General features: G+C 33.1%; 1 protein-coding gene across 1 annotated transcript; it reads left to right on the forward strand.

The window, feature by feature from the left end:
* Positions 1 to 19,982: 19,982 nt before the first annotated feature.
* Positions 19,983 to 211,984, forward strand: LOC114338335 (protein trachealess). Its single transcript, XM_050641585.1, has 10 exons — positions 19,983 to 20,251; positions 84,019 to 84,257; positions 113,875 to 113,948; positions 114,050 to 114,139; positions 133,898 to 134,060; positions 167,911 to 168,032; positions 180,980 to 181,280; positions 185,915 to 186,062; positions 210,281 to 210,405; positions 210,462 to 211,984. Exons 1-10 carry the CDS (start codon positions 20,082 to 20,084, stop codon positions 211,529 to 211,531), a joined length of 2,502 nt encoding a protein of 833 aa, XP_050497542.1. The 5' UTR covers positions 19,983 to 20,081; the 3' UTR covers positions 211,532 to 211,984.
* The last annotated feature ends 76,374 nt before the right edge of the window (positions 211,985 to 288,358 follow it).

Raw genomic sequence — 288,358 nt, forward strand, 5'->3', positions numbered from 1 at the left:
TAATCGTATCACAAAAATTCAATAATTGCGTAATATTTAACTGCGAAAATAAGAAGGAAGCGTGTATACTCATTAGCTGACCTGAACTGACTGACCGTCGTTTGTAAATGGAAGAGGTTCACCTGCATCTGTGTGAGTGTGGGTGGATACGGTTGCTTCCATCTTGCCCTCCTGTTCCCTAAATATAAGCTGAAATTTGAAATTTTGATTATGTATGTTCCACATGGAACAAGCATTACAAAGGAAAGTGTAGGCAAGGAACCAACAAAATGAGGAGAGAGGACAGCAAGAAAGAGAAGAGCATAGGGACAATCGAGTAGACCAAAATAATATCAAATCTATTGAAGAAGGATTGTCAAGAATAAAGATTGGAAAAGCGGGAGGTGCCGATGGCATAGATCCGTAGATGATGAAGTACGTGGGAGAAAAAGGCAAACTTTGACTACTGGAAATAATTAGGGAAGCATGGAGAACAGAAACGATATCGAAAGACTGGGGAAAAAATTTATTGATACCAATACACAAGAAAGGAGATGAAGCGGAATGTGATAACTATAGGGCCATATGCTTATCATCAGTGGTATATAAAATCTACACCGGGATAATAGAAAGGAAGCTCAGGAAAGAACTGGAAGGAAAACTAGAAGAAGGACAAGCGGTTTTTGGGAAGGAAAGAGGAACAACAGAAGATAATATATACATACTGAGAAATATAATTCAAAGGAAAAACGAAATAGGAGAAATATATTACGTTTATAGATATTAAAGCTGCTTTTGATTCTATAAATAGAGAAATAATGGAAGAAGTAATGGAAGACCTGCAATTCTCGCAAAAGATAATAAACGTGGCAAAAAGTACATATATAGAAACGTACTAGCGAAAGTACAAATAAACAGATCGCCAATAGTTAACCTAAGGAGAGGAACAAAACAAGGAGACAGTCTCAGCCCAGTTTTATTCATACTAGTAATGGATAGAGTAATGCAGAGCGATAAAAGAAAGTCAAGGCAATTACAGTCAACAATAGGGTATATGAATTTAGTGCCAGTGAGAATAAAGGGATTACTATATGCAGATGACATAGTATATTAATAATAGCAGACGATAAAGAGAAACTGATAAAATTAATCGATATCTGGGTGGAAGAAATAGAAAATCTGAAAACAGAGGTAAATGTAAAGAAAACGAAGACCCTGATAGTAACAGAAAAGAAAAGGCAAGAAATAAACCAAACGATATTTAGGTGCAAAAACGAAAAAGTACAAACAGTCTCGACGTTTGAATACCTGGGAGTAATAATATCAGAGGATATAAAGCTAGACCAAGAAATCTCATAGAGGGCGAAAATAGCAAATAAGATCTACTATGCACTAAATAAGACAATATTTGGAAAGGAAGAAATAGATAAAGAAATAAAACTGAAGGTATACAATGCAATATCTGTTTACTGTTTTACCAACTTTAATATATGCAAGTGGGACATGGGTGAACAATGTAAAAATAGACAATAAACGCAGCGGAGATGAAGCAGTTGAAAAGAATAGCAGGAAAAACGAAATTGGACCGAATAAGAAATGAGGATATTAGACAAATACGGAACCAGGAATCGATATCAAAGATCCAAAAAAGAAAGTTAAAATGGTATGGACACATTACCAGAATGGACCAGGGATAACTACCAAAGCTGATTCCTTTTGTGATTCCTAAGCTAATTGATTCCTTTTGATGGAATCAAAAAGATATGGAAAAGAAGGAAATTGACGCCAAGAAAAAGATGGATCGATCAGATTATAGAAATTGGACAGGAAAAAGGAAAAACACATCAACAAATGAAAAAGGTAGACCGCAAGAAAAGGAAGAGATGGATAGAGAACGAATAAAACCTTCGACGCCCCTGAGGGCATAAGGAGTTTCGAGAATGAAGTAGAAGAAGAAGAAGGAGATTATGTAGGTATCTATAACTTTCTACTCACTTTATAATGCTCGCAAAATGTTGGATTCTGTATTTTAACGCATATTTTTTCTACAACTCTCATCTGATATAAAAATTTCCTGTTTTGACAACAATTTTCAAATAGGTATATGGCCAATCTTAATTATTGTGAAGTCTTTTTTGTAAAAATAAATATTTTGTTTATATTTAGTCTTTCAACATTTATCTAATAACTTGTTTATATGGCAGTTAGATTTGGTCAGATTATGTTTTGTCACTAAGGAATGTTGAGAATAAAAAGATATGAAAAAAAAATTTAAGAAACGCTTATATTTAGTTATACGAGTGACTAATATTAAAAATATTATAAAAAAATCAACTAAAAAGCATAAAATAAAAAGAAATTCAAACTCTAAGGATTATTCGAAAAAAAAAAACAGTTAGACAGATCAAATATACAAAAATCTCACACATTCGTTAAGAAATTGAAAAAAATCTAACACATTCGTTAAAGAAAAGCGTGGGGGCGCGAAAAGTAAAAAAGTATCTATCCTCAAACCGTTTATTCGATGAAGCCGCGCCCCACGCTTTTTTTTAACGAATGTGTTAGATTTTTTTAATTTTTAAACGAATGTATGAGATTTTTGTATATTTAATCTGTTCCAACAGTTTTTTTCGAATTATCTTTCGATTTTAATTTTTTTTTATTTTTTGCTTTTTAGTTGATTTTTTTATAATAGGTTTGTTCTAGCATCAGTTTCAAACGGTTTGAAACCATCAGCGAATAGTGGACCAGCGCGAGTAGAGGGGATAGCACTGGTGACTGTATTATGTTTTCTCAATGACCAACTGTTTGCTGACGGTTTCTAACTAGTTTGACTGTTTGCTAGAGCAAACTTAATATTTTTAATTTTAGTCACTCGTAACTAAAGAAAAGCGTTTCTTAAAAATTTTTTTTCTTCATATTTTTTATTTTTTACTTTTTAGTCTTACACTTTTCAAACATTAAAAGATATCGTCATGTTTAAAAAAGGATGTATATGATAGACACATGTTTTGCATTTGATACATACATTGTACATTTACTGTAATTTCTTCATACATTTCTTAAATTAAAATCATTATTTACACCTATTACAGTTTTCGCAGTCTTCCCATCTCTTCTTATGCTTTACTATTGCACGGTGTAGACCCAGTTAATTTCTCGCGAATTACGAATTCTAATGTTAATTGTAGCACGAAACGTCTCTACCGGTGGTTTTTCTAAGACTACGTTAAAAACAAGAATTTTTTGAATTCGAGTTTTGGTTGAAGTTTTGTTTCGAAATCGTATTGAAATTTGACACGAATAAGCGTCGATGTTTATAGAAACAAAGATATGAGCGTTCAAAATCGTCGCCGCTTAGGATGTTTATAAACATAATGTACAAACATGAAAAGTAGTCGGAATGGGCAAAAAATTTGAAACTGTATTGTTTATTTATGAAGCATAACGTAAAATATTAACGTACAACGTGAAGTTATATATAGTTCATATATTTAGCTATAATTCTGTAAAAGTTTTAAGTTTCTACATTGTAAAAAACAAGAGAATTTAAGCATTTTCCATTAAAATCGTTTTTTTTTATTTAAACAAATTAATAAACATAAAAAATTGTTTTATTGACTATTCGTGTGCCTATTGTTCCCGCTAATGCATATGTCCGGCGGACCGTCGGGGTAGACAAAGTAGGCGCTGCCTAACCTCTTCAAATGTACACTGCAATAATAAATTATTTATTAATATAAATTACTTATTTCTAAATTGTAATTTATAAATTTTGACACAATGCGTAAGTATCTAAAATAAAAAAGCTACTTTTTAATTTCTCTTCGAAGTTGTAATTACTGTACGCTCCTCGTAGTAGTACTACTGACTTCTATTATGGCCCTACCCTATGGTCAGACACTTTAAAATCCGCCTAACCTAAAGAACAGAACATAATGATATGCGTCTCTATTCTTTACGCTAAGCACAGCGCTAACTGTGGGTTGTCTAGCCCTAGTGGACGAGAATTTCCGGAAACTTTTTGGGGCTAGGTTAGGCTACATTTGTTTGCGCCTTCGGCAATGGTTGTCCCGAGCTGCATCTCGGGATAGCCAATTGTATGTTTTAGGATCCTGACTACAAATACTGAAAAAACTAAAAGTGCGAATTTTGTCATGAAATTTGGTACGTGGAGTTAGAATAATATTTGGAACAACATTTCCAAATAACTTTTTCCGATATATCTAACGCGAAGCAAAATATCGAAAATTTACCCTGTTTGTAGATTCGCATTAGATAGCGTTTAAAATTTAAATTTGAGTTGACTATGACTATCTTAAAAAATATGAACCATCACACTTGCTTGACTGCAAAATATGAACCATCACACTTGCTTGACTGCAAAATTTTAAATCTGTATTTATTTTGATAGCCGCAATATAGGGGTGTCTTCATCTTAAATGAGACAAACTGTGTAAATAGGTATACGAGTATATAATATGTAGAGTATAGTAGAGTATAGAATATATATAAAGGTATATGTGTCGCCTACCCGCATACTGAGGTCACGAGCCGCCACTGGCATATGTCTGCAAATTTTCATTCATTTGTATTGAAAAAAAGGCAGTCAAATCAATGTCTAAAGATTTGACCCAAACGATTGAACTAAAGAAAAGCGTTTAAAAACTAGGTACGTCTTTTCAATTGCATTGGATTATGCTTTGGTCAGGTTATGTGTTTTCACTAAGGAATGTTGATGTTTTATTTATTTGGAAATAATGCATCAAATTTTGCAAGTGGTTGTCAAAGTTAACAAATTACCTACTTTAATCATCAGACATATATATTTGAAGCAATAGAAGAAGTTTCAAACTTAGTGATTGCTTTGAAAACATTAAGAATCGAACCATTTATTTGATTATACCTATTTATTCCAAAGTTAAAGACACTTGTGATAAATTTCAAATTGACATGCCTACTCCGAGAAAACGTTAAAGTTACTACTAGTGTTGCCCAAATGCAAGAACAAACCGAGACTTAGACAGTCTTGGTCTTGGTCTTGCGCCAATGCACCTGGTATTTTGGGTCTTGTTCTTGGTATCGCGCTCCCGGCTTTGGTATTGGTCTTCGTCTTACAGCAAGAGTCTTGCAAGTCTCGCAGTTACGTAAGGGAGCGTTCAAGTATTACGTAACGCGATTTTTGAAGATTTTTGACTCCCCCTCCCCCAGTAGCGTACTGATAGATCAGCGGGCCCTGGTTCCAATTGGGATGCGGGCCCCCACCCAAAACATTAAATATAAATCATCATATATCATAAAATATATCATAAAAACTCAAGCTAATTTATAGTCCATTTACTCACGGTTTTTGCTGTACATTTTAAAGAACTGCTCGGATTGAGATGAAATTTGGCATTCACATAGCTAACATGTCAAACAAAAAAAGTGATACCTATTGTGCCGATGTGCGCTTCTACCCTAGGTATGTTTTACCCCTCCTCGAGTGAAAAACATACGTTCAAGATAAGTCCGGAATTAGATAAACTGACTAATTCTAAGCAACCTTAAGTTCTGTAGAGTTTTTTCACAAAGTCAATACTTTTCGAATTATTTATATAACACGTTTTGAGACGGTTTTTCGCAAATACCCTCAAAAAGTAAGTATGTTATCGAAAAAAATATTCTTAGTAAAAATATAGCTTATAAAAAAAGGGAAATATATGGTGTATATACAAAGTCTTTAAACCCAGTAGGTCATAAAATGTAGGTTCTTATTCGTCAAATTCCAACTCGAATATTCCAACGTGAAATAACTAGAAATGAATCAATTTTCGAGAAAAAGTCATCACAACTTTTTTAATACAATTTTGTCATTTTTTAGTTTCTAGCATCAATATTAACTATGTAACGCTCAAAATAAAGTTGGACACTTTTTTTGGTAAAAAAATCATAAAAATCACCACTAATTAGCATCCCAAATGAAATTAATCGTTGCCACTTCACAAGTTACTTGACAGATGCATTGCTTATATGATCTGTAAGTTTTACCGCTTCAAAGTGCTCATTTTTGAAAACAATTTAGTTTTAAATAAAAAAAAAATATAATTGTGAAAAAATTTTGTTTTTTCAAAATAACTTTATTAATTATTGGTGATACGAAAAATCTTAACTAGTATAAAAAAATATAGGTTTTGCTATTGTGAATATTTTGGACTTTTTGTTTTCCTGAAGACAAAAATTGGTTATAAGATGTCTGTTCAAATTTTGCATACACGTGATTAGTGACTCGTTTAAGCCCATTTGACTACAGCCTTTTCAAAAATAGGCACTTTGAACCAACGAATCTTACATATTATCTTATAAACAATAAGTAAAGTAATTTGTGAAGCGGTAATATCATTTCGAATGCTAATTAGAAAGTGATTTACACGACTTTTCTACCAACCAAAAAAAGATACCAATATTATTTTGATCGAAATGTACTTACTTTTGATGTTAGAATTAAAAAAAAAACAATAGACTATTAAAACAGTAAATTAATATTTATCCTATCGTTTTTCATACTCACATGATTGATCACTTTACGCCAGCCGTTTTTATAAATAATGAAACTCAAAAATTTTCTACATCCAAAATTCCAGTCATAATTAAAACCCTTATGATTTAAAACCTCATTAATATCGGAAAACTAACACAGCTTTTAAAAAATGAACATTGGAATAAAATTTATATCAACAAAATAGATTCTGAAATTGCATAATATGATACATTTATAAATAAGTTAAATAATTACATACAAACCTCTAGGGAGATAAAACGCCTAAAAAATATATCAAAAAACCCCTAGATAACGGTGGGGTTGATATCTTTTATCAAACGACGAGATTTTCTTAAAAAGAAATTAGTGTCTATATACAGTGTCTTGCTATCCTTACCTCTATTGTCTATATTTAGAATTTAATTTCAATTTTAAGAATTACCTACCTCTATAAAAGTACAGACTGAATGATGACTCTTCAATAAACACGAGTATCGAGCCTATTGTATTAGGATTATTTTTACGGCCCTATAAAAGTTGCAATGAATATTTACAACTTTGTAGTTTACCTAAATCTTATTCATGAATCTTGCTAATATACAAGTGTTTGAGTTATCACGTGTAGGCAAGCCCTGTTGGTTAGTCTTTACAGCTTTGGAAAGCAGGTAAAACGTGTAAGGAACCTTACAACAGGGTTCCCTGTATTTCAATAAATTTTGTTTTCCAATTTTTTGAGGAATAGATATTCTTTGTTTTTTATTTATAAGTACCTACAAAAAAATTAAAATCTATTAAGCAGTTACATTTCCCATGTATGTATATTACGTAACGCAATTTTTGAAGATTTTTAACCCCCTCCCCCCTCCCCCCCTCCCACCAACCTGCGTTACGTAATACTTGAACGGTCCATAACCGAGTAGATATATTTTAAGCTTGAATTGGCATAGCCATAGCACACATAGTAAAGACCAACCAAATTAATAAATGTCTAAACAACTGACACCGGGTGGGGTTTTAAACTTTTCTATGTTCGCAAAATTTACACAAAGCAATTTTGGATGCATGAAATATTTCGAAAAACTCATCAAATTATTATAAGAAATATATATAAAAAAAATATTTAAAAAAATTGTTTTTGGGGGTGAACTTGGCTAAAACGGTCTAGTGACGCCAGTGTATTTTATTGGAAATGAGTAATTTATAATCCTTATAAATTAAGAATTAAAAATGATCACAATAAGCATATTTAAAAAAAATATATGTAATCGTATATACTGTGAACTCATACTTAAGCATCTCCACATATAATTATAAAATCGTTTGCAGATAACAGATTCGCCGAAAATCTCTCGAAAATTGCGCGCCTAGCAAAAACTATATTAATTCGCCGAAAATATAAATATGTTCACACGCCGATAGCTGACCACGGAAAAAGAACACACTTATTAATTATTAGTAATTAGTGTATTTTGGGTATCGATGCAAGTAATATCTCTAATACTGATTCGTACAGATCTTACTTTGTAAATTGTTAGCGTGATTAATAGTATTTTGAGTTTATTCTTCTTTTTTTTTATATTAATATAGTTTGTGATTTACGAAGAGTTTAAGATGTCAAATAAACGAAAGGAATCAGAAGCTTCTACCGAGAACTTAAAAAGTAAAATATTCAAATGTCTCAATATAACTGATTATTTTTTTTTTAAATCAGCGTAATTTGGGTGATAATATTAATAGTATTATAACTATTTAGAATGGGAAATAAGCCACAATATTATTAAAAAATGATTTTTATTAACGTTTCGACGCCCAAATCGGGTGCCGTTGTCAAAATACAAAATACTATTAATATAAACAAAAATGTTGTTGCTTAGTAAAAAAATTCTTCTAATAATTTATTTAATTTGACTAATTTATATCGGCAATTCAGATACATATGATACATTTTAAAGTAGAAGACTTTAAAATGATATTGCCAATATTTATGAGTTGCGTTCCTGGGACGACTTTACTGAAAGATAGTTCATTCGATTACATGAAATCAACCCCAACTCAAGAATATCCGTCACAAAAAAAATCATAGCATGTGATCTGTCTTTAAAAAGACAACCACATGCAACGGTGACATTAAAATTCTCGCGTTAGAGATCTCATAGTAAATCACGAGGGAAAACCAGGAAAAACCTCGTGATACTATCCCGACATCGTAAGTATTTGGTCTTACATTTAATTTACTCTCAAAATTAATACCAAATTCTGACTTTACTATAATTTTGTTTAAATTATAAATAATATCAATAATACATTGGTATATAAGTAATACTAAAATATAAAATATGTACTAACTCGACTATTGACTTACTAATTGTGGTATTTTCTTTCTATTGACTTCCTCTTTCAGTATGGGTATCCACATCCTACTGCATTCCACCGAGGAATTTGCGACACAATTGGTTTCGTTTAGCATAATTAGAGCCGCTTCTTTGATTTTTCTCTTTTTACTATCTGTTTCTTTCAGGACTATACTTGAATCTCTCCACTGAACTCTATGTTCATTATCCCATGCGTGTTGACATATTTGAGATCTATCAAATTCTCTATTTTTAATATAAGATTGATGTTCACTTATTCTAACGTTTAATGGTCTTGATGTTTCACCTATATAAAACTGTTCGCATTCACAAGGTATTTTATAAATACAATTCTTTGTCCTTTCTTGTTCATTGTTAGGTTTAGTTTTAGATAGAATAGATCTCAATGTGTTGGTTGTTTTGAATGTTGTTGTAATGTTAAATTTATTTCCTATTGTTTTAAGTTTCTCGGATAGTCCTTTTATGTATGGTATTGATATTTTCCTCGTATTATTTCTTGTGAATGTTGTAGGATCCCGTTCTATGTTGTTCTGTTCCATTCGATCCAATCTTGACAATTCCTTATTTATAAACGATAAAGGATAATCATTTTTTAATAAAACAGATGTTAAGAATTGTTTTTCTTCTAAAAAGGAATTTTCGTTAGAACAAGTAATTTTGGCTCTATCATATAAGGATTTTATGATTCCCTTTTTAACGTTGATGTTGTGATTTGATTTGTAATTGAGATATCTGTTGGTATGTGTTGGTTTTCTATACACTTGAGTCTCATATCCAGTATCCTTCTTTAAGACTAAAACATCGAGGAAAGGCAGGGTGTTATTATATTCCTTTTCCATTGTAAATTTTATTGTCTCTTCTTGATCGTTTATAATATTCAGGAATGTATCCAACAATTCTGATCTATGAGGCCATATTGAAAACACATCATCTACATATCTCCACCATACAGTGGGTTTTAAATTTTGTTTAGAAATGATATTAGTTTCGAAATCCTCCATAAATATATTAGCCAATAATGGAGATAAAGAGGAGCCCATTGCTAGACCAAAATTTTGTTTATAAAATTCATTATTTAGTTGAAAATAGGTATTATTAGTACATAATGTCAATAACTCCATTATAGCTGATACATTTAGTTTTGTCCTAGTTGTCAATGTATCATCATTCTCTAATTTCGTTTTGATTATGTTTAAAGTTTTATCTAATGGCACATTTGTAAATAAACTGTTTATGTCAAAACTTACTAAAATATTATTTGGATTAAACTCAATAGTTGATAATTTGTTTACAAAATGTTTTGTATTTTTTATAAATGTGTCATCATTATTAGCAAATGGTTTTATAATGTTTAATAAAAATTTTGATAGTTCACTACAAGGAGAACTGATGGTACTACAAATGGGTCTAAGTGGTATGTTCGCTTTATGAATTTTCGGTACTCCATAAAAATGTGGTGACTTACTGTAATGAGGTGTAATTAATTTTCTTTGATAGTATGTTAGATCATTTTTAAATTTGAATACAGTTCTATAGATTTTGTTTTCCAGTGTTTTCGTTGGATCCTTCGTTAATTTGGTATAAGGTCCATTTGTAATTAGATCTGTAATTTTGTCCTCGTATTGTATTTTATCCATTATTACAGTTGCATTTCCTTTATCCGCTGGTAGGATCGTTATGGAGTCATCATTTTTTAAAGTTTTTAAAGCTTTAATTTCCTCTTTACTGATGTTCTGTTCAATTTGATTTGTCTTTTCCAATTCAAGTTTACATAGTACCCTATACTGTTCTTTTTCATGAGTTGGTAAACACTGTGATATTTTTTCCACTGAACTAATTATGTCTAATTTTGGAATAGATGGATGAGTAACAGCATAGTTTAAACCCTTTGACAATACCAAATTCTCCGTTGCATTTAACTGTCTATTTGATAGATTGACAACTGTCGCTAATATGTCATTATTTCTATTTAGGTTATCAAAAGTATGTATACTATTTTGTTCTAAAAGAATATTAAATTTATTTAAATGTATATTTCTTTGTTTCTGATATGAATTTTGATAAATTATGTGTAAACTAAAAATAATTCGATCAAAATCAGAATTTGATATCATTCCGAAAAGCAAATCTTTAATACTTACGATGTCTTGTTCAATAAAAAATAAATTTGACCTGTGAAATTGTAACCTTTCAATGATGTGTTTTCAATATGGCCTCATAGATCAGAATTGTTGGATACATTCCTGAATATTATAAACGATCAAGAAGAGACAATAAAATTTACAATGGAAAAGGAATATAATAACACCCTGCCTTTCCTCGATGTTTTAGTCTTAAAGAAGGATACTGGATATGAGACTCAAGTGTATAGAAAACCAACACATACCAACAGATATCTCAATTACAAATCAAATCACAACATCAACGTTAAAAAGGGAATCATAAAATCCTTATATGATAGAGCCAAAATTACTTGTTCTAACGAAAATTCCTTTTTAGAAGAAAAACAATTCTTAACATCTGTTTTATTAAAAAATGATTATCCTTTATCGTTTATAAATAAGGAATTGTCAAGATTGGATCGAATGGAACAGAACAACATAGAACGGGATCCTACAACATTCACAAGAAATAATACGAGGAAAATATCAATACCATACATAAAAGGACTATCCGAGAAACTTAAAACAATAGGAAATAAATTTAACATTACAACAACATTCAAAACAACCAACACATTGAGATCTATTCTATCTAAAACTAAACCTAACAATGAACAAGAAAGGACAAAGAATTGTATTTATAAAATACCTTGTGAATGCGAACAGTTTTATATAGGTGAAACATCAAGACCATTAAACGTTAGAATAAGTGAACATCAATCTTATATTAAAAATAGAGAATTTGATAGATCTCAAATATGTCAACACGCATGGGATAATGAACATAGAGTTCAGTGGAGAGATTCAAGTATAGTCCTGAAAGAAACAGATAGTAAAAAGAGAAAAATCAAAGAAGCGGCTCTAATTATGCTAAACGAAACCAATTGTGTCGCAAATTCCTCGGTGGAATGCAGTAGGATGTGGATACCCATACTGAAAGAGGAAGTCAATAGAAAGAAAATACCACAATTAGTAAGTCAATAGTCGAGTTAGTACATATTTTATATTTTAGTATTACTTATATACCCATGTATTATTGATATTATTTATAATTTAAACAAAATTATAGTAAAGTCAGAATTTGGTATTAATTTTGAGAGTAAATTAAATGTAAGACCAAATACTTACGATGTCGGGATAGTATCACGAGGTTTTTCCTGGTTTTCCCTCGTGATTTACTATGAGATCTCTAACGCGAGAATTTTAATGTCACCGTTGCATGTGGTTGTCTTTTTAAAGACAGATCACATGCTATGATTTTTTTTGTGACGGATATTCTTGAGTTGGGGTTGATTTCATGTAATCGAATGAACTATCTTTCAGTAAAGTCGTCCCAGGAACGCAACTCATAAATATTGGCAATATCATTTTAAAGTCTTCTACTTTAAAATGTATCATATGTATCTGAATTGCCGATATAAATGAGTCAAATTAAATAAATTATTAGAAGAATTTTTTTACTAAGCAACAACATTTTTGTTTATATTAATAGTATTTTGTATTTTGACAACGGCACCCGATTTGGGCGTCGAAACGTTAATAAAAATCATTTTTTAATAATATTGTGGCTTATTTCCCATTCTAAATAGTTAAAATTGTAAAAATGCCACAAGAAAATAGCTTCAGAACAACATATTAATAGTAATTATGATAATAAATATGTACAAGGTACATCTTATCAGATAGATCATACTATGAGACCTACTGTTCTTGGATCAAATTTAAGTTCTGAGAGCATTCAAAACAAGTCATGCGATTTTCCAGTGTGTCGAAACGATGATGCAGTAAATACCAATTCTACTTTCGAGAGTTTTAGGGAAAAAGGTATGTCTGATATACATGAAATGTATGTCTTATATATTATATAAGTTTATTTTATATCACGTTTGACAGAAGTGAGTATTTCTCCACGACTACGATGATAGATAGTCATTTATGTCGCGGGATGCAATCATCCACCTATAAAATTATGGTAATAAATTAAATTTTAAACTTCATATGGGAAAGTACATCATGTGACACCTCATAGGTGTCACTACACCTCATAGTACATCATGTGACACAGTGGCGTGCTGGCCATATAAATGAATCGGTGCAATCACCGAGAGGCCGCAGCCTCTTGAGGCCGGTCAGATAGGATTTTTTCACAAAAAATTTTAGATGTAACAAAAAAAAAATAATTTTTAATTTCTAATCGAATTTTAATTTTGCTAATAATATTAATAAAACATTTCAAAAAAATTTAAATTTTTCCAATTTCCTTAAAACATGTATGTACTCTGCAGAATAAAAAATGTCTTCCACATTTTTTCCGAATTATTGGAACTATTGAAAAACGATTTGATCAAGACAAATGATGTGATGTGAATCCAAAAATTTATGATGTTATATGCATCCTACATCCTAGACATTTTGACAATAAAAAATGGTATACCTTTAGCGGCATTTAAATCATTTACTGAAAAATTAAGAAATTTTTATCCAACCATAATTGCGACTGCAATTAGAGAAGAACTCGTGGATTGTGCTGATAAATGGATTGTATTAAAAAATAGGATTTTGCAAAATACTGAAATTATAGAAGATCGAGTTAATGAGGAATATGTTCAGTCTATAGAAATTATGAAGGATGATATTATTAATCTAAGTGATAATGAACATGAAGTAACAAATGACAATGTTGTTGATATCGTGATAACTTCACCTCCGTGTGGTACTAATAAGTATAAAGATTGTATAGCTTGCTGTTACGCTGTTTTGCATAAGTACAACTTATATCAGTGTACTTATCCAAATTTAAATAGTATATAAGCATTTATTAATTCTTTCAGTGACACAGAAATCTTGCGAAAAAAGCTTTTCAACGTTGAAATACATAAAAAATCAGTTAAGAAGTACTTTAACACAAGATCACTTGGAAATATTTATACTAAAGGCTATAGAAAAAGAAACATTGTATGAGCTTAAAAATGATGAAATAATCGACGAATTTGCTGAAAAATCTACTTTAATGCGGAAATTATTGGTCGAGAGTTAAGTTATTATTTTATAAAATAATTGTAAAAGAATGTTTAGATTATTGCATTGTATTAACATTTTAAATATTGTTGAATTAAAGTATTTGCACTGTACTTGTATTTGTACTCTCTTGTATAATCGATTTACTATAATTCAACTTAATACATGATTGAAAAATTCTCAAAATTTTATTTTACTTTTATCTTAATTACTACATCAAATTCATATTATATTTATTCAGGAAATCATGGTTTCTGCCTTACTGCATACAATATTGGCATACATGTCATTTATTATTTGTAAAATTATTGCTTATTCTTAAATAAAAAATATATCAAATTAAAATAAATCATTGAGTTTAAAGTTGATTTAAAAATAATTTATATTTTTGTTTTTTTTTTTTTGATTTTATAAATAATAATAAAACATCCTGATAATAATAGAAGGTAAAATGATGGGAGGCCGCTTTTCTATAAAATCACCGGGCCGCTTGAAAAGTTCCAGCACGCCACTGATGTGACACCTTGAGATACTGATTACAAAAATGTATAGGCAATACTTGTGCAAAATTTCGGTCCAATGCTTTTTAAATTAATTCATTTTTTTATAATCCTGAGAAAACTAAGTATTTTTGAAAAATTTAAACGCAAAATGCAAGATTACATTATTACCGAGGGTCGAAAGTCCCTGAAAACTTCTACAATGGTTATTTTAATAAGTTACAGGGGTGAAAAAAAGAGACAATTGAGTATGATTTTTAAGACGTTGACGGACAGTGCGTCAAATGTATAAGCAAGTGTTGTGACACTATATGCATTTATGCATTTTTCAAAGTAGAATAGGGGAAAATGCAACGTCTATAGACGTTGTGTCACATTACATCAATGGAAATTAGACGTCTATAGACGTTCTGTCCGTCAGCGTGTTAATTTCAAATATATCATTCAAAAGAAACTTTTTGTTTATTCTAATGGACTTTCGACCCTCGGTAATAATGTAATACGTTATTCTGCGTTTAAATTTTTCAAAGATTCTCGTATTAGTTTTCTCAGGATTGGAAAAAAATGAAAGCGTTTAAAAAGCATTTGACCAAAATATTGCGTATGTACGTATTATATATTTTTGTGATCAGTATTTCAAACGATTTTAAATGAGGTATTACATGATGTACTTTCCCATTAAGAAATAAAATTAAAACTATTTCGACATGAATTTTTTTGCCTTGAAAAAAGTAAAGTATTTTGATTTTTTGAAAATTACATTCGGTTAATTCATTATTACATTTCCGAAACTACTGTAAGTTGTTAACTTATAAAGTCTCATTTTGTAGGTTTTTTAAATTTGAATGATAATTCTCTACATATATTTATTTTTATTTCACCAACTTTATATATAGGGTGTCCCAACCCAAAAGTAGCAGAACCGTTGAATATTTCGCGAAATGAACATCGGATCGAAAATATGAAAAATGTGTGTTCAATAATTTTTAAAAATCTGTCAAATGATACCAAACACGACCCCCTACTCAACCCCCTGGAAGTGGGATGGGGGTAACTTTAAAATTTTAATGGAGACCCCCAGTTTTAATTGCAGATTTGGATTCCTTACGTAAAATCAAGCAACTTTTATTCGAGACATTTTTTCGAATTCTGGATAGATGGCGCTATAATCGGAAAAAACGATTTATCGTGATACCATAGATAATTTATAGAAATTTTAATATCTATAGAAACACACTCTCAAATGAAAAATCAAAAAACACAAGTTAAATATTTTTCAAAATCCTATCAAATCGAATGCCACCAAACACGACACGTCTCGAATAAAAGTTGCTTACTTTCACGTAAGGAATCCAAATCTTCAATAAGAACTGGGGGTTTCCATTTACGATTTTAAATTGAGCCCCACCCCACCTCCAGGGGTTGGAGTAGGGGGTCGTATTTGGTGTCATACGATAGATTTTAAAAAATTACTGAACAGGTATTTTTCAGTTCTTCGATCCAATTTTCATTTTAGCCAATTGGCCCCCCTCTTAACGATGCTGGATCCGCCGCTGTTTCCAAGCCATCAATAATTACTGCCTATTTGAATAAAAAGTGTCAAATAATTACCAACATTTGAAATGAAGACATTTGTAAAAGAATAAGTTTTAATTAAAGAATATTTTGGTAAATCTGTGCATGAAATGGGACAGTATCTAAATAAAGCTGAAATTTTAAATATTTATTATGTGTTACTTTCTACGCACTTCATCAATGCTCTAAACATGTCGGATGTCGGTAGTTCACCGCATATTTTTTCTTTAAGTACTTACTTCTCATTTAAAAATGTCCTGTTTTGACATCAATTTTCAAAAATAACTTCCATCTGATTGTGCTGTCCGTAATCTAATGTCACTTTTCAACCAATGTTGATATTTTCCAAAATTATTGTTTCTTTCAAAATTGTTTTAAGCATAAAAAGGTAGGTAGGTATAACAAAATTTAATTTTGTAAGAAAAAATAAATATTTTTTTTATTTTGTCTTTCATTGGTTATTGACTTTTTGTATGGCAGTTAGGTTTGGTAGGATTATTTATGTTTTGTCACTAAGCAATATTAAGAAAAATCACGGTCTTTTTTAATTGCGTTGGGTTAAGTTTGGTCAGGGAGAGACAGGAACAAGGTGGCTAGCAGGCCAATTTAATAGAATTATGGAAGTTGGACAAATGCCAGACGAATGGAGAAGCAGTATACTGGTACCTGTTTACAAAAACAAAGGAGATATACAACAATGTACAAACTACAGGGCTATAAAACTGCTTAGCCACACCATGAAAATATGGGAAAGAGTAATTGATAGACGGATGCGTGAAGAGACCGAAATATCCGAGAATCAATTTGGCTTCATGCAGGGCAGATCAACAACAGATGCAATTTTCATTGTAAGGCAACTGATGGAAAAATACAGGAGTAAAGAAACAAACGCTCATATGGTATTCATTGATCTTGAGAAAGCATATGATAGAGTTCCTCGAGAGATTCTGTGGTGCGGGCACTCAATAAGAAAGGAGTCGCTGGTGAATATGTAAAGATTGTGAGGGATATTATGTATGAGGAAGTAACGACTACTGTTACGACAGGTGTGGGAGAGACTGATAAATTTCATGTGAAAGTATATAGGATTGCACCAAGACTCTGTGCTTAGTCCGTATTTATTCTCATTAGTTTTTGACCAGATAACAGCGAAACTACAGGGTAACATTCCATGGTGCTTAATGTATGCTGATGCTGTCGTGTTAGTAGGAAATAGTGAAAGAGACTTAGAACAAAAACTGGAACAGTGAACAGTGGAGGCAAGCTCTGGAGGAAAAATGTTTAAAACTTAGTAGTACAAAAACAGAGTATTTGGAATGTTCATTTAAAGATGGAGTTTCTACAAATAAAATGGTATCTTTGGATGGTGAACTGATTGTAAAAAGCAATAGTTTTAAGTACCTGGGATCGGTATTACAAAGTAATGGAGAAATAGATGGAGTTGCATGCAGTAGAATTAGGGCTGGATGGATGGAGTGGAAAGAAGCGAGTGGTGTGTTGTGTGACAGAAAAATTCCAATGAAGCTGAAGGGAAAATTCTATAAAACAGCCATAAGACCAGCTATGATGTACGGAACTGAATGTTGGGCAGCGACAGAGAAAGAGGAACAACGAATGCATGTGGCGGAAATGAGAATGTTTAGATGGATGAGTGGAGTGAAAAAGAAGGATAAAATTAGAAATGAGTATATAAGGGGAAGTCTAGGTGTGAAAAGAATAGCTGAAGTGCAGATTCCTGGAAGGAGTAGGAGAGGAAGACCAAAGAAGACCTGGGGGGAGACGATAAGGCAGGACATGTTGGTAAAGGGGATTAACATTGATATGACCCAAGATAGAAATGTGTGAAGAAATGCAATTAGGGAAGCCGACCCCGCATAGGGATAAGGCAAAGAGAATGATGGGGTTAAGTTTGGTCAGGTTACCTATGTATTGTCACTAAGAAATGTTGAAAAAGTACTACGTCTTTTCAATTTCCGGTTTCCAAGAAACTTTCGTGAATATTTTTTGTGAGTTGTGTTGCTGGGATGACTTTATTGGAATATATTTCATTCGATTGTATGAACGTAACTTTAACTTACGAATATCCATCAGAAAAAATTGTAGCATTCGATTTGTCTTTAACCTTCCGATGACCAACCTTTTTTTGTTACACGGATGACCAACGGGGGTAAAAAATGACCCCAAGTCAAAAATGACAATTGACAAAAAAAATGAAGTTGTTTTAAGAAATGTAATAATGTATTCGTAATTTTAATGTTACTATTGTAACATTAGTACCTAAAACATATTTTTAATTACAACAGAACAAAAACAGGAACTAGAACTAAAGATATTTTAAAATATACACTAATTACGTCGCCACAGGTTTAACAAACAATATTTTTTCAATATTGAAATGTTTCTTACATACAATTCCACACAATAGACAGTATTTACTTAATATAAAATTTGAATATGGAAGGCCAAGGGAGTTCGTCTTTGACCCCAAATTCAAAAAAAAATATTTTTTTTTTCGTAAAATATAAGGAATTTTTTTTATTACAAAATATGAGGGTATCTAGAATGATTTTAAAGTCAAATAAAAAAAATAATAAGTTTAAAATTGAAAGTATTTCTGAATTTATTAAATAAAAACATGCATTGGAGTCCAAATTTACCCCCCTTGGTCATCCGAAGGTTAAAAAAGACAACCACATACAAATATGACACTAAAATTCTTCTGTTACATAGTAAATCATAAGAAAAAAACCTGGTATGGTCAGGTTATGTATTGTCACTAAGGAATGTTGAAAAAGTACTACATACCTACGTCTTTTCAATTTCCAAGAAACTTTATGTTTCCTATTTGCAATATCTAATTGCAGTCTAATTGATGAAGTAGGTAATAGGTATGATAGGTACCTACCTATATTGTTTTTATTTCATGCTTAATCGCATATCTCTATTGTTTTTATTTCTGGTGTCATTATAGGCCTATTATTATTTCAAATATAAATTTTACATTTTCACTCAGTAAAAAACAATTATAAATGTGACAACATTGCGAATGTATATCAAATTACAATTATTAGGCAGATGCACAGGATTTCTTTTTACGATTTGAATAAATTATGGGTTTTTGTAAATTTTTTCATGGTTTAATAGCATAATATAGGTATATTGGTAGGTATTTGTATTTCTTTTATATGATTTTGTAAGCAGGTTTATATTTTTTTTATAACACTTTTTGTTGTATTTTTTAATTTTTTTTTTTGAATTTTTATGCTTTTTTTTAAAGGTCTTTTGTAAATTTTTGGCTAAGTCCAAAAAAATTTGCAAACATTAGCCTTCCTCGATTTCATACATCTTTACCAAATATTTTTCTTAAAAAATTAAGCCTGTTACAAGTGTCTGGAACGTGGTGAAGGTAAAGAACGAACATTACACGAAGTGGATATCGATTTCGTAATTAGAGGAGACAGAAATGTCGAAGAATAGATATTTAATAAATATTCAAGAAGCATTGTGAGAGTCACTTCCTTGATCGAACAACACTCCCGTCATCAATCGTCGGATCCTCAACTTCCAAAGTCGACGTCCTGTATACATTAAAATCATAGATCGCTAAGGTTCCTGGACAAGCAACTTTACATAAAAGTTAACATCCTCGGTGTATTGGCTACTTGTTGATGCCCACCGTCACGGCTTCTTGGGGCGGGCTTCCAAGCGAATGGCATGCCTCGACGAAGGTGAGTTGCGTAAAAGCGCGCCAACCACGTCGCAGTTCGCACGCCCGCATACGCCCACACGAATCTCTCGTCTCCTTACTCACTACTCATTAGTCACTAGTGTCTGAAGAGGCAGTAGAACGGTGAGAAGCAGCACGTGAGTGAGTGTCGCGATTTCTGCGATTTCTTTCGTACACGTTTTTGGTGTCAGTGATTATAATAAGTATAGTGATTGCGGACGCAAAGACATGCTGCCGTACCAGGCTGTCGCTATGGACTATGCAGTGTCTTCCAGCTTCCAGAGACATCAGCCTTCCTTAGGATTAGGAGTCAACCTTAATCCAGCCTTCACACACTCCTGGTTCGTACCAGCGGATCTGTGTGTTTCCTACAAACAGACTCCTCTCCTCGAACCAGGGCATGTCAACTTATTATCTCTGCTTTATATATTTTTATTGCTTTTTTTGCTATTACTTTTATTTATCACGCGTTATTCGCGGTATTATATCACCTGATTTAATGTTTTTATATCTATTAATACTTGCTTACATTTACACCTAATTCATTAGATAAACAACCAATCTATGGACTCTTCATATTCAAATAAAAGTCAATTTTTATTTAACAAAAATCGTACTTAGGTATATCTATAAGTACCTACCTATCTACATAGATATTCAACATTTGGTTAAAGTGCCTATTTGTTTCCTAATTAATGAGTAAAATAGTGTTTACAAGCTGCGTACCAGTTGTGTCAGTTTTTTTATACCTACCTATCTTTAGTTTACTCTTTTAGTTGGGAATAAACCACAATTTAATTTGAAGTTTATTTGGCGTTTCGTTTCCACTTCGAAAATCGATATAAAACTACAAAACATTCATAAATTAAATAAATTTTGTTTTTGTCGCTTAAAAAATTCTTCTACCTAATTTAATAGTATCTGACTCATTCATATTGACAATTCGGACATATTAGGTACCTATTATTCATTTTAAAGTTTAAAGTAGATGACTTTAAAATATTGCAAATATTTTTTGTGCGTTCCTGGGACGACTTTATTGGAATAGGTATATTTCATTCGATTGTATGAACTTAACTTTAACTTACGAATATGTATAGGTACATCAGAAAAAATTATAGCATTCGATTTGTCTTTAAAAAGACAACCACATACAATTATTATGACACTAAAATTCTTCTGTTAGTGATCATCTACCTAGTAAATCATGAGGAAAAAACCTCATAATACTATCCCGACATGGTAGGTATTTAGTCTTACTATGTTAGTTTGAAACATAGATGATACCTATATCCTCGATATAGGTATTATTGGCTTACTAATAGTGGTAATTTCTTTCTATTGATTTCCTCTTTTAATATACAGAACTTGCGACTCAATTGGTTTCATTTAACACAATTAGAGCCGCTTCTTTGATTTTCCTCTTTTTACCATCTGTTTCTTTCAGGACTATACGTACTTGAACATTTTCAATGAATTCTATACCTATTCATTTGTATTCATTTGCGTGTTGTTTACATAATATTTGAAATTTATCAAATTCCCTATTTTTAATAGAAGATGATGTTCACTTATTCTCAGGTTTAATGGTCTTAATGTTTCGCCTAAATAAAAGTGTTCGCATTCACAAGGTATTTTATAAATATGTACAATGATTTGTTCTTTCTTGTTTACTATTAGGTTTAGTTTTAGAAAACATATATAGATCTCAATGTGTTTGTTGTTTTGAATGTTGTTGAAATAATATTTAAGATTTTCTGAGAATCGAGATTTTTCCGAGATTTTATGTTACCTACATAACCCTCTACCTACCTCTACCTAGGTATGATATTGTTATTTTCCTCGTATTATTTTTTGTGAATGTTATAGGATCCTGTTCTACGTTGTTCTATTCCAGTCAGTCTATTCTTGAAAATTATTTATAAACGACAAAGGATAATCATTTTTTAATAAAACACATGTTAACCAACCTTTTTCTCCAAACAATCAAGTTTCGTTAGAAAAAGTAATTTTGGCTTTATCATATTAGGATTAAATGTTTCCCTTTTTAACGTTGATATTGTGTTTTGATTTGTAATTATTTAGATATCTGTTGGTGTGTGTTGGTTTGGTTTTCTATACACCTGAGTCTCATATCCAATAGGTACCTACTCTTCTTTGAGATTAAAACATGGAGGAAAGATAGTGTTCTATTATAGGTATTCCTTTTCCATGGTAGGTAGGTAAATGTTATGTTAATGTCTCTTCTTTATCGTTTATACCTATTATTTAGGAATGCCCAACACCTCTGATCAATGAGGCCGTATGGAGAACACATCATCTACATATCTCCACCATACCGTGGGTTTTAAATTTTATTTAGAAATAATATTTGTTTCGAAATCTTCCATAAATATATATTAGCTAATAATAAAGATAAAACGGAGCCCATTGCTGGACCAACATTTTGTTTTGGTACCTATTTGACGGATATTCTTAAGTTAAAGTTGATTTCATGTAATCGAATAAACGTCGTATTATCGTATTATTCCAATAAAGTCGTCCCAAAAATACAACTCATAAAATATTGGTTATATCATTTTAAAGTCGTCTACTTTAAAATGTATAATAATAAATACCTATGTCTGAAATGTCAATACGAATGAACCATATAAATTATTACAAGAATTTTTTACTAAGCAACAAAAACAAAATTTGTTTAATTTATTAGATAATGATTTATATTTTGAGAAATGGATAAATTTATATTTATCCGAAATGGAAATAAAAACGTCAAATAAATTTGATCTTTACGTAAAATGTAAAATTGTCGTTTATTCCCACCAAAAATACAAAAAATAATATCTATCATTTTTGTAAATAAACATTAGGTATATAACGAAATACTATTTTGAATAAAAACATTCTAGACAACGCAACATGTGCAAAAAAGCAGCTATGAATCGTCTACTATTTTTTTTATAAACTCTAAATAACTGGGATGTCTACTATTTCTTTATATCTACCAAAAATAAAGTGTTAAACTTCTTATCATTAAATCAAAATTAGAGAACTGAGAAATAAAACTAAAAATTCAGCCACTTTAAGGTATCTATCTACTACTTCTAAATTTCTACTGATTAATAGATAATTGATTATTACAATAAATACTGATAACATAATTTGACTGATCTCAGATAATCTTTCAATCTATTTAATCGCATTTTAAATTGCATAAAATGCATCCAAAAGTTCATAAACATGGCAAAATAAGCATATTAAGGGCGAGATTTTGTTACTCGGGGCTTTTTGGGATCGCTGAATACGACTACGACATCAGAACCGACCTCCGGAGCACCTGGTGCCCAGGGTCACTGCTAAGGTACGTCGTCTGGAGGTTCGAGGATTTTCGGCGCTAAATTAATTGAAACAGATTACTTGGAGGTTTTTGAAGTCGCTGAACATAAATACGCCATCAGAACCGACTCCCGGAGCACCTGGTGCCCAATGTCACTGCTAATACATGTCATCTTCTGGAATTTCGAGGGTTTATGGCAATAAATTGATGCAAATAGATTATTCGGGCGGTTTTTGGGGTTGATGAAAACAAATACGCCATCAAAAACGACACAAGGAGCACCTGGTGTCTAGGGTCACGTCATCTTCTGCAGTTTCGAGAGATTTCGGCACTAAATTGATACAAAGGGGGACAGTTGATACACGAGGAGTTTTGGGAGTACTAGTACTGACTGATCACGAATACGCCATCAGAACTGACTCCCCTGAGCACCTGGTGCCCCCGGTCATTGCTAGGGCACGTCATCTTCTGGAGTTTCGAAGGTTTTCAGCCTTGAATGCATGTAAACATATTACTAGGCGGTTTTTGGGGTCGCTGTATATTAATAGGCCATAAGAACTGACCCACGGACCATCTGGCGCCCAAGGCCATTGCTAAGACATGTTATCTTCTGGAGTTTACCAGGTGCACCGGGTGTCCTGGTATGGTGCCTATCAGTTTTGATGGCGTATTCGTCTTCAGCTACCCCAAAAACCCCCGAGTAACGAAATCTGGCCCTTAACACACTTATTTTGACATGTTTATGTATCATTTTATATATTTTAAAATGCAACTATGCATTTCCACCCATTTTTCTATAGTAGACTTTTTTCCTGACGTAGATACCTACTTCTGAACACAATGTGCTAAATGTGATAAATGTGCTAAAAAGTGATCAAACTGGTTAACCTGGTTCGTTTTTTATTTCGTATTATTTTGGTATGAGATCGGTTAGTTTTGCTACTCTAGTTGATTTGATACCAGATCCTTTTAAAGCTCTGATCAAACCAATTTTTCAGTTAAATAAATTACATTCATTCTTCTTTTTGCGGCAATTAATTTAATTAATATAATTAATAATTTAATGCCAAATAATGATGTTAATGTTTATATTACTGAATAGAGAATTGAATGACCTTTCAAATGAGCTACCTCACGACCCGTATTCCTATTTAAAAAAAATCATCAATTATGTCATCACGCCCAAATGGATGAGGTCACTATTAGGTATGGCATCTATATCAAAAAATCATAATTTAAAAATAAAAATCGACCTGTCTCGAGATTTTTCTCCAAAGTGCCATATTCTCGAAAAAAATGAATTTATTCCATAATTTAAAACCTCTCTGTATACAGAGTGGGCCAAAGAAAACAGTCCACCTCGATATTTGGCAATATTTAGTAGATTTTAAGGAAATAATGAAACAGGTCGATTTTTGATCTAAGGGGGACACATTTTTACGGTACATACATCTGTCATTGTACCAAGGGGCAGATGGGTGGCAGTTTGAACATTCAAATTAAGCAAAAAAGTAATGTTTATTTATCAAAAACATTTTTTCTGTTTTGTGACAACAGTAGAATGTATTTTGAATTAAAGAAATTACATACATTCTTCTTTTTGTGTAAATTAATTTAATTAAAATAATTTTTTCTTGGACACCCTGTAAAAATAATTATATTAATGTTTATATTACTGAATAGAGAATTGAATAACCTTTCAAATGAGCGAGAACACAAACCCTATTCCCTATTTAAAAATAAGGGGTGGGGGAAGTGGAAGGGAAAGGATTGTCAAATGACAGATGTATGTACTGTAAAAATGTGTCCCCTTTTAGATCAAAAATCGACCTGCTTCGTTATTTCCTTAAAATCTAATAAATACTGCCAAATATCGAGGGGACTGTTTTCTTTGGCCCATTCTGTATATATATTTATGTATTATATATTTATGCCTAAATATGTAAATTTCGATGGATAATTTTTTAATATTAATCCCGACATCTTAATATAATCAGAAAGTGTGAATTTTAAGACAGTGCAAAGCTGTAACGGTTAAATTATATTCCCCTTTTAATAGTCAATTTCGACAAGGAGCTTTTAATGTTTATACACGGTGAGTCATTTGCAATCCAATTTCTATCCCAGTTTCTGTTCGACTTTATGTCTGTCAGGCTAATTGGAATAACGATACTTTTCTCTCGCGTTTAATTCCAGAGGGCTGGCTTGGCTTGCTCTGCATCCCTAAACGTTTGTCCTTGGCATAGAATTCGGTTAGGGGACACACTTTCCACGCATCGTAGGTCCAAGGTCACATTTAATATTCCATTACTGATATGGGGTTTCCTATACTTCTGTCTTGTTTTTATCGATTTGTCTCCATGGACCATAAATATTTTGCGAGAAAGGGGCTTGGTAACATTGTTAATGACAAATAATTATATGAAATCAAAAAATAATAATCATGGTAAACTATAAAAATAGTCTACTCGAATCTGGGCAATAGAACTTACAGAAAATGGAGCCCTGTGAAGTTGGCACCTCTAAATACGATTTTTTCAAAAATTTTTCTTTTTTTTTAATTCTTCATCAAATGTCCACTCTTGTCCAGTAAAAATTTTTTTTCCACCTTTTATTTACGAGATATAAAAAAACGTGAAATAAGGCCCAACACCCCGAAGTCAAAAAAAACTTCGTAAAAACTAATACGTTTGATTATCCAACTGTTATCCACACTTGTCCAGGCATTTTTTTAATTGTCCACCTTTTATTTATTTAAATTAGCAATAATTATCGTTTGTTAGTAAAAATGCCAAAAAATGAAAATTTTTGGAAATTTTTTTTTCACGTTTGATTGTCCATCGAATGTCCACCCTTGTCCAGCAAAAAAATTTTTTTTCCACCTTTTGTTTACGAGATACTAAAAAAACATGAAATAAGGCCCAACACCCCGAAGTCAAAAAAACGTCGTAAAAACTGATACGTTTGATTATCCAACTGTTGTCCACACTTGTCCAGGCATTTTTTAATTGTCCACCTTTTATTTATTTAAATTAACAATAATTATCGTTTGTTAGTAAAAATGCCAAAAAATGAGAATTTTGGAAATTTTTTCACGTTTGATTGTCCATCGAATGTCCACCCTTGTCCAGCAAAATTTTTTTTGTCCACCTTTTGTTTACGTGATACTAAAAAAACGTGAAATAAGGCCCAACACCCCGAAGTCAAAAAAAGTCGTAAAAACTGATACGTTTGATTATCCAACTGTTGTCCACACTTGTCCAGGCATTTTTTTTAATTGTCCACCTTTTGTTTATTTAAATTAGCAATAATTATTGTTTGTTAGTAAAAATGCCAAAAAATGAGAATTTTTGGAAATTTTTTTTCACGTTTGATTGTCCGTCGAATGTCCACCCTTGTCCAACAAAAAGTTTTTTTGTCCACCTTTTTTGAAAAAAATAGTTGAAAAAAATTTTTTGGACAGAGAAGGAGTACAAGTTTCCGAATTCGAGAAAAAGTTGTCAGGACTAACAGCTTTGGATTGTCCAAAAGTTGTCCATTCGTGTTCAGACATTTTCATTACTTGTGAAACATTGGTTTTTTCTCAGCAATATTTTTCCAATAGTTTGGTAGCAACAATGGATTATGAATGCAAATTCCAAAAAATGATATTTTTGTTCAACGCCGTGTAGGAAAGGTTACTTTTCCACACGCTCGAGCGATGCAATATTCGCATTTTCACACATTGTTGAATAAAATATCGTTCTTAACTAGTGTGGAACAGTTTTTTTAACTCATCTGATTCATCAACCCTCAGATTCGTTTAAAAAAAACTTTTCCACACTAGTGAAGAAATATATTATTGTTTGTTTGATGTTTGAACTTTTACTATTGCTTAGCAAGAAAATTTTCGTTGTCCATTTTTAGCCTAAGAGATAATTAGAAAATGATACATAATATATTTTACCCATAATAAGGCCAAGCACCTGGACTTTGAAAAAAGGTCATAAAAACTAATAGATTTTACTGTCCAACTGATTTCTAGACATATTTTGGCATTTTTTTATTTGTACACTTTCCATTTTTCTTTTTTTTTTTGTTGATCGCAATTATTTATAATTTGGTAATAACATATTAGAAAATTCCTCGGAATTATGATTCATTTGATGCGTTAAATGCTGACAATTTTCTGTAAATTTTAAGGCGAGGATGAAAAATTTCTTGATGATCAACATTTTTGAGAATAGTATGTCATCTGTAACTTTTCACATGGGTTACTTACTATTTAAAAAGATAACTCATTTTAATATGCAGTACTTGTCATATATTTTAATAGTTGATTGTGAATGAAAAGTAAAGCACAAGTTAAATTGTAAAATTCGAAGAAAATATGCTCAAGTTATGTTGATTGGATAACCGAAAAATAATATATGTTTACATATTTTGAACAAAAAAATGCATGATAGGTTTGAGAATCACGGAGAAATAGACAATTAGACGACTAACAATTAATAAGTGAGTTTATTGATATACTTCTGTAGGATTTTTGTAAACATTCAACATGTCATTTTTCTATAAGTTTATAGAAAATAGTAAAAGTGTCGGTGATAAATGTTTTAATAAACGAAAAATGTAAACTGCAAGTTTTAATCAAATTCCTGGTGCAAGCAATATTTCCCATCTTAAGGGGACACAGAGGCTGCTGCAGTGCGAGTGAGACGCATAGAACAGAAAGCGAATGAGCGGAAGGAGGAAACGGAGAAAACGGCCTCTGTCCCGCTTTAACTAATGACGAAATAATTTTTTCCCGATCGATATTCTTTGACGCGGCATCTACCAATCACAGAAGACGAAATGAGAAATTCTCATTTTTTGGCATTTTTACTAACAAACAATAATTATTGCTAATTTAAATAAACAAAAGGTGGACAATTAAAAAAAATGCCTGGACAAGTGTGGACAACAGTTGGACAATCAAACGTATCAGTTTTTACGACGTTTTTTTGACTTCGGGGTGTTGGGCCTTATTTCACGTTTTTTAGTATCTCGTAAACAAAAGATGGACAAAAAAAATTTTTGCTGGACAAGGGTGGACATTCGATGGACAATCAAACGTGAAAAAAAATTCCAAAAATTCTCATTTTTTGGCATTTTTACTACTTAACAAACGATATTTATTGCTAATTTAAATAAATAAAAGGTGGACAATTAAAAAAAAATGCCTGGACAAGTGTGGACAACAGTTGGACAATCAAACGTATCAGTTTTTACGACGTTTTTTCGACTTCGGGGTGTTGGGCCTTATTTCACGTTTTTTTAGTATCTCGTAAACAAAAGGTGGACAAAAAAATTTTTTTACTGGACAAGAGTGGACATTTGATGGACAATTAAAAAAAAGAAAAATTTTTGAAAATATCGTATTTAGAGGTGCCAACTTCACAGGGCTAGAAAATGGTATATATCTAGACAACGCAACATGTGCAATTTCCTTTTTGAACAATTTTTAGAACAGGCGGATTTTTTTTTGGGTTGGGTAAATCGTATGTGATCTCAGTTTTTCTTCTTTAATCATTTCGAACGAAATATTATTCTTCCTCTTTTGGTGCCGTCTTCTTAGCGAATAATGGCGATGGCTTCTGCAAAGTCTTCTCTATTTTGGACTTTTCTTATTAAACTTTGCAAGTTTAATCCTGGTCATTCTTTGATGTTCCGCAGCCAGGTCATTTGTCGTCTACCCGGGCCGCGTCTACCTTCTATTTCCCTTCTATAATAAGCTGAAGTAAGTTATACGTGGATTAATTTCTAAAACCCCATAAAACGCAATAAAATTCAAGTTTTTCAAAACCTGCTTAATTTTGTAGATAATTTTATGTAAATCCCTATAAATTTTTGCACTTATGTAGTTCGAAATTGTAACAATAATCTAGTGTTGCTAAGCTGCAATGTAGCCTAGTAACTATCAACTCCGATAAATAATTTGCGAATTGTCATTTTTTTTCGAAGATGTTAAGCGTTCAACAAAGAATTTATCTTGTGAACTGTCATTCTTGATAAAAAATATTTTGCTTGTTCAACCCCATAAAAAGAAAACAGTAAATTTTAATATCAATAACAAAACAATAATAAAGAATAATAGGAAAACTAACAGTAAATAAAAAAACAACTATTCGACGTGGCCCCACCAACTTTTAAATTCTTTATAAGCGTTTATTAGCATGTCTGGGTTGATTCCTCTGACACCCAATAAAGCTAATGGGGCCTAACCCCCTTAAAAAAAGAAATCCAAAATAGTTAAATCTGGTTATCGAGGCGGAAAAAATATCGGCTCATACCGTCCAATCCATCTTTCAGGAAAATACTCATCTAGCCATCATGTTGAAAATACATTTTACGTCTTTGCTCCAAGGGAAGTTTATCTAATTCCGGTATTAAAAAGTTGTCTAACAAATCCAAATATACTTCCTGATTTAACGTCTCCTCCAGAAAATACGGTCCGATGGTCCGATTATTCGATCTGGTAAAACAGCACACCAAATATTTACCTTCTTATAAAATTGACTATTACGTTGAATCCTGTAATAAGGATTTTCACTAGCCCAATACCGACAGTTTTGGGATGAAACGATTCCATTTGTCGTGAACGTGGACTCATCAGAAAATAGAATATTGTATAGTGAAAGAAGCGATCATTCATAAGTTTTTCACTAATGATTGAACAAAAGTCAAGCCTCGTGTCATAATCACAATATTGTATGGTGTGAATAAATTTTGGTTTAAAGGGATGAATGTTGTTTTGCTTGAAGACTTTCTCTAAGTGACTTTTGCTAAAGCCAACTTCCGTTGCTCTTTTTCGTAAACTTAACTTTGGATTTTCCCTTACTGACTATATAGCTAGGGTAGTAGCTGCATCATCGTCCTCATTATACGTCGTTTCCGATCTTTTTCTGTTTTCAACAGATCCAGTCTCATTGAATTTCTTTATCAGTTTCTTCATCCATTCCGCGTAACGAGTACATCTGGATATGTTTCATTGAACATTTCAATCACATGTCGGTACGAAACAGCTCCAATTCCATAACACTTTACAAGATACATAAATTCTTTATTGGATGCTGAACATTGTCTTGTCGAAAAAGAATGACAATTCGCAAATTATTTATCGCAGTTGACACCTATTGCCACGATTTTGAACTAAGTGCAAAAATGTATAGGGATTTCATAAAATTGGCTACAAAATTAAGCAGGTTTTCAAAAACTTAAATTTGATTTCGTTTTTATGAGGTTTTAGAACAAGCAAAACTTTTTATCAAGAATGACATTTTTCGCTAAAATTGAAAATAAAAAAGTTGTTCCTCTTGGGTACACATCGGTGTACAGTGTACACACTGTATGTTATGGACTACTACTATCGTAGACAGTTAAAATCTATAATTATATAAGAGACATTTTTTGTTCAATATTTTAATACAAATTAATACCAAACATCACGATAAAATAACAGAAAAAAATAATTGAGTAATCTTTTTGTTTTCTACGTTAACAATTCTAAAATTATCTATTATAACATTGGAATATGTAATAGTTGAAAGATTTGTTTAGCCAACTATAACATATTTTTATTAACTAAACTTTATTTGGTATTGACAGAGAGAACAAGAAATCACTGTCAAGTTGGCATTCCTTAGACGTACCTTTTTATGTGCTTTTTTTTCTTCTTCCTCAGCTTTTCCATTTTCAGGGGTCGTTGTTCTTTAGCTGTCGTTCCACAGAGTTTTCATTTCCACGTCTAACGTGACCAAACCATTGCAGTCTTTGTTCTTGAATGTTTTTGGTACTGTAGTCACTCCACATTTTCCCCTAATCAAGTCGTTCCTGATATTGTTCCTTCTAGTCTTACCCAGCATCCACTGTAACATTTTCATTTCAGCTACCTCCATCTTCTTTTCCTGAATCCTCATTATAGGCCACACTTCACCGCCGTACACTAACGCAGGTCCTTCCCCGATTTTATACTATCACAGAATACCCCACTCATTTGCTTACCAATCAAGTTAAACCAACCAGCCTGTATCATGTGGAAAATTTCTCGATGTATACCAAATTTACAATCAAGATGCAGTAGAAATAAACAAACCAAGACACGTTAAATGCTAGAGGAACTGGTCCGAATATGGGCCCCCCATTTGTTTTTCTATTGAAACTTGCTTATAATATTTTATAACAATGTCTAAATGTCATTTATACATGCTATAGGACATTAGAAAAGAAACTGCTAACTATGTATTTTTTATAACAAAGTTTATTTATTTTACGGGTAATAATATGCTGTGGGGCATATTTTTCTAACCAGGCCAGGCTGTCTAAAATATGGGCCCCATTCAAAAACTAACAAAATTTTCTTTTGACCACAAAAATACGAAATAACCTAGCCAACAATTTATGCTTAAAGAATAATAAACATATATGTGAAAAAATAAAATGAAATTATCTGCAAAAATCGCAAACGTAAGAGTTTTTCTCAGCTCCGGAACAATGTTCATGTGCCCAGACATTGCACATTGCACATTGCACATTAAACACTGAACCCACGTTTCTCCTTTAGTATCATCAGAAAACTGTTGTTCACAAAATAGACATGTGGCGTCATTGCTTTCAGGAGAATACTGTCCTATCTGTTGGACGTCAAGGTCTTCGTCAGCGAGCAAAAATTCCTCTTCCTCTTCTTCATCCGAACTGAATTTGATTTTGATTTTTCTCTTGGTTTTTTTACATTTTCTTTCGGCTTTAAATATTAGACTCCCTTTTCCTTCCTTGGTCTTTACATTTTCTTTTGATTCAACTGAAAACACAGTTCTCTTCTCCGTTCTTTCTTTTGATTTTCTTATATTCTCCTCAGTTGATAATTCAAGGTCTGATTTATATGGAGGTGAAATTATAACTTGAGAACGAGAATTTTTCCTTCCTCTTGAAGACGCTCGCTTCGTAACTGATGGGACAGTTGAAAGAACGAATGGACTTAGGTATGTTTTGAACGCTGTTCTGGCACAGTTGTTGCGTTCGTTTTGTAAATTAATGGTTGTTCTAGGTCTTTAGAATAACTTGGTGCTTGATCTTCTGAACTAACTGTTATATTTTCTGAAAAAATCGTTTTTGCAAGGTCGCTTGTCAATTCTTCTAAATAAATTTCAGTCAACTTACAAGTTTTCTCAGATTCAAAATTCTCAGCACTGAAATCAGCATAAAAAAATGGTTATATCTATTGGCCGTATTTCTGTAACTTTAAAAGCATTCTTAGCTATCTCTGCCGCCTGGCATTTAAGAAATAATGCATTTTCCAATAGTTCTGCTAGATTTATGCGAGCGGTCTGAATATGGGCCCCCAGCCCATATTTACGTCACAAAAGGGGCCCATATTTCAAAATATGTACATTCAAGAAAAATATTAGCTTATGATTTTGTAATTATTTTTTGTTCCTAACCTACATTAAAACCATTTTCCTTCCTTTTTCTGCCACACAAGCATAATATATCAATTCCGAAATAATGTCAATAAACACAAATATCACGTATCTAATATAAACTTACCTAAAATTTTTTCAAAAGTCAAAATCAAACGGTCTACACTGTGTAACAACAACATATATATTAGTCGAGGAATCTGTAAATATATGACAAGAGAGGAGCCTTCTAGTATATTTGGGCATTTTCTAACAGATAGCACTACTTGTTTCATAGCTAGTGTGTTGGCCCATATTAAATACATAGCCCATATTCGGACCAGTTCCTCTACTAGGAGCACTCCCGAATGATAATTTACAATGTACCTATATACAGTATTTCTCATGATCATCTTTCAGTGCGTCACAGTTTTTCGATTTCTTTCTAACGCATTAAATTGTATGTGACAGAAAAAAAGGCACGTCGGTGATTACATTTCGTCGGTGACATTTTTATAACATTTGTTCTAGTTATTCTAGTGGTCGATAGATGGCGCCATAATAAAAAAATAATTTTTTTTAATTAGATAATAATATTACAAATATAATCTGTATAATTTATAAGACTATACAAATCAAAGAAAATACCATTTTATAAATGCAAGAAACACTTTTGATTTGTTTTTATTCCAAATTGAAAATAAAATGTGACAACTGTCAGATTTAACTAAAATGTCATGTTAGAATAAATGTCATAAATGTGTATTATCACGGACTTACCCTTTTTCCTATCATTTGTTACGCACTGAAAAATGATCATGAGAAATACTGTACATTGTAAATCCCAAACCATGATTTCCAAAGTTTTTCTTCAAGCAATTCTACCCAATAATTCCTGTTACTTTCAACCACATATATAGTCTAGCCTGTATCGTCGCCCCCGTTAGGTAAATTATTCCGATTCGATTTTTTTGCACAAACTTACTCAAAAAGAGGTCGTTATAACAAATCCACAGGATGCCAGGCGGTACCGTGGTCGAAAAATTGTTAAAATAATTTTTTTAAGCAAATTCACAAAAACAATTTTTTCGCTTAGGACAAATTTTTTTAGATCATTTTGGTCAATCGGAGCAAAAAAGGTATCTTGTGATTTTGCTCTAAAATTGATTGGTTGTCGAGTTATACGCGATTTAAAATTTGACAAATGCGAAAGTGGCCATTTTCAAGGCTTAATAACTCGGTTAAAAATTATTATTAGGAAAGTCAGAAATTGACCAAATCAAAGTTTAAAGTCCCCCCTACAAGATCCTGAAGAAATTTTTGCCATTATTTTATTACAAGGCTGTTATTTTTAACTATTAACAATGAGCGCTAAGAGCGTATTGAGGCGGCCGTCAATGTGAGTACGAGTGAGATGCACCATTGGGCGGCCGGAATGGTGCATCTCTTTCGCACTCTCCATTGACGGCCGTCTAATACACGCATAACGCTTGTTAATAATTAAAAATATCCGCTTAGTAGTACAATAACGACACAAATTTCTTCAGGATCTTGTAGGAGGGACTTTAAACTTTGATTTTGTCACTTCCTGACTTTCATAATAATAATTTTTAGCCCAGTTATTAAGCCTTCTCTTGCGAAAAATCACAAGAGACCTTTTTTGTTCAAAATGAGCCATATGATCTAAACAAAATTTGTTCGAAGTAAAAAAATTATTTTTGTGAATTCGTTTAAAAAAAATTGTTTAAATAATTTTTCGACCACTGTACCGCCTGGCACTCTGTGGATTTGTTATTCTTCTTCTTTAAGTTCCATCTTCTATCGAAGGTTGAAAATCATCATGGCAATGCGGACCCTGTTGACTGCCGCTCTAAATAGCTCTGCACTACTGCATTCGAACCATTCCCTAAGTTCTTTAGCCTGGATGTTATTAAGCCTAGATGCTCGGTGATCTACTGTAACATTTTCATTTCAGATACCTCCATCTTATTTTCCTGAATCCTCATTATAGGCTACACTTCACCGCCGTACACCAACGCAGGTTTCACCACACTCTTGTATCTTTTTTTTAGTCCTTCCCCGATTTTATACGATCACAGAATACCCCACTCATTTGATTCAAGTTAAACCAACCAAGTATCACGTGGGAAATTTCTCAATCTAGTGTCCTATTTTCCGTTATGTAGGATCCAAAGTATTTAAATTCTCCTACTCGTACTAGTTTTTCTTCGAGCAATTCTATGTACCCAATCATTCCTGTTACTTTCAACCATATATAGTCCAGGCTGTATCGTCGTCCTCGTTAGTTAAATTATTCCGATTCGATTTTTTTGCACAAAATTACTCAAAAAGAGGTCGTTATAACAAATCCACAGGGTGCCAGGTGGTACCGTGTTCGAAAAATTGTTAAAATAATTCTTTTAAGCAAATTCACAAAAACAATTTTTTCGCTTCGGACAAATTTTTTTAGTTGTGATTTTTCTCTAAAATTGATTGTTGTCGAGTAATAAGCGATTTAAAATTTGAAAAATGCAAAAATTACCATTTTCAAGGCTCATCGGCTTTTCATTTAATAACTCGGTTAAAAATTATTATTATGAAAGTCAGAAAGTGACCAAATAAAAGTTTAAAGTCCCCCTACAAGATCCTGAAAAAATGTTTGCCATTATGTATTTTATTACAAAGCTGTTATTTTTAATCATTAACAATGAGCGCTAAGAGCGTATTGAGGCGGCCGTCAATGTGAGTGCGAGTGAGATTCACCATTGGACGGCCGGAATGGTGCATTTCTTTTGAACTCACCATTGACTGCCGCCTAATACGCGCATAGCGCTTATTGTTAATAATTAAAAATAACCGCTTAGTAGTACAGTGGAACCCCGATAAGTCGGCCCCCGATAACCCGGAACTCCGGCTAACCCGGACCGATTTTTATCAGACAAACATTTCAACAATAAAAATGTATTGCTGTTACAAAATCTCGTGAACCTAATTCATTCATTTGGTGACGTCAATATACGAACGAAACGATTGATGAATCCGACATTACTGAAAATATCAGGGTGCAGATGGGACCCTGTCGCGCAATTCGCAGCAAATAAAATAGTCGTATGTTTTTGGCTTCATTTTATTTCGGTTATACATACGCATTTTCAAGGTTCACGAGGTTTTGTACCAACTCTATGTAATATAATATTTGAGAGATAATGGAACCGGATTGAACTACATATAGCATAGTAAAAATGACTCATGGTACACCACATTCATTGTCGAAAACAACAGGAACCGGTGTTATCCTTTATTTTTTTGAAACTGTCTGTGTTAGCATTGTTTAGAAAAGACTATTAAAATTCTTTTTTTAACAATGGTCTTAGTCATCACTGTTATTAAATAACATAACATCAGAGACGGTATTGTGTGTAGTAAAGTCGTATTATTGTTCGCTTCCGTTTTGTAATCGTTCGTAAATTTATTCAGATTTTGTGTTTGCGTGTCTTTTGTCTATAAGGGCAACAAAACGTAAAAATGTTGTAGTGACAATGGAAAAGAAACTAGAAGCATTAAGTAGAATTGATAAAGGTGAAACTTGCAGCATTATATTATGGTGTCGATACATCTACAGTATCGGATTGGAAGAAAAATTGAACTAAAATCGAAGAATTTTTTTTTTTCAAAATGATAACAAAAGACAGTTTAATCGGTGCAAAGCTAATAAAGCTAAGAATGAGACTTTTGACGACGCTTTGTATGTGTGGTTTTGTGTGGAATGCGAACGTGGTTTACCAGTGTCTGTGTGACAATTATAACGGAGTTTATCTGTAAGCATACCATATTTTATTAATTTTTACCATTTTCTCCGGCTAACCCGGATTTTCGATAACCCGGATCGGCCGCGGTCCCAATTAATCCGAGTTAACGGGGTTCCACTGTACAATAATGACACAAATTTTTTGAAAATGGCTATTTTCGCGTTTTTTAATTTTAAATCGCGTATAACTCGAGAACAATCAATTTTAGAGAAAAATCACAAGAGACCTATTTTGCTCAAAATGACCCATATGATCTAAACAAAATTTGTTGGAAGTAAAAAAATTATTTTTGTGAATTTGTTAAAAAAAATTGTTTAAACAATTTTTCGACCACGGTACCGCGGCACCCTGTGGTTTTGTTGTTCTTCTTCTTCAAGTTCCATCTTCTATCGAAGGTTGGAAATCATCATGGCAATGCACTACTGCATTCGAACCATTCCCTATCACTTTCGGTAATGCCTTTGGGTCCCATACCTGTCGGATTATCAAGGGACAACTGTATGTTATAGCCTTATTCTTTAACAATATCGCTGTAATAATATTGTTGCTAGACAGGTAAATTGTCATTGTATACCGGGTGTACCAATCAAACTGTGATTTTTTCTCAACGTTCGCGTGACCCTGTTGAATATTCTAGCATCTATAAAATACTGAAATTAAAACCCAACTATAGCCTCATGTTCTCTTAACATTCTGTTTTTTGATTCATTCGTTTATGTTGGATAATAAAAAGTTAGGTACTTTAACAACTAGCCTTGTTTTTCGTCAACTACAGAGTGTTTTTAAATAAGTATGGCAAACTTTAAGGGGTAAATCTGCATGATAAAATAATGACAGTTTTCTCTATAAACGTATGTCCGCAAATGCTTCGTTTCCGAGATACGGGGGTTTAAAATTTTTCTTAGAAACTGATGATTTATTTATTGCTCTAAAACCGGTTAAAATATGCAAATAAAATTTGGTGGGTATTAAGAGGAAGTTATTGCGCATTTTTTATATACAATTAGGAATTTAATATTCACCATTGGCTCGCATACAAATAATAGGATCCTTATATGAGCCAATGGTGAACATAAAATTCTTAATTGTATGTCAAAAAATTTCATTTGCATAGCTCAACCGGTTTTAAAGCAATAAATAAATCGTCAGTTTGTAAGAAAGATTTCAACACTCCCTATCTCGGAAACGAAGCATTTGCGCACATACATTTTTATAAAGCAAACTATCATTATTTTTTCATGCAGAATTATCCCTTAAAGTGTGCCATGCTTATTTTAAAAACACCCTGTATTGATGAAAAATAAGGCTAGTTGTTAAAGTACCTAACTCTTTTATTATCCAACATAAGCGAATGAATCAAAAAGCAGAATGAAAGAAGAAGAACAGTTAAGAAAACATGAGGCTATAGTTGGGTTTTAATTCAAGTATTTTATAAATGCTAGAATATTCCACAGAGTGACGCGAACTTTGAGAAAAAATCACAGATATAATATTTTCTGGAATTATCTTGTTTCTATCTATTACTTGTTTAAAATATTAATTAACACTTCTACAACCGCATCTTCATGGGAATCCTTGATTTATGTTGACTGAAGGCCTAGTAAATTACTTTCAACACAACCTGTATCATATCCAATATGCGTTATTCTTAACCGTCGTCGGTCTTTGCCAATAGGAATTTTGAGTCCAGTAAATAACCTTGCTATGTGATAAGATTCCTGAACCAACTGACGAGGAACTCTTGCAGTTGTTGCTATCCGTCGGAAAATAAAAAAGGCGCTAGGACAAAACAAGCTAAGGGGTGAAAGGACAGAATGCTTGTTCTGATCGAGCAGGAACGAAAGTAGGAAACAAACTAAAATATGGATATGTGCTTGCTAAACATGATGACAAAGGTGTTTAAAGTCCTGTTATGCAAAATACTGCTTGGAGAGTTGAAGAGAGCAGAGCATCTGTCTGAAGAAAATTATGAATTTCGTCTAGTCTAGATCGATCAACGGTGCGCCCAATCATTCTTCTTCTTCACGTGTCATATCAGAATTGTTCGACGTCGGCGATCACCATTGCGAAGGCTCCTCGATATTCTGCAACATAGAATAATTGTCCTGTATTTGATATCTGAATTCATTCACGAATTGACTTAGAATGTAATTTAACCAAGAAACTTTTTTGTTCCCACATTTCTAGGGCCCTCTATTTTGCCTTTAAAGATCAGTTGTAGTGTTCTATATCGATTTCTCTTCACTATATGCCCCAGATAAGACATTTTCCGGTGTTTAACAGCCTTTAACAATTCTCTGTCTTTGTTGACCGTCCTTAGTACTTTCTGATTAGTTTTTCTTGCTGTTCAAGGTACATGTACAAGACGCATACTTCAGCATGCGTCTATGAATCTACACTTCCAATGCTTCAATTCTGTTTATGGTCGATACTTTTAGTATCCACACTTCAGCACCATACAAAAGTACAGACCAAACATGACACTTAGTCATTATTTGTCTTAGTTCTAAACTGAGATGATTATTGTAAAGAAATGACTTCATTTTCATAAAAGTAGTTTTAGTCATTGCTATTCTGCTATGATAATATCAGCAGAAAAAACCAAATTTATGACAACATCTAAATACCCACTACGATGTAAAATCGAAATTGATGGGAAAATAATAAAGAAAGAAGCAAGGTTTAGATAACTGGGAATAGATATAACCAGTTACGGAGATGTTGAAGAGCCTGAAGAGGAAGTACGACAACAAAGCTTAGAAGCAAGTAAAGCGGCGGGATCTCTTAATGACACAATCTGGAAGAACAAACACCTAAGACAAGACACAAAAGCAAGAATCTATAAAGCAGTAATTAGACCTATATTGACATACACGGCGGAGACAAGACCTGACACATCTAAAACGAGACGACTACTAGAAACATTAGAGATGAAAATACTCCGACGAATATCAGGGAAAATTCTGTTGGATAGGGAGAGAAGCGAAAACATAAGAAGATCATGCAATGTAGAAGACATAAATGGATGGGGGTGACAAAACGGAAACAGGAGTGGAACGAACACATTAGTAGAATGGCAGAGGATAAGATAGTACGAATTACACGAGATAAGTCACCAAATGGAAGAAGAAGTATTGGCAGACCAAGAAAAATATGGTGCGATAAGTTAAACAATTTAGGAGCTAATACTGAAGAAGAAACAGGCTTTAAAGTGTACATACAAGAGGGAAGAAGAAGAAGAAGAAGCTATTCTGCGTTTTATTGCCTTTTATCTGCGGATGTGGGTTACGACTAAAGACTAAATATTGTTGTTTGAGTTTATTTTAATGCCCATTTTCTCTCCTAAGTCGTGAATACAATCAAGCAGAATTTGAAGACATTCAATATTTTCTGACAGAATTACTGCATGATTCATCATCAACAGCTATTCCGTCCATCGTCGGATGTAAGCCTCCCTTAGGTGTGTCCATTTGCACATCTCATCTCATCATCACATATCCACATCTGTTTGCTGCTTTTGCATCCATTCGTCCATCCAGTCGTAATATTGATTAACAGTGATTATTAAATAGTATTTCGTTGTAACAACAATTTAATTTATTGTTTCAATTAACTTTTAGACATTGATCAATATACCTTTTTGGTTATTGTCACAATGATTGAATAATAATTGTATAAATAACTAGAGTACATTAATCAATAACACTCAATTTATTCAGACAATAAATTAGTTTCGTATATTTAATAAATAATGGTAATTCTGGCAGCAAAGCACTTTCTTGATTTCGTAGATGATAAGTAATTACCTTGGTTTATTGTGACAACGTAGAGATTTTATTAAAACAATGTACACATGTTGTTAATATAGAGAAATATTTGATTATTCCATAGATGTAAACTGATTGTTGTGACAACGAATGCATTAATCAATCTACTGCTGCGTTTAATAACCACAATCAATGCGTTCATGGTAACAATAAACGAAGTTGTTGAAACAATAAATGTTTGCTTGACCATTTGAAATGTAACAGCTTTTCCTTATCGTTATTTGTTAAACAATGCTGTTACCTCTGCCGAATTGAGGAATAATTTCATTTCGTTTCCAAGTGTAGTCCGTACTGGAAGGAAGTTTTCGTGTGTCTATTATCGTATTAATTTTTTTCGAATCCTGAGAAAACTAATCAGTATTTTTGAAAAATTTAAACTTAGAATAAAATATTACAGTATTATCGACGGTCTGAAGTCCCTGAGAACTTCTATAATGATTATTTTAATAAGTCATAGTGGTAAAAAAGAGAAAATTTAGTATGAATTTTAATTTCAAATATACCATTCAAAAGAAACTTTTTGTTTATTCTAAGGGACTTTCGGCCCTCGGTAATAATGTAATCTTTTATTCTGCGTTTAAATTTTTCAAAAATACTTATTAGGTTTCTCAGGAATAAAAAAAATGAATGCGTTTAAAAAGAATTCGATCAAAATTTTGCACCTGCGCTCTCCAAAAGGATTAAAGTGTTATACATTTTTGGAAACACTTTTTCAAACGCTTTTAAATGAGCTGTCACATGATGTATTTTCCTATTTAAAAAAACCAAAGTTGTGGCTGTCACCTGAAGAGGGATCGCGTTCGAGCTGTTCGGGCTGTCACCTGAAGTTCGAAACATTGATGTTATATATAATATAATTTGATTAAGTATTTTAAAAATCGAAATGTCCGAGCGTTTTGCGTATGTGCTAAAAATAAATAAGTTAATAAGGGGACAACACTTTTTCCAGCGCACTGTATAAGTGAAATCATATGAGAAATCACACAGTGTAAAGTCCATTAGGTTTAGGACAAAAAAGGTGGATTTGCAAAATTATTATTAATCAATTAATATCATACATTGAGCTAATGCATTCAGTAATTATCAATATAAAATACGTTCATAGTAGGGATGAATAGAATTGCTTGTAAGAATAACCGTATTTATTGTGGGAATGAACGGAATTAATTGTAAGAATAAAGGGAAATAATAATTGTAGAAATAAACGAAATACGTAAGCAGAAATAACACTGTTATTGACACAACGAATAGTCTTCGTCGGTCAATTAACGACGTTGTTGTTTCAATGAATAGTGTTCGTTGGCTCAGTGAACAGTGTTCGTAATATTAATAAATGGATATTCATCCATTCAATAAACGTAATACATTGGATCAACTAACGAACATAATGAATTGATGAATATCTCTTTGTTGTTCCAATTAAACCAAGAATTGGGCAAATTTTAGGTATTGCTTTTGTTGTCTGAATTAACATTTTTATTAATATTACGTACCTTTTTCGTTGAGTGAGTCCATCTTGTTTGAGGTCTGCCTCTACTTATTTTGCTTGCCCTTGGTCGATACTCGAGAATTCGCTTTCTCCAACGGTTGTCTTCCATTCTTCCTATGTGTCCTGTCCAGTTCCATTTTATCATGGCAATCTTCTGGATCACATCTGTTACTATTTATCATCTTCTTATCTATTCTTTGTGCTTGCGATCACTGAGCTTAATGTTGAGAATTCTCCGTTCCATAGCTCTCTGATTCACTTTAAGTTTGTGGACTACGCTGTTGTTAAAAGCCCGAGTTTCAGTTCCGTATGTCAGAACTGGCAACACGTACTAATCGAACGTTTTTGCCTTTAAATTATTTGGTAAGCTTGATTTAAATACTGTTTGTGTTTGTAATCGACCAAATGCTGCCCATGCTAAGGAACATCTGATTAAATCAGGCTTTAGGTTAAGCTTTGACAGTTCTATTTTTTTTTTGTCCTAACTGTATGATTAGGGTGAATGAAATTGCTAAGGTAGCGAATGCTGGTACACGACGTACCAGAAGTAATTGAACTCTAGTGGAACTTATAGAGCAGATTCCACTTATGCGTCCCTGGACGGAATTGTCCTGATATTGAGGGGTAAGACAGTGGGTGAATGTAAGTGCGAATGTTCCGCAGGGGTCTGTCTCGAGACGCCATCATATATTATGATGTGGTGCTAGCTACATATCCAGCTTTTGAACAATGCTAACGACCTAGCTGTAGTAGGCCGTAGGCCTAGCTACAACGGAAGAGGCATTGAAAGAGAGAACGGATTGTACTATGAATGAGTGTTATTGAACAGTTTTGTTAATCACGCAGCGAAAACTGAGAGTGTTAGAGATCAGTACGTATAGGGTGCGAGTTATGACGAAGATGAGTAGGTAGGTATGGGTTACCTTGGGTGGAATTTACTACAAAATCTCATCATGGCTGATGGCTGCATAGGTTGAGTGAACCCTGTTTCATCGACGATGGTACCCACAATGTAGCACAAAAAAATGGACTGAAATGGGCAGCGGTACACATTTCGTAGCGCATTTACATATTCTCTTATCCTGCCCACTTAACGTAAAATTTGCTGTAGCATTTCTGCCCCTGAGAGAGCAAAATCTTTGGCGGACCAAGGGCAATTGTGAGAAAGTGAGAAGATTGTTGCTCGGTTTTGTATTACATGCACCGTAGGTTTTCGGTATATTATAACGTGCAGGCATAGATGCACGTTTTTTAGATCGAGAAGTATAACTCCAAAATTAGAGCAGTCAAGAGAAAAGCACTTCTCAGGGTTTGTAGTGGCCATCGTACTATGTCAAAATTATTTAAGAGTGTTACATTCACGATTACTTACAACTAATTAATAGCGTAATACGAAAATAACCCGTATAGACGGGGCAGTACCGTCGCCCCCGTTAGCGAAATTATTCCGATTCGATTTTTTTGCACAAACTTACTCAAAAAGATGTCCTTATAACAAATCCACAGGTTGCCAGGCGGTGCCGTGGTCGAAAAATTGTTTAAACAATTTTTTTAAACATATTCACAAAAATATTTTTTTCATTTCTAACTTTTTTTTTTAGATAACTTGGGTCATTCTGAGCAAAAAAGGTCCCTTTTCATTTTCCTCTAACATTGATTGTTGTCGAGTTATACGCGATTTAAAATTTGAAAAATGCGAAAATTGCTATTTTCAAGGCTTAATAACTCGATTAAAAATTATTATTATATAGCGCTGATTGTTAATAATTCAAAATAACAGCTTTCTAATAAAATAATGAAAAAAATTTTTTCAGGCTCTTGAAGGAGGGGCTTTAAGCTTTGATTTGGTCACCTTCTGACTTTCATAATAATAATTTTTAATCGAGTTATTAAGCCTTGAAAATGGCCATTTTCGCATTTTTCAAATTTTAAATCGCGTATAACTCGACAACAATCAATTTTAGAGAAAAATCACAAGAGATCTATTTTGCTCAGAATGACCCATATAATTTAAAAAATAATTGTACAAAGTGAAAAAATCGATTTTTTGAATTTGTTTAAAAAAAATTAACAATTTTCCGACTGTGTCACCTCACGGCCCACTGAGTATTTGTTATAAGGACCTCTTTTTGAGTAAGTTTGTGCAAAAAACGAATCGGAATAATTTACTTAACGGGGGCGACCATACAGCTTGGACTATAGCGATAATTGTTAATAATTAAAAATAACAGCTTTGTAATAAAATAATGACAAACAGTTCTTCAGTATCTTGAAGGAGGGCTTTTAGACTTTGATTTAGTCACTTTTACCATTTTTCCATTTTTCAAATTATAAATCACGTTATAACTCGACAACAATCAATTTTAGAGAAAAATGACAAGAGACCTTTTTTGCTTAGAATGACACATATTATCTAATAAAAAGTTGATTGAAATGAAAAAAAAATTGTGAATTTGTTTAAAAAAATTGTTTAAACAATTTTTCGACCCCGGCACCGCCTGGCACACTATGGATTTGTTATAAGGACTTCTTTTTAAGTAGGTTTGTGCAAAAAAAATAGAATTGAAATAATTTCGCTAACGAGGGCGACGGTACAGTCCCGTCTAGTATAACCCCATGCAAATACGGAATAAAAAAAACTCATTAAAATTAAATTAATTTTAGTCTTAAAAACATGCCTGGATATATTAAGAAAACAACAAAAAGGGCAAGTAATTATAAAGGGCTATTTATATTTTCTTTTTTATTCTCTACGTATCTTGAAAATTAACTCTTCTATATATTTTTCTTGAATTTATCTTATATGTAGTAGTAAACGCTAGCAAGTTTTTTAAAATAAATACTGTCACATTATCTGTATTGAACCACCATACAACAACACCGTAGATATTTCCACGAGTGACTGAAAACTTTCATTTTCGAGACCGTATTCGATCAGAGGGAGCCAGGGAATAAATTCAACAACCAAAAAGGATTCCGTTGTTGATGATGATGTCAGTAAAAGAGGACTATTCGCCAGAGTGCTGACTGGCAGCAACGAGTAACTGGCTTTATGGTCCTCGCTACGTGGGATCGTGTCGTGCTAATGATTGTAAGTCTCTGGGGGCGGAAAAAGCCCATTTGAACCGATATGAAGCAAGGAAAACCGTAAGGAAATTGCACGTGTATACATCAAGGGCAAAAGAGCATTTTTATCATCGGTACAATCGTTCTAAAGAGGAATGGTCATCAAGCTACCTTTCTACCTGCCTCACAGAATCAGACTTTTTGAAAAAAAAAATGTTTAAGTTCACATCATGTATAAACACATAATATATTAAGATTCTGAATTGAAATTGAGATTTTGAATTAAAATGAAACGATAAAAATTTTTCGAAAGAAAATTGAAAACGTTCTGTTGTGATGTAGCCCTTAAAGGGATTTTAATAAAAGTTTTTATACCTTTTACAAAGGATTTTTTCAATAAAATATTTGTGATTGATGGTATACAGCCAGCTACAGGAATAGCTATTTGTATAACAAGGGAGGAAAGTGTTACTTTTCCTCCCGAGAATGAAGTTTACTGCCAGACGCGTAGTGGAGGGCAGTAATCATTCGAGGGAGGAAAAGGCACTTTACTCCCATGTTATACATATAATTTTTCCACCTTTCTCAAATATCAAGTAATTTTTTCATTTTTAAATAATTTATTTATGTAACTATGACAAAATGACTAGTAACTATGACTACCTATGTAACTGACAAAATTTATTAGAGCACTAAAATTAAAAAGTAGGTACAGTATAACTGTCAACTGTCAAATATAAGTCAAATTATTAATGTAAACATTGTTAAATCAAAATAACAATTTACTGTTTTTACCATTCTGCAAAATACTGGGTGCTCTATAAATAAACGTTAAAATTTATAGATACTTACGTAATAGATAATAGAATATTGTATAGGGCGTCAATAAGTTATTTCCACCTTCCTCTACCGAAAGTATACTTTTCCGGACCTGATTGTAGGGAGCAAAGTTGTACTTTTCCTCCCTAAGGAGGAAAATATTTTTCCTCCCTAGGGAGGAAAAGTAAAAGTGACGTCATGGTATTTCATTCATGAAATATAACTTATTGACGCCCTGTACAATATCTATTTTCTATTACGTAAGTATCTATACTTGGATTGGAGAAGCTTATTGAAGGAGGCCAAGGCTCGATTTGGGCTGTAGTGCCATTGGATGGATGGATGGAAGTATCTATATATTTTAACGTTTATTTATAAAACACCCTGTATTTTGCAGGATGGTAAAAAACAGTAAATTGTTATTTTGATTTAACAATGTTTACATTAATAATTTGACTTATATTTGACAGTTGACAGTTATATTATAGCTACTTGTTAGTTTTAGTTTTAATAAATTTTGTTGGTTAGTTACATAATTAAATTAAGTAAAAATGAAAAATAACTTGTTATTAATTTGAGGAAGGTGGAAAAACCATATGTATAACATGGGAGTAAAGTGCCTTTTCCTCCCTTGAATGATTACTGCCCTCCGCTACGCGTCGGGCAGTAAACTTCATTCTCGGGAGGAAAAGTAGCACTTTCCTCCCTCGTTATACAAATAGCTATTTCATCAATTACAGACCATGACGTCACTTTTACTTTTCCTCCCTAGGGAGAAAAAGTACTAAGTACAACTTTGCTCCCTACAATCAGGTCAGGAAAAGTATACTTTCGATAGAGGTAGGTGGAAAAAAAATTTTTTCCTTGTGGATTTTTTAAAATAAAATTAGCTTTGGTTAATAATTGGGTTCTGAATCTGATTTGTTGTGGGATGTCTAATTTAAGTATTGTGTTTATATGGGATTAAGCCACCATTATTGGTGTAATGAAAATTACATTTTTAAATAACGAATGATACTATTTTAATTTTTATTTTAATGGTGCATTTTGTATCTGGGACTTTTCTCTTTTACTTAAGAGATGTTGCTGCAGCGTCCTAATAGTGGATTTTGAAGTATTTTTGATATTTCACTTAAATAGACAGTTTGGTTTCGTTTTGTTTCAGAGGTGTACACGCAGATCCACTGAGGACGCCGTAAGGCAGAAACAGCTGTCTGGAGATTGTGTATCGCCTCTGAATCGAAAGGAAACATTAACTGTCTTTTCACTTTTATCTTTACTCAGATTTAGAGTACTAGAAACTTTCTTTCGGACCTTTTCCTAGACGAATGACAGCGTAATGTGACTGCATATTGTAGAGTCCTTTTCGCTTTCTTTGTTCGTCGTCTCTTCTCTTATAAATTGTAAAGGTCAGAGATTAAGGATGTTACCAGAAAGGAGTTCCAATAAGAAAAGTTTCAGATTTAAACAATTTATTTACCATATCGATTCGCTAATCTGAGACACAACTGTCTACACTACAATCACAATAAAGATGCACTAGAAATACAAAAAGCACCAGGAGCACTCCCAAATCATGATTTGGGAGTGCTCCTTGTAACATTTAACGTGACTTGGTTTGTTTATTTCTATATAGTGCATCTTTATTGTGATTGTAGTGTAGACATTTTTTGTGTCTCAGATTAGCGAATCGACTCATTTTAATTTTTATTTTAATGGTGAATTTTGTATCTGGGGCTTTTCTCTTTTCTCTAATTTTATTAGGTTATGTGTCTTTTCAAAAACTGACATACTGCGACAATGACAGCTCATTTTTTGGAAATACTAAGACCACACTTCTGAAATAGCTTAACAATGTTAAAAAATTTATTTGTGGACTCCTCAGAAAATTTTTAATTTTGGAACTATGTGTTGTTGATTATGTTCCACCTCATTATTTAAATAGACCTTCAGCTTTTCTATCATGCTCCATATTTTTATCATTAATTCATCTTGTATTTTCAAATAGTTTACTAAGCATTCAAATTTTAATTTTTTATATATCCCAAATACTATTTTGGCACTACGGGAAACTATTAAACGCCCTGTAGAGTGTAAAATTATCCACTTCAAAGTAAATTTACACCAATTGCAGAAGCTTCTCTGAAATTTCAGAAGAAGCAAAAGAGTAGATAATATAAAGGGAAGAAGGTGGCCATCCCATGGGAACACGCGTCTTTACGAAAGAGGTGTCGTCAGGTCTGGGGATGATTCAGTGATGGACTTTCGCAGGAAAAGTTTGAATCGGAAATGATATAAAAAAGTTAACTTAAAGAAACAAAGTAAAGTTGTGTAATGTTAGAATAAAATAAATAAAAGCCAATATTTATACTTATATATATTTATACAGGGTGTAACGAAAATACAGGTCATAAATTTAATCGCATATTCTGGGACCAAAAATAGTTTGATTGAACCTAACTTACCTTAGTACAAATATGCATATAAAAAAAGTTACAACCCTTTGAAGTTACAAAATGAAAATCGATTTTTTCCAATATATCGAAAACTATTAAAGATTTTTTATTGAAAATGGACATATGGCATTCTTATGACAGTAGCATCTTAACAAAAAATTATAGTGAAATTTGGACACCCTATAAAAATTTTATGGGGGTTTAGTTCCTTTAAACCCCCCCAAACTTTTGTGTACGTTCCAATTAAATTATTATTGTAGTTCCATTACTTAAACACAATATTTTTAAAACTTTTTTGGCTCTTAGTACTTTTTCTAAAATTCAGTTTTTATCGAGATATTTTGAATATTTGTCAAATCCACCACATATTTGTATATGGTTAAGTACGATTATGGAGACTTGGTAATAATATGAAAATTTATGTATGATTTACATTTTTAGGTATATTTTGAACCGTATTAAAAAAGAAGCCATATCTCGATAAAAGTTGCCTTCTCGAAAAAATACAAAGAGTCAAAAAAGTTTTAAAAACATTTTGTTTAACTAATGGTATCCCAGTAATAGTTTAATTGAAGCGTACACAAACATTTGGGGGGTTTAAAGGAACAAAACCCCCATAAAATTTTTATGTAAACATATTAAAAAAGAAGCCACAACTCGATAAAAAATGCCTTATCGAAAAAATACTAAGAGCCAAAAAAGTTTTAAAAATATTGAATTTAACTAATGGTACCACAATAATAATTTAATTGGAACGTACAGAAAAGTTTGGGGGGGTTTAAGGGAACAAAACCCCCATAAAATTTTTATGGGAAGCAGAAATTTCACTATAATTTTTCTTTAAGATGCTCCTGCCATAAGAATTCCACATATCAATTTTCATTACAAAATCTCTAATAGTTTTCGATATATTCGAAAAAATCGATTTTCATTTTGTACCTTCAAAGGGCTATAACTTTTTTTATGTGCATATTTGTACTAAGGTAAGTTAGGTTCATTCGAACTATTTTTGGTCCCAGAATATGTGATTTAATTTATGACCTGTATTTTTGTTACACCCTGTATATATTATATATATTTATATATATATATTATATATATTTATATATATTATATATATTTATATATATTATATATATTATATATTATATAGTATAGATTCAAAATTATAGGGAACATATTACATGTAATTTATCTCAACTCCGCTTCAAGCAGTTGGCCAACAAAGTATTTTCGAAGAATTATATTATAAAAATCAAATACTCAAGCGGGCTACTGGATTCTGAACTATTTTCACGTAAAGGCCATTACAGACGTTTGGTGCACTGTTGCCAAAATTATCCTTTTTTATTATGTTCGAATGAATTTAATTTCTAAAAATGAAAAGAAATGAATGAAAAAGAAACAACAAATTAATAATGATAAAATAAAAATATTGAACAGGAAAAACTTATATTTATTGTTTTCACCTAATTTTGAAAAAATCTAAAAACGTTGAATTATCCACCTTCGTCTGTCCGTCCGGCTGTCCGTCCATCCGTCTGTAAACACAACTTCTCCGTTATTATAACAGGTAGAATGACAAATGAGCTGTCGAAAGAAATAAATGTGAGAAATTTGAACTAGGACTTCCGGTTTTAGAAATGCAACCGGAAGTAATGTTTTAAGTCGGCGGAATACTACAAGCGATATATTATTCAACGCGTCTTAGCAAGACGAGAACAGATATATACTTCCGGTTTTATGAATATGAAACCGTATGTCCTTCAATCCGCGAATATAACTTCTCCGTTATTAATACAGATATAATGACAAATGAGGTGTCGAATGAAAGCTTAGAACCCAAGGATGTTATTAAAATTGAGAAATTTGACCTCGAACTTCCGGTTTTAGAGTTGCAACCGGAAGTACCGTTTTAAAGTCACCGAAATAGTATAAGCGATATATTATTCGACGTGCCTTAGCAAGATGAGAACAAATTAATACTTTTGGTTTTATCTCATTTCCGGTTAAAAAGCTCTAACCGGAAGTGCCATATTATAGTCGCAGAAATAGAACAGGTGACATATCAATCGAAGCGTATTGAAAAGTCGAGATTTTTTTTATTTTTTTCTTATTTATATCAAATTAAATCTATGAGTTAGTTACTCTTATAATAGGTATCCCGACATTATCATTAGTAACAAATGGAAACAAGGAAATATTTGAAAAAATAATAAATCTATTGAAAATTTCGATGTACCATTATTGTCAACGCGGTTTCACATACTAAGGCTAAGCGAACGGCTCCACGAGCGACAAGTTTACGCCAGCAGTGGCCGTAAATCGAACTTAAGGTTCCGCGGAACGGAATAGGAATAGCCGAACTGAACCGACTACGCACAAGTCCTGTAGTCGGTTGAGTTGGGCTATTCCTATTCCGTTCCGCGGAACCTTAAGTTCGTTTTACGGCTACTGCTGGCGTAAACTTGTCGCTTGTGGAGCCGTTCGCTAAGGCCACACGGGCGATAATTTACGGCGCCGTAAAAGCAGTAAACCTGACGAGGCATTGGTTGACTAACTCCTATTTCATCTACAATTGGTGGAGGAGTTAGTCAACCAATGGGTTTACTGCTCTTACGGCGCCCTAAATTATCGCCCGTGTGGCTTTTCGCTAAGAATTTTGAACGTGAGATGGTTGAAATGCACGACGACTATCCAATAGTGACTGGAGAACAAGAACCTTTCTCCCTTCACCGAAAGTTTCAAGCCATCGCACGTTCAAAATTCTTAGTGTGTGAAACGAGCGTTACATTTATAAAAAGAACTGAATTAAAGCCAAAAAAAAGGGAAGTGTCACTCGTTTCAATAATGTGTTTTACCACTACGCCTACGGTTCTGGATGACACTCGTTTTCGAATGATCACGTTTGATCATCGAAGCGATCGTTTGATCATCGAATGATCACGTTTTCGATGTCCCTTTGGTCAAAAGTGGTCCATTTCTCAATGAGAGCCATTCAAAGCTCGTCACATGTTGTTGTAGCAGGTATACGACGTCTTATACGCCTTTTGAGAAGGCTCCATATATGCTCAATATGATTAAGATCTGGGCTTTAAGAAGGCTAGTTCATTTTTGGAATATCAACATCTTTAAGATACTGTGTTACAATCTGTGCTTTGTGTGATTCTGCATTATCCTTCATTAGCAGAAAACCATTGCCAATAAACCCAGCAACTGGCATCACATGATGCAGGATCTCCGTTATGTATCTGTGTGCAGTTCAAGACGAGATCCTCAAAAGAAATTCCTGTCCAAAACATTACTGAGTCAGCACCAAAGGCAACCCGGTGTGCCCGAATGCAAGAAGCAATCGTTTTTCAGCCCTTCTATATATCTGCTATAAATTGAATGACTCCAGTATTAAATCCGAAGATTTTTCAACGTACACGTGGGTTGATCATTTGAGTGACGGTGGTTTATGTAAACCAACAGACACTTTTTTGTCATATATTGAGCAACTGGAGACAATTTTTCGTTCCACAAATGGTGATTCCATTTTGGTAACTAAAAATTATTTAGAAAACCTTATGTCCAAAAGTGTAACCTTAGACTGTTCTAATAAAGCGAAGAAGTTATTTTTTAGGTCTCGGATGTACTTCCGAATTAAAGAATTAAACAAGTCTCTTAACAACCTGACATTGCGTAAAAGAAAAATTATAAAAACTGCTACATCAGTGGTTCTCAATCTTTTTGAATTATGTACCACAAAATACTTTTTATTTTTTTTTGTACCAACTAACTGAAATACCTATCTAATTAACTATAATAGTGGTGCTGATTGGGCTGTGTTTTTGCGTTTTGCGTACCACCGCAAATAATAATATGCGTATAATAATAATCCACCGTAAATAATAATAATTTTGCGTACATGTACCAGAGATTGAGAACCGCTGTGCAACATAGTTGCTGTATGTACGTCCATTTCACAACCACAAAATTTGAATAAAGTGCATGGCATGAAAACTGTAAAACTTATTTTTGTCTTTTCCGAGCCTGTCACTTAAATCTGATGAAATACATTATTTAAAAAGTAAACATTTTGTGTTTTTAACAATCCATTAAATTTATGGTTTCAGCTTTTGGGATTTCTCTTCCCCTTGGTAAAGATTATTTTTTCTAATGTGTAGGCCAATAATCAATTTTTGCCAACTAACGAAATATGTATAATAATTTTATTAGATATCGATGATATGAATATTTTTATTTTCCGGATCCCAATATAATCGAGACTGGGAACTTTACAAATAACTGAAAATCTATTTAAATGAAAGGAAATAGTTTAATAATTTTCTTCTAAACTATAAAAATCACTTAGTTTCTCCTAATCATAATTTATTCATTTTTACTATTCTCAAATCTCAAATTTCACTCGCGTTCGTATTACGAACGCATAGACGGGATTATGCTTTACTCTGTTGCTGACGTCATGCGCCAATCGGACGAGTTTCCGTAATTAGAATATCAGGGCCTGGTTCGGCAGTTGTAATCAGGCACTGCACATTCGAGCTGAGCTGCGGCATGCAAGCCGCGTGGACTGAGAGCACGTCAGTTTCTGCTACGCCGCCACGTGCACGCGGCTTGAAAACAAGTCAGGCGGTTTGGCAGTTTGTGCTGGGCAATCAGTGAGTACACGTTGACCGCGCGATTTATTTCAACGTAGATACAGAGCTGTTAATTTCTGACGTGTATTGACGCCGAGAAACCGCTCAAATTTATATTGATGACTGGCCTTGAAAACAAGCAGAGTGCACGCAACTTGAGAACACGCAAGTGTGCATCGAGCCTAACTATCTTGGCACATCTCTTTGGTTTGCTGCATTTTTTCGATATTTTTTTCGATATCTTTCCATCGTTATTAAGAAATACACTTCATTGTAAGGATACCAGTGTAATATTAAGATATCTCAGAAACTCTTTAAAACACTAGAATAGTTCACACAGTTCTCAAAACAATGAAGCAATGAAGCATTAAACCTAGGAATTTTGAGCAGTAAGATGAATCGTCATGCAACTTTTTGCATTCAATTCGTGAGAGTGTCAGACAAGTTTACGAACTACATTGATCTCCGGCAAAAAATTTTGTGCATGAGAAAAAGTATCTTTAAAGTGCATCTCGAAGAGATGGAAAATAAAAAATTTAGGACTCAAGAAATATTGACAGAATCAGTTCAATTTTTATACTTGGGGGTTTTGGAGGTCACTGAACACGAATTTCATGACGGCGATGGTCTCCGAGGTACCTGGTGCCCAGGGTGGAACTCGTCACCTGGGACGACCGAATAATTCGCGGGACGATCGAATAATTCGCGAAATGAAGATTGGATCGAAAAATTGAAAAATACGTTTTCAATATTTTTCAAAAATCTATCGAATGACATTAAACACAACCACCACCTCCACCCCCTGGAGGTGGGGTGGGGGTAACTTTAAAATATTAAAAAGAAACCCCATTTGTTATTACAGATTTGGATTGCTTACGTAAAAGTAAGCAACTCTCATTCGAGACATTTTTAGAATTGTGGATAGATAGCGCTATAATCGGAAAAAACGATTTTTTTGTGATACCATAGGTAAATTATAGAAACGGTCTAATATCTCGAGAAATACACTTCCAAATAAAAAAACCAAAAAATACGTCTTTTATATTTTTTAAGAACCTATCAAATAGCCACGACCCTCCACTCCACCCCCTGGAGGTGGGGTGGGGTGTAACTTTAAAATCTTAAATATGAGCCCTCATTTTTTATTGCAGATTTGGATTCCTTACGTAAAAATAAGTAACTTTTATTCGAAACATTTTTTCGAATTATGGATAGATGGCGCTATAATTGGAAAAACACTATTTACTAGCGCCATCTATTAACAATTCTAAAAAATGTTTCTAATAAATATTATTTATTTTTTTATGAGGAATCCAAATCTGAATTAAAACATGGGGATTCCCATTTAAGATTTTAAAGTTAACCCTCACCCCACCTCCAACGGGTGGAGTGGAGAGTCGTGTTTGATGTTATTCGACAGGCTTTTGAAAATTATTAAATACGTATTTTTTGGTCTTTTATTTGGAAGTGTATTTCTCGAGATATTAGACCGTTTCTATAGTTTACCTATGGTATTATGATAAATCGTTTTTTCCGATTATAGCGCCATCTATCCACAATTCGAAAAAATTTCTCGAATAAAAGTTGCTTATTTTTACGTAAGCAATCCAAATCTGTAATAACAATTGGGCGTTTCCGTTTAAGATTTTAAAGTTATCCCTACCCGACATCCAGGGGATGGAGTGGGGGGTCGTCTTTAGTGTCATTCGATAGATTTTTGAAAAATATTAAACGCGTATTTTTCAGTTTTTCGATCCAATCTTCATTTCGCGAATTATTCGATCGTCCAAGGCGACGAGCTCCACCCTGGGCACCAGGTACCTCGGAGACCATCGCCGTCATGAAATTTGTGTTCACTGACCTCCAAAACTCCCATATTTTATTGTATCCGTCAGTCAATATTTCCTGAGTTCTAAATTTTTCATTTTCCATCTCTTCGAGATGCACTTTGAAAATGCATTTTCTCATGCACAAAATTTTTTGCCGGAGATCAATTTAGTTCACAAAATTGCTTGACACTCTATCGAATTGAATGCAAAAAGTTGCATGACGATTCATCTTACTGCACAAAATTCCTAGGTTTTGGACTTTTTAGTGCTTCGTTGCTTCGTCTATTAACAGGATTTGTGAATTTGCTTATTCTCTTTACAGGCACAGTCTAGCTTCTCAGTACACGTAATAATTCATTTATGTAATTTAATTAACATGAAACATGGGTTTCATGTTAACGAAATGTACTTCAATTTTCAATTTACTTGCATATATTTTATTTTTTATTTTCCTTCCTTAATTTTTAATTCCGTTAACTTAGCTTTGCTTTCTTTTGATGCACTTTTCTGGACTGCTACTTAATTCATCGACGTGTCATTTATATTTCTGTTTTATTTTTTATTCTTGTTGTTTATTCCTGTTTTATTTTTTATTGTTGTTGTTTATTCTTGTTTTATTTATCCGTTTGACGTTCATCAACACTTTATATTATACGATGTATTGATAAAACTCTTATTTATTATGTGACCCTGTAGTTTTTATAAAACAACATTTTTAATCGTCTGCCATTGGGCGTTAGGACGGAATGTTAAGACTTCGGGGACGCCTAGACTGTAGAAGGCTCTTTCAGATGGATAACCTAATAATCGTCGTACGGAGGGGCAGCTACTCCCTCAGGACTGAAATGATGGTCGGTTCAAGTAGCATAGACCAACTTGAAGCAATTTTCCGAAAGTTCACGTTAATTTTGTTTTCGCTCCTGCTGAATGCTCGTCCGATCTGCCGTGCCAATTACCGATCGCACAGGACGTGAGGAAAACTATTTTTCCACCTACCTCTACCGAAAGTATACTTTTCCGGACCTGATTGTAGGGAGCAAAGTTGTACTTTTCCTCCCTAGGGAGGAAAATATTTTTCCTCCCTAGGGAGGAAAAGTAAAAGTGACGTCATGGTATTTCATTCATGAAATATAACTTATTGACGCCCTGTATAATATCTATTTTCTATTACGAAGTATCTATACATTTTAACGTTTATTTATAAAACATCCTGTATTTTGCAGAATGGTAAAAAACAGTAAATTGTTAGTTTGATTTAACAATGTTTACATTAATAATTTGACTTATATTTGACAGTTGACAGTTATATTGTACCTACTTGTTGTTTTAGTTCTAATACATTTTGTTGGTTAGTTACATAAATAAATTAAGTAAAAATTAAAAAATGACTTGTTATTTGAGGAAGGTGGAAAACCCATATGTATAACATGGGAGTAAAGTGCCTTTTCCTCCCTTGAATGATTACTGCCCTCCGCTACGCGTCGGGCAGTAAACTTCATTCTCGGGAGGAAAAGTTACACTTTCCTCCCTTGTTATACAAATAGCTATTTATACGAAAAGGTGTATATTTAGAACATTTTATTTATTTTCTGCAAATAATATCTTGTAGGACAAAGAAATCTGAAAGTAAATGAATATAATGATTATTGCGACATGACCGAGTTTATTGTGACATGGGTTAGAACAGTGGTCGGCAAAGTGCGGCTCCAGAGCCGCCTGTGGCTCTTTGGCTCCTCAAGGGCGGCTCTGGCACAAGTCCCCCGAAATGCGTAATAATATTTGCATTAAAAAAACTAAGGAAAAAAATTACATCTTATTTTGATAAATTGGCATTTGCAACTTTAGCATTTGTGAAAAAGTCTCTTAATATTATGATAAACCAGTTGAAATTTTCCTATAATGAAATTGACATTAGTATAGTCGGTTAGCTAAACTCAGACATAACTAGCTAGTGATTTTAGTCTGTAATTTATTTGTTTTTTACCAATTTTGCCAAAATTGGCAAAATTACTAACTATTTAGTAATTATTAACTATTTAGTAATCATTTTTTTTGCCAATTTTACCAAATTGGCAAAATTACTTACTAAAATCACTAGCCAGTTGTGTCCGAGTTTAACGAACCGACTATAGCTTTGAAATACAATTGCTGGATTTAAAAAACAAGGAGATATGGTGCTCTCAATTCGAAAGACTTTGTGTCGAATTGGAAATATTGGAGAAGAATAAATGTGATCTTAATTCACAACATAAGTGGTCTGCTTTAAATGACCTGCAGAAGGAAGACAGAAGACATGATCATTTTCAACACTTGGAATAGTATTCCTGACTCTTACGATCAGGCCCGGCCCCAGGGGTGGGCGAACTGGGCGGCTGCCCAGGGCGGCAAATTCAGGGGCGGCAAATTTTAGAGGACAGCCAATTTTTGAAATTGAAGAAATAATGACTTATGTTTTTAATATTATAAAAAATCAATATTATGAACAAGAGCGGCAAAAATGCAACTGTAAAAACGAGAATTAAGTAAGTGAAACAATAACAATTGCAAGGTTCGGAATTGCAATTCTACGGAAAATCGACAACACCGCCTTCTTCTTCATCGCATAAGAACAGTAGGATCAGAACTAAACTACATTCACTGAAATTCACTTAAAATTAACTTTACTGAAAATGGATATAATAATTAGAAACATATAGCTGAAGCTTTGTCCAGCCACGCTAAGTCTCTAGCTCATCTACAGTCAAAGTGACAGTGGGTAGAACTAGCAATTAGACTAGAATCGGGCAAAATCATAAATGAAGAAACACAAAAAGTTCTAAATTCAGAAACTGGTCATTGGAAAAATGCAATACAACGACATATCAATAATACAGTTCTTAGCACATCAGTGTCATCCAATGAGGGGCGATTCTGATAAACATTTTCATCAAAACAATGGTAATTTTTTTAAGATTTTTGAGCTCTTTAAAAATTTTGATTCTGTGTTACAAGAGCACATTAGGAGAATAACTAATGGAAGTAACAAGCAGCATCCCTACTTGGGAAAACGTATTTAAAACGAAATTATTCAGCTCCTCCATGACCAAATCAAAAACAAAATTTTAAACTTTTTGAAATCAGCAAAGTATTATAGCATAATTTTAGATTGTATATCTGATATTGCTGGGGTGAAACAGATGAACAGATGACTATTGTTGTACAATTTTTCGATTTAGGTTCTTGTTCACAAAGTGTTAAAATTGAAGAACATTTTCTTGGATTTGTGCCTGTAGTGGACACCACTATCTTGGGAGTTACAGAGTCCCAGAATGAACTGGGAATACCTTTGGAAGATATGAGAGGACAAGGGTATGATAATGGGGCAAGCATGGAAGAGAAGAACTTGGGAGTTCGAAACAGAATTTTGAAAATGAATCCTAGAGCATTTTTTGTCCCATGATCTAGCCATTCACTTAACTTAGTCGTGAACGATGCTGCTAAATCCTCACAGTATGCTGCTAAATCCTCACAGTTTGCAGTTTCTTTCTTTTCCTTAGTGACAAAATTTACAAGTTTTTCTCAGCATCTATGCATCGTTGGACTATGCTGAAAAATCATATTTCTAGCCTAACATTGAAACCTTTGTCCGAAACTATATGGGAAAGTAGAAAAAGTGATGCAATTACTCCCATTAGAGACCAAATTAAAGAAATTTACGATGCTTTTGTAGAAATCACTGTGAATAAAAACAGCGATAAAATAATTGCTCATGAGGCAAGCTGTTTGGCAAATCAAATCCGTGATTTTACTTTTCTTTGCTCTGTGGTAATATGGCATGACATTTTACTTCACGTCAACGTAGTCGCATATGCAGAGTATTGATATGGTAGCGTATCAAGCTATCAGTTTATTAGAAAAATCGGAAATTCATTTTAAGTCTCTCGGAAGTGATTTAAAATTCCAGGGCTATTTGACAGACGCAAAAGTGCTCATCAAAGTTAGATATTAAGAATCCAAAAAGGAGGCTGAAGATGAAAGTATGGACCCAGATCCAGAGACACGATATAAAGTTGACTTCTATTTAAAAATTATAGACACAACCGTTAATGAATTAAGTGATAGATTTCAGCAAATTAGCCATAATGAAATTTTTGAGTTTTGGGTATACTAAGGGGGAGGGGCGGCAGTCGCCGATCTTGCCCAGGGCGGCAAAATCCCTAGGGCCGGGCCTGCTTACGATCACCTGAAAAAGCTCGCGTTTGCTGTTCTTTCTCTTTTCGGTTCTACATCCATATGTAATCTTTTTCAAGCACGAACATTATCAAGAGTAAGCTGAGAAGTCATCTTACTGATGAGAATTTGGAATCATGCCTAAAATTAAAACCAACAACATATAATTACTCAAATTTTCCATAGAGATGTAAGCACATTGTTCGCATTAATAAATATTTATTACAAACAAGCTGAAAATGCGAGCATTATCATAACGAAAACTTTGTTTATTTACGTATTTTAATTCATAATATGGAAAATTCCTATTATGAAAAGTTGTTTAGGATTAAAAATTATGATTTAATGTGCAATTATATCATTCTAATTTAAATGTGAACTATAAAGGTACTTTACCCTTGATCGAAATTCATATTTTTTATATACCTCGTATAAAATTAATAAAATTTGATATATACTGGTTGCATCATAAATCTTAGACCATGAAGAGCTTTTTATGAAGAATAACTTTTCTTCGTCAAATTAAAAATAAAAGAGTTATAAATGAAAATGTTGGTATCCATAATTTGAGAAAAATCTTCAAATATTTTTTTCCATTAGAAGGATGTAATTGCACATATCAGACCATAATTTTTTATCCCAAACAACATTATATAGTCGGTTCGCTAAACTCAGACACAACTGGCTAGTGATTTTAGTCAGTAATTTTACCAATTTGGCAAAAAAAAATAATTACTAAATAGTTAATAATTACTGAATAATTAGTAATCTTGCCAATTTTGGCAAAATTGTCATTTTAGTTGGTAATTTTTTTGTTTTTTGCCAATTTTGGCAAAATTGTCAAAAAACAAAAAAAATTACCTACTAAAATCACTAGCCAGTTGTGTCTGAGTTTAGCGAACCGACTATAATAACAATTTTCATTTCATAACAAATGGAACAGTCCATTTATCATTAGGTACTCCCATTAAAGGGGAGGCCGTATGCTCGTATAAACCTTTTTAAAATTGTTAAAAAATTATTGCTTTCAAAATACAGTAGAGCGTCGATTATCCGAACCAATTGGGGGACAGGGGTGTTCGGAAAATCGATTTTTTCGGATAATCGAACTGTATTGATATAGCAATACTATTTACCCATAGGCGAATGAAAACCTTATTTACATACATCTTTACACACTTACATACATATATGTACATACATGTATATCTTTAGTGACAAATAGGATAGAAATTAAACAAAAAGTGCTGTATTTGCAACAAAATGAAGATTTTTGTAGCATGAAGCATTAAGAAATCGTCCATTTTCTTCTGCCGAAGCAATCCTACCCGTATACGAGCGGCTGTGTTACGTGTTTTTTTAACCATGTGTCTGGCAAAGTATTTCAGAATGGATTAAAAAATATGAAATTTGATTTTCGGTGTCAGTTTGGCATCACAAATTATATGCAACACAACTAAACAGTGTAATACATTTATCTTTCAGAAGTAAATCGATTCCATCTATTGCGAATTTTTAGTACTGGTCATAGGCGTCCGTTTTGGGTAGGGAAACGGTTATTTTATCGGATAACTTTTTTGGCTTTGATGTTTAAGCATTTTTTACTCTGGATTATTAAATCATAAAGTATTTTAGTACTAAAAGGTACTCTCGCTTTACAATTCACAATGGATGAAATCGATTTATCTCTGAAAGATAAATACGCGTACAAATTTCCTTTTTTCTAAATGGAAGCGTTCTTTAGGTATTTAAGAAAAACTAATTACAAGACGCCATATTCAAAGTCAAAGTGCTCTAGCTCCCTTAGGAATCATTTTCAGACTAGGTGAACTGGGTTAAAAAATTGTCTTAAAAATATCTGAGGAGAGGAATCTGCTGTCTTCGTTTGTCGGTAGAGTTTCTGGACACCCTGTATATAGCTTAACAGGCCTTAAAGGCCTATGGAAAATACCTTAATTAGTTAATTAAAAATAAAAGACACACAGAAATCTCTAAAAAAAGAAAATCCAGGCGATATAAATGGTGACTCATATTTCCGCACATAACATAAGTATTTACACTGTGTACTTTCTCTTTCAAAAGAAATCAAAGCAAATAAATGACAAAACCGATTCGAAAATACTGTGATTTATTTGAACGTGGTGAAATGAACATCTGATTGAAATATCCACAAGGGGCATCGGAATAGCGAGCAGCTTCATATCTACGAAATCAGCACAATTGTACTTGTTTTCATTTTATTTTAACACCGTTCCCTCGCGAGAAGCTATTCTGTATAATCCCATTACCAACATCATCCCTACATATAGCCAAAAAAACTATAACTATTGATTATAAAGAAAATAGATTCGAATACAGATTCGGACTCATAGAATTTTTTTGTATCAGAACAAAATCATGGAAAATCAGATAGTTCAAGTTGCGTGTCTCTGATATATAAACACACACATGTGTATACAGTATGTACCTGTAAGTTGAAACCATATGGAAAACTTTTTTATTATAAATTTTACGAAAAAAAAGGTATTCTTCATAATAACAATCAAGCTTGGGAGCATGACAGAATGTCAATGTCATCAGAAGTTGACACGACAGAAAAGTAAAAATATATAGTGTAGCCTTAAAAGCACAAAGTAACTAAAAATATAACCAAACTGCAAAAAAAATAGCGCAGTTTCTTGATGCAACAAGTTGCAGCAACTTTTCTGTGCAATTTTCGTATGACACCATGCAATTTATGTTGCTGCAAGAAATTGTGCAATTAATTTCGCAATTATTTGCATCGTGTAAAGTCATCATCATCATCATCATCACGTAGCGCTACAACCCTGGGTGGGTCCTGGCTGACTGTACAACTTTCTTCCAATTTGTTCGGTCTTCCATCAACCTAGGGTCAAATAGGATGTTCATGTTTTCGAGATCTGCTTGAATGTTATCTCTACATCGCATTCTGGGACGTCCGAGTGGTCTTTTGCCTGTAGGAATCTCCTCCCATACCAGTCTCTCGTTATGAAGTCTGTGCACGTGGCCTGCCCATCTTAGTCGCTGTGATTTAATTTCTTGGACAATATCGGTGTCATTGTAGAGTTCTTTTAATTCGAAGTTGGTTCTGATCTTATACTGGTTTGTGTTAATATCGTGGTGAGGTCCGAAAATTTTTTTAATTATTTTTCGTTCAAAACGTCTGAGCTTTTCTTCGTTTGATTTGGTCATGGTCCACGTTTAGCAACCATGTTAGTACAGGTCTGACGATGGATTTATAGATTTTGATCTTGGAACTTCTTCTAAGATTTTTTGATTTTATAAGCTTATATATCGTGTAAAGTGTAAAGTGGCTATTAGAAATGGCATATATTAGATACTAAAATATGCAACTCATCAATATTGGCAATATCATTTTAAAGTCTTCTACTTTAAAATGTACAATACATGTCTGATTTGCCGATATAAATGAGTCAGATTAAATAAATTATTAGAAGAATTTTTTACTAAGCAACAACATTTATGTTTAATTTAGTATTATTTTGTATTTTGACAACGACACCCGACTTGGGCGTCGAAACGTTAATAAAATCATTTTTTTGATAAAATTGTGGCTTATTTCCCATTGAAAATTATAAAAATGCCACAAGGTAATAGCTTCAAAACAACACTAAATATATGACATTAACAAAGAGAACAAATATAAAAATAAATGTATATTTGGGAGATGATCCGATAGAAAGGGTTGATCAATACAACTGGGAACCTGGATTTTAGAAAATAATGATAAAACAACAGAAATGAGGGCCAAAATATAGATAGCAAGAAATGCGTTTTTAAAAATAAAAACAATTCTCTGCAATGAAGACCTTAGAAGTACACAACTCTTTTTTCACTTACATCAATTAGAAAAAAGTACCACTACTTGAGGCATATGCGTGAGCATCTTTATAATATCAATCTGCATTACAATGTATAATCATGTATGCTATGGAATTGTTTTGTCCTCCGTACAACCCTCAAACAGAAAAACACCGAAAAACGGACACATAAACGTTAACACAGTAAAACCTTTTTCCTGGCGTTGGTGTATCACCCAATATTTTGGCCTAGGAGAGATAGCTGACTGACAAAGTTGAATATTCAAATGGTTGGGTGATACACACACGCCAGGAAAAAAGTTTTAATGTGTTTCTAACGTTTATGTGGCCGTTTTCCGGTTTTTTTCTGTTTGGGGTTATACGGAGAATAAAACAATTCAACAGCATACATAATTATACATTGTACTGCAGTTTAATATTATCAAGATGCTCACGCATATGCCTCAAGTAGTGGTACTTTTTTCTAATTCTTCTTCTTCTTCTTTCTAGCGTGATCGACCATGCTAGTAGGCTACTGCCTGTTTTGGTGGCCTACTTTGTGGTCTTTTACCTACTGCGATATTCGTTTTTGCGCTTTTAACGAGTCTGCTTCTGCTGTCCTCCATGCTCTTTACATGTTTGTTCCAATATCTTCGTCTCTGTCTGGCCCACCTTCCTATGTCCTGTATTCCACAATTTTGTATGATGTCTTCACTTTTTATTCTGTCACGTAGAGTTTTGCCTTGTGTACTTCTTAGTGTTCTCATTTCAGCTGTTCTCATCATTTGTAACGTTATATTTGTGTCTGATCTTGTTTCTGCGGCATTGTTATAATAGATCTTATTGGTGTTTTATATATTTTGACTTTGCTTTCAGTATTTAGATATTTGATCTTCCATGCGATTTCTTTTAGGCATCCCGAGATTCTAGCTGCTGTCATTGTTTGTTCTCTGACCTCTTTTGAGAGATTTACATAGCTTGTTATTTCCGCTGCAAGATATTTGAAGTAGTTCACCTGTTCCACAGTTTTGGAGTCTAATTTCTAATTTGCATCTTACCGGTTCTTTGGAAATTACTACGTCTTCTCGCTGTTGATGAGCATATTTAGTCCTTTAGCTTTAGTATTAAATGCATGGCAGTAGCCTTTGGAGATTGTCTTCAGAATCGGCGATAAGGACAGCATCGTCAGCGTAGTAAACGACTCTAAAGAATGTGTTACCCATCTTAAATCCAGCTGTTCTGGGAAGATTTTCTATTATTTTGTCCATTATTAAATTAAATATGAAAGAGCTCAGTGAATCGCCTTGACGGATTCCTGTGTTTATAACTATGTCTTCATTCTGTTGTCAAATGTTCTACCCTTATTTTTATTTTACATTGTTTGTTAATATCGTGTACTAGGTTACTTAGCCTTTTTATCCCATTATTTATAACACGTCCTTTAATCGCACTCTGTCAAAAGCCTTGGTCATATCAACGAAACACGTATATGCAGGTTTATTAAATTCTATGTATTTTTCCGCTATCTGTCTGATAACGAATACTGACCCGTGTTGAGCTGCCCCCCCCCCACTTGCAAAAATTAAAAAACAAATAGCCCTGATTTATGAGCTCAATACTTTTTGAGTTATTAAAGATCAATAATTTTAATTTTTCGTGAGAAGATGTATGCTTTAAAGCGGTTTTTCGCAAATCACTTAAAAATTGTAAGTTTTTATAAAAAAGTTATCATTACCAAAATTAAAGCTTTGAAAAACCGTTTATTATTAATTCATAGTGACTTATAGGTATCTAATTAAATGTATTTTTTGTTTCGGCGAGTACTCAAATCTAATTATTCAAGCCTAATTAACAGGAAAACTATGCATTTTATAAAAATTTTATAAAATATACTGAATATATATTTGTCAAAGTATGTACTCAGAAATACCTATCAAATGAGCACCGAAAGAAGTTTATATCATCAAAATTAAGCAAGTGAACATGAAAATAATAGGACACTTTCAAATTTCTAGTAAAAAGTGAAAAATAAAACGAACGCCATTTCCACCAAAATTAAAATCTTTAGTTATCCCTATAAGACTTTCTTTACTTTAGCATAAGTAATGACCTTAAACATTTTTACCGATTTAGAATGCATATTTAAATATATATATATATGTATGTATGATTTAAAAAAATCAAAATTTTTCAACTTTTCGTAAATTATTTGCTTTTGATAATAACTCCAACAATACTCGCTACACGTAAAAAATTCTAGATAGGTAACGAAAATTGAGTTTTTTTATTAGCAAAGATTTTACTTGTCTTTTGATTTCTGTATGAATCAAAATAACCAAGATAGAAACGTTTAAGCCTAAATTTTACTGCGAAAACAATGTAACTGGAGCCTTTAAACCTGTTATCTTAAAAAAATAAAGTATTTGAAAGATTAAATAATGCAATACAGTCTTATAGCTCTTGAAATTAACTTTCAAATAGTTGGATGTGCCTGATATCATAAAAATTAACAGTTATTAAAAAAAAAACAATATCATTTTTTAGAAAAAATTTTGGAGTATAAATTTTGATGATATCAACTTCTTCCGGAGCTCATTTGATAGGTATTTCTAAGTACTTTGACAAGTATTTAGTAAGTGTTATAAAATGCATCGCTTTCCCGTTATTTAAGCTTGGATCCTTAGATTTGAATACGCGCAGAAAAAAAATATACATACATTAAAATTTAATTACCTATAACTTACTTTAAATTAAGTAACATTAAATGGTCTTTCAAGTGAAGAATTTATTATACATATTTTTTATTAGCTTCAATTTTAGTGATAAAGATTTTTTTGTAAAAACTTACAATTTTTGAGTTATTTATGAAAAATCGCTTTAAAACATGCATTTTTTTTCACATAAATTAAAATATTTGAACTTTAATAACTCAAAAAGTATTGATTTATTTTAATAACAATACATAACAAATTTTGCTTAGAATTTGTCCCTCTATCGATTTGTGGGGTTATTCTTAATAAAGCAATTTTCACCCCCGAGAAGGGGTGATATCTACCCCAGGCTAAAACCGCAAGTTGGTACCATGTTACTTTTGTTTGTTGAGGTATCCTCTATACACTCACCAATTTTCGTGAAAATGAATGGAGGTTCACCGAAATCGAAGGTCATAGTTGATTTTTACCCCCAGTGACTGCACTATAGAAAGAAAATTGCAATTCAATAATTGAAATGCGTGTATTTTGCGAGCTCATAAATTATTAAACGGTATGTCGTCACCAAATAATTAATTTAATTCATTTTAAGTAAAATTCTCTCAAGCCGGGAAGATAGGGTTGTTTTCTTGCGAAGGGGTTGTAGCTCAATAATCAAAATGCGCGTGATTTAAGAGTTTATTCTTAGAATATAAGCTATACGAATTTAACTTCTATTAACTTTTTTGTAAAAACTTACAGTTTTTCAGTGATTTGCGAAAAACCGCTTTAAAGCATGCATTTTTTCACGAAAAATTAAAATTTTTGATCTTTAATAACTCAAAAAGTATTGATTTATTTTAACAACTTTATATAACAAATTCTGCTTATAATTTGTCCTTCTATCGATTTGTGGAGTTATTTTTAATAAAATAATTTTCACCCCCGAGAAGGGGTGGTATCCACCCCCAGGATAAAGGCGCAAGGTGGCACCATATCACCTTTGGTTCTTGGGGTATCCTCTAACCACTCACCAATTTTCGTGAAAATCGATGAAGGTTCAACGAAATTGAAGGTAATAGTTGATTTTTACCTTCAGTGACTGCACTATACAAAAGAAATTTCAATTTAATGACCTAATGGCGCGTATTTTTGGAGCTCATAAATTATTAAACGATATTTAATCGCCAAATAATTAATTTAATGCATTTTAAGTACAACTCTTTCTTAAGCCTGGAAAATGGGGTGGTTTTCTTGCGAAGGGGCTGTAGCTCAATAATCGAAATGCACATGATGTAAGAGTTTATTCTTAGAATATATAAGCTATTGGAATAATATCCGTGATACGATATATTTTAATTTTTTTCAGCATGTTTCTCTTAAGTAAAATCAATTAAAGGGTTGTTTAGGGGTGAAGAGGATGAGCTCAAAAATCGAAACTATATCATTTCAAGAGCTCATAAATAGCTCGTAATTCTGCCGCAAAAATCGATTCAATATCCCTATTTTTCAGTAGTGGGGGCCGAGTCAGCCCCCCCACTAAAATATTAAATTCCTGCTCAGCGGAACAAGCTCAAAATTTTTAATTTGCGGAATATGAAAGCTCATAAATAGCTCATAAATCAGGGCTATTTGTTTTTTAATTTTTGCAAGTGGGGGGGGGGCAGCTCAACACGGGTCAAATATTGCATCAATGGTATAGATCTATTTTTCCGGAAACCTTGTTGTTCTTCCCGTACGATTATTAAAATGGTATATAGTTTTTGTGCGATTTCCAATAAGCCTAAGTAAAAAAGAGTTTTGTACTTCTTTTTCTCACCAAATTTCTTTTTTTATTGTAGCATTAGCTCGGATGATGACAATTTTGTCGAATGCGTTCAGCTAAAAAAATTAAAATGCATGCGTTTGTCTTTTTAAAGACTAATAACATGTTATGATTTTTTCTGACGGATATTTTTAAGTTAAAGTTGATTTTATGTAATCGAATGAACTATATTCCAATAAAGTCGTCCCAGGAATGAAACTAATAAATATTGGCAATACCATTTTAAAGACATCTACTTTAAAATGTACAATGTATATCTAATATATATGTCTGAATTGTCAATGTGAATGAGTCAGATAAAATTAAATTAGAAGAATTTTTTTACCAAGCAACAAAAACAAAATTTGTTTAAATTATGTTTTGTATTTTAATAACGACTTCCAAGGTGGAAATCGAAACGTCAAATAAAATTAATTTCAAACTAAAATTTTGGCTTATTCCCAACTAAAATAGTAAATTACATTAAGATGCCACAGGAAAATAGCTTCAGTACAATATTTGTTTAATTATATTAATAAAATAATCTTCATATTTGACAGCGGGCATTCGGTTTAGCCCTAAACCCAAATCTAAACCACAAATGTCGATCGGCACTGGACTGTGGCCAGTGGCCAGGCCTATTGCGGTCTCCCTCGGGAACCGATTCGATAATTCAACCAAAGAATTGTTTCTGTCGGCATCTGCGTTTGTCCAATTTACGGTCTAAGGATGAAGATCTCTAAGAATAAAAAACGTATAAAATATTGAGTATTTTCGCTTTATTGTCAAAGGGGCTTCAATATAAACTACATAAAGAATGATTGTTTTGTTTTAAAAATGTTTTTAAGCAGAGTGAACAATGTTTATATGGATTTTTTTAGTAGATATTTTTTTATTTGGTAATATTTATTATAATATATTTTTAATAACTTGGTAAAGTACAAAATCATTCTCCACGATATAGAGCCTTCCTAACATAATAAAAAAACGTACAAATATTATTTTTCTGGGTTCCGCACAGGACTTGGAACAAGAGAGGCATTGTTTGCGTTTAATGTCCTCTCACAAAGATGCTTAGATATGAACCTGGATATTTATTCCTGTTTCATCAACTTCGAAAAAGCTTTCGACAGGGCCCGACATGAAAAACTAATATAATTATTGAAAAACAGACGAGAAAAAAAGATTGAAAAAAAGAGATATAGACAGACGAGATTTACGAATTATCATCAATCTGTATTGGAATTAAAAGGCCAATATAAAGATAGAAGATCAAGAATCCGATAATATTAATATAAAGAGAGGAGTAAGAAAGGGTTGTGTTCTGTCGCCGCTACTGTTTAACCTATACAGTGAAGCCATATTTCAGGAAGCGGTAGCGGAGCTAAGTGATGCAATCTCTATAAACGGAAGAATAGTAAATAACATAAGATTCGCTGATGACACCGTTACAATGGCAGACACCCTGGAATCGCTACAAGAATTGCTAAATAGAATTAACGATTATTGCATTCGATACGGACTAAAAATAAACAAGAAAAAAACTAAAATGATTGACTCAAAAACAGAACGTAGAAATGAAAGGTTAATGATAGAGCAAACCCAAGTAGAAAAAGTAAAGACATACAAATATCTGGGAACCTGGGTTGATGACAAAAATGACAAAGCAAAGAAATTAAAGTACGAATTGAAAATGCAAGGCAAGCATTTATAAAAATGAAGACACTGCTTACAAACAAAGACCTTCAGTTGCCTCTCAGATTGAGGGCTCTAAGATGGTACATATTTTCTATATTGCTATACGGAATGGAAGCTTGGACATTGAAGAGACAACACATAAGAAAAATAGAAGCGTTCGGAATGTGGTGTAACAGAAGAATATTAAAAATTCAGTGGATTCAAAGGATTACCAATGTTGAAGTGCTACGACGTTTAAATAAGGAGTTAGAAATTATGAAGAGTATAAATACTAGAAAATTGGAATATTTGGGTCACATTACCAGAGGAGAAAAATATGAGTTGCTGAGAATTATTATACAAGGAAGGATCCAACGAAGAAGAAGCATAGGAAGAAGACGCATCTCCTGGCTGAGGAACCTTAGAGAATGGTTTAACTGTAGTTCATTACAACTGTTCAGAGCAGCAGCCAACAAAGTGACCATAGCCATTATGATATCCAACCTCAGATAGGAGAGGGAACTTTAAGAAGAAGATTATTTTTCTGGTACCAGATGCTTTTTAGCATTAAGGGCCATAATATTTTCCTAGTTATTGATTAACCCTATACAGGGTGTTTGGTAAATAATGAGCTTAACCATAGATTCCTGAGGTTAAAATAGGTCGATTTAAGCTAACTTACCTTAGTACAAATGTTGATAATAACCGACATACGGGGTGTCAAAGTTAAACTTTTATTTATTCTTGAATATTTCCTAACAGGCATTGGATATTAACACGAAATTTGGTAAGCGGGGTTTTTTTGGGACGAAAAATCTAAATTAACCACCAAAAATGATGTATTGCCCAGAGGGGCAATACGCTTACAGGGAAATACGCCTTTCATCGCTCATTAAATAGGTTCAATTTTTTTTATTACCCACTCTACATACTTCTTGAATCAAAACTTGTATTCTCTTAATATTTTTACTTAAAAAAGGTATACTACATTCATCTCGTTAACCTTAACCGTTTTTGGGATAAACGCATTTTAAATCTGAGGGGCAACATCATTTTTTGCATATTATCATTGTAGTTACACCCGAAAAATAACTTAAAACCATAAAAATTTACAAAAATATATCGGATATTTCTTTAAATGGAATTTGCGATGCAATGACATAAATATGAAAACTGGCAAAATTATTATGGTTTAAAGTTTATTTTTCGTAACAGTACACCTAATAGTACCTATACCTAAGTATACCTTTTTTAAGTAAAAATGTTAAGAGAATAAAAATTTTGATTCAAAAAGTTTGTAGAGTGGGGGATAAAAAAAACTGAATTGAATGAGCACTGAAAGACGTATGTGGCGCCCTCTGGGTAATATATAATTTTTGGTGGCGAATTTAGATTTATTATGTCAAAAAACCCCCGCTTACCAAATTTCGTGTTGTTGTCCCATGCTTGTCAGGAAATATTCAAGAATATATAAAATAAAACTTTAATCTTGACACCCTGTATTTCGGTTATTATCAACTTTTATACTAAAATAAGTTTAAATCGACTTATTTTAACCTCAGGAATCTAAGGTTAAGCTATGGCCCATTCTTTACCAAACACCCTGTATAATACCCCCACTCTATTTACACCTTACTTTTTCCTTCTTAATTAATAACTTATTGTACAAATATTATTTCTCGGGTTCCAGGTGCTTTTTAGCATAAAGGGCCGTAATATTTTCTAAGTTATTGATTAACCCTATATCCCACCACCCCCATTCCTTTAGTCATTTATTTTCGGATATTTTGATGTCAGATCTCTGGAGCTCTCAGTCACCTCAAGCTACTGCTAGTCTCATCTAGATCCATATTTAATAATAACAATTTTCTTTAGCCAAACTAAACCTTTCATCGATTTTGTTGGGTTCACTTTTAAATAATAACTTCAATCAAATAAGATCAGTCAATAACAACTTACATTTTAATGAATATCTTAGAAGCGTACAAATTCTACAAATATGTACACATTAAAGTTTTTTCCAGCCCAGGGCTGATGCCGCACTGCAGGAAGTTTGGTAGGATGGTGGATGGTAGATACCTGCCTGGCGACCATCTAGCTACTTATACCACGAATAACAAAACGACGGTGGCTTCCCACTACCATCTAACCATCCGGTAGTTCGCCAGGCGTCTATCCACCCATATCAGTCGTGTTTGATATTCCATTCGGGTAGCCTGGCTACGGAGAAAAGCGTAATAAGTGCTGTGTATAAAAGAAGGGCACTTTGGGACCCATCAGACCCACTATGTGACGAACCATGGCTTAAAATATCTGTTTTATTAATTTATTCTTTGCAGTTGCATTAAAAAATCCAATATTCAAGTCAGGTGAATTTAAAAAACAATTTGTACCTGTAAGTCGATTTTTCTTCACTTTCTGAAATGTGTAGTTAGTGAGTTTTACCTCTTATAGGACGATATGCTAAAAAACAAACCAAATGTAACGTAACAAATGAAACAAAACGATTCCTCAGCAGTCAGTTGGATACTGACTTCTGACTTGATTTCACTCTTTCACTGCGTCCAGGATGCAGCGCCCCTCCACCATCCACCTTTAAAATCCACCATCCAAGCCACCATCTAGCATCCTGCAGTGCGGCATCGGCTGGTGTTTCATAGAGAAGATTTATATACAGTGTGGAAGGCACTTATGGAATAAAATTATTTGTGCCCTTGTTTTAAACATAAAAAACGTTGAGACACGTCGATTTTTATATATAAATTTGCACTTTTTAAATATAAATTTAAATGTACAGGGTGATGCACGCAAGCCCAGCATAGTCCATAAGCTTTATTTTTGATAGAACACCCTGTAGATTTTTATATTTTTAAAAGTTTCTTAACAACCTGATTTCAAGTAACTATATCATGTAGGTTGTATTATGAATAATACAGGGTGAAATTTTGAAATTATTGTGAAATTGAAAAGTATGGAAACCACTTGTGGAATAAAATTGTTGTTATCCTTATTCTAGAAAATGATAAAAAATGCTGGCACCAGTCAACTTTGAAATTCAAATGGGCGCTGTATAAACATAAAATTAAATATACAAGATACAAGGTGAGTCACGAAAGTCTAGCACAGTCCATCATCTTTAGTTTTAATGAATCACCCTGTATGTTTATATGTTATTAGAAACTACTTAACAATCTCATCTTAAAAAAGTGTATTATGTAGGTATTATGACTAATACAAGGTGAAATTTTTAAATTATTAAAAAAAAAAGATATTAAATACAAAATCCAATATATTATGTATTGATACTTAATTTAGAAAATTGATGTCTTTATTTAGCTAATATAAAAAATAATACCCTTATTTAAAGTGTGATAAATTATTAAATTCAAACTTTTATGTATTTAATATCTTGACGAAAATTATACATAATTTCAAAATTTCAGCTTGTTTTATTCATGATAGACGCAGCATAATACACTTTTTTGAAATGAGGTTGTTAAGTAGCTTCTAAAATCATAAAATATACAGAGTGCTTCATAAAATTTAAAGACAATGATAGACTTGCGGGAATCAAGCTGTATATTCAAATTTATGTTTATATAGCACATATTTGAATTTGACATATACTAGCGTTTTTAAGAATTTTCTAAAATAAGGACACAAAGAATTTTATTCTCTAAGTGGTTTCGATACATTATAAATTCAATTTTTCACCCTGTATTATTCATAATACACCTTATATGATATAGTCCATTGAAATCGGGTTATTAAGTAGCTTCTAAAAATTTAAAAATGTACAGGGTGTTCCATTAAAAATAAAACTTCTGGACTGTTAGGCTTACGCAAATCACTCTGTACCTTTAAATTTATGTTTAAAAAACGCAAATTTATATTTAAAAATCTACGGCTCTCGGAGTTTTTTTTAAATTTTAAAACAAGGACAAAAATAATTTTATTCCACAAGTGCCTTCCACCCTTATATAAACAGACAATAACACCTTTTCAATCCTTTATTTACTGGAAAATCTTGCAGAACTACATTACTTTGAGTATAAACAAACCTTTTTTATAACTTGTGATTTTTGTTTGTGTTAAGGATTCTACATATTAACATGCACTCACCGTTTCAGGCAAGTAGCGTTTATTTTCCGAAAAATATTGATTTTAATGGTTTTAAATATGAGCAATTCATACTGTCCGTAGAATCCTTTAGTCTGACAAAGTTTTTTTTCTTTGGGCTTTCTGTTGAGGTTTGTTCCTTGATTTTGATGCAAATATTCTTCCTTTAAAAACTTTGTGGCGCTCCCGCCAAATTTTAAACTAACAACATTTTTATTGTCTTTGTCTTACAATCAGATTGATTGTATATATAATATAATAGCGAAGAAATAACTTTATACATGACGGGAAAAACTACACAAACACCTTACTGGTGGGATGATCAAAAATGAAAAAGTCATTGAAGATAAAGGAAAAAACGTTAAAAATTATTAACTTCAAGATAAACATGAGTTCACCAATGGATCTAAAACTATCCATAGTACAGGATCAGGAGTCTTTGGGCCTTGGGCAAACATGCAATTATTATAAATCTTGCAGCCTAGGTCAATATACAACTATGTTCCAGGCAGTTTTTGCTTTGGTTGCCTGCATTGATGAAAGCATACATGTAGACCCTTAAGCAAAGTGAATCAACGTTTACACAGATAGTCAAGCTAATAGTCTGACAGTAAAAAAACCCACTCACCAACTCAAAACTGGTGGGGAACTGCAAAGATCTACTCAACAATCTCGTAAAAGATAATAAAATGTCATTAATATGGGTGCCGAATCATGAAGGGGTCCATGCGAATGAACGAGCCGATCTATTGATAAACCAAGGCTCGAGAGAAACCTTTGTAGACCCAGAACCTTTCTAAGGCATCATTAAAGATGCTACGAAACACGAGGTTCAGAAGTAGCTGATAAGGAATCATCAAGAAAAATGGGGAGACAGTAAAGAACAAATCAAGAATAATCAAGGATATTGATAAAACACTCTCGAACAATTTGATGAACCTCAATAAACGAGAGACCAAACTAGGCAAGGTGTATTAACGATGGTACAGAAAGTACGACACGAAAGAAGATACTTTCATACATATCCTATGTCATTGCAATGAACTGATTGATGTGAGGCAGGAATTTCCTGCTCAACTAAGGTTTGAACCAGAGGAGATCCTAAACCTACCAGTAACAAAACCGTTACAACATATACATACAACCAAGTAATATGGAAAAGAGATAAAATACTGTCTGTTACGCAAATAAGAAATGCCATATAATCACTTAATTGAGTGATATGCGATAACAAGATGAAGATAATAAATAAGATCAGAATTTAAAGATAATAAAACAGTCAAAAATATTACCACGCATAGTCCAGAAGTATGACAGTCAAAAGACAACAAAATGCTATAAGCTACCTACTGTAATCAATCATTGGAGAAGAGGAGGGAAAAGTCAAACGCAGGAGATAAGAAATGATAAACGTCAAGTACACAATCATAGGTGGTATACTGGATAACCAACTTATAGAATTCGGTCATGAAAAAAGAATGAAAAAATTTTGTTTGTTGTTTTTCCATTTTTTCAGTTAACTTTTCCTTTTCATTTTTCCTTTTTCAGGTTGTTTCAAAAAAAAGGAAACACCGTCTCTAAGATAGGTAAAAAACTGAAAAATAATTGGGGTTTGTTTAGTAAAACATTTTTGTAACGCCCTCCGTTTTCAAGACACAGGGCGTTGAATAAAAAAAATTTTACACATTTTTACGTTTATTTCGAAACTACTACCAACATTAAAATAACATTTGTTGGGTGTTAAGAGGTAGTTATTATCCATTTTTTGACGTATAATTAAGAATTATATATTCATCATTGGCGCGCATACGGGTAATGGTCTTCGTTCAATTTGTGACAAAAAATCTACCTTAACTTTTTTTCATACAACGCGCCGTTTTTATGCAAAAAATAAAACATCTTAACCCTTATGTACAAAGTATTTGAAATAAGTTTCTATCCATTCATTACAGAAGTGGCGCAATATTTTTTTCTTTAAAAAATTCAGACCATTACCCGTATGTGCACCAATGATGAATATAAAATTCTTAATTGTATGTTGAAAAATGGACAATAACTACTTCTTAAAATCCACCACATTTCATTACAATGTTGCCAGTAGTTTTGGCAAAATCGAAAAAAAAAATTTTTGGGGTTACAAATGGGGTTACAAAAATTGTTTACTTCGCAAACCCCAATAATTTTTCAGTTTTTTACCTATCCTAGAGACGTTGTTACTTCTTTTGAAGCACCCTGTACATGTTGTGAAAATTAAAGGAGTATAAAATATGTGCAACACTACTAAAACATAAATAAGTGGACCCTAGAAAACATTTTAAACTTCTGTAGAATCAAACAGTGTTTCCTTTTTGGTGTGTTCCGATCCCACCTCAGTTCATTACTTTTCACTTTATTCATCCTATGGGACCGTTGTCCCATACGTAGAATCTAAATTTCAGCTTCTTTCACTCGAAATTCTCCCTATGGGAACACTGATTTCAACTGCTTTTGCCGTTATCGCTGATAAAAAGTTAAATAGTGCACCCCATTTAATATTAGTAATGTTTGTTTTGTTTAATTGCATAGGGTTCACGTAACGAAAAAATAAAGGTTTATTTTCCAATACAGTGGAACTGTATTGGTAATAAAACTTTTAATTTTCGCCATATTCGCTCCAAGTTTACTCAGTGATATTCCAGTGAACAAGGTTATTCAAAAACAGTAATACTAAGTTACAGTTCTTTTTTCTTACGTTTATTCTTTTTGCTTCGCACACTCACTTTATTTGCGTATTTTTGGGAACCTTCAGAATCATTTAAACGCCAAAATTCTTTAAATATTCTTTAAACGTCAGTATAGTTAAGGGCACGATACACTTTTCGATTGCCTGCGGGCAGCAGGACTTGACCTAAACTGTGATATGTAAGACTGCTAAAATACTTATATTACATACAATCAAGTAGCTTCTATCCAAATTGAAGATAGTCGTACCTAAAAAACTACCCATCAAACGTGGAGTAAGACAGGGTTGTGTTTTGGCATCTAGTCTTTTTAATATGTACTCTAAAAAAGAAATCTTTAGCTTTAGATGGCAGACAAGAGGGAGTAAGACTATAGGCGGAGAAGTAGTCAACAATATCAGATACGCTGACGATACAGCCATTATTGCAGAAAATTTACAAGATCTCCAGACATTACTAAATTTAGTCAGTGAAGGTTATTGGAGAGGTCATAAAATCAACATTTTAAAGACAAAGTGGATGACAGTTGGAAATAGATCAAGGTCTGCTTACTCTTAATGGGGAGGAGAGATAACGGGTAAAACATTTCAAATACCTTGGCAGCTGGTTAAATATAAATTATAGCTCTGGTGAAGAGATAATAACCAGGATCCAAATATCACGTAAGGCATTTATGCCCTGGAAACCAGTTTTACGTAACAGAAACCTGTAGATGAATATTCGCAGGGACGTCTTGAAATGGTATATGTGGTTTATCCTATTGTATGGTTGTGAGACATGGACGTTAACAATCATAATGCTAAACAAAGCATTCGAATTGTGGTGCTATCGACGGATCCTAAATATATCGTGGGTTTCGCACACTTCCAATGACGATGTTCTTCAAATGATGAATTCAGAACGTCTGCTCATAATCATCATAAAGAGGAGAAAAACAGAATAATTTGGCCATATAAGCAAGACCTAAATATTGGTTGTGTAACTCAGAGTTACACAACGAGCTATTGAACGTGCAATGCTGAACGTGAGCCTTAGAGACCACATAAAAAACCAACAAATCAGGCAAAGATCAGGAGTTCAAGACATCATCGAAAGAGCTACGACGCTTAAGTGGAACTGGGCAGGGCACTTAGCTAGAACACAAGATGGACGGTGGACACGACTAATCATGGAATGAACTAGACTCATGACTAGATGGATAGACGACATAAAAAGGCTAGCGGTAAACTGACTACAAGCGACCCAGTGTAGAGAACACGGTAAAGAACTGAGGGAGGCCTATGTCCAGCAGTGCACGCGATTGGCTGATTGATGATGATGATAGATCTTCGCAGATTTTTAAAATAATTATTTTTGAGAACGATTTCCAGAGTGGAAATCGAAAGGTCAAACATTGTTTAATTAACAATGTAATTTTCATTACAACCAATAAATATGGCATAATACCATATAATAGTATATTATTCAATGAGCATATAATAATGGCTATTATTCACGACGATGAAGCTTACGACACGAGCCGTAGGCGAGTGTCGTAATTCATCAGAGTGAGTAAAAGCCATTACATTCGAGTAGAATACTATACTTTTTCTACGACCTTTTTTATTTTAATTGGTAAAAAATATAAATATCAACTACTCGAGTTTAAAATTATTATTTACAAAAATACCTAAATGCTGTTTACCAATAGTCCGTGGCTGAATAATTGGTTGCCTACTCTTACAAAATTCTGTATTATGTATAGGGCTTTTCAACGATTCTCATTTGTTTCGAGCTTCTGTCATATGTTGTATTATTTGTGTACACCGAGAGAAAAAAAATCTTGACATAAAGAAACTTTATTAATATTTAAGAAAGATCGACTTGGCATATTGCCTAAGAAATATATCTTTGTAGGTAAGATATAATTTTCTAAAATATTTCAAATAAATTCTACTATAGCCAAAGAAATATATCTTAAACATGATTGCACTATCACTTTCTGGCAAACTTCAAACCCATTTATCAGAAAGAAATTACACTTGATCTTAATTAATTTTATTAGTCATAAATATATATTTTCTACACATTAGAAAACTATTCTTTCTGAGCAATAATATTTCTTAGTAAGGAATATTATTATTTTACTATTAATAATTAATTTATTTAATGTTAAGAAATATATTTCGCAGAGATAAACGTATATTTATAGTTAAGTTAATATTTCTTGAAAATAAAGTGATACTACATACGGCGAAATAAATCATTGTGTTAAGGTAAAATCATTATTTATTAATAAAACAAGATATAAAACGTTATTATTACATACAACTATTTTCTCCACTCTTAAACCACTGGCTTCTACACAACAATAAAAGGATGGAGATGCAAATCCAACTTCCTCAAATTTTCCTTCTTTTGTTAATAGCACTTTGTATATCAGCAATTCACTAAAACAAAATCGTTATGTAGAAAGAGTAAACTTACTTTAATAAATTTTTTTTTATAAAGATATAGATATTTATTTTGACAAATTTAGGAAATACAAAAAAAAAACAAATACACGGCCCCACATAAGAACTATTAATACTAATAATAATCAATCACATTTATGTAGTTCAAACATGGCATTATTTAACCTACACATCTTTGTCTATTTTTTATTTTTGTTAATGAAATATTAATTATTTATCTGTATAATATTAAGTCACACAATAAACATTGTGTAGCTAAAACAAGAGAAAAAATACAACCAGACATAATAATATGTAATTTTCTTAATTTTTGTAATCTAAAAGAGACAGCATACCTAAACATTAAGAAATTTTATTACGGGAAAGTATTATTAGTTTACATCTAAATCATTTAATACATATTAACTAATTCACGGTTTTCGGCAATAACATTTCTTAACCATAAACATATATTTCTTTTAGACTAAATGATTTCTTTATCGCAAATAAATTAACAGAAAAAATCCTCAGCGTTGCACCCGCCATGTTTGATATAGCGTTGTATTGTATATTTTTATAGAAGACGATACATTCAAGAAACCTATTATAGTTGATACATAAGTATATAATACACATTTTTAAAAAGGTACTTACATGTATGAAGTTCTACCATTTTTGGAAGGCCCCGCAGTTGGTTAATAACTCCTTTATTAATATTGTTCTGAAGCTATACATTATATCATTCTGTCCCAGCTTTAAATTGTGGCATATTTCCCAGTTAGAATAATAAGTTCCTTTATTTCAGAGTCGTCCATCATTATACCTAAAAAGCATATAAAGATACTATTATGTTTCTTTTTTAACCAATCGGATACGCAACAATATTATTATTACATCTTAAATTACTCAATTTACTTTTATTTAATACCTATATATGTACGTACCTTCAAAATATCCGTTAATTTTTAAAGTACACCAATAAATCCAACATCCATCTATATGAACATGAACATATCACGCCATCTTGACAAACACTGACGACTAAATCATAAATAGTTAATCTGCGCAATTCTTTTGTGGAAGAAAATCTCTTTGTAAGTAACATTTCGGCATTAATGACAAAGTTTTTATTTTATAACCACAGTTACTACAGATGGTATTTCTGAAGAATTATTTCTTGTGGTTTAAAATATTTATTTGATTGCAAGAAAATTTCTTGTTCACAAATATAAATATGGATTAACTTAACATTATATTTCTTATACTGCAAAATATTTGTAGTTTTCAATTTAAGAAATAAAAACTTTAGGATAAGAAAATTAAGTGTAACTATTAATGCGTTTCTTAGTATTGAAGAAATTATCTGTAAGAAATTATTGAGTTCTGTTTAAAAAACTCGTTTCTTTATGTGTGAACCGGTATGTTTAAGTTAATAGGATATGTTTACTTTTAAGAAATATTGCTCAAAGAAATCGGTGTTTTAGGAGAAAAGAAATTGTTCTCTCGGTGTATAATATTAATATACACGGATTATACCAAATATGACAGAAGCTCGAAACAAATGAGAATCGTTGAAAAGCCCTATTGTAAAAATACAACAAGAAATAGTCAATTCAAGTTCTATTCGTTTCCGAAAAATTATAAGCACAAATTTGTACCTAATGCCAATGCATCTAATAAATATAAAATGGCTATTATCGGTGGACGTATTTCATAAAGTTATAATGTAGGTACATACCTACATTGATATTTAACTAGATATAATATAATGATATAACTATATACCCAGAGGGCGCCGTGTAAGTCTTTCAACGCTCATTTAATGCGTTCATTTTATTTTATCCCCCACTCTACATAATTACACTAAACTCAACCGTTTTCGAGATTTTAAATCTACGATGCAAAATTCAATTTTTTGCATTTCATTGTAGCTACTAAAAACCATTTGGTATATCCTTGTCATACTTGGCAGCAAGTGTATGGTTGACCCTTCCCACATTCTATGCAACTGGCGGAATTGCTATTTTAATGCAATTTTTATATTCTCTAATACTTTCTATGTAAATAATATACTCTTCATTAGTAACGATAAAGTCATTAGTTTTCGAGATATTTGAAATTAAACACGAAATGGCATAATACATTAATCAAAATAACTGTGTCGTTTCATTTTTAACTTCAGATATCTCGAAAACTAACGACTTTATCATTACGAATGAAGGGTATATTATTTAAATAACAAGTATTGGACAATCGAAAAATTGTCCTAAAATAGCAATTCCGCCAGTGGCGTAGAATTTGGGAAGGCTCAACCATTCACTTTCCCACGTCGTACGCCACTGGTAATAGCCCGAAACGATTATTTAACATATTTTAGTAGGGTCTACAGAACCTACACTCTCTGCCAAGTATGACAGGGATATGTCAAAAAGTTTTAAAGTATTATTATTTTTAAATAATTTATTATTTATTTAGAACTTTAAGAACTATTATTTGCAGCCAGTACTTTAAAATCATTTGACATATTATCCTTATTATACTTGGCAGAAAGTGTAGGTACTGTACACCCTACTAAATTATGTTAAATAATCGTTTCTGGCCACTACCAGAGGCGTACGACAGGCAGTGGCGGCTGGTGGGGTAAAATTTTGGGTAAGCCAAGCCAGCAAATTACATATAAGTATGTGTAATACATAATATGCAAATATAAATTTATTTGTATGTATAAAAATACTTAGAAGGTAACTTTAACAGATTTAGTAAAGCCTCAGAAAAACTCATTTTTATGTATCAATTATAAAACTATCGCACTATTCCAAGAAAAATTTTAAACAATTAACTGAGATCGGCCAAACCACTAGTAATAACAAAGAAAATCGAACAAATTTTTTTTTTCGAATTTTACGAATTTTTTTGAACTCATTTGCGCAAACGTGCACTTGTTTACAATTGTGTTGTTTGTCTACAAATATGTTACAATTATAGATTATGTTACATATTTTTTTATCAAAATTTAAAAGAAAATTTATATTAGAATTCGATACTTATGTTTAAAGTGGCAACGGGGCTGGGCGAAGGCCAGTTCGATTCGGGCCTATACACCAAACATAACACGACAAATTAAAATCATTGTCCGGCAAGCTGCTTAACTTCAAACGCTTTTTGTAAATACAGAGATCTTATGTGAGCTAGGTCGGTCTGGTGCGAGCGGGCCTATATTTAAAATGCCTGAATACGATTCGATGCTTTCTGTGATAATATAATAACAAAGTTGTCTTAACGGACGCTGATGTATTGTGTAATTTAGTACATTTAATAGTATATTAAGTATAGAGAACGGTAAGGGTTTTATACCGATCGAAGACAATTGTTTGGAGGAGGAGGGGAGCGACGACTCCAATTATTGTCTGAGATCGGTTACCCTTAACGTTAGACATGCTTATAACGTTTTTTGCACGATTGATACCATTATAAATTATAAAATTAAACATTTTCGTCATATTGACTAGTTTCATTCATTTTATCAAGGTAGATACTTTGGTTGTTAGGTAGTAACTAGGGTGCATAACAACAATGGAGAATTGAGTTTTTATTTAGTTGTCAATAATTTTAAGTACAATTTTGATTATTATAAATTAAAATATGAGCCAAAGTGAATTTGAAGAAATTGAACGGGCTTGGGAAGAAGGGTGTTCCGCAATTATTCCCGAAAAATCCAAAATCCGTTATCAAAATACCTACCAAAGTTTTAAAAAGTGGTGCGAAGGCAAGAATTTAAGAATCGAAGAAAAGACTCTATTGGCATATTTCGTTCAAAGACATATGCAGTTGAAAGCTCCTGGAAACCTCTGGGCAGAATATTCAATGATTAAATCCACCGTTTTTCTTTATGATGGCATTGATATTTCCAAGTTTTCAACTTTGATCGCGTATTTGAAGAGAAAAAATGTTGAATACTACTAATGTATGCGATTCTGCAGGAGTTTCTGTTAGAAGTGAAACCACAGCCCAAACAAGTGGGATTTCATTAAATAATTTAACAAATTGTACCATAAGTTTCAATATTAATAAATAATTCGTTAGTTTTCTTTATTCTTTCAAAAAATAAATTAAAATTAAGAGATTTTTTAACTCGACGGTAAGTGAATTACTTACCGTCGAGTAGGAGTACTTACCGTCGAGTTGGATTACTTACCGTCGAGTTGCTAGTAAATGTCACCTACTGACGTAAAATCTGTCACGGTAAACAGTCAAAAATAATCAATCGTGCAAAAAAGTTATTTACATGCTTTAACATAATTTTTGAATACGTATATCTTTTTCAATTTTAAAGCTCTTAAAATTATTGGGTAGGCCCGGCCTATCCTGCCTACCCCCAAAAGCCGCCACTGACGACAGGTGAAAAGGAATGGTTACCCTTCCCAAATTCGACGCCACTGACGGAACTGCTATTTCAGCATAATTTATAGACTCGCTAATACTTTGTATGCAAATAATATGCTCTTTATTCATAACGATAAAGTCATCAGTTTTCGAGTTATTTGAAGTTAAAAATGAAACGGCACAGTTATTTTGATTAATGTATTAAGCCATTTTGTGCTTAATTTCAAATATCTCGAAAACTAATGGGTTTATCGTTGCGAATGAAGAGTGTATTATTTAAATATAAAGTATTGTAGAATCCAAAAATTGCACTAAAATAGCAATTCCTCCAGTGGTGTAGAATGTGGGAAGGGTCAGCCATTCACTTTTTCTCAACGTACGCCACTGGTAGTAGCCAGAAACGTTTGTTTGACATAATTTAGTAGGATGTACAGTACCTACACTTCCTGCCAAGTATAACTAGGATATGTAGAATGGTTTTTAGTAACTACAATGAAATGCAAAAAATTGAATTTTGCATCGTAGATTTAAAATGCGTTCATCTCAAAATCGGTTGAGTTTAGTGAGATCGATGGAGTATACATTTTTTAAGTAAAAATGATAGTGGAATCAAAGTTTTGATCTCAAAATTATGTAGAATGGGATATAAAAAAATTTAAACATATTAAATGAGCGGTGAAAGACGTTATGTGGCGCCCTCTGGTTAATATATACTTTATGATGGGGAATTTAGGTTTCTCATACCAAAAAACCCCCACATACCTACCAAATTCCGTGTTGTTATCCCATGCCTGTCAGGAAATATTCAAAAATAAATAAAATAAAAGTATATCTTTGACACCCTGTTTTTCGATTATCAACTTTCGTACTAAGGTAAATTAGTTTAAATCGATCTATTTTAAGCTCAGAAATTTAAGGTTAAGCTATGGCCCGTTCTTTATCAAACACCCTGTAAAATATGTTATAACATATTTAACAAAATATAACTTTATAAAATAAACACAATATTAGTTATAAATTCCAATTATTACTTAACACAAACAAAATGCGCTAATGTCACTGTCACTAAAAATGAATTTTTAGTGTCAAATATTTTAGTAAGATATAATCGTAAAAAATATACTGACCTGTTGTTACAGTTAAAATTCCTTTAAAAATTTTTCGATGTTAATTATTGATATAAGTTACAATAATTATTGTATTAAATAAACAAATTTAAGTAATTTTGTTTGCAGTTTATATACTTACGATTGCTATTAAAAGTGGCATGCGCCACTTGAACCTAACTTCAGCCCGTGAGTAATGAATATTACTTACGGGTAAAGTAATGGGTGCTATTAAAATAATGAATAATGAGCCTGTTATTAAACGGTCTTAGAAAAACATAATATTTAAATTATGTTTCGCTTTGGTATTTTTTTGACATTAAAGTTACTAATATGAAGATGTCCAGCAGACTAAATTAATTTTATATATGTAATTGTCACATTGAACATTGAACTCTAAGTACAATAGTTAATAGTTACCACATTTACTACTTTATAAAAATTTATCAAGAAACTAAAATATAGTAATCGTTGTTTCGTTTTCTATTACAGTATACTGGAATTACGAAAAGAAAAAAGTCGGGACGCAGCAAGATCACGTCGAGGAAAGGAAAATTACGAATTCTACGAATTGGCGAAAATGCTCCCTCTCCCCGCCGCTATCACCTCTCAATTAGATAAGGCTAGCATCATAAGACTGACCATTTCATATCTCAAATTAAGGGACTTCTCAGGGCACGGCGAACCGCCATGGAGTAGGGATGGACCGCCCCCCAACAAATCTTTAAAAGGTAAGTCATTTTGAAATTATACACATGTATAAAGGTGACACAATTCAACAAATGCACAATTCCAGTTATCCAGTTCCACATAGATATGTACTTCCAATTTCCTAAGATGGCGCTAGTGTCATTATTCTTTTGGCGGTAAAATGAATATGTCTTTTCCGGAACAACGACACTTTTGAAGTTATGTCACTCTGACATTCGACGTGAACTCGTGAGCGTGTAGTTATTTATCACGATAACCGTTGTATTTCGAGAATTGTCCTAGGTATTTTTCGTTAATGTTTAAAAAAGTGACCAATGTTTTAAAAGAAAAATGACATAATTCAAAATTTTGATCATGTTTTCTTTGTTAAATCAAATATCATAGTTTCTTTGGTTCTGCTTCTTTCACACAACTATGGTTTGTTTTTTAACCAAGAGGAGTGATTTAAATTTACCGCGCTGTATTGATTGTTTGTAATTGGTCCAACCGCAGTCAAGTTTACTCCATTGTTATAAAATTTTGACACTAATGACATTTATCAAATTTTGACACTAGTGACATTTCATAGGTTAATTAAGTTATATCGGCGATTTTTGTGTTTTCTGTGTTATTCCTTTAATTTTTAGATTGCTTTTATATAAAAAGCAGTTGTTTTTGGAACTCTTTAGCGACGTATTAATTTAATATAATATTTATGGATTACCGCTGAGGGCCGACTAGATCAACCAAAAAAGAAGATGTATTTGGTTATTATTGTAGTGACTTTTTTGGGTGTGAATCTGTCTTTTTAGTTTGCTCCTCCTGGTTAAAAAATAAACTATAGAAACATTCACTTATCCATAATCTTCGTTTTTAATTTATAAGTTTTAGCAGTTACCGTTTAAAACTAATAGTTAAATTAAGATCTAAAACAGATAGTTTCATATAGTTTCAAAAGTTATGCATCACCCCTCGTATTCACGATTTTTATACTTTTATAAGGACACGCGCCAACTCGTAACTTTTAATGATAAAAATTTTCAAATCAAAATGTACACCGGCCAATTCGTAACTTTTCTATTACCTGACCTGCCAACTCGAAACTTTCTTCAGGTGAATTCGAAACCATTGATTAAATCTAATACCTTAAATCTAAACCGAATGTTTCTTGGTTTGCTTAAAAACATTATATTTGTAATATATGTACCTATAAAAAATATCAAAAAATGAAATATCCTAATAAAATAATTGAATCAATATTATAGTGTTTCATTAACAAGTGTTATAAATATTATTTCCATCAAGTATAGAAGTATAGCTCTACACGAGCTTGCGTTTTTATCAAGTAATTGTAAATTCAATATTTAGATGTTTAGCAATGATAAATTATTTAAATCCATCTGATAATTTAAAAGCAAACAGATTTTCCATATGTTTATTCCAAGTCTAAAAGATTATACCTTTATTTAGTTACGAATTCACCGGTAGTTGATTGGTTACCGAAAAATTACCTGAGGGCCAGAGTTACCAATTAGCCTGTAATTAGGATGGGGGATTAAAATAGTTACGAATTCACCAGGACCCTTTTATAAATATGTGTCCTTATCACACATTTAATAGGCCTTTTTCATATAAAATACACCTTTTGGTGTTTTATTTTATTTAAATATATAGTCATTAAAGTGCTCTGGTTTTACCAAGGTGTAAACATTTGAAAAAAATTATTCTGGTAAAATTTGTGAAAACGTGATTTATAATGAATCGTAATTTAATTTTTGAGTTGGACCGTGGAAGAATTATCGCTTTAGCCCTTAAAGACCCAACCTTATGTAGGTACCATGTATGCCCAAGAGTGGGTAAAAATGTCCACCTCGAAAATAGCTAATATATTTATTGAGAGTTGTTACAAATGATAGAAATGGATTAAACTTAAGAATCTTATGCTTATTAAACATAGCATCTCCTAAAATATTAATATAAACAAACCTTGCAACAAAATTACGATGTAAATAAAAATTAAAATACCAGTAAAAGCCAATAATTCAGATTTGTCGATTTTCTCCACATTCTTCCTTTACATCCTCATTAGTGTGGCGGATAATTATGTCGATTATCCTTTATTATTAGAAACCTTTAGTAACAAGTTTTACCAAGGGTGGACATTTTGTGCCCACCCATATTTAACTCAAGATATTACTTTTATAGTTAAAAAAATATCGGTAGAACTAAAGTAATATTCGATAAAGGGTCGTCTTTTTTACAATAAACAATTTTTGAAAATCTCACAATAAAACACTGAAAACTTTTGTTTTCTATACTTCCACAAAATTTATTATTTACAACTATGTGACTACAACTGTTTCGGCATAGTGCCTTTCTCAAGTGATATAATTTACAATGTGTTTGCCTTTTTTAAGTCTCTAACTGAAGAGGTTGAGGAGTGGGGAGCTGTTTATCTCGAGTTGGTCATTCAGAATTATATCTGTATTTTTCAGTTTATTAATTTCCATAGATTCTAAAAAAGATAGCTTAAGGCCTTTATTTTTTAGAATCCTAGGCCTTTTTAGGCTTAAAAAATTAGGCCTAGGTGAAAAAATTTGTGTTGAAAAAGAGCTGCACAACTAGCATGACATACCCGTACCATACTTCCTTTGCTGGTGGCATTGTTATGTTTTGGTATTATGCCAGATGGACGCACGGAATTAATGTTTATTGACGGGACTCTAACAGAACAAAGGTACATCATACAGCTTTTAGAACCCCATGTGAGATTATGGCGAAGAGCTGTGTGTGAAACGAATTTATGGATGATACTGCTTGCCTACATAGGACTCGACCGGTTAATGACTATCTTGAGACAGAAGGTATTCGCCGTTTGGAGTGGACTGCGATGTCTCCAGACATGAACTCCATTGAGCAAGCTTGCTTAAGATATACTCTCCAGAGCTGTTCGCGAATAAAAAAGAATCCTTCTAGAACCAATCATGAACTTGCAATTGCCTGTTTAGAAAAATGGGAGAATCTGCTAGAGGAAATAATTAATCGACTTGTTAGCATATCAGAGCTCAGATCTCGATGACCGTGGTGGAAATACACGATATTAAAATTAAGTACATTTTAATTAGAAATAAAGGCTATAGCGGGATAAGATGGTCAAAAATGCCCCAGCACCGATCAGCCCAGCTACTTATGTTTTCGATAAAGGATATAAAATTATGCCCTCATGCAAATTTTTATCTTCCCAGAGGTTCTAAAACCTCTTAAATCGAGAAAAGAAGAATTTTTAGGTTTTATTTTTTTGTGAGCGCAATTATAATTTAAAAAATCTGAAAAAATTCAAGAGGATGTATATTTTGAATACAAAACAGCCTGATGTTTTTCAGATTTTTGTAATAAAAAATGAGCCCAGGAAAAATTTTTGAAATTTTCAAAATTTTTTTAGGTTTTTTTGTGTATTTTTTGTCGTTCTTTTGAATGGCAGAGGCAGAATCTTTAATATCTGAGCGGTAAGAACGAAAATATTGAAAAAACCGTTTTTTGTTGTCTCGAGATGCATCTCGGGACAGCCAATTTTAGAATTTAGGATCCTGACTACAACAACTGAAAAAAAAAACACTAATAGTGTGAATTTTGTGATAAAATTTGGTATGTGGGCTTATAATAATATTTGGAACAGCTTTTCCAAATAACTTTTTTCGATATCTCTAACGCGAAGCAAATCAAATTGCATATCGAAAATTCACCCTGTTTGTGGATTCGCAGTAGACCGCGTTTAAAATTTAAATTTCAGTTGACTATCTTAAAAATTGTGAACCATCAACCTGTATGACTGTGCCAAATTTCAAATCTGTATATATTTTGATAGCCGAAATATAGGGGTGTCTTCATCTTAAATGCGACACACTGTATATTATCAATTTGATAATTTATTGCAACTAATATAGTCGTATTTTTTATACCTAGATTCAAAATATACATTCGAAATACTGACTAATTCACTAATTTTATCATAAAAAGTTCAAATTGATTGCATTGAAGTATTGAACCAGTTAATGCGTATTAATATAATATTATTATAGTAATTATAATATACAGAGTGAGTTTTATGTATAGAAACCCTCAATTATCTCGAAAAAATCTTGCACGATTTTTATAGGTTTTAGTGGGTAGGGCTTTTCTAGTGCAGCCGATATTATAGTGATAATTACATTGTTGTCAGATCTTCCGTTTTTCTGGAAATCTAATGAACTTTCTTATTTCAAATGGAACACCCAGTATGTATTTCGCGTTTTGAAGTCCTTAAGAAATACTGATTATTTTTCATGTTATATTGCCTATACCTAAATGCCATAGTTTCGGAGTTATTGCTACATATATTTAAAAAAAAATTAAACAAATTATAAAAATCAATTTTTTCGGCCCGTATAGACATTATTTTACATTCTTTGGATCATTGGGAAGAAAAAAGGTCTTGTGTAATTTTTCTCTAAAGTTAATGGTTTTCGAGCTATAAACAATTTAAAACTGAAAAAAATCGAATACTGACGATTTTCAATTTTCAAGGTTCAAAAACACAACAAATAAAAAATATTATTTTTGAAACTGCTGAGTACCTAAATTCAAGCTAAACCCTTCTTCTAGGCGCTCGCTGTAAACTTTTTTGGCCCGTTTTATTCTAAAATATTGCTTTTTAATAATTGTTAGTGAAGCGCATATGAGAGGACGGGCGATCGGCTGCATTAACAACTAAAAACAATGCATATTTTAGAATGAAACAAGCTTAAATTACTTATTGGTAACTGATAAAATAAGGCTTGAACTTAAATTTGTATACTGGGCAGTTTCAAAAATAATATTTTTGATTTGTGTTTTTGAACCTTGAAAATCGTCATTATTCGATTTTTTTCAGTTTTAAATTGTTTATAATTCGAAATCGATTAATTTTAGAGAAAAATTATAAAAGAACTTTCTTGTTCCCAATGGTCCAAAGAACGTACAATAATGTCTATCCGGGTCGAAAAAATTGATTTTTATAATTTGTTAAATTTTTTTTTAATAAATGTAGCAATAACTCCGAAATTATGGCCTTTAGGCATAGGAAATATAACATGATAAATAATTAGTATTTTTTAAGGACTTGAAACGCAAAGAATATACAGGGTATTCCAATTGAAGTAAAAAATTTAATTAGATTTTTAGAAAAACGGAAGATCTGACAACAATGTAATTATCACTATAATATCGGCCGCATTAGAAAACCCCTACCCACCAAAATTTATAAAAATCGTGCAAACTGTTTTCGAGATAATTGAGGGTTTCCGTACATAAACCTCACTCTGTTTATTATTACACATTATGTAATTGGTTCAATACTTCAATGCAATCAATTTGAACTTTTTATGATAAAATTAGTGAATTAGTCAGTATTTTGAATGTATATTTTGAATCTAGGTATAAAAAATACGACTATATCAGTTGCAATAAATTATCAAATTGATAATATACAGTGTGTCGCATTTAAAATGAAGACACCCCTATATTTTGGTTATCAAAATATATACAGATTTGAAATTTGGCACAGTCATACAGGTTGATGGTTTACAATTTTTAAAATAGTCAACTGAAATTTAAATTTTAAACGCGGTCTACTGCGAATCCACAAACAGGGTGAATTTTCGATATGCGATTCGATTTGCTTCGCGTTAGAGATATCGAAAAAATTTATTTGGAAAAGCTGTTCCAAATATTATTATAAGCCCACATACCAAAATCTATGACAAAATTCGCACTTTTAGTGTTTTTTTCAGTTGTTTTAGTCAGGATCCTAAATCCTAAAATTGACTCTCCCGAGATGCATCTCGAGACAGCCAAAAACGGTTTTTTCAATTTTTTCGTTCTTTCCGCTCAGATATTAAAAATTCTGCCTCTGCCATTAAAAAGAACGACAAAAAACACACAAAAAAGTTGGCCAAATCATATTTACATAACCTAAAAACTTTTTGAAAATTTCAAAAATTTTTCCTGGGCTCATTTTTTATTACAAAAATTTTAAAAAAAATCAGGCTGTTTTGTATTTAAAATATACATCCTCTTGAATTTTTTCAGATTTTTTAAATTATAATTGCGCTCACAAAAAAATAAAACCTAAAAATTCTTCTTTTCTCGATTTAAGTGGTTTTAGGACCTCTGGGAAGCTAAAAAATTGCATGAAGGCATAATTTTATATCCTTTATCGAAAACATAAGTAGCGGCGCTGATCGGTGCGGGGGCATTTTTGACCATCTTATCCCGCTATAGCCTTTTGAAACAACAAAGTTGATAGTACCTACATATCTGTGGCAGACTCGTCCTCCTTGTATCAGTATTTCGTCAATCTCATCTTGTTCTTTCCTTACTTCTTCTTCTTCTTCTTGTAGTTCCTTCTCCTATCGGAGGTTGGCTATCATCACAGCTATCCGTACCTTATTGGCGGCTGCTCTGAATAGTTCTACTGAGCTGCAACTATACCACTCTCTTAAGTTTCTTAGCCAGGAAATTCTTCTTCTACCTATGGATCTTTCACCCTTAATTTTACTCTGCATTATGAGCCTCAATATCTCATATTTCGCACCTCTGGTAATGTGGCCCAAATATTCCAGCTTTCTTGTTTTGATGTTCTTTATTATTTCGCAATCCTTTTGTGGCCTTCTTAACACGTATGCATTTGTAACTCGTTGGATCCATGGTATCTTCAAAATCTTTCTAAGTATAGCACCACATCTCAAATGCTTCCAACTCAAATGCTTTCCTTACGAATGTTTCCAATATAAGTTAAAGTTATACGAAATACGAATGATTTAAAATAAGATCGTGTTTATTCCATTTCATTTTCAAGTTTAAGCTCATTCTGTAGGTTTTACAGTTTTGATCATTTTAACATTTATTTATTTTTTTTTTAATTATTAAGATGATGAAAATATGTAGGTATCATAAAGTTGTCCGTTTCCTATATTTTTCAGCTCATTGATTTATAAAAAATAAAAAGTAGTTATTTCTATTTCACTTAATTTAAATGATTTATGAAATAATAGATAATTATTCAAGTTTACCGTATTAGACAAATTTCGTGACAAATTTATCAAATTTGGGTAAGGGTTAAAATTGCTCCTTGCAAATGTTGTACTGGAGAGACAAACGTAGGACAGAATTTACACGACACGCCTCCTCGATCATCAAATGACGCTGTTGTCACATCTGATTGCTTTTATAAAAAATGTATCTTTGATATACATAAAAAAATCTATTATATAACACGAATAATATACACGAATGATAACATCTTACATAGTAAGATATTAAAAAGACAATAAAATTATGACGCCAAGAAATAACTTCTCAATTAGTGGATCTAAATAATTAATCTATAAGCGAGGTTCTTACAGCCACTGCCGCTTCTCGCATTTCGACCGCCATCGTTTTCTGTCCATCCATTCGTCTTCTTTGATGGCTCTATCTCTTATGATGTGCCTTACATTTTCTTTCCAGGCAACTGAAGGCCTTCCCCTTCTTCTTCTTTGTTGTGGTATGTGATTTAAAGCTTTCTTTGGCCATCTATCTTCATTTCTTTATTCATTCGTTTCAAGTGATCATACCACACTAGTTGTCTCGTTTCAATTCTATCTACACTGGAATATACAGTATTTGTCCGCCTTCTATTATCTTCATTCCTGATGTGATCTTTTTTGGATATACCACACGCTCTCCTTAGATAATCCATTTCTACTACTTCTATTATTTTTCAATCTTTTTTCGTGATCTGACAAACTTCTGCCCCATAAGTCATAATAGGCTCTACCAAGCCTACGATAGATTGTCAATTTCGTTTTTTGTCTTATATCTTTAGACCATAGTAGAGAGCTTAGATTGTTTACCGCTTTTTTGCCTTGTTGCGTTCTGTTTTCGATGTCTCTTTTGGTAGTGCGTTCTTTAGATATTACAGATCCGGGTTATTTATATTATTTACATGTTTTTGTGGTTCTAATTTCTAACTCTGGATCTTCTTCATCATCCCATATTTTAATATACTCTGTCTTTGACATATTTTTATTGAGGCCCCATTTTTCATATTCTTTCTTTAGTTTTCTAAACATGTAGTCCATGTCTTTCTCATCATTCGCTACGACTACCTGATCATCTGTGAAAAACAAAATTGTTAGGTATTTACCACCACCTATGTCTATTCTCATTCCGGATTCTTCTTTTCTTCACTGCTCTAACGATGATTAAATATACCTATATTTTAAATAAAGTCGGAGACAGAAAAGATCCTTGTTTAAGCCACTTTGTTATTGGAAATGATTCAGATATAAAGTTTCCTTCTTTAACGACACTTCTTGCATTTTTGTATATATTTGCGATAGCATCCACATACTCTCTACTGAGACCTACTTTCGTCAATGTTTGAAACACTTTTTTTAAAGACACCGCATCGTATGTCTTCTCTAAATCTACAAACAATAGGTGGGGAGATAGATACCTTGCCTTCCGTTTTTCTATTACCTGCTGCAGAACGAATATATTATCAGTGCACGATGTTCCTACACGAAAACCACCAAAAATGTATTTAAATATATTAATATTTTCATTATAATAAACGAACGAATAACTCTGCAAGAGGAACAGCCAGGATTTCGGACAGGAAGATCATGCACGGATGCGGTATGTTGTTTTTGTAGTAAGACATTAAAAGAAAAGTCGGTGAAATGCAACAAACCAGCATATACAGGGTGTTTGGTAAAGAATGGGCCATAGCTTAACCTCAGGTTCCTGAGGTTAAAATAGGCCGATTTAAGCTAACTTACCTTAGTACAAAGTTTATAATCACCGAGATACAGGGTGTCAAAGTTAAACTTTTTTTTTATGTATTATTGAATATTTCCTGACAGGTATGAGATGACAACATGAAATTTGGTATGTGGGGGTTTTTTGGATCGACAAAACTAAATTCCCTACCAAAAATTATGTATTGCCCAGAGGGCGCCACATACGCCTTTCAGCACTCATTTATTACGTTAAATTTTTTTTATCCCTCACTCTGTATAATTTTGACATTAAATTTTTTATTCTCCTATTAGTTTTACTTAAAAAAGATATACTTCTTTCATCTCCCTAAACTCAACCGTTTTCGAGATAAACGCATTTTAAATCTGCGATACACCATCGTTTTTAGCATAATATCATTGTAGTTACGCCCGAAAAATAACTTAAAACCATAAAATTATCCAAAAATGTATCGCAAATTTCTTCAAATGGAATTTGCGATGCAATGACATAAATTTGAGAACTGGCACAATTATTATGGTTTTTAGTTATTTTTCGGGTGGAACTACAATGATATTATGCTAAAAATGATGGTGTATCGCAGATTTAAAATACGTTTATCTCGAAAACGGTTGAGTTTAGGGAGATGAAAGAAGTATACCTTTTTTAAGTAAAACTAATATGAGAATAAAAATTTTAATGTCAAAATTATACAGAGTGAGGGATAAAAAAATTGAACGTAATAAATGAGTGCTGAAAGGCGTATGTGGCGCCCTCTGGGCAATACATAATTTTTGGTAGGGAATTTAGTTTTATCGACCCAAAAAACCCCCACGTACCAAATTTCATGTTGTTACCTCATACCTGTCAGGAAATATTCAATAATATATCAAAAAAAAGTTTAACTTTGATCTCGGTTATTATAAACTTTGTACTAAGGTAAGTTAGCTTAAATCGGCCTATTTTAACCTCAGGAACCTGAGGTTAAGCTATGGCCCATTCTTTACCAAACACCCTGTATGTGCCTGATAGATTTGAAGAAAGCGTTTGATAGAGTGAGAATTCGGGACGAGATACATTTATTATGTGGAAAAGGAATATCACTGGATTTAGTAAAAACCATTGAGAATATAATATATAAAGATAACATAGCTATGGTAAGATGTAAAGGAAAACTATCGCAACCTATCAAGTATGAAACTGGCATTGGACAACGAGATTCGCTGAGCCCATTAATATTTAATCTGATAATGGATGAAATACTAAAGAAAGTTAAGAAAAGAAGAGCATATATATTGGGAGAAAATGAAATAAAGATAATATGCTACGATGACGACGCCATAATAACAGCCGAACATGAAGATGACCTACAAAGATTAATTAAAGAATTCGATGACACGGTGCTCATATACAACATGGTGATCTTAAGGGGGGGTATGGTTTGAAATATTAAAATTTTTTTTATTATTTCAAATAAAAGTGCATACTTTCAAGAAAACTCTCTGAAAATTTCAAAATAATCGGAGTAAAATTACCAGAGATACAGCGTGTTTGAATATTCCTACCTTCGACTCGCTTTGCAGCGACTTCGCGCTAGCACGCGTGAGCGTAGTGAGAAATGTTAAACAACTGTTCACCGTCTCTTGTGTAGATTACTCCTCGATTCAAAAAATATATTTCAATGTGCATCACTTTACGATTTGGCAGACAAATAAGAAGATGAAGATGCAGTTGTCAAAACTTTAAACGCATTTTTCTCAAAACTACTTCTTCAAATGCGGTGGACATTGTAACTGAAAAACTACTCGGCCTATCTACCTGATATTTTGCACATATTTTCTTGAGATATTTCATGAGGTAACAACGTCGAGATATTTTTTCTTTTTTTGCTTATTTTTTGTTCAACAATAATAAATCTGTTGATTTTCACAAAATTTTTACCAAAAATTTCAATTTTTTGATTTCTGAGTGATGCCAAAAATTCAAAAATCATTAAAAATAAAAAAAACTCGACGTTGTGACCTCGTAAAGCTCATAAGCTAATTAAGTCTTTTTGAATTTTTTGTTTCGTATGATCTAGTGACGAGTTCTGATGTCCACCGCAAAATCCATTTTTTTGTGAGCTGCCTGTCAAAATTTGTCACCAATGGCTTACTTTTCAACATGTTGGATTGAATTTTTTTCTAAATATTCTTTGAATTGTACTTAATATGTTTATTTAATTTAAAAATAAAATAACTGTACCATAGCTTCGAAAAAAATTCACAAAAATGTGCTTGATATGTTGATTTCAAACCATACCCCCCCTTAACAGAGAAAACTAAATCGATAGTGATATCAGCGGAACCGAGACGATATAAACTGGTCGTAAATAACAAAATAATAGAACAAGTGATGGAAACGGAATACTTGTAAATAAAACTGTCAAGCTACGGAAAAGTAGAAGAAGAATTACAAAAACAAGTGAACATGGCGAATTAAGCAGCAGGATGTCTCAACAACACAATCTGGAGAAACAAATACCTCACAACGGAAACGAAAACCAGGATATTAAATCAACAATAAGACCGATAATGACGTACACAGCGGAAATAAGAGCAGATACGGCGAAAACATAATGTTTGCTGGAAACAGCAGAAATGAAAGTCTTAAGAAAAATAACAAACCAAACTCTAAAAGACAGAGTAAGAAGTGAGGAAATACGAGCGAGATGTGGTATAGAGGAAATAAACATGTGGACCAAGAGAAGAAAAATAGAATGAAATCAACACATACAAAGAATGACAGAAAATTTAATAGTACGAATAGCAAGAGACAAATCGCCAAATGGAAGAAGATCATTGGCACGACCGAGGAAAAGATGGTCAGACGTCAATTGAGACTAAAAACCGAAGTAAAACAGACATGAAGGCATATTTATAAAGTAGGAAGAAGAAGAAGAATATATTTATAAAATATAAAATCCCTTTTTATGATGGTAAATATTGGTCTTAATTTGTCTATCTTATGCTTTAAATAAAAACTTCTTATAGTTTGGTTTTGTCTTCTAAAATCGGGAAGCGATGATAATAAATATATTATGTGTATGGTAATTTCCTAAAATTAAATTATACCCTAATATCTCTTTTTATCTTGAATATTTAATTATCTGGCAACCCCGCGTAAATGACTAGATAGTGGGGGAACGACTAAAGGTTTCTATACAATATGACATGTATGTTGATTGAAAGTGTGTCATCCCACTAACTCTGTCTCGTTGTTCCAGCCCCTCAACATTGAAATCTAATAATGAACCCCTCTGGCAAATTTGTAAATCCAATTCTGGGCTGTTCCCGACTGAGAGTGATAAAATTAGCTCTTGCTTATTGTAAACCAAACTCGGAAAATTTTCCAGCGTAATTCGGCAATTGTGGCTGGGGCGGTTGCTTCTACTGGTTGAAGACGTACCACAAACGTGGACAAAAGGGATCCACTTTTCTACGATAACGTTTAAACAGTATTTAATTAACTCTATTTCTAGCCCGACTTATGTCCTTTCTCGTTGAAAACAACATTTTATCACAAAATCGGTTCGGCTTTTTAAATAGTAAATGTACCGCTGATACCATGTTTTCTGTAGGTACTACATGAGGTTTACCAAGCACTAAACAATAATCTTTACGCTGCCACTGTTTTCTGTGGCTATGCCAAAGCTTTTGATTGTGTAAATCACGACATTTTGTTAAAAAAAAAATAAATTTCTACGGGAATCTAGGTATTTCTTTAAATTTTGAAGGTTTCAATCTTACTTGAAGAATAGGAAACAACTGGTTAGAGCAAATGATACTGTCTCTTTTCACAAAAACATTATATGTGGGGTGACCTAGATATGACTATTCCACCAGAAATTCTAGCTTTGACATCTATTTACCGATCCCAGTGAGTTAGTAAAGAAATCTATATTATATTCTGCAAAAAAACTATACAACCATCTCCCTCTACAACTTAAATCTGCATCATCTTTCCTTAAGTTCCGTAAAATGACAAAAGCCTATTTATCTGAAAGACCATATTATTCAATAGCAGAGTTTCTTAAGCAATAACTAAGAAATTACAGTATTCTTATGTATAAGTAGAATCTTAATCTATATTTGAGTGTCATATGCAGCAGCATAACTTATTAAATTACTTATTAAATGTCTTAAGGTAGATTACGCAATTTGCAATTTTTTTTTAATTTTGCAATAGATTGTTACTGATTTTTTTATTTCACTTTATTATGTTTTATTTATATTGACGATTTGTATAATTTTAGTAAATTGTATTTGTTATTGTTTTTATTTATGATTCTTGTAAGCTTTGTCTCTAAAATTGTTAAATTTTTCATGACAATAAAGCATATTTCTATTCTATTCCATGGGGTACGACAAGGTTCAGTATTGGGCTCTCTATTTTTCCTTTTCTTTATAAATGACATCAGTAATTTAAAAGTCGATGCAAAAGTTTTCTTCTTACTGATGATATCAGTCACTTGGAGCAACTCTAATATTGCAACTCTTTATGCAACTATAACTTCTGATCTACTTACAATAAATCCTGCTCCGGCTCTAATTTACTCTCTTTTACCGGGGATAAGACAGTAGCATTATCCTGTAACAGAATTCTTAAACCCTTGCTTCCTAATAACAGCCAGATCCGTATACCGTTGATTCCGTAAAATTTCTTGGTATTTTTATAGACATCAATCCTAAATGGCCCCTTCAAATCGATTTATTAATTAAGATGCTAGCAAGATATCACCAAAAATAGCCAAATACATAAAAAAGAAAGGAATAACACCATCTTTCAGAACTAGCAACAACTTAAGCAAGTACATTAAGAACAATAAGAACCGAAAGAGAAAGCAATTACAGAGTGGTGATTAAGTGATTACATACTGACAGGTGGTGTCTGTCCAAAAACTTACATCAGTCAAACTAGCAGAACCTTTGACAAACGAATAGCAGAACCCAATGGGGTTTCAACAATAGAAAAGAGATTCTACATACGCCTACATTCCACCTTCTAGATCATAATCATTCTTGTAATGAAAAGTTTCAAATTCTTCATATTCAAAATAAAGGCCTTAAGCTATCTTTATTAGAATCTATGGGAATTAATAAATTGAAAATAACAGATATAATTCTGAATGACCAACTTGAGGCAAACAGCTCCCCACTCCTCAACCTATTGAGTTAGAGACTTTAAAATGCAGATCTTCTCTTCTTTACGTGTCATTTGGCTTCGGCTATTGCAGAAGGTACCTATCTACTTCAAAATTCCCTAGCCCATCTATCTGCAAGACCATAATTATTCAAGAGAAGAGTTTCTTAATGAATAACAAAGAAATTACAGTACCCTTATGTAAAAGTAACTAAAGTATTTTTATCTGTATTTGGGTAGCAGCAACTTAAACTTATGTTCCGAAGGTTTTATTATGCAATTTGCAATTTATTTAAATTGTACAATAAATTATTTTATGTTTTTTCATTGTCTTTTATTTTGTAATATTGACGATCTATGTCATTTCAGTAAATTGTTACGGTTAGTGTTATTTTCTGACTTTGTAAGCTTTTTCCATAAAATTGTACAATTTGCAATGACAATAAAGCATATTTCTAATTCTAATTCTAAGCAATTTGGTTATTTTATAACATTGTATACCCTGTTTTAATGCTGATCTCCGTCACTGTGATCAGTTGGTTTAAACCGAAATAATTATGAGAATTAGAGTGAGCGCGAAGAATCTTATACTTTGGATTAACTAATGAATTGAAATTGATCTAGAGGGTTACCAGCGCGGTTTTGTTTCAATGCTCAAATCAAATTTGCTTAACGTTTTCGTTAACTTCGTCAAATAGATTATGACATTTAATGCTACAATTTTGCAAGTGGGGTTAGATTTATTTACTTTTACATTTAGTGTACAGAAATGTACCTAATGAATGTAGGTTTGAATGAGGATGACTTCAAAGATTTTCTTGTGGTATTTTGAACAGTCTTTTTACTACCAACTACCGGTGTTTATAGAGGTTTTTTGACAGAATCCGAAGAAAGGACGTATGGAAGACACTAAAAGAAAGGGTAGTCGACAAACATATAATGGAAGTAATAAAGAATATGTACAAACAAAAATAATACAAATGCAGTAAAAACCAACAACGAGAAATACAGAGAATTTACTACAAGTCAAGGCGTCAAACAGGGATGCATGTTAACACCTTCGTTGCGATTACGAAAAATCCAATGCTTATTGTATGCTTACCAGTTGTAATTGTCCTGTACTATAAAATGCTGTATTTAGATACACCAGTCGTAATAGACTGGTAGTTCTTAAGAAATGTAAGTGGCATATATGTGTAAATTTTTAAAGATTTATCTGTAGTAATAGTTGTATTTTTTGTATACATACAAGAATATACAAACTTGTTGAAAACTGTATCAGTACCAGGCTATTCCATCTGGTAAACAAAATATATATTTTTCATAAAATATAAAAACAACAAAAATGCTAATATTGTTAGCAACTATAAGTTTTGGTGCCGATCCAAATTCTGATTGAGGTGTACACAACTATCACTTACAGTTGCATTTTTCAACGCCAAATTTACTAATTCAACAGTTCTATTGCTCACTTTACTTAATTTTTATACAAAACTTTTAAACACTATTCTAAACATTGCTCGACGATAACTAGGAATACTGGGAATTACAAATGAAATTACTCACCAGATGAATTCATCTGGGTAATCCCACAATGAAAAATAAATAACTTGTATGCGTTACCACTCGAATACAACTAGTACTAAATTATCCCTCTATTAGATAGATTTCTTTCAGACAAGAATATAGGTACCTATAATGTTAGTTTTTACCAACCCATTTCGTTTGTATGGTACTCGCCAGATGGAAATACATGTACTTATTTTTAGCCCTAATTTCTGCAAACCTAGTTACCAGTCTTTTTCAACTGATGGCGCAGCGAAGGTGTTAAGTCCACTGCTATTCTCAGTGGTACTGCGGATGAAGCAATAAATAAAGCCAAGAGAAGAATGAGGAAACTAACATTAGGATATTGGCAAATGAAACAGACTCAACTATCGGAGCTACTATTTGCAGACGACATGGTATTGATAGCAATAGCAGAAAACAGAAGACTTACAGAACAATCTTGAAATCCTAGAAGAAGAACTATCAAACACAAATAAGAAAATTAATACAGAGAAAACAAAAACAATGAAAATTTCAAATACGAGGAAGACACACGCAATAGAATTAGACGGGCAACAACTAGAGCAAGTGGATTATTTTAAATATCTAGGACTAATAATTGAATCAAATGGTTAACAAGATATGGAAATAAATGAGATGGAACGAACAAGAAGCTTATTTAACACTATGAAAACAAAATTTTTTGGGAAAAAGAGACACCGGAGAAAGTAAAAAGCAGTCGTTAGATCAGTAGTTAGACCAACAATCATGTATAGGAGCGAGACATGGACATTGACGGGGAGACAAAAATCCAGAGTCAATGCTATGGAAATGAGGTTCATGAGGAAAATAGCAAATAGAAAGAGTACAGACAAAATTCGAAACGAACCAATCAGACAAAACCCAAAATCTTGATTTATAGTCTTGTTTGTAAATTTAGTATGTATAGTACACTTGTCAGGATTGGATGTTGTACTTTCAAAGGTCAGGAACACATCACCAAATCTTCGACTTCCAAATTTAGGTTAAATCAAAAATTTCTACATCTTCTTTCAACCAATTATTTTTCCCTCCTTATAAATCAAAGTATGTACCCACTGCTCAAAAAGTGACTTTCACATTTACCATTTTTGCTCTCTATAAACAAATCTAGCAATGGACCCTGCCTAATTCACTTTCTAAAAATTCCGCAAAGTTTTGAAACCGATATGAGACACAAAAGAGACCGTTAATCCATTACTTTTGTTAATTAAGAAACCTTTGAGAACTAACAAGTGAACGATTTTTTCCATGATATATGCTAGGGAACTAATTTTTTTAATATACATACCTTAAATCTATACTAAAATCACAATAAAGATGCACTAGAAATAAACAAACCAAGATATCATGTTGAATGTTACGGGAGCGCTCCCAAATCATGATTTACAACGTATAAACTTAGTAAATCATGATTTGAGGGTTTTTTTTTGTTTATTGGGTCTCAACAACAAGGTTATTGACACTGGGCCAATTTTGTTACATAAATTGTTACATTAGATTATTGTTTACAATAGAAAGAAAATACCTAAAAAGAAACCCGGTGCACTGAGTGAGAATATGCTGAACGGTTAGCGATTCACTGCACTTTTCACAAACACTTGATGTCTCTGAAGCCATGAGGTGTCCATGTGTCAACCGTGTGTGACCAATTCTCAACCTGCGTATGATTACCTTGTCTCTTCTGCTTAAGTTAGGTAGCTGAAAGGTTTCGACAGTAGGTTGTATTTTGAATAATTTCGAGGTTGATCTCTTCCATTGGTTTTGCCAGGATTTTTGATTTGGGACCTGAAAAGTGGTTTTAGATCTGATGCTAGTTGAACGTGTTTGATGTCTGATTTGGCTGTAATTGCTTCTTTTGCAGCAGTATCGGCGGTCTCACTGCCTGAAATTCCAACGTGTGAAGGAGTCCAGATTAATGTTACATTTGTTCCAGAAGAAATGAGACGGTTTGTTTCTTCGTGTATGGCGTGAACTAATTGATGTTGGGAGTATATATTTTTAATTGAGTCGATGGAAGACATCGAATCAGTACATACTGCAATGTTTTTGGCTTTAGTTTGGCTAGATAACCATTTCAATGCTTGGAGGATGGCATATAGTTCTCCTGTATGGATGGAGTTGAATGCTGGAAGGCAGAACTTCTGAAGAACAGTATTTGCAGTTGTTACAGACTATCCAACCCCTGTCGCAGTTTTAGATGCATCTGTGTAGAGAATCTCGTCTTATGAGTTTGTGTTGACCAGCTTTAGGAATGATTGTCTCAGAATTTGGCTATTGGTTTCATTTTTGGGATAGGCGAAAGGTTAATTTTTGGGATATTGTTAGTCCAGGGAGGAGTTGATGGTATTATATGAGTATCTGTTACTGATAAATCAACAGGTCGTGAAAGAGGAAGTAAAATTTGAGGTAGTGTCTGATATTTATTATTGGGCGTGCAGTTATAGGGTTTACAAATTAGCTCATATACAGGGTTGTTTCGATTAGAAGACACCCTAGCAAAGTATGTCAGAAGCAATTGTTGCCTACGAAGTGAAAGAGGAAGTTCACCTGCCTCGCAACGAAGGCTTTCGGTGGGACTGGACCTGAAAGCTCCAAGACAGATTCGTAATGCGGTATTCTGAATAGTGTCAAGAGTTCTTACATAAGACTTTGATGCTGACATGTATACAAAGCATCCATAATCTAAGCGAGAGCGAATGAAAGATCTGTACACCTTAATTAGGACGTCCTCATCAGCTCCCCAGTGATGGTTTGATATAGATTTTAATAAATTTAAGGTTTTTGATGGTTTTGAGGTTTAAAATGTATACAGCGTGTCTACTTGAGTTGGAAACATATGGGAAACTTTTTTATTATTAATTTGACGAAAAAAAGTTATTCTTTATAAAAAGTTCTGCATGCCCCAAAACCTAAGATTCAATCATCACATAACAAATTTTCTGAATATTATACGAGGTATGTCAAAAAATATGAATTTCGGTCAAGGGTACCTTTATTTCTCTCAATATCGAAAATTCTTATGATAAAAAGTTGTTTGGAATTAAAAACTAAGATCAAATATGCAACTACATGCTTCTTATTGAAAAAAAATTTTTTTTCTCAAATTTAAGGATACCCAACATTGTTTTTAATTATTACAAAATATGATAACTCGTTTATTATTCATTTTACGAAAAAAAGTTATTCTTCGTAAAAAGCTTTGCATGGTCTAAAATCTAAGACACAACCATGATATATCAACTTTTATTAATTTTATACGAGGTGTGTCAAAAAATATGAAATTCGCTCAATATTATAGCACCTTTATATTTCACAGTATTTCAATTAGAAGGATGTAATTGCATATTGACACATAGTTTTTAGTTCTAAACAACTTTTTTAATAACTGTTTTCAATATTGTGAAAAATAAAGGTACTTTACTCTTGAGTGAAATTCATATTTTTTGACATAACTCGTATAAAATTAATAAAATGTGATATCTGTTGGTTGCATCTTCGGCCTTATGACCTACAGAGCTTTTTATAAAGAATACCTTTTTTTCGTAAAAGTAATAATAAAAGAGTTATCGTATGTGTAATGAATCAAAACGAAGTTAGAGAAAATTTGAGAAAAATTTGGAAAATATTTTTTTCCAATTAGAAGCATGTAATTGCATATTTGAGCTTAGTTTTTATTTCCAAACAACTTTTCAGAATAAGCATTTTCGATATTGAGAGAAATAAAGGTACTTTACTCTTGAACGAAGTTCATATTTTTTGACATACCTCGTATAATATTCAGAAAATTTGATATCTGATGATTGAATCTTAGGTTTTGGGGCATGCAGAACTTTTTATAAAGAATAACTTTTTTTCGTAAAATTAATAATAAAAAAGTTTCCCATATGTTTCCAACTCAAGTAGACACGCTGTATACATTGTAAATTAAGATTTGGTAGTGCTCCTCGTAACATTCAACGTGTCTTGGTTTGTTTATTTCTACTGCATCTTTATTGTGATTGTAGTATAATTATATACTAAATTTTATATTTCCCCATTTATTATTAAGTCCATATCATTTTTAACACACACAAAAAACATATCTGCATATACCTGTACAAATAACAAACTGTTATAAGTTTTGGTTGTTTTTTTCTCTGTGTCTATTTTAATTTTGCTACATTTGCGGATCATAAAAGTACCTATGTATGCTTTTCAATTCAATATTTTTTATTCTTTTTCATTTTTCTTTCACATTTATTTGTTTTTTATACCAGTCAACCTTTTGAAAAATTATAGAATTAAATATCGACAGCCTTTCTTAATTATTAGCTTCTACGAAAGAAAGATCGATTCTCTTTTTTTTCGGACACTTGATTGATTCAAGAAACCGCTTCCGCAAATAACATTTTTCAACAGAGTTGTTAAGGAACAAAACCACAAGGTGAAATCACTCTGTATTCGATGGTAACGAAGTAAATTGGGGGACTATAATCGAATTACCTTACAAAGAATACTGACCAGTAAATGAAGAGGCGTCCAGAATGGCTCATACAGGGCCGTATTTTTATTTTCAAGTTAAAAAATAGAGTAGTTTTGTTTAGTAAAAGGGTTAGAGTTCTTCTTTATCAAAATTTAACCGGTTAATTGATGAGATCCATTTTATATAGTGTGTATGGTGAGGTGAGGTTGTAAGCCCAAATTTTGCGAAATTAGGTAGTGATATTTGTTTGGTTTAAAAAAAATGCATCAATAATTTATATATATATATATATATATATATATATATATATATATATATATATATATATATAGTGGTTTGAATATTTGTACAAATATATATATATATATATATATATATATATATATATATATATATATATATATATATAATAAGCGAGTTTTCCAAAGCTGTCGCCGCTTCTCGCATCCTAATTTCCAGCGTTTTTTGTCGAAGTAATCTTCAGTTTTTAGGTCTCTGACGGTCACTACATCTTCGCCATCTTCTCTCCAGGATCGTCTTGGTCTACCTCGTTTTCTTCTAGTGGGTGGAGTCCATTTTTCTATTTTTTCGGCCATCTATTTTCAGGCATTCTCTGAAGGTGTCCATACTAGTTGAGTCTTTTGGCTTCGATTGTATCTATTATATCTACCAGTCTGATCTGCTTGAATTTCAGCGCTTGAGACATCTTTCAAAACTAAAAATGAAATTGGCATACAACGAATACATCGAAAATATACAATTATCCCTTTCTGTAAACCCTAGAAAGTTTTGGTCATACGTAAATGCTAAAAATAACACTTCACGGATTCCTGGTGAAATGAAATATCAAGGCATTGCTACTTCTGAACCACAAAATATCGTTGATATCTTTGCTGAATACTTTAATGATGTTTATAAAGCAGGTAATGTACTAACCAGCAATAATGTCTTAGCGGTCAACACTAAAGGTCTAAATTTTTATCCTGTTCAAGAAACTGAAATAATTCTAGCCAGCAAAAAATTAAAAAATAAGATGACTTCTGGACCTGATAAAATACCCTCTTTTTTATTAAAGATTGCATAGGTGCTTTAACTAAGCCATTATTAAAAATTTTCAATTTGTGTCTATTTATCCAAGTATCTGGAAGGAATCAAAGGTATGTCCTGTTTATAAAAATGGGGAAAAGTGTTGTGTAGAAAATTATAGGCCCATATCTATTATATGCAATTTATCCAAAATTTTTGAAATCATACTTTATAATCGTATATACTATTTCACTCGTAATCAAATTTCACAATATCAGCATGGATTCATTGCTAATCGATCCACAGTTACAAACTTATTGGGAATAACACAGTACATATCTAAGGCGGTGGATAGGAGATCCCAAGTTGACGTTATATATACTGATTTTTCAAAGGCCTTTGACCAAATTCATCATGGAGTTCTTCTTTCCAAATTGTCCCTTTTTGGTTTTTCTAAAGATGCTGTCGCTTTCATAAAATCCTATTTGTCTGGTAGAACTCAATTTGTATCTTATAATGGTTATAACTCTCACAAACACATACCTTCATCTGGAGTCCCACAAGGATCAAATCTAGGTCCACTCTTGTTTTTGTTATTTATTAATGACTTATGTGAGAAAATTTCTGTGCCCTGTTTGTGTTATGCAGATGATTTAAAAGTTTACTTAGAAATTAACGATATCAATGATTGTCACACTATCCAGAATAAACTGAGTGGTGTGCATGAATGGTGTAAAGAAAACTATTTAAATCTGAATGCAAATAAATGCAAAGTTGTAAGTTACTCAAGGAAACATAATGGTATAAACTATGTTTATACTATTGATGGTAGCGAACTGGAACATGTGAATAAAATTAAAGATCTTGGCATAATTTTCGACTGTAAACTTTCATTTACTGAACATATATCTTTAAAAGTTTCTGAAGCACTTAAATCATATGTCTTTATAGTCAGAAATAGCCGAAATATTACTAACATAAAAACTGTCAAATTACTATATTTCTCTTATGTACGTTGTAAAATATGCTTGTTGTACGAATATGCGTCTATAATTTGGTCTCCATTTTATAATTCACATGTTCAGTTGATTGAAAAGGTGCAGCGTAAATTTTTGGAATATTTGTCATTTAAGATTAACGGCATATATCCAGAGAGAGGTATCAGAAATAGTGAGTTGTGTAATAGTTTAGATATGGTTTCATTAGAAATCAGGCGAAATTGTGCTTCACTAATATTTTTATTTAAATTGCTGCATAATTCAATTGACTGCCCCGATATTCTCAAACAAATAAATTTTAATGTACCTTCTTATCCTGTTAGAAATGTTTCCACGTTCAGAACTACACAAGCCAGAACAAACCTGATATTAAACTCCCCCATATTTGTTATGTGTGAAAATTATAATTGTTTGGTAAACTATTGTGATATATTCAACTGTAGTATAAGTCAACTCGTCAGAATGGCTAAGTTTCATTTTAATTCTTAATTCACTTGGTAATTATCTTTTCTTTTTTCTTTTATAGTTTATAGTTTATAATTAATGTAAAATTGTCCTATAAATGGATACCTGTTGAACAATAAAGCTATTATTTATTTATTTATTTATTTATTTATTTATCTAGATCAATTTCCATTTCTCTCCTAATATCTTCGTTTCTCAGCCTATCAAGTCTAGTGAGCCGGCAACATCGTCTCCAATAGTTCATCATTTCCATGGAGTTAATTTTTGATTTGTTTCTTTGGTTTATTTTCCAGAGTTCGGCGTCGCACAACCCAATACTTTCTATTATTGTTTTATACATTCTTCTTTTATTTTCTTTTGTTATTTTATTATTCCACAATAGTCCGTGTAGCTGTCTGGTGGTTGATTTTGCTTGGCCAATCCTGGAATGTATTTCGTCGTTACTCCCTGCTTTTGAAGTTATTTGGACTTTTAAGTATTTGAAGGTTTCAGTTGGGTTTATAGTTCCCATTTCAATTTGAAGGCTTTCTGGTGTTTTTCCTACAACTAAGTACTCGGTTTTTTGTATATTAATTGTAAGGCCCCACTTAGTGTACTCCTCTTCCAGTTTTCTGAGCATATAGTCTATATCACTCTTCTTCAGTTAGAATGGCTTGGTCGTCAGCGAAATGTAATGTGTACAATATATCCTCATCGATTGGGATGCCCATATTGCAGCAATTTCTTTTCCACAGTGAGAGCGCCTCATTTAAATATATTTTAAAGAGTGTATAATGCAGCAGCCTTGCTTCAGACCCTTACTAATACGAATTTCTCTCGTTAATTTGTTTCCAATTTTAATGTTTACCGTCATATTTTTGTAAAGTTGTTGCACTGCTTGTATATTTTTTGCTAATTCGTTGTTTTTCCATTGCTACCCAGAGCATTGAAAGTGGTACACTATCGTATGCCTTTGTCAGATCTATAAAGACTATATGGGTGGAAAGATTGTGGGTTAATCTTTTCTTAATAACCTGAATTTTAGAGAAAATATGCTGTCCATACAGGATCTGCCTGCACGAAAGTTATTTTGTTCTTCTATATCTGTCATCTCTTTTTCAATTTTATTTTTTATTATTTTTCCATAGAGTCTTGAGAGTGAGTTTATGACACAAACGTTTTATGACACTTTCGTTTATTTTTTTACAGTTTCACTCAATATTTTTTAAATACACTGCGCGTCGCAGAAAACGGGCACCCCAAAAAATGGGTCATTTTTGGTGACTCATATCTCCTAAACCTGTTGTCCGATTTAAGTAATTTTTTCAATAGCTTATAGCTTTATTCTTTAAAAATATTGCTGTAATAATATTGGTGCTAAACAGGTAAATTTTCATTGTATATCGGGTGTACGAATCCAACTGTGTTTTTTCTCAAAGTTTGCAACAACCTGTGGAATATTCTAGCATTTTCAAAATACTGAAATTAAAACTTAATTGTAGCCTTAGCCTTTCTTAACATTCTGCCTTTTGACTCATTCACTTAAGTTGGATAATGAAAAAGTTAGGTACTTTGACAACTAGCCATGTTCTTCATTAGTACAGGGTGTTTCTAAATAAGTGCGACAAACCTTAAAAGGTAATTCTGCATTAAAAGATAATGACAGTTTGATCTATAATCGTATGTCCGCAAATGCTTCGTTTCCGAGATACGGTATGTTGATTTTTTTCTTACAAATTGACGATATATTTATTGCTTTAAAACCGGTTGAGATGTGCAAATGAAATTTGGTAGGTTTTAAGACGTAGATAGTTATTGCACATTCTTTGACATACAATTAAGAATTTTATATTCACCATTGGCGTGAATACGGGTAATATGATCGGTCATATTACCCGTATGCGCGCCAATGGTGAATATAAAATTCTTAATTGCATGTCAAGATATGCGCAATAACTAGGTCTTAAAACCTACCAAATTTCATTTGCATATCTCAACCGGTTTTAGGGCGATAAATAAATCGTCAGTTTGTAAGAAAAAATTCAACATCCCGTATTTTGGAAACGAAGCATTTGCGGACATACGATTATAGATCAAACTGCAATTATTTTTTAATGCAAAATTACCCCTTAAGGTTTGTTGCACTTATTCGGAAACACCCTGTACTAATGAAGAACATGGCTAGTTGTTAAAGTACCCAACTCTTGTATTATCCATCGTAAGCGAATGAATCAAAAAACAAAATGTTAAGGAAACCTGAGGCTATAGTTGGGTTTTAATTTCAGTATTTTATAAAAGCTAGAATATTCCACAGGGTGTTGCAAACTTTAAGAAAAAAACACAGTTTGATTCGTACACCCGGTAAACAATGAAAATTTACCTGTTAAGCAACAATATTATTACAACAATATTCTTAAAGAATATAGCTCTAAGATTTATTATAAAAAATTACTTAAATCGGACAACAGGTTTAGGAGATACGAGTCATCAAAAATGACCCATTTTTTGGGGTGCCCGTTTTCTGTGACGCGCAGTGTATATTGAGTATATTTCAACTACATTTTACTAAGACTGTGTTTTGTTTTGTACATAGTAATTTAGCCGTTCATACTTATACTTACTGTATATTATGATTACTATGATCAGTACGCGCCTGCCCTTTATGTCCGAAGGACACAACTGATAGAAGGGCGAGAGTAGACCTAAAATATGATTTCTGGACATCGGCCCCTGAGACAGTTGTAATGAAAAATGCTGTTTTGCTGTTTCTGCAGGCACCTAACGTGCCCCAGAATCAATAAATTAATATTTCCCTCCAGGGACTAACAAGTGTGTGGAAATTGGCCGAAGGAATTAAGTCTTTCGGGGATATCGGTGAAAAATTTCGCAAGTTTTCTTCTTTCTTGCGTAGGGGAAATTCTGGTAGTAAAATTATTATAAATAGAAATAAGCAACCGTAATTTGCGAAAATCCTTAAATTTTGAAAACATACTTTTAATATACAGGGTGTTTCATTAATAATTGGAAATATTTTAATTGTAGATTACTGGGTTCAAAATATTAAGGTTTAACCCAAATCGCCTGTGTATCTGGTGCTGGTGTATCTGTAACCAGATACACAGAAAAAACCTAGGACCGTATCAACATGGATTTAGAAAAGGGAGATCAACAATAGATGCAATCCATGTTTAAACGCAAAAAGTTACGAGCATGGCATAGAATTGCACATATTGTTTATCGATTTCCAACCGGGTTTTGACAGCATCTATAGAAAACAACTACTAAAAGAAATGAAAAATATGGAAATACCTGCAAAGTTAATAAGATTGACTAGAATGACAATGAAGGGCTCAACAGCAAAGGTTAAAACAGTGGATGGTGAAACAAAAAATCTCAACATAGAACATGAGGTAAGACAAGGTGACAGCCTATCATCAACTCTCTTTAATATAGCCTTGGAGGGAGCAATTAGAAACACAGGGCTAACAAAAAAGATAATAATCCAAAGCTCGACACAAAGAATAGGGTATGCAGATGACCTAGGAGTGATAGAACGTGACAAGAGAAGTCTAGAAGATGCACTGCTAACATTGACCAAAGAAGCAAAAATCAGGGGGTTAATAATCAATCAGAGAAACACAAAATAGTCAATAAGCACGAGAAACCAAGACCAAATAAATAGAATAACTGAAATAAGAATAAGTGATAACGTATTCCAAATTCCAAAGAGTTGACTGCTTTAAATACTTAGGAGTGATAGTAGATGGTCAAAACAGAACAAGAATAGAGAGAAATGAAAGAATTAAAGCAGCATAGGGCATTTTGGAAATACCACAAACTACTTAAAGATAAACACCTGAGCAAAAAACAAAAACAAAGATATATAGAGCGGCAATTAGACCAGTCATCACCTATGGAGCAGAAGCAATGTGCCTTTCAAAAAACGATAAAGAAAAACTGAGAATAATAGAAAGCAAAATTATGAGGAGAATACATGGCCCAATTAAGACAGATCAAGGGGAAATACGAATTCTGATGAATCACGAAATAAGAAATCTAATGGAAGAAGAAGACATAGTAAAATTCATTAAAGCACAAAGACTAAAATGGTTTGGCCACATTCAAAGAAGAGAAGCGGATGAACTAATTAGGCAGATAACAAATTGCATGCCAGTAATAAACAGACCTAGAGGAAGACCGAAAATAAGACGGAAAGATCAACTGCGAGAGGATATATCCAATATGAAAATTACAGGCTGGAGAGAAAAAATACAGAATAGGAAAGAATGGAAACAGATCACCGAGAAAGCAAAAAACACGAAAATCTATAAAGGATAATGAAGAGGACTTATGCGGACCAATCTACCGCATGAAATAGATTAAGAGAGCTCATGAACCTGAGCTACCTATACTCTACTAGAGTGACCGGTCTATATATTATAACCAAATCACCTAGTCCGAAAATACTTCCTAAGGGAGCTAGAGCTCTTTCAAGATGGCGTCTTACATTAGTTTTTTCTTAAATATCTCCAGAATCCTTCTATTTAGAAAAACGAAAACTGGTACGCCTTTAAATTGTGAGGTATTCTAGTAATAAAAGCTACTCTTGCTTTAAGTTGGTAGAATACACCGTTTCCTATAAAAATCGATATGAAAATTTTTCGTTTTTTGAATTTAAAATTAAAAAAAACTATTTAAAGAAACGAAAACTCGTACGTTTATTTATCTTCCAGAGATGAATTATTCTAAGACGAATTTTTAGGACCGGTCAGATGCGTCCGTTTTGGGTGGGTCAACGGTATATTTATCGCAATATTTTTTGTGTCTTTAATTTTTAAGCATTTTTGACAGTAGATTATTAAATTATGAGGTATTTTAGTATTAAAAGTTACTCTTTCCTTAACTCGGTAAATTACACTGTTTTTTTAAACTTTTTTTCAACTTCAGAAAACGAAAAATTTTCAAATCGTTTTTTATAGAAAACGGTGTATCCTACCGATTTAAAGCAAAAGTACCTTTTAGTACTAGAATACCTCACAATTTAATAATCCAGTGTCAAAAATGCTTTAAAGGTTAACACAAAAAAGTTATGCAATAAAATAATCATTGCCCTACCCAAAAGGGACACCTACGACCGCTACTAGAAATTCGCAATGGAATCGTTTTATTTCTGGAAGATAAATATGCGTACCAATTTTCGTTTTTCTAAATAGAAGCGTTTTGGAGGTATTTAAAAAAAAAACCTAATTAATAGTCACCATCTTGAAAGAGCTCTAGTTCCCTTAGACGTCTGCGACAGGAGTGTTTTATAAAATTCTTCTGTCACAGTGACAGTTGTTATACTCCTCCGATACGTCTAGAGGTTGGGAACTATGTTAGGTAATGTTAATGTATACGTTTATATCGATCATTTCCACCTATTTTCATCTCTTTTTACTTCACGATGTATAGTGTTTTCCACCTTTTGCGTTATTTTGCCGGTTATTAGTGCGCTCATCACTGTATATGTTTTTCAGCTTATTACTTTACATTACATTAGTACATTACTTTCTCTGTAAATATGTGAGGGCGAATTAACATAATATATGAATCCCATAATATATACATATAAAAACTTTTTTTCTCTGAATTAGGTAATTAATCTTCCAGAGGTAACTTTTCCGGTGTTTTACCGGTTATTAATTTAAAAAGAAGAAACCGGTTATAACCGGAACAAAAACCGGAAAAACCGATTATTGTGAAGTAAAAAACCGGTTTTAGGTTATAACCGGTAGGTTTTTCCCATCCCTAGCTTCGACAACCTCGTCTCTCGCTATCCCCCGGTATTACATTCTGATTTGAGATCTTGCAGCCTCGGTCTCTTTTCTGCTGTTCTTCATTTAGAAAGTTTCTAAAGTAGGGAAGAGTTGGACAAAACCGGGTACCACTCCAAAAACCGGCTGTATCTTTTGTTATACGAGAGTAGCAAATGTTTGCTGCAGATTGAAATATTCCCAAATGACTTAAGTTTGATATGCCAATGTCAATTTTTAAAAATATTCTTAGATTTTTAATTTTTTTATTTTTATGATAATATTGCAAAATACCCGGTTTTGTCCAAACGGTATGATAAAACCGGGTAGTAATTTAATTACCATGTAAAAAGACTAATGGGCAAAAAATAAAATATTTATTAAAAGTATGTGAACAAAAATCGAAAATCTATGAACAGAAGTCACAAATAAATACTTCATCTACATCATCATAGGCACTACAGGCGTCATAAGCCCATTTGGTGCAAGACACACATTTTATCCAGCCTTCCTTTGCATTATAATTTGAAAATAGTTAATTGTAATATAGACACGCATCGTCATTATTATCTTCTTCCTCAAAACTCTCCAAAATTTTGTTTTTGGTGCAGCCCTTTTTACCACGTTTTCCTTTTTTTTTGTCCAGTTAATTTCATTTTAATTTTTTACGACTGGAGATTTTTTTAAATTTTTCCTACTAGCTTGTTCAAGAGAAGAAGCCACATGTTGTAGTTAACTAAAAGCAAAAAAAACACTGCAGAAACTGGAAGTAACAACGGGTCTGATAAAATCGGGTACCTGGTTTTATCGATTTTTGGACTACCCGGTTTTGTCAAACTCGTAAACAAGACATTAAATGTTATTTAAATTTTTAAGTTATGAAATAATATTCAAAATTTTTGGCCAAATTAAGGATAATATACTAGGTTACATGTATTAAATTTTGAAATTACCATTAGTTATTTATTAGAGGAGAAAACAGCTATAAACTTACCTTAAAAATCGAGTTTCCTGCATTAAAAAATAGGTGAGGTCTTACTGCTCCGGCACAGATTACTCAAATGAGGTAGAAATGAATACACACGACTGTTGGTGGTAAAGGGACACTAATTTTAACATTGTCTAATAGATAGCAGCAGACAGTTAGAAGAATTAAGGGGTACCCGGTTTTATCAACCTACCCGGTTTTGTCCAACTCTCCCCTACTCATACCTGTACTCATACTTTGCGAGAGTTGTATACTCATACAACCCTGTAGATACTCATACGTTGAGAATATGTATCAGTTATTTATTGAGGATATTTCACTAAACTATTGAAAATGTCTTAATCTGCAAATGTTATAGCCTTTTTTTGTTTGTTTCAGCGGGAAGAAGCAGAACGCAGGGTGGTTTAGCTATGGAAATATTTGAACAACATCAAGGGACACATATATTACAGGTAATAATAAATACTATATAAGTTGAAAACCATGCAAAACTTGCTCAACAGAACTAACTGATTTTGTCCATTTTAATAATACTTATTCTTCTCTATTTCAGTCCTTAGATGGGTTCGCTTTGGCTGTGGCTTCTGACGGTCGATTTTTGTACATTTCAGAAACAGTATCAATTTACTTAGGACTTTCACAGGTAAATTAATTTTTTTTATTAACATTTAAGATTTTTTACAATCTGCTTTACAATGAAAACAATAAGTAAAATTGTTTGTCTTTACAATGACTGAGTGATGTAAGGTCCAGTGACCAAAGCATCACGATACACATTAGCTTGTTTACTGGTGAGATGCGCACATACACTGATACGCGAGCACGAAAACTACAACCAGCACAGAACACACTGGCTGGACGCTGTTGAAAGCGTAGCTTCCTCTGCTGTTGGCTCTGTCAGGATCGGTTAGGTAGGTCCAAGGGATCATATCGCTTCAATCTCCTCGTTTGTTGGTTGTTGAGAAGATTGTGTGCCAGGGTGTTAGGATGCACCCGCAACCTATTTTGATATTGTTCAGAAGATTTTTTGCACTCTTCAGAGACCTGAAGGTCTGTATGTATTGCGTCATTCTGGATATACCAAGGGGCATTAGCGATTGTTCTTAGAGTTTTGGATTGAAATCTTTGTATTTTCATAATATTAGATTTGCTAGCTGATCCCCAGAGCTGCGAACCATATTTCCAAATAGGTTTTATTAAATAAGTTAAATTTAAATAGGAAAAACATTTTAATACAAATCACATAAAAGAACTAATCTTATTTTTCTTTAGTTGTTGCTAGTTTACTTTGTCTCCTAGTTTACTCTTTCTGTTATACCTTTGTTTGAAATCTCTATGACATTGTCTGTCCCATAGTGTTCCCCGTGATATTCTGATTATTTTGTTTTACTTCTTCTTCTTTCTCAGATTTTCTCTTTTCATGAGTCACTGTTCCTTACTTTTCTTCGTCACTCATTTGAACCTTTTTTGAGACTGTAGTTATCCCGGATATTTCCTCGATCAATTCGTCCTGATCCTGTCTCTTCAAGTCTTACACAACATCCACCGTAACATTTTCATTTCAGCTACCTCCATCTTCTTTTCCTGAACCCTCTGTATATGTCACACTTCACCGCCGTACACCAACGTAGATCTCACCACACTCTTGTATATATTTTTTGTTTTCAGTCCTTTCCCGATTTTTCGATCACAGAGTATCCCGCTCATTGGATTCCAGTTAACCCATGTGTTCCCATGATATTTTTGTTCTAAATAATATTGATTTCAATGTATATTTTTGCTTGTTATATGTAAATATAACCTGTAAATATGTTTTTATGAAGTTGACATAAAAGAAATTCGACTTTAGAATATGTACTCATATGGGTACAACGGGAACATAGTGACGTTGCCTCATCTATTGACAGATCTTTGTGAAATATTCCCCACTGCAAAAAGTTTTTGTTTAGTTTTTCCATTAGTTGTCGTAATTTATAAATATTTTATCGTTTTTGTTCAGCGTTTCATTATTGGACAAATAGAAATATTTTTTATACATATCATGATACCTGTTACGATACATACAGTTCTTGACCAGTAGAATGCTTAGATGTTCATCTGCAGACCAATATTATTTTTCTCCTGGTAACGGGCGATAACCGGTAAATAGTAAAAACCGTAAACATATTTTGATCTCATTGTTTGTAACCCTGTAATTATACAATAATCAACTATTGTAATCATTTGGATTTTTAATTTAATTTCTTAATTCAATATTTTTATACCAATTACAACAGAAGTTTTCACTTCGATGTTAGTTTTTTTTTTCGACGGTTTTTCTCTTATGGAGCAAATGAGTCTACAGTCTAGTTTACACTCTACATGATCAAAAAATATTTTTTAGACCTATAAAGCAACACTAGACCGCGATATTATATTCCATTTATTTGTTCATGTTTTATCGGTTTTGTAGACAAAACTCTCAATAATACAAATCTGAAGCCTTGTTATACATTAGCAATTTTGATGGTAATTTTTTTGGTTATGTGAAGTTATTCAGGTTTTTTCAATTAATATTAGTGAAAGAATAGTGAGTAAAATCTTCAGATGCAACATTGTTTCTAATTTATTGGTAAATGCACAAATGTCTATTATGTTACTGTGGTTTTACCTTACATTTTTAACCAGTTGAATTTCGTTTGTGTATTTCTTCCGATTACATCTTCCACCTTCGTCTTGCTTCGCACGACCTCCTTTCGTATATGTTCTCTTAGAGAGAATATAATCTAATCAAATAAAAATATAATGAATAATGTTAAAGAAAAAGATATTCAAATAACGTAAATGACTAAGACAATTATTAGACAGGAAGATGCCTATGAAAACAGTGTACCTACACATAAAACTCAGACGAAAAATAGTTATATGTAAAAGCCATAACTATAGATGATTATCACATCGTATAATAATCAGAAAAGACAGTTCAAAACACAAAAATGGCGTAACAATAATTCTGACGAAGGAAACAGATAAAACTGTAAAAAACGTCGTCCTCTTCCCCGACAGAATACTAATGTTACAAATGCAAATAAAATGTGAATGTATTACAAGCGTATGCCTCCACACAATAATATGAAGAAGAAGATATTAAAAAATTCTATCATGATTTAGAAAAAGTATTAAAGACAATGAAACACGAGCTTAATATTGTCATGGTAGATTTTACAGAATCTATGTACAGATATGTCAACAGATTACAATATTTTGGTAGGGAAAATATGACTGCGATTGAAAAGGGTTACAAGGGCAAATAAGAAAAGAGTTAGGTACTATCGATAGAGAAAAGATGGCAAATGATACTATAAAACTATAAATAACCAGGGTGCTAGAACACAAAAATAAAAACATCATGCAAGCGGGAAATTACTGAGGATAACTGGACAAGAATCAAGGGTATATTGTATATTAAAGATCGTTCAGGAATTAAAATTAAATGTAAGAAAAATAATAGTAGTGAAAAACAAGGCTGGTTAACAAAGAAATACTAGGATTCATGGAAAAAGAAGAGGAGTCAGGAATAAGGATAAAAACGAATACAATAGGATCCATGCAATAATCATTTCTGTCTGATAAGACATGCGAAAATACAGTTTCATAGAAAAGAATATAATCAAATTGATTACTATGAAAAGAAACACCATACACTCCTCCTGCAAAAGAAATTATATGGGAAAATTCTGCTGAAAAAACCTCTGTGTGGTCTTTTCAACAGAATTTATAAAACTAGGATACTGCTAACTTATCACAGTACCAAATAAACATCGCGCAAAGATATGCAGTGATTATCAGCCAAATAGTCTGCTGGGTCCCGTTTGGATGATAGTCCTGCGAGTAATACGTAGAATATACAGGACATTAGAGACACAAAAATATAATTCAAAATGTATACATATGCGCAACTTCTTCTGAACAGGCTTTTGACAAGGTCCGACATAACAAAATGCTTGAAATATTGAAAATAACTGGTTTGGACGATAAAGATTTACGAATAAAAATTAATGTATCAAAAAATACTTTTATAAGCTAGTTGAATTAAGTCTAAATTATCTTTTACACTTTGTGGTATGTTGTCGTGGTATCCACTATTTTTCCAATATTTATTATCTTCCTCGTCTTTATGGTCTTCCTCGTTTTTTCTTCTTTGGGGGTTGCCACATCATAGTTTTTTTAGGAAATCTTTCGTCATCCATTCGGCTCACATGCCCATACCATATGAGCTGTTTTCTCTCAATATCCTCAAATATAGTGCCGTCTATACCCATTTGTTGTTTTATCACTGCATTCCTTATTCTTTTGGCTCTTGATATTCTCATCGATCTTCTGATGGCATCCATTTCCGTGGCTCGACCTTTTTCTAATATTTCTCGGTTATTCTCCATGTCTCGGCTCCATACAGTAAGCTGGTTTTAACCATTGTCTCATATATGTTCCATAACTCTTCGTGCTTGTATGATTCGATGTTCTATTTCTCATTCGTCTTTTCCACTACGGTCGAAGATGACGCCCAAGTATTTATATTCATCACATGGTTTTATTTTTTGATTGTCGTCGATATCGAGTTGTTCTGCTTCGGCGCCAATTGAGAGGTATTTTCTGTTTTATAAATTGATATTTAATCCCCATTTCTGGTATTTTTCAATTAGTTTTCTAGACATATATTCCATATCGTCTTTGTCTTTGTCATTTGAGATCACCACCTGATCATCTGTAAACTGTAAAGTATATATGCAATCCTGATCGTTCAATTGTATACCCATTCGTTTGACATTCCGTTTCCATTGTTTCAGATCTGCAGAGATATAAATCTTAAACAGGGTCGGAGAGATACAACATCCCTGTCTGAGACCCTTAGTAACTGCAGATTTTTCAGCTAATAGGTTTCCGAATTTAATTTGGGAGTTTGAACCATAATATAGATCTTTGAGAGCACTAACCAAAGTTTGATGTATGTTTTATGTATCCAGGACGTCTCATAGTTTACTTAGGGGACTGTGTCCTATATGCCTTCTCAAGATCTACAATACAAAAGTCATATGTAACTCTCTATTTGTCACAACTTATTTCTTTATAATTTGTTTAAGACAAAAGATGTTATCTGTACATGAGCGACTTGCTCTAAATCCTCCTTGTTCTTCGTCTTCAGACGATTGATTATAATATTCCTCTATCAGATCCCACAAATGTCATACCGACAGATTACATAAATGCCACAAAGAAATAGCTTTAGAACAAGTGAAGACAGCAGACAGAGCCGCAGGTTGCCTGAACGAAACAATATGGAGAAAGAAATAAAAGTCAGAATTTACAAAACAGTTGTTATCAGGCCAATAATGACATACGCGGCAGAAACACGACCTGACACAGAGAGGACAAAAATAATGCTAGAAAGAGTAGAGATGAAAATCCTTAGAAAAATCGATGATAAGGCACTATGGGACAGACCTAAAAGTCAAGATATACGATGGAGATGCAAGGTGGAGAACATTAATGGCTGGGTAAGAAACAAAAGAGTAGAACGGAATGACCACATAAACCGAATACAGCAAATAGAGTAGTAAGGACGACTAAAGACGGTTCTCGAATAGGAAGACGGTCAGTGGTAAGACCGTGAAACGATGGAACAATAAGTTACTGGAAGCGCATTGAAAAAACAGTCAAAAGACTAAAATGGAATGACCACATAAACCGAATACAGCAAATAGAGTAGTAAGGACGACTAAAGATGATTCTAGAATAGGAAGACGATCAGTGGTAAGACCATGAAAGCATGAAACGATGGAACAATAAGTTACAACAGACATTGTTATGTCTACACAAACAGATGAAGAAGAAACAGAAGAACACGTACCGTAAATATTTCAACATGTCTTTATTTTCAAAGCTTGATCTGTTTATTGTTATATCTGTCAATTGTATTTTCTATTTTTGAAAATACTAGTTAATTGGTCAAACCATCACATAATCTATGATTCTGTGATAATTTCAATTTTGGATTGGAATCAAATCTTGTTTTCCTATTGTCAACATTGTTTTTCTCTTACACCATTTTTGTACTGAAAACTGTTACTTTTTTAAAACCAATATTCATTCTGGAATAAGAATGATTGTTATATCTATTTAAACAAATCTGCATACATAATTGATTTTGGAAAGTGTACTATTATAAGTACTATTAACTTTTATTCATTAGAGAAACCCATCGCTGAACATCATATGGAAAGTACACCTAAATTCTTTAATAGTAATCAGTGTGTAATTCTAACTTAGTATGCGTCGCCAAATCATCACGAAAGTTGGATAAAATAATAAGGATTCAATGTGAGTACGGTTAAGAAATCGTTTCGTACAAATCCGATACAGTTACATAACCTCAAAAAATACATCGCGAGTCGCAAGGCTTATTTCTCAGTTACCAAAATATTTTGGGAATATACAACGTGAATTTGGAGCTTATGTAGGTCAATGTACTTTAAAGCAGTTGTTCAAATTGGTAAATAATTTTGAAATATATACGAAATACTGGATATTAGCGACTGTCGATATCAACAAACAAGTGGTTAATTAGGATTGCAGTCAGAAGGTTGGTCAGGATATCAAAGAAACACTCTTTTGACTTTTTGTCTAGCTTTCGAGATTGTTTGATCCCTTTTCAAGAATGTAATATAAAACAAAAATGTAAGTATTAATAATTAATATTACAATATTAATATTAAAATATTACATTCATTGCATTAGTAAACCTACTAGTCGTTGAGATTATTAAAATGAAGCTTGATGGTACTCAACATTTCAAAGTAACACAATTATTAAAAACAGAAGAAAAAGGACACAATACATTTTTAAAATCTTTAATTAATTAGCAGGAGTGAGCACAATAATTATTCTGCCATGTTTATCTATTAGTAATGTATGTCAAAACCCTGACACATAGAGAACAGAGAGAAGAAACAATCAAATTAAAAAATAATTAGGTGTTGTCTGCAAAGTCAACCTACTCCTTCCATCATAAAATTTTGTTAAAGTAGATTAAATTACTCTTGGTATGATAAAACAACCATCCAACGATTTTTTGTTGTAATCTAGTAACACTGCATAAAATTATCAACGATTTGCCAGCAAGCAATTTTACGCGTAAATGAATCAATTTCTTGAATTTCCGACTCTCTTTTGACTTGAATCGCTCCCGTATCAAGTTATTTTTATATGGAATTCATTGTATTTTTATTGTGTTATCTAAATTGTCAACTAACATTTCTATCTGGACAAAAAGTATATCTACTAAATAAAAAATTATTTTTCAAACTCTTTTAAGATACATCACCCAATATCAGACCACAAAATTTTGCTTGGAAAATTTTTGATCAAAATACCACAAAACAAGAAAAATCCACCCAAGTACTTCGAAAAACTAAACATAGAGTCTCTAGAGAATCAACACGCAAAATGGCTGTATAAAAAACGTCTAGACAGCGGTTCTCAACCATTTTGAGTGATGTACCACCTACAGTTATTTTTATTATTTTTGGTACCACCTATATTTTTAAATTGTATTACCAATACTTACTAACTACCACTATTTTAATTTTTTCTGTGTTTTGTGTACCACTGCCAATAATGATATGTACCACCAGTGGTACATGTACCACAGATTGAGAACCTATGGTCTAGAACAAAGATTTGAGATAAACCCAGTAACAACAGGTGAAGGAGTAAATGATGCATACGCAAAAATAGAATATAATATATTACAAGCCGCAAAGGAAAGCATAGGAGTCAGAAAAATTAACTTGAATGCAACAAAAATATCAAACCCTTGCTCGATACTGAAATAAGAGATCTAGCGTATGAGAAGATGAAAGCATACCTACAATACTGCACTTACAAAACACCAAACAATTATTAACAATACAGAGATACAATAAATTACATCAATTCTAAGATAAGACATATAAAAAGAGAATATTGGACACGCTTTACCAAAGAAATGGAACACGATTTGTATGGGGGTGCAAAGAAAAGTTTGGAAAATACTAAAAAGTAGGAAAAAACCCATTAACGAATATAGAAGTTTAAATAAAATAGAAGCAGAACAATAGACCGCCTATATAGAAGAACTGTATAATGACGATACTATAATACCTGAAGAAGAGGAAGAAACAGGAAATGAAGACGAATCCAACATAGACATAGAACTAGAAATCACAAAAGAAGAAATAAGGAATAACATACGTAAATTAAAAAAACAGAAAAGCCCCAGGACCCGATGGCATACCAAATGAACTAAAATACGGAGGAGAAACCTTAATCTAAAACATAGAGATTCTCTTTCAAGAAATAATATGTAGCCAGCGTGTACCAGACCAGTGGAGGACGAGTATAACAATACCTTTACACAAGAGAGGAAAGACCCTAGCAACTACCGTACATCACCTTGCTGAGCACAACTCTTTAACTTTTAACAAAAATACTTGCCAATAAAATAAATGAAGAATACACAATTAGTGAGGAACAACAAGGTTTTCGGAAAAATAGCTCCACAATAGACGCCATATTCATAGCCAGACAAATTGCTGAGAAAGCACTGGAATATAATAAACCTGCATTTATGTGCTTTATAGATCTGACTAAAGCCTTCGATTTTGTAAGATTGGAAGATGTGCTAAGATTGCTAAAGGAGAAAAATCAGCCCAACAAGATGATAAGGATAATTAAAGCCATTAATACGACGAACAAAACCAGAATAAAAGTCGAGAATGAACTAACAACGGAAGTAGAAATCAACTCTGGAATAAGACAAGGGGATAGCTTGAGCAAATTGCTTTTTAATTTAGTAAAGGACAAAATCATAGAACACATTAAAGGTACTGGAAAAGGATATAAGATGGCAGAAAAGCTAATAAAAATCCTCTGTTATGCTGACGACGCAATCTTAATCTCCGATAATAAAGGATAACCTACAGCGAATGGCACAAACTTTTAATACAGTGGCGAAGACCTACAACATGATAATATCAACAGCTAAGACAAAATCCCTGGTAGTGTCAAGGGAACCCATAAGATGCAAATTAGTAATTAACAACGAACTAATTGAACAAGTCTCCGAGATTCGAATATCTGGGAGTCGAAATATGTAGTTATGAAGATGTTAAAGAGACCGTCCGAAAGCAAGCAAATAAAGCTAATTAGGTGTCAGGATGTCTGAGGATGTCATCTGGAGAAACAAAGATATAAGGCTGGAAGGGAAAGTACGCATGTACAAATCATGTTGTAAGACCGATCATGACGTACGCGATAGAAACAAGAAGTGACAAAGCAGAAACCAAGAGGATACTGAGAACATCATAAATGAGAACGTTGAGGTCAATAACTGGGAAAACACTGAGAGACAGAATACCGAACGACAGAATAAGAGATCTCTGTAACATACAAGATATAGTACGGTGGGGAAGACAGAGAAGACGAGAGTGGAATCAGCATGTGACGAGATTGGACAGAGAGAGAATAGCCCGTATAGCCAGGGATTCGAAGCCAACAGGCAAGAGACCAATAGGAAGGCCCTTTTAAAGGTGGCGAGATAGCTGGCAGTCAACATCACAGCTACGAATACAAGCTCAAAATCGGTTAAGAACAGACCAAGAGGCCTAATATAAGAAGAAGAAAAGAAGAAGAAGAAGAAGAAGAAGAAGAAGAAGACGAAGAAGAAGAAGAATAAGAAACTCTTACAAACTAGTTTGACAAACAGTTTGAATTTTCAAACCTGTAACCATTGACCAGTTTAAATTATTTTTCAGAAGGATTGTTTGACTTAAAATTAAGTCAAACTCAAGTCAATTTCAAACATTCAAGTCAAACTTGTGCAACTCTAACAACGACTTTAATTCTAACTTTGCGCAAGAACAGCCGGACTTTTTTGTTTTATGATCTGCAGATAGTAATAAGTGAATTATCGAACATCTTATAAAAGAAATTGAACGCACGGTCTTATGTTGTCCTTTTCATCGTGAAAATCCCTGAAAAAATTCATTTTAGATCTGGTAGTTTCTCGACATGTACGGTATACATTTTATCCGCTCACCGCCTCCCGAAGCAGCAACCGCCTCGTTGGAGAATGCTCCTCACGTACTCCTCTGCAGCAGCGTGCCTGCCATTCATAATAGGACTGGCGGGGCCCATAATCAATAGAGTATTTGCAACTGCAGGGAAAATGGCCGACCTTAGAAGAATACGCACATGTTATCACCTACGAGAAATACCTGACGACTTAGTTCATATTTTCATAAATTTTCCCAAAAGCTCCGAATTATTGACAACTTCTCTCTACTTCCAACCAAATCACAGCTGATATGATCTCTTCCCATCAATATCTTATCTTTATTTTGAACAAGTGCAACCGATACTAAAGTGTATATTTTTTAAAATATTTATTTGCGAAATATTATAGGAAAATTATATTCATTATAAACATAGTTTCAAAAGTTATGCATCACCTAAAGTTATGCTCATTTTCATAGTTGATTTTTTCGTGAACAGATTAACGGATTCCGCTATTTTTTTTGTTATTTTAGATTTTTTTTTAATTTACACAATTGGGCAATGGTTTACTCAAACTTTTTTTGTACTTATACTGGGTGGACGAAAAGAAATATTTTTCTTATGTTAAATTTGAGACACTCTGTTGGGAGGAAAAGGTATAAGTGTGAACATACATCGAAATCGTATTGTCTTATGTTTTGTGAACATTTTTTTTTAATGTCTAATGTCTCTGATATCTTTATAAATAAATACAATAGACAGTTTTATTCTTAAACATGTGTTTTAACTGAAACAAAGTTTCAGACACAGAAACACCCTGTAGGGAGGAAATGGTACAAAGGGACATCGAAATTATGTTGTAGTCTCATATTTTGCGAACATTTTATTTTTCTAGTTTCTCTGATATCTTTAATAACAAAGAAACTAGACGGTTTTACTCTTTAATATGTGTTTTAACTGACGACATGCGATACGTGAGGAGGCCATGTCTTATCATACACTAAGATGAAATTATTTCCTATATTATAGTGCGAAAGGAACAAAGTGATCAAAGAAAGAAAATCTGTGCAATGTCTCTCTCGCTATTTTTTAAGGAGCCTCCAGGTAGACACCAAATCCGTACTTACTATCAAGGAAATTCTACCCAAAAACATCATAGAGCCTCCATTAAACAATCTCGTCTCTTTTATGTTGCGCTGTGCGTACCGCTCACTTCCTTGACAAAGAACTCTTAAGGTGTCGACCAGAATTGTTAACGCTATATACCTTTGTGTTTTTAAAGTTTTGTTAACTGGTTTTTTTATTGTTAATTTAGTTTTGTTTCAGTTTAAACGCGTCATGTTAAAGAATAAAATCGTCTATTTTCTTTATTTCTAAAGATATCAGGGATGTTTAAAAAGCAAAATATTCACAAACATTAGGCTATATTATATGTATACCCTACTTATACCTTTTCCTTCCATCAGGTTGTCCCAAACTTATAATAAGAAAAACATTTCTTTTCTTCAACCCGGTATAAGTTGAAAAAAGAAGTTTGAGTAAACCTTTTCCCAACTGTGTAAATACCAAAGAAAAATCTAAAATAGTAAAAAAAAATTAGCGGAATCCTGTAATCTGTTCACGAAAAAATAAACTATGAAAATGAGCATAATTTCAAGTGATGCATAACTTTTGAAACTAAGTATATGTATTATGCCGCGTCCGCATTGGTAAATTTTTCGTGCGTCGTCGCAAGAATTTGCGTTGCAAGAATTTGCGTCGCAAATTTTTACCAGTGAGGACGCGGTGCTCTACCAGCAAAAATTTATTTATCGTTCGTTGTGCGTACCTGCTGAGTTTCTGTGAAGTAAATCACAAATCATTTGATCCTCTCTCAAACCCCGACAACCGATGGAGCGTGTGCGTTGTGTGCGTCGAAAAATCTTGCGTCCGATTTATGCGACGAACACGTCCACATTAGCACAATTTACTTCGAGCACGCAAATATTTGCGACGAACAGCTCGTTCGACGCAAATTTTTACCAATGTGGACGCGGTATTTACGAAACTTTATAAAATATACATTTTATAGCCAGAAATTTACGACTCATTTAGTGTTCGTTGAGTTAGAGAAGACCTATGACACAGTACCCTTAAAAAGATTGTTTAAAATATTTACGAAGGCAGGCTTAAGTAATACATATACATCAAAGCTATAGGGAAAATGTAAAGAAATGCAAAAAACGCCGCTTAAAAGGAGAATAAAATTTCAGACGCATTTCCTCTGGCAAAAGGTTTAAGAAAATGATGAGCTTTATCCCCAACTCTATGGAAAATCTATATTCATTAAGCATTAAATAACTGGAGGAGAAAATGCACAGGAATAGGAATAGAACTTGGAACTTAGAATACGAACAAAAATGACAATCTACAAGTCGGTTGTAGAACCAATTTTGAAGTACGGATCTGAAAATCTGAATGTTAGCAAATGCCGATTAAAGAGAAGAATAAACTGGAAGTAGTAGAGATGTACTATCTAAGAAGGGCGTGTCGGATATCCAGACTTGATCACATCCCAAATGAAGAAATAAGAAGACAAACATTAATGATTTACAGGCATGTAATGCGAATGAAAGGTGAACGATAGCCATAACTGGCCTTAAACTATGTTCCATGGAATAGAAGAAGGAAAGGAGGATCAGCATTAGAATGGAGAGAAAGAATCAGAGGAATATTGAAGGATTGAGCCATAAATGAGGAGGTATTATATACATATACGAGAAAGTTCTCAAAGTTATCCGACCTTCACAAATTGAAGAGTCTCAGATGCGGAATCCACCAATTTAATAAAATTAAAATGGTAAATAATAATTTAAATCTGAGACTTTTCGTGTTGAAAGTTCTTTCTGGTACATCCTTAATCTGCGACTTTAACAATTTGTAAGACCGCAGACGACGAATGTAGAAAACAAAATGGATTCCTTGCAATCACATTTCGTTTTCATTCGCAGGGCCCCCGCTACCATATGTGCAAAGTGTGTAATGCACACGGGCACCATCCTTTAGGGGCGCCAAAACAAAGGGTCAAAAATTGCAAAAATATTTACAAAAAAATCAAAAAGCAAAAATTAATTTTAAAACAAAAGTGAGAAATTAAATATGTAGTTCAGTTTTACTTTGTTTGGATGGCATTATTAGTCTCTCTATAGATATAAAATAAAAAATCCGGCTATAAAAATAACAAACACCCATTCTGTAGATACAAATAAAATAAAAGTTTTACTAACTATACCCTGATTTCGTGGAAAAATTCCAGACATAGTGCAATAGTGTGTGGGCGGTAATTCTATCTCATCGATAAGCGAACGATTATGTGGCGCTCAAATGATAATTCGACAAGATTTAAAAATCGCATACCTATCAAATAACTAATTAGACCGAGCTGTATCGTCGCCCCCGTTAGCTAAATTATTCCGATTCGATTTTTTGCACAAACTTACTCAAAAAGAGGTCCTTATAATAAATCCACATAACGTTGAAAAGTTGTTAAAACGAATTCACAAAAATAATGTTTTCATTTCGAACAATTTTTTTAGATCACTTGGGTCATTCTGAGTAAAAAAGGTCTCTTGTCATTTTTCACTAAAATTGATTGTTGTCGAGTTATACGCCATTTTAAATTTTAAAAATGCTAAAATGGCCATTTTCAAGGCTTAATAACTCGATTAAAAATTATAATTATGAAAGTCAAAAAGTGAATTATATAGTCAAATCAAAGTTTAAAACCCCTCCATGAAGATCCTGAAGAAATTTTTGTCATTATTTTATTACAAAGCTGTCGTTTTTAATTATTAACAATTAGCGCTATAGTCCAAGCTTTAATTATTTCGGTTAGATTTTTTTGCAAAAACTTACACAAAAAGACGTTCTTATAACAAATTCTGAGGGTTCCAGGCGGTACCTTGGTCGAAAACTTGTTTAAACATTTTTTTTTTAAACAAATTCACAAAAATAATTTTTTTACTTTGAATAATTTTTTTAGATAATTTGGGTCATTCTGAACAAAAAAGTTCTCTTCCAAGATCCCGCGTACCAATAAAGCTAAAAATTTGTTAATGGTTTAACGGTGTCTAGTCGGATAAACTTTGATGTATGGGAACACTGGAGTAGTGAAAGTTTAAAATGTGGAACAGGTTAAAAATTTGAAACGTCAGACTACGAAAACGTCACATGTATTTTGTCGGACAGAACTTCCAATTGATTTGTTACCCATTCATTAAATTCTCATGCAAAAATCAGAGACTGGTATTTATCACCAACTGGGCATTTTAATAAGTCCGACACGTAGAACATGTTAAATGATAGGAATTATGTTGGTGATAAATAGCAGTCTGATTTTTGCATGAGAGTTTAATGAAAGGGCAACAAATCAATCGGAAGTTTTGTCCGACAAAATACATGGGACGTTTTCATAGTCTGGCGTTCGAAATTTTTAACCTGTTCCACAATTAAAACATCCCCTGTTCCAGTGTTCCCTTACATCAAAGTTTGTCTGACCGTTAAGCTTTTAACAAATTTTCAGTTTGCTATTAATCAATTTTTTGTTGTCAAACATCAAGTTGTTCGAAATAATAATTTTTTTTTGTGAATTTGTTTAAAAAATTTGTTTAAACAATTTTTTGACTACAGCACCGCTTGGCATCCTGTGGCTTTGTTATAAGGGACCTCTTTTTGAGTAAGTTTGCAAAAATCGAATCGAAATAATTTCGCTAACGGGGGCGACGATACAGTCCCATCTAAATGGACAAAATTTGAAAATCGCGGTACTCTATGTTCGTCATCTACAAAAAGGTGGGATGTTGTGGGTGGGGTGAGAAAAATGTTTTTGGGTTAAGTTTAAACCCTTTAAGTGTGACAAGATGGTCCACCAGAATTTATTCAATAAAGCCCCTGAAACCTTATTCAATTAAGGTTTGCTATGGTGTTACTTGTACCTATTTTGCTTTATTTAAAGCACGTACCTACCTACCTTCAAAAAATAAATAAAAAATCATTATCAAAATGCCTTAAGGGGCGCCAAAATCCCTTTTTGCACACAGGCGCCAGTAGTTATTACGGGGGCCCTGTTTATTCGTCTAGGAAAAGGACAGAAGAGGAACTTTCTAGTACTCAAATCTGAGTAATGATAGGAAAGAAAATAGATGGTTTTGCTTGTTTTCGATTCAGAGGGTTGCACAATCGCTGGACAGCTGTTTCCACCGTTTCAGGTTTTTCAACAGCGCTAGCGTGCACTCATCTGAATCGAAAAGCAGATCAACCATCAATTTAAAGGGAATTTGAAAGATCATGCAAATTCCCATTGGGACGCGACACGATATAAAGACACAGATGATAAGATAATGCGCATAGTGGGCGGAGTCAATGACGACAGCAACAGAGTTATCTCGAATTCTTAATAGTATCGTTCGCGGTAACGATTCCGTACTTGTCCAGGACAACTTCGCATGCGCACTTTAAAAATCGCATGCGCACTTTAAAAAAAGAGAACGCTCTTTTTTAAAGTGCGCATGCGAAGTTGTCCTGGACAAGTACGGAATCGTTACCGCGAACGATACTTATGTAACTTTATGTATATTCTTTCGTGTCTTCAACGTCTATCGTGGTTTTCTTTAAATATTTTGAATTTATTGTATATTGTATAAGTTTGAGATATTTATTTATAATGTGGTTATTTTCGTTAAACATACGTTGTGCCGTTTTTGGATGTGGATCTGACCAGAGCCGCCGCTCTGTTTGGCCGCCCGCGTTCAATTCCAATTAAGCCGCCCCCTCTTTAACTATAACTATTTAGATTTACGTTTCATAAAGTCCCTTAGTTTTGTTACATACATAAGGGCGTGAAAACAGAAAAAGAATACTTCACAAATAATAACCATTTAATAATGGTAATTTGCAATACAATATTTTAAAACTATACATTAATATTCTTAAGAAACACTTACTACAAAACAAAAATGTAATTATTACATTCTTAAATAATACAAATTGTTACAAAATTATTTAAAGAATTGCTCGTTTTAAAAATACATTACAAAAAAGTACAAATTTTGATAATAATTATTAAAATTTAAAGAATAAAATAACTCATTATGTAATTATTTTATAATTAAAAAATGGTTTTAAGCAAAATGATTTAAAGGATAAAAAGAAACAGCTTTAAAATTTAATAATTTAATTTAAAATTTAAAGCTCCAATAAATGAACGTGAAATACGGCGATACCGTATAATTTTCAGGGTCAACTCCTAACTGCACGAAAATTTGGATTTAGGTGCTACTCATCCTCCACGTCAAAGTTGAACTTGTGCCTTTGGTTACTTTTACTTGGGGGGTGAAAGTCACTCCTTCTCGGGGGTGAAAAAAATATACTTTTTAAAATAAGTCCGGAAACAGATAAACTGACTAACTTTAAGCAACTTTTGTTCTATAGAGTTTTTTAACTTAGGTACTAGGTTATTTCGGAAGTACTAGCATTTGCGACCAAAAATGTTTACTTTTCAACAAAAAAAAAACACGTTTTCAGGCGGTTCTTCACAAATACTCAAAAAGTATTTTATCGAAAAATTATGCTTAGAAAAAATGTAGCATATAAAAAAAAACGAAAAATATATTCTTAGTCTATAGAACCAGTAAAAACAAATTTGTAGCTCATGAAAAAGACGCTCTTATCTTTCAAATTTCAAATCAAATATTTCAACGTGATATTACCAAAAAATGAAGCTCTTTCAGGGGAAAACCCATTAAAAATTTTTTAAAATGTTTACAAAAAGCTTTATTTTTATGTTTTATAAAAGTTATATATGGGTAGGAAAGACAAAGGAGCGAATTTTCTAACGTGGAAACAGACGAAACTCCATATTTACCAATTTCTGGACAATTGATCCAAAGGCAAGATTCTAAGAACGAAGCAGTTGTGGATGTTCAAGTTTTCAATGAGAGTCAGAATGAAAAAAACGTTAGTGACCTCAAGTATGATGGTTTAGATAATTTGGCTGACTATTTCTGCCATAAATTGAAGGACTCCAGTATTCAATCCGAAGATTTTTCAACGGATACGTGGGTTGATCATTTGAGTGAGGGAGGCTTATGTAAACCATCAGACAATTTTTTGTCATGTATTGAGTAACTGGAGACAATTTTTTGTTTCACAAATGGTGATTCCATTTTGATAACTAAAAATTATTTAGAAAACCTTATATCCAAAAGTGTAACTGTAGACTGTTCTAATAAAGCGAAGAAGCTACTTTTTAGGTCTCGGATATACTTCCGAATTAAAGAATTAAACAAGTCTCTTAACAACCTGACATTTCGTAAAAGCAAAATTTTAAAAACTGCTACATAGTTGCTGTATGTATGTCTATTTCACAATCACAAAATTTGAATAAAGTGCATGGCATGAAAACTGTAAAACTTATTTTTGTCTTTTCCGAGCCTGTCACTTAAATCTGATTACCTATTATATTACCTATTTAAAAAGTAAACATTTTGTTATTTTAACAATCCATTAAATTTATGGTTTCAATTTTTGGGGTTTCTGTTCCCCTTGGTAAAGATTATATTTTCTAATGTGTAGGCCAATAATCAATTTTTGCCAACTAACTAAATATAATAATTTTATTAGATATCGATTATATGAATATTTTTATTTTCCGGATCCCAATATAATCGAGACTGGGAACTTTACAAATAACTGAAAATCTATTTAAATGAAAGGAAATAGTTTAATTATTTTCCTCTAAACTATAAAAATCACTTAGTTTCTTCTAATCATAATTCATTCATTTTTACTATTCTCAAATTTCATTCGCGTTCGTATTACGAACGCATGGACGGGATTATACTTAACTCTGTTGCTGACGTCATGCGCCAATCGCACGAGCTTCCGTAACTAGAATATCAGGGCCTGGCGACGCGATCCAGCGACATCTCTTAACAAATTGAAGAATCGCGTCCCAATGGGAATTTAAATGATCTTTCAAATTCCCCTTAAATTGATGGTTGAGCTGTTTTTCGATTCAGAGGAGTGCACGCTAGCGCTGTTGAAAAAGCCTGAAACGGTGGAAACAGTTGTCCAGCGATTGTGCAATCCTCTGAATCGAAAACAAGCAAAACAATCTATTTTCTTATCCGACCTTGTTGGTGTATGTGGTTATTGTCCGACAAAACATCATTATAGGCAATGTCGAAAGTGCCAACCTTATAATACTTAAGTTTGAGGATTAATTGAGGATATGCTAGTCAATTTATTGCCTAAACATACTGCATAATAATTTTATTAGTCAAAGCACGAGGTACACTATTGTTGTGCAATTGTTTTAGTTTACACCTCACTTTAATGCGGTCAATAAAAGGAATAAAAATAAAGCAAGAAAATGAAATGTCAGGTAGATAAACAAATCAATCTTGAGAGAATAACTGAACTTGTTTTCTTTCAACACTTCTACGGCCCTCTATTTTGCCTTGTAAGGATCAGTTGTAATATTTTATATCGATATCCCCTCAATATGTGTCCCCGATCAAACATTTTCCGGTATTTAACAGCCTTTAGCAGTTCTATATCTTTGTTGACCCTCCTTAGTACTTCTTCATTAGTTTTTATTGCTGTCCAAGGTATCTTCAGCATCCGTCTATGAATCCACATTTCCAATGCTTCAATTCTGTTAATGATCGATACTTTTAGCACTCACACTTCTGCACCATACAAAAGTACAGACCAAACATAGCACTATTTGTCTTAGTTCTAAACTGAGATGATTATTGCAAAGAAAATAATTCATTTTCAAAAGTGGTTTTAGTCATTGCTATTCTACATTTTATTTCTATGTCTGGATCTAGCTCCAGAATGCTGCTATAAAAGACAGAAACATACAGGGTAGAAAAGCCATATCCATGATGAACGGCATTTTGTGGGACCAAACAATATCTAAAGCGAACAAACATCTCATATAAAATACCGTACTTAAAAGTGTAATCACATATGGCAGTGAAGTTTGGCCACTGAAACAAAGAACAGAGAAAATGTTACTAGTAACAGAAATGGACTTCTGGAGAAGAGCAGCAAGCAAATCAAGAAGAGATCGGATACCAAATGAGACAATACGAGAAATGATAGGAGTCACACATACAATAATTGATGACATAAAAACAAAACAACTAATATGGTACGGTCATGTACAGAGAATGCCAGATGACAGGACCCTAAGCAGATTTTTGGTGGACACCACAAGGGGGAAGGAAAAGAGTAAGGCCGAGAAGACGCTGGAGGGAGGGAATTGAAAAATAACTAGAGGAAAGAGAAATCCCTCCAGGTCTATGGTTAAAGAGAAGAATGGCGGCTAGGAGTTGGAACAAGTCGGAGAACGATGTAAACCGATGGTAGTAGTATCACTTTCATCGACCGGTCAAGGTAGAATTTGCATTGTTAGAGCCTAATCACTGGCAACAAATTTGAAGCATTTAAAAAATGCCTATATAACGCTGAATTTAAACTTTCATATAACAAACGATCTCACGTCACGGGAAATGCTTACGAGAAGATGGCATTGGGTGGAATTTGTAACTAAAGCTGTGTAGTTTCAAAAAAAACGTAGCCAAAAACACTCCAAAAGAAGCAGTTTTAAACGTTTTAGGTCGTTTGAAATGTGTTTGTAGAGTTTAAATTCGGCTTTTTTGGGCATATTTTAAATGACTCATATTTGTTGCCCAAATTTAAAATCGAAATTTCATGCTATAGGTTTTTAAGCTCTATGTAAATTCCACAGTGACCAATCAATAAACATAGCAAAAGTGCTAATAAACATTATATTCCAAATTATATCAGCTACATTTCTTGTTTGAAAAATTCTTGGTAAATCGATTTTTTCCGTCCCCGTCCCCCTACGATAGGGGTTTTTATGAGGAATTTTGAAGGTAGAAGGGGCAAACTTTATTGAATTTTTTTTGTGGGGCCCAAAATTGATATTGCTATCAAAATTTAGTTTGTTAGCACAGTTTTAGAGGTTCGTTATTGGCATTTTCGTCTCTGACAACTGGACCATTAAAATTCTGACGGTTTTATTCCAAATAATCTAATTTTTATGGAATTTTTATTATGTTGACAATTCATGAAACTATGTTCCTTAATTGTTAGTAATTATATATTTTTAACTCAATATGACACGATATAAATAATAATAAAACAAGAAATATATAAACCAAATTTTTGAAAAATTTGACGTGGTGTTCCACTATTTTTGTTATTCAAATATGGAATGGGTTGGTGTACCTATGTTTACGAATTTTGTTGTTTCTAGGTTGAGATGACGGGGAGTAGTATATTTGACTACATCCATCATCAGGATCATTCGGAAATTGCCGAACAGTTAGGATTAGGTCTTTCACAAAACCAAAATTTGGCTTCACCGGAAAGCGGCTCGGAAGAGAGTACTTCGACAGCAGGAACAAACAATCCCGACGGTAAGTAGCATCGAGTATTTTTGCGCTCTCTCTTTACCTCTAAATGTTAAATTTTTTTTTACTATTTTTGCTGGGAATAAGCCACAACTTTACTTTCTATAAAATTAAGTCTATTTGACGTTTAGGTTTCCACTTCTGAAATCGGTCTCAAACTACAAAACATTAATAAATTAAACAAATTTTGTTTTTGGTTCTTGTTAAAAAAATTCTTCTAATACACTGCTGAGCATAAAATTAGGGTCACTCCGTAATTTGAATTTAGTTTTTTCTTCTTGTAGTGCCTATCTGTTTCGGATGTTTTTTGATCATCATGGCAATTTGTACCTTGCACACTGCTGCTCTGAAAAGATTTTTGGTTCTTATGTTGAACCACGTATGTAGATTTTTCAGTCAGGAAATCCTTCGCCTTCCTGGTCCTCGTTTTTTCTCTACTTTTCCTTGCAAGATTAGTTGCAGCAGTCCATATCTCTTGATGTTCCTCATGATGTGATCGAGGTATTCGATTTTGGCTGTTTTTGTTGTGGTTCAACAGCTCCTTTTCTTTTTGCATTCTTAGCAAAACACCCTGATTGGTAACGTGGTCGGTATAAGGTACCTTCAGGATTCTACGATAAAGCCACGTCTCGAAAGCCTGTGAGGGTCCAGGACTCAACTCTGTACAACAGTATAGAAAAGATATAACATAGTAGATATAACCTGATTTTTATGGGTATTGATAAATCATGGCATTTGAATAGTTTGGCCATTTTTTGAAATGCAGATCTTGCTTTCTCTATCCTACATTTGATTTCTAGGGAATGGTCCCAATTGTCATTGAATACCACCGTGTCGTCCGCGTATCTTATGTTATTGATACATTATCCGTGAATTCGAATTCCGGCTTCAACATTATCATCCACTGCTTGTTGAAAGATTTCCTCAGAGTATAAATTTGTTAAACAGCAGTGGTAATAGTATACGTCCCTGACGGACACCACGTTTGATTTTGATATCGTCGGATTTTCTTGCTTCTGTCCGGATAGACGATGTTTGATTCCAGTACAGATGCTAATAATTCTTAAATCACATGTGTTTATTCCAATATTGGTTAATATCTCTATCGGCTTGTTGGGCTTTGCTGTATCGAACGCTTTATGTTAATCAATGAAGCATGCATAAATATCACACTTTACGTCTCTCTATCGTTAAAATAGCACTTGTATAATAAAGAGAGCCTCTCTCGTACCCACTGCATTCCGAAAACCAAACTGTGTGCGGCTGATTTTTTTTCGCACAGTCTATATATCCTTGGTTGTATAATTTTTAGAAATAATTTTAAAATATGGCTCATTAAGCTGATGATACGAAAATCACTACAGGATACGGATTTTGTTTTCTTTGGTAAAGCAATAAACGTAGACTTTAGCCATGTTTCTGGTATTACTCCGCTTAAATCATCATCATCATCATCCAACCAATTCACGTCTATTGGTGGACATAGGTCTCCCCCAATTGTTTCCACACTTCACGGTTTTGTGCTGACTGTTGCCAGTTTTTACTAATCCGTCTGATATCATCTGTCCATCGTGTAAGCGGCCTTCCTCTACTGCGTTTATCTTCTCTTGGTCTGCATTACATCAGCTTTCGTGTCCATCTTGAATCTTTCAGCCTGGCGACGTGTCCTGCCCAGTTTCATTTGAGCCTGGTGATATCTATAACATCTGCGATACCGGTTCTTTGTCTGAGATCTTCATTTCTTATTTAATCCAGTAGGGTTACACCCAGCATGGATCTTTCCATACGCCTTTGAGCAACCCGCATTTTCGACGCTGTTGCCTTGTTTAGAGTCAGTGTCTCTGTTCCATATATATGTCATTACCGGTAGCACACATTGATCAAACACTTGTCTTTTTAAACTGATCGGTATACTGCTCCTAAATATGTCTCTCAGAGCTCCGTCAGCTGCCCAAGCAAATGTTAATCTTCTTTTTATTTCACATGTTTGGTTATCTCTACCAATTCTAATTTAATGACCTAAGTAAATGTACTTTCCAATAGTTCTACTTCTTGTTCACGTACTATCAGCTGTCCGCTAGGAATCAGATTAGTCATAAATTTAGTTTAAGTAAAGTTAATTTTCAGGCCTATTTTCCAGCAGATAACGTCTAACTCATTTAGCATTTCCTTTACTTCTCCTATAGGTCGTCAGTTATAAGGACTATGTCATCTGCAAAACGAAGATGATTTAACTTTTCTCCATCTATTGTGATCCCTTTATTGTCCCAGTTGAGCATCTTAAAGGCATATTCCAGAACAGTTATGAATAGTTTTGGCGAGAGTGTGTCGCCTTGTCTTACGCCGCGTTCTATGCTTATTTGTTTGGTTTTATCATGTATCTTAATACTCATTGTTGCCTCTTTATAAATTTTATAGATGAGTGTACTGTAACGATAGTCAATGCGGCATTTATTTAGAGCTTCTAAAATGCTATCCAGCTCTATCGTATCAAAGGCTTTCTGAAAATCCACGAATGCTAGCACAAGGGGCTTGTTATATTCTATTGATTTTTCAATTAGTAACTTTACTGCCTGCAGACTGCAGATGGTCGTTTGTTCCAAAGTTTGATCGAAATCCAGCTTGTTCTTTTGGCTGGTAAAAATCTAGCTTCTTTTCTACTCTTGATGTCACTACTTTTGTAAAGAGTTTGTATAAGTGGTTTAGCAGGCTAATGGGTCTATAATGTTCTATACGCTTAAATTTATGTCATTAAATATTTTTCTTTTGCGTTGAGTATCGTCGGTGTTAAATAATTTTATGAGTTCAGCATATGTATTGTCAGGGTCCAGGAGCTTTGACATCTTTTATTTGTGTTATTGCATTCTCCACTTCATCTGATGTGATTGGTAAGTAGTCATTGGGTCTACCCCAAAATCCCGACAGCCACAATCACGACAGCCACAATCCCGACGGCCAAAATCCCGACACGCCAGAATCCCGACAGGCCAGAATCCCGACAGTTTTGATAAGTTTCTTTTTAACATATAATTACATTTATTTCCTGTTTTTTGTTTATGACCATGTGTTTTTTATTTTTTGTTACTAAACAAAAGTATTTACCATTTAATATGATCTAATTTTCTAAATAAAATTTCTAACAAGGGTATATGAATTAAATTTTTTTTTGCCAATACATAGTCTAATAATATATGTATAATCAAATCCTGAATTCAAGTTTCTTGTAAGTAACTTCCATTTCAGTAAGTATAGCTTTTATATTATAAAATGAAGTGTTTAAATAATTTTTTCTTTTAAAATACATAATAATTTACATGTCGGGATTTTGGCCTGACGGGATTCTGGCGTGTCGGGATTCTGGCGTGTCGGTGTTTTGGCCGTCGGGATTTTGGCTGTCGGGATTTTGGCTGTCGGGATTTTGGGCGGCACCGGTAGTCATTACATATGTAGGGTGGAGGTTGTTCGTATATCATCAAAGGATTCTTGTATGTATTTTGTCTGTGATGATATTCCCCTATTCTGAAGATTGGATTTCTGAAGACCAGCTGCTTGTTTCACCTTTTTATGCATGTTAAAGGTATCATGTTTTTGTTCTAACAAATCTATCTCTTCACACTGTAACTTTAAATAATTTTCTTTGGCCTTTCGTATTTCGGTTCTTATTTGTCTCTGAATATACTCTGAATGTACGTTATTTTGTTGTTTTTTTATTTTCTTCTTTCTTCCATAAGTTGTAGTATATTGTCATTCATTCAACTTTTTATCTGCTCTTTCTTTTCTATTAGATGTTCTTCTCTGATCCTGAATTTGCTAAAAGTTAAAGTTTAGAAGGAATTTAGTTTAGAAATTATTATTCTTTTTTAATTATTTTAGGTTGTAACATAGTTTACTAACCGATTGCTTAAGCAAAACAATGTTTTTGCCCTTCACAGTTTATTGAAAGTAATGAACAATTAACAATTTTCCATTCATATACTAAATAATATTAATAGGCTTGCCCAAAGTCTACAAAGAGATTGTAAGATCTATGTCATATTCCCATGCTTTGGCTAGTATTTGTTTAACTGTAAATAGTTGGTCGATCCATTTTGCCTAAACCCTTCTTGATATTCCCAATGATTTTTTCATTGAGAGGTTAAAGTCCTCGATTGTTTCGAATGTTTGTGAGTATTTTATATCCCGAACAAAGTAAAGAGACTTTATAATTCTGTCGTAACAGTTTGTCTCCGTTTTTATGAATAGGGCACATTATACCTATCTTCCATTGTTGGGGGATTGTTTCTTCTCTCCATATTTCTTGTACCTATTAGCTGGTATTTTTTTGTATTATTAAAAACATATTTTTGTTAATGTAAAGGTGATACCATGTTTTAATTTTAAAAACTTATTATAGAAGGACAAACGGTCACTTCATAACGTAATAAAATAAAACATTGTGAATCCCACACTGTAACAAAGTACAGTTTGTCAAATTGGTATGAGTCACTGTTAATGTATTTAGCTTTCGTAAAAGGTAGGCATTCAAAATGAAGGATGATTTAAGTCATGACACGTACTAGAACGTAAATATAAAATTTGTAAGCAAATACTGGCCACATCTACCGGGGTTCAGCGGTAATCATTCTGACGCTTGTCTTAATACACCTTAAATGTTTTGAATGTTATTGGTTGATTTATCACGGCCATTATCCTTTTTATAGTTTATATAAATTGTTTTCTGTTTATTACGCACTTAAAAGGATCTATTTATGGGTTATCTTTCGTTAAAAAACAATTTTGGCGTTACGTTATACTTTATTAACAACAACCTTAGAAAGGATAGGTTTTGATAATAATATTATCTGTTTTTAAACGCGTCCTTGAATTTTTAAATACTATCCCTATATCGACACCCCATCGAACAAGGTTGTAACTCAGTTTTAGCGATTTTACAGGAGAGGCAAAAAACGAAAACATGACTTTTTAAAAATTTGTAGCGAAATGATTAGACTCTTTTACACTAATGTGATATGATATTTATATCATAATAAGGGATTACTGTGAGATGTATGTTTTGTAATTTTACTAACTATTGAAAATCTTGAGTTTGATTGAGATACAACCTTGAGATTAAACATGAGTATTCGTAGAAAAAGGTTGTAAGTCGCCTAACAACCATTTTACACTCTCTGTGTTAATTATTTTTCCCGTTTAACTATTAAAAGGTTATATGTTTTGAGTTATTTGCAGTATAGCTAGGAGAAAATGAGTTTTTAAGGGATATTTAAACAAAATATCAACTAACAGTTTTCACAATTTTAATTGGAAATTATAAATTTTACAATAACAAAAATATTCTATCACTATGAAAAAATCATGGTATAAAATATCTCAAATTTTTCGTATTCTTATTGCGTATCTGTAAATATTTAATTCTAGACCATTTTACTTGATTACTTTAGTCTTTTACTTTTAACATCTACTTCAAAATTAACATGTGTGTCCTTAAATAGGTTAAAATTTAGAATTTGGTTCTGATTTAATTCAGTTACGGATTTAGGCTTGCCTGATGTTTTGGCATATCGTATCATGGTTATCCATTGGTCTGGAGCATATACGACTTAATGTTTTTTCCGTTTTTCTATAAGGGCATGCATTGAATCACCCTCGTTTTGTGAATGTGCTATTTCGAAAAATACATGTGTAATGTTAATATTACACTGTTTCACTATATAGAAGTATGTAGCAAAAACTATTCTATATTTATTTTGTACACCGCAACTATCAAAATGGAAAAAAGTCTTTAAATCCTTTTTTTATTTTCAGTTCGATAAATTGACTTATGAGATACATCATTATATTTAAATAAATACTTAATAAATTAAACATACGTGCAACAAAGTTGTAACTCATTTAATAACCTTGTTAATCGTAAAGTATAAAGAAATTAAATATTTAACATAGGGAGTATCCAGTGTTACTGCCTTTTTCACGCTAAAATGGCACACGTAAGTTAAAATACAACTTTTTTCAATGGAGTATTAGCCAAACTATTGAGAATTAAACTATGTCGTTTATATTGACGTGTGCGCAATTTTTTGCTGAATTCGCCTGTGTTGAAATCTGAAAAAAGATGTAACTTGAGTTACAACCTTCTTCGATGGGGGTGTCGATATGTCCAACGTAAATCTCTGGACACAAGTTGTATAGTTTAATTTCTAATCTTCGTTTTATAGGTAAACATTTCTTGCTTTTTTTATTTTTTTATACTCATATGCGAGTTCATATTATTCCTTTCTGTCATAATGTATATGCGATATCTTGGCTGTAAAGTAAGCTGTATATTGTATATTGTATATTGTATAATGGAATATGTGTTGCTACTTGTTTTATAATATTTAATTTCTTTGTTTAATTCTTTTTTGACATAAAAGACTATTGTAGAATGCTAATGTACGTTATACCCCGTCATTCCTTGATTTTCCCACCAGATACTTAGAATAGTATAGTATATGACTGAACATCCCACGTGGGGTTTGGCCGCTTTCGCTTTCTAGATCCATTATACGGGGTGGATCAGTCCCCACGATCATTGTATTTGTTCACTAATATGTCTATTGACTTCTCTTTCCATTTTGTAATTCCTGCCCCTCTTAGTTCCTTCTCTACTCCAGTTAACCATATCGATCTGGGTCGACCACGTCTCCTTTTTCTCCTGGTTGCTATAATATCATAGCTTTTGATACTGATTCTGGTCCTTGTCTCCATATATGACTCAGCCATTTGGTTCTTTGTACTTTTATTTTCTTTACATATCTTCTTCATTTAATTCTTCTAAAATTTCTTAATTCGTTCTCCTTCTATACCCTTGCTCATCGATTCTCACTGGATCCAGTATTTTCCTTATTATTTTTCGTCCATTTAGCCTTAATTTCACTTCTTCTCTTTTTGTCATAGTCATCGTTTCTGCTGCATACATTGTTATTGGTCTTATTATTGTATTATATATTATACTTTTGTTTGTTTGGTCAATATTTTACTCTTTAGTTTTCTATTTGTTTGGTATACCCGGTTTGTCGCAGTTATTCTTTCTTCAATCTTCGTTTTTCTTTCCCCTTGTTTGTTTATCATAACGCCCAGGTGTTTAAATTTTTGTACTTCCTCGAATTTTTTATTACCTATCCTTATCTCTCTGTTTTGTTCTGCTTTTCCGAGTCTCATTCATTAGTTTTGTTTTCTTTTCATTAATTCTTAGTCCCATCTTCTTTCCCTCTTCTTCAATCTCCATTAATAATTTTTCCTAGCTTTTTACTGTTTTTGTTACTATCGCTATATAATCTGCATAGGCGATTATTTGGTAACCTGAATAGAAGTCTTAGAATACAAATATGCTTTATTGTCGATAAAAATTGTACAATTTTATAGACAAAGCTTACACACAGTCAGAAAAACAAAACAATAACAAATAAAATTTACTAAAAGTTCCTACATAAATCGTTAATATAAATAAAAAAAAATAGTGAAGTAAAACAAAAAGTATTGAAGTAAAATAAAAAGAAAGTATTTTGCAATCTGTTGAGTGTCAACAATAAACAAAAGTAATGACATTGACTAAGGACAAGAAAGATTTTACCCACTGGTAAAATCAAAGTACAATTTTTATAAAGTTGTGTAGAAAATAATTACATTTTATAACTACTAACTAATTAGTTTAAAACTATTTAAAAGTTTACTCTAAATGGTAAGTCCAGTGGTTTGAACCTCTTTAACCTACGCTGTTCTTGGGAATTGTCTAGAAGGTCAAGTGCAAACTGGTTTTCATGGTCTTCCAACTTGGCAATGTATGCAGCGCTACGTTTTGTGATGACTTCTTGTACCATATCCTTTTTTAGGTCTCGATGAATAATTCTGTTGTTGATGTACCAAGGTGCATTAGTGACGGTTTTGAGGGTTTTTGATTGAAAGCGTTGGATGATTTCGATGTTGGAGTGACTGGCTGTTCCCCGTAGTTCCAACACATATGTCCAGATTGGCATAAGTATGGCCTTATAGAGCAGCAATTTATTATCCAGAGATAGTCTTGATGAACGGCCTATTAACCAATACATATTTCTGAATCGGAGACCTAGTTGCTTTCTCTTGGTCCAGATATGTTTCCTCCATGTGAAACTTCTGTCCAAATAAATACCAAGATATTTTACCTCATTGGCTGATGGTAGTGTTGCCCAAATGCAAGACCAAGACGAGACTTAGACAGTCTTGGTCTTGGTCTTGCGCCAGTACACCTGGTCTTGGTCTTGGTCTTGGTATTGCGCTCCCGGTCTTGGTCTTGGTCTTGGTCTTGGTCTTGCAGCAAGAGTCTTGCAAGTCTCGCAGTTGCCCATTAGCCTATTGCATATCTTAGAACAACGTAGCAGAGAGGTACATTTTAAGCTTGAATATCATAGCCATAGTAAAGACTAGCCAAAATATCATAGCCATAGTAAAGACTAGCCAAATTAATAAATATCTAAACAACTGACACCGGGTGGGGTTTGAACCCACGATCGCTGTCTATGTTCTAACTAACTAAAGTTATAACTACCTCTTAAAACCCACAAAATTTCATTTGCATATCTCAACCGATTTTAGAGCAATAAATAAATCGTCAGTTTGTAAGAAAAATTTCAACCCCTCCCTATTTGGTAAACAAAGCATTTATAATGTAAGAAAAAACACAGTTTGATTGGTACACCCGGTATACACTGACAATAATTGACCTGTCTACCAACAATATATATTATTACTGCGATATTTATAAAGAATAGAATAAGACCAAATATTAAAAAAAATCACTTAAATTTAAATAACAACAGGTTTAGGAAATTTGAAACATTAAAAATGCCCCGTTTTTAAGGTGGTATGGTGCCATGGACGTATAAATAAAGATGGGTGGTGCGTTAATTTCTTGGAGAAATATAAGTGCTAAGGTGACATATTTTTAAAAAGTTTGGATACGATATTCGATATTACTGTAGGCGTCGCAACGCAGGACTGTTGTGTTATATGAATATGATTAGAAGACGACTATTCTCAAAACCAGGACAATTAATAATTTCAGAGCAAAGAAGTCGGCTGCTGAGCAAAGGCGTAGCTACCGCCGCGCCGTATCAATTATACGGGGCCCCGGCGCTGCATGTCGAAACAAAACTTCCATTTAAAAAATTGAACAAAATATTCTACAATTTCCCTAATAAAACGCTTTGAAACAGTGTATTGTTTGGATGTCGACCTTTTCGTGTAATGGATTCTTTATCTATAATATTTGCCGCCGTATTCCATAACAACAAAGTAGCTTTGTTTTTGGTTTCAAGTTACTTTTCATTGTTCATTCACTGTTGGCGGTGACACACTGTAAAATGGCCAAATTGCAATGTTTGTTATCGCTTAATCTTTGACGATTTGGAAAAGTGTGTATATTGTTTTGGGTATATTTTCATGTACTTAATCTATTTATAGTTTAGCCCATTTTTTCATTGTCCAGTCACCCTTGGCTTATATAATATAACAAGAACAAGTGTTGTTGAAAAAACTGAATCTGTTTTCAAATCTATTTTTTGAGTTTGGTTTATTAGAGTTTATTAGGTTTATTAGGTTCAATTTGTGCAGTCGATTCAGAAAGTTTAAATTTTAAATTCTGAAAATATTGTGAAGTGAAAAAAATGAGTGAAATAAAAAGAGAGTAGCTGTGTGGAGCGATGAAAAGAAAAATGAAACAAAAAAGGAAGAAGTTCTGAAGAAGATACCCAAAATTTCTTCATTTTTTCATCAACCAGATTCTCAAAGTGATTTAGATTGCAATGGTAAGTAGGTACTAGATCTCTATCTACTAATGAAACAATAATTCTTATCTAATTGTCGTCTGTAACAGGGGTGGCCAAGGTCCTTGATATTCTTTGATAGAAATTTGAATTTTTTTAGAAGCCGTAATTAAATGCATATTAAAAAGTTATGCAAAAAAGAGGAGTTGAAAAATTTTGTACAGAGCTTTTTTACTTCTTTTGATAATTCTTTAAATCGTAATGAATAAATGGTGACAGCACTTCTTAGTAATTCTTTCAGATGCTGGTTAGTTCGTACTGATGAGTATTTGAATTTCAGGAATTTTAAAGTGGAATAAAATTATTCACACATGTCTTCTTCTTCATGTGCCGTGCTCGATTATCGAGTGTTGGCTATCAAAAGGCTATAGTAATTTTGTTGGCGGCAGCTCGGAAAATGGAAGCTGGAGTTTCTCAAACCACTCTCTTAGGTTTCTAAGCCATGACGTTTTTCTTCGACCTGGCCCTTTTCTTCCGTCTCCTTTGCCTTTTATTATTAAATGGAGTATAACTCTCTGGGTGGCGCATTCTTCTCTAGGTGCCGTCTCCGCTTCGAAGGTTGGCAATCATCAAAGCGATTTTTACTTTTGAGAGTGCGGCTCTAAATAATTCGTTGTTACTACATCCAAACCATGCCCTAAGATTCTTCAGTCATGAGTTAAATCAGCTATCAGCTTCCTATAAATCTTTTTCCTGGATTTTCCTTACATAATGAACTGGAGTATTAGATATTTATCTCCTCCCATCACATGTCCCATATATCTCAGTTTTCTTCTCTTAATTGTTAGAATTACTTCTCTTTCCTTATGCATACGCCTGTCTGATTACCTCTACGTAGGTTATTCTATTTACCCATGAGATCTTCAGCACTCTTCGGTACATCCATATCTCGAATCCCCGGTCTTCTCACGTCAATTTTCTTCAGTGTCCACGCTTCCATCCCGTAGTATAATACGGATAGCACATAGCACCTCATAACATGGCCAAAAAAATATTTAAGTTTGCGAGTTTTTACTGCTCTGACGACTTCCCGTAATTTTCCCCTACGATGTATAACAACTTCGTTACGAACTCTATCCACCCAACTTATTCGTAGGATCCTCCGATACACCAAGGTTTTAAAGGCTTCCAGCTTTTTGAGAAGGGTATCCGTTAAGGTCTAACCTTCGACACCATACAAAAGAGTACACATTCACATAAGTACGGTGTTCCATTGAACATTTTCTGCAACTACCTTATATCAGTTCTTGAAAAGGGCCCCACGAAAATCTTTGATACGGGGCCCCTGTGGGGCTAGCTACGCCACTGCTGCTGAGAAATAATGTATAACTAAAAAAATTTATTTTTACATTATAATAATGACCTCTCAGTACATGTCAAATGTGTCGAGTGTTCTTTTAATGGATATTTTGATTCGCTATGTATGTTTATGGTATTGTTCGTAATGCGCATAAGTCCAATTTTCAAAATTTTTGTTACAATTTTTTTTGTTTCTCATAGAGTATCTAAGAATATAGCCGAACTTATATACTCCCTAAAACGACCCTCAGTTCTAACTGCAAGACGCAAGAGTCTCGCAGGCTTAGTCTTGTTCTTGCTCAAGTCTTGCACGGTAAGTCTTGGTCTTGGTCTTGCTAAAATTAGGCGGTCTTGGTCTTGGTCTTGGTCTTGCGAAAACGCAAGAACAAGACCAAGACTGCAAGACCAAGACCGATTTTGGGCAACACTAGCTGATGGTAATTGGTGATTGTTTAAAGTTACAGGAGGACAAGTTCCTCTTCGTGTTGTAAATGTGACATGAATAGATTTTCCTTCATTGACTTTAATTTTCCATTCCAAAAACCAATCTTGTATTCTGTCTAGATACGCTTGAAGGAGATGCGAGGCATAAATAGGGTCAGTGTGTGAGGCTAGGATTGCAGTTTCGTCGGCAAATGTTCCTAGCATCATTTCTTCTGTAGGTGGTCTCTCCTCTAGTGATTCCTGAAGAGTTGCAGGTATATCTGCGGTAAACAAGAGATACAAGGTAGGTCTCAGCACGCTACCCTGTGGTACGCCAGCTTTGATAGAATAGAATTTGGAAATTGCAACTTGGTATTTAATAAAATAACACCTACCTGACAAATTTGACTCAAGAAAAATGTAAAAGCTGTGCTGTAATGTCCTTTTTAGCTTGTATAGGAGGCCTTCATGCCATACCTTGTCAAATGCCTGCCTAACGTCAAGAAATGCCGCTGAACAGTATCTTTTGGCCTCAAAATCAGCATTTATATGTTTTACCACTCTGTGAACTTGTTGGATTGTTGAGTGATGAGGCCGAAATCCAAACTGGTGGTCTGGAATTAGATTTTTGATCCAGGGTTCGAGTTTTTTTACTAATAGTTTTTCGAAAACTTTAGACGTGATTGGCAAGAGGCTGATTGGCCTGTACGATGTAGTGTCTTCTTGAGGTTTCCCCGGTTTTAGAATGGTTATTATCTGAGACACTTTCCATTGATCAGGAAAGTAACCTAAATTTAATATGGCATTGAATATAAATGTTACAAGTTTTATGCATTTGAGAGGTAATTCTTTCAACACTTTTCCACTGATCAAGTCGTACCCTGGTGATTTTCTATCGTTTAAATTATTAATAGCTAAGATGACTTCGGACGATTTAAATTTCGGAATAGGCAAATTCATTTGATATGGACTTTGAAGAAATGAGAATACGTCTACTTCCACAGGTGAATTCATTTGATTGGGAGTAAATACTTCGGGGAAATACTCTGCAAAACAACTTGCTTTCTCTTGTGCACTACGAGCCCATTCTCTGTCCGATTTTCTGATTGGAGGTGACGGTTTGTGGGGTTGTTTCAGTTTTCTCGTGGCTTTCCATAGCGAATAATCGCTATCTTTAGTGGAATCTAAATTTTCCAAGTAGTACTGAAGTGATTGGTTTTTGAGGTCTTCGAACAGCTTTTTTAATTCCCTTGATGCACCATTGAATCTACGCTTATCAGCATAATCTCTGGTCTGTTGACATCTTTTCCTCAATCTTCTCTTTAGCAAAATTTTTTCTTTGACTACTTGTGGGCAGTCATTTATTACGCATTTATCTTTTATTGTTGGTGTTGCTTGCAAGGCAGCTGATTGGATATTTGTAGTTAGTTGTTCCACAGCAAGAAAAAGGTCCTCTTTGGTTTTTAGTGGAATGTCTAGAGACACCTTGTTCTCCAGGATAGATCTGAATTTTGGCCAGTGTGTGCGTCTGTTATGAAGTGAGGGGGATATTTCTTTAATAAGTACCTGGGTTCCAACTGTGAATAGTATAGGCGAGTGATCAGAAGATAATTCGTAGCATGATGTAGCTTTTATATTAGACCTAGGGATGTTCTTAACTACAGCAAAATCGACCAAATCGGGGATTTTATTTCTGTCCGAGGGCCAGTATGTTGGTTCGCCGCTTGATGCATATCCATATTATTTGACTCTATGTTACTTCTATTCGACACTCTGTTATTCTGTTTATCTAATGTTTTTGTCTGTTCTTCTGACATTTCCGTACCAGGTTAATATTTTCTGTTTTATGTAGCCTATTATATCTGAGTTCATTCCCATTCTTTTCTATGTCGTTGAAGGCATTAGTGCGTACTAAAAGCTTTTTTTAAATAAACTTAATAAAAAATTTCTTTATTAAAGGTATATCTATTAAAAAAACCCTAAAGGGCTACATTTATCACAGAACGTTTTCACTCTAAGTAGAGCATCGTTAGTGCTGTTACAGGCATGACGTGCTTAGCCACCAAAAATGCATAGGTAAAAACCCTTTAATTATTCACAAAATATGTTGCATTGACATAATTAATGAAAAATCCAACTGATGGATATAATTATTAAGGATATGACTTTTAAGGCCCTATGATGTCTTCACATTGAGGACGGTGAGAAGCAACTGAATTCCGGAACTAAAGTCCAAGACGGTGTAGACTTCAGTTGCTTCTCACCTTCCGCAATGTGAAGATATTGTCTATTAGGCGCAATCCACGCGCTTTGTGGGAGTCATATAATGCCAAAGGCCATATCTTTAGGGATTCTATCCATCAATTGGATTTTTCATTAATTATGTCAATGCAACACATTTTGTGAATGGTTTCTAATTTAAAATGGTTTTTACCTATCTATTTTTGGTGGATTAGCATGTCATGCCTGCAACAGCACTGATGATATTCTACTTAGAGCGAAAACGTTCTGTATTTTAAGGTGTTTCCTTTAGGTGTTTTTTTTTAAATAAATATACCTTTAATAAATGAATTTTTTATTAAATTTATTTAAAAAAAAACTTTTTTACGGACTAATTCCTTCAACGTTGACAAATATAGAAAATATTTTAAGAAAAGAATGGGAATAAACTCAGATATAATAGACTACATAGAACAGAAGATATTAACCTGGTACGAACATGTCAGAAGAACAGACAAAAATATTGGATAAACGGAAAACAGAGTGGAGCCCGATAGGAAGAAGGAAAAAAGGCAGACCCCGAAGATCTTTCAGAGCTGAAGTGGACGAAGCAATGGAAAGAAGAAATCTGTAAGAAGGGGACTAGTAAAACAGAAGAACTGAAGATAACGGTTGAGTGAAGGAATACAGTGAAAACTGTGGAAATCCTTAGTAACTAGATAATATATTATGTAGAAAAAATTTCAGACATTTTTTATTGTTAATTATCACTAAAGCATTAAAAACAATAATTGTTATACATGTAATACTTTTATCAGACATATACAGCTTGTAACACAAATGCAGATCATAGATTAAACCACATATTCTGAGACCAAAAATAGTTCAATTGAACCTTTGTAACTTACCTTAGTACAAATGTGCACACAAAAAAAGTTACAGCCTTTGTATAGTTACAAAATAACAATCTATTTTTTTTTCAGTATATCAAAAACTATTAGAGATTTTTAATTGAAAATGGACACGAGGCATTATTATGCCAGGAGCATCTTAAAAAAATAACAGTCAAATTTGTACACCCCATAAAAATTTTATGGGCTTTTATTCTTTTAAACCCCACCCCTTAAACTTTTGTGTACGTTCCAATTAAATTATTATTGTGGTACCATTACTTAAACACAATGTTTTTAAAACTTTTTTGCCACTCAGTATTTTTTCGATAAGCCAGTTTTTATAGAGATGCGGCTTATTTTTTAATATGTTGACATAAAAAATTTATGGGGGATTTGTTCCTTTAAACCTTCCAAATCCAAATGATTGTGTACGTTCCAATTAAACTATTATTGTCGTACCATTAGTTAGACACAGTGGTTTTAAAACTTTTTTAGCTCTTAGAATTTTTTCAAGAAACCAAATTTTATCGAGGTGTGGCTTATTTTTTAATATGTTTCAAAATATACCTAAAAATGTAAATTATAAATAAATTTTCAGATTATTAACAGGTCTCTATAATGGTACTTAACCATATACAAATATGTGGTGGATTCGAGAAATATTCAAAATATCTCGATAAACACTGGCTTATCGAAGAGGTACTAAGAGGTAAAAATTTTTTAAAAACATTGTGTTCAACTAATGGTACCACAATAATAATTTAATTGGGACGAACACAAAAGTTTTGGGGGGTTTAAGAAAATAAAAGCCCCGTCAAATTTCTATGGGGTGCACAAATTTCACTATAATTTTTTTAAGATCTTCCTGTCATAAGAATACCACATGTACATTTTCAATAAAAAATCTGTACCTAACAGTTTTCGTTATATTCGAAAAAATCAATTTTCGTTTTGTAACTTCAAAGGGCTGTAACTTCTTTTATGTGCACATTTGTACTAAAGTAAGTTAGGTTTAATCGAACTATTTTTGGTCCCAGAATATGTGATTTAATTTATGATCTGCATTTTTGTTACACCCTGTATAATAACAATAACAAACTCATCTCTGATCAAGATTCTGAGATCTTTATGTTGAGGCTATGAATAACGAATAATATGGCTCTTTAGCAAGATTTTTTTATTTTATTTTAAAGGGTCCAAAATGACTACTAATATGAACTTTTTGATCGTTATTAAAATTAATCCTAAATAAATCCAGAGCTACCTGAACATTTTTCACTTTGTTTTCTCTGGAGATGTTATTCCATCAATGTGTTTTTTCAGACACCGCGTATATTTATTAGGTTGCACTTTGTTACTTTTTCTGTTTTAAACAGTCTCTTTACTAAATTCTGTAACAGTATCATCTCAAACTCATTGAGATGTTGCGGCCGTTTGTGTAAGAAGGTCTTAGTTATAAAAGGAAAAAAAAAATCGTGAGAAAGTCTTGTTGCTCGCATAATTGGAGTATAGTTCAGATGCATTTTGGTTTACATCATGAATGAAACTGACTAGAAGGTCGGTAATCCCATGAAACAATTCATTCTGATGACACTCGAGATAAGCATTGTTATGCTTTCAGAGTGTACATTGTACATCCTTTAGTAAGGGTTAAGACTACCTGAAGTAAATTTGGTACGTGAAGAAGATTTCAACTTAAGTTTGTGACATCTTAATAAAAATATTATAGGAAGTTGTACCAATTTTTACAATTTGTATATAAAACGAATAGTTCGTTTAAGTTTTTTTATTTGTTATTTTATGTGTTTTCTTTTTATTTATGGCAGTTCTAATATATAGGTCTGTAGTATACAGAGTTGGGATAAAGTATGGAACCAAGCAAATATCTTTGAAATGGAAAGAACAATATTTATGAAACTTTGCTTGCAAGTACAGTGACACAAAAGACATCTGTTGCCATATTTTTTGTTACTACTTCACTTCCGGTTTCACCGGCAATGCCCTTAACTTATTTATTTTAAATGGGACACCCTATATATTTTTGCGGATTTTAAAAGAACTTGATATTTTTAATTCATACATACCAAGTTTGGAAGAAAAAACTATTAAAACAAGAAATAAATCTCTTTAGAGTTAAAAAATAGGTTGGTTAATTTATTTACGTTAGACCAATGATATTAAAAATAAAAAAAATAATTTCAAATGTTGAAAATGTTTGCTGTTCACCTCCTGACAACGTGCAAGCCTATAAATAAATTCGAGAGTCACTTTTTGCAAGATTTCTCCACGTATTATTTCACATTTATCAATTATTCTTTGTCTCAAATCCTGCAAGCATGTCGGTCGCCTAACGTAAACACGTGATTTTAGATAACCCAAAAGAAAAAATCTAGCGGTTTGAGGTCCGGAGAACGAGCGGGACACTCTATGAATCCTCTACATCTAATCCATCGATTTGGAAAATTCACTTCCAAAATATGAAAATTCACCATAACCGATTATCATTAATATTAATTATCATTAATACGATCTTTTTCATTTAATGAACTATTTTTAATACAATGTATTTTTGTCAATTAGTTCAGTAACAGTTTTACCTACTATACTAAATTCAAATTCAAATAAGTCATGCAGTGCATGTGAACAACAATTTTAGGCTACAGTATAGATCAGGGGAGGGCAAAAGCCGGCCGGCGGGCCGGATCCGGCCCTTTTGCTTACTTTATCCGGCCCGTTGAGAAATCCCGCAAACAATTTTTTTAAAGCATAGGCGCAATGCTATTTAAATGCAGTCATTTTTTTTAATCGTAAGAAAACTAAGAAGTACCTATTTTTGAAAAACTTAAACGCTGAATGAAATATTACATTATTGCCGAGAGCCGAAAGTCCCTGAAAACTTATATGTTTATTGTAATAAGTCACAGAGCTGAAAAAAAAGAGAAAATTTAATTTGTTTTTTAATTTCAAATATCTCATTCAAAAGAAACTGTTTATTCTAAGGGATTTTCGGCCCTCGTTAATAATGTAATCTTTCATTCTGCGTTTAAATTTTTCAAAAATATTTATTAGTTTTCTCAGGATTAAAAAAAGGAATGTATTTAAAAAGCATTGGTCCGAAATTTTGCGACTACGCTCTTCATCTCTTTTATGCGATTTTGTTGAAATCAACAGTATTAGTGTTCGTAGTGTTCAATGAAATGAATCTCTATCTTCTGCTTTTCTTAAAAGCATCTGTGTTTAACCCGGTCCAGGCGCGAATATTTTTCGGCCAGGGTATTTGTCGTCTACCAGGACCTCGATTTTTGACCCTTCAGATAGCGAATGATCGATAACGATGCGAAGGGTCAAAAATCGAGGTCCAGGACCCTTTTCCTTCGATCTTACCCTTCATAATCAGCTGCTGCAACAACTTACAACAACGTACTTATCATTTATAAGTATGTGCCCTTTCTCCTTGCTGTCTTTCTCCTTTTAATGATGGTCAAAAGTTCTCTGTTCCTTTTCCATTCTGTGCAACACCATTTCGTTCGTAATATAATCGGTCCATGGTATTTTCAAAATTCTCCTAAAAAGCCACATCTCAAAAGCTTCCAGCTTTCTCATTAAGTCAGCATTAACAATCCAATAAACGAGAATAGAGTGGACATACCATTTTTATTATTATCCCGTTTTTTATAGGGTTCTCTGCCTTCCGGTTCCCAGTTTCCAGCTTCGTCCGTCCGTCGATACGTTCGCCAGGGCGAAGGTTCCTTTTTGACATTACCTTCTGAATGCCACACAGCTAGGATTGTTTCGGCCCTCCTCTCTTCTTTCCCTTGGCGTCAATTTTAAAATTTGTTTTGGCAGCCTGTCGTCCATTCTTTCTACATGACCATACCAGATCAGTTGTCTCCTTTGAATTTCGTCGATGATGGTTGACTTGACATAACGTTTTACCATTCGATATCAGATTTACAGATTGAATCTTTGGTTACTCAGAAATTTCCTTATCTTCATAAGCTCTTGAATTTCTGAATTTCATTTTTTATCTCGATCCTTGTTATGGCTTAATATAATGGACCACATTAAAAAATTCGTAATTTTACTGGGAACCAATTGTTCGCACGTACACCCACACCCAACTATGACAATTTATTATTAGTCTTCTTATTCTTCTTCTTCTTTTTGTAATAGGGCTATGTCTTGTTTCTTTTGTTACAGTCTCTGCTGCGATCCGGAGCTCCAGCTCTCGTACCATCGTTTTTTGGGTCTTCCTATGGGTCGCTTCTTGTTGGGCTTCTGTGTCTTCGCCCATTGCGCCATACGTTCAGGGTCCATCCGATCTACGTGGTCTCTCTACATGCGTCGTCGTGCTCTTGTCCATCTCACTACGTCTTGAACGCCTAGCTATTTCAATGTGTCTTCGTTTCGTATTCTATCTCTGAGTGTAACACCTCTTATGGATCTTAGGGTTTTCATCTCTGTTGTTCTCATTATTTGTTTGGTCTTTGTTGTCTCGGCCCTTGTCTCAGCTACTTATGTCAGTACGGGTCTAACACATGTCTATAAATGCGGACTTTGCTTTCGGTGCTCATATATTTATTGCGCCAGATTATATCCCCCAGGAAACCAGATATTCTCGCTGCTCTCGTTGCCTGCTGTTTTGTTTCGTGCCACAGATGCCTGTCGCTAGATATTTCCACACCCGAGTATCTACAATCCATTACCTGTTCGATTGGTCGTCGTTATTATTAGTATTATCTTTTATTAACAGTCAAATGTCTTTGTCCAAATGCTTTAAAATTATACTTATAGTATTTTTGTCAAAAAAATTTCTTGGGCAGAAATTTTTTTGACAAAACGTTTTATCCACCAAATACATTAGCGTGTACGCAGCGTACATACTCTCCGGCCCGGGTGACATTTTGAAATTTCATTTTGGCCCGCGCTTAAAAGTATTTGCCCACCCCTGGTATAGATGTTACTCGTTTATTTCCTACTACGTTGTATTAATAGAAAAAATTATCTACAGACACTTTTTAACAAAATTTTTTTACCAAATTTGGTATGTATGAATTAAAAATAACTAGTTCTTTTAAAATCCGCAAAAATATACAGGTTGTCCCATTTAAATTAAGAAAGTTAAGATTATTTCCGGTAAAACCGGAAGTGAAGTAGTAACAAAAAATATGGCAACAGATGCCTTTTGCGTCACTGTACTTGCATGCAAATTTTCATAAATATTGTTTTTTTCGTTTCAAAGATATTTGCTTGGTTCCATACTTTATCCCAACCCAGTATATGGTATGCGGAAAAATAAACAGTACTGAAATTCGTATGCCTCAAATTTGTATGTGTCAGGCGCCGAAACGTACTGAGTGGTTTCCGAACGTCGCCGTCGTTATAACGTATGTGAATGTCGTGATAATGTTAGGTGCTTCAGACTTTATTGTGCAGTACTACTTTCGGTCATATGGAAAAGGTCACGAAAACGGTCCAAGCTTAAAATCAACAATGGTTTCAGCAGGACGTGACAACCTGTCACACTGCCAGGGAGTCTCTTCGGATACTGCGCGATCCTTTTGGGAGTTGCCACTCACCAGAACTAACGCCATCAGAAGCGTACATGGGGAATGCTGAAGGAGTCAGACAGATCGACCGTCTGACATTTCGGAATTGCGGACTAGAATTAAAGATTTTTTCGTGTCAGAGGCAGTGGCGGATCTAGAAATTTGCCTTGTGAGGGGAAATTTGCTTTAGGGGGGAACTTCCAATGAAAAACCAACCAAAAGACAAAAAAGATAAACTCAGATTAAATAAAAGACTTTCCCTTCAGATTAAATAAAAGAAGTTCCCTTAATTTTCCTAACTAGCGTGTTTATTGGGTTGTATTTGTCTTTCTGTGGTTTCGGTTTCATGTCAGCTAATATATCTTTATGTTTGAACAATTTTTTTTTCTTTAATTTTGGACCTTGTTAGGGGGGAAATTTCCTCATTTTCCCTCCCCGTAGATCCGCCACTGGCCAGAGGGTATCTTTAACATCTGTTTTGTCGGGAACGTGCGTCGTCGTGAACAATGTTTGCAAGGCTATATCATGTATACTAGATATATAAATAATCTTAAACATTTCAATATTCATTTCAGTACTGTTTATTTTGCCGCATACTGTATTTATTTGATGTGTTTGTTACTTCTTGTCTTCTCACGGTTCTTTCATTTGTGATTTAGATTGTTACGTTGCTAATTTTGAATTATTTGGTAACTTGTTAATAATTAACCTCTTTTAATAAGAACAAGAAGTATCTTAGTTTTTTTTAATTAACAACAATAAGTTTGGTACTTTCTGTTGTTCTATTGACCTCTGTATCTGTATTATATCCGTTATTCTATGTACTTGTTCTCGAAACTTAAATTGGTGTGATGAAATTAGAGCCTTAGCATATATAAGAGGTTTTAGCCATTTCAGCAGTAGCTTCTCATATAGCTTCGAAATTATAGGTGGTAAGGAAATAGTACAATAATCCTGTATTTGGTTGCTTTCATGGTTTAAGGATCATTATGACCTCTTTAGCAGAGTCTGCCTCTGTTACTTTCCATAATTTGGGAATATGTCTTAATCTGAATGAGGCATTTATAAGATATGTCAGCTTTACTATGTCTTTTAAGATTTGCCCAGTAATTAAATCAAACCCAGGTGCTTTCCTGGGATTAATGTTTGTTTTACTTTCGTTGGACACTTGTTTTGGCATGGCTAGTTTAGTTTCCTCTTCTTCCACTGTGACGTTTTCCCACTCATATAAAAAATGACTTTTTTAATTCTTCCTATTAAATAAATTAGTTAATTATTAAATAAATAAATATGTGTATATACACTTCTCCAAGAAATGAACGCACCACCATAAAAATGGATCCTTTTAATGGCTCGAATTTCCTAAACCTATTATCCGATTTAAGTGATTTTTTAAATATGTTATAGCCTTATTCTTTAACAATATCAATATACATAATAATATTGTTGCTAGACAGGTAAATTGTCATTGTATACAGGGTGTACCAATCAAACTGTGATTTTTTTCTCAAAGTTCGCGTGACTCTACATATACCGGGTGTACCAATCAAACTGTGTTTTTTTTTAAGTTTGCATCACACTGTGGAATATTCTAGCATTTATAAAATACTGAAATGAAAACCCAACTATAGCCTCGTGTTTTCTTAACATTCTGTTTTTAAATTCATTCACTTATATTGGATAATAAAAAAGTTAGCCTTAAAAGTTAGTTTAACAACTAGCCGTGTTTTTCGTCAATATGTGGTGTTTTTAAATAAGTATTGCAAACTTTAAGGGGTAATTCTGCATGAAAAAATAAGAGGTTAAAAAAAATAAGGGCAGTTTGCTTTATAAACGTATGTCCGCAATTGATTTGTTTCCGAGATAGATATATAGATAGATAGATAGATAGATAATTTTATTAACCCTTGGTTACATACACTTATGCATAGGGCATGTCAAAAAATACAATAAATATTACAACACTGCAATTACAAACAAAAATAATATATAGTACAAGACAAATACATAATAAGTTGTTAACAATTATTCCATAAATCATGTCAATACAAAAATTAAAATTCGCCCCAGACATTGGACATCTTCTAAATAATTAGAGCTAAGCATTCTGTAAATTCACGTACTGAATAAAAGGCATGGCTTATTAAGAATTGCTTTAAGTTTTTTTGGAAAGTTCTTAGTGAATTAAAATTTTTAAAACTAGATGGTAGTGTATTAAAAAGTAGGGAGCCTGCATATTTAGTAGATTTTCTAAATTAGTATGAATATGACGGGGAAGATATATTATCCCGGCGTTTCTTGTGTTATATGCGTGTAAGTAATTTGCTGTTTTAAGATCATTTAACTTAGTGAACGTGCGTGACAACAACCTATAGATATATATTGGAGCAAGCGTAAGAATGTTATTATTTTTAAAACATAGAATAGGGGCGTTGAAATTTGGTGGGTTTTAAGAGGTAGTTATTGAGCATTTTTTGATATACAATGAGGGATTTAATATTCACCGTTGGCGCGCATACGGGTAATATGACCGATCATATTACCCGTATGCACGCCAATGGTGAATATAAAATTCTTAAAAATAAAAATGTATACCATTTTTATTCATTCAGTTGCGGTGCGAAACCAAAACTGTCTTAATTTTTACTCAGATCAGAGAGTGCAGCCAGCACTCTTATCGACGATTTCACCTCTTGTTAGAGGTTCATCAGAGACTGCATAGGCTGCTTTTCTCTGGCCCAGGTAAAAATCTTCGACATATCCATCTCCCACCGCAACTGACGAGATGGTAGTAGGTGCCTAGCGGCATCTGCTAAATAAAAGACTAAGTTTTTCAACCTAATAAAAATATTTGTAAATTAAATATTTTTAAAAGATTTTTAATTGAAAAACTTTATTGGCCCATTTCCTGGTGACAACCTCCAAGGCTTCTACAATATGCAAGCACATGGATGCTGCAGTGAAGACTAAAGGGAAGGAATTCTACACTATGCAATTCACAACCCCCGTCTGCAGCATGGTACTTTGGAACTTTACCATGCTGCAAACGGGGGTTGTGAATTGCATAGTGTAGAATTCCTTCCCCTTAGTCTTCACTGCAGCATCCATGTGCTTGCATATTGTAGAAGCCTTGGAGGTTGTCACCAGGAAATGGGCCAATAAAGTTTTTCAATTAAAAATCTTTTAAAAGTATTTAATTTACAAATATTTTTATTAGGTTGAAAAACTTAGTCTTTTATTTAGCAGATGCCGCTAGGCACCTACTACCATCTCGTCAGTTGCGGTGGGAGATGGATATGTCGAAGATTTTTACCTGGGCCAGAGAAAAGCAGCCTATGCAGTCTCTGATGAACCTCTAACAAGAGGTGAAATCGTCGATAAGAGTGCTGGCTGCACTTTCTGATCTGAGTAAAAATTAAGACAGTTTTGGTTTCGCACCGCAACTGAATGAATAAAAATGGTATACATTTTTATTTTTATATTAGTATTACTCCTATAGAGTAACTAGGTCCATTTTCCGTTGGAACTTTACCATGCTGCAGACGGGGGTTGTGAATTGCATAGTGTAGAATTCCTTCCCTTTAGTCTTCACTGCAGCATCCATGTGCTTGCATATTGTAGAAGCCTTGGAGGTTGTCACCAGGAAATGGGCCAATAAAGTTTTTCAATTAAAAATCTTTTAAAAATATTTAATTTACAAATATTTTTATTAGGTTGAAAAACTTAGTCTTTTATAAAATTCTTAATTTTATGTCAAAAAATTCACAATAACCAACTCTTAAAATCCACAAAATTTCATTTGCATGTCTCAACCAGTTATGGAGCAATAAATAAATCGTCAGTTTGTAAGAAAAATTTCAACACCTTCTATCTTGCAAACGAAGCATTTACGGACATACGTTTATAAAGCAAATTGTTATTATTATTCATGCAGAATTACTCCTTAAAGTTTGCCATACTTATTTAAAAACACCCTGTATTGAGGAAAACAAGGCTACTTGTTAAAGTAATTAACTTTTTTATTATCCAACATAAGCGAATGAATTAAAAAACAGAATGTTAAAAAAACATGAGGCTGTAGTTGTTTTAATTTCAGTATTTTATAAATGCTAGAATATTCCACAGGGTGACGCGAACTTTGAGAAAAAATCACAGTTTGATTGGTACACCCGGTATACAATGACAATTTACCTGTCTAACAACAATACAGCGATATTGTTAAAAAATAACGCTATAACATGTTAAAAAATAACTTAAATCGGACAAGTTTAGGAAATTCGAGACATTAAAAATGACCAATTTTTAAGGAGTGGCGTTAATTACTTGGAGAATTGTACTTTTTCTCCAAACGTATATTATGAGATTTCCCTTTTTTCTAATTAACGATTTTTCTGGATACTAGAATTGTTCTTGTAAACAAAGAGTCGTAATGTTGATTAATAAATTTTATCAATTTGGGTGTTCCGTATAGTCCTTACAGGTTATGAACCATAGAGATGTATGATTCTTACAGGAAACTATGGTTTTAACATGCAGAAAGTGGCTTGTGTACGTGGTCAATTGTTATTCCAAGTTGTCACTACGTGTCACGCCCAGGAATGCCGGGTTGCTTGCTCCTGCTACTGCTTACTGCTCATTGTTGGCTCTTCAGGCCGTTCCGTTGTTTTATTTTTTACGTTTCTTTGTGTTATTTTTGGTTATTGATATTATACAACGAGCTAAGAAAGACATTGTTTGAAAATGTATACAAGGATTTTTAAAAATATATAAATATATCATACTTTTTGCCAAAATAGATAAAGTATTTATTAAAAGAAACATAAAATAAACATTAGAAGTATACAAAATAAACTGCTCGTCAAAAGTTAGGGATATAGAAAATTATGCTCACTTTTAGCTGATTTTTTCGTGAACAGATTAACGGATTCCGCTAATTTTTTTTTTATTATTTTAGATTTTCCTTTAGTATTTACACAGTTGCGCAAAGGTTTACTCAAACTTCTTTTTTGTACTTATACCGGGTGGGGGAAAAGAAATGTTTTTCTTATGTTAAGTTTGTAACACCCTGTAGGGAGGACGAGGTACAAATGTTAGTATACATCGGAATCGTATTGTAGTCTTATGTTTTTTGAACATTTTCTTTTTTGAATGTCCATGATATCTTTAGAAACAAAGACAATAGGTGGTTTTACTCTTTAACATGTGTTTGAACTGAAACAAAACTAAATTACCAATAAAAATAATAGTTAATAAAACTTTCAAAACAGAAAGGCACATAAGGTAAACAGTTCTTATCGACACCTATAAGTGTTATTTGTCGACCAGGTAAGCGGTATGCACAGCGCAAAATAAGAGAGATGAGATTGTTTAAGGAGGGGGTATAGTTTGAAATCAACATATCAAGCACATTTTTGTGAATTTTTTTCGAAACTATGGTAGAATTATTTTATTTTTAAATTAAATAAACACATTAAGTACAATTCAAAGAATATTTAAGAAAAAATTCAATCCAAAATATTGAAAAATAAGCCATTGGCGACAAATTTTGGCAGGCAGCTCAAAAAAAATGGATTTTGCGGTGGACATCAGAACTCATCACTGGATTATACGAAACAAAAAATTCAAAAAGATTTTATTAGCTTATGAGTTTCAGGAGGTAACAACGTCGAGTTTTTTTTTTATTTTTAATGATTTTTGAATTTTTGGTATCACTCAAAAGTCAAAAATACGAAATTTTTGATAAAAATTTTGTGAAAACCAACAGATTTAATATTGTTGAACAAAAAATAAGCACAAAACGAAAAATATCTCGACGTTGTTACCTCACGAAATGTCCAAAGAAAATCTATGCAAAATATCAGGTAGATCGGCCGAGTAGTTTTTCAGTTACAATGTCCACCGCATTTGAAAAAGCAGTTTTGAGAAAAATGCGTTTAAAGTTTTGACAACTGCATCTTCATCTTCTTATTTGTCTGCCAAATCGTAAAGTGATGAATATTGGAATATGTTTTTTAAATTAGGGAGTAATCTACAAAAGAGAAGGCGAACAGTTGTTTAACGTTTCTCACTACGCTCCGGCGTGCTGGCGCGAAGCCGCGGCAAAGCGAGTCGAAGGTAGGGATATTCAACACCCTGTATCTCTGGTAATTTTACTCCGATTATTTTGAAATTTTCAGACAGTATTCTTGAAAGTATGCACTTTTATTTGAAATAATAAAAAAATTTAAATATTTCAAACCATACCCCCTCCTTAATGGACGCTCTGTGATGTTTTGGGTGGAATTTTCTTGAGAATAAGTATGAATTTGGTGTCTACGTGAAAGCTCTTTAAATAACGAGAGGCACATTACACAGATTTTTTCTTTGAACACTATGTTCCTTTCGCACTATACGTAGGAAATAATTTCATCTTAGTGGTATGATAAGACATGGCCTCCTCAGGTATCGCATATCATCAGTTTTAAAGAGTAAAACCGTCTGGTTTCTTTGTTATTAAAAATATCACAGAAATTAAAAAAAATTAAATATTCAAAAAATATGAGACTACAACATAATATCGATGTATGTCTTTGTGTCTTTTCCTCCATACAAGGCGTCTCAAACTTTTGTTTCGGTTAAAACACATGTTGAAGTACAAAAGCGTATATTATTTTCTTTGTTTCTAAAGATATCAGGGACATTCAAAAAACAAAATTTTCACAAAACATAAGACTAAAATACGATTCCGATGTATACTAACATGTGTACCCCGTCCTCCCTACAGGGTGTCACAAACTTAACATCAGAAAAACATTTCTTTTCTTCCACACGGTATAAATAAGTACAAAAAAGAAGTTTGAGTAAAACTTTGCTCAACTGTGTAAATACTAAAGAAAAATCGAAAATAATAAAATAAAATTAACGGAATCCGTTAATCTGTTCACGAAAAAGTCAACTATGAAAATGAGCATAATTTTTTATATCCCTCACTTTTGACGAGCAGTTTATTTGGCCTTACGAGAATAGGATAAAAAAAGGTGGTAGTAGGCGGTACTGTAGACTAGCGCGAAGCTTTTGTATTTATTTGTATTTTTGAAATTTAGATATTATTTTATAAATTAAATAAAGTAATTTTATTATTTCTTTTTTATTAACTCTGGGACACTTTTAAATGACATTTGATCTTTTCAAAACAACATTAAATAAAATACAGTTCTGACAGGTACTCGCAGTCCCGTAAAAAATGTAGTGATGCATATTAGGCCTGGATCCCGCGTACCAAAAAAAAGTTTATTAATAGCAAGCTGAAAATTTGTTAATAGCTTAACGGTGTCTAGTCGGACAAACTTTGATGTACGGGAACACTGGAACAGGGAAAGTTTTAATTGTGGAACACGTTACAGGTTTCGAGCATCAGATTTGTTACCCTTTCATTAAACTCTCATGTCATTTGAAACTGTCTTTCAAACTGTCATTGGAAATGTTCTATGTGTCGGACTTATTAAAATGCCCAACATATTTGCCGACCAAACATTTTTTCATATATTATATAAAGTTTGCTATTGAATAAACTTAAAAACTTATTTCTTCGATTTTACCCTTCATAATCAGCTGGAAAAACTCTTTCTTAACATTCTAAATATGTGTCCCAAAATATGTCTTTCTCCTTTTATTTATGGTCAAAAGTTCTCTATCTCTTCCCATTCTGTGCAACACCATTTCGTTCGTAACATGATTGGTCCATGGTATTTCCAAAATTCTCCAAAAAGTCACATCTCAAAAGCTTCCAGCTTTCTCATTAAGCCAACATTAACAGTCCAAGTTTCGGCACCATAAAGAAGAATAGAGAAGACAGACTCATAAGTGTTTCATTTTGTCCAATTGTTCAATATCTTCTTTTTTATCTAGATCCTTGTTATGACTTTATCCCTCTTATTGACAACCATGGATTTTGTTTTTAAGGTTATTGTCAATTTGGCTTCAGAAATGGACTGGGAACCCGGGACGCACTCTTTGCACTAAATGTGTTATTGCAGAAATGCCGAGATCAAAGGACAGACGTCTTTGCTGTATTTATTGACTGTGAGAAGGCCTTTGATCGAGTACATCACAAATTAATTAAAATATTAAAGGATAAAGGAGTTGATAGTCAAGATGTACGAATCATAAAAAAATTATACTGGCGTCAAACAGCGACAGCTTGCATAAATGGAAAATCAACAGAAATATGCAAAATACAAAGAGGTGTCAGACAGGGTTGTACACTGTCCCTACTGTTATTCAATTTATATTCAGATAGAATATTTAAGGAAGCGCTGCATAATTTGGAATGGGGTGTGAAAGTTAATGGAATTCTGATAAATACAATCAAATATGCAGACGATACAGTTATTTTAAGGGATGATATGAATAGATTACAACAACTTTTAAATGCCATTGACACAGTGGGAAGAGACTTTGGCCTAAATATAAACTGTTCAAAACAAAATACATGGTATTTAGCCGTTTGGCCCATCAAGATTCACGGTTATATGTTGATGGTCATATAATTCAAAGAGTACCCAGTTTTAAATATCTTGGTTGCCATATTACTGAACAACTATATCCAGATAAAGAGATAAAATGTAGAATCGGGATAGCCCGCACGACATTTTTAAAAATGAGGTCATTCTTCTGTAATGATACCTTGCAACTTCAACTTCGAAAGCGCATGATTAAATGCTACATTTGGTCAGTCCTCTTGTATGGTGTCGAAGCATGGACATTAAAAATATCCACCATTAACCGTTAAGAGGCCTTCGAAATGTGGCTGCACAGACGTATTCTGAAAATACCATGGACGGCTATGCTGACAAATGTGGCAGTCTTTAAGAGAGCAAATGCTACGCGCGAGCTGCTTGATAACATCAAATATAGAAAGATGGCCTATTTTGGACACGTAGTAAGGGGAGAGCGATATAATATTCTTCAACTTATTATGATGGATAAAATCGAAGAACGCAGAGGAATTGGTAGAAAGCAGGCCTCTTGGTTGAAGAATATCCGAGAGTGGACAGGAATAAAGAAAGCAGAACATCTATTTAGAATAGCTCGAGACAGAGACAGTTTCGCCATGTTAATCGCCAACGTCAAGGGGACTTGATAGGGCACGTTAAGAAGAAGAAGTTAAAACAAACTGTTCCCCAGTATTACAAATTGTGTTTAGTAGCGTCTGCAGGTCTTTCTCACTTCCAGCGATAATGACTGTAACGTCGGCATAACGAATGTTATTTATCTTTTCACCATTTATCTTTATTCCTTCTGTACAATTTTCAAGTGCTTGTGTAAATAACTCTTCGGAGTATATATTATTAAATATGTAGTATCTAATGGTGAAAGTACACAACCTGGTCTCACTTCTCTACTTATCTGTGGCAGTGTGGCGTATCCATGCTATTTCCATTTAGTGCTGCCTCAGTTTATTGGTTTAAATAAAGATTGCTCTTTATTGGAGTACATTGGACTATTAAAGTACACACACATTCTTTTGTATTTACACACACTATATAATATATTATATTATACAAAGATGTATCGTTTAGAATGCTGATTAAGGTTTTGGTGCAAGTTTAACCCTTAACCACTGACATGGGGTATGGCCATACCCCATGAACATATATTTTGTTGAAACTTGTTTTCTAAAAGATTCCTATAAAACTATCTGTGTGTACCTTCAAGTGGTGTGTAATTGTATATATAATCAGTTACTCGTGTTACCCTAAGGTGTAAGAGAATTACTCCCAGGGTTACCCCTAAGAGTTTACACTTAAATTTCATGTACAAATTTTCCCCACTTCTTTTTGTCTCTTGCTAATATTTTTGCTTCCGTCCACGTTTTTCCTCTCTTCTTAAGTGTGTCTCCAATCACGTCATCCCATGTTTTCCTTGGTCTGCCTCTTCCACGTTTGTGTTGAATTCTTGTTTCCCACACTTGTTTGACTGGTCGGTTGTCATTCATTCTCTGCAAATGTCCCCACCAACTTAATTGTTTATTTTCTACAAACTCCAACACAGACGGTATTTCTAATTCTGCTCTGACATCTACATTTCTTATTCTATATCTCCTAGTTATCCCCTTGACCTTATGTAAATATTTCATATCCATCGCTTGTATTCTGCTTTTTTCTCTGTCAATAAGGACCCATGATTCAGACCCATAGGTTAGAATTGGTCTGAATATAACTTTGTATACATTCATCTTTGTGGCTTTTGATACTTCTCTTTTACTTATAAATCCTTTATTTAATGCATGGTATGTCCGAGCCGCCTTCTCTATTCTGTCATTTATTTCAACATTATGTTTGCCTGTTTCTTGTATAATTACTCCCAAATAGCGATACTGCGACACTTGCTCCAGTTCTTGTAATTTAATTTTTAGATTTTGTTGTTCATGTGATACTGCCATTACTTTGGTTTTACTTTTATTTATCTTCATCCCATTTTCTGCTAGTATGTCGTTCCATATTGTCAGGTTTTCTTGCAAAACTCTTTCACTTTCTGCTGTAATGACAATATCGTCTGCAAATGCACATTCCGTGAATTCTATTCTCTGGGTGTGTAATTGTACCTGGTCCCAACTGCTGCAGTTTTAGTATGGTTTAGTCTTTGAACTACGTTGGCGTAAAGTTTTCTTGCGGTATCACGTACCTCATGTCAGTGTTTACATTTCTATAGTTAAGAGCAGTCTTTCAAGATTATTTTTCTATTTTTTAGTTACCAATACTAGTTTTTTTGTAATTCAGTTTATACAGGGTGTTTCATTGAGAAAGTAACATACGTTAACTGTAGAAAGAGGACACTTAGGCGGTCTCAAAAATACCATACTTAATGGGTCTTACTCCATTAACAACAAAGATACTGGGTGTTTTATCTATTTTGCCATTTTCTTAATTGGTTCATAACTTTTTAACCACACTGTATATTTTTTTATATTTGGAACGCAAATATCATTTAAGGTGTACAATAAATTAATTTATTTACAATTGTTAAAAATCCAGGTCCGGATTAAAAAATATTTGAAAAATATTCCGACCCAAAAACAACACCCTGTACATTAATTTTTTTAAAATCGATTTTTCAGTTGAAAAGAGGATGAAAAACTAAATTTAGTGGTATACTTTGAATTTTCGGCAAAATGATTTTTCTGGTAAAATTTTGAATTTGAATTCTGAAATTATATCAATTGCGAAAGCTCTAAGCAGAAAACATTAAAATGCGACTTAATTTTAATTAATACCATTATTTAATCTAAATTGGTAAAATGTTAACATTTTAGTGTTTTTTAATTATGTGTGACAAACAGCTTATGGCGAATATTCATCTTTAAATAATGAATAAATAATAAAGGGTCAATAAAGAATACATCAATTTAATCAACAAAGTATCTAAAAATTATAACAAACAGCGAATATTTGCAGTATAATAACTATTCAAAACTAAAGCACTTATTCAAAATTGCCACCATAAAAAATTATTGTTATGTGTGCAAATGTTAATATATTAGCAATTTAGATTAAATCATGATATTAATTAAAATTAAGTTATATTTTAATTTATTTTACTTGGAGCTTCGCAATGCACATAATTTCAGAATTCAAATTCAAAATTTTACCAGAAAAATCATTTTGCCGAAAATTCAAAGTGTACCACTAAATTTAGCTTTTCATCCTCTTTCAACTGAAAAATCTATTTTAAAAAAATTTAATGTACAGGGTGTTGTTTTTGGGTCGGAATATTTTTCCAATATTTTTTAATCCAGACCTGGATTTTTTACAATTGTAAGTAAATTAGTTTATTGTACACCTTAAATGATATTTGCGTGCCAAATATAAAATAAATATATAGTGTGGTTAAAAAGTTATGAAACAATTAAGAAAATGGCAAAATAGATAAAACACCCAGTATCTTTGTTATTAATGGAGTAAGACCCATTAAGTATGGTATTTTTGAGACCGCCTAAGTATCCTCTTTCTACAGTTAACGTATGTTACTTTCCCAATGAAACACCCTGTATAGGATTTTGTAAGAACCTCCACCATTTTTTAAATATTATGCATGCGTTCATAATTTTCTTGAAAATAAAGTTTATTTTATTTGGAGCAGTATTTTATTCTATAGCAGTGTGAAGAATCATTCCGTAGTTGATGTAAAAAAACAAATATATAAGACAAACTCATATTAAAAACAAAGGAGAATAGGCAACGGTATGACATACCGCTTGTCAGAGTCTACGTCGTGAAACATCCACGTCAGTAGTTAAGGATTAAAATGAACAGCTAATGTTGTAACGTCCTGATCATAGCAAGACCAGGGCATTAAGCAACACCACACTGCTAGGAGAAACGAGGGGAGGAATTCCTCGAACATCCCTTAGGATATTCAAAAGAAAAACGTCCACCGTTCCATCCATCAGAATGGTGCTCTGCCCGACTGCTCAGCCCTGGGATCGTTCCCTGTTCGTTCTTCCTTCACACCCATCCCAGAAAGGTACAGGAAACAAAAAGTCTACCTAATCATTTTATTTACACTATTTATTCAGATATAAAAAAAATAACAAAAATCATTTTATTATATACAGACAACCAAATTAATTTTCTGAGCCTGTGACCGAGACCCTGCTGGTAATCGGTATAAAAGTTATAAAGATAAAAAATGTACTCAGCTTTAAATCTTCATGTCACACAGTCCTTAAGAGAGGTCCCCAATCCCTGCAGAATTTGTTGCCACCGGAAGTTATGGGAAGTCTAGGGCTGTCTTGTATAATTCATTCTACTGCTGCATCACGATATGGTTGCGAGCCAGTTCCGCTCTCCAAGGTAGTGTGTTTTCTTTTCCAGGTAGTACTTGACTAAAGTCTTCTTCCCGAGGTAGGAGCTAGAAAATTCATACAAGGATCAGTTTTCTCCCAAAAGAAAAGCCTGATCAGAAATAAAGCTGAGCATCGAAAGAAAAACGATCTCAACAAAATCTCTGATCACAGCGTGGTATTATTAAAAATAAAAAGAAACAGAAGGAATTCTATCAATTAAATATTATAACTATGTACAGGAAATAAAGTAATATATTATATACCAGAGAAAAAGAAATAAAATTAGAAAAGTTTGTAAGCTTTATTTCAAGGAGAAAGTAGGTATCTGCTGTGCAAAAGAAATAAGTGAAAAACTTAGGCCTAAAACTAAATAGTCAAACTTACCCGTATATCTAACGGCCTACACAAACACAATAGTTTATCAGAAATGAATAACCATATTTTCAATAATTTATGCCGAGATTGCTGTTAATTTTCGTGGCAATGGAAAAAGAGCGAGTACAAAGTATCGGTTTAAATACCTTCGGAGAGTTGAACAAATTAATTTGACGATAGTAGGGTCGCTTATAGAAATATATAGTCCGAGGGACAAATACCAAGCGGAGCTTGGTGTAGCGATCAGTCGGCTGATTGAAACGTTACAATGTTATTTTAAAATCCCGATCTGAAGATTACAAGACCTTGGATAGAATAAACGTATTCCTGCGTAACTGCGTAACCCCTCATTACGCAACCCTGCTAATATATGATTATTTCCGTCGTTTTTACAATAGCCGTCCCTTAAATGGTCTTTTCTTTTTGTTACAGTGTCCACGCAAATGACGTTAGGTTCCAACCCACCCTATAAGGGACTAGACAGAGCGTTTTGCGTTAGAATGAAGTCGACGTTAACTAAAAGAGGCTGTCACTTCAAGTCCTCAGGTTATAGGGTAAGTCCTACGATCAGATAGAGAGGTTTTAATAAATTTTAAAAATAAAGAACTATTTGAATATCTGTTCGTAAAGGTTTGGTTTAATAAATACAATATGTATACATGTTGTCGCAGACTAATTTATCCAGGCTAAATCTCTTAAACGAATAGAGATTCCCGAATGGGACAAAAACTGATATATTCCATTTGTAATACACTTTAATATGGCGTAGAAAGAATCATCCCCTAAATATTCATCCCTTAGTTACAACCCCTAACTTTATTTTTTTAATAGCATCCTGTACATGTTTTTATAGTTTTGTGTGGTCTTATAGCGTCTATTCAACCGATGTTTTAAAAATAAAATCGGTTCGTAAATGATCAATAAAATATTAGATTATTTTTTATTTTTGTAATGTGTCCCAGACCAGTTTTACCAGGCTATATCTCTTAAACGAATAGAGATTTTCGAATGTGACAAAAACTGATCTATTCTATTTGTAATACACTTTAATATGGCATAGAAAAAATCCTCCCCTAATATTCACTCCATAGTTACAACCCCTAACTTTAATTTTGTTAATAGCACCCTGTACATTTTTTTATAGTTTTGGATGCGGTCTTCTATGGTCTTTTTAACAGATTTTTTAAAAATAAAATGGGTTCGTAAGTAAACAAGGAAATATCAGTTTATTTTTATTTTTGTTAAATTAATCAAGATAGCCTTAAAAAATAGACTAGAAAAGAAATATGCTTTATTGTCACTGAAAATTTTATAATTTTATGGGCAAGGCTTACATGTAGAGTCAGAAATAACAACTTTCTTGATTAATTTAACAAAAATAAACTTATATTTTCTTGATTACTTACGAACCCATTTTATTAAAAAAAAATTAAATAGACGATAGAAAACATCCAAAGTTATAAAAAAATATACAGGGTGCTATTAAAAAATTTAAAGTTAGGGGTTGTAACTAAAGTAACTAAGGGATGAACATTTAGGGGATCCTTTGTTATTGTTATTTTCTGACTCTACATATATAAGCTTTGACCATAAAATTGTAAATTTTTCAGTGACAATAAAGCATATTTCTTTTCTATTCTATTTTTTAAGGCTGTCTTGATTAATTTAACAAAAATAAAAAATAAACTGATATTTTCTTGGTTCCTTACGACCCCATTTTATTTAAAAAAAAAGTCTGTTAAATAGACAATAGCAGCCACAGCCAAAACTATAAAAAATGTACAGGGTGCTATTAAAAAAATTAAAGTTAGGGGTTGTAACTAAACGATGAATATTTAGAGGATATTGTTTCTTCTCCATATTAAAGTGTATTACAAATGGGATAGATCAGTTTTTGTCCCATTAAAAAGTCTCTAATCTGTTAAGAAATATAGCCTGGATAAATTAGTCTGGGACACATAATTAACAAAAATAAAAAATGAACTGATATTTTCTTAATTATTGAGAAACAGATTTTATTTTTAAAAAATCTGTTGAATAGACGATAGAAGACCGCATCCAAAACTATAAAAAAATATGAAAGGTGCTATTAAAAAATTAAAGTTAGGAGTTGTAACTAAGGGATGAATCTTGAGGGGATGATTTTTTCTACTCTATATTAAAGTGTATTACAAATGGAATAGACCAGGTTTATCCCATTCGAAAATATCTATTCGTTTAAGAGATATAGCCTGGATAAATTAGTCTGGGACACTAAATAGGTGAGACAGATAAAGGGCCAATTCGAAATATCTCGAGAACTAAAGGTGACTGAATCCTGGAAATTTGAATTAAAGGGTTTTGAAGAGTGAGCTGTTTAATGAAAATATTTTCTTCTAGTTGATACTGCCAATTATACTGGAAGCTGCTTATAACTTCGTTCTTTTAAATCGGACACCCTGTATATTTTTACATTTTTGGATTCTTCTCGATGTCTTCTTTCTTAAAATATGAGGTTTTGTAATATTATACAGGGTAGTTTAGAAGATAATTACGTTTTTTTATTAATGTCGTAGCAAAATTCACACCCTGTAGAATTGTATTGATTTGACATCAAAAAGTCTATTTATATTCAAATGATTTTTATTACAGTCTTCTATTGTTAAAAATTATTAATATAGCGAAATATTTAATTTTAGTATAGAGGGTTGGTCAACAGTATCGTTTCGACAATCATAGAGTGAAGGTCGCTCCAATATTATTGTCTTCGGTGTTTTCAAAATAATTGCTATTGTGATATTTTGTGAATTTATTTAATTAGTGCTAATAAACTGATATATTAGAGTCATAAAGTTTTTCAACAAAAACTAGGTAAATATGGAAGCAGAGTCAATAGGTTCTGGCGAACCGCCTGACCAAAACAACTCTAAAAAAACTAATATGGATAACAACAGGTCTGTAAATAATTTAATCGATTTTGATAATAGGTATAAATCTGATGACAAGGCACCATTCTTTGTTTACATTGAACATAAAAATTCTAGTATTGGAAGATTATTTCCAATCAGGGTCGGTTCTTTTTTGTTAAATGATCCTTTAATAAAACATGATGTAGTAGACATAAAAACGGTAGGTATTAGTAGGGTAAAAGTCATATTAAAAACTTATTCTGCAGCAAATAAATTAATTAACCATGAATTGATAATTAAAAACGATCTAATAGCATATATCCCTAAATTTTACACGCACAGAAAGGGCGTAGTCAGAATGGTTGACACGTTCTTTTCGGAGGATTACCTGAAAGACGCAATCATTTCTGAAAAGCAGGTGGTGAATGTACAAAGAATGCAAAGAAAAATAACCAACAGCGACGGTACTACTCAATTAGTACCAAGACAAATAATTATTGTAGAATTTTTGGGCAATGAAGTTCCCCAAAACATAATAATTAACTTATGTAACTTCGTAGTTGATCCTTACGTGCATCCAGTGGTCCAATGCTACAAATGTCTTATGTACGGACACAGCTCTAGATTATGTAAATCCAAGGAGAGTAAATGTAAAAAATGTACAGACACTTCTCATACAGAAGAAAATTGTAGTGGAAATAATCTATGCATATATTGTAAAACTAACGAGCACACCTCGTTGTCAAGAAAGTGTCCAATATACGAGAAACAGAGAAAAATTAAGACAATAATGGCAACAGAAAATATAAATTTCAAAGAAGCAGAGCAACTACATAACAACCCGAACTACGCAAAAATAACTACTAATAATAGATTTGCTATTTTAAATAACATTACTAATTTTCCAAGCTTACCTAACCCAACTAACAATACCTCTAATTTCACATTAAATAATCCGGCAAAAAGATTTAGTAACACAACAAATACAGCTAATAAACGTAAAGCAACTTCTCCTCCAATTCTACCCCATTCCTCTGCCTCAACTAGCAAAAGACCCACCCCTAAATCTAATCCGATAATCCCTAATCCTTACAGGGACGAATTTATTGACTATAAAGAGAAACTTATATTACTTGTGACATCTCATATAAACCAACTCATAGATACTACTAATCAATCTCAACCCATATGCAATTTAGAAAATGAATTAAGAAAACTTATTTCTAATAATCTAGAAGATACAGGTACTAACACAGAAACGGATAATATAGGGACTAGTCTTAATGACAGCAGTCACTAACTTCCAAATGGATAAACACAATCAGCCTAGTCAATCATTATTAAATATTTTACAATGGAATTGTAGATCTTTAGTTAGCAATAGGGATAATCTTGTAAATTATATTAATAATTTTCATGTAGATATTATTATTTTATCCGAAACTTGGTTGAAAAGCCAAATGGATTTTAAATTAAAAGGATATAATTTTGTTTCAAAATGTCGTGACAGCGGATATGGTGGCGTAGGTATTTTCATATTAAAGAGCATTGATTATCAAATAATAAACATTAACTATAATTTTAATAGTGGAATAGAAGTGTGTGCAGTCTTACTTAATAAAATTAATATATCTTTTGTGTCTATATATAGACCTCCTGACATCAGAGTAGATAAAACAGATTGGATACATTTATTCAAACAATTTGATTTTAATAAAACAGTTTTTTGTGGTGATTTTAATGCCCACCATTGCATGTGGGGCCCGATCCCGGATGACCGTAATGGTAGAACTTTAGTCGAAAGTATGGATTTTCTCGAACTAGTCTTTCAAAATGACGGAACACCTACTAGAATCGGTCCAAGTGGGAATCAGTCTGCCGTTGATTTGACTATCACATCAGCTACATTAACAAACCGTATAAACTGGTCAGTACACTCTGACACACTGGGATCCGATCATTTTCCTATTAAAATAGAACTTAAAATTAATCCTTCTTCTTTTCTTATTAATCCATCAACCAAATGGAATGAATCCCGCGCTGACTGGAAACTGTTCCATACATATTTAGAGAATCAACTTTCTACCTTTTCAACAACCGATGATCTTTCAAACGATGAGCAGACAGCTCAACTTTTTCAAACTATTTCCATTGTCGCCTCTAAATCTATGCCCATAAAGAAACCCTTTACTCCTTCAACCCCAAGGCCCTATTGGTGGGATGAGGAATGTACACATATAATAAAAAAACGATCAGAAGCTTTAAAAGCATACCGAATGCAAAGTAACTATAATAATTACATAATTTATAAAAACATTGCAGCCCAAACCAGACGGTTATTTAAAATGAAAAAAAAATGTAGCTGGATTCATTTTTTAAATAGCTTGAACAAAAGTACTCCTCTCTCAAAAATTTGGAGAACTGTAAGATCATTTTCCAACAATAATCAATACAATAAGAAACCACAACTTTCTGAAGATCTCATTAATAAATTACTAGATCAACTTGCACCTTCATCTGCCCCAGGTAATATTGCTGATAATAACATAGACATTTTTCGTTTTAATACTAACATAGATCACATGTCAAAACCTTTTACTTTTTCAGAACTAGAGTTTGCTCTTAAAAAAAGCAGAAATACAGCACCTGGTTTAGATGGTTTTACCTATAAAATATTGGACAAATTGCCATTAAATGCTAAACACATTCTCTTACAAATCTTTAATAATTGGTGGTTGAAACAAGAATATTGCGACACTTTAAAAAATATAGTCATATGTCCTATACTTAAATTCAACAAAAATCCAGAACTTCCATCATCTTATAGGCCCATCTCCTTATTATCATGTGTAACAAAATCTCTTGAAAGACTAATAAAATTGAGAGTAGAACATCTTTTAGAAAGTAAAGCAGTTTTTCCCTATTCACAGTATGGATTTCGTAGAGGTCGAGGCACAATTGATGCTCTCATACATTTAGTTTCGGATATTCAACTTTGCTTCTCAAAGAACGAATTTATGCTATGTTTGTTTATAGATTTAAAGGGTGCGTATGACGTGGTTGATTTGGATATATTATATTCAAAAATGGTGGCATGTGGTATCGATAAAAGATTATCTGTAAATATATTAAATTTGTATGTTAACAGAAAAATATATTTACGTGACCATAATAATGTATTACACGGTCCAAGAATATTATATAACGGTCTTCCACAAGGCTCAATTCTAAGCCCTTTGTTATTTAATGTTTACACTGCAGATCTGCATGACCTGATAGATGACAAATGTAAAATAATACAGTATGCCGATGATATATGTTTATATACCAGCCATAAATCCTACGATGATTGTATGTTTAATCTAAAACGTAACTTTAGGAATATAGATAGGTGGGTTAAAAACATGGGATTTAGCATATCAAAAGATAAGTCTTCGATTGTATGTTTTACAAGACGTAGACAAAAAATCAGAGGCAAATGCCATATAGGTGATTATGCTTTTCCCTTAGAAGAAGAGTATAAGTATCTGGGCATGATCCTAGATAAAAAACTCTTGTGGTCTAGCCATATAAAATATGTGAAACAAAAGTCAGAGCGTGGAATTAACCTTCTGCGTTTCGTTTCCAAAAAAAGTTGGGGGGCAGACCAATATATTTCCTTAATGTTTTATAGATCCTACATACGATCCATTCTAGATTATGGCTGTATTCTTTATGGTTCTACTTGCAAAACAAATCTTTTAACACTAGACAGAATACAATATAAATCTATAAAAATCTGTCTAGGAGCTATGATGTCCTCACCAAGTCATGCAGTTCTAGCAGAAGCTCAAGAACCACCTTTATACATACGTAGGCAAATATTAGCAAACAAATGTCTAATAAAATACAGAACGTTTAATACAACTATGGTTCACAAAATAGGTCTGCTTTCGACAGAAAATTTAACAAATTCTTACTGGAGGATAAAAAATTCGCCTCCTCTTACAGAATCTTTTATCGATACGAATCTTTACCAACCTTATATTTCACAGCTACCAAAATTTCCTATTTTCGAACATGACTTTGAAGTTCTGATAGACAAACCAACCATTATAATGCCATCTTATTCAGACTTGCCAACTTTAACAAATCTTATATTTAAATCCATACTAAACAAATTAGGGAAAAATTTAACAGTAATTTATACAGATGGATCAAAAACAGATGAAAGTACTGGTTTCGCATTTTTTGTTTCAAACAACAACTATGCAGAAAAATACCGAATTCCGGATTGCTGTTCTATTTTTACAGCCGAGGCTGCTGCCATACAGAAAGCACTAACTTGGTGTGCTTCTAATTATTGCGAGAACGTTGTAGTAGTCTCAGACTCTCAGGCAGTACTACAAGCTATTTGTAGCCATCCATTAGATAATTTCCAAAACTCCAGTATTCTTGATATCAAAAAAACATTACATAATCTAAAATCCACTAAAAAAACAGTTACTTTACTGTGGGTTAAAGGACATAGCGGAGTGATTGGAAACGAAATAGTGGACGGAATGGCAAAAAATACATCCGACATACCAGAAATCACAAACATTTTCAACTTCAAAGACCTATTTTCTGTTATCAGAAGTGTTGGCAGGGAAAGATGGAGGTCCAAATACGAAGATGTTCAGCAGACATCAAGAAATCATTACTTTTCTATTCACCCATTATTACCCAAATGTATACCTCATTTTAACTACAATTATAACAAAGTACATTCCTCATTAATAACCCGGCTAAAACTTAACCATGGCCTTTTTCCAGAGCATCTACATAGGATTGGAATCTATGAAACTCCCTTCTGTCCGTGTAACTATGAGTCCATCGGGGATCTGAACCATGTATTCTTGGATTGTCTTAATCATAGGGATCAGACTCAAAACTTATATTTAGGTTTAATTAACCTTAACATTAGCCTTCCAGTTAGCATCAGCAATCTTTTATCTTATTCTGACAAATCTATATTTAATATCTTAATCAAGTTTATAAATGATTCTAAGATAAAAATTTAAACATATCTATAACAAAATTCTGTGGCAAAAAGACGCTTTGTCTAATGCCATCTCTTTCCACACACACACACACACACAGGGTTGGTCAAAACTCGGAATGAGTATTTTGTGAGTTTTCTTTAATGGAACACCCTGTATTTTAGTATTGTATTAAATGATATTTCATGGTACTTTTTTATTTTGTAAGCATTCCCTATGCATTCCCTATACTTTAATTTGTGGGTTATTCGTGATTCTTTAAGCCAAACATTAATTGCAACAAAAATTACGTGAATTTTAATAGGTTGGCCGTGAAAATATTCAATCAAAAATAATTTTTCGAAAAAGTTAATAAGCAACTTCCAGGATAACCGGAAGTAAAAAATAAATAGTAAACATAGATAACTACTTATTTGTAAATGGTTATATGATTGTAGAGACCTGGTAATAATATTATGAAAATAATACATATTCTATAATTTTACTTAACCATTTATAAATATGTGGTGGATTTTACAAATATATATTCAATATATCTCGATAAAAGTGTCTTATCGAAAAATTACTAAGAGACAAATTTTTTAAAAACATTGTGTTTAACTAAAGGTACCACAAAAATATTTTAATTGGAACGTACACACATATTTGGGGGGGTCCAAAAAAATTTTATGGGGCGCACAAATTTCAGTGTTATTTTTTTCGTATTCTAAAAATCTCTAATAGGTTTTGATATATTGGAAAAAATCGATTTTCATTTTGTAACTTCCAAGGGCTGTAACTTTTTTATGTGTACATTTGTACTAAGGTAAGTTATGTTCAATCGAACTATTTTTGGTGCTAGAATATGGGATTTAATTTATGACCTACCTTTTTGTTACACTCTGTATTTAACTATATTAACAGTAAATGAATGTAAATTAATGAACTAAATAATAAATAATAATAAATAATCATTTCGTTGTGAATCGAAACAAGAGCCGTCTTATTTTAGTTAGTTCAGAGGGCGCCAAAAGTGCTAGTTTCAACTCTTGTTAGAGTCTCTTCGGAGAGCGCATATTTGATTCTCTCTGAACCACTAAAATTCTGGCCGTCAGCCTCGACCCACAAACGAAAGATTATGATGACATGGATGCCGTGGCGGTATCTGCTAAAGACGAACGAAAGTTTTACTGTTAATATTAACAATATTAAAAATAAAGCTTTATCAGAACTAATATTCTGGTTACTGGTTATACCATTCGTGGCTTCTAAAAATTTGCAAGCCAACGAATCGCCGGAGCAAAGAAGGCCGAGGGAGATCTATAAAGTTGCATCTCACTACCCGCCTCTCCAGCACGGTAAAATTTCAACAATGATTAGTTCACAATATAGTTCTTTGTTGAAATTTTAACGTGTTGGACAGGCGGATAGTGAGATACAACTTTATAGAACTCCTTCGGCCTTCTTTTTTCCGGCGATTCGTTGGCTTGCAAATTTTTGAAGCCACGAATGGTGGAACCAGAAGATTAGTTCTGATAAAGTTTTATTTTTAATATTGTTAATATTAAAAGTAAAACTTTTGTTCGTAAAGAACTAAACTTTTAAAATTATTGTTAAACTTGGGTTTTTCGAGTTACAAGGTTTTCTCATGGCGCATGACGGTAACGAAAAGACCGACCAGTATAAACAACTATTTATTACCAAATGTTGATTAATTATTTTCAAGATATTCCCTATGCTTTTAAGTAACTTGCAAAAAATTGCCTGAGTGGTGACCACGGGCAGACAAGCGAAGCCGGGGAAGACCCGCAATAGTCCAGGACGCATCTGTTTTGAGATGGACGTTGAGAGGTAACTCATATTTTTTTGCAGAAATTGCTTGGAATTAACTCATATAATAATAATTAAGTTATCCTTCCACTCAAAAAGGTCCGGAACATTGTTTAAATAATCAAAATGTCAAAAAATTAAGCAAAAATTCGATTTTTTTTCTTCGTTTTTTGATTATAACTTTAAGAGTATTCACTTCCAAAAAAGTTGCACTAATATAAAAGTTACGCAATTAAACTTCCTAGAATAAAGGATTGGTTGAAAATTTTAAAAATTGTCACCCTTGTTGCAAAATAGCAATAACTCCAAAAAAACCATAAAAAACAAGTATTCATACACATATGACTTTCATATTTTACCCAGAAAAACTTTACAATATAATAAAACAATACTGTAAATGTTATTAAGATCGGTTCAATAGATTTTGCAAAATAAATTTTGCAATCCAGCTTTGGCAAAAAAAATTCATTTTTTCAAAATGTTGTAGGACTAAAAATAAAGCAGATAGCAAGTTGAAATTGAAATACATATAGAATAATACTGTACCTTTCATTTGCAATTTCCAAAATTAAAATCGGTTAACTACCACGGGTCAGGAATTTGTTTAAATAAACATTAATTTTTGGTGCTACGCGCAGGACAGCGGTGTTCGATTCACACAAGTTGATTTCCACCATAATTTCTTCCAATCTTTATCTAATATATTATTTTCTTACTCTATTTTTTGTTGTATTTTAATATTTTAATTCCACACAAAATAAAACTAATTTGATTATTTTTTGTGAAATATTGTTTAAACAATTGCATATGTTTAAAAGTAATAAACTTTTATTCTCTAAGTTAAAATATGTTTATGAACAAAGAAAGTTTTTGCTAAAAAAAAGTGTTATTTCAAAGGACAGAGTTTGTGTTTTTATTTTACAATAAACAAATTTATTTATTTTTATCGGAATGTACTAAAAATTAAAATTTACCAATCATTATCAAAGGTCATTGGAATGCCCAATCAGAGCAAACGTATCCACTGTCCTGCGCGTAGCACCAAAAATTAATGTTTATTTAAAAAAATTCCTGACATCGTGGTAGTTAACTGATTTTAATCTTGCTTCTATATGTTAAAAAAATTCAAGTGTCCGTCAAATTCTATTTTCAGTCCTGCAACATTTTGAAAAAATGAAAATTTTTTGTCAAAGCTGAATTGCAAAATTTATTTTGCAAAATCTATTAAAACCGATCTTAATGAAATTTACAGTATTTTTTATTATATCGTAAGTTTTTTCTGGGTGAAATATGAAGGTCCTAAGTGTAGCAAAAATGGTTACTTGTTTTTTTTGGGGTCTTTCGCAATTATTGCTATTTTGCAACAAGGGTGACAAATTTTAAAATTTTTAACTAATCCTATATTGTAGGAAATTTAATTGCGCAACTCTTATGTTAGTGCAACTTTTCTCAGAAATGGATACTTTTAAACTTATAATCAAAAAACGAAGAAAAAACTCGAATTTTTCCTTCATTTTTTGATATTTTGATTATTTAAACAATGTTCCGGGCCTTTTTGAGTGGGAGGATAACTCAGTTATTATTATATGAGCTTTTACAAGCAATTTCTGCAAAAAATATGAGTCACCTTTCAACATCCAAATGTTCGACGAAGTTAAAATAATTGCGACCAATTGGATAGCAAAAGCGCAAACTAGAAATACATAGATGGAAATATTAGAGGAGGCCTATGTTCAACAATGGACAAATCAGGGCTGATTGATAGCGATAATGTCTTCAGACTCGTCAACCGCTTCTTTAGGAATCAACCTATAAATTCGATGATTCAGGTGTTCAAACAGTCACTTGTTGGAGCTGATCTGAATTTATAACCTAATGGCATCGTGCCAGTTTTTTTTTTGAAGAAATAAGCGAGCATCTGCCTGTTTAGAAAGTCGCCTATGATGGCATACCTAATTTTAACTAAGTTTTTTAAGTATATTTAAAATTTTCTAAGCATTTTTGTGGTGCCAAGTGATTCGAATTAAAGCTACATTTTAAGTTTTTTCCAATATAATCTTGATTTTAAACGTTTTTTCCACGCTTTTAATTTTTTTTTTAATTAGCAAGTATGACATCATAGGTGACACACGTTTCCTATGATGGCACACCATTTATTTTAAAACCAAAGAACTTAATTTTTTTATATTTTATTACGAAAAATAACAATAAAAATTAAAAAATAAATTCGTAATGTTTTACTAAATTAACTAAAAGGTTATTAAGCAAATAATATTATTTATAAACAAAATTCCCATAATATAAACTGTTTTACTTTTTTTTCACATCCGCACATTTTCTATGCATGGCACCATAAAATGGCATGTCTGACACCGAATCCATATTTCTTTTGATTTAGATATGGAGTACAGTTCATTACAATACAAACAATTAACATCAGGGTTGTCATCTTTATGATCATTCCAGAATTCCGCTTGTTCTTCTTCTTCTTCTTAACTGGTATTTTTTCCACGAAAACTTTCTTCGTGACCCTTCTTGGCAGTTTTTTTCTTTATTAAATTGCTTTTTCTTCTTACTTCTGTCTGAGCTCAAATCAGGTCCGAAATAGAATTGAGCATATCGTTCTTCCCACGTTTTCGCTTTTTTTCATTTTCTGGTTTACAAGAGATTTACAATTTTACAATACTGGTCCTTATTTTTTGTACAAATGAAGGTCCACGCACATTAGCTTTTGGCATTTTAATTTCAGATTTCGAAGATATGTCATCATTAGTATTTTTGGAGTGAATAATGGATGCTTATAAACGCTTTTGTTCTGGGCTTTCTATGATGGAATACCTATGCCCTCATTGGATACCCTGAAGTGTGCCATCATAGACAAAAATCGGCATTTTATTAAAAGAAGAGAAAAAATCTTAAATCGAAAGATAACTTCAAAATAACGCACACAACAAACATAATATGTCTAACAAATATATTCAAGGCGTTATTTAATCTTTTCTTCTATTTACTGTACTGAATTCTAAATTTTAATTTTGTGTAATAGTAGGTACTACGGCACTTGCGGAAAATGCATAATTTTCCTACTCTCACAAAAAGCATCAGAGTACCATAAACTTTATATGAAACTACAAACCGACTATCTAGCATACACTAATACATCAGTTTTCAGAATAAGTGGACTGCGTTCCAAAATACACTCACTATGCCATCATAGGCACTATGCCATCATAGGCGACTTTCACCTAGTTTTGTTTTTTTTTTTTCGAGGACAGTTCTGAAAACCCCCACAGCCTACTGCTCTCGTTGAAAGAAACAGAAAAAAAACCTTTAAAAAGGCACAGAAAATACATAATAACATGAATGATAAATTGGACTCAAAGCGAATCTGAGATAAATGTGTAAAATTGTATTAGGTACCTTTATTCAACATTAAAAGAAACTAAGCCTAAAGCCTATTATTATTATATTTTACAATATTCTAGATTACTTATGTTGTTAATGCTTAAATTTAATGAGTTGCCATTTTTTAAATTTAGGTGGATCACCAATGCTGGCAGGTAAGTTTTTTTGGGGAACATTTTAACAAAAGGTTTGCTATGGGGCTACATAATCTTTACATAATTGTTTAACTTAATGCAAGAAGAGAATAATTTTATTGTTGGTTAAGTCGTAAGACTGATTATATTATAATAAATATATATTATATATATTATAATAAATATATTGTATATATGCAATTTCTGTATAAGAATATGATTGTATGAGTGATTTCTTTTACAGGTTGTCTTAATCTTAAGCAGGTTAAGGCCGCAGTACACTTTTTCGCACACAAGGAAATCGCAACCGCCCCTTTTAGGTATGGTTGCCCTTGCCATAGCTCTTCCACCTCCTAGTGTACACGAAATAAGACTAGAATCGGATATGTTTGTGACTAGAATAAACTTTGACTTTAAAATAGCACACTGCGAACCCCGGGTGCTGGATCTCCTTGACTATACACCCGAAGAACTGACTGGCAGAAATCTGTATTCTTTGTGCCATGGAGAAGATGCTAGCAAACTAAGAAAATGCCATGTTGATCGTAAGTTTTCTACATTTTTATAAAATAATATCAATTTTTATCATATACCCTATCTTCCTCTTGATCTTTTGTTTTCCACTTTTGGCTAATATTATTATCATTATTTTCTGTTTATGGTTCCCCTATTAACCCCTTAATGCACATTTTTTTAAAGACCGGCTACAAAAATAAATTTATTTTGAATGTGAAAAACGATCCTAGTGCGCAGGTCAGAACGACTATTACTTGCGTTTAGGGGTCGTTCAAGTATTACGTAACGCAATTTGGGTGGAGGGGGGTCTTGTAAAACGTTACGGTGCGTTACAGGGGGGAGGGGTTCGAACAACGCGTTACGTAACATTGTCTTTTTACTTAAATAAAAAAGCTATCCAATTAAAATCTTACAAGTTGGCAATCCTTTTCATTTATGTTTTATGTGGAATCTCTCGATATTGTTATTTGGCTCCTTTTGCTTATGATTTATGAAAAATCCTTCAACTGTATTGTTCGTTGTCAGTAATACATAGAAATACGTTGCTGTAGTCAGTGTTGTTCTATTGAATTCATACTATAATGTCATCAAATGTTGAAAGAACACATGAAAATTGACAACTACGATGTGTCGGCGGAATAGAGAAACCCTGAAGAAAGCGGCTAAAGAAAAAATGGATGGCGGATGGAAGTTCAGTAATGGAAGAATTAGGAAAGAAGCATAACATGTTCAATTTGCAGCACAAAAAAGTTGGTGAAATTGCTGCCCTGTATAATAAGAAAAACTCTAATATTCTATTTTGAATTTCTGAATTTCTTCCGACTTTCCGGTACTTTTTGCAAAAAAAATACCGGTCAAAGAGGGGGTCAAAAATCTTCAAAAAATGCGTTACGTAGTACTTGAACGCCCCCTTATCCGATTACTGAAATAATCGTCACGAAACTGTCACTGGACGATCACAATTTTGGTTGGAATAATCGGAAGGACGATGCGATGAACGATCATTTTTTTGTTGAAACGTATCTATTGGTAATATACGAATACGCATATTTGCCAGAAATCGGCTCACAAAAAATAAATAAGTTGTAAGTGATGAGTAGAAAAAGGATTATATTTTATACTTGAATAAGTAAGTGTTATAGCTCACAATTCCATGTAAATGATAAATATCAATAAAACGATTGTTTCTTTTGCTTTCACATTATTATTTTCAATTCTTGATTGCATTCGATTGTGAAAAATTATAAAGTTTAATGCCGCTCGAATTATCTCGAGTGTGCACAGTTTGGCCATTTTAGCGCGCTCAAGTTAACTCGAGCGTGTACGTTAAGGGGTTAATACACTTAAATATATTTCTAAATTGTTCCTTCCCTCAATGTCAAACTATTTTGTTCAACTTTCTCCAACAATTGGATTTTATATTTAGTGGGATTCTAGAAGATTAAAAACTTTCTCCATCTGCAACTTTCTGAAGATTTGGGAACAGGGAAAATGAAAAAGCCAAATCTAGCGAATAGACTGTTCCAATTCATATTTTAAACACTCAATTTTTCCATTACTAAAACATTATTTTAGCGGATTGTCCTGGCGAATGAGGATTTTTTTACAAATTAGCCCTAGTCTTTCTAGTTTTTTGACGATTTGGTCAAGAAAATGCGCATAGTAATAATAATAATATATGAGCACTACAGGCCTAGCAGGCCCATGGCTTGGTGTATTATTCTCTTCCATTCTCGCTTATCGTTAGATTTCCTTTTCTAGTTGGTTATGTCTTTTTTGACCTCATTGCTCCATCTTGACTTCGGTCTTCCCCCTTCTCCTTCTTCCTGTCAACGCACTAGATATTATTATTTTTGGGACTCTCGCTGAGCTCATTCTGTGGACATGACCCAGTCATCTAATTCTTTGAGCTCTTGTTACTGCGAGTATATTAGGTTCTTAATAAAGCTCTGATAGCTCCTTGTTTGTTCTTAGCATTCATTGACCGTTTACGTTCTTCCCACCAAAGATTTTGCGCAGCACTTTTCGCTCCCAAAGTAATAGCACATCTTGCTGCTTTTTTTATATAGTCCATGTCTCAGATGCATAAGTTACGATTGGCCTTATTACGGTTTTGTAGGTTCTTAACTTTGCTCCTCGGGCTATATTTTTATTTCTCAACAGCCTGTTAAGAGCATATACGGCACGGTTACCTGACATAATTCTTCTACGCATTTTGTCTTGGATATTAGAGCCCCTTGTGAAAATACTTCCTAAGTATTCAAACCTTTCCACTTCTTAAAATTTATATTGGATTCCTTTTGTTGTTTTCATCGTTATGTATTGACCCTGAGTAAATTGTTTGTTTGACCATTCCATATATTTTGTTTTTACTTCGTTGATATGTAATCCTTTGGTCACCGCTTTCTCCTCGATCTTCTTGGCTGTTTCCATCAGTTCCGCTTTGCTCCTAGCCAATATTACCAGGTCGTAGGCAAATGCTAAGCACTGGTGCTTCTTATGATATATAAGACCTGTTCTAATAATATTTGCTTTTTGTATGACCTTTTCCAATATTATGTTAAACATTAAAGATGATAATGGATCACCTTGCCGTACTCCTTCTTTGACATCAAAGCTTTCTGTTAAACTATCGCCTATCTTAACTTTATTCTCTTTTCTTTCTAGAGTTAATGATATCATCGTAACAAGTTTTGGACAAACACCCATATCTTGCAATCCTGTGAATAGTTCTTTTCTTCTGACTCTATCAAAAGCCTGCTTAAAATCAATGAAAAGAACCATCGTGGGTTTATTGTATTCACGGCTTTCGGCTTGTATTTCTTTCAACGTGAAAATTTGATCTACGGTGCTTCTATCTTTCCTGAACCCACACTGATATTCTCCTATGCTATTCTCAGTCGTTGCTGTTAATCTACTTTTAATATGTATGGTTAGTATTTTATACGCTATGTTAAGCAGCGCTATGCCTCGATAGTTCTAATATTCTGCTTTTCTTCCCTTTTTGTGTATAGGGTATTTCATCTTTCCATTCAGCAGGTATCACTTATTATTTCCATACCATTTCAAGTAGTTTCTGTATTTTCTCTGCTAGCTGTACCCTCCATATTTAATAATTTTCGCTGTTATGTGATCACTTCCTGGGCTCTTGTTCATCTTAAAATTTCCGATAATATCTTGAATCTCGCTTATGGTGGGTGGTTGTTCTTCCTGTTGCTGGTTTTGTGCGTTAGCTGGTGGCTCTATTATTTCATTGTTATCCTCATCTGTCTCGTGTATCTCATTTAAAAGACCGTCAAAATATTCTTTCCAGAGCTCTAATACTTCCATTTCGCCAATAATTACTTCCCCATTTCTATTTTTATAATGCATAGTTTTCGACTGGTAACCTCGCTTCTCATTTTTTATACCTTGGTACAGGTTCCTAATTTCTTTATTTTTATAGTTTTCCCCTATATTTCTCAACTTTAGTTCATAGTGCTTCCTTTTTTTTTCTAAGTATTCTTTTAGTTATATTTCTCTGCTCCATAAAATTTCTTTCGCGTCTTCTGTATTTTGAATTAACATCTTTAACCGCTTTTTGCCTTGCTTTTCCAGTTCTTCTTCACATTCTTTGTCGGACCATGTATTTGATTTTTCTTTGGCTTGACATTAGTCTTTGTATTGACACTGTCGATTGCCACATTATGTACATAGTATTTCTCATTAATCGTTTGTCGTTTTTGAAGGTTAAGTCTTAGTATTTCCAGCTGATGCAATTGTCTTTGATTTCCTCGATGCAAATTCACTGTTGGGATTGTTATTTTGATTCAGTTGTAAAGTAGTGATCCCACGTTTTATCTAATATAACAAATCAACAGAAAAATATTATCATCACCTTTGGCTCTACAACTTATAGAGTGTCTTGGCCTGTTCTAGGATCAGCTTCCATCTTTTCCTATCCTTCGTCTTGGTTTTCCAATTTCGCACTCCTAACTCCTAACACTCGCAAGTCGTGTTCCACCTTGTTCTTAAGTCGTACCCTGGGCCTGCCTTTTCCCCTCACTATATCCAGTCTGGCTATAAATATGTTTCCATGGCTCCATCTCGTTCATTATGGTTCATACATGTACCTACCAATACTAGGTTCACTATAGAGGCGATAAAGCTCAAAATTATAGAGCCTACGCAATATTCAGTTTTTCTGCATGCCTTTATAAACATGTCTGAGGATTTTACGTTCAAAACAGCCTAAACGTTCTTCATTGCTTTTTGTCATCGTCCACGTTTCTGACGCGAAAGTGAGGACGGGTCTGAAAAAAGTTCTGTATATCAATATTTCCTTTTTTTGTGACTATGTTTGATGTTAAAAGTTTCTTTAATCCGTAGTATGGCCTATTTGCTAGATATATACCTACGCCTGTTAATTTCTGAAGTTACTCGATTACTTTTGTTCATTTGTGAGCCTAGATATATGAACTTCCTTACTCCTTCGAAAGTATATGTTCCATCTGTTAAATCTTCTAGTTTTACTAGTACATAATATGTTCTTTTTCTTTCTTTCATTAACTCCTTCCTGATAAACTCTAATTGATCCCAATTCTTACCTCTTAATAAATGCCAAAACTGCCACTTTTTAATTCTAAGAACAGTATGTTTTTGTTAAAATATATTTCTTTTACAGTAATCAATAAAGGGCAAGTACTTACACACTATTATAGGATAATGAACAAAACTGGTGGATACACCTGGATACAAACATGTGCTACTGTAGTATGTAATACGAAAAATGCCGAAGAACAAAACATTATTTGTGTAAATTATGTGATAAGGTGAGGCCATATGTTTATTATTTATTGCTTAACTAGTTAGTGCCACAAAACCTGACAAATTACCTGAATATTTTGTAATAAGAAGTGTGTGTCTATAGCGTTTAAAGCAAACTGTGTGTTATCACGCAATTCAGAGCGATGTAAGGAATATTTATATTCCACCAATACGTCAACAATTTACCCATGTAAATCATCATCATTTTTGTACTCTTTTTGTCAAGTAAGAACGTGATACCAAATAAAAATAGACGGTTTCGTTGTGATTCAATTCGAGTCTCTTACCATTTTCTTACACGTGTTTCTGGGTCTACCCGTCATCAGAATCACTTGTAAAGGTAAGCGTACACTAGAGAGCACGATCTAGCTAGATTAGACCTTTTCTAACGTGTGTATCACGTGAAGATCAGTCTAAAAGTGTGTGCACATTAAAGCAAAATTTAAGTTTCACTAGAGCGCCGTAGAGCATCGCTAGAGTAGTTCTAGCTAGATTTGTTTATTTGGTGTTTACACTATAGTTTGGGTCTGGGCCAGAAATTAGATATACAGAAGAGAAGAAGATGGGGTTCAGGCCAAATTGTTAAAGGAACTTGAGGATGATAGAAATTCGTATAATCATTTTTTACGAATGAGCCATGAAGACTACGAATTTTTACTGGGAAAGATTGCTTCAAAAATAAAGAAATAAGATACTCATCTCAGACTGGGAATTTCACCTTCATAAAGACTCACGCTCACATTCTCAACATTTGCTAAAGTTTTAGCTTTTTTTACCCATCTCGATATTCTTTACACGAACAATTCCACAGTCGGGATACATTTCGTAATTTTGTATTAATTGTAAGATTTTGTTCTTATCCCACTTAATGGAAACCAGTGTGTTCACTTTATTACTATTACTTTCGTTGTCTACCATCTTATTCTTTTTCTTTCCCTTTACAAGCAATTCTCCTTGTTCATTGGCGGATTGATACCTCTATGGCAGGTTATCACTCAATCTTACAGGACTGCAAATATATCAGACAGCAAGTTGAAATTTTTTTTGCGTATAGAAGAATAGTGTACCTTTCATTTTCAATTTGCAAAATTAAAATCTGTTAATTAGCATGGCGTCAGGATTTTTTTTAAATAAACATTAATTTTTGGTGCTACCGCAGGACAGCCGATACGTTTGCTCTGATTAGGCATTCCAATGACCTGTCAAAAATTATCGAATATTGCGGCTGTTAACAAATAAATGTAACAATAAGCAAATATTACGACCAACTGTCAAAAACTTTAAAGCGTTCAGTTCGCATGTCTAATTGGGTACACTTTGACGTGCTTGACTCATAACCTAATATACACGAGTTCGACCTCAATGCAAATTTTTAGTTCTTATTTTTTTATACATTTTACAACTAACAATTTTTTTAAAGAATCGTTTTTTAAAGACCTTTCTAATGAGCTTTTATAAATTTAATTTTATTGCGTAGTTTAAAAGATATTTTATTTGATATAAAAAAAAATTAAATTTTATTTAAAAAAATTTCGAAAGCCGTCCTAATTAACCGATTTAAATTTTGCAAATTGAAAATGAAAGGTACAGTGTTCTTCTATACGTAAAAAAATTCAACTTGCTATCTGCTTTATTTTCAGCCGTGCAAAATTTTGAAAACATGCATTTTTTAGCGAAAGCTGGATTGCAAAATTTTTTTGCAAAATCTATTGAACCAATCTTAATGAAATTTACAGTATTGTTTTATTATGTCACAAAGTTTTTCTAAGTGAAATGTGAAGGTCTTAAGTGTAGCATAAATGGCTGAAAAAAGTAAAATGCGAATACTTGTGTTTTATGTTTTTTTCGCAATTACTACTATCTTGCAACAAGGGTGACAATTTTTAAAATTTGTAACCAATCCTATCTTGTAGAAAATTTAATTGCGCAACTTTTATATTAGGGCAACTTTTCTCGGAAATGAATACTTTTAAACTTATAATCAAAAATCGAAGAAAAAATTGAATTTTTTCCTCATTTTTTGACATTTTGATAATTTAAACAATGTTCCGGAACTTTTCGAGTGAAAGTTAAACTCAATTATTATTGTATGAGATATTTCCAAGCAATTTCTGCAAAAAGTTATAAGTAACCTCTCAACATCCAAATGTAGTCATATTTTTACAGATGCGTCCTGGACTATTAAGACGACTGAACTGAATTAATATATTTATTTTATTTTACGTTCTTACTTGACGAAAAGAGTATAAAAATGATGATGATATACATGGGTAAAGTATTGATGTATTAGTCTTAACATCGCTCTTAATGGCGTGACTATGCTTGGGTTTATAGTTTTCGTTAATCACTATTGACACACACTTCATCTTTCTTCGTTAGAGGTCGCTAAATGCATACTTTGGCATATTATTTTACTACAATTGCCAACCAGTCGGTGCGTTTTCATTCAGTCCAGTCTTCGTACAAGTCTCTCTGATGACGGGTAGACCCAGAAACACGTGTAAGAGAATGGCAAGAGACTTGAATTGTCTCGAAACGCAACCGTCAATATTTATTTTGTAATAACTGTTCCTTCCAGATATATCAGATTGCATAGATAGTACAGAAGAGGTCAAAAGTAAGGTAAAGTGGATAAAATAGTTAATGAAGTACATATACATTAATCTATTTTACTGATCAGGTATATACTTCGGTTTAAAAAATAATATCTCCATCTCTATCATCTAGCCTAATAATCAAAACATTCTTGCTTTTTCTTGTGATCATGGTAAAAGTAAACATTATAAATTTAATAAAATCTACATTCAAACTCGTAAAAAACGGACGGTTTAAGACCCCTATTTCATAGTAAACAGTATAATGAAATTAAACAATATGAAAAGAAACACTATACGTTTCATCTGCATAATAAATTAAAAGCGTTCGCCGGAAACAAATGGAAACAATTATCCCAAAAGTTTAGAAGACAGAAACGGACACTGAATACTAGACATCAATGAGCAGTTAAAATAATGGGAAAACTACATTTCTGAATTATTTAACATGAGAGAGAACACTATATACACAGATTGCTATAACAGGTCCATCTCCATAACCTCCAAAACCTTCTTAACAAATTTGGAGAACATAGCAAGAATATGGAACTTAGCATCAACATAAAAAAGACGAAGTTCCTTATAATCAGCCGTCAACTATGTTAACATCAAAATGCAAGACTAGCATAACAATCAAGATGTAGAGCGCGTAAGAAAATTTGAGTACCTGGGAACCTGGCTATGTGAAGACTTTATGTCGGCTATGGAAATTAAATGTCAGATAGAAAGGGCCAGAAGGACATTCATAAAATTCAGAAACGTCTTTACGAGCTCTGACTGTGACCTCAACCTAAGGCTAAAGGTAGACTTCCGCACCAAGCGACCGAGACAGGAGACCGCGACAGGCGACAGATAGGCGAGGTCTCCCCACGACTGCTCTCAATGCAATTATATCAGGGTAGTTCTGCAGCCCGCGACCGAGACCAGCGACCAACTATCGTCTATTCGCGACATATCTGTCGCCTGTCGCGGTCTCCTGTCTCGGTCGCTTGGTGCGGAAGTCTACCTTAAGATTCACGAAATGCTATATAGTCGGTGCTCCTATGTAGCATGGAAGAATGGACCTTAAAAATAAACCCAATGAATAAACTAGAAACATTTGAGATGTGGATTTATCGGGGAATCTTCAAAGTTCTCTGGACCGCACGAATAACAAATGAAGATATCCTGAGAAGAATTGGTACAGAACGACAAGTGCTATGCACAATTAAACAGATAAACGGCATACCTGTGGTACGTAATTAGAAACGACAGATGCCAATTTCTGCAAACCTTAATTGAAGGAAAGATCGAAGGAAGAAGGGGAGTGGGCAGGAAGAAAATGTCATAGCTCCGTAATGTCAAACAATGAACAGGACTGAGAAACATAGTAGACCTAATACACACAGCAAGGGATAGATCAGGAATTTTGACATATTTATCTTTTTATGGCGATTCTATGTATATTTCTACTTATATCATTGTATGTATAGTCTCTAGTCTGTCATTGTGACTTATATTAAAATTTTAAACAACAGTCCAAACCAGCTAAAAAATCATACTTAAATTCTTCATTTTCTATAACAGAAACATTCATTTCTTTTTCAACATCTAAAATTTTTAATTTTAATGTAACCATATCTTTTGTTTTTGAACTACCATTAATTGTGTTTAGATTATGTTTATTATGTTTAAATGTTTATTATTCCATTCCTTTTGTTTTATTTTCAATATTTTTGAATTTATCAGTGACACATTGGATCCTGGATCATACAGTGCATTAACATTCAGTGTGTTGCTTATTTTTACGTTAAACACAATTAATGGTATTATTGTAAGTTTTTTGGGTTCTCGTTGCTAAATTCCACTTCTAACACTGCATTGGTATTTATTGTCCTCACTTGACCAGCTTTATCTCTTTTTTCTTTAAACCAGCAATTCTCTTCAGAATGGAACCGTTTTTCTTTATTTGCATTTTCGCATATTTTACAAGGAGTTTTTTCCTCTGTTTGTTTGAATTTTTTTTCTGCATAGTTTTTTTTTCTCATTACACTTCTAGTTGCAAGGTGTTGAAGTTTACCTATCTCATTGTACAAATCTTGAGTACCTTCTAATGTTCCTCTATCAATTTTATCTTCAACATTATTTGGTAGGTCAATAGCTATTAAATCTATTAATGTGCTTGTGTCAATGGATTTACTCACCTGCAGTAGTAGCTTTTCCTTTTTTATTGCATAGTCTAATAAGGAGCCAGTTTGGTATTTAAATGTGTGAGCATATCGGATTTGAGACCATTTTACTTCCAAAAGTTTTACAAAAATTCTTTTTCCAGTCTTCCCAATCTGATTCCTCTGTAAATTTTAATATTATACAGCTGTACCAGTCCATACTTGATGAAAAGATTTTAAAATTTCAATATTTTTCTTTTCTTCTAGTATTACACAACGTTCTCATTCGTTTTCAAATTCAGATAGCCATTGGTTTGCGTTTATATTCTGTCTATCAAATTTTTCAATCATAAAATCTTTTGCTATCTTGCCTCAATTCTGAATTTCAGATTTTTGTTTTCTATTTTCCATCAGTTTTTCAAATAGTTTTTGTATTGTGTCGACTTGAACATTTGATGTGGGTTCACTATCACTCTCTGTCAGTTCTTCTAAATATTGATTCTTAAAATATAAATTTCATCTTGATCTAGGTATGTTTGTGATAATTCTTTTGTTAAGGTTATCCACACTTTTCTAGATTGATTTGTTTTCTTTATAGAGCTTTTTATTCTTGTACATGCACACTTCTTTGTGCAAATTTGCTGGCTGAAATTCATCTAGTAATAAAAAGGTTTCTTCCATCTGGTGTGCCAATAGAAGTTATGCACATTATATTTTTTGTTTTTCCATCTTTTGCTATAACCATTTGAAAGTCAAACGTTAATTTTTCCATTTTTGAGTTTAAGCAAAATTGTTGTTTTGTAATAAGTTACTTTTTACACCACTATAGACTGGGAATTGGGGTTTTTGACTTTTTTAAACTAAATTGATGTTGTTCTGAAAATACAAAGTTTGTTAATTTTACAATATTTACAAACTTAAAATTTATACTACCTGAAAATACAAAGCAACAACAATACTATTAATTATTTTACGTGTCCTTAAATATTTTAAATAAAATTCTTAATTATATAAATTCTTAATTATTTATGACATTAATTTTAAGAAAGTTTATTTATGACTTTTGTCACTGTTACTTCACCGGTATCTCAGCTACTTGCTTCAAATTTAAATTAAAGAAAATCTCGACAGCATATTATTGTATGTCGGCATTTCTCTTTACATGTATACTTATTTAACATTGTACAAGCCACTTCTGATCTATATTTTTCTACATAGCTCATGCTATAAATCCATCACTCAATAATCTCAGCATATGGTAAGAGACTAGCTAAGTTCACGGTTCAGCGTGCCATATCATTTTCAATTTCTGAAAAGAAATTAAAAAGAATTAAAACTTGTATGGAAGTGGCTTGAAAAGGGAGCAAAGCAACAATAAACGAGGGTGTGTTAGCAGGAGGGTAAACTTGTTGGGGTAGGCAGAAAGAGCCCATAGGGACCTCTTCGTCGCGGCTGTGACCCCGTGCCTCCAGTTTTAACTTATATTTAGAGCATAAATATAAGGTTTTATATTTACATGTTACATTTTTTTCCAATACTGTGATCTTCATTTTGTAACTTTACGGAAGCAAAACCAGATTACTTAATTATTACAATTAATATTTTAGGAGATAAGAAAGACCCCAATAATTATCGAGCAATAAATCTTTTAAATACAACACTCAAATTGACAAAAGCATAATAGCGACTAGAATAAACGAAAGAACAACTCTGCAAGAGGAACAGCAAGGATTTCGGATAGGAAGATCATGCACGGATGCAGTTTTTTTAATAAGACAAATAAAGGAAAAGTCGCTGGAATAAAACAAACCAGCTTATTATATGTGTCTGATAGATTTGGAGAAAGCGTTTCATAGAGTGAGGATTCGGAACGCGATACATTTATTATGTGAAAAGGGAATATCACTGGATTTAGTAAAAAACATTGAGAATATATTATATAAAAATAACATACCTATGGTAAGCTGTAAAGGAAAACTATCGCAACCTATCAGTATGAGACTGGCATAAGACAAGGAGATTCGCTGAGCCCATTAATATTTAATCTCATAATGGATGAAATCATAAAGAAAGTTAAAAAAAGAAGAGGGTATAGAATGGGAGAAAAGGAAATAAAGATAATATGCTACGCCGACGACTCCATAATAACAGCCGAAAATGAAGATGACCTACAAAGATTAATTAAAGAATTCGAAGACACGGCGCTCATATACAACATGGTGATCTCAACAGAGAAAACTAAATCGATAGTGATATCAGCGGAACCGAGTCGATGTAAACTGGTAGTAACTAACAAAATAATAGAACAAGTGATGGAAACGGAATACATGGGATAAAACTGTCAAGCTACGGAAAAGTGGAAAAAAAAGTACAAAAACAAGTGAACATGGCGAACAGAGTAGCAGGATGTCTCCACAACACAAGCTGGAGAAACAAATGCCTCACAACAGAAACGAAATCCAGGATATTTAAATCAACAATAAGACCGACAGTGATGTACACAGGAGAAACAAGAGCAGATACGGCGAAAGCACAAAGACTGCTGGAAACAGCCGAAATGAAAGTCTTACGAAAAATAACAACAAACTCTAAAATACAGAGTAAGAAGTAACGAAATACGAGCGAGATGTGGTACCTATAGAGACTCAACACATAGAAAGAATAACAGAAAATATAACAGTACGAATAGCAAGAAACAAATCACCAAATGGAAGATCATTGGGATGAGCGAGGCTAAAAACCGAAGTAAAACAGGCATGAGCGTATTATAAAGTGGGAAGAAGAAGAAGAATATTTTTCGTCGTCTTATTTGACTTCATCCTTGTGCCATTTGGCAACAGACTTAGGGTTAAGATTTTATATTTACACTTTTTGATATGTTATCTGCATGAAATTATAATATTGTCTTATTATAATTTCATGCAGATATTTTGCATATCACGCATATCATGCATAAAACAAGAATTTTTCAATCTTTATGATTGTTTAAAAAAAACAAAGCAAAGTTAGTTGTACGTTAGATGAAGTAGTTTTTAATCCTAATAGCAATATTATTAATATTGAAAAATATTAAAATATTACTAAAAGATTTTTAAATTGAAAACTTATTGATCCATTTCCTTGGTAACACCTCCATGGCTTCTAAAATTTGCAAGCCAAAGCCAGATGGATGCTGAAGCGATGAAGACAAGAGGGAATTCAAAAAACTTACAATTCACGACCCCGTCTGTTCAGCTGGTAAATTCCAACAGAAAATGGACCTAGTTACTCAAAGAAGTAACGACAAATATAAAAATAAAATAAAAAGTTCCATTTTTATTCAGTTGCAATGCGAAGGCAAAATAATCTTATTTTTCACTTAAAATACGGAGCGCAGTCCAGCCCTCTGAATCGACGATTTTCGACTCTTGTTGGAGTCTCATCGGAGAGAACGTAGGCCTGCTTCTCCATATTTTAAGTGGTCAACACCGAGAGTTTATCCCCCACACCACAACTGACGTGAATGGACTGGGTGACTAGCGTCATCTGGCAATTGAAAGATAAAGTAGTTTTCAATCCTAATAGCAATATTATTAATATTTAAAATTTTTAAAATATTACTAAAAGATTTTTAAATTGAAAACTTATTGATCCATTTCCTTGGTAACACCTTCATGGCTTCTAAAATTTGCAAGCCAGATGGATGCTGAAGCGAAGAAGACAAGAGGGAATTCAAAAAACTTACAATTCACGACCCCGTCTGTTCAGCTGCTAAATTCCAACAGAAAATGGACCTAGTTACTCAAAGAAATATTGACCAATATAAAAATAAAACAAAAAATTCAATTTTTATTCAGTTGCAATGCGAAGGCAAAACAATCTTATTTTTCACTTAAAATACGGAGCGCAGTCCAGCCCTCTGAATCGACGATTTTCGACTCTTGTTGAAGTCTCATCGGAGAGAACGTAGGCCTGTTTCTCCATACTTTAAGTGATTAACACCGAGAGTTTATCCCCCACACCGCAACTGACGTGAATGGACTGGGTGACTAGGGTCACCTGGCAATTAAAAGATGAAGCAATGTTCAATCCTAATAGCAATATTATTAATATTTAAAAAATATTAAAGACAGACGGGGTCGTGAATTGTAAGTTTTTTGAATTCTCTCTTGTCTTCTTCGCTTCAGCATCCATCTGGCTTGCAAATTTTAGAAGCCATGGAGGTGTTACTAAGGAAATGGATCAATAAGTTTTCAATTTAACAATCTTTTAGTAATATTTTAATATTTTTAAATATTAATAATATTGCTATTAGGATTGAACATTACTTCATCTTTTAATTGCCAGATGACGCTAGTCACCCAGTCCATTCACGTCAGTTGCGGTGTGAGGGATAAACTCTCGGTGTTGATCACTTGAAGTATGGAGAAACAGGCCTACGTTCTCTCCGATGAGACTCCAACAAGAGTCGAAAATCGTCGATTCAGAGGGCTGGACTGCGCTCCGTATTTTTAAGTGAAAAATAAGATTGTTTTTTCTTCGCGTTGCAACTGAATAAAAATGGAATTCTTTATTTTATTTTTCTATTGGTCGTTACTTCTTTGAGTAACTAGGTCCATTTTCTGTTGGAATTTACCAGCTGAACAGACGGGGTCGTGAATTGTAAGTTTTTTGAATTCCCTCTTGTCTTCTTCGCTTCAGCATCCATCTGGCTTGCAAATTTTAGAAGCGATGGAGGTGTTACAAGGAAATGGATCAATAAGTTTTCAATTTAAAAATCTTTTAGTAATATTTTAATATTTTTAAATAATAATAATATTGCTATTAGGATTGAAAATTACTTCATCTTTCAATTGCCAGATGACGCTAGTCACCTAGTTCATTCACGTCAGTTGCGGTGTGGGGGATAAACTCTCGGTGTTGATCACTTAACACTAGAAGCACCAGCATTTTTGCATACCTAGAAGTACCGGAGCGGTCAAGATGACGGGTATTAGAATTTTATATCGCCAGTCGTTTTTGTATGCTTTTTTACTTGAAAAAAACCTATATTGTGTTAATACCTACTAATAAAAGACATATTTAGTTAATTTAAATAAATTATTAAATTATTTAACCACAATTTATGCAGTAGCAAATTTTTTTAAATTTTGCTTGTACAAGATATACACACAAAAATTTTACATATGTATATGCCAAATTTCACATGTTTTATTTTTGTTGCAGTTCCCTGTTTGCCACTGCCTACGTTTATTATTTAATTCAGGTGTTGTATCTCCGATTTGTACTATCTAGAACATTTTTGATAATTTTTCTCTGGTACAACTGATTTCCACGGTTAGCTCACGTCTTCGTGTTTGAACATTTTTGATTTGTATAATTCCATATTTTCGTTTTTTTTTATTGACGGATAAATATCCTTAATTGCTCGGGTTATTGTTATCAGCTGCAACACTGCTGGTAGCCTTCTTTCGTAATACTTTTTATGCATCATGACAGTACATACTTCCTTTATTCATAAATGGTCCCATTAGATGGCTCTACTGAACTACATGTTCCCCTAGAAGTTGATTGTCTGGTCGTTGTTCATCTATCCCTAGGTAAGGAAATCCGTTCAATTAATATAATTTGGACTAGACATTAGCTGTAAGCCAGAATTTAATTCCAAACTTATCAGGTTTATACGCCATGTACTGAGTGAAGTGATATTTTGCCTTCGTGGGAAAAAGCTGTTCGTCAATAGATATATTTTAGCCAAATATAGGTATAGCAAAATATACAATTCTCAATAGATGGGTTCCATATTGCTGACGCAAGTGCAAATTTATCTATTGATAATCGCTCAGATCTGGTACTTTTTCTCCATAATAAGGACGGCATTTTTTTAAAGGTAGACATCAATATATTCAAAAAGTAATTACACTAAGTACCTACCTGTAAAAGAGAAATTGTAATCCTTAAATAGATGTACTAAAGTCCTAAATTATCAAGTTTCCAAAATCACTATGAATAGGTAATCTTCTTCTTCAAATGCAAATCCAGTAATGGATGTTGGCGATCACATTTTCCATTAACTCTCTGTTTCTTGCAATGTGTATCAGAGATTGTATGTCGTTAATCCCTGTCCATTGCCTTATGTTTCGGAGCCAGGACATTTTCTTGCGTCCTATTCCTCTCTTGCCTTCAATTTTACCCTGGATTATAAGTTGAAGGAACTGGTATTTTTCGTTTAGGTATAGTCGTTATAGGTAATACAGAAGGTCAAAAATAGAAAGCAGTCAAAATAACTGCTGGTGCTTCTAGGTATAGAGTAACACATCTCAAAAAGTAATTACACTAAGTACCTATAAAGGAGGAATTATAATCCTCAAATATATCTAGGAAAAGTCCTAAACTATCAACTTTCTAAAGCAACTATGAATAAGTAATACAGAGGGTCAAAAATAGAAAGCAGTCAAAATGACCGCTCTGGTGCTTCTAGTGTTAAAGTATGGAGAAGCAGGCCTACGTTCGCTCCGATGAGACTCCAACAAGAGTCGAAAATCGTCGATTGAGAGGGCTGGACTGTGCTCCGTATTTTAAGTGAAAAATAAGATGGTTTTGCCTTCGCATTGCAACTGAATAAAAAGGGAATTTTTTATTTTATTTTTTGTTGTACGTCTTTACGGAATTGTCATCAGCTAACCTCAAAATACCTTTAAAATATTCAATTACATGTATTAGAATTTTCACGTTTTTCCCTATTGACCGGCGTACTAAATATGGCGTTTTTATAAAGTAAAATATAACACGCCTGTGTTATACCTCAACACTATAAAACTTCGACTGCACCCGGTATTGGCACGTTTCGCAACGTGGTCTCAGGACCGGCGTTTACCTTTTCTAACCTTTCGACACGCGGAAAAGCAGTAAAATCGATTCATAAAATCAATTTGCCAGAAATCCCCAAGCAGCATACTTAAATATGGTCTACGTGTCTTACTTTTGAAATGGACCTATGGCATCTCACATCGAGCGAAGAAGAACCTACCTACGTGAGCTTTTCGAATACTCCAGTCATGGACGGAGTTCTCTTCGTCAGAGTCAGACGCTAGTCTATAGGTCATCCGATATTCCTGTACAGCTGTGTCACGTCTACATACGTGTTCGGGGTGCTACTGGTCTTATAATATCCTACCCCTTCGATCCAACACAGATACACTTGTATCACGTGTCCTTCACTTATGGGTCAAATTACTTCTTTATTAAAATCGCCTAGACGAGTAAATAAGGATTTCCTTATTTGCTTATACAGGGTGTTTCAAAAATTATTAAAAAGAACATCATTTAAAATTAAATAACTGAAAAAGACTGATATATTTTGTACACACGTATGACAAATTAATGAATGGTAAAAGAAAAGTAAACATAGTTTCAAAAGTTATGCATCACCTACAAAATATGGCCATTTTCAGAGTTGATTTTTTCGTGAACAGCTTACCGCATCCCGTAATTTTTTTTTATTTTAGATTTTTCTTTGGTATTTATACAGTTGGGCAAAGGTTTACTCAAACTTCTTTTTGAACTTATACCGGGTGGAAGAAAAAAAATGTTTTTGTTATGTAAAGTTTGAGACCTCCTCTAGGGAGGATGAGCTATAAGTATGGGTATACAGTAAGGTCTCGTTTTATACGGTGGATACGTTCTACAGAAAAGTGCATATAAAAAAATCGCATTAAAAAAGACTTTACTTGCATTGAAAAAGTAGGGATACGTTCCGTAATTGTCTAAAATCACATAAAATGGTGGACATTTGTCCACCAAAAACTGTATGTCTTTGATGTTTTTTTTTCTCATTGGGCCAAATAAAATCTTAAAGAAGAAATTACAACTTACGATATTGAGATTGCAAAACCTCTTCGAATGGAACATAACAGTTTACGACACTTAATTAAATGTTTCAATCCAGAAATCAAAATGTGCTTTTTATTATACTGCAACATGAAATCAGCAACATTTATGCCGGGTTGCATCAACAGATCTTAAGCTTAAGACGTGCTTTAAGCTCAGCTTACGAAACATACGTGTTACACCATTGAGTCTTAGATCAATTTTCAGCTTGTTACAATGGATTGCCATGTGGATTAGATCGATAAGAATAGAAAATTGTGGTGCAAAGTAAGTTAGACCTAAAGCGGCCCTATCTATAAGCTGAGCTGGGCTAAGCTGGAGCTTAAGATTTGAACTCTTATGCCTGGTTTCACCAACAGATCTTAAGATTAAGACATGCCTTAAGCTCAGCTTACGAAACATACGCTTTGCATCATTGAGTCTTAGATCATTTTTTAGCTTATCGCAATGGAATTGCCACGTGGACTTCATAGAAAAGAATCGAAAATTATGGTGCAAAGTAAGTGAGACTTCAAGTGTATGTAGTAGCTACTTGCTACATCATGTAACAAGGGAATACCCGAATTGTAAACCCTCAGATTACTTACATCTAGATGGGAATAGTTGTTAATATTAATTATACTAGTTCTTAATAATAGAAATGTTTGGATGAAATACAAACCGCACAACTTCAAAATCACATTAAAATAATCCGCCTAAAAAGAGACCTTACTGTACTTCGAAATGGTATTTTAGTCTCATGTGTTTCATTGCTGAAAAGATTTTATTGAAAAAAATTATAAAATTATTTTAAAGTTAAAAAAAGTTGGATGATGATTGAAAAAAATCTATCAAATAACGGTACATTAGGACTTTACATTTTGCAACTAAGTTCAACTTTGAATTAGAAAACAACAACTTTATCAACTTTTTAAACTTAAACCGTTAAAAAATAATTCTTCTTCTTTCAATTTCAATATCTTCTAGGAATGTTCACATGACCCTGGCAGTGTGCGGACGCGCATTGTCGTGTATTAATTGAAATTGGGGACCAGCTTGTTATGCAAACGGCATAACATAGGTTCGAGAATAATATCGCGGTAGTGTGTTGCATTCAGAAACCGTTTCAGATAAACGAGATTGCTTCTTCCACCAAGAATGATGCCACCCCATACCATTACACTGCCGCCTTGCTATCTATGAACCTACTGCATGGTGGCCAATAGTTCAACATTGCCAGATCGTCTCCAAATTCTTGTGGGTTTTGTAATCGGGTGCAAATCCAAATCGTGATTCATCTGTGAACATATTAGAGGCTCACTCACGTCTAACCTAATGTGCGTGTTCTTGTGCCGACTGAAGCCGATGAGCGCGATTCCCTCTGGATAACACAGGTACCCTCACAGGTCTTCGAGCATTTAACCCTACTTCATGCAATGTATTTCGAATGGTTTGGCCACGTACAAATACCTGATGAGTCTCTTACAGCCTCATTTGTAATTGTGATGCAGTTGCAGTGTGATCTCGCAAATACTGTAACAAATGGACCTTCAATCTGGTTGGTTATCCCTGTACGGCCTGTATGATGTTCAGCAACATCATCAGTTTCTTGAAACCTTAACCACAAACGGTTAATGACACTTCTGTTCATGTAGAGGAACTCACCATGATACAATAAATTTAGGAGATATGACACCAAAGTGTTTCAAATTCGTTCGGTTCTGCGCATGAAGTCAATACGTGACTAGTTAGCGGCGCCAATTTAAAATAACCTATGGATAACATGAAGAGTGGAAGCATTGTGGTAACAAAATTACGGATTATTTATGTTAAATTTCTTTTTACGAAACGTAGTGATAAAGTAATGGATTTATTGAAGACAAAATAGGCAAATGTGCACTTAAAATAGTGATGTTTTCATTAAAATTATTATCACACTAACGTAATTGTGACATTCACTGAATCCAATGAGAAAAACCTTTACCTACTAAATTTCAATACTTTCCGTTATTAAAAAGGTTTTTCGCATCTTCATCAGTCCCGTCTTTGAGAGGATGTGGAATCTTATTTTCGTTAGAGGTTTGGTCATCACATCTGTAACTTGTTCTGCAGTGGAAATTTGTGTAAAGGCTTTTTAGTTTGATCACAATTTCTTAGGCTATATCTTCCTGTTTCCATATCTACCGATTCTTTTATGGTCATCACCATTCTATGAGATTATTTCAGTATCGATCTCATTTTGTTCTAATTGAGAAATAGCTATATAATGATGGTCATATTTAGAATTATTTTCTATAAGGAGGTATTGTAGAGGCAATTGAACTCATTTCTGACAACCAGTTTTTCCAAATGTTTAACCTGTTACAGAAATATCAGAAACAAACAACAACAAATGACAAAAATGTCGGGATCGTCACGTATTGACGTCACTTGACATTTGACAGGAGCTGCGTGGTGTCATATCTTCGGTTTCATTATATCATGGGAACTCACCATTGTCTCTTTGACTTCTGCCAGCTTGAAGCATCCCGATAGCACGCCACTGCATTTCGCGATTTAAATGATGTCACTTCATTATTGGCAATTGCAAAACTAAATAAAAATCCACACTGATATTGAAAATCAAGTACCAATAAAGAAATATTGCTTTTTATCTTATAAACAAAAAACTCATATTGAAGTTTTGTTAAATTTTTTATAGACATTCTATCAGCATTACCGTCCAAGTTAGTACAATAATTGGCAAAATAACAAAAAAGATTAAAAACATAAATTTATTTTTGTATTTGCAGCTATTATTGATGTAAAGCTATTAATATTAGGTGTCCCCTAGATTATCTTGATTATCATGCTAGTGACGATATCCATCTGGACATGATGACCTAATCGATAATTTCTTAAATGAGAATTGGGATCGTGTACTAGCTCATTTGAAAAGTTGTTCAATTCTCTATTCAGTAATGCAAACATTAACATAATTGTTTATACAGGGTGGCCAAAAATAATAATGTTTGAATTAAATTAATTGACACAATCAGAAGTAGGTATGTATGTAATTTATTTAATTCAAAATACATTTTACTGCTGTCAAAAAGCAGAGAAATATTTTAATTTGACAAATAATTGCTAGACAAAGACATTGCTTTTCGCTTAAGTTAAATGTTCAAACTGCCACTCATCTACCTCTTGGCTGTCATTAAAACGATGAAGAAAATCTTCTTGGCCATTGAGGGTTTATTTCTGAAGTTATATTACGAATTTCCAATTAAATTCTAATTTCTAATTTTTTAAATCTTACCAATTTTAATGTTGTTCTGAAGCTATTTCCGTGTGGCATTTTTGTAATCAACTATTTTAAATGGGAAATAAGCCACAATTTTACTAAAAAAAATGATTTTATAAACGTTTTGACGTTCACATCGGATGTCGTTGTCAAAATACAAAATATTTATAAATTAAACAAAAATGTTGGTGCTTAGTAAAAAATTCTTCTTATAATTTATTTAATCTGACTCATTTATATCGGCAATTCAGACATATATTATACATTTTAAAATAGAAGACTTTAAAATGATATTGCCAATTTTTATGAGTTGCGTTCCTGGGACGACTATACTGAATATGTATATAAGGTCACAATTTGATATTAGTTTTGAGAGTAAACTTAATGTAAGACCTAATACTTACGATGTCGGGATAGTATCACGAGGTTTTTTCCTGGTTTTCATCGTGATTTACTATGGAATCTCTAACACGAGAATTTTACTGTCACCGTTGCATGTGGTTGTCTTTTTAAAGACAGATCACATGTTATGATTTTTTTGTGACGGATATTCTTGAGTTGGGGTTGATTTCATGTAATCGAATGAAGTATCTTTCAGTAAAGTCGTCCCAGAAACGCATCTCCTAAATATTGGCAATATCATTTTAAAGTCTTCTACTTTAAAATGTATAATATATGTCTGAATTCCCGATATAAATGAGTCAGATTAAATAAATTATTAGAAGAATTTTTTACTAAGCAACAACATTTTTGTTTAATTTATCAATATTTTGTATTTTGACAGCGGCATCCGATTTGGACGTCGAAATGTTAATAAAATAATTTTTTTTAGTAAAATTGTGGCGTATTTCCCATTTAAAACAGTTGCTTATCAATTTTGTGGTCGATGGATCCAGATCATTCTTATTAGACCAGGGCGCATCTGTAAAAATATTACTACATTTGGATGTTGAGAGGTGACTCATATTTTTTTGCAGAAATTGCTTGAAAATAACTTATATAATAAAATTTGAGTTATCCTCTCACTCAAAAAGGTCCGGAACATTGTTTAAATAATCATAATGTCAAAAAATGAAGGAGAAATTCGATTTTTTCTTGGTTTCTTGATTATAACTTTAAAAATAGTCATTTCCGAGAAATGTTGCACCAACCTAAAAGTTGCGTAATTAAATTTACTACAATATAGGATTAGTTAAAAATTTCAAAAATTGTCACCCTTGTTGCAAAATAGCAATAATTGCGAAAAAACCATAAAAAACAAGTATTTGCATTTTACGTTTCTCAACCATTTATGCTACACTTAGGACCTCCATATTTCACCCAGAAAAACTTTATAATATAGAAAAACAATACTGTAAATTTTATTAAGATCGGTTTAATACACTTTACAAAATAAATTTTGCAATCTAGCTTTCGCAAAAAAATATTATTTTTTCAAAATGTCGCAGGACTAAAAATAAAGCATACAGCAAGTTGACTTTTTTTGCATATAGAAGAATACCGTACCTTTCATTTGCAATATGCAAAATTTAAATTTTTTAACTACCACGGCGTCAGGAATTTTTTTTAATAAAAATTAATTTTTGGTGCTTCGCGCAGGACAGCGGATACGTTTGCTCTGATTGGGCATTCCAATGACCTTTGATAATGATTGATAAATTTTAATTTTTAGTACATTTCGATATAAATAAATAAATTTGTTTATTGCAAAATAAAAACACATTCTCTGTCCTTTGAAATTACACTTTTTTAGCAAAAACTTTCTTTGTTCATATATATTTTAACTTAAAGAATAAAAGTTTATTATTTTTAAACATGCAATTGTTTAAACTACATTTCACAAACAATAATCAAATTAGTTTGATTTTTGTGGAATTAAAATATTAAAATACAACAAAATATAGACTAAGAAAATAAGATATTAGATAAAGATTGGAAGAAATTTTGGTGGAAATCAACTTGTGTGAATCGAACACCGCTGTCCTGCACGTAGCACCAAAAACTAATGTTTATTTAAAAAAATTCCTGACACCGTGGTAGTTAACCGATTTTAATTTTGCAAATTGCAAATGAAAGGTATAGTATTCTTCTATATGTAGAAAAAATTTGAATTTTCTATTTGCTTTATTTTAGTCCTGCAACATTTTGAAAAAATGAATTTTTTGCGAAAGCTGGAATTCAAAATGTATTTTGCAAAATCTGTTAAACCGATCTTGCAACTTTTCTCAGAAGTGAATACATCTAAAGTTATAATCAAAAAACGAAGAAAAAAATCGAATTTTTCCTTAATTTTTTGACATTTAGATTATTTAAACAATGTTCCGGACCTTTTTGAGTGGGAGGATAACTCAATTATTATTATATGAGTTAACTCCAAGCAATTTCTGCAAAAAAATATAAGTCACCTCTCAACGTCCATCTCAAAACAGATGCGGACTATATTGCAAAGGCGGATCCAGGACCGATTTTTGGGGGGCATGAACTTGGGGGATACCGGGGGGTCTGTGGAAAAATTTTCCACATACATTTGAGTGCCATAAAAACATTAAAAACTTATCCTTATTTGTGTAGCAAAGAAAAATAAGCAATTTTTTTTAAATTCTCGGGAAAGGGGCATGGCCCCTTCTCTGGATCCGACCTTGTCTTCTTGATTACTTTTAAAATGTATTGAATTGAATTAAAAGTAAATTTTTCCTAATTTTGTCTGTTATTAAATCACTTGAAGAAGTTTATAAATAAATAACTAGTACTACTGTTCATTCAACTAATTTGCAAGAACAAAAATAAGTTCCCATATAAATAATGAAAACTTAAAAGAACTGAAGCTATTTCCTTGTGTCATTTTTGTTATCAACTATTCTAATGGGAAATAAGCCACAATTTAACTAAAAAAGTGATTTTATTAACGGTTCGACGTCCACATCGGATGTCGTTGTCAAAATATAAAATATTAATAAATTTAAAAAAATGTTGTTGCTTATCTTCTAATAATTTAATTTAATCTGACTCATTTATATCGGCAATTCAGACATATATTATAAAGTAGAAGACTTTAAAATGGTATTGCCAATATTTAGGAGTTGCGTTCCTGGGACGACTTTACTGAAATATAGTTTATTCGATTACATGATTTACCATATAATCTCTAACACGAGAATTTTTCTGTCACCGTTGCATGTAATTTTTCTGTCACCGTTGCATGTGGTTGTCTTTTTAAAGACAGATCACATGCTCTGACTTTTTCGTGACGGATATTCTTGAGTTGGGGTTGATTTCATGTAATCGACTGAACTATCTTTCAGTAAAGACGTCCCAGGAACGCAACTCATAAATATTGGCAATACCATTTTAAAGTCTTCTACTTTCAAATGTATAATATATTATATCTGAATTGCCGATATAAATGAGTCAGATTAAATTAAATTATTAGAAGAATTTCTTACTAAGCAACAACATTTTTGTTTAATTTATTAATATTTTGTATTTTGACAATGACATCCGATGTGGACGTCGAAACGTTAATAAAATCATTTTTTTAGTTAAATTGTGGCTTATTTTCCATTAGGATAGTTGATTACTAAAAAGAACTATAGCAAAAACTTTAGTTTTTAAAAATAGAGTTAGCTTCCATCAAATTTAAGTCAGTTCTTTGCATTTTTTTATAAGAACTTGTTTCTAGCATAAAATAAATAAATAAATAATGATCCTATTAGCGGAAACACGAAATATCGAAATATTAATAACGATTTGATATGGATATAAAACTGCCAGGTGAATAATGTCACTAGTACGATATATGTCAAAAAATCATCATTTAAAAATAAAAATTCACCTGTTTCGGTATTTGCCTTCAAAATCGTCCAATCTCGAAAAAATTAATTTATTTCATAATTTTGCTCCCCCCTATGTACTAAAGGCAGTACGATAAGTACTAAGCTTTTCCGCCCGATGCCGCCACTGTCGCAAATGAAGTATACTGTCATTTAATGCGTTCTCGTAGACGACTAATGTCAAAATTTCAGCAAAATCGAAATTATAGTCATCATCATTCTCTTTGCCTTATCCCTATGCGGGGTCGGCTTCCCTAATTGCATTTCTCCACACAATTCTATCTTGGGTCATATTAATGTTAATCCCCTTTACCAACATGCCCTGCCTTATCGTCTCCCCCCAGGTCTTCTTTGGTCTTCCCCTCCTACTCCTTCCAGGAATCTGCACTTCAGCTATTCTTCGTATTGGGTGATTAACGTCTCGACGTTGAACATGACCAAACCATCTCAACCTATGCTCTCTCATTTGGCATTAATTGGTGCCACACCTAGACTTCCCCTAATATACTCATTTCTAATTTTATCCTTCTTTGTCACTCCACTCATCCATCTAAGCATTCTCATTTCCGCCACATGCATTCATTGTTCCTCTTTCTTTTTCACTGCCCAACATTCAGTTCCGTGCATCATAGCCGGTCTTATGGCTATTTTATAGAATTTTCCCTTCAGCTTCATTGGAATTTTTCTGTCACACAACACATCACTCGCTTCTTTCCACTTCATCCATCCAGCCCTAATTCTACTGCACGCATCTCCATCTATTTCTCCATTACTCTGTAATACCGATCCTAGGTACTTAAAACTATTGCTTTTCATAATCATTTTACCATCCAAAAATACCATTTTATTTGTAGTAACTCCATCTTTAAATGAACATTTAAAATACTCTGTTTTTGTCCTACTAAGTTTTAAACCTTTTTCCTCCAGAGCTTGTCTCCACTGTTCCAGTTTTGTTCTAAGTCTCTTTCGCTATTTCCTATTAACACTACATCATCAGCATACATTAGGCACCATGGAATACTACCCTTTAGTTTCGCTGTTATCTGATCCAAAACTAATGAAAATAAATAAGGACTAAGCACCGAGCCTTGTTGCAATCCTACTTTCACCTGAAATTTATCAGTCTCTCCCACACCTGTTCTAACACTAGTCGTTACTCCCTCATACATATCTCTCACAATCTTTACATATTTGCCAGGGACTCCTTTCTTAATGAGTGCCCACCACAGAATCTCTCGAGGAACTCTATCATATGCTTTCTCAAGATCAATGAATACCATGTGAGCGTTGGTCTCTTTATTCCTGTATTTTTCCATCAGTTGCCTTACAATGAAAATTGCATCTGTTGTTGATCTGCCCTGCATGAAGCCAAATTGATTATCGGATATTTCGGTTTCTTCACGTATCCGTCTATCAATTACTCTCTCCCATATTTTCATGGTGTGGCTAAGTAGTTTTATAGCCCTGTTAGTTTGTGCATTGTTGTATGTCTCCCTTGTTTTTGTAGACAGGTACTAATATACTGTTTCTCCATTCGTCTGGCACTTGTCCAACTTCCATAATTCTATTAAATAGACCTGCTAGCCAAGTTATTCCTGTCTCTCCCAATGCTCTCCATACTTCCCCAGGAATATCATCTGGTCCGACTGCTTTTCCTTTCTTTATTTTTTGAAGCGCTTGAGCCAGTTCCTCGTTTGTTATTCTGGTAACCATTGCTGTTACTGTCTCCGTTAACTCCACAGGCTGTCTGTCAAATTCTTCATTTAATAAACTGTCAAAATACTTTCTCCATATCTTTTTGACATCCTTTTCGTGAATTAGTATTTTATTATTTTCATCTCGGATACATCTAATCTGATTAAAATCTCTTGCTTTCTTTGCTCGCTGTTTGGCTATTTTATATATCTTTGCTTCGCCTTCCCTGGTATCAAGTTGATCGTATAGGTTTGAATACGCTTCTGCTTTAGCTTTTGCTACTGCTACTTTCGCTTCCTTTTTGGCGACCATATAGTTTTGAAGATCTATGTCCGATCTGGTTTCTTGCCACTTTTTGTATAATTTTCCCTTCTCTTTAATTTTTCCTTGTACTTCACTTGACCACCACCAAGTCTCTTTATCCTCCAAATCGAAATTATAGTATGTATTGTTGTAATTTCGTGTGAAAGTCAGCGTGTCCGCGGATTTTAATAAAATGGAAAAAGAGCAATATCGGTCGGTGATTCGATGCTTGTTTTTGGAGAAATCAAAGAGCGCTTGGATGCTGTCTACGGTGACTCTTCTCCTTCAATGGCAACTGTCAAAAATTGGTTTAATGAGTTTCAACGTGGACGAAAGTCGGTTTTTGATGAGCCATGCGTAAGTGCCCCGAAAATGGCTACCACGGAGAATAACGTGACAAAATGCCACGATCTTGTATTGGCATACCGCCGACTGAAGGTGCGCGAGATAGCTGACACAGTAGGAATCTCAAAAAGCCACGTAGGTCATACCCTGCATGAAATTTTGGGCCTGAGAAAGCTGTCGGCGCGATGGGTGCCGCGTTTGCTCACTTCAGACAATAAGCGCAACCGTGAGACCACTTCATAGCAGTATTTGACGCTATTTAAGTGTGATCCAAAGGAGTTTTTACGTCGTTTCATAACCGTCGACGAAACATGGATTCACTGGTATACACCAGAAACCAAGGAATAGTCGAAAGAGTGAACAGCACCCGGCGAACGTGATTCGAAGAAGGCGAAGACTATCCAATCGGCCGGAAAGGGGTTGGCCAGCATTTTCTGGGATTCACAAGGTGAAATCTACATCGACTACTTGGAGAAGGGCAAAAATATCACAGGGCCCTATTATGCCGAATTATTGGACCGATCCAACGCCGAATTGAAGAAAAAACGACCCCATTTGGCAAAGAAAAAAGTGCTCTTCCACCATGACAACGCACCGGCTCACACCTCCGCCGTCACCATGGTCAAATTGGTCGAATTGGGCTACAAACTGTTGCCCAATCCACCGTATTCTCCAGAGTTGGCCACGTGCGACTACTATTTGTTTCCAAACTTGAAAAAGACACTCGCTGGGCAGAAATTTAAGTCGAATGAGGAGATCATCGCCACCACGGAAGCCTATTTTGCAGACCTAGAGAAAAGGTATTTTTCAGACAGGTTAAAGAAGTTGGAGCATTGCTGGGTCAAGTGTATTGAGCTGAAAGGAGACTATGTAGAGAAATATATTGCCACTTTTCCAATTTTTTTTTCTTTTGTAGGCTATGTACTTATCGGACTGCCCACTATACCTACAGCGTGTCTACTTAAGTTGGTAGCATATGGGAAACTTTTTTATTATTAATTTTACGAAAAAAAGCTATTTTTCATAAAAAGCTCTCGTGAAACTAAGGTATCGTTAAACGGTCAATCTCTTTACAGAAAGCCGACATAAAATACTTTGGAATGTATTTGGATCGCAGCCTCTTATGGAGAAAACACATCTTTACCAAGTGAAAACATCTGGGCCTCAAACTTAGCAAACTATATTGGCTAATAGGCCGTAAGTCAAAACTGTCAATTGACAACAAAGTTTTGACATATAATGTTATTCTGAAACCTATTTGGAGTTCTATAATTCAGCTATGGGAACACCAGCTAGATTAAGTATCGAAATTCTTGCAAGATTCTAATCAAAAGTCCTCTGAATGATAACTGATGCCCCATAGTACGTTCCAAACAAGTCGATAACACGAGACTTAAAAATAACTGTCAACTAAGAAGTCACTAAACTCCATTACAACGATATGAATAGCGCCTAACAGACAACTCCAATAATGTAACTCAACGAAACGAAAGACACCATATGACCTGTTAACTATAAACTAGTCGCAGATGCTCAATAGAATTTACAAGCAGAAGCCCAATCAAACCCCAATAGAGGGTCTCTTTTCACCAAAAGCAACCGGCGAAAGCAACGCAAGAGCATTTCGACTCGGCGCTTTATGTTTAAATACACGTGTGTCCACATAATAAAAGGCAATTCAACTGCAACTCAACCAGTTGCTCATTAGTTGCGAGCAGCGCTGCATATCGCGTCACAGTCGCCAGTTGACCTCTACAGTTTCCAAGAATACTCTTGAGCGAAATTAAAATTGTTTGACATAGCTCGTATAAGATTGACAAAATCTTATATCTGGTGGTTGCATCTTAGGTTTTAGACAATGTAAAACTTTTTTGAATAATAACTTTTTTTCGTAAAATTAATAATAAAAACTTTTCCATATGCCAACTTAAAGTAGAGTATTTGTAGTATAGGAAGAGAGAAGTGCATATATGTTTTATTGTGCTCTGGCTTTATGATCCAATAATCATTAATTTTTTGAAAAGATGGTTGGACTCGACCACTGAACATTATTTTGTGTTGAAATTTTATTTTCGTAATAAAAGCACTGTATATCCTAGCTGTTAACTTAGAGCTCGGGTTTATAAATAGTTAAATTTATTTCGTTGTGAAATAAAATATAATAAGTTTCTGTTGCAGCCGACGGGAGTACGAGTCTGTCGTCATGGACTGCTGCCAGCTGGACGACCAGAGCCACGTGGTAAAGAGAGAGGAAGCGAGCAACAATGAACCAGAGAATGGATCACCAGACGCCGAACGTGGAGGTACGTTGACGTACCACCAATGCTAGTATATATATTCTAACTGATTCTGTGGTCAGATGACCTGAATGGCGGAGGCCTCACCAACCCACCCCAGGACTCCAGTCAGGACTTGGAGGACGCTACCTGTGAAGGTAATCCTACCGAGAACGACACGTCCACGACGCAAGAGCCGGGAGATCTTCGGTCCCATCGCCTAGACCTTGTGACGCAACTTCAAGCTACTCCGATCGTCAACGCCAACAAAGATCATCGTAAGTCATTTCCTGCTCGCCGGACATCCAAGAGAAAAAACACGTCGTCCGATGAAAATGAAGAAGAAGAAGCTACCACGGCCCATCGCACTTCAGCGATAAGTCCAGCTTCATCTTGCCATTCCACCAATGGCACCCATCCCTTAACATCTGATGTCACCGGCGAGACGAGTCCTAAGAAGTTGGATGATACCGTCAGCAGCGTTACGTCAGTGAAAGACCTCGAGAACGCCATGTCAAAACATCTTCCTGCCTGCAAGTCGCCAATTAACCAACCAACAGATTTCAGTACAGACGCTCTACTGAAACAACAACAGAAGACCACTATCCAGTGGATCGGAGCTCATCACCAGCAGCTGCAGCAACAAGGCCCATTACCTGCTTCAGCCCTCTTGAGGCAGCTCTACGCCAATAGGGAGAGTGTGATTCGTGCTAACGTACAGGGCAGCAGCAGATCTGGTAGCTCCCCTGGCTACTATCCTAATGACAATCAAGTTGGTGTGGGTACGTTACCTACATCTCCTACCAGCGAAGGATCCTCATCATATAGTGACCATCAATTCTTACTATCACAACATCAAAATTATCCCACTAGTTATTATATGGACTATCATTCCATGACTCCCCCTTCTAGTGTGTCCCCCCGTGACAAACAGCAATTACACGGTGGTGTAGCATTTGACTCGACAGTACCCTATCAAGATGTTTTAAGGCATCAATATCCAGATAGTCCTCTACCTTTAAAACCACAAGTGTATTCGTATGTAGATCAACCACAATTTTATCACCACGGATCAACGGGGACGGGGTTCCATTTGTATCATTCTAGTAAAAATACCCCCAGTACTCCTTCAAACTGGTATCCACCATCATAGTAAAAATAGTTTATACTATGGACATTTAATTATCAATTTTTCAATACGATATGATGCCAACCTTTTAGTCCAGGGAAATAAGATGTTTCTCAGGACTCTGGATAATCCAGATATCTGACAACTTTTTTAGTTATTGTAGACCTACATAAAGAAAACCTACCTGTTCTCTGTCTATAGTTTGGAGCCGTTTTTTAATTATTAACAATTTAGTACAAAAAATGGGACTTTTTGATTTTTTGCATCCCATTAAAAAGCTTCAAACTGGCGATATTTGAAAGATAAAAAGTCAATTTGTTGCTCCTTAAACTGCAAAATAAGACAAAATCGGTATTTATTTAACTATTATTAAAATGAACGTAGAAATTTGGTAATTTACCCAAAGTTGGATATTGGGGTACTTAACATACCCTCAAAATTTCAGACCGATCTATCAATTAGTTTAAAAGATATTCTATTTGTTTATCCCATAGACGTTTTTTTTTAATAACAAAAGACAGAAAATAATAAAGATATGGCAAATCGGCGTGTGTCAAATAAAAGTGGAAGACGTATACTGTGAATATAATTAACAAAGTTAAAAAATATTTATTATAGTCGAAAAAATTATTGACATTTTTAGTTTATAAACATTTAGAATAACTTTAAAAATATTGTCCGTAGAAAAAATCTTTCTACATGATCGAAAAGCTGGTATTTTAATACGAATTTTAAAATAAAAATTTCTTCCTAGATAAATTTGGGCAAAAGTTAGCCATGTTTTTTTTTAAATTAACAGCTAATTTGTTTATAATAATTAAGGAACGCAATTGGTGCCATTTTAAACAATGGGATTTGTATTTTTGTCAAAAAATTTATACAAACATTATACCTTCACAGGACTCTCTACGAATTTTCAAAAATGTCGTTCAAATTGTGATTAGGCGGAATCTACAAATCCACGAGTTCAAAAACTGAACACTCAACTTCGTTATCGCTCGTTCACGCAACACGTTCAAACTCAAACCTCAAACAAGTCTATGCAAAGATGAAAGTGGGCAAATAATCAATGACCAACAGAAAGTCGTAGAAACCTGGAAGCATTATTTTCAGACCCTACTTGGAACATAAGTAGATATGGAAGATGAAATGGGTACGAACCACGTAGAAGAGAATGAAGTAGAAGCTCCAACCATAGAGGAAGTTCTCGAAGCTAATAAGGCCATAAAAACAATAAAGCCCCTGGAGTTGACGAAATATCAGCAGAACTGTATAAGGTAGGTGGCGACCACCTAGCAAGTCATATCCACGTGCTGATCAAAGACATATGGCAAGAAGAGAAAATACCCGACGACTGGAAGAAAAGTATCGTATGCCCGATCTATAAAAAATCCAGTGCAAAACTACCGCGGAATTTCTTTACTATGTACAGCATATAAAGTCCTCACGTATATTATACCCCAGCGGCTCCAACCACTACCAGAAAATATTATTGAAGAGTATCAGACGGGCTTCAGACGGGGAAGATGGACAATGGATCAAATATTTACAGTCAACCAGGTCTTGAGCAAATCATGGAAACACGACATTGATGTTCACAACGTGTTTGTAGACTTCAAACAGGCATACGACTCAGTCAAAAGGAACAGACTATACTATAATATATTGGCTGAAGTGGCAATACCACACAAGCTAATTAGACTGATTAAAGCTACAATGGATGAAACTCAGGCATGTGTAGGAATACAAAACCGCGGAAGAGACTTTTTCAAAATCTCGCAGGGACTGGACTGGCCCCAACATTGTTTAACCTGGTACTGGAGTATGTGGTTAGGCAAATGCAAACTAGATGAGGAAACCTACTGACCAGCATAACGGTTCAACTGACCGCTAATGCCGATGATATTAATATTATGAGTAGAACATCAACAAGAGCACAGGAAACATACGCAGAGTTAAAAACGCAACGAAAAGGCTGGGTCTGGAAATTAACACAGAAACGACAAAATAATGATACAGACAAGAATAAATATAGTGCCACAAAACAAACATGAAGATGACATTAAAACGGTTGGAAAGTTTACATACCTGGGAGTAGAAATATATGCCGACGAATCAGAAGATGGAGAAATGCGGAAGAGAATAACGCAGACAAATAGAGCTCATTTTGCTCTCTCCCATATTATTTCGGTCTAAAAGTGTCCACCGAAATACAAAGATGAGAATTTATAAAACCTTAATTCGACCAATAGCATGCTATGGCAGCGAAGTATGGGTCTTGAAAAAAAAATCCAAAAACAAACTCGACACATTCAAAACGAAAGTGATGAGGAGAATACTAGGACCTGTGAGGGAAAACGGAATCTTAAGAAGTCGATACAACAACGAGCTTTATCAACTTTATAAGGAAACACCCCTGTCAGACTTCATTAGAATACAAAGATTGCAATGGGCCGGACATGTGATAAAAATGGGAGAGGGTAGGCTACCAAAAAGAGCAATGAACGCTAGAATGCAGGGAAAGAGACTGGTTGGAAAGGCAAGAAAGGGCTGGGAACACACAGTAAGCAGCGTGTTAAATAACTTAACATGAAGTAAAAACTCCCTGGTGTATTTGGTATAAATTTTTTTTAATGAAGAAAAATGAAATAAAATTTTCTATATCTCTGGATCTATTCAATGGATTTTGATCTTTATTTTATTAATTTGTATGTACTATCTACGTACCTTACAAATATGCAGTTTGTTTATAAATTTATCAATTAATAATCACTCTAATTTGATTAAACAATTTTTAAAAAAATAATTTTCTCACAAAAATCTATTATTAATTAATGAATGTATAAACAAATTGTATATTTGTAATGCATGCAACAAGTACATACAAATTAAAAAGAGAAAGATCAAAATCCATTAAGTAGATCCGGACATATAAAAAATCATAGTAGTTTGAAGTTGCTTGTTTGATTTTTGAACTCGTGGATTTGTAGGTTCCCCTCCACGGGTCTAGGACGTTTCATCGCCGCCAGTTCATCGCCGCCGTTTCGATGCCGCCAGTTCATCGCCGGCCGATTCATCGCCGGCCGATTCATCACCGGCCGATTCATCGCCAGTCAGTTAATCGCTATCTGATATATTTCCGAATTGTCGACAGTTACATTTATTATTTATTTTTAGTATTAATTAGGAATTCTAGGAAATGCGAGATATGGCCATTCCCGTTGCCATACTTAATCTTTTAATAAAATAATATTTTAATAAAACTTTTATAATATAAAATATATTATAATGATAATCTTTTAAATTTCACGGTCAACATTTCCAAACAAGAGAAACTGTTTCTTAAATTCGAAAAGAACCCAAAATTTCTGTACAAAAATTTAGGGGAAGTAGAACAGTAAATATAATAATATTTTTTATCTTTTTAATTGTCATAAGTTTTGAACTGAATTTAACGTCGTGTCGTGTCATCTCCCATAATACAAAATCAACTGACTAACTGGCGATGAAACGGACGGCGATGAAACGGACGGCGATGAAACGGACGGCGATGAAACGGACGGCGATGAAATGGACTGGCGATGAACCGGCGGCATCGAAACGGCGGCGATGAACCGGCGGCGCGGCGATGAAACGTCCCATTCCGCCCTCCACTTACCACGGCTAGTCACCATTTGAACTAGATATTTGAAAATTCGTATAAAAATACCAGCTTTTTGAATATGTAAAAAGAATATTTGATGGATTCGACCGTTACTTGTTTTCAGTGTTTTATTGTGAGATAAAAAGAATATATTTAAAGTTGTTCAAAATGTTTATAAACTAAAAATGTCAATAATTTTACATTAGAATTTTTGACTAAAATAAATAAATATTTTTTTCCTATTTATTTTAATATATTTTGATAGTATGACAACTGTTCTACTTTCATTTGGCAGACGCAGAATTGTCCTATCTTCATTATTTTCTGTCTTATGTTATTGCAAAAAAGGGCTCTGGGATAAACAAATAGAATAACTTTTCAACTAATTGATAGATCGTGAAATTTTGAGGGTTTGTTAAGGGTTGTCAATACCCAACTTTGGGTAAAACACCAAAGTTCTAGGTTAATTTTAATAATAGATATTGACAAATAACGATTTTGCCTTATTTTTCAGTTTGAGAAGCAATAAATTGACTTTTTAAATTTCAAAAATCGCCTTTCTGAAGCTTTTACAATGTTCTGAAAAATCAAATTTTGGAAATTTGTGTCAACTATTTAGCTTTTTAATGGGGTGCACAAAATCGAAAATAATCGCATGTTTTGCACTAGGGATGCCGGTTTTTGACAAAACACCGATTTTCGGTTATACCGGTTTTTTGGGTATACAGGTGTTATACCGGTGTTCGGTTGTTTTAATATATATGTAGTTAATACCTATTAGGTTACAATCTTACATTTACATTCTATTTTTGTTTGCGATACTCCATTCCAATCGATCGGTATCAATATTATCGATTTCGGTACTATTGAAAGAATATATCGATACCAAGATAATCAATCGATATAAATATAAACGGTTTAGGATGGCCTGTAGTAGGCCATATCTGAATTCACTTCTCATAATGTGTCCGAAATATTATAGCTTTCGAGATTTGATGCTGGCCTCGGTTATTTTTCATTCTCCTGAGGACCTCCTCATTTACGACTCGTTAGTCTACTCTACAAGATCTTAAGTATTTCCCGATATAGCAACATCTTTAATGCTTCCAATGTTCTGCATAAATCTTTATTCAAAATCCACGATTAAATACCAAAAAAGAACAGAAAAGACGTAGCATCGTCGCATTCTTACTTTTATACCAAGACCGAGGTTGTGGCTCTTGACGGAGGCCCTCATCCGGTTGAAGGTAGGTCTAGCTTTTCCAATGAGTTCTCTTGAAATATCCTGGTTGTTGGCCCATTGTTTATTCGTTATGGTTATCATAAGATTTGTGCTCTATATTTACAGTAATCCACAATTTTGTCACACTGATGAAAAGACAGTCGATCTATTCTACTCAGATCCGTGTTCATTGTCTAGCTAAACATAGGTTTGAACAATAACATATCTACTAGCAGTCTAACTAATAGATGTTTTTATATCAGCTTCAGCTTATAGACGTTTCTGTGTAAATATATGCGGGTGGATTAATATGTACATATGTATATGGAGCCCATAATACAGAGTTGGGATAAAGTATGGAACCAAGCAAATATCTTTGAAACGAAAAGAACAATATTTATGAAACTTTGCATGCAAGTAAAACGACGCAAAAGGCATCTGATGCCATATTTTTTTTTACCACTCCACTTCCGGTTTCACCGAAAATACCCTTAACTTATTTACTTTAAATGGGACACCCTGTATATTTTTGCAGATTTTAAAAGAACTTGTTATTCTTAATTCATACATACCAAGTTTGGAAGAAAAAACTATTAAAACAAGAAATAAATCACTTTACAGTTAAAAAATAGATTAATTTATTTAGGTGAGACCAATGATATTAAAAATAAAAAAAAAATCATTTCAAATGTTGAAAATGTTTGCTGTTCACCTCCTGACAACGTGCAAGCCTATAAATAAATTCGTGAGACACTTTTTGCAAGATTTCTCCACGTATTAGTTCACATTCATCAATTATTATTCTTTGTCTCAAATCCTGCAACCATGTTGGTCGCCTAACGTAAACACGTAATTTTAGATAACCCAAAGAAAAAAATCTAACGGGTTGAGATCCGGAGAACGAGCGGGCCACTCTATGAATCCTCTACGTCCAATCCATGGATTTGGAAAATTCACTTCCAAAAAATGAAAATTCACCATAACCTATTATCATTAATATTTCAATACGATCTTTTCCACTTAAATGAACCATTTTTAATACAACCTATTTCTGTAAATTAGTTCAGTAACAGTTTTACCTACTATACTAAATTCAAATAAGTCATGCAGTGCATGTAAACAACAATTTTAGTCTACAGTAGAGATGGTATCGTTTATTTCCTATTACGTTGTATTAATACAAAAAATTATCTACAGACACTTTTAAACAAATTTTCTCTACCAAATTTGGTATGTCTGAATTAAAAATAACAAGTTCTTTTAAAGTCCGCAAAAATATATAGGGTGTCCCATTTAAATTAAATAAGTTAGGGGTATTTCCGGTGAAACCGGAAGTGGAATAGTAACAAAAAATATGGCAACAGATGCCTTTTGCGTCACTGTACTTGCATGCAAAGTTTTATAAATATTGTTCTTTTCGTTTCAAAGATATTTGCTTGGCTCCATACTTTATCCCAACCCAGTATATAAAAAACTTTTTTTTTAAACTTAAAACCCCAGTTTTTCTTTAAATTCATTATTTTGGTTGGAGGTAACTTATCCGGTTTTCCACCGGATATTACTTTAAAAAGAAAACACCGCTTATAACCGGGACAAAAAAACAACCGAAAAAAACGATTATTGCGGAGTAAAAAAACCCGTGTTGGGTTATAACCTGTAGATTTTTCCCATCCCTATTTTGCACTAATTGCTAATAATTAAAAACGGGCTCCAAACTCTAGGCGGAAAAAGCTGGATTTTCTTCCTGCAGGTCTACAATAACTAAAAAACGTTATCAGATACCTAAGTTATTCAGAGTCTGAACGTGGTCTATTTTTTGCTTATTTCCCTGGAGTATTTGAAATAATGCTTGAGTTGTCTGGTACTTTTCAGATGCAGGTAGTGAGAAACTTCACGCAATAGTGTGTCTGTTCAACTATTTTTAAACCAAAGAAAAACGAAATAATACAAAATAACATGAACCAATCTGTAGTTGGACTTATTTAATAACGACTTAATGCAAATATTGTAGTATACCGAGTATATCTAGTACCTATTATGTTAATATAATGTACATATTACAATACATGTTATTTAGTATTATTCGACCTGAACAGTGTCATTGTCCGCATGTTTTATATTCTTTTAAAACAGTCCATTACAATTTAAGCCAACACCGTCATTCATAACATAATTTTATTGTTAACTGTTGAAACTAAATATTCTTTATTTAAATATTCTTTATTTATTATAACAAGCTTTGTCATTATTTTATAAAAATATCGTTTAAAAATTTTCAAAAAATTTAATGTATTTAGAATTTATCATTTATACCAAAAGCACAACAGGGTTTTCTAGCTCAAAGTTTGTGTAACAATGGTCACATTCAGGAGACGAAAAAGTGAGGGAGCAGTTCCCGATAGAGCGGTAACTGTTGTGTTTGGTCTTGTGAACGCTCCTCTCCCTAAATTCGTGACAGCCTATCACTTTCTGTTATATGAGGTTATATACTTGCCTCTGCACACTAAATTGTTTTTTAGTTCATAATCATGGTCAAAGACCATGGATTGTTTACCATCTGCGCTATCTTCCAATTGATAAATAACATTTATATAATAATATATAATAATAAAATAAAATAAATAACCAGTCTATTGACAAATTCACAAAAGTAGCATACGTTGGACGGAGGTAGCGGAATTAAAATGAGCTCACTGTCATGACGACCGTTCCGTAACACGTTCCGCAAGTAGCGCCACATTCAGAGAACGAATTCCCAACAGTTGCGGAACTGCTTCGTAACTTTTTAGTCTCCTGAATGCGACAATTACTTCACTACTCTTTTCTCTTTCTGCCTTTCTATTCCAGTTCCACTCCCCACTCTCTTGCAGTTTTTGATACCTATGCTACGTCCTCATGCCCTCAGTTATTTATATAAGGTTTGTTCCAACTCGATACAAAACCGTTCTTGAATCGTTACGCGCTTGCGCAATAACGAATAATTATGCGCAGTAACACATTTTCGTTACTGCGCATATCTACTCGTAACCGTTCAAGAACGGTTTTTGTGACGGGTTAGAACAAACCTATTGTATAAGTAACATTTTTTTATTATTTGTTATTTCATTATTTCGAATAATTTCTCTCTCATACACCGACTATAATACTGCGCATAGACGCCATCCCCCATATGCACCTTTAGAATATGTGCACTATACTTACATCTTTATCGTATTCCCAGCTCTTTTCTAAGATTTGGTCTATTTTTGACCTTTCCGGTTAGAAGCCACACTGGTAATCCCCTATTATTTTTTCTGCGTACGGAATTGCACTTCGCAGTAAAAAAATTGATATAAGTTTGTAGATTATATGAATTAATGATATTTTTCTATATGTCATCATCATCAACAGCTATTCCATCCATCGTCGGATTTAAGCCTCCCTTAGGTGTGCCCATTCATATCTGTTTGCTGTTTTTTGCATCTATTCGTGGCCAGCCGTTCGCTTGATGTCATCAGTCCATTTTGTTTGAGGTCTGCCTCTACTTCTTTTGCTTGCCCTTGGTCACCACTCGAGAATTCGCTTTGTCCAGCGGTTGTCTTCTATTCTTCCTATGTGTCCTGCCCAGTTCCATTTTAACATGGCAACCTTCTGGATCACATCTGTTACTTTTGATCGCCTTCTTATCTCTTCATTGGACTTGCGATCAATGAGTTTAATGTTGGGCATTCTCCGTTCCATAGCTCTCTGAGTCACTTGAAGTTTGTGGACTACTCTGTTGTTAAAAGCCCAAGTTTCAGTTCCGTACGTCAGAAATGGCAACACGTACTGATTGAACGTTTTTGTTTTAAGGTGTTTGGCAAGTTTGATTTAAATACTGTTTGTAATCGACCAAATGCTGCCCATGCTAAGGAACACCTTTTATTTAAATCAGCCTTTTCGTTAAGCTTTGACAGTTCTATTTTTTGTCTTAAGTATGTAATATTCGACTCTTATATAAATATGTAGTTCATAGATATTATCAAAGACTTATATAGACTTTATAGAAGGGTCCTGTAACGTTTCAGCATAGGATTTTCTGCATCAACTGAGTTGGTGCATGTGGCCTAACAATGACTACGGTATATTCAAGAGACAAATAAACGTGACCATCTGTTCCATTCAAAATCTTCTTCTATGAGAGTATAATATTATATTCTTTGATATTATGTTTATCTCTCTTTTGGTGGACGGGTATTATTAGGCTTTCCCGCCATTCTATCGACAAATATTCCCTTTACCATATTATTTTACATATTTATAAAGTGATGTATTTTTGTAGAATTTGTTTTCTACGTCTGTATCTCTTCCTAATAAATTTTTGTACGGTTAAGTGCATATTCGGTCTTTAAATTTTTAAATATTATTGAAAATCTCTGTATATTTTTTCCAACTTGTTTAAGTCTGTAACCCACAAATCAACTGTTTCAAGAAGTAGAAAAAACGTTCCATTTAATTAACTTGATGAGGAATTAACATAATAATTTTTATCATTAATTGATAGATCAATAATTATTCATCTATAAATTAATGAAAAAAAAATTTACGGCCGATATAAAATCATGAATTGAAAAAGACTGTATGACTTGTACACACTTCTAAGTAGGTCAGACCGGCAAACAGGTGTATGTTCTCAAAAAATTTTGATAGTGTGTAAAAAATGTTTTTATTAATCAGCTAAGTACTTTCAACACAACATTATTATTATATTAACAAGCTCTTTTCAGAGCTTCGTCCTATTATAAATCCTTCATAGAAGAGCAACAATTGTTTGGCAATTGCTCTTCTATGAAGGATTTATAATAGGACGAAGCTCTGATGATCGCACGTAATGTGTTGAAGGTACTTAGCTGATTAATAAAAAAAAATTACACACAATTTTTTTAAGAACATTATTTACATAAGAACGTATTTAGCATAACATTTACATTTGGTATATAATTTACATATATTTTATGATATTTTGTTTCAGCAGGATGGGGCATCACCACACTTTATCTATATAGACAAGGCGAAAAGGGCAGCTTCATTGGAAAAAATATTCCAATGAGATTTTTTGCATAATCATATTCATGAGACACCCCAGAAAAAAGTACAAGAAGTCGCCCACGCGAAAAGTGGTCCCAATTTGTTTAAACAATTTTTTTAAACAAATTGCAAAAATCAATATTTTTGGCCCGGATAAATTTTTTGGACCATTCTGAACAAAAAAAGGTCTCTTGTAATTTTTCTCTAGAGTTGATCGTTTTCGAGTTATAAGCAATTTAAAATTGAAAAAAAAAACGAGAAATGGCGATTTTCAAGGCTCAAAAGCACCAGTAAAAATATTATTTTTGAGGTTACCAAGTGCCTAAATTAAAGTTCAAACCTTCTTGTATCCGTTCCCGATGAGTATTTTGGGCTCATTTTTTTAAACTATTGTTTTTTAATTGCCAATGCAGCGCTTATGACAGGGCTGTCGCGCGTCTGGATTATATTATATTATGTAGTTAGGGCGTTTTCGACGCTTTTTTATACTTGTTAAATATACAATATGATTTGTTGATGTTAATTATAATTTTTTAAGGTATAAATAACAATTAAAAAATTAATAAAGCGTTCGAAAGTTTACAAATGTGTAGCAAAATTTATTTGAAATTCATATTTTCGTACCCGTAAACTATAACTAAATAATTAAGTACTCTATTTTTGATATCGGCGATTTTGCATTCAAATTATACTTTAAAATTTTAATCTTAAATATTTCTAAATTTAATTTTAATCTTAAAAATTTTTCGATCTCAATGATAAAAACTAAAAAAAAATAATTTTGCTACACATTTGTAAAATTTTGAACGCTTTATAAATTTTTTAATTGGTATTTATACCTTCAAAAATTATAATAAACATCAAAAAATTATATTGATTTATTAAAACTAAAAACATGGTTACCAAAAACGTATGTACCTATTTAACAAGTAAAAAAAGCGCCGAGAACGTCCGAGCTACATAATAAATAATAATCAAGACGCGCGACAGCCCGAGCGCCGGCCATGTCATAAGCGCTGCATTAACAATTAAAAAACAATAGTTTAAAATAAAATAAGCCCAAAATACTTATCGGGAACGGATACAAGAAGGCTTGAACTTTAATTTATGTACTTGGTAACCTCAAAAATAATATTTTTTACAGGCGCTTTTGGGCCTTGAAAATCGCCATTTTTTCGTTTTTTTTTTTAAATTTTACATTGTTTATAACTCAAGAACAATCAACTTTAGAGAAAAATTGTAAGAAACCTTTTTGTTCAGAAAGGTCCAAAAAATCTAAAAAAATTTGTCCAGGCTAAAAATATTAATTTTTGCAATTTGTTTAAAAAAATTGTTTAAACAAATTGGGACCACTTTTCACGTGGGCGACTTCTTGAACCTTATTCTGGGGTGTCTGACAAATGTGATTATGCAAAAAAAATCTCATGAGAATATTTTTTCCAACGAAGTCGCCGTTTTCGTCTTGTCTAATAGTACTTGAAATTATTTAAATGAACTGGTTGGTGATTTTTAAATAAACCTTTTTCTTCCCTTTTTTTATCTTTCAAATTGCAGTTTAGGTTAGCAAGGTTTCCTCATTTATATCCATTAGATAATATGAAAATGACTAAAGGATTTACTGCCAACTTTTCAGCGTAAAAAGAGTATTATGTATGATGATGGTGTCAGTTTCAATGCAAATTAAACTTGTTTAAATCTTTTGATTTCGTTTTGATTATTTATGTATACTGACTCGATATGATACAACATTATGATACAAGATCGTAGGTAAACAGTTTGTAAATATAAATTTGTTAAATTGATGTTATTATCGGCAGCTAGGGTATGACTGATCACGAACAAGTTTTGAATCCTTAGTATGAAGTGGTTTGCAATTGTTTGTATACAGCATTTTCTTAATACTTTGTTGTAATGGTAAAAATACTTTCAATATATTAGTGAAAGAAATGTGTTAAATATTGTTTAAAATGTGGTTACTTACCAAATTGATTTGAATGTTTTTATTATGATAATCTCGTTCTAGACATGTAGTAAAACAGTAAATCACAAGGCCCAATGATATCTACCCTTTTTAGAATTAGAAAAATTCATTGTAATTTGTAACAACTGCCATATCGAAAATTCGATTGATTCATAGACAGAGCAAACCGGAATACATTTTGCCCACTTTTGGTGTTTAGGAAAATTTAATTAAAAAACGTAAAAATCATCTTTTTCTAAAGCATCTTTAAACTTTTGACGATGAACGTAACAATTTTTTTTTGCTCTTCAGTTTTAAAATGACTAAATTGAGACCTAGAAAACTGAGAAGGGATTATAATTATTTGTAAAAACTTCAAAAAATCTGTCCTTCCTTTAAAAGAAAATATAAAGGCTTGAAACTTTTTAAAAATCAGATTATCTGTATTACTTTGACATTTATTTCGTTTTTGATTCTTGCTATATTTCGTTTCGATACACCAGTTCAAAAGTGTAACAACTCAAACATCATTAATTGGAAGAAAACAGGGTAACAACTCGAATTGTTACACTTTGGAATTAAAATAATTACCGTTTTATGACAAAATATATGAATGACATCTTCACAGAATATATGATTATAGAGTTGTTGTTACCCTTGGGAACTTTGATTTTATTTCGTTTTTGATTCTTGCTATATTTCGTTTCGATACACTAGTTCCAAAGTGTAACAACTCAAAAATCATTAGTTACAAGAAAACAGGGTAACAACTCCAATTGTTACACTTTGGAATTAAAATAATTACCGTTTTATGACAAAATATATGAATGACATCTTCACAGAACATGATAGAGTTATTGTTACCCTTTAGAACTTTGATTTTTATTTCGTTTTTGATTCTTGCTACATTTCATTAAATGCTACGTTTGCTACGGTAAACGAAATACAGCAAGAATCAAAAACGAAATAAAAATCAAAGTTCCAAAGGGTAACGACAACTCTATAATCATGTTTTGTAAAGATGTCATTCATATCGATACACCAGTTCCAAAGTGTAACAACTCAAACATCATTAATTGCAAGAAAACAGGGTAACAACTCGAATTGTTACACTTTGGAATTAAAATACTTACCGTTTTATGACAAAATATATGAATGACATCTTCATAGAACATGATTATAGTGTTGTTGTTACCCTTTGGAACTTTGATTTTTTTTTCGTTTTTGATTCTTGCTATATTTCGTTTCGATACACCAGTTTCAAAGTGTAACAACTCAAAAATCATTAGTTGCAAGAAAACAGGGTAACAACTCGAATTGTTACACTTTGGAATTAAAATAATTACCGTTTTATGACACAATATATGAATGACATCTTCACAGAACATGATTATAGTGTTGTTGTTACCCTTTAGAACTTTGATTTTTATTTCGTTTTTGATTCTTGCTACATTTCGTTTCGATACACCAGTTTCAAAGTGTAACAACTCAAAAATCATTAGTTGCCAGAAAACAGGGTAACAACTCGAATTGTTACACTTTGAAATTAAAATAATTACCGTTTTATGACAAAATATATGAATGACATCTTCATAGGACATGATTATAGTGTTGTTGTTACTCTTTGAAACTTTGATTTTTATTTCGTTTTTGATTTTTGGTATGTTTCGTTTCGATACACAAGTTCCAAAGTGTAACAACTCAAAGATCATTAGTTACAAGAAAACAGGGTAACAACTCGAATTGTTACATTTTGGAATTAAAATAATTACCGTTTTATGACAAAATATATGAATGACTTCTTCATAGAACATGATTATAGAGTTGTTGTTACCCTTTGGAACTTTGATTTTTATTTCGTTTTTGATTCTTGCTATATTTCGTTTCGATACACCAGTTTCAAAATGTAACAACTCAAAATTAATTAGTTGCCAGAAAACAGGGTAACAACCTAACAACTCGAAATGTTACAGTTTGGAACTAAAATAATTGCCGTTTTATGACAAAATAAATTTTATATTTTATAGAATTCCAACATATTATCATCTTTAGCCGTCATGACGGAAGAAATCAAGCGAAGCATAATGCTAGCGAACAAATGCTATTTTGGACTGAGTAGAGATATGACAAGCAGAAACTTAAGCCAAAAAACAAAAATAACCAGATACAAAACCCTTATTCAACCAGCGTTGACATATGGATCGGAGACATGGACCATCTCCAAGGCAGATGAAAACCTTCTGCTTATATTTGAACGAAGGCCCCTGAGAGGAATATTCGGTGGCATCTGTGAAAATGGTATTTGGAGGAGGAGGTACAACTACGAGGTATACCACAGATATACACATATATTTGGTGGTAAAGACGTAGTATCTCTTATAAGAATAGGAAGACTAAGATGGGCAGGACATCTAGCAAGATCACAGCATAACAACCCTCCTAGAAGAATCCTTATGTCACAACCTGTGGGAAGTAGAAATAGGGGTATGCCAAAACTTAGATGGAAGGATGGTGTAGATGAGGATGGGAGAAAAATAGGCGCAGCAAACTGGCAACGGTTGGCAATGGATAGGACTGACTGGTGATATCATCTTTAGCATCATTTCTAGTTATAAAACGTAGTTCTCCATATATTGTTTCATATCGTATTTTGGAGTGACCCATAGATGCATGATTCTTCTTGTGATGCTGTCTCCTTTAGTGGAGGTTAGCGACTACATTGTTCCAATCTGTCCAGTGCGGCTCTAAACAAAGATATTGACTCACGGCCGGTCCAGTCTCTGATATTTGTAAGCCATGAAATCTGGCGCCTACCGGAACCCATTTTTTCTTCAATCTTCAACTGAATGATTAGTTGCGCAAGACAAAACTTTTCGTTTCTCATTGTGTCCCAAGTAGCTAATTTTTCTGACTTTGATAATCTTTAGCAGCTCTCTATCTGTATCTATTCTCCTCAGAACATTTTCGTTGGTGGTGTGGGTTGTTCAAGCTATTTTCAAAATCCTTCTATAAAGCCTGAGTTTAAAGGCTTCTAACTGATTCATCAGCATTATGTTGAGCGTCCAGGCCTCCGTTACATTCAGAAGTATTGAACATACATAGCAATGCATAAAACGACATTTTAGAATGATATTAATGCTACTGTTACAAAATAAGCTTTTCATAAGCCAAGATATTTGTATTGGTCTGCGTATTCAAGCTGTTGGTGATTCATATATATTGGAAGGGGTAACTTTTTGTTCTTTGATATTTGTCATAACTTTGGTTTTCGCAGTATTGTTCTTCATCCCCATTTTTTCACAACTCTCAGTGACCCTATTTAACAGTATCTGGAGTCTACGGTCCGAATCAGTTATTAAAACAGTGTCATCTTCATATCGGATGTTATTCACTCTTAATATTGTTCTGACGCTATTTTTTTTGTAGAATCTTATGCAACTTACTATTTTACTTGAGAAATAAATCACAATTTAAGTCGGCAATGAGATTTAATTATTTACTAATTGATGGATTCGACCGTTACTTGAACTAGTTAATAAAATACAACATTTTCAACAAAAAATACACTAGAACTACTAAATATAATACATTTTCAACTGCCCAACAACTCCAGACTAATTTTATTTGATGTAAAAAATTGTTTCCTAGTGTTCCTCCTACAGAAACTTTTGTTCTAGTTTAAAATCTTTTAGACCATATTAGTACAAATCCGATCATTGTATCTGAAATTTTCTTCTTGAAATTTGCATAAACCAAGACTATTTTGAATTCAATAATCAAATATACACAAACAACAGTGCAGGACTTATTATAGGTAATCCTCTAAGCCTATTGATATCAGATATATTTATGAACCAGCTTGAAACAACTATTTCTAAACATCCCGTATTTAAACAGTTCTTATATTGGTGGAGATACGTATAGATGATATTTATACTAGTATGCTTTACAAGAACTAACATGCCACTTGACCAACGTCTATCATATATTAATTCACGTCATAGTAATATTGAGTTTATAATAGAAACAGAACAGAATAAGTCCATAAACTTTCTAGATATAACAATTACCAGACTACACAACAAACATGAGTTCTCCTTATATCATAAACCTACCCATACTGACACAACGATGCACAATTCATCATCCCATCCTACACAACACAAATTAGCAGCCTATCATAGCATGATACATGGACTGACAGAAATTTCCATGTCAAAAACTAACTTCGAGATAGAACTGAACATCATTAAACAAATAGCAGTAAACAATGGCTATAACGAACAAACAATTAACAAAATTTTAAACCAAAAACTCCATAAGAAAGTCCTGAAATTAGTCTATTCACCACCACAAAAAGAACCTAGTACTTTCTGCTCTATCACATATACTAGCAAGATAACAACAAAAATAGCCAGATACATAAAAAAGAAAGGAATAACACCAGCTTTCAGAACTAACAACAACTTAAGCAAATATATTAAGAACGATAAGAGCCGAAAGAGAAAGCAACTACAGAGTGGTGTTTACAAACTAACTTGTGGTGACTGTCCGAAAACTTACATCGGTCAAACTGGCAAAACCTTTGACAAACGGATAGCAGAACACAAAGGGGCTTTCAACAATAGAAAAACAGACACTTCTGCATACGCACTTCACCTTCTAGATTCTAGATCATAAGCATTCTTTTAATGAAGAGTTTTAAATTTTGCATATTCAAAATAAAGGCCTTAAGCTATCTTTATTAGTCTATGGAAATTAATAAATTAAAAAATACAGATATAATTCTGAATGACCAACTCGAGAAAAACAGCTCCCCACTCCACAACCTCTTCAGTTAAAGACTTTAAAAAGGCAAACACATAGTAAACTAAATACAGGGATAAGTTGTTTTTTGCGGTTTCCCAACTTCATTGCACAATTATACCTGTTCGCCCTAAGAATATAGCCGCAACTATTTTCTACTTGAAAGCTCACTGTCCACGCAATGTCTAAAACCACCTCCTGACCGCCGACGAAGAATGCACATTTGTTGTACAATCGTTTCTAGGGAGATTGGTCGAGGGCAAAGCACGGACAGTACACACACATGCCAATGGAACCAACACCAATCCATCAAACTTTCTTCTCTGATCTCTGATAGTCGGCTGAACCACCACCGTCCGGCAACACACAGGCCTCACCACACCTTGCCCCAGTGTTTTTTCGGACTGTTTGCTTTTTCTGCCGCCATACTAAAAAAATTCAACGCACACCCTGAAGAGGACAAAATCCTAAACAGGGACAACTCAATGAAATCCTTCCAAATAAAGTAATCCTTTATCCTCCTACGAAACCTACGTTGAGTTCAGTAAACTAAATCACTTGAGAAAGGCACTCTGCCGAAACAGCTGTAGTCACATAGTTATAATAAATTTTGTGGAAGTATAGAAAACAAACGTTTTCAGTGTTTTATTGTTAGATAATTATTTACTTATTTACTCTTTGTCCGTTTATCCTAATACCTTCTGCGATAAGAGTGCGATAAAACGTTCGGAAAGAGGAACAAAGAATGCATGTGGCGGAAATGAGAATGCTTAGATGTATGAGTGGAGTGACAAAAAGGATAAAATTAAAAATGATTATATTAGGGGAAGTCTAGGTGTGGCACCAATTGATGCCAAAATGATAGAGCATAGGTTAAGACGGTTTGGTCATGCTCAACGTCGAGACGTTAATCACCCAATACGAAGAATTGCTGAAGTGCAGATTCCTGGAAGGAGTAAGAGAGGAAACCCAAAGAAGACCTGGTGGAGACGATTAGGCAGGACATGTTAGTAAAAGGGATTAATATTGATATGACCCAAGATAGAATTGTGTGGAGAAATGCAATTAGAGAAGCCGACCCCGCATAGGGATAAGGCAAAGAGAATGATGATGATCTCTAAGTATATATTATAACATTCATACTTCTTTATCAAGGACAAATTTCACTGGCATTATTCTATTATACATTCTAACAACTTTGCTAGTACTACTTTTTTTTGCAGACTACAAGTTTTACCCCTAACCTAGTTCTTTCGCTCTTCGTCATTTTCACTTCATCTCTTATTCACTTATCTCAAGTTTACCTATAATGGTATTACAAAAAAACAAAATAATCGTTTCGTTTTGATTCAATTCGAGTCTCTTGCCATCCCCTGACATCTGGTGTTTCGGAATCTATCCCTTGACAAAGAGGCTTTACAAGTAGACTGAATTGCACCATAACGAAACGAAAAATAACTGCAGATATTAAAATATTTGCAGTTTAGTGTGGTTAGGCTGTACTCTAAGACTCGTGGTCGAAATTATTTTCACTCATTTTATAATGGTATTCCCCATGAAATAATATTCAGCAAAATAGAGGCTCTATTTGCTTCTGGAGCATTTTTTGTCGGGAGACGCCATCATTTCAGTATAACTTTTTTATGTTTTAAAAGGTCTTTTTATTATTATGGCTTGAAAAGATTTTCGTACAAAAAAGTTTCAAGTCAATGATTATGATTACGAATACGAGTCATTCACGTGGCACCCTCTATAACAAAATGTAAAATAAGAAACCAAATATATCTATTGTCATTCTGTGTGTTTATTTTTTTACCAATAATTTATAAAGATACAGTGACAATTGTTAGCAAAAAACGAAAAAAAAATCTCCTCAATATTTTATTGAGGTATATTTGATTCAATATTCATACTGTTATTCATTACCTGACGATCACATTTTTGATAGCAAGTTAAAATATATTGTGTAAATTAAGTACATTAAAAATTAATATTATCACTTTATTTAATAATAATAAATTAAGTAACAGATCAATATTAAAAACATAAAAGTACTTATATGTAGTAGAACTAGCTATCTAAGAGACTCATTAATATTCAACTCAGCGGGGTGCTTTTGTTCGAGATGTGGAATTCCATAAACAAGGGATCTACCTGTTTTATGAAATGATCGCTTGTTTATGTAATTCCACACCTCGAACAAAAGCACCCCGCTGAGATGAATATTAATGAGTCAATACAGAAAGCGCCAAAATTAACGAAACATCTTAAAAATGCGACATGTTAGATGTCTCGAATTTCCTAAACCTGTTGTCCGATTTGAGTAATTTTTTAGTCTGTTATAGTGTTTAGTATATTATTTAAGAAAATCTATGTAATAATATTGTTGCTAGACAGATATATGTCATTTTTTACCGGGCGTAACAATCATACTGTGTTTTTTCCTTAAAGTTCGGCACATCCTGTGGAATATTCTAGCACATAAAATATTGAAATTAAAACTCAATTGTAGCCCTAGGCTTTCTTACCATTTTTTTTTTCATTTGCTTATGTTGGATAATAAAAAAGTTAGGTAAGTTAACAACTAGCCATGTTTTCCATCAATAAATCTTCATTTTCTGATTAGTATATTAGACAAGCCTAAAGTAGGCTATGAGAACTTACCAATTTAATAGATGTCAAATTGTTAACAGTCAAAAAGCGTCTGGTTTGTTGTGAAAATTAGTAGATTTATTAATAAAACTTTCAATTAAGTCCGTATTTTTTTTGTTATTTGTTGGAAATGGAACGCGCTACAAGGAATTTGACCCGTGTGTTCAAGCAGTGATCTTACATAGCAAAGGACTTAGCCACCATGCTATTAATGCACTTAATATTGATCAAGATCAAATAGCATACGTGATTTGTAACTTAAAAGTACCTACATATCTCTTTTATTATTGAACATAAGCGAATGAAATAAAAAACAAAATGTTAAGAAAGCCTAAGGCTACAATTAAGTTTTGATTTCAATATTTTATATATGCTAGAATATTCCACAGGGTGTTCCGAACTTTAAGGAAAAAACACAGTATGATTGTCACACTTGGTATAACATGACACCTGTCTAGCAACACTATCATTATATCGATATTTTTAAATAATAAGGCTATAACATACTAAAAAATCACTCACATCGGACAACAGGTTTAGGAAATTCGAGACATCTAACATGTCGCATTTTTAAGGTGTTCCGTTAATTTTGCCACTGTGTGTAGGTATTCTGCCTACTAATAATAAGTATTAGATACTGCCTTGTTGAATAATTTACTATTTTACTATAATTCTGTAATCCTGATTAAAAGATATACCTACTTATTTAGGACTTTGTAAAATATTTTCGTTAATTAATATGTTTTAGTTATGTTTATTAACGCTATTGGCAAATTTCTTTTACAGGAAAGGGCAAAACGTAAGTACCTATAATATTTTTCAACTGTAGACTTTACATAGTTCCATCATCTTATTCTGTTATTTTGTTTAATTTTAATATTACCCATGTTTTTGGGTATTTCTAAACAGGAAGATCAAAACAACTACCAAACAATGTAGTCACTAGAACAGATTTTGTATATCTCCCACTTAATTTGGTCAGCAAATAGATCTAAAATAATAATGTACTTGAATAACATAATCATTCACACATTATTCAAGCCATTTTCACATTGTATTGATTTAGTATTCTATATTCTGACAATTATTTGTTCATTTGTTCATTTATTGTTCATTCCAATCTTCTCTTTGTCTGCTGCATCTTCTTCTTCCTTAGCTTTTGCCTTTTCAGGGGTCACTGTTCCTTATTCTTCTTAGGCAGTCATATCTGTCCATCATATCCTTCACCTAAACCTTTCTCTACAAAGTCCTTCCATCTTCTTGTCGGTTTTCCGATGCCTCTCCTTCCGTTATCTTCCAACAGCTCTATCCTTTGTTCCACATAGTTTTCATTTCTAAGTTTAACGTGGCCAAACCATTGCAGTTTTTTATTTTAATTTGTTAAAAATTAAATTTAATTTAATTTTAAATTTTAGATTTAAAATTATAACTTTCTCACTGCGGAAAGAAATCAAATCTAGTCAACCCATCGAAACTTGCTTTCTTATCAGTGTTTTTGTTTTATCTATATTGTTTGCAATAATTATTGATATCTACCTATACAGTAGATAATGGAGATATCTGACTTTTTCGATGTTTTGGATGATTTGTTTTTACTCACTACTGCACTTGTAGTTTTATTCACACACTATGTTAGTTTGGCGATTTATCTGCTCGTAATTCCCTTGGAAATGGGGGTTTATTACGGAGCAGACGTTAATCAACCTCACAATTTGACTACAACATATTTGAACAAAATATTATTTCATTATTAAATATTATTGAGAAAATATCCCAATAAAGCTGTAAAACTATAAAGCTAAATAGTCGAGGCATTGAAGGATTGAAGTGTCGATTTTTTTGCAGTAAGACGGATTTTAATGCGAATTGGTGCGTTGGATTCGTGAGAATGTCAGGAAATTTTGTGAACTAATGTAATGAATAAGAAATCTCAAATTGCATTTGTGCATAAGAAAAATGCATTTCAAAAATGCATTTCGCTAAATAGTGGGAAAAATTGACTCAATTTTCTTACTCGGGGGTTTTTGGGTCGCTGAAAACGAATATGAGGTCGGCGAGAATGTGCAAACTACCTGGTGCCTGCAGCGGGTGTAATAAACGTCTTCCTTTTGGAGTATTATGGTAATTTATCATATAATTAGTTTAAATTCGTTACTCGGGGGTTTTTGAGGTAATCTATTTTCTTCGATGTAACTATAGTGATCGAAAAGGGTGGTATTTTTATTATAAATAAACATAAATTTTTATTATTATAATATATTTATGGTTGAAAAAGTTCATTATACAAAATTTATCGTAATTTATCTTTAAAATTCATTTTCTTCATCATTATCATCTTCTTCTTCATTATTGCCTTCCTCTCTCGAGTAGAATGCAATATTTGTGCAATCAGAGCCTGCACAATTTTTGCAGGCTAAATTACAAACTAACCCATGCTTCCTGCACCCGCATGAGTTGCCGCAGTCTGACTTACAACTACAGAATATTAAATTTAAAATGTTTGGAGGACCAGGTGGCTGAGTCATTCTAACTGGAATTAATACATTATTTTGTAATTCCCATCCCCAATCGGTTGGGTTCATGTTACTGTCCTCTCCATGCAGCCCAATTTGTGTTTGTAAATATACCCTTTTTAAATGCTGGGTAAATGCATCAACAGACGAAAGAATTTTTCCAATGACAATCTTTTTATTTTTGGCAATAGCCATTAAGTACATTCTGTATCTAGTAATTTTCTCTCAAGGCAAGACCACATCATCCACTTGCGCCTTAATTCAAACTCCTTTAAATGATATGAAATTAGAATTTAGTAGTTGCGATATTTATTTTCAGTGACCCCAAAGACCTCCGAGTAACAAGTTTGGGTCAATTATTTAATAAATTACCATAATAGTCCAGAGGAAGACGTTTATTACACCCCCTGCAGGCACCAGGTAGTTTGCACACTCTCGCCGACCTCATATTCATTTTCAGCTACCCCAAAAACCCCCGAGTAAGAAAATTGAGTCAATTTTCCCCACTATTTAGCGAAATGCATTTTTGAAATGCATTTTTCTTATGCTCAAATGCAATTTGAGATTTTAAACTTTTTTTTGTGCTTCAATTCCTCGACTAAAAAAGAAAAGCATTTAACCAGTGCGTACTTCCGGTGCTCACTTATTGAGCTGAAACACTGATATTGACTAAAGCATCAATAAGAAAATTACAAGTAGCACAACGAAAAATGGAAAGATCCATGGTTGGATTAACTTTGAGAGACAAAATACGGAATGATGAGATACCTACGGCGAAGAGCTGGAGTGGAAGACATCATAAAACGCATTACGAAATTAAAGTGAAAATAGTCAGGGCACATCGCAAGACAGAGAGACAACAGATGGACAAAGAAGATTTTAGAGTGGCGGCCAAGGGCAGATAAGCGAAGTCGTGGAAGACCACCTACCAGATGAACGGACGACATTAAAAGAATAACGACAAACTGGATTGCAGCTGCGCAGGGCAGAGAAGGGTGGAGATATCTCGAGGAGGCTTATGTCCGACAGTGGACAAATTGGGCTGTGTGATGATGATGATGATGAACCTTTGTCGCTCTATAGTTCTTACATGTTCCCTTTATCCATTATCCTTTTTATCTGCTGCATCTGGTATTCACTTAATTGTTACTAAACTCTAGTCTGATATTTTCACTTACACTATCATGAACTGTTCTACGGTAGATTAGATGAGTATTTTCATTTCTATGGTTTCAAAAATTCCTTTCTTGGAAAAATGGGTGTTTCCAACAGCTAAAAGGACAAAAAAGAATGATACATAAAACCTAAGAAGATCAATCAGTATGATAATGAACGGTTTTAAAGATGATTTCATAGTAATATCCACTAAATTTCTTCACTATGACCTAATTTTGATTATGATCTTCCTGGTTTGAAAAATGTTGAATTTGACAAGACATACTTCATATCGATAAATGGTGCCCAAAATGTAGAAATGTGATTTTTACTTCGATTTGTTAGTTTTAATTATTATAATTAGTATTATATTCGTTAGGACTACCTACTTGTATCATATTGTTACATACTGTTCAGTACAAAGCACATTGCGATAGCTTTTTTAAATATGTTCGTAGTGTCTTCCTATGTGCAATATATACTTAATCAATTTCTGTACTAAATAAATGTTTATTAAAGTTTTTGTTAAGTATTGTAGTTTATTTATTAAACTCAAATAACTCCTTTAGTATTTTATTTATGCCATGACCATTGAAAAACTTCGCCGTTGCCAGGTCCCAAGTCCAGGATGAGAAAGGAGGAGACTTAAGCAAAGGACTAACTATTCCTTCTGGTAAAAAACAACCAGTTATGAAAACGAAACAGCCTTTGATAAGGACGGGAGCCATAACTCAGGTAGTCAAACGACTTGAATCCAGAAACATGGATAGAACTCAGTAGCGTACTGATAGATCAGCGGGCCCTGGTTCCAGTTGGGATGCGGGCCCCCACCCAAAACATTAAATATAAATCATCATATATCATAAAATATATCATAAAAATTCAAGCTAATTTATAGTCCATGTACTCACGGTTTTTGCTGTACATTTTAAAGAACTGCTCGGATTGAGATGAAATTTGGCATTCACATAGCTAACATGTCAAAAAAAGTGATACCTATTGTGCCGATGTGCGCTTCTGCTCTAGGTATGTTTCACCCCTTCTCGGGTGAAAAACATACGTTCAAGATAAGTCCGGAATTGGATAAACTGACTAATTCTAAGCAATCTTTAAGTTCTGTAGAGTTTTTTCACAAAGTCAATACTTTTCGAATTATTTATATAACACGTTTTGAGACGGTTTTTCGCAAATACCCTCAAAAAGTAAGTATGTTATCGAAAAAAATATTCTTAGTAAAAATATAGCTTATAAAAAAAGTGAAATATATGGTGTATATACAAAATCTTTAAACCCAGTAGGTCATGAAATGTAGGTTCTTATTCGTCAAATTCCAACTCGAATATTCCAACGTGAAATAACTAAAAAGAATCAATTTTCGAGAAAAAGTCATCACAACTTTTTTAATACAATTTTGTCATTTTTTAGTTCCTAGCATCAATATTAACTATGTAACGCTCAAAATAAAGTTGGACACTTTTTTTGGTAAAAAAATCATAAAAATCACCACTAATTAGCATTTCAAATGAAATTAATCGTTGCCGCTTCACAAGTTACTTGACATATGCATTGCTTATATCGACATCCCCATCTAACAAGGTTGTAACTCAAGTTACATCTTTTTTCAGATTTCAACACAAACGAATTCAGCAAAAAATTACGCACACGTCAATATAAACGACATAGTTTAATTCTCAATAATTTGGCTAATAAGAAGTTGTATTTTAAGTTACGTATGCAATTTTACTCCATTTTATCTTGAAGAAGGCAGTAACACTGGATACTCCCTATGTAAAATATTTACTTTCTTTATACTTGACGATTAACAAGGTTTTTAAATGAGTTACAACTTTGTTGCTCGTATGTTTAATGTATAACATATTCAAACATATGGTGCATCTCATAAGTCAAATTATCGAAATAAAAGTAAAAACGGATTTACGGAGTTTTTTCCTTTTTGGTAGTTGCGGTGGACAAAATAAGTATCGAATAGTGTTTGCTACGTACTTCTATGTAGTGAAAAAGTTTAATATTAACATTACACATATATTTTTAGAAATAGCACATTCACAAAACGAGGGTGATTCAATGCATGCCCTTATAGAAAAACAGAAAAAACATTGAGTCGTATATGCTCCACACCAGTGGTTAACCAAGATACGATATGCCAAAGCATCAGGCAAGCCTAAATCCGTAAATGAAATAAATCAGAAGCAAATTCTAAATTTTGACCCATTTAAGGGCACACATGTTAATTTTGAAGTAGATATTAATAGTAAAAGAGTAAAGTAATAAAGTAAAATGGTTTAAAATTAAATATTTACAGATACGCAATAAAAATGCGAAAAATTTGAGATATTTTATACCATGATTTTTTCATAGTGATAGAAGTTGTGTTGAATATTATTGTTATTGTAAAATTTATAATTTCCAATTAAAATTATGGAAACTCTGAGTTGATATTTTGTTTAAATATACCATAAAAACTAATTTTCCCCCAGCTATATTGCAAATAACTCAAAACATACAACCTTTTACTAGTTAAACGGGAAAAATAATTAACACAAAGAGTGTAAAATGGTTGTTAGGCGAGTTACAACCTTTTTCTACGAATACTCATGTTTAATCTCAAGGTTGTATCTCAATCAAACTCAAGATTCTCAATAGCTAATAAAATTACAAAGCATACATCTCACAGTAATCCCTTATTATGTTATAAATATCATATCACATTAGTGTAAAAGGGTCTAATAATTTCGCTAAAAATTTTTTAAAATTCTTGTTTTCGTTTTTTGCCTCTCCTGTAAAATCGCTAAAAATGAGTTATAACCTTGTTCGATGGGGGTGTCGATATGATCTGTAAGTTTTACCGCTTCAAAGTGCTCATTTTTGAAAACAATTTAGTTTAAAATAAAAAAAAAATTATAATTGTGAAAAAATTTTGTTGTTTCAAAATAACTTCATTAATTATTGGTGATACGAAAAATCTTAACTAGTATAAAAAATATAGGTTTTGCTATTGTGAATATTTTGGACTTTTTGTTTTCCTGAAGACAAAAATTGGTTATAAGTTATGTCTGTTCAAATTTTGCATACACTCGTGATAAGTGACTCGTTTCAGCCCATTTGACTACATTCTTTTCAAAAATAGGCACTTTGAACCAACGAATCTTACATATCTTATAAACAACAAAGAAGCAAAAAGCGCATTAAAGTGGGCCCCTGGGGGGCCCGGGAACTGGTTCCGCGGTACCCGCGGAACCATGCTCAGTACGCCACTGATAGAACTGGCTTACAAGAGATTAGATGAACTGGAGAAGGCATACTAAAAACTAGTAAATCTCTAGTATTTTTCAGTGTAAGTCAACAGGAGCACTAATTTGGCACTGGCTTCATAGTTAAGGAAAGCCTTGTAGGGTCAGTCATAACCTTTAAGTCCGTTAACGAATGGCTCTGTTATATCAGAATAAAAGAACAACTGCATAATTATTTCCTAATAGCTGCCCATGTACCGACGCGACGAAGTAAAATAAATAGCAAGTAAAAGACAGATTTTTTGAGAAGTTAGATGACCTCAAGTAATCTCTCCAAGCAGAACATGTACACTAGGGTGGAACGAAAGGATAGAAAAAAAATTTTTTTTTTCAAAGAACTTTCTAATAGCACTCGAAAGTTGCCTTTTCATGTCTAAAATAAAACTACAAAATATTTTTGTCCTAGGTTTACATCTTGAGGTGCCGCAAGAGCATTGAAAAGATAGGTTCTTAACAAAAAATACAGAAATTTTCAAATATTTTATATATTTAACCTGGTGCCATAGCTCATTTCTTATACAAATATTGTTTATAATAACAGTTAACATTGCTATTATTGCTATATGTACACATTGTTATAAGATTTCTTTAGTTACAATATTCCTGTTGATACTCAAAACATTGCTTTTTTGTCTCAAACTTAAGCATAATCTTTTGGGAAGCAATATTTCCCCTAGGAAAGCCATTTCTTGCTTCTAGACCACAGACACTAAGAGATGACTTAGTCACGAGCTTTGTGATTCTTTCCACTGCCTGTGTATGACAGGGAAAACACTGAAAATCCACACACTGCACCTGACAAATATTGTCTCTTGCTTCACTTATATACTTTAAGTCCTCGTCAGTTATATGTTTTGTCATAGGAGGTTGAGTAATTCCTTCTTCCGTCCAGTTAATTACATCAATGTAGTCATTGGCATTAAAGTAAAGTTAAGCTTCGGGACAACAAAGTTCCTTACACCATTTATGAGTTCCGATCTTGCATTCAAAAGTCGCCGTAGACCTAGCTCTCTTATGTGTTTTCTCTTGTCACATAACATGCAGAGAAACATATGTTCTGGGTAAGAGAACTAATCATTCCTTTGAATTACTGGATCAGTTATTTGGAGATGTTCCTCACAAAGATAACGTGAAAATTTGATGAGTCCCCATAGATGTTTTGATCCATTTACACAAGATGGTTTTAGTTTGATATGAGACAAGACTGGGGCATATACCTTCATCATATACATAGTTAAAGATTTCAGATTATCTGAAGGATTCTCTGTTGCAACCAACACATAACCGAAAATGTGATTGGCCAACGTAAGCCATCATGAATGAGCTAATTTTCCAGGGGTTTTTAAAGAAAGATCAGAAGGACATACACTACTGCAGATTGTTTTGCACATTTCAAGTAAATATTGTCGATCTGTGCTTAGATCATAATTAATCTCTAGAATAGGGAGGTTGTTTTGTATGGTAGCGAAATTAACCACAGGAAGCTGTTTCCAGATTTCAAGTTCTTTGCTTAAAACATCTTCTAATTCATTAGGGTTTTTAGTTTTTCCATGACAAATGACGCAAAGGCAATTTATTGGTATCGAACAAACAAATCAGCCACTGCAGCGGCTTATTTAGGTTTTTTTCTATTAAAGCAATTACACCATTTTTAACACCGGTGATAATGGCAGTTGCATCACATCCGACAGCTGTTATATTGGAAATGTTCAAAGGATTGTCTCCTTGAAAATGCTCCAATATGATATCTTTTATAGCTTCTCCTGTTCCGGAAGCAGGAGTTATATGTCCTAGGAAGGTTGATCTCTACTATTCCTCTACTATTGAAATGTGCTCTTATAATATAGTCTTTTTGTAAAATTTGTGCCCTCGTTTTTCTTGATTAATTGTTTTGTCTTTTCTTCCATTGAAGAATAACCACGCGTTTTTTCCAATTTGAGTGAAGCTAATTTCTGCAGCTTTTGAACGATCCTTCAACCGTGCTCGACGTATTTTCATCTTGCCAATTACCTTACTTTTATTATCTTCCATAATAATACCAACATCTTGTACAGCACTGGTGATTGCTGCTGCTATTCTGTCTGAGACACCAGTCCTGTCACAGATAGAAGCTACTGTTGGCAGTTCTACTCACATTTGTTTAGTTATACTTAAAGAACTTGAGGGCTTTTTGGAATTATAAATAAATTCTTGCTCGTAACTTTGATCATGATAAAAATACCAAGTTTCTTGTAAAAGGTATATATTAAAATACCCTAAATAAGGGTCAAAATACAAAACGTTTTCGGATTAAGGAATCCATCATCAGTGTTTAAAAGCCCTAAAATTAAGTATAACCTAATTAAATGAGATAAAAGTTAAAATTGACAGAGGTTTTCAAGAACAAGAGGTCATACTTACAAAATTTGCATGCCTGAGCCACCAAAATGTATAGGGTAAAAACCCTTTAAATGTAAATAATAAAGATGTTTTACATATTTATATAAAATTCATCGGATGTAATAGATAAACCTGGATGTTACCCAGGGCAACACAGGACTCTCCCCACGTGGTTGGAACTTTTTTTTGGTGAAAGGTTATACTTAATTTTAGGGCTTTTAAACACTGATGATGGATTCCTTAATCCGAAAACGTTTTGTATTTTGACCCTTATTTAGGGTATTTTAATATATACCTTTTACAAGAAACTTGGTATTTTTGTGATTTATGGTATACAGCCAGCTACAGGAAGTTTATTTTCCTCGTGGATTTTGATCATGATCATCAGCATATAACACATGTAATATTCACAGCTGTGTTACCATCAGCTACTGATTATTGTCTGTAATTCAAATGCTGCTGTACTAGTTTTTGCCTCGTTTCCTCCCTCGTTACCAGAACCTTTGAAACTATCTTGTCAACTCTACCAATACACATTTTCCTCACGTCTTGGCTTTCATCTGCTACTAAGAATGTTAAATTATAATATCAAGGAATGAAATAAATATGTATTTACTACTAAATATTTCTTTAAATGTGGAATTCTGGTTCAAACTTTGTCAGTTTTAGTAAAAATAAATATTTATAAGTTAAAACTAAAATTATCTTTAAAGAGTAGTTTTAGAGTTTGTATTTATCATTTAAAATAGGAATTAAGACATTACAATATTTTTGACCAAAATAAAATCATCAAAATTCGCAAAATTTAACTAAAATTCTAATTTTCAACCCTTTTGCGGCACCTCTAAAAATATTTTGTTTTGAAAAATATTTTATTTGTGGCTTAGCAATGGCTATAGGCAACCTTCTATTTATCACTATTACACTTTGAAATTATAAAAACATTTTTTTCGTTCCACCCTAATGTACACACAACCAAACTTATACGGAATCTTCTGATATTTCTTATTATTTCGTATATATATATATATATATATATATATATATATATATATATATATATATATATATATATATATATATATATATATATATATATATGAAAGGAAACGGCAATTGCATTTTATTTCACTTCGACCACCACCGATATTCTACACGACGTGTTTCGAGCTCATGTCAAGCTCTCGTCAGGAACATCTAGGTGGATGGTCGAGGTGCAAGAAAATGCTTTTGGCCTTTCTGGTAATAATAAAATAACCAGACTTCAGTACACTTGGTACGACATCTTCATATATATATATATATATATATATATATATATATATATATATATATATATATATATATATATATATATATATATATATATATATATATATATATATATATCAATCGGTTTTAAAACGTCTTGCGACGTTGTCCGATGCCTAATTTCCATGACACTCTATCATCCCATTGGCCCTCTCTAAGATCTCTTGCGCTCATCGCCTTCGTTACTCCCTCTCTCCAAGATTTCTTGGGTCTTCCTCTCTTTCTGCGGTTTGGTGGTACCCATTGCATAATTATTTTAGGGAGTCTTGAGTTATCCATCCTCTGGACGTGTCCGTACCATATCAGCTGTTTTCTTTCTATGTCTGTTTTTAGAGAGCCGTCAACCCCCATTCGCTGTCTTATGTCATCATTACGTATTCTCTCTCTGCGTGACACTACTACTGATCTTCTAAAAGCGTCCATTTCTACTGCCTCCAGTTTTCTTCTGTTGTTTTCGGTTATCCGCCAAGTTTCTGCTCCGTACAATAGACTGCTTTTAATAAGAGATTCGTAGATATTGTGTTTTCTTCTTTTTCCTATTTCATGATTCCACAGTACGCTGTTTAGACAACCTATTGTTTTTCTGGATTGTGTTATTCTTCTCTTTATTTCTTCATCATCTTTTCCCGTTGTGTCAAAAACGATTCCTAGATATGTGTAATGGTCGCAGGGCATGATGATTTCATTATTATCTAATGTGATGTTCGATAGTTCGGTACCTATTGGCAGGTATTTTGTTTTTTCTGTATTAATTTCTAGTCCCCACTTTCTATATTCTTCTTGTAATTTCCTTGCCATGTACTCTAAATCATCTTTATCGTTTGCTATAACAACCTGGTCATCAGCAAACTGCAATGTATATAAGCAAATCTCTCCAAGGTCTACGCCCATGCCTCTGCATTTTCGTTTCCACTCTTTCAATGCTTTTGCAACATATATTTTAAATAAGGTCGGTGATACACAACACCCCTTATTATTTCGTGCGAATTTAAAAAAAAACGAATAGGCGAAGTCAAACAATATTTATTTTAAAGCAATTTAATCACAAATACATAAAAATTAAATAAAACAATAAAGTATTTAACATACAAATTGAAACTAGTTGTTTTAAAGTCAATAGCATAAAAAATTTCAATGTAAAACGAATAATGTTTAAATTGTTTTTATTTATTTTTTTTTGTTTTTTTTTTGTAGTCAGTGTTATCGCCTCTAGCCCTTATGCAAGCTTCAGTTTGCGCGGACACGCTCCTAATCAAATTATCAACATTTTGTTGTGGTAGGTTGTTCCAATCTTCAAGAGCAGCTTGTACTAGCAGTGCGGTGTTTTGTGGATTATCCCAACGAGCTCTAATTTTTCTTTTAAGCATATCCCACAAATACTCTATAGAGTTAAGCTCGGATGAGCAAGCAGGCCACTCCCAACAAAGGATACCTTCTGCTTCAATGATGTCTCTAGTCACTCTAATGGTATGTGGAGGTCCATTATCATGCATGAAAATTAAATTTTCTCCTTTTGCACCTCTCCAGAGCCTAATTACAGGTTATCAACATACCTGTAAGCAGTTAAAGTTGATTTGATGAAAAGTAAAGGAGTTTTTTTACGGATCACAATTCCTCTCCAGAACATTACACTTCTCCATTTATATTTTTGTGAACAGATCTGACAGTTTTCGTTTTTGCTTTTCTTCCTCGACATCAAAGTACACGATTTCGTGGGTCATCTGATTTTACACAAATCCTGACTTTTTCTGAAAATAGCACATTTTGTCAATTCCCAATGTTCCAGTTTTGGTGGTGACGATACCAATTTAGGCGATCAATCTTCTTGGCGCGAACTCTTCTTCTTATCGTTTCAACTGAAACAGTTACACCTGTAGCTTCCAAAAGCTGCCTTTGGAGCTGCAGGTGGGAACTTGTTGGGTGTCTTCCAGCTGATTGGACAATTAAACGATCGTGGCGAGCCGTTGTTACTTTTTGGCGACTTTCCCTTGCTTTATTTTTGAGCTTTCCTAGTTCCTGCTACCTAGCATAGGTTTTGGACAGAACGCCCTGTGTTATGCCTAGCTCTGCAGCTATGTCCCTCTGAGAACATTACTTGCTCCACAAGATCAATAATATTTCCCCGTTGTAAGTTCTAAAACCCCACATGAGGCATATTTTCGTTTTTGGACGCAAAAGTTAGTTTATTTATTTTCGTTCAATTTGCAACTCAAGCAAATAACCTATACCGTACCGAGCTGTACTATCTGATTGTCTTATCGATTTATTTATTTTCAATAAAAACCTTTATTCTTCGCAACAATAACAGGTTTTTTCAAAAAAAAATAAATATTGCTTTGAAATACAAATATTTCGGCGTATTATTAATATATTTTGTCAAGAAATGAAAACCGATTGACATCATTAATTAGAATAAATAATTATATACAGGGTGAGTCATGAGGAACTGTACATACTCCTACCTCGTATAGAGGATCCTATGGGGAGTAACAAATGACCATTAAAAAGTGTCTGCTCCCCTTGTTTAATAATATACGAGTTTCGCATTTTGACAGAAATTTATATTCGTCATAATTTTTGAACGGTCAGATCGATGTGTCTCTTATTTTTGTCAATCGTTACATTATTACAACCTAATCAACTGATTTATTCAAACTAGAAAAAAATCAGGTCCGGCTTTAAAAAATTAGTTCGTTTGGGTCTTAGAAAAAATTTCACCCTGTATAAGCTTTTTAAAAACTCTAATATGAATTTTAAAAATTACACAAATAGGCAATTAAAATGGCATATTTATTTTTTTCCCCACACAATTACTTAATTTTTTATAAAAAAAATCAAATTTGACTATGAATTAAAAGTTTGGTAAAGTAAACCAAAGATTTAAAAAAATTAACTTTTATTACAAAAATTAATTTTTTTTAACAAATATTTGATTTATGTTACCACCCAATCAACTGATTTATTCAAACTAGAAAAAAATCAGGTCCGGCTTTAAAAAATTAGTTCGTTTGGGTCTTAGAAAAAACTTCACCCTGTATACGCTTTTTGAAAACTCTAATATGAATTTTAGAAATTAGACAAATAGGCAATTAAAATGGCATATTTATTTTTTCCCCACATGATTACTTAATTTTTTATAAAAAAAATCAAATTTGACTATGAATAATAATGAAAAGTTTGGTAAAGTGAACCATAGATTTAAAAAAATTTAGTTTTATTACACAAATTAATTTTTTTAACAAATATTTGATTTATGTTACCACCCAATCAACTGATTTATTCAAACTAGAAAAAAATCAGGTCCGGCTTTAAAAAATTAGTTCGTTTGGGTCTTAGAAAAAATTTCCCACTGTATACGCTTTTTGAAAACTCTAATATGAATTTTACAAATTCGACAAATAGGCAATTAAAACGGCATATTTATTTTTTCCCCACACGATTACTTAATTTTTTATTAAAAAAATCAAATTTATCAAAATCGGAATTTCAACCTAAAAATGAAAAAAAAAAGATGAAATCACGGTTTAACTCGCTACAACGTTCCATTTTAATTTTTTTTTCTGAAATTTTTACAGCACATATCTCTTACCATTGTGAAGACTATGACAATTGTTGTAGACTTTCAGTCTTCTTCTCGTAAAAGTTATGAATTTATAAAAATAAAAGGTGCAGCTTCGTGAATTGCAAAGTTAAATCGCAAAAATTAAGTGAAAAAGTTTAAAATTTATCTATTTGATCACGTCTATGTTAAACTATATGGTCCAAAGAGAAGTGTTATGGGGAGTTTTAGATCTAGACGTGTTATAGAAAAAAAGAGAATGTGTGTGTACTTTGTACGCACGTAAGAAGATATTCTTCTATTATATAGGTAATTTCAACGAAGTAAATATACTTAACAGGTTATTTGTATTTTATTTAAAAATTTAACTAACTTTCTTATCTACCACTTTCAAAAAATTTTTATTAAAACAACCAAAAATAAAAAAAGTATGAATCGCCCAGGATTCGAACCCGCGTCATTCCAATCTCGGAGCTAACGCCCTAACAACTACACCAGCGAGGTCCTTCTAATTGACATGTAAGTTTCGGATATAATTACACAACACGGCGACAAATATGTTGTGTAAAAATGTTATGTATACATAATATTTTATTATTTTACTACAGAGAAACACAAATCCAAAAACACAAGAATTATAATAAATAATAAATAATACATTTACTAAAAACACTAATATATTCTTTTAATGACTTATTTGCACGGATACAGATACATGAATACCTATCTTGAAAGATTAGCAAGGAACTACATACTGTCTGTGTGCGCAGGCGCGCAGATTTATGTACAATTTTACCCTCAATCGAATCGCGCCTAAAGAAGAATATCTTCAAAAATGGTGAAACTTTTAATTTTAAGAAAACGTTGTTTTTGTTGATTGTTTAATTTTTTTTATTTGTATGGTAAAATTGCGATTTTGACAAATTTGATTTTTTAATAAAAAATTAAGAAATCGTGTGAGGAAAAAATAAATATACCATGTTAATTGCCTATTTGTCTAATTTGTAAAATTCATATTAGAGTTTTTAAAAAAGCGTATACAGGGTGAAATTTTTTCTAAGACTCAAACGAACTAATTTTTTAAAGCCGGACCTGATTTTTTCTAGTTTGAATAAATCAGTTGATTGGGTGGTAACATAAATCAAATATTTGTTTAAAAAATTAATTTTTGTAATAAAAGTTAATTTTTTTTAAATCTATGGTTCACTTTACCAAATTTTTAATTCATAGTCAAATTTGATTTTTTTATAAAAAATTAAGTAGTCGTGTGGGGAAAAATAAATATGTCATTTTAATTGCCTATTTGTCTAATTTGTAAAATTACAATTAGAGTTTTCAAAAAGTGTATACAGGGTGAAATTTTTTCTAAGACTCAAACGAACTAATTTTTTAAAGCCGGACCTGATTTTTTTCTAGTTTAAATAAATCAGTTGATTAAGTGGTAATAGTGTAACGATTGACCAAAATAAGAGACACATCGATCTGACCGTTCAAAAATTATGACGAATATAAATTTCTATCAAAATGCGAAACTCGCCCTGTATATTATTAAACAATGGGAGCAGACAATTTTTAATGGTCATTTGTTATTCCCCATAGGGGCCTCTATGCGAGGTAGGAGTATGTACAGTTCCTCATGACTCACCCTGTATATAAAACTTTAAAAAGAGGTAAACCCTGCAGTTGGCTGTATACCTTCAATATAACAACGTGGAATGAAGTAAACACTTCTGTCGGATGTAGGCATATGAATTTATTATTAAAATTCTTAAAATTTATCCACAAGGGAGTGGAAGTACAAAACGTTTTCGGTCAAACTGACCATCATCAGTCTAATCGTCCAGTGTACAAGTAATTGTTACTAGCCACTTCAATAGGTATAAAAACCTCTATAAATTACATTATTGTTACATTCTATATTATAAAGTAGTCGACATAAAGTCGATGTCTTAAGATTTTAAAGATCACATGTGAATGTATTTCATCCTTGCTCGAGAATTGCACAAGGTACTTGTGTTCTAATGAGAGGTTAACGATCAACAGTTGGTCGTTAACGAAAATGGTAAAGAAGAGGCTAAGACAAGAGGTAGAAAAATAACTGGGAGAAGAACAAGCAACGTTTAGACCAGAAAGACAGGCAAATGACCACATTTACATCATTATAAATACAGGGTGTCCCGGAAAATAGTGCGTTCCTTAAAGGTATAGGTAGAAGGCACCATGTAGAACAAAAAACTCTTATAAGATTTTTTTCTAAATGCAACCGTTTGACCAAAAAATTAAAATACATTTTGGTATGCAAATTTAAATCTGACAACTATGTACGGTACGCAAATTTAAGCATAGACAGTCCCATGTCCCATGTAAATAGATAGAAGACAGATAGTAAACAGATAGTTTTAAAGAATCCTGTTTAGTGTCAATGCCGAAAATGTTTCCGGATCGTGAGTTTATTACCTATTATGTTATTACGTTGATTATTTATGTCAGATCACTAAATGGAGAGGCATAATAATTAATTTCTTTCAAAATGTTTTGCCGGTATTTCTCGTCGTAAGAATGATGTTTGTGATAGTGGGTTACTTGGAACATCTATTCAGTATAATAATTATTTTCAAGTAAGTACAACTTAATTATTTCAGTTCACAAGTAAACAAATTACTGAGACATTATCTGGTGTATTTAAGTTCCGCTGTAAAGTATGTACCTAGTTCAGTTAAAGTCCTCAGCAATACTCAGCATTCAACACATTTAAACCTTACTAAATACCTAATACTAGTTCAGTTAAAAGATGTGTTTTTATGTTAAAAGATGTGTAATTCGTTTAAAATTATGCAATAGGTATTTCAATACATTTCAACAGAAAAGAATTTTAGTAAACAAAAACAAATAGTAAATACATAAGTACCTACTATTAGGTTGGAATATTTTAAATACTGTAAATCACAATCACAAACGAGTTCTTATTATCTGTTATTATTCCGTAGTGCGTACGATGTTGCCAGTTTATTAAAATTTCCAAACATTAAAATACAGGTATATGGAAAACAATGTTAACTTTTTTTTTTTGGAAAGGGTTAACTTTAGAAAAAAATGGTATAGGACTTTTTTGTTCTAAATTGTGTATTCTCTTCATACCCTCAAGGAACGCACTATTTTCCGGGACACCCTGTATAATATAAAAAAGTATTAACTCTGGGAAAACTCACTCTGGCATTCATCGATATAAGAGCAGCGTCCGACTCTATGGAAAGAAAAATTATATGGCAATGCTTGCAAAAAATGAAAGTGCCAATTTCACTGATAATAATAATTGAAAGTATTTTCAGAGTAGTAAAAGGACGTGTACAGCTAGCAGGACAAAGGTCCGAAGAATTCAATTGGATAAGAGGTATCAAACAAGTTCGTAGTCATGAACGAATTGATTGGAAATACTGTAAAAAGAACCAACCAAATACGGACAATAATAGGATACCAAGGATTACAACCAGTAAAAATAGAAGCCTTATTGTATAAGGATGACAGTCCTTATAGAAGATTCCGTGACAAAAATGCCAAAACTTATAATATGTGCAGAGAAAATAGAGAAACTAAAAATGGAAATTAACATCAAGAAAGGTAGAATAAAGGTCATCGGCGAAAAGGAAGAAAATTAAATAAATACCCAACTAGAAATAGTTACGAAATAGAAATTATGGAAAAATAGACCTCGAAGTAATAAACAGAACAAAAAAATCGAACAAACTGTATTACGCACTAGCGCCAGTTCTCAGAAAAAAATAATTGTCCCAAGAAACAAAAAAATAAAAATATGTAATACGACTGCGATACCACCGATACTATATAAGAGTGAAAACTGGACTTTGCTGAAAAAGCTTAATAAGTAGGTGTTAGAATTAGAATAATGGGTGAATATGTAGCTAAACTCAACCCAAATCCGACACCTGAAAGGGTATAAGGAAGAGGAGGAAGAAAGAAAGATAAACAATTTGTTACAAACGATGAAAAATATTAAAAATATCTTTTTTATTACATCAAGGTAAGTGAAGTAGTTTTTGGTTATAGTGGAAAATAATGGAAGAAAGTAGGAAAGAAAGTAGTAGTAATGGAAGAAGGGACAAAACATGACGCTGCAAGTGGAGAAATGTAAAATAAAAGAAGATCGAATTTATTTAAGAAAGACAACATTCAAAAGATGCAGATACGATAATAGCCAAAAGAAACACACAAATGCAATGTTCAACGCGACCTAACCTAGAAACTGATTGAGTTTAATATTAATTCTTAAATCATATTTAGGTATTGGTTGACAAAGGGCGTAGTTAAGCGTACATCGAAGGACCACCAGCCATGGGCTCATGGGCTGGAAAGAAAAGCGGTTTACACGTAACAAACTTTATTGTGTAAAGAATGGTGAATACAAAGCTAGGATGGTAATGTACGTATAACTGACGTATGACACTGACGTACGTATAACACTGACGTTGGACTGTCACTTCACTTCACTGTATAATTACTACAACGATAAGGTTTGCTGCGTACAAGAATGTTCTAGGCTACGAGTAACACTGGCAACATTGCTTTTGCGTTATTTTTAGCGGCAAGAAGATTGCGATATTAGTATCGTTCGCGGTAACGATTCCGTACTTGTCCAGGACAACTTCGCATGCGCACTTTAAAAAAGAGCGTTCTCTTTTTTAAAGTGCGCATGCGATTTTTAAAGTGCGCATGCGAAGTTGTCCTGGACAAGTACGGAATCGTTACCGCGAACGATACTTTAAGCCACTGGCGAGTGTTCTTTCTGAGCACTGATAGCGAACCTTTCTACTCGAGGGCTAGTGTAGTGGCGTACTGACTTGTTGAAACTAGAAACACGCGGTAAACCTTTCGTTTTGGCGGCTTTTTACGAGACCGGTTGAGTGACTTTTGAGATCTAGGATTGGTTTGTGTAACGAACATTATTTCGATGGTGAAAGTTCCCAACCTCCTATGTCAATTTTTGGCAATTTCGTTTTGTTACCCTAATTAAATAGAAATATGAAATATGTATTTTAACTGTTTACAAGCTCCTATGTCATTATTTCATTAATTGGCTTGTAGATGGCCCTATATGAAATAACGACATAGAAGCTTGTAAACGGTAAAAATACATAATTGTCTTTAATTTTAGGGTAACAAAACAAAATATCCACAAATTGACATAGGAGGTTGGGAGCTTTCACCATCGATTTGTATACAGGGTGAAACGTTATTTCACCAGGTATCTTAGTTTAAAAAAGTTATAAGTCCGATGTGACTAACATAGAATAAATTGTACACCTTAAACATATTCAGTTTGTTCATATGCGCGTATTCTTTCTCTTGATAACAGTCTAAATACTTTCAGTAAGTCTTAATCAAGTTACTGAAAGTACTTAAACTGTTACCAACAGAAAGAATGCGTAGGTACATACAGTGAGCACGTTTGAGTTGGAATAAATTCATTTTCCCGAAAATGGGCGACTCTGGAGATAAATCTCGAATCAGGTCGATTTTTATTTTTAAATTATAATTGTTGGCATATATATCATACTAGTGACGTCATCCATCCGGGCGTGATGAGAATAGGGGTCATGTGATAGGTGATTCAATTCTCGATTCACTAATATAAACATTAACATAATTATTTATAGAGGGTGTCCAGAACAATTTTGTTTAATTAAATTAATTGAGACACAAAGAAGAAAGTATGTAATTTATTTAATGCAAAATACATTTTACTGCTGTCAGAAAACAGAAAAAATGTTAATTTGAAAGTTAAACATTGCTTTTCGCTTAAATTAAATGTTCAAACTGCTAAGAGGCAGGTGGATGGCAGCTTTATATTAAATGTAAGCGAAAAACAATATTTATTTATCAAATAAACATTTTTTCCTGTTTTCGGACAAAAGTAAAATGTATTTCGAATTAAATAAATTATATACATTATTCTTTTTGTCTCAATTAATTTTATTCAAAATATTTTTTTGGGCACCCTGTTTAAATAATTGTGTTAATGTTTATATTAGTGAATAGAGAATTGAATAACCTTTCGAATGAGCTTTGAATGGATGACGTCACTAGTATGATATATATGCCAAAAAATTATAATTTAAAAATTAAAATCGATCTGATTCGGGATTTATCTCCAGAGTCGCCAATTCTCGAGAAAATGAATTTATTCCAACTCAAACCTCCTCACTGTATGTAGAAGTCAAAACATTTTTATGGTGTACAATAATTATTTATTGTACACTTCCCGTCATAAAAAACTGGTACACTTTTTTTCCCAATGTAAACCTGTGTTCATACTGGATACAATAATTCGTAAATCACTTCGTTGTTGCCATAACAGATAACGGAATTGCACTAAATTTAAATAAAAAAAAATGACGTTTAAAAATGTATAAAGGTTTTAGATAGGTATTATTTTTATCACTACCAATTGACCATCATTGAAGAAACCTGGGAAAGCTTGGACGAAGATGAAAATTTATAACTGAATTTATTTCTCAGTGCCCAGAAGATTACAAGAAGTAATTAATAATAATGGAGCTATGACAAAATATTAATATTTCAGCAGTTTATAATTATTGTAATACATATATTTAAATTCCACACTTGTTCACTGTAAAAGTTATTCATATTGTATTAATTTCAAATCATTTTTTTTTATTTTCCCCGTGTGTTTATTCCCCAAGTAGCAATTTTTCGACGCATTGGTTGTCAGTACAAACAAATGCACTGTATATAACGTTGCCCGAGAGCATTTTCAGTTGTTTCGGCCAACGACCCCTAACCCGACTGACATTACGATGTTACAACGTTAAGTAATATCTTTAGTTATATGGGCAACTAAGTTATTACTATTGTGACAACTACATATCACAGTCAAGTTTTTTCAACAATCGCAACTACTTAAAAACGTTATAATGCTAAACTAATTTACGCCCATGGGTTTTCTGGCCGACTAGGTCCAGCGGTTCTCAACCACCGTGTCGCGACATACTGGTGTGCCGGAAGAACCTATCAAGTGTGTCACGAGATTTACGAATACGATATTTATATTTATATTTTTTTACTTGTTATAATATACCAATCATGCATTCAACCATTTTTTTAACTATTAGGTATATACCACGTTATACCAATCACTAAAGTGCCAATCCGTAATTGTTTCCTCTCTAACTGTTTTTAAAATTTAACCGACATAGCTTGCGTTATGAATAGTTGCGCAAAGCGGGAGATCTTGTTTACTGTACTTATCTACCACTAGCAAAAATTTGTACATATGTATAAGGGTGTCGCGAATCTGTAAGGAGTACATTAGTGCGTCGCTGAGTAAAATAGGTTGAGAACCGCTGAACTAGGTAGTTGTCTCTCACGACCACAGGGCCTTTACGTATAGTTCTATAGATATGTGACACGTTTACGGCAACTTCAGGAGCAAAAAAAGAATTTACTTTATAACCTTACTTTTTTCTTATTATTTTATATTTTATTTTGCTGGAAATTTTCGATTTATTTAACAACCTGTTTATTTGTTTTTTATTAGCTGGTTTCTCCATTGTCCATTGTTTTATCAGTAGATTTGATAAGCTCGAATCTTTGTATCAGCTTTGCTAGACAGGGTTGCCAGGCCAGTTCTTACTCTTTCAGTACTATATCCGTTGCAAGATAATTTGGCTGAAACTCCGACAAAATATGTACTTTTTGTACATATTTTGTCTGAATTCCATCCGAATTATCTTGCAGCGGATAGTAGTTTTGCTTTCAAAAAATCAATAGAAATCAGTAGATTCTTTTTAGGCCCTGTAAATACAGTAAAATCTGTGTTAACGGTTACCTGTCAAAATCGCCCGATTTCATAATCAACTTAAAGTAAACATTAAGTAAAGTTCACTTTAAAGTTGACATTTACCCATATATGAATTGTGATAAAGGTAGAGGTACCAACTTACTTAAAATTTAAAAAACTGATTATGAAACCGAGCGTTACAATCATTTTGAAAATTCTCCAAACCAATTATATGAAGATTTCCTTATTTAGATCTGGTATTTACCAGTTTCATTTCTAGACAAGGCGAAAACGGCGGGTTCGAAGGGAAAAATATTCCCATGAAATTTTTTTGCACAATCACATCCGTGAGACATCCCAGAATAAGGTTCAAGAAGTCGCCCAAGTGAAAAGTGGGCCAATTTTTTTTTAACAATTTTTTTTTAATCAAATTGCAAGAATCAATATTTTTGGCCCGAGCAATTTTTTCTTTCATTTTTTGGACCATTCTGGACAAAAAAGATCTCTAATAATTTTTCTCTAAAGTTGATCGTTTTCGACTTATAAGCAATTTAAAATTGAAAAAAACGAAAAATGGCGATTTTCAAGGCTTAATAACTCGGTTAAAAGTTATTATTATGAAAGTCAATATATGACTAAATCAAAGTTTGAAGCCCCCCCTACAAGATCCTGAAGAAATTTTCGTCATTATTTTATTACTAAGCTGTTATTTTTAAGTAATAATAATAAGCGCCATTCACGTATGCGGGGCTGTAATGCTGAGTGCGAGAGAGAAGCTATTCCAGCAGTCCTCGCACTCACATTTACAGCAGCGTCAATACGATACAACCACTCATTGTTATTAATTAAAAATAACAGCTTAGTAGTAAATTAATGAAACAGATTTCTTCGGGATCATGTAACGGTGACTTTAAACTTTGATTTAGGATTTAGTCACTTTCTGACTTTCAAACTAATAATTTTTGACCGACTTATTAGGCCTTAAAAATGGCCATTTTCGCGTTTTTCAAATTTTAACTTGCTTCTAACTCGAAAAAGATCAACTTTAGAGAAAAATTATAAGACACCTTTTTTGTCCAGAATGGTCCAAAAAATCTAAAAAAAAATAGTCCGGGCCAAAATATTTATTTTTGCAATTTGATTAAAAAAAAATTGTTAAAAAAAAATTGGCCCACTTTTCTCGTGGGCGACTTCTTGAACCTTATTCTGGGATGTCTCACGAATGTGATTATGCAAAAATATCTCATGGGAATATTTTCCCAACGAACCCGCCGTTTCCACCTTGTCTATTCTCTGTCCATCTATTATCATCATCTACGTCCTGAATCTTATTTTCGGTAATGACATTGGGAAATTGTAACAAAATGTCTGAAAATTAATTTAGAAATGGGGTGAATACTATTAAAAAGCAAATTTTATTTTAGTGATAACAAAATATTGAAATATACCAAACATCTAATAAAAAACATTGCCTACTAGAATTTTTTAAATAATATCAAAAATATACCAAAACAGTAGATATCTACTAAATGTGGCAATGCTGTTAAGGAGAATGATGCACTTCATTGCACTGGTCACATGACCTCTTTCACCCAATAAGAGAGTGCGTTCTAAAGTGGTTGGGATAGTCGGTCCAGGCCGTGTTTGGTCGGCGATTGGACTTCTCGGTTGTGTCATCCGTCTATGGTTGGTAATAAGGTATATTTTAAGTAATATTGGTAATGTTGTTTAATGCACCATTTTGGTTTTTTGGGATGTAAAGAAAATAAAAACAAAAAATATAAAAAATGCAGGCATTTTCTAATACCTTTAAAAGCACCATCAATACATTAAATTTATACAAAACATCTTTAACATAAATTCTGGCTTTTATATTAAAATTAGATTTTTTAAATTTACATATTTTTTGTTAAAAAGGTGATAAAAAATGAGCGCGTGTGTTTTTTAAAGGTGGAATATCCATATTTGACGGTAATCTGAGATGCGTTTATAAATTTCACATCAGGTAATTTTGTTTAAGTCCTTATTTATGTAATTATATAAATTTAAATACCTGATATGATGTCAAAATAGTTTACTTTTTATATAGGTAAAAAAACATAACCAGTCCGACTCTTTGAGCAACCATTGCACGCAGGCACTTTTTATAGTCGCTTCAGTTGTCTTATGCAACGCTTAAGGTTGCCTAGGCAACGTCAAGACAACTCAAAAATCGTCCACCAAATTAGTGCAGAATTGGGTCGTCTTCTAGGCAATAACAACGTTGTAACAAAACGTTGCCACGTGGTAGACAACGTTGTTGCGTCGACAAATTGCTACTTGGGTCTAGTATCCCACAACTCAATAGAGTTTTGTATTTACCCTAGGTACAATTTACGAGAAACCAATCACGTTTCTCGATTTTAATTTAAACATAATAATTTAAAGTTATGTCTAGATTTATTAACTATCATTATGTTTGAATTGAAATATTTTCATAAATTATAATAAAACACGAATCAATGTATGGGTACTTAATTGAGATGACCGGCAACGTTGCCCTAGAAATTAGAATGACACATTTGACAAGATCAACTTACACAACTTGAAAAACGCGATTTTCGGTTATAAGAGTTGTACCAGTTTTTTTGACGCGAAGTGTACGTTATCACATCTGGGTTTTAAAACTACAGAAGCCAGGGGCGGCCCGTCAGGGTAGGCAAGGTAGGCGCCGCCTAACCTCTTCAAATGTACAATAATAAATTATTTATTAATATCAATTACTTATTTCAAAACTGTAATTTATAAATTTTGATACAATACCTAAGTATCTAAAATAAAACAAAGCTACTTTTTAATTCATCTCCCAAGTTGTAATAATTATTGCATGCTCCCCGTAGCGTAGCAATACTAATGATGGCTCTACTCTAGGTCAGGCAGCCGAACAGAATTCGCATTTTGTCTCACTCTAAAAGCACACAAGCACAGCGCTCTCGCATTGTCGCATGCCGGCCGTGTGGCGAGCATTTCCAATATTTTCGGGCTATAGGTAGGCTAGATTGTTTTGAGCCTTTGACATTGGTTGTAATACCGAGCTGCATCTCGGCACTGCCAATTGCATGTTTTAGGATTCTAACTACCAATTCTGAAAAAAAAACGAAAAGTTCGAATTTTGTCATGAAATTTGGTATGTGGGGTTAGAATAATATTTCTAACAATTTTTCCAAATAACTTTTTGCGATATCTCTAACGCGAAACAAAATATTGAAAATTCGTCCTGTTTGTGAATTCGCAGTAGGCCGCGTTTAAAATTAAAATTTCAGTTGACTATTTTAAAAAATGTAAAACATCAAAATGAATGTGTGCAAAATTTCAAATCTGTATTTATTTTGATAGCCGAAGTATAAGCGTGTGCTCACTACGGAGACCAAAGGATTGTATCCTCGCTCCGACCCTCGGTGCCTGGTATTTGTATTCGTGAATTCTCGCATTTAAAATAATGTATTTATTTTACATAGCGATAGATAATATAGTTTCGATCGCTATGTAAAATTAATACATTATTTTATATGCGAGAATTCACGAATATAAATAGGTACCAGGGAGCGAGGATCGGAGCGAGGATACAATCCTTTGGTCTCCGTAGTGAGCACACCCTAAGGTGTCTTCATCTTAAATGCGACACCCTGTATACAGGGTGTTTGGTAAAGAATGGGCCATAGCTTAACCCTAGATTCCTGAGGTTAAAATATGTCGATTTAAGCTAACTTACTTTAGTACGAAAGTTGATAATAACCGAAATACAGGGTGTCAAAGTTAAAAATTTTATTTTATTTATTCTTGAATATTTCCTAACAGACATGAGATAATAACACAAAATTTGGTAAGCTGGGATTTTTTGGGACGAGAAATCTAAATTCGCCACCAAAAATGATGTATTATCCAGAGGGCGAAACATACGCCTTTCAGCGCTCATTTAATAGGTTCAATTTTTTTATTACCCACTCTACATACTTTTTAAATCAAAAATTTTATTCTGTTAATATTTTTAATTAAAAAAGGTATACTACATTCATCTCGCTAAACTCAACCGTTTTCGGAATAAACGCATTTTAAATCTGCGAGGCAACATAATTTTTTGCATAATATCATTGTAGTTACACCCGAAAAATAACTTAAAATCATAAAAATTTACAAAAATGTAAGTATCTCAAATTTCTTCAAATGGAATTTGCCATGCAATGACATAAATATGAGAACTGGCACAATTATTATGGTTTCAAGTTTATTTTTCGGGTACAATAATATGCAAAAATTATGTTGTATCGCAGACTTAAAATGCGTTTATCTCGAAAACAGTTGAGCTAAGCGAGATGAATGTAGTATACCTGTTTTAAGTAAAAATATTAAGAGAATAAAAATATTGATTCAAAAAGTACGTGGAGTGGGAGATAAAAATAATTTGAACGTATTAAATGAGCGCTGAAAGACGTATGTTTCGCCCTCTGGGTAATACATCATTTTTGGTGGCAAATTTAGATTTCTCATCCCAAAAAACCCCCGCTTACCAAATTTCGTGTTGTTATCCCATGTCTGTCAGGAAATATTCAAGAATAAATAAAATAAAAGTTTAACTTTGACACCCTGTATTTCGGTTATTATCAACTTTGGTACTAAGGTAAGTTACCTTAAATCGACCAATTTTAAGCTCAGGAATGTAAGGTTAAGCTATGGCATGGCCCATTCTTTACACCCTGTGTACATATTATATTATACACTGTATGTGTAGCCTACCCGTATACTGAGGTCACGAGCCGCCACTGACAGAAGCCTTTCCGAACATGTTATGTAGAGCCCTTGGTTTAAACAGGGTGCCAGTCATGAACTGAGCTCTACATGTTCATGCACCCCGTTCGATTTTTATCGGTAAAAACGAAATTTCAAAGCAAAAAACCCGAAAAAACGCGAAGGCTACTGCAACTGAATTTTTGTGGGAGTAAGCATCAAATGACGCATACTGTAATTAAACAGTTGAGATACCTTTTTGTCGGCTACTATTGGATGTAACAGTAAGTACCAATTGGTGCATACCGTAATATTATACCTAGTGTTTAAATGGAATATTTTTTAAGTAAAGGGTACATCAAAAATATGTTAGTACCTAATATAAAATCCCTGGCTCATTCCCTTACTCACCGGTCACGTTGTACCATTCGTACTGCAAAAGAAACAAAATAATATTAATTTTACTCTATGGACGTTTAATATGTTTTAATATAAAAACTTAATGTAAAAAAACGCAACCGTGAAGAAACACCCAATGCAAAAAAGTAAATATGCTGTTTTTAATATGGATTATTAACCCTGTTTGGAGGTCTGGAGAATATACTACAAGGACAAAGATCCGAATATTCCAGTCAAATGTTATGTCTGTTCTACTCTATGGATGTGAAACCTGGAAAGTGACAAAATACCTTACAGACAAATTGCAGGTCTTTGTTAACAAATGTCTACGAAGAATTGTTCGTATTTTCTGGCCAAACACCATCAGAAACGAAGATCTGCTACACCTGACCCAACAAAACAGGGTAGAAAATGAAATCAAATACAGAAAGTGGGGGTGGATAGGTCACACACTCCGAAAAGATAGTTCCAGTATTGCAAAAAATGCCCTAGAGTGGAATCCCCAAGGAAAGAGAAAAAGAGGTCGCCCAGCACAAACTTGGAGAAGATCCATCATGGACGAGATAAGAAGTCAAGGAAAGTCTTGGAATGAGGTGAAGGCCCTAGCGCAAAATAGAACCCGATGGCGCGTTTTCACTGAAGCTCTATGCTCCACTTAGGAGTTCAAGAACATTATATATATATATATATATATATATATATATATATATATATATATATATATATATATATATATATATATATATATTAGAAATAAACAACCACAAGAAAATGGCTAAACACACATTAACTAATTAGCTTTTGCCTACATTTTTTCGTAAAGTTACTCAGATGCTTAACATAGAACTAGTAGCTCAGTAAAATAGGATAGGCCTCATATGTAGTTTTATGAAAATTCGATACAAGATCAGTGCAAACTGGTTACCCGGGAGGTTACTGGGGTCAATAATTACGAACATTATGACGGCGATGGTTTCCGTGGCGCTTGGTGCCCAATATTGGTCTAGTCACCTGGAACTTTATGAAAATTCGATATAAACTTAGTACAAACTCGTTACTGAGAGGTTTTTGGGATCGCTGAATACGAATATTATATCGACGATGGTCTCTGAGGTACCTGGTGTCCAGGGCGAGCCTCTGCTCCTGAAATTTGGTAGAAATTCGATACAAAATCAGTGCAGACCGCAATGGTTTCCGGGACACCTGGTGCCCAAGACGGTCCTCTTCACTTGGAGTTTTATGAAAATTCGATACAACATTAGTGCAAACTCGTTACTTGGGGGCTTTAGGGATCTCTGAAAGCGAATATTGTATCGGAATAACTATCTCCAATGGTCTCGTAATCCTCGTCTTCTGGAGTTTTGTGAAAATTCATTACAAAATCAGTTCAAAATGGTTACACGGGGGTTTTGGTGCCGCTCAACATAAATGTCATATCGGTGGTGGTCTCTAAGGCACATGTTACCCAGAACGAGCTTCATCTCCTAGAGTTTTATAGAAATTCCATACAAAATCAGTGCAAACTTGTTACTTGGAAGGTGTTTTGATCCCTGAACACGAATAATATATCGGCGATGGTCTCCTAATCTCCGAGTATCCAAGTGACCTAGTGCCCAGGCCCAGCACCCACTGATTTTGTATCAAATATCTATAAAATTCTAGGAGACGAGTTCCCTTCTCCACCAGGTGCATCGGAGGCAAAAAACGTTTCACAAAACTCCAGGAGAGAAGGCTCTTTTTGGGAACAAAGTGCCTCTGATACCATCGCCAGCATGATATTAGTCTTCAGCTACCCCAGAAACCACCGAGTAATGAATTTTCACTGATTTTGTATTATATATAATATTCTTGAACTCCTAAGTGGAGCATAGAGCTTCAGTGAAAACGCGCCATCGAGTTCTATTTCGAGCTAAGGCCTTCACCTCATTACAAAACTATCCTTAAACTTTTATCTCGTCCATGATGGAGCTCCTCCAAGTTTGTGCTAGGCAACCTCTTTTTCCTTGCGGATTCCACTCTAGGGTAGTTTTTGCAAAACCGGAACTATTTTTTCGGAGTGTGTGACCTATCCACCCCCACTTTCTGGATTTTATTTCATTTTCTACCCTCTTTTGTTGGGTCAGGTGTAGTAGATCTTCGTTTCTGATTATGTTTGGCCAGACATTTGTTAACAAAGATCTGCAGTTTGTTTGTAACTGTTTTTGTCATTTTCCAAGTTTCACATCCGTAGAGTAGAAAAGACATGACATTTGACTGGAATATTCGGATCTTTTTCCTTGTAGTATACTCGCCAGGCCTCTTGAGGGTTGAGCATGGTGAATGCTTGTTGAGCTTTTCGTATCCTCATACGAATATCGTCTTCTGTACCTCCGTTTTCTGTTATGACACTTCCAAGATACGTAAAGTTTTCCAAATTTTCAATCTGCATGTTGTCGATAGTAAAGAGCGTGCTGTTCCTTGCATTTATTCTCATGGACTTGGCTTTACTAATATTGATTTTCAAACCTATTTTATTGGCTTCACTGGAAAGTGTTTCCAATTGATCAGCCACATCTTGGAACCTTTGTCCTAATATGCAGATATCGTCGGCGTATTCTAGATCGCATAGGCGTGTGGCTAACGTCCATTGTATCCTTCTTGTGTCGCAGTCCAGTTTGGAAAGAACATAGTCTATAGCAGGGGTGGGCAACCTTTTTTTAGTAAGGGCCACAAAATGTTTTTGGTCTATTACCGAGGGCCGCAATATTTTTTGTTACCTTAACATTTTCGAATTTTTAACTCTTTACTAATTTTGTTTAAAGGGGGGGGGGAGGATATGATTTGAAATCAACATTTCAAGCACATTTTTGTGAATTTTGTTTGAAACTATGGTAGAATTATTTTATTTTTAAATTAAATAAACATATTCGGTACAATTCAAAGGATATTCAAAAAAATTTCAAGACCAAATATTGAAAAATGAGTTAACGGTGGCAAATTTTTACAGACACCTCCAAAAAAAGGATTTTGCAGCAGACATCAACAAAAAATTCAAAAATATTTTATTAACTTATGAGTTTATCGAGGTAACGCTGTCAAATTTTTTTAGTTTTAATGATTTTTCAGTTTTTGATATCACTCAAGTCAAAATAAGAACATTTTTTGTAAAAAAAGGGTTCAAAACAAATTTGTTTATTATTGTTAAAGAAAAAATATCTCGACAGTATTACCTCACGAAATGTCTAAAGAAATCTATAAAAAATTTCAGGTGGATCTATCAAGTAGCTTTTGAGTTGCAATGTCCACCGCCTTTGAAAAAAGCAGTTTTGAGAAAAACGCGTTTAAAGTTTTGACAACTTTTATTTTCAATTTCTTTTTTGTCTGTCAAGTCGTAAAGTGATGAACACCTAAATATGTTTTTGAATCGTTTTGTATGTTTTTATTTTTATAACGATTTCCGAAGTGGTAATCGAAACATCAAATAAATTTAATTTTAAACTTAAATTGTGGTTTATTTTCTAGTTGTATGTAGACTGGTACCAAATCAATTTGAACTGAAAAATGATTTCTCTTAGAAGTGGCAATGAAAAATATATCTTCAAAATCTTTAAAACAATTTTCAAATTCCGTCAGCAAATTACAAAGTTTTTCTTCATAAATTTTAAACTTATTTTATGGTACATTATTTAATGATTTTAATGAGGGAAATAATTGAACGAATTCTTGATTTTTTGTATGATCAATGAATAGTTTGAGTTTCATTTTAAAAGTTTCATTTTGCGTTCAAAACTTATAAATTTAGCAAATTTATCGCAGTTTTTTATTTCTAAAAATAAAGCAATTTCCTCCCCTAATTCACAGCATATTTTAAGTACCTTTTCTAAACTTAACCATCGAATATGATTGTGGTATAAGACATCAGTATATTTATTCTGTTTCTATAACTCTTCCAAGAATGCTATGAATTCACCATGATTTATTTCTCTTGAACGAATAAAACCAAAAATATTAGTTATAACTGAAATGACGATGTCTATTTGCAAAACATTTTTGAATACCTGCTGATGGATTATGCGTCGACAAAATAATAAATCATGTTCTGGAGATTGTTCATGACCATGAACGTAATATTTAAGTTTACAATATTTGCTCCTCTTTTTGGTGCTCCATCAGGTGTTACACTTACTAGGTGGTTAGTTACGAGTTAGTTTAAAAATTTCCAAACAGTTTCTAACTACTTCAAGAATATCGTTTCCATTTGTTGAAATTTCATGGATTTCATTGAGAGAGCCGACAAAACTGCCGGAAACCCAAATAACTGCATTATTATATATACAGGGTGTAACAAAAATACAGGTCATAAATTTAATCACATATTCTGGGACCAAAAATAGTTCGATTGAACCTAACTTACCTTAGTACAAATGTGCACATAAAAAAAGTTACAGCCCTTTGAAGTTACAAAATGAAAATCGATTTTTTCCAATAGATCGAAAACTATTAGAGATCTTTTATTGAAAATAGACATGTGGCATTCTTATGGTAGTAGTATCTTAAGAAAAAATTATAGTGAAATTTGGACACCCCATAAAAATATTATGGGGGTTTTGTTCCTTTAAAACCCCCCCAAACTTTGTGTACGTTCCAATTTAATTATTATTGTAGTACCATTAGTTAAACACAATATTTTAAAAACTTTTTTGCCTCCTAGTACTTTTTCAAAAAATCAGTTTTTATCGAGATATTTTGAATATTTGTCAAATCCACCACATATCTGTATATGGCTAAGTACGATTATGGAGACTTGGTAATAATATGAAAATTTATTTATGATTTACATTTTTAGGTATATTTTGAACCATATTAAAAAAGAAGTAATATCTCGATAAAAAGTGCCTTCTCGAAAAAATACAGAGGCAAAAAGTTTTAAAAACACTGTGTTTAACTAATGGTACCGCAGTAAAAGTTTAATTGGAACATACACAAACATTTGGGGGGTTTAAAGGAACAAAACCCCCATAAAATTTTTATGTAAACATATTAAAAAAGAAGCCGCAACTCGATAAAAACTGCCTTATCGAAAAAATACTAAGAGGCAAAAAAGTTTTAGAAATATTGAATTTAACTAATGGTACCACAATAATAATTTAATTGGAACGTACACAAAAGTTTGGGCTGGTTTAAGGGAACAAAACCCCCATAAAATTTTTATGGGGTGCACAAATTTCACTATAATTCTTTTTTAAGATGTTCCTGCCATAATAATGCCACATGTCCATTTTCAATAAAAAATCTCCAATAGTTTTCGATATATTCGAAAAAATCAATTTTCATTTTGTAACTTCAAAGGGCTGTAACTTTTTTTATGTGCATATTTGTACTAAGGTAAATTAGGTTCATTCGAACTATTTTTGGTCTTAGAATATGTGATTTAATTTATGACCTGTATTTTCGTTACACCCTATATATTATATATATAATTGCAATATAATATTTTGAATTTGTGCAAAAATCACCTGCTACGAAAGTGTTAATAGCTGTATTATCTATATTTAATTATTAATATAAGAAATAATTAAAATAAATCTTTAAATGAAATGATTCACTTTTTTCGCGGGCCACAAAAAATGTCTAAAGGGCCGCATGCGGCCCACGGGCCGCACTTTACCCACCCCTGGTCTATAGCTATGTTAAAAAGAAACGGAGAAAGCACGTATCCCTGTTTGACTCCAGTAAGTACGTCAAATTCGTCACTGTTAATCTCATTGTGTGGCGCGCTTAATTTCGCCTCAGTGTACAGTAGGGTGACCAAATCATAAACTTGAAAAAACGGGATACATCCAAGGATCAGTAGCGAATCTTTTCATATGTTCTGGGGGAAAAGGGGTTTAACCCCAAATCCCCCCTCTGGGTGCTCCACTGCCAAGGAGGGGTTGGGGCGATACCCAAACAAGTAGGGGCGATTGAACCATGGTTTCTTTAGCTAATTTAGGACCTATAAATCCTTTTCAATTTACCTTTGAATATGTAATTTACGTACGATCAAGACTGCGAAACAGACAGAACACTAAAAACTTCCGTCAGAATGACATGGATCAACAACCCGTCAGAGCAAAACAGGGAAGAATACAAAAAAGCGAGAAACAAAGCCAACATAACACATAAAAAGAAGATATATGACTGGTTTCGCTAGAGGATATTGAAAAAAAAACAGAGAAAACCATAAAATGAAACAACTTTACAAAAAAGTCAGAGTAACAAAAAATACGCCCAGCATTAAAACAAGAAGACTAAAAATCAAAAAGGAGAAACCGTATTTGAAGACAAACAGATCAGCAGAATATGGGAGGAATATTACGAAAAAATGCTATTTATTCACTATGAAGGAAACACACTGCAATGAAGAAGTAAGGTCGTAGAAAATAACGATTACAGAAAATAATAATTACATAAAGAAATAAACCAGCTTTACAACGCAAATACGGGACATTTAGCCGTCCCGAGAGACTTTTTCGGGACCCCGGGACAAATCGTTAAAAAACGGGACAATCCCGTTTTTACGGGACGTTTGGTCACCCTAGTGTACAGTGACCTTATAATGGAAATTATTTTAAGCGGGATGTTTCTTAGCTCTAAAATTTTCCATATAGCAGCATGAGATAAGCTGTCAAATGCACGTTCAAAATTAACAAAAACCATGTAGGTATAGGGGTGTGTTCCATTCAACCGATTGTTCAATGATTACCCTCACAGTATTAAATGCAGGAGGATCCTGGTCTAAAGCCTGCTTGGTTAGCTCGAAAATTTTGTATTAACTTTCAACAAAACTCCAGGACACGAGGCCCGTTCTGAGCACCAGTTGCCTCGGAGACCATCGCAATCATTAGGTATATTGCTGATCGTGATCAGTATCCCAAGAACCCTCCGGGTAATGAGTTTGCACTGATTTAGTAACGAATTTCCATAAAAACCCAGATGAGACCCATTATAAATGGATTATTAACCGATAAAAAAGAAGAATTGTTTGAAATGATGAAAGAACTGGACATAGAAGCTGGAAAGATAGGCGTTAATATGAATTACAGCAAGACCAAAATCATAACAAATACAGATGAGGACATCACAATGAGGATCGGACAAGATGAAATAGAACAAGTTCACAATTATATATTTCTGGGTCAAATTATAAAACTTAACAAGGAAAACCAAATAGTAGAGATCAAAAGACGAGTTAGACTGGCATGGGCGGCATTTGGTAAACTAAGCTACGTCCTTAAAAACGAAAGATATCCACAACATCTTAAGCGGAATGGGACGTTTCGATGCCGCCGGTTCATCGCCGGCCGTTTCGATGCCGCCGGTTCATCGCCCGTCCATTTCATCGCCGTCATATCTCGCATTTCCTAGAATTCCTAATTAATACTAAAAATAACTAATAATTGTAACTGTCGAAAATTCGGAAATATATCAGATAGCGATTAATTGACTGGCGATGAATCGGCCGGCATCGGCATCGAACTGGCGGCATCGAAACGGCGGCGATGAAACGTCCTAGACCCCATCTTAAGACCAAGCGTACTCCCTGTTCTCACTTATAGTTCTCAAACGTGGACGTTTTACAAAAGCAAACATGGACAAAATCATAAAACGCAAAGAGCAATGGAAAGACAAATATTGCACATAAGACTAATGGATATAATAAAGAGAAACGAGTGGATAAGAGAGACAACACAAGTTAGGGATGTTGGACAATAAATTTCAAAATGGAAATTGAGGTTTTCCGGACACAATAAAAGACAAAAAGAAGACCGATGGAACAAAATTCTTATAAATTGGAAACCGTGGGAATAAAACGAAGCAGATGAAGGCTCCAAATGAGATGGACAGATGATATCAAGAAGCAGGTGGGCTGTAGCGACAGACAGAGAAGAATGGAAAATGCTTGAGTAGGCATATGTCCAAAGATGGACCGAAGAAGGCTAATTAGATAGATAGAGAGATAGAAGCCTTAATGTACGAGGATGGTTTAGTACTTATAGCAGATTTAGAGTTTGGAATGCAAAAGATAATAAATAAGGATGGAACGATAAACGTTTTCACTAAAGGATGAAGTAGCAAGATCCTTAATTTTCTTCTACTCTTGGTAGTATGAATATCAAACAAAGTAAATTAAACAAACTACATCTACCTTAACAAGTACATAAACATATATCTTAACAATAAAAATGACCGTTAAAACTTACCTTTACAACAAAATCTACGTAGAACGATATCTCCTATTCTGCTTGTCTGCATCAGCATCCATTACTCGTAAACTGCCGCTTCTCTGCATCCTTTTCATCTTAGTTCGCGTGAATCACTCCGGACATCTTCTGATCCCGGCGGCGACCAAATCATTCTGACATTCTGGCATTCTGACATAGATACACGCCATCACAAAACAGTTTCTATTAGTTGTCCATTAAGTTGTCTAAAGAAAGAATTTTGATGATTCCTAATCAATACTTGTCGTCGCTCTTAAGATGCAAAAGCTCGCAATCCACAAATGGGTTTTTGTACAGGAAAGTAACAAAACATGCTCTACATGCGAAAATCGCCAAACCTAACTAGAGAATTATTGATTCAATAGGGTCTAGGACGTTTCATCGCCGCCAGTTCATCGCCGCCGTTTCGATGCCGCCAGTTCATCGCCGGCCGATTCATCGCCGGCCGGTTCATCGCTAACTGATATATTTCCGAATTTTCGACCAATTTTCGACAGTTACATTTATTATTTATTTTTAGTATTAATTAGGAATTCTAGGAAATGCGAGATATGACCATTCCCGTTGCCATACTTAATCTTTTAATAGACTTTTAAACTTTTATAATATAAAATATAATTTAACATTACAAATTTAATACTATTAAGTATCTATCAAAGGACATCGCACACATCTTATGGAAAATATAATGTCACTCAAATTCAATAAAATTTATACGAATAGATTCGTTTTAAATTAACGGTCAAATCTTATCATTGCGCCAACTCTTAATTATGATTAATTACGGCGCAAATTGCAATTAAAGTTTATCGAAATCACATTTTTGGAGTCAGTAAAACTGTCAGTTACAATTACTATTGCTCTGGGTGCTATTCAAAAGAGCCTTAAACCCCGCTGGGCCTAAGCGGATTAGTGAAACTAATCCGCTGATTTATGGAGTACCGACAATTTGGGTATTATAAAATATTTTTTCTCTCTCTCACTTATGTACGTATCCATTTGATTTCAGATTTATTTATATCAATTTCTGCTCTTATTATTGAAAATATGGAGTTGGCGCAATGATAAGATTTGACCGTTAATTTAAAACGAATCTATTCGTATAAATTTTATTGAATTTGAGTGACATTATATTTTCCATAAGATGTGTGCGATGTCCTTTAGGGGAAGTAGAAATAGAACAGTAAATTAATATAATAATATTTTTATCTTTTTATTTGTCATAAGTTTTGAACTGAATTTAACGTCGTGTCGTGTCATCTCCCATAATACAAAATCAACTGACTAACTGGCGATGAAACGGCCGGCGATGAAACGGACGGCGATGAAATGGACTGGCGATGAACCGGCGGCATCGAAACGGCGGCGATGAACCGGCGGCGATGAAACGTCCCATTCCGATTCAATAACATGATAATACTAATACCATTGATTTTAAATCAACAATTCTCCATTTAGGTCTAATGACTTTCGCATGGAGAGCATGCTTTGTTACTCTCCTGCACAAAAATTCATTTGTGGGTTGCGAGAGTTTTAATTTTCTTGCATTTTAGCGATTACATTGATCGCCTCCTCCTCGTTGATTTTTTTCCACTTCGTTATTCGTATAAAAATTTTTCCTTTAGACAACTTTTTGGATTTACCTTGGTCAGCCTCGAACAACTTATCCTGCGTCCCTATCCTTGACCGATCGTAAACTTCGCTGAGGGCCTCGATGAGGTAATTCTTTTATAAATCGGGGGGTCTTTAAAGTTTACGTACGGTCAACAATAGCGCCACCGAAGATTAGTTACGCTTATTGACCCAGAAACTGTCTAATGATCCCACTTGACAGTTATCAAAATCGCACTCAGTTCTTACTCTGTGGAGTCCCTATATTTAATTAATATTTCAATAATAGTAGAGGATACGATATAAGGTTGAACTGCACCGATCTGTTTAATGGAAAAAAATTATTTTATATGTAAATTAGTATGTTCAACATTATAAAAAACAAGGGGTGCCTGATATAATCCTGTTCTGACTATAATTAATTAATAATTAAAAAATGATTTTTTTTTATAAATTTGACTGACGTGTTTAACAAAAAAAATTAACACTATCCTTAAGTGCAAAGCCTATAGGATATGTAAAAATAGGGGTGCCTTTAAAAAGCCTGTTCTAAATGAGGGTTGCCTAATTTTTAAAATTTTACAGCGTCTACTTATGGATAATTATTGAACATGTGTAAAACTTTGTTATTACTAATTTTACGAAAAAAAGTTATTCTTTATAAAAAGTTCTGCATGATGTAAATCCTATGATTCAACCATCAGATGTCAAATTTTGTCAATTTTATAAGAGTTATGTCAAAAAATGTTAATTTCGGCCAAGAGTGACTTCGGCCTTTCGAAAATTGTTATTATAAAACGGTATTAATAATCAAAAAATATGTTTTAGTGCGGAATTACATCATTATAATTAAAAAAAATTTGAAAATTTTTCTGAAATTAGATTCTAAACTTCATTTTTATTTCTTACAAGCAGGATAACTCTTTTATTATCAATTTTGCGAAAAAAAGCAATTGTTCATAAATAGCTTTGAATTGTCTAAAACCTAAGGTGCAGCCATCATCAATTTTATATACTTTATACGAGGTATATAAAAAAATTTTGCATTTCGCTCCGGAGAAAAGTTATTCAGTATTAAATATATGTTGCAATATAGAAGAATATCCTTATAATTTGAAATATTCTGAAATATATAAAGGTATAAAAAATCTCTTAAGCGAAATTCATTGGCATAATCGGCAAACTTGGCAAAATTGGCAAAAAGGGAAAATCACTGCCAAAAACTCGCAATATATGTATACAGTGATGAGCGTGCTAATAACCGGCAAAATAGCGCAAAACATGGAGAACATATTAAATTGTGAGATAAAAGGGAACAAAACTAGTAGAGTTGTTAAATTTTGCGATAGTAACTTATAGATTGACATTATATTGATTTTTTCCGACCTTTAGACGTATCAGAGGAGTATGTCAACTAAAACTGTCACTGTGACAGTGGCATTTCTCAAACTCGTCCGATACGTCTAAAGGTGGAAAACAATCAATATAATGTCAATCTATAAGTTACTATCGCTAAATCTAACATCTCCACTAGGTTCATCTCTTTTTATCTTACAACTTAATATGTTTTCCATATTTTGCGTTATTTTGCCGGTTATAAGTGCGCTCATATATTATTCATTATAAATAAAGCCTTCAAATATCGTTATAAATTGCAACCAGAAAGCAACACATAGTTACTTGAAACGTTTATCTTTTTCAAGGATGTAAATATAAATGAACAATGTCAGTTGTCAAAAATTTCAAATTAAAAAATAAAAAATAATTATTAAATATATTTTATTCAGTACAAGAATTTTATTATTCAAAACCATAAGTTATGGACCATGGACGTTAAATGTGGAGACAATGAGACGAATTAACGCCTTTGAAATGTGGACCTATAGAAGAATTGTGAGGGTTTCCTGGGTAGATAGAGTTACGGACAATAAAGTACTGAGAAGAATAGGTAAAGAGAAGGAAGTTGAACTTACAATTAAAGAAAGAAGGCTACAGTAAGTCGGAAATGTAATGATTTTATTTCAATTTGTGCATATAATATACCTAAAAGCATCTAAACTATTAAATTTTGAAGTTTGAACTCTTGACAAAACCGCATCCATAGAAAAAGTACAGTGTACAACACATGAGAAAATTACATATTTCTCCCTCGCTTGATTTGCGGCCCTCGCCTAGTTCTCGGCTCGTGTCAACAAATGTCTGCGCTCGTGAGAAATATGTCTTTTTTTCTTATTTTTTGTACAGTATACTATTCCTTACAGGAAATTCCTGTAAGGAAATAAGATTTCCATACAGATATTTTTCGTTTCCAGGCAACAGAAAAATATATGGAAATATCGAACGTTCCTTTCAAAAAAGTTGTCAAAAATGTCTAAATTCCTGACCGATTTTAGGATTTGTATTGAAAAATATATTATAATATATTTCATAGTACTTGTAATTATATAAGTACCTACATATATTGCGAGCTTTTGCCAGTGATTTTCCTTTTTTGCCAATTTTGCCAATGAATTTCGCTCAAACAGTTGTTTCATACTTTTATATTTCAGAATATTCCAATTTTAAGGATATAATTCTATATTGCTACATACTTTTAATGCTGAATAACTTTTTTCCCGAGCGAAATTCATATTTTTTGACATACCCCGTATAAAATTTATAAAATTGATGATGGCTGCACCTTAGGTTTTAGACAATTCAAAGCTTTTTATGAACAATTGCTTTTTTTTCGCAAAATTGATAATAAAAGAGTTATCCTACTTGTAAGAAATAAAAATGAAGTTTAGAATCTAATTTCGGAAAAATTTGCAAATTTTTTTTTAATTATAATGATGTAATTGCGCCATAATACATATTTTTTGATTATTAATACCGTTTCATAATAACAATTTTCGAAAAGTCGAAGTCACTCTTGACCGAAATTAACATTTTTTTTATATAACTCGTATAAGATTGATAAAATTTGACATCTGATGGTTGAATCATAGGATTTACATCATGCAGAACTTTTTATAAAGAATAACTTTTTTTCGTAAAATTAGTAATAACAAAGTTTTACACATGCTCAATTATTCATAAGTAGACGCTGTAAAATTTTAAAAATTAGGCAACCCCCATTTAGAACAGGCTTTTTACAGGCACCCCTATTTTTACATATCCTATAAGCTTTGCACTTACCGATAGTGTTAATTTTTTTTGTTAAACACGTCAGTCAAATTTATAAAAAAAAATAATTTTTTAATTATTAATTAATTATAGTCAGAACAGGATTATACCAGGCACCCCTTGTTTTTTATAATGTTTAACATACTAATTTACATATAAAATAATTTTTTTCCATTAAACAGATCGGTGCAGTTCGACCTTATATCGGATCTTAGACTATAAGGTTCTGAAACGGTTGTCTTGTCGCATGCTCAAGTCAAGTATTAACTAAAATATACTTATATATTTCAATATTTGCTCTTAAATTATTATATTTTGTATTTTATTTTATACTATTTAAATCTTTGTGAATCTCAAATCTCCACCAGATATAAATATACTCCTACCTTTACCGATAATAGCGACCAGACATTAACGATACCGCACTGGATGCTGTAACAAAAGAAAGATTTGTTTGAAGATACTGTAGTCCAGGGCGCATCTGTTTTGAGATGGACGTTGAGAGGTGACTCAAATTTTTTTGCAGAAATTGCTTGAAAATAACTCAAATAATAATATTTGAGTTATCCTCCCACTCAAAATGGTCCGGAACATTGTTTAAATAATCAAAATATCAAAGTTTGAAGGAAAAATTCGATTTTTTTATTGGTTTTATGATTATAAATTTAAAACTGTTCATTTCTGAGAAAAGTTGTACTGACATAAAAGTTGCGTAATTAAATTTCCTACAACACAGAATTGGTTAAAGATTTAAAAAATAGTCATCCTTGTTGCAAAATAGCAATAATTGCGAAAAAAAAACCATACAAAAACAAGTATTCGCATTTTACGTTTTTCAACCATTTACGCTACACTTAGGACCTTCATGTTTTACCCAGAAAAACTTTATGATATAGTAAAACAACACTGTAAGTGTTATTAAGATCGGTTTAATAGATTTTGCAAAATAAATTTTGCAATCCAGCTTTTGCAAAAAAAAATTCATTTTTTTTTAATGTTGCAGGACTGAAAATAAAGCAGATAGCCAGTTGAATTTTTTTTGCTTATAGAAGTGTACTGTACCTTTCATTTGCAATTTGCAAAATTAAAATCGATTAATTACCACGGCGTCAGTAAATTTTTTAAATAAACATTAATTTTTGGTGCTACGCGCAGGACAGCGTTGTTCGATTCACACAAGTTGATTTCCACCAAAATTTCTTCCAATCTTTATCTAATATATTATTTTCTTACTCTCTATTTTGTTGTATTTTAATATTTTAATTCCACAAAAATCAAACTAATTTTATTATTGTTTGTGAAATATTGTTTAAACAATGGCATATGTTTAAAAATAATAAACTTTTATTCTCTAAGTTAAAATATATGAACAAAGAAAGTTTTTGCTAAAAAAAGTGTTATTTCAAATGATAAAGTATGTGTTTTTATTTTGCAATAAAAAATTTATTTATTTATATCGAAATATAATAAAAATTTAAATGTATCAATCATTATCAAAGGTCATTGGAATGCCCAAACAGAGCAAACTATCCGCTGTCCTGCGCGTAGCACCAATAATTAATGTTTATTTAAAAAAATTCCTAACGCCGTGGTAGTTAATCGATTTTAATTTTGCAAATTGAAAATGAAAGGTGCAGCACACTTCTACATTCAAAAAACAATTCAACTTGCTATCTGCTTTATTTTCAGTCCTGTAACATTTTGAAAAAATGATTTTTTTTGCGAAAGCTGGATTGCATAATTTATTTTGCAAAATCTATTGAACCAATCTTAATGAAATTTACAGTATTGTTCTACTAAATCATAAAGTTTTTTTGGGTAAAATATGAAGGTCCTAAGTGTAGCATAAATGGTTAAAAAACGTAAAATGCGAATACTTGTTTTTGTATGGGTTTTTCGCAATTATTGCTATTTTGCAACAAGGGTGACTATTTTTTAAATTTTTGACCAATTCTATATTGTAGAAAATTTAATTATGCAACTTCTACGCCAATACAACTTTTCTCGGAAATGAATACTTTTATAAAAAACCAAGAAAAAAATCGAATTTTTCCTTCATTTTTTGACATTTTAATTATTTAAACAATGTTCCGGACCTTTTTGAGAGGGAGGATAACTCAAATATTATTATTTGAGTTATTTTCAAGCAATTTCTGCAAAAAAATTTGAGTCACCCCTCAACGTCCAAATGTACTAATATTTTTACAGATGCGCCCTGGTCTACAGATATTTTGCATTAAGTACATTTCAAAAAGCTGGAGATATGTATCCGTCACATATATAAGAATTAAAAATTAGTAATATAAAAAATGAGTAAATCGTCATAAACAAAAATATTCATAAACTCGGTGGTCCAGAAAAATGAATGAAATATTTACACGGATCCAAAAAATCTTAAAAATTTTATCCGGGCCGAAAACATTGATTTTTAGAATTTGTTTAAAAAAATGTTTAAATAAACTAGGACCACTTTCCGGATTGGGGACCTCTTGAAACTTCTAATTCTAACGTATCTTATGAAAGAAGTGATTGTGCAAAAAAATCTCATCGGAATTAATAGTATTCCGAATGGACCAGACTTTTTCACCTTTTCAATCTGAAGTTATTATGTCTAGTGACTTCCAAAATAAATATTTACAAAATATACATTAAGAGTACAATAAATAATATGAATTCATTGATGAAGCTTACCATGGTAGGCCAGTTTTTCTGCCATATCCATAAATCCATTTCCACTGTTTCCTCACAACACTGAGTCGGCACTAGAACAAAAATAAAACTGTTAAATACATAAAATTAATGTGCATCCGTCATACATACAGAACTTAAAAATTAAAAACCGTTCAAAGAAGCGAAAATAAAATAAAATTTATAAAACATAAACCAAAGGGAAGACATAGAAGAGTTTCCAGAAGAACTAATTGTTAGAGTGTAGGGAGTAGGGGAGGCCAGGTGACCAAATGGTAAATCAAGTTGCTTATTTGAGATCTTATCTTCAAAACCAGTGTAAGACATCTGCTTTACATCTCACAATCTGTGCATACTCTGACATGACACTGATTTATTCAAGGAAATAGAATTGCATACCGCCAGCTTAAATCCAGCTAACTCAGAAAGGAAAAAATGCTTACAGCATACCGATAAAAGTTGCCCTACTCTACATGAATAACTGATTAAACAAAGTCTCATGAGAGATGTACTAATTTTTTTTAATGGTGGGACCAAGGACTATAACGAAGTATACATCAGAAATAAGATCACAATACAATACAAAAACTAGGTATTAGAAACGGCAAAGATGAATTGTAAGAGAAATTAAATTAAACACACTGAGACACCTAAAGATGAGTAAAAACATCTGAAGAAAAACAAGGAAAATTTCTTATGGAGGAAAAGAAGAAGTGAAGCAATGAACCAGACGTCGTAACGTTCATTAAAACACAGCGATCTAGATAGGCTGGACACAATACAAATGCTAGACAACACAATTTCTAAAAAGTTAACCACAGGAACACCTGTAGGAAGAAGAAGCAGAGGCCGACTGCGAATGTGTAGTTAGAAGGAGTTGAGACAGACCTAGGGATATTAAAAATCAGAACATGGCCAAGATCTAGTCGCCAGACACGGAACAGAACAGCAGCGAATCTTACAACAGACATTCACAAAGAAAGATGTTAATGATGAAGAAAAACTTCAAGACACAAACAGGTGAAGAGCCTAAGAAGACCTATGTTATATTCTGGATGCACTATGGCTAGAAGAAAAATATTAGCGACCATAGTCATATAATAGATAGAAACCGGTAATATTAGAGAGAGACCATTGAGATAGTTAAAGCCCATGCTCATAACAGATTAAAAAATATATAAAATTAGACTAAATTTTCAATTTGTTACAATACCAAAAATTATTATTAATTATTTTTATCCGTATGCGAATGATATCCCTTAATATGACTTACAAAAATACAACTTAGAATACCAGTAAAAAATAGAAGATCAAAATCATCATGTTTTTATAAAAAAATTAAGCAATATACATTTTTGTCACAGTATTGTAATAAAAACGATGTTTTTTATCAATATTATTTTACTTATTTTATAATTTACTTAAGTACCAGTTTCGTCAATTTTTTCAAATTTTAAATAATTCAGTCTGGATGTTAACGATGAAACGGCCTAGAAACAAGAAATAAATCAAAAAAATATTTAAAAATTGTCTCTCTTCATGAATTAAAAAAAAAATAAAAAAAATTACAAACTAAAACGGCGAAAGTTCGGGAAATAAGGTAGCTAGGACATCTAGAAAGAATGATTAAGAAAGGTTACCAAACAAATAATTAAGAAAAACAGAGTTTGGAATTAAAAAAATAGTAGGACAACTATGGAAGATATACAGTGTGGATTCGGGAAGGACAGAAGCATGCAAGAGCTAATATTCACAATAAGACAAGTAAGTGAGAAGTTAATCAATAAGAATAATACATATATATGCTTCATCGACCGGAAAAGGCGTTTGACAGAGTGCGAAGAATGGACGTATCTTCTTCTTTAAGTGCCATCTCCGCGACGGACGTCGGCATTCATCATAGCTTTTCGAATTTTAGAGACGGCTGCTCTGAAAATTTCATTTGATGTACATCCATACCATTCTCTCAGGTTGCGCAGCCACGATATTCTGCGTCTCCCTATGTTCTTTTTTCTTGAATCTTTCCCTGCATAATTAATTAGAGCAAGCTGTATCTCTCTTTACGTGTAATATGTCCGAGATATTCTAATTTTCTTGTTTTGGTGGTATTTAAGATTTCCATATCGGGGAAATTCCCCAGAAATATCGGGGAAAGGACTCCAAAAAGTAATAGTAAATAATGAGACCGGACCCACAACAATGACAACCAAAGCAATGAATAGGAATGGCGATAGGGAAAACGATGATGCACATATAAACAAGGATGAAAATAAGAAGAAGGTGAAAGATCGATTGCAGAAAAAAGGAGAGATAAAAATGGGAATATGAAATGTGAGAAGCATCAAAGAGGAAAAACTGGTAGAAGAAATAATAAGCCAAAAAATAGAAATACTAGTAATAACGGAAACGAAGATTAAAGGAAAAGGTCTTAAGAAAATACACAAAGGATATTGGTTACTTTGGGTAGGAGTGGATACAAAGGAGAGAGCAAAAGAAGGAATCGGGATAATAATTGCACAGAATAGACTACAACACGTTATAGAAGAAACATATGTTAACCAGAGAATATTATCGGTGAAATGAAAACTGGTGGACGAGGAAATATAGAAAATAACGAAGGCCAGTCTACGGAGTAAATAAAGATACAAGAAAGGAAGAGAAAGGTAAATTTTTCGAGGAGCTTCAAATGCAAATTGATAATGGGGAAGAAAACATAATTGTAATGGGAGATCTAAACGGTAGAGTCGGAAACAAAAACAGCGGAATAGAAGAGTGCATGGGAAAAGAGATGGTGAAAGAATAATAGAAATACTATATGTATGGAGAACAAACTAGTTATAACAAATACAAGATTTAAACATAAAGAAGTACACAAATACACGAGAGTACAAGACAGCAGAAACGAAAAATCAATCATAGATTACTTTTTGGTAAGCAGCAACAAATGGAAAAGAGTATAAGACACGAAAGTGAAAAGAGGCTCAGAGATTGGAAGTGATCATCATCTAGTAATAATGAAAATGAGAACAACAGAGGAAAAAGAAGAGACGAGAAGAAAGATAGTAAACGAAAAAATAAAAAGTTATAAATTAAAAGAGGAAAGATATAAAAAGAAATTCCAAGAAAAATTAGATAATACAATACTTTAAAAGGTAGGGCAAAAAATACAATATAAAAGAAAATGGGAATATCTAAAAACCAGTATAATCAAAGCAGTTGAGTAAATTTGCAGGAAGGCAAAAATAGCAAATACTAACATGAGGAGAACGGAATGGTGGACGGACGAAATACGAGAGAAAATAAAGAACAAAAAAGACACATGGAAGAGATACCTAATAAGCACAAAGCACCCAGAAGATTACGAGGCATATAAAGAAAAAAGGAAAGAGGTTAAAATAGCGGTGAAAGCAGCAAAGAAAAGGTCATGGAAGAGGTTTGGATAAAATGACAAAAAATTATAGGGAAAACCAAAAACTCTTCTACGGCGCATTAAAGCAACTCAGACAAAAGCAAGAGCACACGATGCCGAATATAAAAGACAAGAATGGACACGTACTAACAGAAGAAAAACAAATAATGGAAAGATGGAGAACACATTTTAAAGAGCTAACACATGCAGACATGGACAACACAGTGGAGATTCAAGAAATGAATGAAGAACAACAAGTGGAATCCATAACAAGAGAGGAATTAGAGAAAGCAATAGAAAAAGTAAAATTCGGCAAAGCACCATACAAGGCTCATATCACCCCGAAAATTCATGGGAATAGAAGGAATGGACAGCATGAAAGAACTAATGAATGATATCATAAATAGAGCAGAATTACCAAAGGACTGGAAGAAAGACATTATATTATCAATACACAAAAAGGGAGACAAGAGAAACTGTAATAATTACCGAGGTATCACATTATCAAGTATACCTGGGAAGGTATTCGCAAGAATAATGTAAATAAGAATAAAAATCCAAATAGAAATAACTATGGACAGAAGCACGCAAGACCTAATATTCACAATAAGACAAGTAAGTGAGAAGGTAATGAATTAGAGAGAGAGAGATACATAATAACAGCATGTTTGGTAAAGAATGGGCCATAGCTTAACCTTAGATTCCTGAAGTTAAAATAGGTCGATTTAAGCTAACTTACCTTAGTACAAAAGTTGATAATAACCGAAATACAGGGTGTCAAAGTTTAACTTTTATTTTATTTATTCTTGAATATTTCCTAACAGGCATGAGATAATAACACGAAATTTGGTAAGCGGGAGTTTTTGGGACAAGAAATCTAAATTCGCCACCAAAAATGATGTATTACCCAGAGGGTGCCACATACGTCTTTCAGTGCTCATTTAATACGTTCAGTTTTTTTTATCCCCCACTCTACATACTTTTTGAATCAAAATTTTTATTCTCTTAATATTTTTACTTAAAAAAGGTATACTATATTCATCTCGCTAAACTCAACAGTTTTCGAGATAACGCATTTTAAATCTGCGAGGCAACATAATTTTTTGCATATTATCATTGTAGTTACACCCGAAAAATAACTTAAAACCATAAAAATTTACAAGAATTTATCGCAAATTTCTTCAAATGAAATTTGCGATGCAATGACATCAATATGAGAACTGTCACAATTGATGTGTACAATGATATTATGCACAAAAATATGTTGTATCGCAGATTTAAAATGCGTTTATCTCGAAAACTGTTGAGTTTAGCGAGATGAATATAGTACACCTTTTTTAAGTAAAAATATTAAGAGAACAAAAATTTTGATTCAAAAAGTATGTAGAGTGGGGGATAAAAAACTAATGAGCACTGAAAGACGTATGTGGCGCCCTCTAGGTAATACATAATTTTTGGTGGCGAATTTAGATTTCTCATCCCAAAAAACCCCCGCTTCCCAAATTTCGGGTTGTTATCCCATGCTTGTCAGGAAATATTCAAGAATAAATAAAATAAAGGTTTGACACCCTGTATTTCGGTTATTATCAAATTTGTACTAAGGTAAGTTAGCTTAAATCGACCTATTTTAACTTCAGGAATCTAAGGTTAAGCTATGGCCAATTCTTTACCAAACACCCTGTATATGCTTCATCGACCTGGAAAAGGCGTTTGACAGATATCGAAGAAAGAACATATGGAAGACACTAAAAGAAAGGGGAGTCGACAGACACATAATAGAAGTAATAAAGGATATGTACAAAAATAATACAAATAGGTACAGTAAGAACCAATAACGAGTAATCCAGAGAATTTACTATAAGTCTAGGCGTCAAACAGGGATATGTGTTGAGTTCACTGCTATTCTTAGTGGTACTGGATGAAGCAATCAAGAAAGCCAAGAGAAGAATGAGAAAACTAACATTAGGATACTGGCAAATGAAACAGATTCATCTATCGGAGCTACTATTTGCAGGCGATATGGTATCTACTGATGGCAGAAAACAGAGAAGACACAGAACAATCTTGAAATTCTAGAAGAAGAACTATCAAACATAAATATGAAAATTTATACAGAGAAAACAAAAACAATGATAATTTCAAATACGGAGAAGACAATAGAATTAGACGGAAAACAACTAGAGCAAGTGGCATATTTTAAATACCTAGCTAGGAGCAATAATTGAATCAAATGGTAAACCATGCATGGAAATAAACGAGAGAATGGGACGAACGGGAAGCTTATTATGAAAACAAGGTTTTTGGGAAAAAAGAGATACTGAAGAAGGTAAAAACGGCAGTCGTTAAATCAGATCAGTAGTTAGACCAACAATCTTGTATAGCAACGAGACACGGACATTGACGGGAGACAAAAATCCAGAGTCCATGCAATGGGAATGAAGTTCCTGGGGAAAACAGAAAAAAGAAAGAGGACAGAGAAAATACGAAACGAAACAATCGGACAAAACCTAAAACTAGAACCAATCAATGAAAAAAGAGTAGAGGGACAACTTAGATGGTTGGGGCACGTGTGTAGAATGTCGAACAAGAGACTGACGAAACGAGTGTTCGAAACGAGAGCGCAGGGCAAAAACAAAAGAGGAAGACTTAGATGTGGGGGAGATTAGTAAAGGGCAATGGCCGCCGAAGGATGTTTTATGTAGAATGAAAAATTTATTTGAAGTTATCTAAATAATCCCCAAAGAAAAGTTATCTTTTAGTTATAATTCGTGAAAGTGAAGTGTGAAATAGCTTAGTGTTGTCTGTTATAGTTATTGTAGTAAAATTATGGCAATTTATCTTTATTAAGGAAGAATTATTTTCGAGCATGGTTGCTAATGTGTTTGTTCTTAGTTAAATGGAATAACGGATATTTGAAGAAAAGTTATATATATTATTATTTGTAAGGATAAAAACGTAGGTTGTGCATTGCTTCGAGCAAGACTCGCATAACCTACATGAAATGTGCTGGCAGATGCACTTGTACGCAAGCCAAAAAAACGAAGAAGAAGAAGAAGAAGAAGAAGAAGAAGAAGAAGAAGAAGAAGAAGAAGAAGAAGAAGAAGAAGAAGAAGAAGAAGAAGAAGAAGAAGAAGAAGAAGAAGAAGAAGAAGAAGAAGAAGAAGAAGAAGAAGAAGAAGAAGAAGAAGAAGAAGAAGAAGAAGAAGAAGAAGAAGAAGAAGAAGAAGAAGAAGAAGAAGAAGAAGAAGAAGAGTTATGTGGGTATATGTTATAAGAAAAGAAGTCGAGAAGAAAGGATTGACATTGGAAAGTGCAAGAAAACAAACTAGAGATAAACACCAGCAAAACCAAGCTAATGATCATCAGTAAGCAAAACATAACTGGAGCAAATTAGTGTGTGAACCAAATGAGAATTGAACGTGTCTCACAATACAACTATTTGGGAACTATAATCAATGAGTCGTGGGACAATAGATACTCAAGAGATTAGATGTCGCATCGGAAAGGCAAAAAGTGCATTCTTGACTATGAGCTCTGTGTTCAAGAGCCATGACCTCACTCTAAAAACAAAAATAGGGCTCCTTAAATGTTACGTGTAATCAGTGCTTCCATATACGGAGTAGAAACGTGGACATTGAAGGCGGAAATTCTATCGAAACTTCAGGCTTTTGAGCTATGGTTGTACAGAAAGATCCTGAAGATACCATGGACAGACAAAATCACCAATGAAGAAGTACTACGGAGGATGAACACAACCGCAGATTTAGTCAACATCGTGAAGGGCCATTTTACAATGTAAAATTGAATGAAAAAGGGCCCCAGAACGAAGAAGAATATCCTGGCTTGCTAACCTGAGAGTATGGTATAGAAAGACCTCAACACAACTATTCCGTATAGCAATAACCAACAAAGTCATCATAGCCAGAATGATCGCCAACGTTCGGAACGGACAGGCACCCTAAGAAGAAAAGCAGAAGTAAGAAAGGACGCCCTACAAAAATAAGCTTGATGAAGCGGAAGCAGAAAGAATAATTGTCAAGCTATGGAGACTTGCAGAAAGTACAAAAATCAAGTAAACCGACAGGGCACCTTATTATCACTATACTTATGGCAAAACGGGCATATTAATACTGAGATGAATCACTAGTTTGTAAAGTCTAAAATGATCATAATGAAGTATGCATAAAAAACACGGCCCGATACAATCACAAGAAAAAAACTGGGTATTAAAAACAGCAAAGATGAGAATACTGAAATGAATTGCATGAAATACGCAGAGAGATCGAAACAGGGCCGAAGATTCTACATCAGAAGAAAAACGAGCAAAATTGCTTATGGCGATACAGAAGCATCAAAGAAATGAACCAACTAAGTGTATAGTGTATGTCATAATAAATATGTAGATTAACAAATGTATCGAATTATGTAAAAATGTATCTCATTTAGTAATTTATAAGAATAATACCCTGTAATATAATTTACAAATACAACTTAAAATGGCAGTAAAACAATACAAGTTCATAATACAACAATTTAGTCAGGTTATTCTATAAAAGAAATAATGTAGGTAATACACATGCATGTCACTGTATTTGAATATTTTAAATAAAAACGATGTATATCCCTATTATTTTACTTATTATTTGATTAAAAACTTACAAATTCCATCAATTCTCTCTACATTTTGAATAATGCACCTTGAAAGGACGCCGAAGAACTATTCACGTTGATACATGAACTTTTAAAATTATTTTGACAAGCAATGGTAGTGTGATGCGCAAAGAAAATTGCGTATACGTTAAAACCAGTGTTATCACATCACGGTATGCTGCAAAAAAACTGTATTTTTCTACGAAGTACCTACTGAAGTCATTCCACCACTAAATTAAAATTTGAAATGATTTAACAGTAAATGGTAGTATTTACACACATAAAAAATATCTAAGGAACACAAAGTGTTTTTCTCATTTATAAATATATTTTGATTGGGTTTTAAGAGTGACATAATGCCTGATTATTCAGCAATGAATTCATCTAAATTTCAGTGAAGTATGATTTCTCTAGGATAAACTAATCAAACCAAGTTAATCTCTTCTTCTTCAGCCTGTTTGCATCCACCCTGGACAAAGGCCTTCCCATGGAGATCTCAATTCTTCTCTGTTTTGTACTATTTGGTGCCAGTTTCTCTCCATACACTGTGTCCGTAAAGTATGGAACAAATTCTTTTTTAGCTAAACAGAGCATTTTAAGTAATAATCCTGAAACACGTCGATTTTTGATTTTAATTTACCGTATTTTAAAATAATATTCTAATATACAGGGTGAATTACTTTCGAGTAATGACGTCACCGTCATTTTTTTTAATGGAACACCCCCATTTTGTCTCAATTTTCGGAATACTCTAGCTGAGCTGATTACAAAAATGTATCACATGTTGATTCAAATTGGTACAGGGTGGACAAAAATACAATAGTTTTGCATGTGTTAATAAAGTAACGCGTTAGTTAAATTAACAATATTATCAAAAATACTTATTGTCTAGCGGACAGAATATGATGAAATACATAATATGATGTCTGATGAATCCTGTCCGCTAGACAATAAGTATTTTTGATAATATTGTTAATTTAACTAACGCGTTACTTTATTAACACACACAAAACTATTGTATTTTTGTCCACCCTGTACCAATTTGAATCAACATGTGATACATTTTTGGAATCAGCTCAGCTAGAGTAATCCGAAAATTGAGACAAAATGGGGGTGTTCCATTTAAAAAAAATGACGGTGACGTCATTACTCGAAAGTAATTCACCCTGTATATTAGAATATTATTTTAAAATACGGTAAATTAAAATCAAAAATCGACGTGTTTCAGGATTATTTCTTAAAATGCTCTGTTTAGCTAAAAAAGAATTTGTTCCATACTTTACGGACACAGTGTATATGCTTTGATGTCGTCTAGCGTCTAGCCATCGTTTTAGTGGTCTTCCTCTACTACGACTGTGCTCGCGTGATCTCCAATGTACAATGTTTCTCGTCCACCTTTCGATGTTTTGTCGTACCACGTGTCCTACTCAATTCCATTTCATTTGCGCAATTCTTTCAATTACATCTTCCCAGGGCCGGATTTAAGGAAGGGCAGCTGCCCGGGGCCCCCACATTCCGGGGGCCCCCACAAAGCCGCAAACGTAAAAAATATCAGTAAACTATTCACAGAATTATTTTTGTTTTATGCAAACATTTGTTCTGCCCACTTTCTAAATTTAGTTGCAAAAACTGCAGCTGAGTGTTGTCCTGCTGTCACAGCCTTAATTGATTACTTATAAGAACTATAATATGAATTTTTCACTTCCTCTACTAGATACAACTTCTTAATCAAATGCTTAAAAAGCTGCGTCTTTAAGCGACAGCAACGCAGACCTTGGCAGAAATATTATTGTTCCTGAAAGAGTAAATACTACTAGATGGTAATACAGAAGTAATGCCGCAAAATCACTCGTTAAAGATTATAATCAGATTGAAGTAGACTTCAAGTACCTAGAGAAAACAAACAGCCCAAGTCGTGTTTTTCACGATCCAAATATGTATTGCCCTTAATTTAGGAGTGGTGGCACTTAGATCACTTAAAGATTTTATACAGTCAAGACGTGACAATTTCGAAATATATGAGACGCGAGGTGTGATGGTAAGCGGAAGTCAAGACTATTCGACACATAGAAAACGACTACGGAATATTCGACTGACTCCACTGGATTATGGAACATCTCAAGAGACTGAAATGACAACATCAGATAAATTTTGGACTCAACATTTTATCGTTATTATAGATCACCTCATGACCTCTTTAAATCAGAGGCTTTCTGCATATAAATGCATTCATTTCAATTTTGGATTTTTACATCTTTTGGAAAACTTAACTCCTAATAAAATTGAAGCTCACACACTAAAGCTTAGCCTAGTGAGATTTATATCTAGCAATGATTTAGATGAAATCCTAGTTGTCGAACTAGTAGGTTAGGTACAATTTGTAGAATTTTTCAATTCATTTAAAGAGGAAATCGGCTCATCAAATATGTATAAGCAAAGAATTTTAAATGTACCAATTGCTAGAAGAAAAGAATGTGAATGATGTGTTTCCAAATGTTGAGGTGACAGTTCGTTTATATTATTTAGTTCTGATGCTAACTAACTGCAGTGGGGAGAGCTCATTCTCAAAACATAAGTTAATTAAAAATTGACTTCCGTCTATGGTGGGACAAGAAGCGTTTGAATCATCTCTCTATGCCTTAAAACAACTAGACATGTCCGACATAATCCAAGAATTTTCAATTAAAAAATCTCGAAAAGTATCCGGACTTCAACCATACATCTTACTATGTTTATTTTTACAGCTCTTATATTTTTTATTATTTAAAAATATAGATAGATATAGATGTTGTGAATACTAGCTGTAAGTGTTTCAATTTTTATTACCATCATCACATCGACCTAGTTAATTTTTGCACATCTAACCTTGAAAATGACGTACACTTGTGAACATTCTCTTACACAATATTCTGACTCGGATAAATACAACCAGTTAAGATGTAATGGAGATTGCCAAAGAAACTTCTGTATGAAATGTACAAAATTAAACAAGACCATCACTAAAGCCCTATTGGACCAAAAGTCTTCTCACCTTAGATTCTTTTGTACCGTATGTGACTCTCCAAGTTTAAATTATTTAAATGACAAAATTACAAATTTATCAAAAAATCAAATACCTTTAGAGAACTTTGAGGCCTTAATTCAAGTTACTAAAAAAACTAAATGACAATTTGCCTGTTTTCATCGAGACTTATGACCTATTAACTAAAAATGACGGCAAACTGGACTATCTTACGAAAAAAATTGACGAGATCCACAAACTAAACAACCTGCTGAATCCTGAGAAGGTTTTAAAATCTGTAAGGCAGATGGAACACGACATTTTTAGTATATCGTCAGTTTTTTTCGGCTCTTCTTCAGATGAGACTATCAAGGTTGAAATCCAAGACACAAATTCAACTGAGATTAAGTTGGGATTAGAAAGGCTCTCTTCAAATATCGGTGAAATGTCAAATCAAATGAGCAGTCTTACAAAAAATCTATCTAATATACCAACTAAAAAAGAGATATTGAAGAAAAATACATCTTATGCCACCGCAAGTACCCAAACTGAAGAGCCCCGACATCTCGAACCAAGTCCAGAGCAAAAGCCAAAAATTACAGAAGATAAATGTCACTTTGTAGTTATTAGTAACTTGACCCCAACGTACACTCCTATACAAGTTGTGCACTATATCAAAGAGAGGCTAGGCATTAAGGAATACATTAGATGTTACACACTCCTTAAAGATGCCGACACAGCAACTGGCTCTTCGTTCAAAATAGGTATAAAATCTAGAACAGCTATTAACCTATTATTTAATAAGGAAATTTGGCCACCTGGTGTTAACATCAAATGGTCTATAGAATCATCCAATTCTGAACCAACGCTTTCATCTGAGTCACATAAGAATCCGAAGAATCTCAGAAGTCCTGTCACCTTGGAAAATCCAATTACCAATTCTCGCAAGAACAAAGATGAAGTAGAAAACACAAACATAAGTACAGACAAGCAGGCCATCGAAGTTTGTAAATCTAAGAATCCGTTCCATTCGCCTGTAAATTTCATTAAGAAGGATACTTTAGAACCTTCGATAAATCTGGATCCTTTGACCCCACCAAGAGTTAGATTAACTAATAACTCGAATAGTCGATATCTTCTAGCCAGATTAAGGGAACCGGATATCTTAAAAGCCATTAAACTTCATCTTGCTTATCTACACGACCAACCAGCTTCAGTGTTTTACGATGGATTTACCAATACAAGCGTTAAACTCTTTTTGGCTTCCGAGGGACTTCCCACTAAGACTGAAGATCTACGACGAATTCTGCTGGAATTTAACAATGCCTATGGGATTGGTCCAGATGAGGTGGAAGCTGATCTTGATGCTTACAGATCCTTTCTCACTTCTGAAAGAATTATTCACCTGCAGAAATCAAGGGAATGTCACCGAAATTACTATTCCGCTGCCTCTCCAAAACGAAATTTTTAAACATCACGACGTGTTCTGAGGAACTAGAATCCTCAAATTGTTTTAGTGATAACAACTTTAGCATGGTTCTGATTAATATTCGTTCTATAAGGTACAAAACTGATGAATTATTTTTGTTCCTAGAGGAATTAGGATTTCCCCCGGTAGTTGCGGTTACAGAGCACTGGCTTGAAGTCAACGAGCCTTTTTTTGTAGAAAAATACACCACAATTGCTAGGTATGATCGTCCAAGCTCAGCTTACGGAGGCACCCTAATTCTATCTACGAGCAATGATTTTTCTTCGGTAACAAAATATGACTTTCTGCTAAGTGAAGCCTTCTTTGAGTTTTCGTTAATTTACAATAAGAATCTTAATCTTTATATTATTTGAATTTATAGATCACCTAACTCTTCCGTGGAACTATTTTTTCAGAACCTGCTAAATTTTTAGATGACCTGCCCCATAAAAGTAGAAAAATTTTATGCGGGGACTTTAACATTGATTATGCTGCTGCTAGTGCTACACAAATATCCTTGGTCAACATATTTGAATCGTATGGTCTAACAATGCACGTTGATTCTCCTACAAGGATTACAAAAACTTCATCTACCATAATTGATTATACTGTCTCAGATTTTTCACCCCTTGATGTCCACTCTACAATTATTAATGCTGGACTATCTGATCATGAAGCAGTTTATACGAAGTTTAATATCTTGAGCAAACCCTCCTCGAAAACCCGACGTTTAGGCAGGATTTTTTCCACCCGGAACTTTCGTAATTTCCAAAATTTATGCTTAACCTCTGAGTGGCGCTTTCCTGCTATGGACGTGGATAATAATTTCAGTACTTTTTTGGATAAGCTTGTCCGTATCTTCAATAAAGCATTTCCTTTAATTGCAATTAAGCCAAAACATCGCAAACCCTGGACTACTAAAGGTATCCGAATATCTTCCAAGAATATGCGTTCTCTTCTCTATATCAGGAAATTTACTACCAACGTTTCTATCACTGAATATATCACCAAGTACAGGGCAACCTATCTTAAACTTATAAAATCAGCTAAAAAATACTACTACCATAACCGTTTGGGAAGCTCAAAAAGTGTTGCAAAAGAAACTTGGTCCATAATAAACGATCTTCGAAATAAAACCCACACTTCTAAAACAATTTCCCTTCCAGACCCTGAAAATCTAAATGAATACTTTGTTAATGTGAGTAAAAATATTACATCAACTATTTTGCCACAACAAGATCCCATTGCTTATCTCCCTAATTCAAGAAAGGTCTCGAATTCATTCTTTATAAAACCAGTCGATAAATCTGAACTGATCCAAACAATCAATAGTATCAAAAGCAAATCCTCCTGTAGTACTGATGGTCTATCGATAAAAATTTTTTCTAATCTCCCAGAAAATGTGTTAGAAGTCCTCATCTCACTAATTAATGATTCCTTTGAGAAAGGTAAATTTCCAGAGTGCCTGAAGACAGCCATCATTATTCCTCTTCATAAGGGTGGTGAAATATCTAATACCTGCAATTATAGACCTATTGCACTACTACCGGTACTCTCCAAAATTATTGAGAGACTCATAAAAGCCCGACTTATGTCCTTTCTAGTTGAAAACAACATTTTATCACAAAATCAGTTCGGCTTTTTAAATAATAAATGCACCACTGATGCCATCTTTTCTGTACTACATGAGGTTTATCAAGCACTGAACAATAATCTTCACACTGCCACCGTTTTTTGTGACTACGCCAAAGCTTTTGATTGTGTAAATCATAACATTTTGATAAGAAAACTAAATTTCTACGGAATTCGAGGTATTTCTTTAGATTGGTTCCAATCTTACTTGGATGATAGGAAACAACTGGTTAGAGCAAATGATACAGACTCTAGTCTCAAAAACATTGTATGTGGGGTACCTCAAGGTTCAGTATTGGGTCCTCTACTTTTCCTTATCTTTATTAATGACATCACTAGTTTAAAAATCGATGGAAAAATCTTTCTTTTTGCTGATGATACCAGTATCACTTGGAGCAACTCAAATATTGCAACTCTTCATGCTGCTATAACTTCTGATCTACTTACA

Source organism: Diabrotica virgifera, chromosome 10, assembly GCF_917563875.1.
Source record: "Diabrotica virgifera virgifera chromosome 10, PGI_DIABVI_V3a".
Taxonomy (NCBI): domain Eukaryota; kingdom Metazoa; phylum Arthropoda; class Insecta; order Coleoptera; family Chrysomelidae; genus Diabrotica; species Diabrotica virgifera.

Excerpts from the sequence above, each read along its gene's own strand:
- LOC114338335 (XM_050641585.1), top strand. The coding sequence starts at position 20,082 with ATGCTGCCGTACCAGGCTGTCGCTATGGACTATGCAGTGTCTTCCAGC. Across the intron at positions 113,949-114,049 it reads AAGGGACACATATATTACAG|TCCTTAGATGGGTTCGCTTT; the intron begins GTAATAATAAAT and ends TCTCTATTTCAG. Across the intron at positions 181,281-185,914 it reads AAGAAAATGCCATGTTGATC|TAATCAATAAAGGGCAAGTA; the intron begins GTAAGTTTTCTA and ends TTTCTTTTACAG.